Source organism: Meriones unguiculatus, chromosome 14 (genome assembly GCF_030254825.1).
Source record: "Meriones unguiculatus strain TT.TT164.6M chromosome 14, Bangor_MerUng_6.1, whole genome shotgun sequence".
In the NCBI taxonomy this organism is placed as follows: Eukaryota; Metazoa; Chordata; class Mammalia; order Rodentia; family Muridae; genus Meriones; species Meriones unguiculatus.
The window spans coordinates 87,086,747-87,317,116 of NC_083361.1; the positions used below are offsets into that span (position 1 = coordinate 87,086,747).

General features: G+C 47.0%; 11 protein-coding genes across 50 annotated transcripts; 6 read left to right on the top strand and 5 right to left on the bottom strand.

Moving 5' to 3' along the window:
- Positions 1-6,931: 6,931 nt before the first annotated feature.
- Positions 6,932-10,134, top strand: Anapc15 (anaphase promoting complex subunit 15). 13 transcript variants are annotated; one of them, XM_060367745.1, is made up of 7 exons: positions 6,965-7,058; positions 7,777-7,933; positions 8,305-8,389; positions 8,517-8,641; positions 9,169-9,228; positions 9,509-9,646; positions 9,803-10,134. In XM_060367745.1, exons 4-7 carry the CDS (start codon positions 8,522-8,524, stop codon positions 9,848-9,850), a joined length of 366 nt encoding a protein of 121 aa, XP_060223728.1. In that variant the 5' UTR covers positions 6,965-7,058; positions 7,777-7,933; positions 8,305-8,389; positions 8,517-8,521; the 3' UTR covers positions 9,851-10,134. The 13 variants fall into 13 exon arrangements, with proteins under 13 accessions (XP_021507658.1, XP_021507662.1, XP_021507664.1 ...); XM_060367744.1 differs by having other exon boundaries at positions 8,305-8,359; positions 8,512-8,641; XM_060367748.1 differs by having other exon boundaries at positions 7,777-7,886.
- A 133-nt stretch (positions 10,135-10,267) lies between these two features.
- Positions 10,268-46,540, bottom strand: LOC110557540 (uncharacterized). The gene is given in 8 exon segments (XM_060367750.1): positions 10,268-11,216; positions 11,691-11,835; positions 11,837-11,887; positions 24,095-24,243; positions 26,597-26,802; positions 32,560-32,697; positions 33,420-33,482; positions 46,399-46,540. Coding segments are annotated over 6 exon segments (954 nt in total). The 5' UTR covers positions 32,642-32,697; positions 33,420-33,482; positions 46,399-46,540; the 3' UTR covers positions 10,268-10,895.
- Lamtor1 (late endosomal/lysosomal adaptor, MAPK and MTOR activator 1) lies at positions 16,309-22,712 on the top strand. The gene is made up of 5 exons (XM_021651982.2): positions 16,309-16,513; positions 20,774-20,916; positions 21,133-21,210; positions 21,521-21,647; positions 22,082-22,712. The coding sequence occupies exons 1-5, from the start codon at positions 16,472-16,474 to the stop codon at positions 22,172-22,174; spliced, it is 483 nt and encodes a 160-aa protein (XP_021507657.1). The 5' UTR covers positions 16,309-16,471; the 3' UTR covers positions 22,175-22,712.
- Positions 46,541-46,631: 91 nt separating the features above from the next.
- Positions 46,632-119,435, top strand: Numa1 (nuclear mitotic apparatus protein 1). 8 transcript variants are annotated; one of them, XM_060367705.1, is made up of 26 exons: positions 46,632-46,761; positions 82,238-82,311; positions 90,220-90,305; positions 94,411-94,490; positions 95,481-95,563; positions 96,504-96,584; positions 97,320-97,407; positions 98,743-98,860; positions 99,287-99,444; positions 99,701-99,818; positions 99,904-100,021; positions 100,306-100,446; positions 102,384-102,506; positions 102,598-105,945; positions 106,603-106,644; positions 112,251-112,319; positions 113,835-113,954; positions 114,038-114,256; positions 114,357-114,514; positions 115,557-115,803; positions 116,508-116,736; positions 117,291-117,427; positions 117,643-117,819; positions 118,016-118,135; positions 118,228-118,425; positions 118,713-119,435. In XM_060367705.1, exons 2-26 carry the CDS (start codon positions 82,270-82,272, stop codon positions 118,722-118,724), a joined length of 6,312 nt encoding a protein of 2,103 aa, XP_060223688.1. In that variant the 5' UTR covers positions 46,632-46,761; positions 82,238-82,269; the 3' UTR covers positions 118,725-119,435. The 8 variants fall into 8 exon arrangements, with proteins under 8 accessions (XP_060223688.1, XP_060223683.1, XP_060223686.1 ...); XM_060367700.1 differs by having other exon boundaries at positions 46,665-46,807; XM_060367703.1 differs by having other exon boundaries at positions 46,727-46,951.
- Positions 119,436-119,748: 313 nt separating this feature from the next.
- Positions 119,749-123,423, bottom strand: Il18bp (interleukin 18 binding protein). Of its 11 annotated transcripts, none has more exons than XM_060367734.1 (8): positions 122,637-123,423; positions 122,093-122,127; positions 121,771-121,841; positions 121,257-121,451; positions 120,739-120,862; positions 120,504-120,651; positions 120,228-120,302; positions 119,749-120,027 (listed from the first exon to the last, which is right to left on the bottom strand). In XM_060367734.1, the coding sequence occupies exons 3-8, from the start codon at positions 121,796-121,798 to the stop codon at positions 119,959-119,961; spliced, it is 639 nt and encodes a 212-aa protein (XP_060223717.1). In that variant the 5' UTR covers positions 121,799-121,841; positions 122,093-122,127; positions 122,637-123,423; the 3' UTR covers positions 119,749-119,958. The 11 variants fall into 11 exon arrangements, with proteins under 11 accessions (XP_060223717.1, XP_060223713.1, XP_060223716.1 ...); XM_060367730.1 differs by having other exon boundaries at positions 122,093-122,154; XM_060367733.1 differs by having other exon boundaries at positions 122,582-123,423.
- Positions 123,424-123,572: 149 nt separating this feature from the next.
- Positions 123,573-181,951, bottom strand: Rnf121 (ring finger protein 121). Of its 5 annotated transcripts, none has more exons than XM_021652012.2 (9): positions 181,738-181,951; positions 160,693-160,730; positions 157,630-157,771; positions 140,230-140,384; positions 136,587-136,694; positions 132,700-132,820; positions 127,659-127,792; positions 127,026-127,127; positions 123,573-124,896 (listed from the first exon to the last, which is right to left on the bottom strand). In XM_021652012.2, the coding sequence occupies exons 1-9, from the start codon at positions 181,798-181,800 to the stop codon at positions 124,776-124,778; spliced, it is 984 nt and encodes a 327-aa protein (XP_021507687.1). In that variant the 5' UTR covers positions 181,801-181,951; the 3' UTR covers positions 123,573-124,775. The 5 variants fall into 5 exon arrangements, with proteins under 5 accessions (XP_021507687.1, XP_060223702.1, XP_060223703.1 ...); XM_060367719.1 differs by lacking the exon at positions 181,738-181,951 and adding an exon at positions 162,494-162,516; XM_060367720.1 differs by lacking the exons at positions 160,693-160,730; positions 181,738-181,951 and adding an exon at positions 146,673-146,746 and having other exon boundaries at positions 140,230-140,338; positions 157,630-157,768.
- A 194-nt stretch (positions 181,952-182,145) lies between these two features.
- Xndc1n (XRCC1 N-terminal domain containing 1, N-terminal like) lies at positions 182,146-200,415 on the top strand. Of its 4 annotated transcripts, XM_060367713.1 has the most exons (11): positions 182,146-182,494; positions 184,108-184,284; positions 186,202-186,367; positions 188,575-188,716; positions 190,644-190,799; positions 192,658-192,836; positions 194,497-194,582; positions 194,768-194,940; positions 196,301-196,373; positions 197,224-197,354; positions 197,977-200,415. In XM_060367713.1, the coding sequence occupies exons 3-11, from the start codon at positions 186,323-186,325 to the stop codon at positions 198,207-198,209; spliced, it is 1,218 nt and encodes a 405-aa protein (XP_060223696.1). In that variant the 5' UTR covers positions 182,146-182,494; positions 184,108-184,284; positions 186,202-186,322; the 3' UTR covers positions 198,210-200,415. The 4 variants fall into 4 exon arrangements, with proteins under 4 accessions (XP_060223696.1, XP_021507705.1, XP_021507706.1 ...); XM_021652030.2 differs by lacking the exon at positions 184,108-184,284 and having other exon boundaries at positions 182,146-182,509; XM_021652031.2 differs by lacking the exon at positions 184,108-184,284.
- Positions 200,408-212,783, top strand: LOC110557556 (short transient receptor potential channel 2; the record flags this gene model as incomplete). The annotated part of the gene is made up of 12 exons (XM_021652029.2): positions 200,408-201,208; positions 202,919-203,131; positions 204,603-204,767; positions 205,274-205,448; positions 206,572-206,772; positions 207,198-207,360; positions 207,757-207,849; positions 209,917-210,109; positions 210,639-210,766; positions 210,862-210,940; positions 211,586-211,715; positions 212,295-212,783. Coding segments are annotated over 12 exons (2,736 nt in total), but the record flags the coding sequence as incomplete, so codon positions are not given.
- A 411-nt stretch (positions 212,784-213,194) lies between these two features.
- On the bottom strand, positions 213,195-217,551 carry Art5 (ADP-ribosyltransferase 5). Of its 4 annotated transcripts, none has more exons than XM_021652032.2 (4): positions 216,090-216,434; positions 214,481-215,210; positions 214,033-214,065; positions 213,195-213,948 (listed from the first exon to the last, which is right to left on the bottom strand). In XM_021652032.2, exons 1-4 carry the CDS (start codon positions 216,330-216,332, stop codon positions 213,842-213,844), a joined length of 1,113 nt encoding a protein of 370 aa, XP_021507707.2. In that variant the 5' UTR covers positions 216,333-216,434; the 3' UTR covers positions 213,195-213,841. The 4 variants fall into 4 exon arrangements, with proteins under 4 accessions (XP_021507707.2, XP_060223699.1, XP_060223698.1 ...); XM_060367717.1 differs by having other exon boundaries at positions 213,831-213,948; positions 214,033-214,060; positions 214,817-215,210; XM_060367716.1 differs by adding an exon at positions 216,493-217,551 and having other exon boundaries at positions 213,195-214,065; positions 214,481-216,295.
- Positions 217,552-220,632: 3,081 nt separating this feature from the next.
- Positions 220,633-225,081, top strand: Art1 (ADP-ribosyltransferase 1). The gene is given in 5 exon segments (XM_021652025.2): positions 220,633-220,716; positions 221,004-221,781; positions 222,969-223,010; positions 224,087-224,142; positions 224,145-225,081. Coding segments are annotated over 5 exon segments (975 nt in total). The 5' UTR covers positions 220,633-220,653; the 3' UTR covers positions 224,181-225,081.
- Positions 225,082-225,648: 567 nt separating this feature from the next.
- On the bottom strand, positions 225,649-230,060 carry Chrna10 (cholinergic receptor nicotinic alpha 10 subunit). The gene is made up of 6 exons (XM_021652023.2): positions 229,821-230,060; positions 229,403-229,549; positions 228,748-228,893; positions 228,221-228,375; positions 227,059-227,591; positions 225,649-226,482 (listed from the first exon to the last, which is right to left on the bottom strand). The coding sequence occupies exons 1-6, from the start codon at positions 230,041-230,043 to the stop codon at positions 226,034-226,036; spliced, it is 1,653 nt and encodes a 550-aa protein (XP_021507698.2). The 5' UTR covers positions 230,044-230,060; the 3' UTR covers positions 225,649-226,033.
- Between the last annotated feature and the right edge of the window lie 310 nt (positions 230,061-230,370).

The window sequence follows — 230,370 nt, forward strand, 5'->3', positions numbered from 1 at the left end:
AACAAACAAAGCAAGAGGCTGGAGTGACAGGCACAGCAAAGCATGGAAAAAGGTTCTAGGAAGCATCAAGTAAGTGCCCAAAGGCCAAGCAGTTTTAGTGGGTTTGAAGAACTGAGGCTTGTTGGGGTATAACATGCGGAGGTTAAATCCGCAGCAGGGTGGACTGGAAATCAGCGCTAGTTGGTGCGCGGTGAGTGTTTCAGCTCGCAGGGCACTTTTTTTGTTTTGTTTTCTTGAGAAGTGATTTCTCTGTGTAGCCCTGGCTGTCCTGGAAGCCACTCTGTAGATGAGGTTGGCATGCTCTACCACGGCTCAGCTTGTTCCCAGTGCTCTTGTTCTGACCATCAGTGACATCGTGGGGAGCCACATGAAGAGGCAGGGCTGAGATTCTCAGCAACACCACAGCGGGAGGTTGGCTGCATGCTCCCTTTGAACCCGTTATTCAAACAGAGCCTACTCTACAGTTGTCTGGGAGCTTTATCGTGGTAAAATGTAGAACATACGAAGATTTTCTTTTTGCCCTTTTTTATTTTGTATATGGGTGTTTGGACTGTATGCATATTTGTGCACCACATGAGTGTCTGGTGCTAGTGGAGGCCAAAAGACAGAACCTGATTCCCTAGAATCAGAGCTTTGTGTCTGTGTGTGAGCACGTAGGTGCTGAGAATCGAATCCAGGTGCTCCACAAGAGCAGCCAGTGCTCTTAAGCACAGAGCAATCTCTTCAGCTCCTGTTTTGTGTTGGTGACAGGGTCTTGCAACATTGAGTAGGTGGGTCCAAAACTCAGACTCTACAGCCCAGACTCACACAAGGTGCTCCTACAGCCTCAAGCCCACATGCCAGCATGCCCAGCCTTATTTTTGCATTTTTAGAAGCACAATTTAGCAGCATTAAAGGCTAATTCATGCCAGGTGGTGGCGGTGCATGTCTTTAATCACGTGGGAGGCAGGGGCCTCTCTGAGTTCAAAGCCAGCCTCTTCTACAGAGTTCCAGGACAGTCAGGGCTATACAGAGAAACACTGTCTCAAAAAAACAAAACAAACAAAACCCCAAACCAAAATAAAACCAAGGAACCAAACAAACAGAAGACTAACACCTCACTGAACTCTCCCAAGGCCGGCTGCGTCCATCCCACTGTCTCTGAGTTTGACAGCTTCAGGAAGCTTATTATCAATAAATCACTTGTCAAAGGACAGTGTTGTCCTTCTCTGACCAGGTGCCATTACCTTATAAGCCACCTAGCTGGTCCATCACTCTGCTTTCTTTACAACCAACCAGGAGAGAGCCTAACCACTACAGAACACACCCAGCACACCCGGAAACCTTGTTCCTGTCTGGTTTCCAGGAAGGTCTTCCTGGGGGGTCTGGGCCTTCCTGCCTGTGCCCATCTACGAATATGTGACCGACAGCGTGATGCAGGATACACTCACTACACGCTTGGTGTATGTATTCATCTTTTCTTTTGTTATGTAATTTATTCATTTTTTTTCCTACCCCAAACTTTATGGCTAAAAACAACACAAAGGTAATTTACAGTTCCATAAGCTACAGATATGATATGGGTCTCTCTAGAGGTTAAAAGCAGTGTGTGTCCCTGTTACTTTCTGGAGCTTCTCAGGAAAGTTTTCCTTCTTTGATTTTTCAGTGTCTGGAGGCCACTTCCTTCTGTTAGCTCACTATCCCTCCTCCCGTTCCAAGTCAGCAAAGTAAGGTATCCTTGACATCCTCTCTCCTGGTAACAAACTGGAAAATGTTCCCTGGCTTGCAAGATGCACCTCCTGGCATAATCTCAAACAGTCACCTGATCTCAAGCTCTTTTATGTAATTTGTAAATTTTTCTTTATTTTATGCATGTGAGTGTTTTTCCTGCAGGTGTGTGTGTGCACTGATGCCCACGCCAACAGAGGTCAGAAGACGAAGACCATATTAGATTCTTTGGAACTAGAGTTGTAGAGGGTTGCGAGTCACCGTGTAGATGCTGCCAGTGGAACTAGGGTCCTCTGCAAAAAAAGAAATGTTCTTAATTGCTCAGCCATCTTTTCAGCTCCCCTTTATCTTGTTTTGTTTTGTCATGACCGGGTCTTGCTGCAAGGCCAGGCTAACCTACAATGCCCTAGAGAGCACAGGCCAGCCTGGAACTCACAGTCCTACCAACATCCTTCTAAGTGGTAACATTACAGGAGTACCTCACCGCACTTGCACAGAGTCTTCACCTTTTTTTTTTTTAAGATTTATTTATTTATTAGTTATATGCTACTCTGCCTGCGTGTATGCCTGCAGGCCAGAAGAGGGCACCAGATCTCATTATAGATGCTGGTGAGCCACCATGTGGGTGCTGGGAATTAAACTCAGGACCTTTAGGAAGAGCAGCCAGTGCTCTTAACCTCTGAGCCATCTCTCCAGCCCCAGATCCTTCATCTTAATGTCTCTACAAAGCACCTTTTGCAATCTAAGATAACACTCCCAGGGTCTAGGATTAGGACACAGACATCTTTGAGGTAGCGTTTTGTTGTTTTGTTCACCTGCTATCCCAGTGTAATGAAGGTATGTGTTTAAGTTTGTGTAAGTTTGGGTTTCTTCAGCCTTTGCTTTCAACACAGAAGAGCTTTCTTCCTACTTTTTGTCTGTTTTGGTCAGAGGAAACTTTAACTGTGGTAAACAAATATATGCAAACCCACCATGTAAATAGGAGCCAGCGAGAGCTGGCATTCTAGGGAATTGGAAGTGAATCTAAACAGATCCCTTCTGACTCATCCATTCATTTAAAAAAAACTCTAGATGTGATGCTTTGAGTAAGAATTGTCCCCCACAGGCTAGAATATTTGATTATTTGATTCCCATTTAGTGGCACTGTCAAGCCCTGAGTCCTCAATGAATGGCCCAGCAACCCTGATGCAGAAGGAACCTTATTTGGGGCTATGGAACATTCCTGGGCCAACTTCCCTGCAGGGCCTCCCAGCTCTCCACACCATCCCTCATACCTGCTGTTCTGTTTTGTTTCCTTACTCCCCACAACTTCAGCCTGCCCAGGGAATCCCTTCTTGTTTCTGTTCTCTTTTGAGACCTTTTCTAACCTGCTCAAGAAAGCTTTTTTCTTTGTTTTTGTTTTTGCCTGTCTGGTTTACATATTGAGTTCTAGGCCAGATAGATTACTCAGTCTCTCTCTCTCTCTCTCTCTCTCTCACACACACACACACACACACTCACGAACTTTTGAAAAAAAAATTTTGAGACAGGGTTTCTCTATATAGCCCTGGCTATCCTGGAAGTCATTCTCTAAAGCAGGCTGGCCTTGAACTCAGAGAGCTGCCTGCCTCTGCCTCCCAAGTGCTGGGATTAAAGGTGTGCATCACTACTGCCAGGCATGAGATCCTATCTTAAAAAAATCAAAACAAAATGCCTTTCTCAGTGTCTTCTTACATCCCCACAAGATTGTGTGCCGTGCTTTGAAGACAGGGCACCATCTCGTGGACCTGCTCCTCATATAGTACCCATTGCCATGGTGACCACACAGCAGGACCTCAGTCAGTGCCATTCTCTGGACACACCACATTTTTTAAGGCCCTGTCTTCTCTTGACTGGAATGTTCTTTCCTGACTGCGTTAGCCTGTAGGTCTCTCATTTCCTTCCAAGACCCTTCCATAGCTCTCTCCCACATGTTGTTCTCAGTATCCACATTTGTCTCTTTTCAGAACTGATTGTCATTATATAGCATTCATCATATGAACTAGTGACATGAACATACGAACCAAAGGAACAATCAGTTCTTAGGCCAAGGGAAAGAAATTGATACTATGCAAACATTTGCTCCCAATACAACATAAAAGCCCGAGTCCATGCTTGACCTACCTGCAAGGTGGCATTTAGCAGCTCCTGCTGCCTCTCTGTCTTCCTCTGTGTCCTATTTACACAGGACACTGAGCTGCAGCTTTTCTAGGCCTTTGGCATGTTTGTTACCTACCTACCTATTTCTCTGTCTGCCACCGACCCACATCTATCTGTCTGTCTACCCACCTAGCTTCCTCTCTCCCTCCCCATTCCTCAACTCTCAAAAGTTGCTATCCCAGTGATTTTTTTGTTGTTCCCCCTATCTAAAATATATTTCCTGTAATTTTTTTCTGGAGCTGAGGATAAAACCAGGCAATGGCTATACCACCGAACTAAATCCCACTAAATATGTTTTATTCTCAGTATTTACTGTAATCTTACAACTGTCATTTTTGTTGTGTCTTCTTCATTGTTTATCTCTTACTAGAACGGAAACTACAGTAAAAGGAGGACGGTGTCTTTTGTTCATCGGTGTATATTCACGACTCAGAATGGTGACACACATGTATCTGGTTTTGCCGGTTTATTTATTTGTTTTTGAGGCAGGGTCTCCTTATGTAGCCTTGGCTGTCCTGTAATTCACAGATATCCTCCTAGCTTTACCTTCCAAATGCTGGGACTAAAGGCATGTGCCTCCATGCCCAGCCCTCAGCAAATATTTGTTAAAGGGATGAACAAAAAGGATGGATGTTTCCAAGTAGTAAATTTTACCCCTTAATGAAAATCTACTTTTCTGTTCACTTTTGAGACAGTCTTTTAATTTTATTGCACGTATGGATATTTTGAGACAGTGTCTCCTTATGTAGCTCTGGCTGACCTGGAACTCACTATGTAGACCAAGCTGTCGTCATTAATGGAGACCTGCCTGCCTCTTCCCTCTGAGTGCCGGGATTAAAAGCCTGTGCCACTCCTGGTCAATCTTTTTTTTTCTGATTCACATTTATTTATTGTGGCAGACAGCACACAACTACCACATGCACATGTGCGGAACAGAAGGCGACCTTTGAGAGTCCCTTCTCTCCTTCTACCACCTGGATCCTAGAGACTGAAAGCATGCGGTGCCCCTACCACTGAGCTACCTCACCAGGCCGGGTTGTTATTTTCACCATTTACTCTTGGTTTTGTGAGAGACAGGATCTTATTCTCATTTCAGGCCTGCCTTGAACTTGCTATCCAGTCTAGTCCAACCTTGAACTTTATATCCTTTGCCTCAGGTTCCTAACTGTTGGGATTTTAACAAGCAAAGCTCGTTAAAGTTTAAAAACTTTTTAACAAGCTGAACTGTTGGGCCACAAAACTGCACTTGACAGGAACCACATACTAACTTACTCTTGAACAGCTCTTTCCCATCCATTCTGTATATTAGCCTAGGACAGGAGGAAAACTATCATGGCAGTTTATCATGCCAGTTAAAGAAGAAACAGTGTAGGGGCTGGAGAGACGGCTCAGGTGTTAAGAGCAGCCTCTGCTCTTCCAAAGGCCCTGGGTTCAATTCCCAGCACCCACATGGCGGCTCACAACTGTCTGTAACTCTGATTCCAAGGGATCTCATACCTTCACACTAATGCACATAAAATAGAATTAAATAAATTAAAAAAAAAAAAGAAAGAAACAGTGTAGGCATAGGATTCACAGGCCTGGGGAGATGCCTTTGGGGTTGAAGTGCTTGTTTTGAAAAAAGCCAGGACTGGAGACCCCATCCTCAGAAAGCACATGAATGCTAGATGGTTATGGCAACCAGCCTGCAATTTCAGCAAAGACAATTTCCATAGTGTTGGAGGTCCCCTGCTGGCTGAGGTTGCTGTTCTTGCCTGGCACAGATAGCCATTTGGAGCTCGGTGCTCAAGGCAGGGCCCTTGCTCTCTGCCTGACTTCACCGGGAAAGTGTCTAGGTGCAGGTTCCCCTAACCACACTTGCTGTATGGCCTCTGACACAGAAGCATCAGTAAAGAAACAGAAGAGGCCACCAAGACCTTCCAAGGGGATTTGGGCTACACCTTAGTGGGGCAGCTGAGTTTCCCAGAAATAGAATGATGTGTCTATGGGTGACTCGTTCCTCAAGGCTGTTATAAGGGCTTTGAGAGCAATAGCCATGATCATAGATTTATTCCCAGCTTGTATCTGAACCTAGAACAGACTTCAGACACAAAACACTTTTTTAACCAAGACATACATAAAAAAATAAAAATTAAAAAAGCCAGGTGTGGTGACACACGCCTTTAATGCCAACACTTGGGAGGCAGAGTCAGGTGGCCTATCTCTTGTGCTCCAACCAGCTTAGTCTAGAGAGGGAGTTCCAGAACAGCCAAGGATACACACGGAGAAAAACAGCATACAAATAAAACAAAAACCAAGGGAGTGGAGAGATGGCTGAGCATATGCCCTGCCAAAGGTCCCAGGTTCGATTCCCAGCACTGACATGGTGGCTCACAACCATCTTTAATCCTCTTGGATTTTGGGGATCCAACGACTTCTTCTGGCCTCTATAGGCACCAGGCAGGAACTGGTGCAAATATACATATACAGGCCAAACACTCACATACATAAGATAAAATTTTAAATAAATAAACAAAAGCCAGCACAGTGGTGCACAGCTTTTATACCGGCACGGGGCAAGGCAGGAAGAGCTCTGTGAACTCGAGGCTAGCCTGATCCATACAGTGAGTTTCAGGCCAGCCAGGAATACACAGTGAGCCCGTCTCAAAAAAGAAAAAGCAAATATTAGGAATACGACGTAGCTCCGTGACAGAGGATGGTCTAGCAGGTTCACGGTACCCCACAAAGGGGAAACAGTGAGTGTACTCAAACGGAAAAACAGTCTGAGACAACAGAAGGGTACAAACAAAGTTTCCTGGAACGCTGCGCCACACGCCATGTCCACACAAGCCAAGATCTCTGAAATCATTCCGTTCCGAAAAGATTAATACGCAGACACGGCTTGGTGGCAGGCGGAAGGGCCTAGACAGACAGTGGAGAGCAGCCAGCCTGCAGACTCCGGCAGGCCTGAGGCTCAAGACGGGACCAACCGGAAGACCGGGCAAATGAAAGCCCTTCCCCAGCGAGAACGTGACTAACGCACGTCAGCGTCACTTCCGGCTTGGTGGTTAAAGCGGGAAACAAAAGGAGAAGGAGGACGCATGCGTTAAGTGGGTCCCGGATTCTGGTGGGTCCTTCCGCTCAGGCCGGGGTAAGCGCTTCCGGGTCGCCGCCGGCTGCCGGCTCTTGGCGCGGTAAGTGCGCAAAAGGGGCTGTTGCCATTTCCTTGCTGGTTCTTTCTCCTTGCTTCCAGAGAAACCCCGTTCCTTTGCCCTGCCTCCCCAGCAGCTCATTTTCCGCTCCTTCACTCTTAAAGACGTCGTGCTCACCGGCAGCTTCCTTAAGCCTAAGCCCCACCCATCACACAAGTTCCTTCTTTCATTGGTTTCACTTCCTGTCACCCAGCATTTCTTTCAATTAATTGGCTTCAGCCATGCCGCGCGCATTTTGCGATTAGCATCCCTATAAGGTCAAACTCCTGACGGAGACCCGCCCCTGCTTTCTTCCTGTTGGTCAAACTCATGGTCATTATCATAATGAGCAAAGAATGGGCAGTGGTGGGTAGGATTTAGGACACAGACTCTGTCAGTACTTTTGGGATTAGGGTGGTCTCTGTTTGCCTGCCACACGGTCCTGGGGAGCTTTTGTCTGGGGAACGGCAGCGGCTAGTTCTGTGTCGGTCAAATTCAGTTAGAACAAAGATAGAGTAGATCGGGTGTGGTGGCTGGCGCACACCTCAATCCCAGCATTCGGGGGCTGAGGCATGGGGAGCTCTGTGAGTTTGCGACTAGCCTGGTCTATATAGTGAATTCCACGCCGGTCAGGGCTACATTCTGAGACCCTATCTCATTTAAAAAAGGAAAAAAGAAAAAAGGAGACACCGATTCTGTTTTTCTTGCGCTCTTCCTACAGTGCTGGGCCAGGATCCCTTCCAACACAGTGTGCGGCCCAAAGTCAAGCTCTGCCTGTCACTGGGTTTGTGAGCTGATGGACTTTAACTCAGCTTCTTGGTGATCGTCTTGGTCAGCAGCTTCAGTCCACAAAGTTGATTTCATTTGTTCTCTTACATGTTAGTTCATCATTCATAATTCCATTTATTTGCTTATCTATCCTTGCCTCCTAGAATATTTTATTTTTGGTTGTGTGTAGTGCAGTTTGACTGTGGTTGGTTAGAGAGATAGTTCATGTCCAGAACCTTTTTTTGCACTGGTTGGTTGTGACATGACTTAAAAGAGCAAAAAATAAGGTTTATGGTGTGTGCGTGTTTAAAGAATTTACCTAGATCCTGCTATCGCTAATTTTGTACATACAATGCCACATTCCATCACTGGCTCCCAGTCTCGTCTCTCTTTGAGCAGCATACAACTTTATCCATTATTTTATTTTGTTGTCAGAATTATTTTGAGGATGATATAATTGTAATTATCCCCATTCTTACAGATGAGGAAACTGAGGCCCAGAGAGGTTAAGTGTATTGGCCAAAGTCAAACAGCTAGTAAGTGATGGAGCCAGGACTCAAACTCAGGTCTGTCTGATTTCGAGAGGGAAGGGCTGCTTCTCTGCTACCTTCCTCTCCAACCTACCCTAAATCAAATTACAACTGCACCAAAACAAAACAAAGCATATTCACCTGACCCTTTCCCTCAGCTTAGGAGCGATGTCCACCTTGTTCCCTTCACTCTTCCCTCGTGTGACTGAGACACTGTGGTTTAATCTGGATCGACCCTGTGTGGAGGAGACAGAGCTGCAGCAGCAGGAGCAGCAGCATCAGGCCTGGGTGAGTGAGGACCTAGCAGAGCATGAAGATGTACCACCTGGATCATGACCTTGCCTTATACCGGAAACCTGCTTAGAAAAAAGCATTTTTCTCTGAGTTGGGAATAGTCAAGCTGGGTACTTGGGTTCTCACTTTGTGGTGCCCTAACCTGGCTGAGGGACCTAGGACCTCAGGCTAGAGTAGAAAAATGTCAAGCTCCTGGCAGCTTATGTTTTCTATAAATCACAGGACTTAATCATTTTAACTCTTAATAAGGACCTACAAGATGCTAAGTGTCTCATTTCACCCTCACCAGAATTATATGAAAAAAATGAGGCCAAAAGACATTACATATGTCTATCCGTTTTATAAGGAACAGATGACAGGAGAAAGGGGTTTGAATTTTCCTGAAAGTGGGGTGGGGGGGTGGGGAGGGGCTTTGTTTCAACATTTGGGGTCTTTTAAGGGGTAGAGTGAGCAGTCCCATGCCCCTGACCTGCTATGCTTGGGCCTTGGCCCTGCTTTTCCCTGTACCCCTTTGCCCACAGCTCCAAAGCATCGCAGAGAAAGACAACAACTTGGTACCTATTGGCAAGCCTGCCTCAGAGGTGAGTGGCTTCTGTGGGTGGGGCCTGTGTGAAGCCCAGCAGACCAAGGCTTTGCTTTAATTTAATGGCCTTGCTTCTGACCCAAAGCAATTGTGGATTTCAATCTGGGTAGACAGCAAAAGTGGGAACTTGTGGGGCTAGGCACTGGGCCTAGCACTAAGTTCCTTCAGGTCATGTAGTAGCCTGCCAGCCTCCAGGTGGGTAGGGTTGAGAAGGAGGAGGCCAGCTCTTGACCTGGTCCAGGTAGCCCTGAGCCTTACAGACTCTTTTGTCCCACCAGCACTACGATGATGAGGAAGAAGAGGATGATGAAGATGATGAGGACAGTGAAGAGGATTCAGAAGATGACGAGGACATGCAGGACATGGATGAGATGAATGACTATAATGAGTCACCTGATGATGGAGAGGTCAATGAGGTAGGCGGGGTGTAGGGGAGTGCCTTTGTTCCTAGGCTCCTGCTCCTGATGTAATTGATGGCCAAGGGATACAGAAACCCTGGCTCTACCCAGGGGCAGGATCTGGGCTGAGGCTGGCCGAGGCCCCTCCCCACCCACACCCAGCCTCCTCTTCAGGTGGACATGGAAGGCAACGAACAGGATCAGGACCAGTGGATGATCTAGGTAGACAAGCCAAGGTGGCCTCAGGGTGATTCCAGGCCACCCCAACCTATTTTGCATCCACAGCCTCAGCCCCTCAGCCTGCAGAACCAGCTTGTGGCTTTCTCTTAGGCACTTTCTCAGCTGCTGCCAGGACAAGGTCTCCTTGGGCCCTTCCAGGCCATCAGTCTTCCCTTGAATCCCTAGAGCCTGAGCCCATCCTACCTTCCTGGCTGGTACCTCATTCCTTGGTTGCCAGGTGTGGTTCCTTTCTAACCTTCTTAATAAAGACACAGGAGTGACTCTTCCCCCAATGTCTATTCCCTGTTTGTTGGTGGGACCCAGAGAGTTCAGCATCTTCTGGACATCGGGAAGGGGTCATGTAAGGGATCTCAAGCAAAGCTAACCGACCATTTGGGCCAGGATGGAGCCCAGGCTTCTGAGATTGATAATTCCCATGGCCTAGCTTGCACCCAGATGCCCCTACCAGGTCTCACTGTCTCCGCTGCCTCTGACCCTATCTAGAAGCTAAGTCTCACAGTTGGGCGCTCTGGGGCTCTGCCAGCCAGATGTCTTCTTTGTGTTTTAATTTATTTTATGCTCGTAGGTGTTTTGTCTGCCTGTATGTATATCACGTGTGCCTGTGCCACTCGAGTGCTGGGAACTGAACCCAGGTCCTTTGGATAGGGAGTAGCAGTCAGTGCTTTTAACTGTTGAGCTATCTCTCCAGCCCCTTTAGCCATCTGTCTTAGTGTTAAGAGAGTAGACTGATCTTAAGACAGCAGAAGGACTCACCTGGAGGGAGCAATCAGTAGCACAAGTAAGTTGAAAAACAGGCCTCTTGCTTCCAGTTCCTGATTTTCTAGGAGGAGAGCTTCTGGGACCAAGAAGGCTGATAGAATTTGACACTTCAGATCAGTATGGAGGTTGGAAGGGGACAAATTTGAGAAGAACGCCTCCCCAGCTTGAGCCTAGCATGGTGTTGGGTACTGAACAGAAAGGGAAAGGGGATATTCTGAGGTCTTGAGTGGGGTTGGGGTTGTAGTAGTAAATATTCAGGCGCTGGCCCTCAGCCAGGTCCAGTATAAGTGAGTTGGGCTATGCCATCCTTGATGGCAGGGAAGTCTGGGAGGCTGGTGTGGTGGAGGCGGCAGCGATAGCGCCCGCAGCTCTTGGTGTACTGTAGGAAGCGGGGTGCACCAGGAAAGAGCACGTGGTCAGCCAGTACAGTGGCGCCGTGTGGGAGCAGAGCATGGGCCTCCAGCAGCTGCAGATCCCTTAAGTAATCTCGCCGCCTGTGTGCCAGGAGCACCAGATCTGCCCGGTTCAGCTGGTGCTGAGCGCTCAGGCGTGGGATCACCTCCTCCGAGCTGCCTGCAATGAGCTCCACCTGTGGGGAAAGCCGTAGCTGGAGGTGAGGGTGAGGACTGCTGTTCCACTCTAGACCCCACCAGGCTCCGGCTAACTTCACGCCAGTTACTGGCCTAGGCCCTCACAAAGTGTCTCGCATTTCCTCTGGCCTCAGAAACCCAGTGGCCGACATCAATATTGTAATTTCCATTATGTGCCTATGATGAAGCTGAGAAGAAGGATGTGTGCCTCACCTGAGGTCGCAAACTAAGCGAATACTGAGAGCTAGACTCAGAGTTGCTGGGCTATGAAGAGCTTTCTTTTAGCTGCTGCTTTTGTGGTCCAGCAGGAGATGACTGGAGACTGGAGGATGGGAACTACATGGCCTCCAGGACGCCAGCTGCCTGCGTGGAGTTGCTTCCTTGAATGGGAGTCCCTCGCAAAAGAGGCCTGGCCAGAACAATCCCTGGGGTAGTTGTGGAGAGATAAGCTTTGGGGAGATGGGGAGGCTGACCATTTGCTCATGGAAGCCAGCGAGCCGGATGAGTTTCTCAGCCACTGCCGCTGTACGTGGGTCCCGCTCCACAGTGAGAAGGCGACTCCCAGGGGGTAAGGCACGCGCAATAAACAGTGTAGAGTATCCGCAGTAGGTGCCCAGCTCCAGCACACAAGCAGGGGCCTTCTCTTCCACCAGCCGCATCACGATTTGACCTATGGGGCAAGATAGCTGTTATGGAAGACCTCAAAGCAGAATGAAACACGCTAGGCTTCCTTCATCTTGTATTTACAGAGGAGGCTGACAGTCTGACTTTGCCCTTTCCCACCCTATCTCCATCTACTTGGCCAACTTAAAACAAGCCTTCGGCTCAAATGTTCCTTCCTGCAGGAGGGCCCAGGCAAAACCACCCACCCTATCTTCCAGGTTCCTGAGACATTTTGAGTTTCATACTTGAACCCCTGCACTCTGTTATTGCTGATTGCCTTTTTTATTTTGGAATGGTATACATCTCTTAATACTTAGAAGTACTTGTGCTGTAAACAGCTATCTTGAATTGAATGTGGAAGTCTCTTTGGCAGAGAAGAAAGTCTAGAAGAGATCATTACAAAATTCTTAGTTACGGTATTTCCCCATGTTCTGCTCTTTTCGAGGCCAGCATCTGTGGCTGGTTCACCCTCTGTGATCTCCACCTCTTCCCTCAGCACCTGGCACAAAGAGTGGCAATAAATGTCTGCTGGATAATTGAATAACTTGGTCCAGACTCCTCATTTCTAAATGAGAGGGGGGAAAAGTCATAAACACAGCAGGAGGCTTCCTAATTTACCCAGTGAAGCAGTGGGTGATGCTAGATCTTTCTTCACTGTCTTGGGATCTTCTCAAACAGGAGGCTAGGAAAAGGGACACTGACCTTTTACAGGGCCCATGTGGCTCAGGTACTCGCAGCAGCTGCTCCAGTGGTCTAGAGTGGTGAGGATGTGGCCGGGGTCTCCAGGCAGGGCATGGGTGAGCACGTAGCTGAACGCCCGCTCCTCAACGCGAAGCCCTGACAGGCTGTCCCGGAAACCCCTCAGCAAGACCATACGCACCAGCAGTCGGAAGTGATGTCGGTACCTCACCAGCAGCGTCACCACCAGCGGCAGGAACGCCAGGGCAATGGCAGGGGACATCGTCCCTCATGGGGTCCTAGGAGAGAGGGAGACTGGGGGGAGCCTGCACGTACCCCTGGCCTGTTGTCTGTGCAGGCTTTATCGCTCGCAGTTGCGGCTGAGAGGCTGTCTTTTGCAGGGACGCAGCAGAACTGGGATTGGAGCAGATTTGAATTCCAGCCTCATGCTGCCAGTGTTTAGCGCTCAGCCACAAACTACGCCTCTTTGTGGCCCTGGCTGCAGATCCGTTACTACATTGTTTGCTGTCTCACTCACTTTGACTTTCCTAACAACTCTTCAGGACCTTTTTCATTAGTTTCCCGGGGAGTCTTCCTCCCACCATACTCCATCTGACTGGACTCCTCTGACCCATGACAGCGTAGCTAAAGAGAAAAGCTCTGTTGTCAACCCTCTTCACACGCTCACTGTGCTATGCCTAAGTAAAAGGTAAGGAAGACACTCTGAGTCTGCAGAGACTGCTCAGTGGTTATGAGCACTTGTTGCTCTTGCAGAGCACCTAGGTTCTGTTCCCAGCACTCATATGGTAGTTCACAACCATCTGTCAGCCCAGCTTCAGAAGACGCAGCCCCCTCTAATGACCTCCAGAGGCTCACACAAGGGATGAACACGAATATAAGCAAAACACTCATAAAATCTTAACAGCAAAAAGCCCAACCAAACAACATCTGAGAGCTGGCTCCGTGGTTAAGAGCACTTGCTGCTCTCCCCAAGGTCCTGGGCTTGATTCTTAGCACCCACATCTGGTGGCTCACAACTGTCCGTAACTCTAATCTGAAGGGTCCAATGCCATGTTCCGGTCTCCGCAGGCACTGCATGCATGTGGTGCACAGAAATACATTCAGGCAAAGCACCCACACATATATAGAAGTAAATAAAAATCTTTAAAAAATAGCACTGTCCATGGCATTTTGGTGCACACTTGGAATCACATCGTGAAGAAGGCCAAGAGAAGAATCCCAAGTTTGAAGCCAACCTGGACTACAGTTGAGACCCTGTCTCAAAGACCAATCCACCCTCTATGCCATGTCACACTGGGATGTCTCTCTTCTTTTTTTTTTTTTTTTTTCTATCCAGGGACTTTCCCTTTCCTGTCTGCTCTTCCCTGGAGGTGTGAGTGCTCTTCAGTTCTATGTATTTTCTCTAGTCCTGTATTTATGTATTTGTAGTCATCCCCTTCACTAAGAATTCTCTTTGTGGGCTGGAGAGATGGCTCAGTGGTTAAGAGCACTGGCTGCTATTCCAGAGGCTCTGAGTTCAATTCCCAGCAACCACACAGGGGCTCCCAACCATCTACAGTGTGATCTCGAATCCTCTTCTGGTGCGCAGGGCACATGCAGATGAACATCGTATGTACAATAATCTTTTAAACATTCTCTCTGTAAGTGCAAACATGTACACGCACCCCCACGCTTCCTCGCCACTCAGCCTTCTCCAGGACACCTATAGGGAGAGCTGTTTTTTTTTCTGACCCTGCCTCACCCCCCAAAGCCTTGGTGTGCTGTTTTTGCAGGATCCTTGGGTGGTAGGGGAGTGTATGCTAAAACTTAGTGTATGAGTGAATGTGAAGCATCTGTGATGTGGGCATGAATTGGTGTGCTTGGGAACCCACAAGGCCCTGCTTACCTGGGCTGACGGCTCCTAGGAAAGACCAGAGTAGCGGAATGGGAAGTCCCTGAGAGGAATAACCCTGAAGAAGGAGGCTGGACCTGATTTCAATTATTGATGCTGAGGCTGCTGTTACCTGAGACGTGCAGTTCGTGTTACCAGACCCAGGGACAAACTCCAGCCGCCTCCTGTTCTTCAGGGAACTTAGAGGAACTTAGCAGAGCTCAACAGTCTTGATTTGGAGAATTGACTAACGCCCTGGCATCAGGCCAGAATAATTGGGACTTATTACTCAGTTCAAAATCCAAGTAAGGGCAGCAGTCACAGAAAAAAAGTTAGATTCTGGCCCTGTCTTCCAGTTACTTATGTTTGGTAGAAGAGATGAACTCAGTAACACAGGTATAGAATAGGCTGTGACCACCAGACTGGGGATTCCATGATCAGGACTTTGGGCTATTTCCTGACTAGCTGCCTATCCAAATTGAACACTGGAGTGTCACACTGTAGACAGTAAATAGTTGGTTTTCTTATGAATATTTATGTATATGAGTGCTCTATCTGCATGTACACCTACACACCAGAAGAGGGCACCAGATCACATTATAGGTGGTTGTGAGCCACCATGTGGTTGCTGGGAATTGAATTCAGAACCTCTGGAAGAACAGACAGTACTCTTAACCCCTGAGCCATCTCTCTGGGGGTGTTTTTTAATTAATTTTATTTATTTGATGTGTATAGGTGTTTGGTAAAAATGTTGATCTGTGCACCACCTAAGTGTACATGCCTGCTGTCAGAGGGCAGAGTTTGAACTACCATGTGGGTGCTGGGAATTGAACTTGGGTTCTCTGGGGGAGCAGCAGCCAGTGCTCTTAATCACCCAGTCTCTAGCCCCAACATTTGCTAATTTAATAAGTGAATGTTATGGGATTAAGTAAGGAGATGGATGTGCTCAGAAAAAGCAAACAGGGAGAAGGGCTTGTATTGAGGCTTTAAAGACTGTAACCCCTGACTTGGAGGGAGGACTGTCTGCTACCTGTCTGTGAAGGCAGAATTCACCTTAATCAAGAAGCTGCTGGGGCTGGAGAGATGGCTCAGAGGTTAAGAGCACTGGCTGCTCATCCAGGGGTCCTCAGTTCAATTCCCAGCAATCACATGGCGGCTCACAACCATCATCTACGGTAAGACCTGGTGTGCAGGTCTACATGCAGACAGCATATTGTATACATAATAAATAAATCTTTTTTAAAAAGTGCCAAATATGGTTCTAGAGAGATGGCTCATGGCTAAGGTGCCTGCCACAAAGCCCGACAACCTAACTTCAATGCCTAGGACCCACATGAAAGCAGACAACAAACTCCCACAAGCTGTTCTGTAACTTCCACATTCATGTACGTACTCAAAAATTTAAAAACATGCAATTTTGCTGGGCATGTGGCATATGCCTTTAATCCGAAGAAGGCAGAGGCAAGCGGCTCTCTGCATTTGAGGTCAGCCTGGTCTACACAGCGAATTGCAAGCCAGCCAGGGCTACACAGTGAGTCCTTGGTCTCACACACACACAAACTGGCAAATGTCTGCAGGAAGTACACCCCTCTCCGCTGCGCGAGGCTACCCGCCCCTCGCGTGGTACTGAGGAGTTTATCTGACAGCTCTCAGACCCACGGGTGGCCTTGACGCCACGTGACCACACAACTCGACTCACACGGCCGAGGCCACTAGGGCTAGGGGACGACGGGATTCACGTCTAGAGACTGGGACAACAAAGTCATGTGACTCGCCCCGCCTGGCCTCGGATCACGTGACCCGGGTCCTGTCACGTAGGACGCACTTTTCCTTTGGTTGGCGGTGGTCACGCGGCGGGGCGGGACCGGAAGCAGGGATTTGGCCGCGGCGCCCTAGCGGCTTTGGGACAGGCTGGGCGCAGGGGGAGGGGAGCGGGAGGCAGCCCGGGTCATGTGACCGGAAAGGCTCCTGACGGACGCCGTCCCTCCTCGGCGCCGCCTGAGCGCCCGGCCCGACCCCGCCATGGGGTGCTGCTACAGCAGCGAAAACGAGGACTCGGACCAGGTGCGGCCGCGGCGGACGGGGTTTGGGACTGTAGGCTGCGACCGCGGGACTTGGGGCCCAGAAAGGAAGCCCGCCGGCGGCGGGGAGCCGGGTGCAGGCTCGCCGAGTACGGAGGCCTGGAGCGGACAGATTACGGCGAGGACGGCCAGCCAGGCTCCCACCCTCCTAAAGATCCTGGTCTTACTCCTGCCTAGGGTTCCGCTGGCCGCGGCCTGGCTCGGCCCCTCCCCTTCCAGTCTCCGACACCCTCGTACTCTTCACAGCGTGAACCCTCAGCTGGGTGCCTGGGAAGCTGTCGCTTTCCCAGATTCCTGTGCCTTCACTGCAGCTTGTATTAGTAAACTTTGCGAACCCATTCTAGAGATAGGTAATCTGAGGCTCAGTCTTCCGAGATAAATCAGGAAGTTCTGTATGTTCCTTGACTGGTGTCAGAGATGTAATGTCATACTGCTGGCTTGGTGTCAGAAGGCTTCTGGAAGTTGGTGGCATTTGAGTTGGCCAGTGAAGAATTTAAGAGAGTGAAGACATCAGGATTTGGGGAAAGCAGTAGAGTTTTGCTTTGACTGATACAGAGGGAAGAGGGAATGGGGAGCTCCTTTGGCTCGTGAGTTTGGCTTGCTGTTCCCTGCCTGGTGCCTGAAGTTTCCTCTGGTTAGAGAGTGCCTCTCTGGAGAATGTGGCTGTGGCTCTTACTCCTCTGAGGAAGCATCAGCTTGGAGAGACTTGCAGTGTTCTCTTTTCCCTTTAATTTTCACCTTCCCCTGGTACATTCTCATCCTTCTCCCCATCACTATCCCCGCCCCGCCTGGCCACTTGAGGAGGGGGAAGCTTCTGTAAGGCAGGGTGCCAGCCCCTGGCCGTACCTTTTACAGTTGCCTCAAAACTTGAGTTCTGCTTTGTCCACACAGTGGTTTCACCCAGTCGCGGAGGATATGTCAGGAGTGAAGGGCGTCACTGTGTGCAGGCATGCTTCTTTCCCAATTCCTACTTTGGCAGTCCAGGGGGACGTGATTTGTGTGTCCGCGTGAGTGGTTACTGAGCCCTCAAACACATTCATTAGTGACGTGCCAAGAATCTTTCTCTTCATCCTGTCCTGCTGCAGGAGAGAAGAGCAAATAGGAACCCACCACAAAACAAAAAGGAGACTGCAGTATTCCTAATAGCAGAGCTGTGGCCTACTAAGAAAATGTCTCATCTTTTTTTCGAGACAGGGTTTCTCTGTGTAACAGCCTGGGTGTCCTAAAACTCACTTTGTAGACCAGGCTGGCCTTGAACTCAGAGATCTGTCTGCCTCTGCCTCCCGAGTGCTGGGAACAAGGCATGTGCCACTGTGGTGGGCTGAGTACTCTTTCTAGGAGGGAGAGCTGGACTTGCTTCTCTCCTAAAATTCCACCTTCCCCTCAAGAGTCTCCTTTCTGTCTGGTTTATTTACTTATTTTTTTGAGACAAGGTCTTATGTAGCCCAGACTGCACACATGCTATGTAGTTGAGGATGACCTTCAACTTCTGATTCTCTTGCTTTCGTCCGCCTGTGTCCGTCCAGTTTTATGCAGCAGTGGAGACCGGCTTCCTGGGCATGTTGAACTGTCCCCATGGGCCACATCTCCAGCCCCTCTCTAAGTAGGCCCTCTCTCTTCACCTCTGACTGTTCCTTTATTATAAGACAGCCCTCCCTGTTGGCTTGCACCTACAATCCCAACACTTTGGAGGCTGAAATAGGAGAACTGCTTCAAGTTTGTGGCCAGTCTGGCTGCACAGTGAGTTCAGGGCCAGTTTGGGAGTACATGATGAGTCTGTGTATCAAAGGAAATTAGAAATGTATGGTCTTCAGAAGGCTTTTACATTTCCCTCATTTGATTTTTGCTAGTTACCTGTAATGTGTGTTATATTTGTTTAAAGTTGAGGGAAAAGTTTAGAGGATCTAAGTGTTTTAGCTAACAGTAGAAGTATTTTAGCTTGAAATAAATATAAATAAAAAATTAAAAAAGAGAGAGAATCCAGCCATACTTGGGCTGGAGAGATGGCTCAGCAGTTAAAAGCACTAGTTGCTCTTCCAGAGGACCCAGGTTCAATTTCCAGCACTCACATGTCAGCTCACACCTGTCTGTAACACCAGCATCTAACATCCTCATACAGACATACATGCAGGCAAAACACCAATGCATGTGAAATTACAAAAAAGCTGCACTAGCCAAGGTGTTCTAATAACGTTTTTTAAGTGCTGGGACAAGCTCTGAGGTAGTCGCGGGGAGACACCATGGTCTCTGCTACAGTAACTAGTGAAATCTGGACTCTGGTTGTATTAGCTTTGGAGGCAGACTTTGATGTGACAGATCTATCCCATGTATTACTCATTCAGGTGAGTGTCAGGTGATATCATTAACTTCTTTTCATGGGGTTGGGGGCGGGGTCACTATATAGCCTTGACCGGCCTGGAACTTGCTTCTAGACCAGGCTGGTTTCACCTCACTAGAGAACTGCTTGTCTCCTCTGAGCACTGGGGCTAAAGGCTTGCACCACTCCTCCTGGTGCAGTTTTTCTGCTCTTTGGGGTTGCTGGGCCTCTTCAGGGAATTAGAAAGACAACCTTGTTCTTGAACTCCTGAGTGGGGGAGTGGGAGTAGAGATGACACTGCCCTGTCCTGAAGAAAGGTTTGCCAGGCGTGGGGCTGGGAAAAGGACAGGCAGAGAGCAGTATAGCTGTCATTATGAGCCAGCTTTCCTTATAGGTGTTTCACCGTTGACAAATATTTTATCTTTCTAGCCATTTTATCTTTAATACTCAGGAAGGAGAAAGATTGGGAACCTGGAGGTAATGTGGGCAGAAGACCCCGTAGAAGCTTCCTTTAACCATGGTGAACTGGGTCAAATGGTTTAAGGACATTTGGGTAATCTATGCCTGAGGAGGAAGAACAGTGTGGAAAGGCTACGCCTGTCTTGGGTGGGGCAGACAAGGCAGGAGGAAGTAGCCCTCTCTCTGTAGGGACAGTTGTGGGCAAGGGAGCTGGCTCCTGAAACAGGGAAACTGTGGTAGGGACTCAGACGGGCCAGGAAGAGAGTCCTGAGGCTGGCAGTTGGCCACTGAAAGTTGATGGGCCGGTGTTGGCCAGCCTTCCCTCTTTCTACATGCTGTGTTCCTTCAGAAGCGGCCTTGTCCTGAGCGGCTCATGGTTTGAAGACATCCAGCAGGTCTGCTTACTCTCATGGCCCCTGTCACAAAGCCAGCAGTGAGCTGCAGCTGACGGACTTAAGACAGTGTTGAGCCTAAAAAGTAGTAGATTAGAAGAAGGGTCTGAACCAGGATACGGAAAATACAGTTACAGAAGATGGAGTTTTGGTTTAATTCTGAGTCACTTCTGGTGGTTGTGTAGGTTAGTAGGGTTGCTGAAGACTGAGGTGGGTGTATTGGCAGAGAGGAGCAGCTCCTTTGTTCCTCTCAAGTCAGCATGTACCAGGTCCCAGCCCACAGGAGGGGAAACACTTGAGAGCAGAAAAGAACAGCCAGCATATACCTGTAATCTCAGCAATGGGGGAAGAGATAGAGAACTGGCCAGTTACAGGCCAACTGGGTTATACAGTACCAGGGCAGCCTGGGGAACATGGAAAGACTGTATCTTGTGCATATTGTGTGTGTTACGTTCTTGTGGTGGCTTTACAAAGATTCTGGAGAGAAAGGAACAAAGAAAGAAGAGAGGGGCCATTGGTGGCTGTGGGGCTTGGAGTTTCTACACTAAGCTAATGTGAGGAATGGCAAGATAAAATGGGCCTGACTTTCTCTTGGGGTCCAGGGCCTTGTCTGACTTCACGAGGCCTTCCATTGTTGGGGAAGTTCATCTTTCCTGGGAAGTTCTTTATCCAGGCGACCAGGAAGGCTTCTCTTGGGCTTCTGACTTGCATTGATTTCTCCTCTATTTCCTTATTTTGTTATGTTCCCACTTCTTCTGACTTCCTGCCAGTTTCCAATAGCCTTTGTCACTAGGTGTTTGACCAGTTACTGAGGCTCCGAGTCTGTTGATGAATGCTTGCTTTGTTCCTCTCTGGATGTTTTTCAGTTTCTCTAGGTTCATCCTAGACCACAAGCTTGGGGCAGGTCAGAGAGTGAATGTTTCTGACTTTGCACCATCTGTTCACTTTGGGTCATCTTTATAGCAATGGTGTTAGTATTTAGAGGTCAGAGCTGATCTGAGGGAGAACCCGGGGGATGAAAGGAATATTAGATTTAAGGGCCTGAGGCTGACTTTTCTCTACTGGCCCCTCCTAGGATCGGGAGGAGAGGAAGCTATTGCTGGATCCCAGCACCCCTACCAAAGCCCTCAATGGAGCCGAGCCCAACTACCATAGCCTACCTTCAGCTCGCACAGATGAGCAGGCCCTGCTCTCCTCCATCCTTGCCAAGACAGCTAGGTGAGTGTCACAGGACCAGGATGGGGCAGAGGCAGCCAAGTTTGGAACACAGGGGATGGGACAAGGGCACTAGGGAGAAATGTCTCTAGATTCTGCCCTGTACAGTGGGCAGGAGGAGGTAGTAGTGTCAGATTTCCTTGGGACTGGCACCCAGCACTGGTTCTCTGTGCCTCTCTGAAGCACCTGTCGTATCTTCTCTTTCTCTTCTCTTCAAAGCAACATCATTGACGTGTCTGCTGCAGACTCCCAAGGCATGGAGCAGCATGAGTACATGGACCGGGCAAGGCAGTACAGGTAAGCACAAGGCCATCTCTTAGATCTTCCTTTCCAGCTTTGGAGTCTGGTCCACTGTCCAGGCTCTTCATTTGAGTGCAGCCCAGAAGACTGACTACAGATCACTTAGATGCCTCCGGCATTCAGGTCATCCCTGTTTATACAGTGTTTGATCAAGGGTGATCAGGTCAAAGGAGTACAGTCGAGTGAGTTTGTGATGAGCTGTACCATGTCGCTGTGGTCCCCTGGCCTGAGGGGCTGAGGCTTGCCTGGGCAGAGCAGGGCAAGCTGTAGCCTGATTGTCCTTCCCTGTCCCCTCCCTCCTGGCCAGTACCCGCTTGGCTGTGCTTAGCAGCAGCCTGACCCACTGGAAGAAGCTGCCACCGCTGCCGTCTCTCACCAGCCAGCCCCACCAAGTGCTGGCCAGCGAGCCTATCCCTTTCTCGGACTTGCAACAGGTGAGCACTGCTGGCTGTCCCTGCCCCTTCCCACACGGCTTCACAGGGGAGGGAGCCTGGCATTTGGTAGTCTACACAGCCTCCTTATTTCTTCCCTACCCTTTATTCTTCCAGCATCTGCCCTTGTTTTTGTCCTCTCTTCCTTCCTTCCAGAGATAATAACCCAAGGCTTTGTGCATGCTAGGCAAGTGGTCTGCCAGTAAGCTACACTCCTAACCTAACCCTTAGTGTTTGAGGGGACTCATTGTTACAGCCCAGACTGGCATTGAACTTGTGACCCTCCGAGTGGTGGGTTGTAGGCAGGCACCACCACACCCAGCTCCTTTTGGCTTGGAGTCCTTCATCGTTCCTTTTTCCTTTATTGCCATTCCACCCCCTACTTTCCCAGTTCCCTCTCACGTCTGTTGATTTCCTCCCTGGCCCCTCTGTCTCAGGTCTCCAGGATAGCTGCTTATGCCTACAGTGCACTTTCTCAGATCCGTGTGGACGCAAAAGAAGAGCTGGTTGTACAGTTTGGGATCCCATGAAGAGAGGGGTCCTGGGACAGTTCTTCCCTCGTCTTTATCCCGTCTCCACCCCACCTCCTCTGGCCCCCAGCCTCACTGTGGCTTTCTACAGTACCTAACCTGCTATTAATCACGGAGAAGAATGTGGAGAAAAAGAATAAGCCTAGAAGCCGGAGCAAGTGAGGACTGAGCAAGGGAAGGGAGAACCAATTGCCATCGGCCTTCAAGCTCTGGCTAGGGTGAGGTTGGGGCCAAGAGGACAGGGCCTGGCAGATCTTCACAGTCATCGGGAAGATGGAGATACCACTGTTGGGGTGAACACAAGGACACCTAGGAGCTCCCCCTTCCCACCCTTTTTCTTGGCCTCCGGTTCACTCTTGTCCCGTTCCCTGACTTGGTGCTCAGAGGCGCCTCACTAGGGTTGTGACCAGGGTCTAGATGAGCTTGAGTCTGGAGTGAGATTGTATTTCTAGCACCCTAGGTTTTTACATGTTTGGTCTTTGTTTTTGTTTGTCACCCCTCGATAAAGGAAATATATTCATTTGTGTGGCTGGTTCAACCTGCTCTGTCCTGCTCACCACTTCACTTGTTACTTTTGGCTCTTCAAGTTTACAAGCAGTGAGAGGCAGAGGGATGTCTTCAACAGTGTTAAAGAGGAATCTAGCAGATAAAGTTCAGGGTTCCCAGGTCTTAGTGGACATAGTGTGGGATAACCCCAGGCAGGATAAGACTGTTTATTCATTGTCCTTTCTCCATTGATGGTAGCACTGTCAGAACTGAACAGACTTGAATCTGAGGCAACTGTGACTATTGGGGACTCTGCTCAGTCTAAGTGGGTTTACATATTGCCCCTGGGTGTTGGAGGAGACTGTACTCTGCTGGTCATTCTTTTCAGAAAATGAGTTTATTCCCCCGTTGAGACAGCATCTTATTATGTAGCCCTGGCTGTCCTACAACTCTCTTTGTAGACCAGGCTGGTCTCGAACTCTCAGAGACCCGCTTGGCTCTGCCTCCTGAGAGCTGGGATGAAAGATGTGTGCAACAACTGCCCTTTAGGAAATGAAATCTTAACCAAAATTACACCCTGAGCATAAAACTACCCTGATCTGATTATAGAAATAGATCAAAGCTGTTTTCTAGTCCTACTCTACAGGCTGAAGGCAGCTCCACACACCTTGGGACTTTATGGTGAGGCGTGGTAGCTTAGTCCTATAATCCCAGCATTTAGGAGGCTGAGGCAAGAGTGTTGCTATAAGGTCAAAGCCAACCTGAGCTACAGAGTTAGAATCTCTTTTAAATTTTTTTTTTTTTAATTGCTAACCAACTCTATTCCCATGATATCCCATGAAGGTGCACCAGAGAGAATAGTGGGCTTTTGCCTCCACTGTGAAGGTTTACTGGTAGCTGCTGGGTCGGGAAAGGCATCTTTTACAAGGTACAGGTGACTTGTAATCTGCTGAACAGCTCAAATCATTTATTGTCAAACCAAGCTGATCATCCTCAGGGCATTAGGTGTGTTGGGGTCCTTTGAATCTCAGAGTACATCCTGCTTGACCCGGACCTTCTTGGGCTTGATGTTCATGCGTTTCCAGACCTCGGCTGTGGTGCGGTCTGCCTTAGTGACTCCACTGAAGTCGAACGTGGTGACGTGGGGCAGGTTGCACAGCACATACTGCCTGTGGAGAAGACTCGGGCATGGGAGCAGCCCCACACTCAGCTCCCTCCCCCACCCCAGCTGCTGCTGCCTCTTCTGACAGCAAGGAATGGAGGGCTTGACTATGACTGGGAAACTAGGTTCATCCTGAGAGCAAGGGGAGTGCTGAGAGGTCTGCCACTTCCTCCTGTGGCCCACATGTGGCAGAAGAATGGTCTGGAATTTCTTGTCTCCTCACCCTTTGTTCCTTAGGGAAGCTCACCTGGACCCCAGCTCCAGGTACTTACCTGTACCCCTTTTCTTCCTCTATGGGGTTACCATGGAGGGTCAGGCTCCGGAGACGAGGGAGAACAGATAGCTTATTTACCTCCCCTAAGCGATGGATGCTGTTGCCGTGAAGGTAGAGGACACTTAGGTTGAAGAATGTTGTTAGGACCTATTTGGGCAGAGATCAAAAGATTCTGGGTCTCTGCTCGGAACAGACTATCTGGCAGAGCAAGAAAAGATTGGAGAACAACTTGGCCCCCCTCTCCAGTCCTCGCAGCCATTTTATATGACTCTAATATGCTTTCAATTTTTTTAAAGGTTTATTTATTATGTGTACAATGTTCTGCCTGCGTGTACACCTGCATGCCAGAAGAGGGCACCAGATCTCATTATAGATGGTTGTGAGCTACCGTGTGGGTGCTGGGAATTGAACTCAGGACCTCTGGAAGAGAAGCCAGCACTCTGAACCTCTGAGCCGGCTTTCCAGCCTCTGCTTTCGCTATTTTTAAAAATTACTGTGTTTTTAGCTGGGCATGGTGCTGCATGAGACTGTTGGATCTGTGAGTTCAAGGCCAGTCTGATCTACAGAGGGTATTCCGGGAAAGCCAGGGCTACACAGAACCCCGTGTTGAAAAACAAAACATTTTTTTATATATACAAATATACATATATCATATATACACACACACACACACACACATATATATATATATATATATATATATATATATATATATATGATTTTTATGGGTATTTTGCCTTACATGTATGTATGTATGCCACATGCATGTCCAGTGCCTGTGGAGGCCATTGAACCCCGTGGTACTGGAGTTAATAGAAAGTTATGAGCCACCATGTGGGTGGTGGGAATTGGAAGAGCAGCAAGTGCTCTTAACTGCTGAGATAGCTTCTTCCTCCCCCTTTTCTTTCTTCTGTGGCTATTCAAGTCAGGGTTTCTGTGTGTGGCTGTCCTGGACTCATTTTGTAGACCAGGCTGGCCTCAAATCACAGTGATCAGCCTGCCTTTGCCTCCCTGAGTGCTGGGATCAAAGGTGTGCACCACCCTGCCTATCTCTGCTGGGCCACCTTTAGAGCCCTTATTTTTATGTGTATGAGTGTTTGCCTGCAGAGAGCCTGGTGCCTGTGAAAGTCAGAAGAGGGCGTCAGGTCCCCAAGAGCTGGAGTTAGGGCTGGCTGTGAGCCACCATGTATGTGCTAGGAGCCGAACTCGAGGCCTCCGCAACAGTAACAACGCTATTAAACAACGAGCCACTTCTCTAGCCCCCATTTATCTGTGTGTACTCACATGTATTCATAAGATTAAATTAATCTTTTAAGTCCCTTTTAGGGAGAAAGCCTAAAATAGAGCTGTCATCCATCTGTTTATCCATTTGACCAGCTGATCAGGTGACAGCTCTCCTGCTTCTTGAGTCTTATTTGGCTGGTAAGGCCTTTCCAACTGTCGTGACCTAAGAGTCCATCTTCAGGGGAGTATCAGCTCAGCACGTAAGCTTTGAAGATCCTAGTTGAGTTCATATTATTTATCATAGGGGGACAATCTCCTAATCATGCCCCAAACCTTTCCCTTCCGATAGGGATCTTGGGCAAGAAGGGGCCAAATCTTTTCCTCTTTTAAATTTTTCTTCCTTGTTTGCTTCCTTTTCTATTTTCTTTCCCCTTGGTTCTTTCTTTTTTTCTTATGTAGTCCAGGCTAGCCTCAAGCTCACTATATAGCTGGGGATAATTCATCTTCCAACCTCTACCTTCCAAGTGCTAAAATCAAGCAAGCACCAACATACTTGGCCAAACTCTTTTGTTTTTGTTTGTTTTTTTTGTTTTGTTTTGTTTTTTTGATACAAGAGTTTTTCTGTGTTAACAGCTCTGGCTGTCCTGGACTTGCTTTGTAAACCAGTCTGACCTTGAATTCACAGAGATCCGTCTGCCTCTGTATCCCAAGTGCTGGTATTAAAGGCATGTGCCATCACCTCCGAGTGGGCCACACTGTTTTTAAAACTTAGATTTTACAGAAAGCAATTGGTTTTATCTTGCTACTCCCTTTTCCTTAGTAGAGCTCAGCACAGGACAGTTAAGTACCTAATGATGACTACTATAGTTTTGCTTAATTTCATTTAATCCTCACAAACCATTATGATTATGACATCTTATCCCCATTTAAAAGAAGGCTGAAGCTTTAAGAAACTGTAGCCTCTGAGACTTAGGAGGCAGAGGTGGTTGGATCTCTGTAAGTTAAGGCCAGCCTTGTCTATATAGTGAGTTCCAGGCCAACCAGGGATACATAGTGAGATTCTGTCTCTAAAAAAAACAAAACAAGTTATTACCTTACTGACAGTCACATAATAAGGGGAAATCCCAAGATTTTTGCCTGCATCTTTGTGTCTCTGTAACTATGCCCTTTGAACCGTACCACACTGCCTCTGTGTCCTTGAAAACAGAACTGCTGTGATCTGGACATGGTGGCTTCAAGCCACCCTTTGACTAGATACCCAGGGCTAGGAACTCACAGGGTCGATGGAAGTCAGGTCGTTGAAGGAGAGGTCAATCCAGGCCAGGTTCTCTGGGTGCTGCAGAAGCTGTGAAACCACCTGGCTGAAGTCTTTCAGGTCATTGAGGACATTGTTGTTGAGCCACAGGGACTGGGTCAGTGACTTTCCTGACTTTGAGTGCTTCACTGGTCGTAGACCTGTCCTTGGCTCCTCACCTACCAGATCTATGACGACAAAAATAAGACCTGAACTTATTTCTTTTAGAGTTTTTACTTGTATGAGGTTTTTGTTTTGTTTTGTTTTTCTCCCCCTTGTGTGTGTACACTATGTTCATCCCTGGTGTTGCAGAAGTCAGAAGAGGGTATGAGATCCCCTAGAACTGCAGCTAGGGATGGTTGTGAGCCCCTGTGTAGGTAGTAGGATTTAGACTTGGGGACTCTTCAGGAGCAACAAGTACTCTTAACTTCCACACCATCTCAAGTGCTCCTTTGAGGGCTTGGCAGGGGCCCAGCACTAGAGTCTACTGAGACCTTGCCTGTCTCAAGCTACGAAGACCAGAGCAAGTTTAGAGTAGGCCAAAGCAGTTTCGGTCAGAGGCCTTCTCATGCCATCATTTGATTTTGTGTATGCCACCCCTGTGAGTGGAGCAGACCCTTTCCCATTTTGCGGATAAAGTAAACCAGAGTTGTTGGGGTAGGCCAAGATCATATCACACAAGGCAGAATCTTATTCTAGTATAGCTTATAGAAGTCACTTCAGTGGAACACTTCCCTTTCTTCCTTTCCTTCATTAATGACAAGCTGTAGCAGAAAAGACATACACAGTATTAACAGTGAAAGAGAATGGAGCTCTGGATAAACAATAGGGCAGGGAAGAAGCAGGTGTGTGTCCCAGAGGAATTTCTGTGGGCAGTATGGAAACAAACCGGCAGTGAGTAGTGTGACAGTCCATAGTCCTTCCATCAAGGAAAAAGGTCTTGGTGTACTCAGAGCACAGGGAAGGTGAAATACAAACTTGGTGGATTAGCGGGTGTTAACCAGGCAGAGAAGGGGAGAGAGGGTGAGAATATGAATAATGGCACAAGAATAGAGCAGGATGGAGACAACATGCACAAGGCCACAAGTGGAAAAAAGCAGTCAGGAGCCAGGCCTTAGTTCCAGATACTAGGCTAAGACCCCAAGCTTTGTCCTTGTAGGTAACGGGAAGCCACTGCAGCGTTTAAAACAGACAGTGCAGCTTGTCACTTGAAAGGCGGCTTTGGAGCTCCAGTGTAGACTGGATTTAGGAGGTAGCTAGAACTCAAAGATCACACTGTCTACTCTAGTTAGCAAGAAGATGGACATAGCAGTTAGAATGGGATATCCCAACTATGATTTGGCTGACTGAATTTATGTAAAGGTAGAAGGCTATATGAGGGTGGTGCTCAGCTTTTTGTTCGGGCTATATTAGCTGATAAAGAAATTTGAGAGAAATTGGATTGGAGAGGTGATGAGTTCAGGATTGATGTGTTAGAGGTTCCTGTTTTGTGAGAGGACAAGATAAATCAGGCAGGTAGGCAAGAATGAAGGTCTAGAGCTGAGGAGACAGCCTTGCAAACTGTTAGCGTAGAGTAGGTATTGTTAGGGGAGAGGCAAGAGGAAGCCATTTAAAGCTAGTGAATAATCTGAAGAACAGGAGGGATCGGTGTCTGCATGTCTGTATGCCATGCCTAGTAAGGCCAGAAGAGGTCATCAGAGCCCTGAGAACGAGAATTCCAGATGGTTGTGAGCCATGGGAGTGCTGAGCATCCTACTCGGGTTCTTTGGAAGAGCAGCCAGTGCTCAAGTCCCTGAGAGAATAGTTTAAAGGTATTTGGAGAATCTGCAGAATATGGAGGAGTAAGTTCCAGGAAAGACGAAGATTCAATACTAATTCTGGCAACCCAGAGATATGGTAACTGTGTATAGGCTTGAGGACAGAAGCTACGCTGGAGTGAAAATGAAAAGGAAGCAAGCAGGTAGCCGGAGCACCCCACTGGAAAGTGAGGGTGCAGGGAGAATACGCACACACCCTCCCCCTGCTGTCTTTTCCAAGAGAGGTTCATGATGGGGAGGGAGGGGCTCTTCCCAAGCTGATTAGTGGGAGAACCGGAACCAGACTGTAAAGTGGCTCCGTTTTCCCTGCTGCCTCCAAGCCTTTAGCAAGTCTTAAGTGGCCTGTAGGGACAAAGCACTTAGCATCTGTGAAATCTAACCAGCCCATCCTCACACACTTCCATCCCTGCTGACTTAGCTGCAGATCAGAAAGCATCCACCAGGTGGCTCTTGCCTTAGTGTTGGAATGCACAGGACCCAGGCTGAGGCCTGCAGGGGGCGTGGGAAGATTACCAGAGCAAAGTGTTTCTGACCGAGAGTAGGCTCCAAATCACGTGTCCCTCTCACACCTTCCAAAAACTTTCAAATGATTTGATTTAGATGAACAAAAGTGTCAGAATAACTCCACATAAAGCAGCATCTGTTCTGATAGTGCAGAAGCTTAGAAGAGTGTCACATACAAAGGCTGGTTCTAAGCTTTGAGGGAGCCACTGGATGGAGTTACCTAGAATATGAGGCAGCCTGAGCTCCTGTTACTTTGTGTAAAGGGGCATCTAAAATTGCTATAGGTACCTGTCCCCTTAGGTTACACCAATATTACTTGAGCGTGTGTTAAAAGATTCCTAGTTGAGAGTAGGTCTGGAAACGGGACCACAAATATCAACAGTTAACAGAATTAGAATTGGGAGGCACTGACTGAAGGGAATCTTAGGGATTCCTGAGATCCTCTTCCTGATTTCTAAAGTATTGCTAGGCAAGTTTTCCAGCATGAGCAGAAGTGAGTCTGATAGAGCTTTTGGTGTCATCCGTCGGTGACCGCGGTAGAAAGGACTGGCAGGTGTATATGGAGAACTCCTTTAGTGCTGTGTTTGTGAATGCACATTAGCAAGGCCTGGCTGTGCATGGGGTACGCCATGTTTGCTAACACTCCCAAAGCTTCTGCTTCATCAGGTAGTCCAAATTAGATGTCTCAGATCTGTGATCCATCTGGATTAACTCAGCAGGTAGTGTCCCAGGAACCCCAACTCTAGCTGCCTTTTAAGTTTCTGAAGCCCTGGGGAACTGAAAGGGCTCAGATTTGATAAGTCTTTTACTCTACCCACCCCCAAGAGACTTAGCAAGGAGTACAACTGCCTGGTGTGTATGTCTGCATGTGTATGTGCATAGTTGCTTACTGACTGATGAGCTCAGGACATGCTGAGCTCCTGGATGGAGCACGGAGCGTCTGCAGATTCTATCTGGTGCTGTACAGGTACCCTGGGGAGACCTGACCAGTGTTTCCCTCATTCTGAGGAGGCCACAAAGCAGAGTCAGACCTTCCCATTGAAAGTGAAAATTCGAGGCTGCAGAGATAGCTCAGTGGTTAAGAGCACTGGCTGCTCTCCAAAGGACCCAGGTTCAATTCTCAGCAACCACATGGCAGCTCACAACTGTCTGTAATGCCTATTCCAAGGTATCTGACACCTTCACACTAATGCACATAAAATAAACAAATTAAAAAAAAATAAAGTTGAAAATTAGGGTCTGGAGAGACAGCTCAGAGGTTCAGAGCACTGGCTGCTCTTCCAGAGCTCCTGAGTTCAATTCCCAGCAACCACATGGTGGCTCACGACCATCTATAGTGAGATCTGGTGTCCTTTTCCAGCGTGCAGGTGTACATGCAAACACAACACTGTATATAAATAATAAATCTTTTTTAAAAAGTTGAAAATTCCTGTGCTTTATTAGGAGCCATTATACTCCACCCCCAGTCACCTTTGCTTTCTTGCTCAAAGTTATTGTTGCAAACAAAACCCTTTTGAAATATGTAGTCAGAAGTAATGCAGAGCACAATAAAGGTCACAGTAGGTGAGTGTGTGCTGGGAAGAGACAGACATGAGCTAGCAGTGTGGTGGACACTAACTGAAGTGGTGTGCTGAACTGAAGCCCAGGCCGGTAAATCCGAGCTGATGGGTGGCTATCTGACAGAAAACCCAAAGCAGTTAGTGTATCTGGGTTAATAAGTTCGTACATGTGCTCTGTGAGGTCAGTGACCAAAGGCAGGGGTGGCAGAACTGCCTACACCTTGAGCATCTATGGTCCTATGAGAGCTTTGACGTGCACCGTGAAAGGAGTTAGCTGTCTGTTTAGGAAGATGTTGGATAGTAAAATGAGACTGCATGTGGGCAGAGCTAGAACTGCAGTGAGTGTTGGTGATGATGGAATAAATTCAGTATGGGTGGAATGAATGGAGAAAATTTTAACTGGGAATGTGCCAATTTGTTGCTAAAAAAACATCTCAGGTTTTACCAATGAGCAGAACAGACTCATGTTCCTAGACAAGAGACAGGGTTCTGCCAATGTAGTGGAACCTGGCAACAGCTTATTTTTTTTTCCTCCTCTTTTCAAGATAAAACCAGAACACTAAGCTTTCTACCTGATTGGGTGATTTCTCAGTATTCTTCACAAATCTCTTGCTATAGTCTGGCTTCTTCTGAAAATGGGTCAACTACCATAAGAGACTCCTGGTTACTTTCAGATTTGATACTTTAAAAAACTGGGTGTGTGGGTTGGAGAGACGGCTCAGAGGTTAAGAGCATTGGCTGCTCTTCCAGAGGTCCTAAATTCAATCCCCAGCAACCACATGGTAGCTCCCAACCATCTATAATGAGATCTGGTGCCCTCTTCTGGTGTGCAGGCACACATGCAGGCACAACACTGTATACATAATTAATAAATATACATCTTTTTAAAAATTACAAAAGAAAAATCTCATGTAATGGAAGTTTTGGTTTCTTTAAAAACTCAGTTATGTTATGTAAATATGTGATCCTTTTAATCTCAAGTGTGGGATTTTAGTTTGGGCTTTGATTTGTCCACAGCTGGGAACTGTCTCGTGCAGGGCGTGGTCTTTGACCTCCTGTGGCAAGGAGAGGGGGAGTGGTCTAGAGCTCTGAGCTATAAATGTGAAAGCTCAAAAAGAGAAAGTGTGTCCTGAGGTGGTGTGTGATGAGTGGCAGTTTGGAGACAGACAAAGAAAGAAACACAGGAGCTTGGAGGAGACTGAGGCTTTTGCTGTTGACAGATAATTGTTGATGGAGAATAGCCCTAAAAGAACCCACTGACCCCTAAATGGCCAGGAGAAGTAAAGGGGTCTGTGCCCCGTCTCCCCACTAGCCTTCTCTTCCCTACCTAGGGTTGGGGGGTTGAAAGGGAGAGGCTTTAAGAAATTTCAAACAGAATAGTGTTTTAAAATGAGCACAAAATCTCAAGGGAGCTGAAAGGGATAGTGCAGTAGTTAAGGCACTGGCCACTCTTCCAAAGGACCTGGTTGAATTTCCAACACCCTCATGGGGGCTCACAGCCATCCATAAGTCCAGGTTCCCGGAGTCTAATGCACACTGCAGGCCTCTGCCTGCATCAGGTATACAAGGGGTGCAGACATACATACAGGCAAAACACCCAAATACAGAAAGTTAACCTATGTATTTTTAAAAGTTTATTTATTATGTATACAATGTTTTGCCTGCATGTGTGCCTGGAGGCCAGAAGAGGGCACCAGATCCCAGTATAGAAGGTCGTGAGCCACCATGTAGTTGCTGGGAATTGAACTCAGGAGCTCTGGAAGAACAGCCAGTGCTCTGAACCTCTGAGCCATCTCTCCAGCCCTCCAAGTATGTTTTATACTCTCCAACCAAGTATTTTTTAATTTCAAGGCTGAGGATGAAGCTCAGATGTAGAGCACATAGGCCTTGCACTCACTCCTTAGCTCAGTAAAACAACAAAGAAATTATCATTCGACCCCCTCCTTCCTTCAAAGACAACAAGAAAATCAGTTTAGGCTTTTTAAAAAGAATACATAAAGATGTTCTCTTGGTACCACACAGCCTGAGGTCATGCTGTGTTGGGTGCTGTGCTCTGTGGGCTGACCTTGGATCACGTGGATGCTTTTAAAGGAGAAGTCAAGAGGAGGCTCCTGCACCGAAGTGTTCATATAATCCCGTTTGCTCATAGTTCAGGCCATCATTCATCAGGTGGAAGCATGGGCCCTGGGAGTCTGGGTTCAGCCTGGGAAGACAAAGAAGAGTGAATGTTCCAGACATGGAGAGTCTACCCTCAGGATTCCCCACAACCCTCCACACTGCTTTCTGTTCCCTAGAGCTCTAGGCCTGCCTGGCTGCATTCCATTTAAAGATACTGGTGCTTTCATGTGTAGTATACTTCTTTCTTCTCAGAGCAACTTCATGGCACTTCCAACTCATCTGACAAAGCACCCACTTCTTATGGGGGTTTTGTTTGTTTTATTGACATAGAGTCTAATGTAGCCCAGGCTAGCCTTAATCTAATGATCCACCTGCCTCAGCCTCAATTCTGAGATTATGGGTATGCACCATCACACATGGCTATAGCACCATTTCTATGTTCCAGATGAAGAAACTGAGACCCAAAGGGTAAAGGACTTGCCCAGAGTTAAGCCGAGTCAGTTGTGGACAGCAGTAGTCATCTCCAGAATCCTACTCTGACAGCCCTCTTGCTACTCCACAATAGTCACCGTGGAGACTGCCCTGCTGCCTAGTCTCTTGATGTCAGCTGCACTACTTTATTGCTCAACAAGCCCTTAAGTCCTTCACTGCAGTTGGTGTCTGAGAGCCCTTCGCTGACACAGTTAGCCTTGCTGCCTGCTCTGCGCAGCTTGTCTATAGCCCTTTTCATCCGAGAACCCTGCTTCCAGTCACATCTTGGATGTAACCACATGTATAAACAGAAAACCAGAGTCTACCCTCACTCACCTGTCACTGAGGCCTGAAACTCCACCATTAGGGATTCATTCCTTTGGGTTCAGGGATTGTTCCCTGTTAAAATGGAAACACCCCCAGAGAGAGGTGAACACAAAGTTATCAGTCATTTGTTATGTGTGACGTGTCTTATCCAATCCTTTCCAATATGTTAGGTAAAGTAAAGCTGAGAACAGGTTTTTCCTGGAGACTAGAAAGAGCTGTTGAATACTACTCACCTGGGATGAAAAGAGCGGAAAAACTCTTTACCAAGGGCTGTTTTTGTTGCTTGTGGATTATAGAAACAAAACGCAAACAGAAAAGATATGTCTCTAGGCTAGACAACCTCTTTGCACTACACACTGTTGTAACTTCCTCTGTCTTACTTCCTTGCTTTCCAGAAGGATGAGGTTTACAGCAATAACATGCTCATAAAGCAGGATGCTTTGGAGAGCAGTGCTGTAAGACAGACAATGCAGTCACAAATGCAGGCCTCACATAGGATTTTTGAGACAGATAATTTCAAGATTGTAGGAGCTCTGTAGGCTAATGACAAGGCTCAGCAGGGAAAGGCAATTGCTGTACAAGCCTGGAAATCTGAATTTGATCCTGAAACACACTTAATAGGAGAATCGACTCCATAAAATTGTCTATGACCTCCATATACTAGTCTATACACACATAAGAAAATTAATAAATAGATAATTTTAGGAGCTATAATTTCAATAAAATGAAATGGGTGAAGTTAATTCTACTATTTTACTAAACTCAGCATATACAAAATATTTTACCATGTCATCAGTATTAGGAAGTACTGAACTATTTCAGAGATCAACTCAAGATGATCTAGCTACCTGTTGAGTCAGGTGCTTAACTGCCACATATGACTACACATATGACTAGTGGTCACCAAACTGGACAATGCTGATACAGAAAATTAAAAAATGGAAGATAAGAGCTGGGCGTAGTGGCACACTTTTAATCCTAGCACTCAGAAGGTAGAGGCATGGTGATCCTTGAGTTGAGGCCAGCCTGGTCTACAGAGCAAGTTCCAGGATAGCCAAGGCTATACAGAGAAACCCTGTTTCTAAAAACCACCACCACCACCACCAACAACAACCAAAAACAAAACAAAACAAACACCAAAGCAAGAAAAGTTAAGAAACAGGAGATGTATCAGGAGTCTCAGGACTTAGTTATGACATCCCTGGCGGCCAAAGCACAAAGGGAAACCTTGCAGTACTCATAGGAATCAAAAGAAGTTAGTCTGTATGCAGAGACAATGAAATTGGCAGGCACTATTCAAATAAATTTTGCTTAGCCAAGAGGTACATCTGTGCTCTAGGCATTTGGGACACTAAAACCAGAATATTTTGAGTTTGAGGCCATCTTGAGCAACACAACAAGACACTGTCTCAAAAACAAACATGCACACGCACACAAAAGTGAAGGACACAGTTGAGAATCCAAAGACATAGCTGGGGATTCGAAGTGGCGGGTGAACACAGGAGGCTGAAGTGGGAGGATCATAAAGTTAAGATCTGCCTGGGTTATGTATATAGTGAAAGCCTATCTCAACAACAATAAAGCCATAAATGCAGCACAAGTACACTTCTTTCTCAGTAATTTAATAAATGCAAGAACAGACTTATCAAGTTTGGAGGAATAAAAAGATTATTTTGAACACTCCTCCATTGCTGGTGGGAGTGCAAACTTGTACAACACTTTGGAAATTAATCTGTCAGTATCTCAGAAAACTGGGAATAGTTCTCCTTCAAGACCCAGCTATACCACTCCTGGGCATATATCCAAAAGATGCTCTACCATACAACAAGGACACTTGCTTAACTATATTCATAGCAGCTTTATTTGTAATAGCCAGAAAGTGGAAACAATCTAGATGTCTTTTAACCAAAGAATGGCTGAAGAAGGGGAAATAAAATAGACATCTGAAGAAGACGGGAGGGAGGGAACTGAATGAGAGAGGGGATGGGGATCAGGCGTGGGGAAAGGGCGGAGGGCTGGAAGAGAGTACTGAAATCAGTGTGTGTGTGGTTCATCTCTGGGAAGGGGGAGGCTCCCGGGAGTCCATGGTGTTGACTCCAGCTGAGACTTCCTGTAGCCGGGGTCTGGAGCCTGAAGTGGCTGCCTCCTACAGCCAGGAGAGACTTCCCGTGGAGGGAGGTGTACACCAACCCCCGCACAAAACCCAGACAATCCATGACTGGCCCATTGAGTCACACACCATCAGAGCACATCACTGACACTATCAATAACATTCTACTGTTCCTGCAGACAGGAGGCTAGCGGAAATCATCTGAGTGGTTTCACCCAGCAGCTGATGAAAACAGATGCAGCGACCCACAGCAAAAATTTAGGTGGAGCTCAGGCAATCATTATGGAAGAGGAGGAAGGACCGAAGGAGCCAGAGAGGTCAAGGACTCCACAAGGAAACCTACACAATTAACTCACCTGCACCCATGGGGGCTCAGAGACTCAACCACCAACCAGAGAGGATCCACGGGGCGGTTCTAGGCCCCCCACATATGTAACAGGTGTACAACTTGGTCCTCATGTGGGACCTCTGATAGCAGGAGCAGGGGCTCTGTTGGACTCTGTTGCCTACGTTTGCATCTCTTTCCCCTAACTGGACTTGTCTAGCTTCAATAGAAGATGTGCCAGTCCGACAGGCCAAGGCAGGCTAATACCTATGGGAGGTCCACCCTTCTCTTGGAAGAAAAGTAGAGGGCACAGGGGGAAGGGAGGGAAGATGAGAAGGAAGAACTGGGAGGAGAGAAGGGAATGGAACTTCCTAACGGGCTGTAAAGTAAATTAAGTAATTAATGAAAGAACACACAAACAAGAAAAGGGGAGTATCTTAAGCTGGCAATGGTAGTTGCATGCCTTTAGTGCTAGTGCTTGGGAGGCAGAGGCAGTTGGATCTAACAGGAGTTCAAAGCTAGCCTGATCAACAAAGAGAGTTCCAGGACAACCAGGGTTACACAGAGAAATGCTGTCTCGAAAAACTAAAGTGCGGGTGTGTGGTGGGGAGAACGATTAGCAGTGTCACTGGGCATAGTGGCACCCAGATATAACTTAGCACCTAGGAAGTGGAGGCAGCATCGCCAGGAGTCGACATCCTTAGCTACACAAGAAGTTTGATGGCAGACTGGCAACAGTAGACCCCTCAACAACAATAGAAGTAATGGTCTCAACTGACCTTTTGGCAAGTGTCAGCCTGAGTCATACAGCATCAGAATTCTGGTGTTTGACGGTCTGCGTGGACCTGGACTGTTCATTAGGAATAACTGAATCTTTAGATAGCAAGTCTACGAGAAGGATGTGGTAACTTTTTAGAGACAAAGAACTTGAGTTGAAGGCTGAGAGATTAGTGGGCTGGAGAGGCCTCCAAAAAGCCATGAAAGCGCGATAACGGTGTGGAAGATCTGGAGTGGGTTTCCAACTATGCAGCAGGGCAGGTTCCAGGCCAGCATGGTGGCATGCTCTTTTAAAGCAGGACTTAGGAGGTCGAGGCAGGAGGATCTGAGTTCAGAGACAGCCTAGTCTACAGATGGATCTCCAGTACTACATAGAAAGATCCTATTTAAAACAAAAACAAAAACAAAACAAACAAAAAACAAACAAACATGGACAAAAGGGAGATGTTGGGCTCTATTTGGGAGTTGCCATTTCTATTACTGGAGATTGACCATTATGGGAAGCCAAGGAGGAGGGGGGGAAGAAACACGTCATTGTCATGAAGGAAGATAGGGCATAGCAGTCTCCCTTCCAGCTGGGAGGGAGAGGAAGACAGGATAAGTTCAGGATCAGCCCGGGCTACAGAGTGAGATCCTTTCTAAAAACCAAAGTAGCTGTGGTGGCTTACACTTGCAATCCTACTACTTGGGAGGTAGAAACAGAAAGATCACTTTGGGATCTATGCGGTTCCATTGACAAAGTGAGGGGAACAGGGACTATTTCTAACAGGAACTCAATAACTGACTCTTTGGTCTCCCCACCCCTGAAGGGAGGAGCAGTCCTGTTAGGCCACAGAGGAGGGCTTTGCAGCCAGTCCTGAAGATACCTGATAAAACAGGATCAGATGAATGGGGAGGAGGTCCCCCCTATCAGTGGACTTGGAAAGGGGCATGGTGGAGATGAGGGAGGGAGGGAGGGACTGGGAGGGAATGAGGGATCGGGACACGGCTGGGATACAGAGTTAAAAAAATGTAACTGATAAAAAAAAAAAAAAGAAAAAAAAAAGACAATAAAATGTCATTTGGGTGAAAAAAAAAAAAAAGAAACAGAAAGATCAGGAGTTCAAAGTTATTCTCAGCCTCAGAGTAAGTCTGACGAGTCCACTGGCCTACAAGAACTGTATCTTAAACGAAACAGAAAAAAAGGGAGATCTGGAGTTGACAATAGAGATGAAGACCCCCTAAGCAGCAGCAAAGTCAAGCTTGAAGGAACACATGGGCAACATGGCAGAGGTCCTCACTGCCCTGATTGGCAGGTGTTTTCTAAACCATGCTAGATTAATTTAGGCAGTTTCCTTTTGGATTAGGAGAATCTATAGGCATTCAACAATGACCCCCACCCGCTCCCCATGCTGTTAGGAATAGAATATACAGCTGTTGCACATACTGGGCCGGCAAGCTCTGCTACTGAGCCACATCTGCAACCCCCAGTCTTCTGTTGTAGAACTAGAGGAGCCTAGCTTTAGCAGCTCAACCTACTTTAGTACCCACATTTTATTTATTTAAAAATTTATGTGAAGGGCTGCTTTGCCTGCATGTATGTTTATGCACCACTTATGTGTCTGGTGCCTATAGAGGCCAGAGGTCAGATCCCCTGGGCCTGGAGTTAGAGACTGTTATGAGTCATCATAAAGGTGCTGGGAACTGAACCTGGGTCCTTTGGAAGAGCAGCCAGTGCTCCTGAATGCTGAACTATCTTTCTAGCCACTCTTTTTTTGTCTCAGCTGACTTCACCTACTGAGTAGCTAAGGATAACCTTCTAAGCCTCTTAGCACTTCCCAAGTGCTGAGATTATGGGAGTCCACTAGGCTATGCCATTTACCTACAGTAGGTTTGATGTCTTGGGGAGACTGAATCTTTATCCTCAGACTAAACCCTAGATTGGAGCCTGAGTTCCTACTACTGAACATGTATTATGTATTTATGGTTGTCAGCCTAGCCTTTAACAGCTGAGCCATCTCTCCAGCCCATGGACCTGTATTTTAAAATCCCAAAAATGCTTTTCCTATTTTTCGGTGACTAGAACTCTACTGCAGAAATTATTTGTGTAGTAGCAGCTTCCAATCAATCTTTCTGAAGACTGAAGTAGAGCGCTAAGATGGTAGATGGCTCTGCTTGTCGGCAGCCGGCGCTGTGTCTTATTCTCCATCACCGGAAGGACTCGGCTGCTCAGAGGCACTTGGGGAATGGGAGGCTGCCCAATACACTGATCTCTGCTGGGGCAGAGCTGACCCTGAGCTATTCTAACAACTGGCTACCAGGTCTAGCTATTTCCTTCCACAGCTCGTTCCCAGTAAGATATCAATTCAATTCTGCAAGTATTTGCTCAGTACCTGCTGCCCTGTGCCTGACCAAAAGGAATGAAGCCAAGGAACAAACAAAGCTCAGTGCTTTCCCTGCTGAGCCATCTCTCCAGCCCCATGTGCCGTCTTATACAGTCTTTAAAATTATATATGTATGTATATTTAGTATACTTACATTATATATGTATATTTAAGTTGTGTGTGTGTCTGTATGAGGGTGCCTATGGATGTCAGAAGGCAGCATCAGATCCCCTGGAGCTATGGTTACAGGTCATTGGAGTCACCTACAGAAGGTACTAGGAGCTAAACTCAGGTCCTCTTCAGGAGTAGTGCATACTCTTAACCACTGAGTCATCTCTCCAGCCACACTACCCGCCCCCCCCCCCATCTTGAAATTGGTTCTCACATATCCTAGGCTGGACTGGAACCCATATGGCCAAGGATGGCTTTCTGCCTCTAGTTCCTAAGTGCTAAGATTACAGGCATGTGCCACCATACCTAGCTTTGTAAAAATCTTTTTCGTCCAGAGAAAACAGATGATTTTAATTTATCAATTTAAGTGTTAAATCTGGCAAGAATCAATGATTCCTATTCATGGTCTTTCCTGTTTTGTTTTAGATTTATTATTTATACTCTGCCTGCATGTACACCTGGACACCAGAAGAGGGCACCAGATCTCACTATAAATGGTTTCAAGCCACCATGTGGTTGCTGGGAATTGAACTCAGGACCTCTGGAAAAGCAGCCAGTGCTCTTAACCTCTGAGCCATCTCTCCAGCCTTCATGGTCTCTCCTGTATTCATGTCCTTTGCACTAAAATTGTACAGTTCCACCCTACTCTGATGCTGAGCTCAGCATTTGAATTAGCCAGTGAGATGCTGATAAAAAGAAGAAAAGAGAAGATTTAAGGTTCTGTTTTGGGCACCCAACTCAGGAAGGAATCTTTTAACTGCAAGGCAAGAGCTCTAGCACTGAGCTTCATTTCTAGCCTGGCAAGTAGGAGCTCTATAGAAGACTTGCTCTCCTGCTCTCTGCCAATGCCATGAGAACTGGCCAGGGTGCTAGAGGAAAAGGAGACATGCAGGCAGCAGAGGTGAAAATGAGCCAATGACCAGCTGAGTGCATGAGTGCAGTGCTGAGTGGGATTACACCTGTAATCCCAGCACCCAGAGAGGCAGAGGCAGGCGGATCTCTGTGAGGCTGGCCTGGTCCAGGACAGAGAAACCCTATCTTGAAAAACCTGAAAAGAAAAAAAAAAAATAAAAAATAAAAAAAAAAGAAAGAAAGAAAAAGAGCCAATAACCTCAGCTGAGGAAGGCTTAGACTGGTACAGTCAGCTAACTTCCTGTGCTAAGACTGGGAGAGTCACATAACTCAGAAGTGATTGAAGGCCAATGTACAAACTCAGCCAAGATAAGAGCCATCCAGGTAACTCAGGTCATCAAAGTAAGAATAAATACTTATTGTTTTAGGCCACTGTGGTTTGGATGGTTCGATACACACCAATAGCTAACTGACTCATTCCCCAGTTGCACTTTGGACAAAACTATTATCATGTTTTCTTGCCTGTGTAATGCAGACAAGCCCTGCCTGAAGGGGATGGACTACAGCGGATACTCAATAAATGGAAGCAGCCATCCTGTCAGTACTTTACCGTGTCTGTTACCAGGGGTCTGTGTGTGCCAGGGCAAGTGCTCTAGAACTTAATTATACCTTCAGCCCTCCACACTAATTTCTTCTTTATTTATTTAGTGTTTGTTTTTTCCCTGTAAACTTGAGGACAGGGACAAGAAGTGAGACTTCTGTTTTGATAAACATTACATACTGAATTTGACAAAGACTGGGTCCTGGCTTGATGGAAAAATGGAGTAATTAAAGAAAAGAAGGAATAAATGATTACTTAAATGTGTCACAGAGAAGGCCTGACTTCCTTCTTAATATAAAATCAATCAAGCAATCAATCAATAATTTAAAAAAAACTTAATTTTTAAAAAACTGTAGATATTGTCAGGCAGTGGGGGCACACCCCTTCAAGCCCAGCACTCAGGAAGCAGAGGGAGGCAAACCTCTGAATTCGAGGCCAGCCTGGTCTACAGAGTTAGTTCCAGAACAGCCAGGGCTACACAGAGAAACCCTGCCTCAAAAACCAAAGCCAAAAAAGTGTAGATGTTAATATGGTAGCTGACATCAAGTCAAACCACATAAAGATATACAGCAGATGCAGGAACAAAGTCTTAATTTCTACCAAGAGTTTGGTACCTACTAGAATACATATAAAAGACCCTACATCTTTATAAATAAACCCTGTGTGTTCTTTGTAATTCAGTATTTTTTCTTTTCAAATCCCTGCATATCCTCTGGCCTTTTTAAACAGCTGCTAAGTGGTACAGAGCACACACGGCATTTTAAACGTTACTGTTCACTCAACCAGTCCCAGGTTGACAGGAACTTCCAGTTTGGAGAATTACTAACAATTTGAATTTGCTTTATTGCCAGCCAGTTTCTGCCCTTTCTCAAGCATGTTTTGACACAATGTTGCAGAAGACTTGGAGCAAAAGTGAGATGAGGAAAGCTGATAGGAGACTGAGAGCCTAGCTCAAAGGGGGTTTCTGTCTCTGGGCTGAGTAGGGGGAGCAATGGATGCTATAAAAAATTGGCTACACAGCTAACTTTTTCTGGAAGATTACATCCCCAGGTGCTAAAGGAAAGCCCTAGGATAGCTTGGCTCCTGCCTGCAATGACTTTCATATCTTCTCCATAATCTGCATTCAGCCAAATCCAACAGCTCACAGTAAGGTTCCTGCATTCCCATGGCCTATCTGGTTGAAAGATTACCTTTCTACTTCAGTCACTGTGGTCTCTGCTACGAGGAATCTCTGCTTGACTCCCCCTCATAGCCTTCCAGGAGCCTACCCTGACTTAGGTCTCCAGCTTGTCACAGAGATGTCCCCACCCTCAGTTTCTCTTTTTCTGCAGGCCTTCCGTCTTCTCACCCTTCTCTCCTCAGGTCTGATCTCTACCCTCTTAACTCTCTGCATCCCTCTCCTACCTTGTTCCCTCTCTTCAGCCATTACTTCCTTCTGTTCTATCTCTCCTTCCCAGTATGATTCATGTATCTTCACTGGGAAGGGGAACACCAACCCACCCACAAAAACTGCAACCCAAATTTATGCTGCCCACGAGATGTGCAGGGATAAAGGGATAAAGATAGAGCGGGTAGATCAGAAATGGAGGGAATGCCCAACTAATGCCTGGCCTAACAAAAGACCCACCCTATCGGACAGTGCCAACCCCTAACACTGCTAAGCTTGTAGACAGGAGCCTGTCAGAGGTGTCCTCTGAGAGGCTCTACCCAGCAGCCAGCAGCGCCTCAAAAACAGATGCAAACATTGGGTGATGCATAGAGAGTCTTGGGAGGAAAGTGGAAGAGAGAAAAGGACCCAGAAGTGACAGGAGCTACACTAGGAAAACAGCAGAGCCAAACGACTAGGGCCCAGAGGGGTTTGCAGAGACTGAAGCATCAACCAAGCACCATGGAGGAACTGAACCTAGGCCCCCTACAAAGTTGTAGCAGATGGGCAGCTTAGGCTTCAAGCGGATCCTCTAGTAAGGAAGTGGGGACTGCATGGGACACAGACTCATTTGTCAGCTTCTAGATCACTCTTCCCCAGTGGCACTGCCATGACAGGCCACCGGGGAAGAGGACACATTCAGTCCTGATACAACTTGATGAACTGGGGTGGATGGGAAAGGGAGCTCCCCTTTCTGAGGAAAAGGGGAGGGAGGAAGAGGGAGAAACGGTAGGACTGGGAGGGGAGGAGGGAAGGGGCTACAAGGATGTAAAGTGAATAAAATAAATGAGAAAAAAAGCTCCCCTTTCCAGATTGCTCTGAGGAATGTGGTTTCTTTCAACTTTTCACTTGTTGTTCACGCTTCAGGAGCCAGTCTGAACTTTTCTGAGAAAATTTCCTTCTCCCTAAACCTGGATGTGGAATCTCTCTGCTTGGCTCTCCTCATACCCTATACTTATCGCCATGGTAGCGCTTAGAACACTGTAATTATCTGCTCACTGTCTGTCTGAGCAGAAGCACCAGCAGGTCAGGAACCACGTTTTTCTCATAGTTGGATGTCACAGTCTACTCACCACCTGACTGCCACAACCAAAGAAATGATAGAGAAGGACATAAGGCTCTCTAATCGAGGGATCTGCCATCGAGGGATCTGCCCTGGTCCTTTCTCAAGAAGCGACTGACAGACCTCTAGAGGGTAAGTACAGTCAAAAGGTATAGGCTAACAGAAGGAAGAGATGACCGTTCCAGGGGCTTGGGATGTAGCATGTATGGGATGCTGGGTTACCTTCACTACCATTCCCCACAAAAGTATTACAAGTGTTACAGCTGTGGGCAAAGGCCAAGTCTCCATGGCGAATGCTCTAGTGTGTGCTCAGACATCTGGAAGACCATAAAGTGATATAAACTAGAATGAGAAAAGGGAGTATGCACGGTTAGAGTACAGGCTGCAGAGGGAGCAGAAGCTACCCTGAGACATCCCCTTATTCTAAAAGCAGCAGGAGGCTGGAGAGATGGCTCAGCGGTTAAGAGCTCTGGCTGCTCTTCCAAAGGTCCAGAGTTCATTTCCCAGCCACCACATGGTGGCTCACAACCATATAATTATCTGGTGCTCTCTACTGGTGCACACGCAGGCAGAACACTGTATAAATAATAAAAATAAAAGCAGAAGGAAGCCACAGGATATACAGTGAATTGGAGTTAAGATGAGTGAATAATAACAGATTTTCATTGGTTGAACTACAGAAAGTACCTAGAAGGGAGTACAGGAAGGATAGGATAGCAGCTAGGACTGAATAAAAGGCAGAGGCAGGATGATCACAAATTTGAAGACAGCCTGGGCTACAAAGGAAGACCAAGTCTTTAAACAAAAAAACAAAACAAACAAACGAAAAACCCAAAACAGTGGGGCTGGAGAGATGGCTCAGCAAAGACACTTTCTGTTGCAGAGGCCTGAGCTCAGTTCTTAGCGCCCACATTGGTAATTCACAACCACCTGTAGCTGCAGCTCCAGGGGACCAGATGCTTTATTTTATTTTATTTTATTTTTAAAGATTTATTTATTATTTATACAGTATTCTGCCTGCATGTGTGCCTGCACACCAGAAGAGGGCACCAGATCTCATCATAGGTGGTCATGAGTCACCACTTATTTGCCAATTTGTTTGGAATTGAACTTAGACCCTTTGGAAGAACAGCCAGTGCTCTTAACCCCTAAGCTATCTCTCCAGTTCACAGCTATATGAAACACATAAAATAATATATTTTTAAAAAGACATTTATGCCAGGCAGTGATGGCACACACCTTTAACACAGCACTCAGGAGGCAGAAGCAGATCTCTGTGAGGCCAGCCTGGTCTACAGAGAGAGTTCCAGGACAGCCAAGGCTACACAGAGAAACCCTGTTTCGAAAAATCAAACTGAATGGGCTCGGTGCCACATGCCTGTAATCCCAGCACTCAGGGAGGCAGAGGCAGGAACGTCGCTGTGAGTTTGAGGCCAACCTGGTCTACAAAGCAAGTTTAGGACAGCTAAGGCTACACAGAGAAACCCTGTCTCAAAAAAACAACAACAGAAAGAAAGAAAAACCAAACTAAACCAAACCAATCCATCAAACAAACAGAAAGACCTTTAGGTAGGTGTGGTAGTACACACCTTTTATCCTAGCAGTTGGAGAGGTAAAGGCAGATCTGTCTCAAAAAAAAAAAAAAGACATTTAGGCACCTACCATGAGGTGAGTTTACCACCTTTGGAAGTGAGGGAATGAAGGGAGGTAGATTAGATCAAAACAAATTGCTCTATGTCTAAAATTCTCAAACAAGTCGTTCATGGTGGCGCATGCCTGTAATCCCAGCACTCGGGAGGCAGAGGGAAGTGGACCTCTTGAGTTTGAGGTCAGCCTGGCCTACAAAGTGAGTCGAGGACAACCAAAGGTCACACAGGGAAACCGTCTTCAAAAAACTACAAAAATATTTCTCTAACAGTAAAAAAAAAAAAAAAAAGACATTTAGATATTAAATGGACTACATTAGAAATGGAAGCGTTATTAACGACAGCACTTGGGGGTCTGGCTTGTATACACTGTGGGAACACTGAGTGAGACCCAGGTTTGGTAGGGAGGGTTGGAGTGCACAGACAGATACTGAACTTATATCCTGAAGGAAATGTCAAGGACACAACTGGTTATGCAGACCTGGAGCTTAAGAGATAAGGGCTTGGCTGGAGACATGCAGGCGGCAAATGAAGGTGGGCGATGATGAGTACAAGCAGGGTAGAGTGAGGTGGGGAGCAGAAGACAGCCCAGGAGAACTTTAAAATAGTAAGTGGGCCAATCATGGCCAATGAACCATGGCAGCCTCAGACCACAGGTGTCCTGTCAGCTGGTTTGTTTGTTTGTTTGTTTATTTATTTTGGTTTAGTTTAAATGTGTTTGATTCCTATTGCCTTCAGTCTCTAGTTTCCCTTCTTCATTAATAATTTCAAGGATGTTTTTGAAACTCATTCACGTTGAAGTATGTATAACTCAAGGTGGTCATACAGGTTCCTTTTCCCTAGGGCAGTTTAATCCTTAGGACAAGTACAAGGTGCAGCCAGGTCAAGCTAAACGGAGATGGTTTGATCTTAAGAACTGGAATTTACTTGTAGCTTTGTCAATGGTGTAATGTGTGGCCTTGGGCAAGTCACTTATCTCTGGGTTTCAGTTTTTCAATCTGTGAAATGGGAATAAATATTCTTAACTCAAAGAGCTGTTTTAATAGAAAAAGAGAGGCTGTAAAAGAACTTGTGGAGTTACTAAATGTCCTAAATCTTTTATGAGGAACGTAGAGGAAATGAAGATCTAAACTGTAGCTTCCAGAAGCCGACAAGGCAGGGATGTAGGAGGAAGAGGCTAACTTACAGACAACAGTCATACACGTGTGGCTGGGAGGAACCTGCGGAGTCCCTTTAAGGGGTCTTCTTGCTTGAAAGAGTAAGCAAGGGGGGACTTTTAAGCCCCGTGACATTTTCTACATCTCTAGAAATTAAGGGCTGTGAATTACTCTGATGTGTCCTGTCAGGTGAGTCCTGGTTCTTCAGAGGAAAACCAATGCCATGCCCTGGGGCGATTCTGATTTCCCTTTCTCTGGGACTTGAGACACCCTTACTGGGAAAGCACCATGCTTGCATAGAGGTCCTCGTAAACACTGCCAAAAGAGTCCCGCAGTTTATCTCGAGTGTCGCCTTCACTCGTGAACAGGAATGAGGATTTGGGGAGAATCTCAGGTCTCCAACTGGGAAAGTTGTGGGGTTCCTCCCCTTTCAGAGAGCTCTGGTGTCCTACGATAGTTCTCCTGCTTTCCCGCCCAACTCACCCGCAGTGTCTTACCCTCCGGCTTCAGCGTCTCACTACCTGAGGGTTCCTTAGCGGAACTCCATAGCAACGTCTCCACGCCCTAGACGACGCAGTGACCGTCCTCGTGGTGCCTTCAGGGACTTGTAGTTCTTCGGGACGGGCCGCAGAGGCTGCGGGGTTTGCTGGGATTTGTAGTTCTTGTTATTTTTACGTCAGGCCCGGGATCCGGAAGTAGCATTACGCCTTTTTCCTTCACAGTGGCCCCGGTACTTCCTTTTCCCGGGTCCTCCAAGGGTGCCCAGCTAACAACAGCCGGGGCCAATGAGAGGGCGGTGAGAAGGGGCGGGATCACATTTTAAACTAATCGTGTCTTCACCGTGTGGGCCACATCTCCAGGTGAGGTGTGGTCTGGCGGGCGCGTGGCGGAGCGGTGCGCGGCCAGGTAACCGGCGCGGGCCCTTTGGCTGGGGTGCGGCCTGGGTCCCCTCGGGGGACGGCCGGGCCTGGAGGGGGTGCGGATCGCGCCGGTGCGAGAGCAAGGCCTCCTTCGTAGCCGAGGCTGAAAGGAGAACAGATAAGCGCCCAGGTTTGTGGGAGCCTGCAGTGTTGGAGCGGGTGGGTCTGTTTGAGAGCTTTCTAGAGGGATTACGGCCGAGGAGCGCGGGGTGTCACGGGGTTGTGGGGTACTCAGAGGACTGAACCCGAGGGTCCTGCGACAGCAGGTGCTCGTTTGTGCTTAATGAGAGCAGCAGTGGCATCTTCCGAGCTTCCACTATGTTTCTGACATCGTGTGGCTGGTAGAAGAGAATCATCCTTTTAATTTTCCTAACAACCTTGATCATGTTTTGTAGGTGAGGCTCCAGAGGCTTATGTTTACCTTGGCAAGGGTTGCACAGTTTTGCTCTACCTGGGGGTTTTGGGCGCTGGGCGTAAGTGGTGGGAAGGGGCTGTGTTGGGATGCCCTTTGAGTGTAAACAATGAATTTACCTGCCTCACCCTCGTCTTAGTTTGGTGTGAGAGGCAAGTCAGAAAGTACGGTTTCTGCGAGCACCTTCGAGAATACAAATTTAAGATTTTGTTGCTGTTGCTGTTCTTGTGTTTTTCGAGACAGAGTTTCTCTTTTTAGCCCTGGATATTCTGGAACCCGATCTGTAGGCCAGGCTGGCCCCTAACTCAGAGATCCTCCTGCCTTTGCTGGGATTTAAGGTGTGTGCTAAAATGCCCGGCTGGATACCTTCTTTTGCTTACTTCTGCGATCACACTTGTCATCTGAGTCATTAAGATCTTTTTCCGTATTTGCCTGCCTCTCTAAGAGTGACTATGTATTTGTTACTATATCCTGATGGCTTCTCAAGATTCGAGTGTGGTCATGTCCTTTACTGTATGTCTGGGAATGTTGTATTTTCTTGGGCTGGGAGGGGACAGAAACCCAGCTTACCCAACTTTGTGTTCTTTTTTTCTCTCCCTCTCTTTTTGTTTGTTATGTTTTGGTGCATGGTAGGCCAGCACTGGAATATTGCTGGACTGTATTGTTAGCCCTTTTTGTGTGTGTGTGGTGGTGTTTGTTTTAATTGCAGCATAAAGTTATTCTTTACTTACTTGCTTTAATTCATGCTTATTTTGTTGGCCCAAGTTTAAGTACATTAGGACTAATTGTAAGGCCTGAATCTTAGTCTAAAGCCAGTCCTACTCTCCCAGAGTCATGTTTTACCTGATGGCTCACTAAGAAACATTTTTCTTTAGAAGTGTTTTTTTTTTAAACTTGTGGAATATAGAAGTGGGATGCATGCCTTGAACTAAAAATTCTAGAACTGTGAGGATGCAAATACAGCCCTGCCTCAGATGCCTAAACAGAACTGAGCAAAGGCTGTTTTGATATCTGTGTGTAATTGATAAGAACAGATGGCCAGAAGGGACTGAGGGTGTTGAATTTACCTGGTATACACTAAGCTTAACAAGAAGTGTTCAGATTCAAAATGAGCATTTGCAAGAATGAAACTGTTTCCAAAGGCCAAGAAATCCATCTCAGCGTTGAACTGTTTCCTATCCCCATATTTATTTATTTATTTTGCAGTGCTAGGGCACAAATGTACTTTTAAAAAGGTAGGGGAGAGGGGTGTGCTGGAGAAGTGGCTCAGTAATTAAGAGCTCTGGCTGCTCTTCCACTGGATAAGGGTTAGACTCCAGGAACCGTAGGGTGGCTTACAACCATTTATAACTTCAGTCCCAGAGGGATCTGATGGCTTCTGTGGGCACTGCATGTATGTGATACACACCATTCATTCGAGGCAAAACACTCATACACAAAAAAGAAAATGAAATAAAACAAGCCAGGCACGGTGTTACACACCTTTTAATCCCAGCATTTGGGAGGCAGAAGCAGGTGGATCTCTGTGAGTTCAAAGGCTAAGACTGGGCTACAAAGTGAGTTTAGAATAGCCAGGGCTCTGTAACACAGAGAAACCCTGTCTCGAAAAACTCCCTGTCATACACTCTGACACTACTGGATTACTAAACCGTTTGTCATCCTTTACTTTTTAAATTAAAATTTTAATGGGCTGAAGAGATGGCTCAGCAGTTAGGAGCACTTGCTGCTCGTCCAGAGGACCGGGGTTTGATCCCAGCACCCACACGGGGGCCTCAACTGCTGATAGCTCTAGTTCCCTGGGATCTAGCACTGTATTCTAGCCTCTTTTCAGTTTGATTCTAGCTCTGAGCTTTTCTTTTCTTTCTTTGCTTGCTTGCTTTTGAAGTAGTGGGTTTTGAATCTAGGGTCCTTCACATGCGAGGCAAGTGCTTTGCAGTCCCTCCTTCTTTCCATCTCTCTCTTTTTTTTTTTAAACAATTTATTTAATTTTATTTTCTGTGCATTGGTACAAAGGTATTAGAATCCCTGGAACTAAAGTTATAGACAGTTGTGAGCTGCCATGAGGGTGCTGGGAATTGAACCTGGGTCGTTTGGAAGAGCAGGCAGTGCTCTTAACCACTGAGCCATTTCTCCAGCCCCCCCTCCCTTTTTGAGACAGGGTTTCTCTGTGTAGTCTTGTGTGTTCTGCACTTGCTTTGTAGACCAGGCTGGCCTTGAACTCACAGAGATCCACCTGCCTCTGCCTCCCAGAGTGGTGGGATCACAGGCATGCACCACCATGCCTGGTTCTCTCTCTTTCTTTTCCCCTTCCTTTCCTTTGTTTCCTTTCCTTCATTTCCTTCCTTCCTTCCTTTCTTCCTTCCTTCCTTCCTTTTCCTTCCTTCTTTCCTTTCCTTCCTTCCTTGTTTCCTTTCCTTCCCTCCCTCCCTTCTTCCCTCCCTCCCTTCTTTTCTCCCTCCCTCCCTTCTTTTCTCCCTCCCCTCCCCTCCCCTTCCCTCCCCTCCCCTCCCTCCCTTCTCTTCCCTTCCCTTTCCTTCCTTTCCCTTTGTTTCCTTCCTTTCTTTCCTTTCCTTCCTTCCTTCTTTCTTCCCTTCCTTCCCTTCCTTCCCTTCCTTTCTTCCTTCTTCTCCCTCCCTCCCTTCCTTTCTTCTTTTTGAGATAGGGTCTTTCTAGCCTTCCACACCTGGTTCCTTTCTTTTGAGCTCAGTTTATTTATATATGTGTCAGTTTGGGTACAGTCGGCCAAACAGAAACCACATACCAGTTCTTTTAAGATGAACTCAATAAAGGAAATAGTTTTGAGACTTTGTTGGAGGGCTTACCAAACCAAAAGAAATCTTAAGGAAAGTATTTTGGTATATTAACTGTAGGAAATGGTCTCATCCAGAATTAAGAACAAATAGAGGAAAGTTATCAGACTCCTGAAGTCTAGAGGGATATGGAACAGCTCTACCCGGATTCTCTTGGGGGAGTGTGTGTTGCCTGGTTGCCAGTGGTTTCTTGGGAGCTCCTAAGAGGTCCTTGGAAGAAACCAGTCCTCGTGCAAGCTTGCCCAGCTGATGGTGGGCCAATGAGCTGCCCTGAAAGGTTGGTGTTAGCAGTTGGAAGAAACTGAACAACTGATGGAAACAACTGCTGTCATTGAGAAACACTGAGCCACTAAGGAGAAAGAACTCTTGCTGAAGAAAATAAAGAATGGAATATCTTACAATAGGAAAGCAGAAAGTGAATCAACTGGAGGAGAGGAGGAAGCTGAAGAGGGCAGTGGAAGGGGTAGAACATAAAAGAGGGAACAAAGTATGATGGCACATGCATTTGATGAGACCATGGTGTAGCCCATTACTCTAGTAATTAAAACTGAAGGAAATAACACTTTCTGTTAAAGGGCTGGTAATGCAGCTCAGTGGAAACGTATGTAGAAAACCCTGGTTAAGTCAGTCTCAGTCTCTCTCTCTGTGTGTCTCTCCTCTGTGTGTGTGTGTGAGAGAGAGACACACACACACACAGACAGTGACTGACTTGTTCTAATTAGGATTGCTTACGTGAGCATGGGGGTGCTATTTACTTAAGCAAGTACACTTTACTAGTTGCTGCATCACCAAAGAATATGACTCCAGCTCCCCAACAACTATCATTGCCTATAGCCTCTCGGGGGGGGGAGCCCCATTCATGATGGCATGTTGGTGGGTCCCATGTTTTTAACATCTACAGTATGCTGAAAATTCTTCTCTCTGTTAAACCACAATTAGATTTCCTATAACTGCCACTCTAGTTCTGGTTTTGTCTTCTCATGGGAGAGCCATAAAAATCTTTCTAGTCTTCTACAGGACAGGTAGCCATGTGTTCAACATTGCAAGCTTTTTAATTTTATTTTTGTATGTCTGCGTTATGTGTGCACCGCATACACACAGTGCTTATGGAGGCCAAAAGAGGGCACTGGATCACCTGTAACTGGAGTTAGCAGCAGTTAGCCACAGTTTGGGTGCTGCAGATTGAACCAGGGTTCTATGAAAGAACAGCCAGTGCTCTGAACTGCTGAGCCATCTCTCCAGCCCCAGCACCTTATACCTCTAAGACCCCTCAGCATGGCCCTTCTTCCTTTGACCTTGCTTTTCAAAGGTGGTACTGAGTCATGTTCTTTGACTGTATTTTGAGTTCATTGACAATGTGCCAGTGATTTATGGGCAGCATTTTTCTTACAGCTCTTTTCATATAAAGCTAAACAGAATCTTTCAATTGTTTTATTGGTTCTTTCATTCTAAATTACACATACATACTTAATTTTGTAAAATGTACTTGTTCTGGTAATATCAAACTTTTTTTTAAATGATTTTTTTTCTTTAAATGTGCATTGGTTTTTGCTGCATGTATGTCTGTGTGAGGATGTTAGATCTTGGAGGTACAGACAGTTGTGAGCTGCCATGTGGGTGCTAGGAATTGAACCCAGGTCCTCTGGAAGAGCAGTCAGTGCTCTTACCTGCCAAATTATCTCTCCAGTACCCTTAAATGATGCTAAATGATTTTTAGAAAAGATGTATTTATTTATTTTTTATACGGCGTTCTGCCTGCACACCAGAATAGGGCACCAGATCACACTGTAGATGGTTGTGAGCCACCATGTGGTTGCTGGGAATTGAACTTGGGACTTTTGAAAGAGCAGCCAGTGCTCTTAACCTCTGAACCATCTTTCTAGCCCCCTTAAATGATGTTTTGAGAGAGGGTTTCATTTGGTAGCCCAGCCTGGCCTAGACGTACAAATCCTTCTTCAGCCTATCCCCATGGTGCTGGTAGTGCATGGATCAGCCACCGTGCCTGATTTAGCATCTCTCTCATATAGAAAAGCACAGTATTGCCTGTCCTTTATGGTTGTAATAAATTAATAGTTTAAAGATAGGGTCTCATGTAGCCAGGCCGACCTGGAACTTGCTCTGTAGCTGAAGGTGACTGTGAAGTCATCCTGATTTTCCTGCCTCTACCTCCCTAATTGCTAGACTACAGGCATTTATCACCATGCCTGTTTTAGCCTATACAGTTTATTTATCATTATTATTATTAGTTTGTTGTTGTTTGTCATACTATATAGCCCTGGCTGGCCTGGTACTTGTATGTCGATAGGTTGGCCTCAATTAATAGAGAGCCTCCTGCCTCTGCCTAGTAGTGCTGGGATCGAAGGGCATGTGCCATTATTCCTCTCACAGTTTAATTCTGTAGACAGGCAGCTTTCATATGTCTTCATTGTGAGTTTTTTAAATAAAAAAAATTAAAAAGAAATTATGTGGATAGGTGTTTTGTTGCATGAATGTCTGTGTACCAACTATGTGTAGTGTCCTTGTTCAGAGGAGGGCGTGAACATTTCTATGGAAGTTACCGATGGTTGTGAGCTGCTGTGTGTGTACTGGGAGCTGCTGAGTCCTCTGGAAGAGCAGCCAGTGCTCTGAACTGCTGCGTCATCTCCAGTCTCTCATTTTGACGCTTAGTAAAATAAGCATGTTGTGTTTGAGAAGGGAGCTCCACATAGAGTGCTGTAGGTCTTAACCTGATTAATAGACATTTTCAGGGAGTGTTTTTTACTCTTTCTTCTGATAAACCCCAGTTTATCAGAGGAGAAATTCGGAAAAAGCAGTATCTTGGCTGTCGTTGATTGGGAGGAGAGAGCCGCGATTATGGGCAGACTGTTGCGTAGTGAGTCACTCTGAGAAGGGATATTTGGCAGAAGTAGAATGATGTAGTGGCTGTAGAAGGAAGAGGCTGCATCAGTGCACAGCAGGCTCCTGGCTTGATTGAGGCTCTGTGTCATGGTGCCTTTTTTCCTGTCCTACTTAAGGGCCAGTTTCTTTGCAGTCAGTGCAGGAAATGGCAGTGACTCAGCCTCACCGATTTCTTCTGCCTTATTACAGCTGAGGACTGGTTTATCTGGTAAGGAGGAAGACTGCATCTATTCCAGCATACTTACCTGACCACTTGAATGCTTTCCTATGCCTTGCCAGACATACTTGTTTTTCAGACTATTTAAGTTTTTGGTGTCCCGTGGTAAGGTGAATGCAGTATGACCTTAACATGTCTTTTGTACCTATGTCTGTAATCCTGGCACTTGGGAGGGTAAGGCAGGAGGATCATGAGTTTGAGACCAGCTTGGATTATACAGCAAGTTCCAGGCTGCAGGCAGTATGGTAAGACAGTATCTCAAATGAGAAAGCAAAACAAAACATAAGGTACAATTTAGTTTCAACATTTAGGAGGCAGAGGTAGGTGCATCCTTTGAGTTTGAGGGGAGCCTGGCCTAAACTAACTACATAGCAAGATGAGACCCTATTTTTTTTAAAGATTTCTTATTATTTATATGGCATTCTGCCTGCACACCAGATCTGATTATAGATGGTTATGAGCCACCATGTGGTTGCTGGGAATTGAACTCAGGACCTCTGGAAGAACAGCCAGTGCTCTTAACCTCTGAGCCATCTCTTCAGCCGGAGACCCTATTTTTAAAAGAAAAAAACTTGGAGGAATTATAGTAAGTATATTTGGTGGTTTGTTTAGAAAGCTGAATCTAAAACACACAGAAGCAAAATACAGTTTTGCAAGGCATTTTGTAATTTATACTTGATTGTGTTGTCTGTAAATCCTGTAGGAACTGTGAGATCCCTTCAGTAGCTCTTGAAATAACTAAGAAAAAAACTTGACAGGAAGATGGGGTTTGAAAGAGGGTCAGAATTAGAGGCATGTGGATTATGTTTTCTTAGATAAGCTGTGATTTGGGTTTCCCACCACAATATTTAGGTGTTATATCATGAAATATGAATGATGGTTCTGTGGTATCCACTTTTCTACTATGAAGCCTGATGGTACAGAATTTTTGTCTTCATACAGGTCTAGAAACTGTTACCAGCATTAAGCCAGCTGCTTGACTTGGGAGGGGTTTCCTCACTTGCAAGACAGAAATTACTAAAAATTACTTCAAAGGTTATTGTGATGTTTACAGTAAAATATTGTATAAATAGTTGCCCCTTTTGGAGGGGCAGTGCCCCCTCTTTTCTGCCACATGTCACTGGAACATTTATCCTTGTGATGTGCCTGACACTTGAGGGTTTGCTCTTCCTGGATAACTGAAGGCGTGAGAATGAGACAGGCCTAGAGTCATGCACAGAAAAGTGAGGAGAGTGGCTGGATGAATTCTGGTCTGCTCTATAAGTGAGGATAAGGGTGAACAAGTGGCTAGAGGCCATACAATTGACTTGGAAACTTAAGCCAGAGAATTTGGATATGATTCTTGAGGAAAAATATTGCAAGGTTTTTGAGCCAGAGACACATGTTTAAAAGGAGAGTGGTGTAGAGGTTCTTGAGGGGCTTCTTCTGGTTTAGACCCCAGAATCCTCACAGGGGAGGGCCTCCTAAAAGCTGACCCAGTCAGGGTGTGCTTCGGCATTCTTGCCACAGGAGGCCAGTGTTTCTGCCCAGTGACTTTCTGCTCTGTCTTTGACTCACCTTATTGGCCTGGCCCTCATTGCTTCCCTTCTTGTTGCCCTGTGATCCACAGAACTCCAGGGATGCCTAGGGTGATGGTAGCCTGACCTGCCAAACAGTGGGTGGGATGTGGCAATGAACAGCATTGTCATCCCTTTGCCTCTTCCCTGAGTAGAGGCAAGTTCAAGTTTAGACTGCTGTGGATTGCTGTCTAAGCTTACAGGGGCTGTCTACCAGGAGGTGAGTTAAGATGATTCTTGTATTTTTCTTTGCTTATATGGATGGTTTTGTTGTTGTTGTTGTTTGTTTTGTTTTTCCCAAGCTGTATCCTTCTTTTCCCTTGATCTAGGTTCTCCAAAATGTCATGAAACAAACAGGTCACTGTAGGAGGTGGGAAGTATATAATAAATATTTTTCTACTTTTGGGGAGAATGTCCAGAAGTTTTCACTGGCCCTTGCTGAGTTTGCCCAGAACTCCTGTGAGCCATACATTAAACATAGGCTCATACCTGGAGTCATTGTAGAGAGGTTCTGGTTTTAAGCACAGCTTCTGGGTTTTAGAGCCGTTCTAGGTGTGCTTTACTATCCTATGTTGGCTCCCGTCCCTTTGGGCTGTAGAAGGGAAACCTTGTGAACAGCTGGGACGGGGAGGCTGTTGTAGATAAGCATGTGCTTGTGTTTTATATGCAGGGAGTCAGTGTGTCTGGGTTTTCATGCTCTTGCTAATCAGTGGTGTGACCAGGGACCAGTTGCCTGACTCCAGTGGACTGGAGTTTCCTTGTATTTAAAAATGTTATAAGTTTATTTTTTATGTGAAAAAAAAGTGTGTATTTAGTATTACCAGCTGGGCTGAGTTTTGACTGCACTCCCAATTTTGTTGGCAACATCCAGAGCATCAAAATTAGGAGGCAGCCAAACATACTTTTTTTTCCCCCTTCACTAGGCCTTCTCAAGGTATAGACTTTGGCCACATCAGTGTCACAGAGTTTTTTCACAGCCTGTTTGATTTGGTGCTTGTTGGCCTTGACATCCACAATGACACAAGCATGTTGTTGTCTTCTGTCTTCTTCATGGCTGACTCGGGTTGGGGTGAAGTTGATGATGGGATAGTGGTCAAGCTTGTTTCTCCTGAGTGAGCTCTTGCCTCTGGAGCTGCAGGGTCTTGGGTCACTAGAGGGCGGGTGAGTTGTAGATCTTTTGTGGCCGTGGAGGCCTTTCAGCGCTGCCTTCTTGGCTTTTAAGGCCTTCCCTTTGACATCATCAGTCAGAACCCTCTTTCTGTTACTTACTTGGTTTTGGTGCCCATCTTGGAAAAAGCCATTTTTATTTTTTAAATAATGGTTACAGATATCATATGTATTTTATCCCCTCTATTTGTAAAAGTTTGTCTCCCTCAAAGTAATGGTGTTCTCAGCCTTTACCTTTATTCTGGTATGTAGTTGTTGCTCAAAAAAACTTCCTCTTTCTTTCTTTTTTTTTTTTTTTTTTTGAGACAGGGTTTCTCTGTAGCCTTGGCTGTCCTGGACTCGCTTTAGAGAGCAGGCTGGTCTTGAACTCACAGCCTGCCTATGCCTCCCAATCTTATGCTGGCATTATAGGCATGCACCACCACACCAGGCCCTTCTTTCTTTTTTAACAGCAGTGCTCAGAACTGAACCCACAGCATGCTAGGCAAGCACTTTACCACTGAACTGTACCCTCTAGCATCTGAGCCAGTCTTTTTAGTATCCTCAGAGATAGCAATCTTGCAATGGGTAGATTTAGTTTTTGGAAACCACCAGAAAATATTTTGTGTCTAAGAATTAAGCAAAGTAAAATCTTTGTTTATTTGGGAAAGAAAAACCAAAAGGTGTGACTGACATAAGACACCCAGTTTTTATTTCTGGTTCTCACATGGACTACTGTGTGAAGATAGTTTTTTCAAAAAAGTTTTGTAAATGTTGTAAGCATTGATTAAAAATGTAGCTAGATAGCTATGCACATGCACACACATATATAATATATGACTATTTGGTTACAGTTTTCATGTGGTTTAATAAGATGGGAATATATTTGAATAGATTGCTTTCCTGTATACTCACTATATATATTTTCCTTCAAGGTCAAAGTGACTAGATAGTGAAGAAAATTAGCCCTTTTCCTGGCGGTCTTCTGGAATCGCAGATATTTTAAGGTTTGAAAGAAGGGTAGAACATGTACCTCTAGGAAGCTGTGGCAGCTGAGCTAGGGTAGGTCCACTGTAGAAGAACGCCCAGAAGACCCAAGCGGTTTCCGCCTGACCGCTGGTACTCCCCAGCAGGCTCAAGACAGCAAGACTCTCAGGAGGCTGAGCAGAGAGCTGGGGAGTGCTAGAGTATTGTGGGAGAATCACATTGGGCTCTCTTCTTCTTCTTCTTCTTCTTCTTCTTCTTCTTCTTCTTCTTCTTCTCTTTTTCTTCGGTATTTGTAGGTTTGAAAGTGGGCTGGGAGGTTGGGGTGGCAAAGCAGAGGGCTGTAACTGAATGCATTTAAGTATTACAGTCATATACCTGATCATCTGCTCCTGACGGTAGTTGAAATCGGTCAGTGAAATAAAGTGTTTGGCAGCCTGGCCAAATGAGTAGGTTGCCAAGTCATTGTATTAAAGAAGCATTTGAATTTCTCCTTCTTACTCTATCTTGTTTTTTTTTTTTGTTTTTTGTTTGTTGTTTTGTTTTTTCATCTTTATGTTAAGTATCAAGATGCTAAAAGTTCTAGATCTAAAAATTAGGTAAGCCTAAGAAGGTCTGAGGTGTTAAGCCAGATTTGGTGGAGTGTGTCTATAATTCTAGCAGTAGGAAAGTTAAGGCCAGAGGATTGTCACCAGCATACTCTGTGATAGTGAGGTCCAGGCCAGCCAGGGAAAGTAAGACTGTGTCTGGGGGGCGGGGGAGGGGGGACAGGAAGGGGGAGAAGAGAGGAGAGGGGAGGGGGAGTGGAGATGAGAAGAGGGGAGGGGAAGGGAGAAGAGGGGGGAGGAGGGAAGGGGAGGGAGACAAGGAAGGAAGGAAAATGATGCTGGAGAGGAAAAGCTTAATTCCTTGAAGACTATCGGAATGCCTTGATGGGGTGAACACACCTTGATGGAAGCCTGGTCTCACCTGGTGGACTAACCTGAAGAGCAGTTATGTAGTTGGGTCACTGGCAAGGGGACAGTGGATCTAGTTGGTGTGAAAGCCAGAATTCATCCAGGTTTTCAGGCAGGAGCTCATAGCTTCCTGATTAGACCCTCTGCAAGGTTTCTTGCTGGCTGCGGAAAAACAAAAATTGAAACAAAATACCACCAGAGCCTTAAGGAATAAATATTAACCTAAATATATAGGAAGTACAGGCAAGCAGCTTCCAAGAGCATAGAAATGGCAGAGCTATTTGGCTGCCTGGACAGTCCCCCCAAATTCTTCTATAACATTGGAACATCATTTTCAGCCTTCTGACTCAGACTATTTGACAGACTTTTTCTAAAATAGGAATTATAAAAGACTTGCTTACTTTGTCCTTGCAAAGCTTGGCAGTCAACTTCCCTGCATCCAGTTTGTCCAGTTGGGACAGTATTCTGTAATTGACACAGGGCATTTTCTCACCCAGTGACTAGCTTACTACCTATGAAGCTTTTGATGATGTTTGAAGTAGAATGGGTTGGGGGGTGGGCTGCTGCTAGGAGCAGGCCTGTCTTGTCAAAAATCCTTAGGTTAATAAAAGCTTTAGATGCCATATTCTGTAGATCTCTGAGGTTTTTGAAGACCATCTATCTTATCTGAATTGTTTGTTTCTAGTTTTTTTTCTGTCAATCTAAGAAACATTTTTGCAATTAACTAAACTAATATCTAACATTACCACGTGTTTTATTGTCTAACTGCTAATATGCGTTTCTTAATTATGCTAAACAGTTGGTAATAACAGCTTTCCAAAGGGACTAGAGTTTAACATAATATTTTTAAGAATTATATAGATACAATACCTTAGCATGTTGCAACTAAATATAATCTTAATTTTATATTAATATGCAAAGATCTATACCAATGTAAGATTTTTGGCTTATTAGTGTTCTTTGGTCTAAAAGTAGATTTAATAACAATTTTTTTTAAAGATTTATTTATTGTTTATACAACATTCTGCCTGCACACCAGACTCACTATAGATGGTTGTGAGCCACCATGTGGTTGCTGGGAATTGAACTCAGGACCTTTGGAAGAGCAGCCAGTGTTCTTAACCTCTGAGTCACCTATCCAGCCCGATTTAATAACAATTTAAAACAATAACCACCATCTATCACCCATAGAATGACCAAAAACCATCCACCTGGGCTACTTTCTTTTTTGTTGTTGTTTGTTTGTTTTGGTGTCTGATCCTCTTGTTCTGCAAAATATTAACTTTCAAAGGTATTTTATACATTTTTGTGTTAATCTATATATGGGCTGTTGCACTGAGCACAGTTTAAAGTTTGAAGAGGGAAAGTATTTGTACAAAGCTGCTTGAGTACTGGGATAGCAGTAGAGTTTCTTCTTATGTCTAAATTATCGTGACTCTTCCGCTTGGAGCTACAGCTGGATGATCAAACTCAAAGTAGCTTTGAGAAGGAGCCCCTGAAACACAATCACAGGACATGCTGGGGCTGGGAGAAGTCTTCCTTAGGAGACTATTGTATATAGAAGGTGGGGCAACGTTCATCAAAACAGATAGTGTGGATTTTGTGACATAGAGGATTGGGAGACTTTCTTCTCTGTGGTTGTTAATTCTTCTTGAAAGGAGTTCTTTGGTGCAGGATTGAGTCCCCATGGACCCACAGTTAGAAGTTAAATGCCCAAGAGCAGGGCTAGTTGCTGGAGAAACAGTGTTGTCCAATCAGTTGCTTTTCTGTCCTTTTGGCCTGTCGATAACCCCCAGAGGCTGCTCAGGGAGCTCACAAGCCCTGACGTGGCTGGAAGATTGCAGTCCAAGTCTTCCATCTCTCCTCTCTCCCTCAGTGCCCGTTCCTTTTCACCATGATGATGCGGACACGCAGCTGCAGTCCCCCTGCAGTTGCAGGTTCTTGGAATTATTACTGTTTTTTTCTTACTACCCTTTTATACCAGGTGTATGACTTACAGTTAAGAGGAACTGTCCTGCTTGACTGGCTTCACTGGCTGCCTAAGGAAGGAATTTACTAACTTAGGACCAATGACCTGTCATTCAGCTAGGAAACATTATTTAACAGCTATGTCGTACATGTGTTGTAGGGAGTGAAACAGTATTTTTTTCTTTTGTCTTTTAGGATCTTAATTTGCGTGAAACAGATACACAGTTAGCATTCCTGTAGGGGAGTGAAATAAAGCATGTAGAGGAGCAAGCAATAGGGACCATATGGAAGAGAGAACAACTGTTCCCTATTGTGGGAGGGACTAGGAGGGCTGAAGAGAGAAGGCGTTTTAGTCAGATTATAAGGGGTGCATAGGAGTTCATTTCAGGAGATTCACACCTTGGGTTATGATACAGAACCTAGAAAATGCCTGTCTTATTGGGTGAAATATACTTGAATAGTATTTTCAGAGAATGAGCTGGAGAGGAGATTAAAGGAAACTGGAAAGTTGGACTTTGGAGAACTTGGAATGAAAATTTCTTTTCTAGGTTTATTTTATTTTTTATGCATGAATGTTTGGCCTGCATGTATGTATGTGCCAACAAAGGTCAGAAGACAGTGTTGAATCCCCTGGAACTGGGATGGGAGCTGCCGTGTGGGTGCTGGGAACCAAACCAGGTCTTCCGGAGGAACAAGTGCTTGAGACCACTGAGCCATCGCTTCAGACCCAAATATGTTAAGGAATTTTCATTTTATTCTGCATATAATTAGGTGTTGAATTGTATGTGTAAGAGTGTGTATCTGTGTGTGTTTATCATGACCCAATTCAAATAGGTCTTTTGTTTTGTTTTGTTTTTTGAGACAGGGCTTCTCTGTGTAGTCCTGGCTGTCCTGGACTTGCTTTGTAGACCAGGCTGCCCTCAAAATCACCTCTTGAGTGCTTTTTTTTTTTTTTTTTTTTAAAGACAGGTTTTTTTTCTGTGTAGTCCTGATTATTTTTGAACTGGAGCTGTAGACCATGCTGGCCTTGAACTCACAGAGCTCCACCTGCCTTTGTTGGGATAAAAGGTGTGTGCCACCACTCCTGGCATCATAGCAAAATTTTAATGTCTTAGCCTAGTGGTAAGATGTAGCTTCATTTGTGTGTTTTGAGGTCTTTTTCCATATTGTTTGTCAGATTTATACTGTATTTAAATTCATGTGGAAATGAGACATATCATAGCGTAGCTGGACTGTAGGCAATTTGGCCTTTAGATTGTAAATGTGGATTATTGTTATTTGTGCCCAGAAAGTAAGTATTTTAGGCTTTCCAAGCCATGTGGTTGTAGCTACTAACTGCCACTAGAGAACAAATACAGCCTTAAATAGTACAGAAATGAGTAGATATGTCTGTGTTAGTCTCAGAAAAATATTAGCTTCCATGTAGAAAGAAGTGTCTCCTACCGTGGTGATCAGTGCAACATGCTTTGCATTGATGAACCTGAATGTTCAGGCAGAGCAAATGGAAGAAGAAAGTTGTAGACCATTCTAACCATAAGACTTTCTCAAGGCTTTAAAAATATTGGGACTCTTTTATATACTAATAATGGAGATATATCAGAGACTTTTGGAGAGAGTGGTACTGGGGATTAAACTTGGGGCCGTGATAAGCAAGTACTTTAGAATTGAGCTACTGCCTCAAGCAGCCTCCCCCTCCTTTTTGTAGTTATTTCTATTTTGAGACAGGTTCTAGCTAAGTTTTTCAGGTTAGCATTGAGCTTTCTGTGAAACCTAGGCAGGCCTTGTATTTGCTATTTTCCTGCCTCAGCCTCCTAAGAAGCTGGGATTACAACCTGTACCACTATGCCAGGCTCATGTCTGCAATCCCAGCACTTGGGGAGGCAGAGGCAGGCAGATCTCTGAATTCGAGGCCAGTCTGGTCTACAATGCAGGTCCAGGGCAGCCAGGGCTACATACACAGGGAAACCCTGTCTCAACAAACTAAAACAAACAAACAAACAAACAAACAAACAACTGTACCAGTACAGCCAGCACACATAATTTTTGTATGTGCACATATGAAAGTGTCTTCCTCTATTGGCTTCTCACCTTTTTTTGTTTTTGTTTTGTGTTTTGAGACAAGGTTTTTCACTGAACCTGAAGTTCACTGATTTGGCAAGACCAGCAGCTGGCCAAGGAGCCCTAGGAAGCCTCCTCCCTATTTCCAGCACTAGGAGTATAGGTTTATACAGTCATGTTCATCTTTCTGTGTGGGTGTTTGGGACCCCAACAAGGTGCTCATGCTTTCACAGCAGGCGCTTTATCAACTGAGCCTTTGTTAGGGCCCCACAGATGATTGTATAATTACATCTCAGAGGCCTATGTCTGGTGTCTATGTCAGTCACACTCTATCTTTCTGAAAGTGTATTTCTCATTATGTGAATGTGTATATTGGCGTGTTCACATAAGTGCTGGTTACTGTTTGCATTGTATTGTGGCTACTTCTGGATTATGTTGTTCTGCAGCAGTAATAGATTCTGTCTTTCTCGGTTGTTTGCTGTGGGCTTGTCTGCACTTGCCAGGGTCAGAAGTGTAACAGAGTGGGATTATGTCCCCAGCTGTTGGGATTAGGACAGGACCACGTTTTGATGAGGATGGGGTGGCATATGCAGGCAGTTAGGAGAGGAGGCCAAAACAGGTCAGTTCCAGATACTAACAGTAACTATTTTTTTTCCTGAGATAGACTCTATAGCCCAAGCTAGTCTGGTCTAGACTTCAACTATGTCCTCTTCCGGCCGGGCCTTGAACGCAAAGCGATACTCATCAGTCTCTGAGCAGGTGCAGCGTGAGTCACTGCGCTCTGCTCATGCCGGAAGTGAACCTTCTCTCATGTTGCTTTTTCTTTCCATTACCACACTGGAGTCTGGATAGTTCTGTGAGTATGGGAGGCAGAGTGTTTAAAACCTTGGAATAAGTTGGATAGGGTGGCATATATTTGTAATTGTGGTACTCGGGAGAGGAAGGCAGGAAGATCATAGGTTTGGTCTGGACTACATTAAAAAAAAACCCAAAAAACCAACAAGATGGCTCAGTGGCTAAGGCACTTTCTGATAAGCCTGACCACCAGTTTGATCCTTTACTATCCAAAAAATAAATGGAGAGAACTATTTCCTGAAAGTTGACCTCTGACTATACATGAATGCCATCACACAGGCTCTCTCTCTCTCTCTCTCTCTCTCTCTCTCTCACACACACACACACACACACACAAACACACAATACATATAGGTTAAAAACAAAAAACCAGATGTGTCTTAGTTCCAGCGCTTGGGAAGTAAAGACAGGAGGAGCAGGAGTTCAAGGCCAGTCTCAGATATATAATGAGTATATTTAGGCCAGTGTGAGCTCCTTTGGTCTCAACAAAGCCAGGTATGATGGCTGTGTCAGCCTGTTACTTTGTACCACCTTGGAAGCTAAAGCACGAGGATCAAAGCTTAAATTAAGTCTGGTGTACATAGAGGGACCCTAGCTCAGCATCGATAACGGTCCGTCCCAAAGAGATCTGAGAAACAAGACAAGGAAAGTTTGCAAAAATGTTTTAAGAACTATATGCAAGCTAGACAGAGGTGGCACACACCTTTAATCCCAGCACTAAGGAGGCAGATGCTGGCAGATTTCTGTTCGAGGTCAGGGTGGTCTACAGAATGACTTTCAGGACAGCCAAGGCTAATCCTGCTTTGCTAACCCCATTCTCTGCTCTAAGAAAGAAATGTATACAAGAATTTTCTTTTTACAGATTAATTTATTTATGTATTTTATGTGTATGGGTGTTTTGTCTGTATGTACATCTGCATACCAGAAGAAGGCATTGGATCTCACGGGACTGCAGTTATAGCTGGTTATAAGCCAGCTTGTGGGTGCTGGAAATTGAATTTAGGACCTCTGGAAGAACAGCAGTGCACATTAATTGCTGAACCATCTCTCCAGCCCCAGGAGTTTTCTTTGCAGTTTCTTTTTGTTTTTGTTTTTGAAATAGTAACAGATTGTGTCACCAGGCACATTTCACATGCCTGTAGTCCCAGGTATCCAGAAGAGTAAGGCCAGCCTGGGCAACAGGTTCAGAAGGAAAATAGCCTTGTCCATCAGTAAGAAAAGAAGAAAATGCACCATGATATTTCCTTTATATATAGCTTTAAAAATATAGGAGTTAAGAGTTTTATTTATCTATTTATTGGCTGAAGAGAAGGCTCAGTTGATAAGAGCTCTTACTGCTCTTCCACAGGACAAGGGTTTGGTTCACAGCCCCACAAGGTGGTTTACAGTTGCCAGAAACTCTAGTACCAGGGGATCTGGTCCCTTTACTTTCCTCTGAGGATACCAGTATGCATGTGGCATTCATACATGCATCAGGCATACATATAAGCATAAGTTATTTTTTGTTTTGTTTTTTCGAGACAGGGTTTCTCTGTGTAGCCTTGGCTGTCCTGGGACTTACTTTATAGGCCAGGATGACCGTAAACTCAAAGAGATCCGCCTGCCTCTGCCTCCCTGAGTACTGGGATCATAGGTGTGCACCTTCACGCCCAGCCATAAATTCTAATATCTTGTTTTGTATTTATGAGGCAAGTGCTCTACTACTGAGCTACCTTTCTAATTCTTGGAGAATTATTAAGTGAGATAAACAGATTGCAAACCAAAGTATCAAAGTGTAAAGTCTAAACTTGGTACTGTAAATATAGAAAACAATGGGAACTCATATCTAATACGTATATACTTAAGTGTGTATACTTACATGTGTTTACAGGACATAGAAATATGTTACATTTCTCATTTCTCGTCTTGGAGAGAACTTGGAGAAGAATGGTAGATTGATTTTACAATTTTGTCCCATCCAATTTTTTTTTTCTTTTTTTTTTTTTTGTGCTGAAATCTATGTTGCTCAGGTTGGGATGGAACTTGCTGTGTAGCCCAGGCTGGCATCAAACTCCATATCCTTCTGCTTCTACTTCCAAAGTTCTGTGATTACAGGCATGTGACCCCATATTTAGATTTTTATCTTTCTTTCTATTACCTAGTTGGTTTTAGAGAACAAGGAAATTAAACTTATATAAGCAAGAAATAAGATTTTTTGAATGTCTTTTATCTTACTTGATTTTTAATAAGTAAGTTATGAAATTAAAAATAGACTAATATGCAGAATATGTTTTGAGTTTTTAGGACCCATTTGGGTTGTAGACAGAATCACTGTTGAGGAAACCAGCATTGTAATTCTCAGTTTTCCAATATGTGAACTTTAATTTAATAAAGATATTTAACAACTATTAAACATGACCTTCTAACCTCACCTAAGACACAAGAATTTGAGTGGGGCATGGTAATACATCCTTATAATTGTAGCATTTGGGAAAAAAGGGCAGGAGGATCAGGATTTCAAGGCCAGCATTTACAACAAGGCAAGTTAAAGATGAACTTTGGTTACATGAGATCCGTTCTCAAAAAAATAAACAAAACAACTAAATAGTTTGTATAAACAGGTAGATACTTCTCATCTGTTTTCAGAATGCTTAAGATCAAAATAGTGTATTTCATTAGTTTTAAAGCACTTAAAAATTTTAATTGGGATGCATTTTATAGTTGGTGAATCTTTTTTTTCTGTATTTTTTATTTTTATTAATTACAGTTTATTCACTTTGTATCCCCCCTGTAGCTCCCTCCCTCCTCCCTTCCCAATCCCACTCCTCCCCCTTCTCTATCCATGCCTGACCCAAGTCCACTGATAGGGGTGGTCCTCCTCTCCTTCCTTCTGATCTAGTCTATCAGGTCTCATCAGACCTGCTTTGTCTTCCTCTGTGGCCTGGTAAGGCTGCTCCCCCTTCAGGGGGAGGTGATCAAAGAGCAGGCCAATAGTTGGTGAACACTTTGAAATATGTTGTAAGTCGGAAACACGTGATCAGTTAGTGATACAGAGTCATACAGGAGTGCTGATGGGTTGTTCTGGTGAGGGCACTGGGATCCCAAGTGGTATGTGACATGTACCAAAAGTGAGAGAGGATGAATGACTTTGAAATTTATTCTCTTAACCACATGTACTCTCTCTATTGGTAACACCCATGTGGTCACTAGCTTTCTGGTAAATATTTCTAAATGGAAACACATTTCTAAAATTAATTTTTACACATTGGAAATTTCTCCGAAAGTCCCTGCATCCCTCTTTGATATACTGACCCTTGCGTAACCCTGGCTGGCCTGGGATTCATGGACGAAGGCCTGTGCTATCCCCTGAGCCCTGGGTTAAAGTACTGCTCCCAAGTCTCCTTCCTTCCTTTGCTTTTTTTGTAAGTTTTTTTTTTTTATTTAAAAAATTCTTTTTATTAATTACATTCGATTCACTTTGTATCCCTCCCTCATCTCTTCCCAATCCTACTCTCCTTCCCTAATCTCCTCCCATGTCCCTCCCCTTTTTAAGGTTTTATTTGCATAAATTTATACATAGTAATGGGTTTCACACTGACATTTTCATACATGTACATGACTATTTTGATCATATTTACCTTCTATTGCTATATTGCTATTGTCAAGTTCCAGTGATTCTCTTAGCTATCTCTGCCTACTTTAGTGTCTTTTTTTTTTTTTTTTTTTTTTGTAAATGACCCAGTGATTTTCCTTAGGATTGGTTTTAGGCACCCTACCAGTTGCTATACCATCTAAGAAAATGTCTCCCTCCATCACTGTTAGATCCCAGGGCCTGTAGATCCTCAGGGAGCGGTGGGTCTTCAGCAGCCCCTTCCTTCTCCGTGACAGGATGTTGTCGGGCGCAGTCTTGCACTGTTCTTACTCACAGTGGCCGTGTCATGCTCTCGAGACAGCATCCCACTACACTCCACCCTCTGACTCTCACATTGCTTCTGTCACCTTTTTCTGCAGTGAAATCTTTGGGGTGATATACATGTCCATTGATCATTTAATAGTTACTTATTCTCAGCACTTTGATCAGTTGTGAATCTCTGCAGTTACATGTGTTCATTGCAAAAAGAATCGATTTCCTCTCAGTGCAGATACTCATTGCAGCAGTGTGAGACAAAGGCTCTTGAAGGTGAATAAATTTTACTTTTAAGTAAGTGAGCATGATCATCCTGTCTTAAACCGGCTAATTATTGTCACTGTTTAAAATGGGATCCAGACATATGGCTGTAGAACCAAACCTAGTTCTCACTGGTTCTTGGTTACTTGTAACTAAGAGACAACCCAAAGACCTAACTCAGCCTACCTGGCTTAGACATGGACTTTGAAGTCAGACAGACTTGAGTTTGAGTATTAGTTCTCCATGAGCCTTATGATAATTGGAGTGTTGCTCAACACTCTGAAACCTCTTCAGTAAGGATGGCAGCATTAATATTTGTTTGATGGAGTTAATACTAGCCTCAGTAAAAAGGAATTATTACTACTTTGCATACACATATCTTTTTTGTTTTTTGGTAACCATTCACAAGTCTAGAAATTTAAAAGTATTTCTAGAATTTTGTTTTTCTCATTCTTCTAATTGACTGTAAATTTCTTATAAGTAGTTCTCAAAGTTATCTCTTCCTTTTTATTGTCAGTTCTTTTGGATGTGTGTCACTTCCTGCTTGGGACTGACAGTGATTTTGTACTTCATTCTATAAAAGCCACAAGAACCAAATGGAAGCAGAGGCATGGAGCTCCAAATAATTTTACATAAACTTCTATTTTTATGTGTATTCCAGGCATGTGTATAAAGATTTCATTTTAAAAGGATTTACTTTTTTAATTTCCTGTTTGATTGTTTATTTTTGGAACAGTTTAATATAACTCTGGTTTTGAACTCTAAACTCTCTAGTAGCCAAGGCTGGCTTGAATAAGATCTTGACTTCACTTGTTTTAGCCTCCCAAGGGCTGTGGGTTTTCTTGTGGTGTTGTTGACCCCTCTGATCCCTACAATCCTTCCTCCCCCCTTCCACAAAATTCCCCAAGCTCTGCCTAATGTTTGGGTGAGTCTCTGCATCTGTTTCCATCAGTTGCTGGGTGAAGCCTCTCTGATGACAATTGGGGTAGGCACCAATCTGAGTGTAGCAGAATATCATTAGGCATCATTTCATTGGCAAGTCATCTTTCCAAAAGCCCAGGTAAGAACTGGCCAGACAGCTGTGTGGGTAAAGGGTGTCTTAGTCACTGCTCTATTGCTGTGAAGAGACACTATGACCAAGGCCACTCTTAGAAAGAGAAACATTTAATTGAGGGGTTACTTACAGCTTAAGCTGGGCGGTGGTGTCACATGCCTTTAATCTCAGCACTTGGAAATCTGAGGCAGTTGGATCTATTTGAGTTTGAGGCCAACCTGGTCTACAGAGTGAGCTCCAGGACAGCCAAGACTATGCAGCAAAACCTTATTTTGAAAACCAACAAAACAAAGAACAATCACAGAGGTTTTAGTACATTATCTTCATGGTGAAGGGCATGGTGGGAGCATGGTGGCACTCATGGTACTGGATCCATGGCTGAAAGTTAGAGACAAAGCAATAGCTGCAGGTAGACAGAGACAGAGACAGAGTGCAAGCACACTTCCGGTTGTGGGCTTTGAAACCTCCAGGCCCCTCTTCAGTGACACACTTCGTCCAACAAGGCCACACCTCCTTTCTGTCTCTTCTCTTCTCTTCTCTTCTCTTCTCTTCTCTTCTCTTCTCTTCTCTTCTCTTCTCTTCTCTTCTCTTCTCTTCTCTTCTCCTCCTCCCTCTCTCCCTCTCCTCCCCCTCTCCCCCTTCCCCTTCTCTTCCTTCTCTTCCTCCTCTCCCCCTCTCCTCCCCCTTTCCCCTTTTCTTCCTCCTCTCCCCTTCTCCTCCCCCTCTCCCCCTCTCCCCTTCTCCTCCCTCTGTCCTCCCCTTCTCCTCCCTCTGTCCTCCCCTTCTCCTCCCTCTCTCCTCCCCCTCTCCCCTTCTCCTCCCCCTCTCCCCTTCTCCTCCCTCTCTCCTCCCCCTCTCCCTCTCCTCTTTTCTTTTTTCTTTTGAAGCAGGGTCTTATTATGTAGTTCTGGCTGGCCAGAAACTCACTCTGTAGACCAGGCTGGCTAAGAATTCACAGGGATCTACGCGAGCCTTTGCCTCCTAAGAGCTGGTCTTACAGGTGTGAATCAACACAGCCAGTTTATTTAGCATCTCTAAAGATGGGGAAAGGCCATGTGCAGTCTTTATGAGCATGTTTCATGTGGTGAAACAGTATCAACAGTGAACTAGAGATGCTTTGTGTACATGTAGAGGCCTGTACTGATCAGAAAGACAGACTGTCCCTGAGGTGTGGAGAGAGCGTGTTAGACAGCGCGAATTTAAGTTCTGGCTTTGTAACCTTATCTGTTACTCTTGAAGGGCGAGGGTTTTCCTGCTGAGCACTAGGTTCCTAGCGGATAAAATTGGAATAGTGCGTGCTTGCTTCTCAGGGTTCTTTTGCAAGGGATTAACTGAGGTGTGAGAACAGCCTTACTTAAAGTCTTGAAGTCTGCTCAAATATCAGCGTTTTTACCATGCCTGTGTCAGGTCAATTCCCAAAAACTACTTTAAAAAGCCTCAGGTATAGTGCAGGCACCTACTATGTGCCAAGCTAAATTGGTGCTACCTGTCTCCAAGGACCACTTTTTATCAGTATTGATGAAACCTGCCTACGCCTCTCTTCAGGCATGGAATCCAGTAAAATGACAAATATAGTGCCTGTTCCTGGGAGAGTTACTTGGAAAGGAATCTCTAATCAGCAATACTTTGTAGGAATTAAGTTTTTGTTTTGTTTTTTTGACACAGGGTTTCTCTGTGTAGCCTTGGCTGTCCTCGCTTTGTAGACCAGGCTGGCTTCGAGCCCATATTGATCCAGCTGCCTCTGCCTTCCATAGTGGCGGGAATTGAAGGTGTGCCCCACCACGCCAAGCTTTTTGTAAAGACTCTTAGAAAACTAGTTCTGTGGCCAGATTGGTGGTGGGTGGTATAGTATTCTTTGAATAGAAGCATGGGAATTTTGGGGCGTGGAAAAGCAGTTTAGATAGACTCTAATCAAATCTCATTTGTTACAGAGACCCAAGCTAGCAGCAGTCGTTTGCCCAGAGCCACACAGGCAGGAAGTGACCTGTCCAGAACTTACCTCCAAGGGCTTTCAACGTCAAATGCAACAAGTTTTCTGTCACTGCGGGTTGGAGGCTGTGTCTGGAAGTTACAGTCAACTTTCTGGTGCTTTGGTTTCTTTCGCACCTTTTTCGTAATTGGCGTTTATATACAAATACTGTGCCATCTGTATTGCCTATGGGGACATACTGCTCTCTTACTATGTGGCACTGAGACAGAGAAGACAGGTGCCTAGGGGTTTTGTAGAAATCAGTCCTCTCTGGGTGTTGGCTGCCCTCTGCTCTTGTCCCTGGGAAGCTGCAGGCTTCCCAGCAGTGACTCATTAACCAGCAGAAGAGGTAAGGAGCTGGAGGTCCAGTCTCTGAACCGGTGCTGTGACCGCCTTTCCTTTCAGTTTCCTTTTCTTACCCTGAGGTATCACTGGCATTTCTTAAGTAGGAGACTTTTCTTCAGTGTTTGTTGCTTCTGATGAGTTTTAGTATGTTTTTGTTTGCTTTTTTGAGGTAGAGTTTCACTTTGTATCCTGGATGTCCTGGAATTCTCCATATAGACCAAGATGGCCTTGAACTCACAAAGATGCACCTGCCTCTGCCTCCTGGGATTATAGGTGTGTGCCACCATACCTAGCTGTGATTATATTAAAAATACTTATTTTATAGGATAAATAATATATAAAAAATTTATATATTTTTATATATAAATTTTGCCTGGGTAATTTTGCCTGCATATGTCTTCACATGTGCGTGCCTGGTACCAATAGAGGAACTGGAGTAACATAGTGTGAGCTGCCTCTGGAACCAGGCTCTCTGGAAGAGCAGCCAATGCTCTTAGCCACCAACCCATTTCTCCAGCCCTTCAGTGAGACTTTTAAAGTAGGTGGTTGTTTTGACTTAAAAAAGATGATTCTGAGAAGGCAGATATACAGGTTCCTTGAGCTGTTGACAGTATGCTAGCTTATTTATTCAACGACTTTCTTCTCTAGAGCAATAGAGAAAAGTGCTGGCCATGGTAGACAGCTAACTGCTTAGCTCGTGTAAGCAGACCACCCAATTCCTGAACCTCAGACTTTCTGAACTTTTTCTTCCTGAGACAGAGTTTCTCTTAGTAGCCCTGGCTTTCCTGGAATTCACTCTGTAGATCTCACAGAGACCCACCTGCCTCTGTGTCCTGAGCACTGGTAGCAAAGGCGTGTGGCACGGCCCACTACCACCCAGCTGGACTTACTGAACTTTATTAATAACCACATGCAGTGTCTTCTGCTCTTTACTATGCCACTTGCTGTCCTGGTGTAATAAATACCTAGGCCAGAAATTGTTGTTGCTGTTGCTGTCATTACTGTACCATGTACTATACTAAACACTTGCCATGTTTTGTTTTTTTAATCCTCATGTTAACTCAATGAGGTTATGGCTATCTCTATTTTAGAGAAATGACCTGAGAATTAGGAAGATTAAATAACTTGTCTAGGGTTTCCTAGCTAGCAAGTGTTAGAGCTAACAGTTTGGATCTAGGGCCCAGCTGCATCTGACCCTTGGAGCTAGTCCTCTACGTAAGACATCCTGTTTAATCTTCAGGAAAATCTTTAACCTTACAGACTTGCCTGGCAGGGTGAAGAGCTTGGGTGAGGGCATAAATGACTAGGAGGTAAAACTGGAGCCAGATTATAGAGCTGTGAATACCTGGCCAGGTCTTTACTTATATTAGAATCACCCCAGTTCTGGGCCGTCTCAGGGGAATTAGTTTCTTTGTGTCTTTAATTTTTTTCATTGCTAAGGATCTAACCAAAAGCCTCACATATACTAGGCAGTGTTCAACCACTGAGTTATATTATTTTCCTGTCATTTGTTTAAACTGTAAAGATAGTATACATTAAAAAAATCATCTTTCCCACCCCCCAGAGTTTTTCTGTGCATCTCTGGCTGTCCTGGACTTGCGTTGTAGACCAGGCTGTCCTCAAACTCAGAGAGGTCCCTCTGCCTCTGCCTCCCCAGTGCTGGCATTAAAGGTGTGCCCCACCACGCCTGTCTACAGTAAAATTTATAACACATTTTAAACAAGAATAATAAAATGGACACTAAAGTGCCTTAGCCTCCTGACTACAATGGGAGATGAAATAGCTCCTTTGAACACCTGTGTGCTTCTATCACTCTCTCCAGCTTCTGTCAGAACTCCTGCATTGTGAGCTTCTCCTCAACCCCTTTAAGTGTTTTCAGTCTTATCTCCATCTCCCCTTCCCCCCCTCCCCTCCGCCCCCGCCTTTTTTTTTTTTTTTTTGGTTTGTTAACATGTGGCTTGTAGAAGCAGGCAGGAGCCGAGCCAAATGATCTTGCTTGGCTGGGAAGGGCTGAGGTAATTTTGTCTGCACAGGTGAAGAGAGAATAGTGGAGAAACCAGCCAAACTTTCTGGTTAGCCCATAAGTTAGTTGGCCTAAAAGTTTAAGGACTTGGCAGAGAAATTCCAGAGATGTCAAGCCTTCTAAGGCTGTTCAACTGGAACCTCTTACCTTGTGTTTAGAGCAGGGGCAAGATGGGGAGATACAGTCAGTATCAATTCTGTCTTGGCTGTGAAGTCTGAGCTCTGACAATACCACATGGGTCTGCAGAGCCTGTGTGGGGAGGTTATTTTCACTCCATACCAGTTTTTAATTATTTTTGCCACTTCCTTTTCTATAAAATGTGAGCATTTGTATTTGTGATAGTCCTTTGGGTATGAGCTTTCCTTTTTAGTAATAGCAGTTGCTAAGTAGAGTGCAGAAGGATGATGAGAACAGGCTGTGGGCCTCAGCAGTTCTCCGCAGTGGAGGGTGTGGTTTTCAGCACCTCATCTCCTCTACTCAGCACAGACATTCTTTTGGTGGCCAGAGGTTGTGTTTGGAAAGCTGCCATCCAAATGTAGTTCAGTGGGACAGATTTAATGAGCCTTGGTAAGTTAGGGACAATGGCTGACCCTAGAGAGGGAAGTAGGGTACGTCCTTAAGGAATTGGCATGCTAGATGGACAATAAGACTTTTGTGCAAATACATAGAAGAGCATTTTTGAATCAGTGTACATGATTATATATAATTTTTTAAATACTTCAAAAGATGTGTTTGTGTGTGTCAGAGAGCAGCCCTTGGGAATCGGTTCTCTTCTCCTATATGGGTTCCAGAGCTTCAGCCCAGGTCAAGCATACCTTCTGAGCCATATTCCCTGGTTATTAAAAATAAATCCATGTGGAGCTCCTGGCCCCTCCAGGTCTGTTTATCTCCCCCTTCTTTCATAAGATTCTATGCACTCTGCCCAAAGTTTGGCTATGAGCCTCAGCCTCTGCTTTGCTACCTCGATCAGTAGAGTCTTTCAGAGGCCCTCTGTGGTAGGCTCCTGTCCTGTTCCCTGTCTTCTCCTGCTTTCGATGTCTATCACATTTGCCTTTTTGAATGAGGATTAAGCATCTTCCCTAGGGTCTTCTTTGTTGTTTAGCTTCTTTAGGACTATAGATTTTACTATGTTTATCCTATAATTATATGTCTAACATCCACTTATGAGTGTATATATGCCATGTGTGTCTTTCTGCTTCTGGGTTACCTCACTCAAGATGGTCTTTTCTAGTTCCCACCATTTGCCTGCAGATTCCATAATTTCCTTGTTTTTAAAAGCTGAGTAGTATTCTTATACCCCAAACAAGGACCGTGCACGGAGAGGACCTAAAACCCCTGCTCAGATGTAGCCCATAGACTCAGTCTCCAAGTGGGTACCCTAGTAAAGGGAGCAGGGGCTGTCTCTGGCATGAACTCAGTGGCTGGCTCTCTGATCTCCTCCCCCTGGGGGGGTGCAGCCTTGCCAGGCTACAGAGGAAGACAATGCAGCCAGTCCTGATGAGACCTGATAGGCTAGGGTCAGATAGAGGGGGAGGAGATCCTTCCTTATCAGTGGACTAGAGAAGGAGCATAGAGGGAGAAGAGGAAGGGAGGGTGGGACTGGGCGAGGACAAGGGCGGGGCCACAGCCAGGATACAAAGTGAATAGATTGTCATAAATACTAAATAAAAAATTAAAATAAATAAAAATAAATCCAAACATAAAAACATACAGTGCGGTGTGAGCCCGCAAGTGATTGCCCTCAATAATGTTAACTGTTGAATAACTGTTGAAAGTGTCCCTCTAAAGTAAAAGCAAAAGTAGGACTAGTGGGGAACCATCCCTGTCCCAGGAGGAAGACCTCCGCGTTCTTCAGCACTGGTAAGCCATCGTCTGCTGGAACACTCTGGAGATAGGAACAACCTTCGTGAAGCACCTGTTAGGGCCTTGAAAGTCAGTGTGCCGGCCACCCTATAGATGTTACTCATACCTTAAAGCAGAGGGGCGCTCCTTATTTTCACATGGGAGTCGAGGCTGAGATTCCTGGCCTATGTAGTTAGGTGCAAGTGATGTGTGTGTGGAAAATAGTCTCTCTGTGCCTTAGTTTCCTCATGTCTAAAGTTGAGTGGTAATTTACCTGCTTCATAAAGTGTTGAAGCCTAATGAAATGATACTCATTAAGTGAGTAGAAGGGTTTGGGGCACATTAGTAGGTACTTCGTAAGCATTAGCGACTATATTATATCCTGTGTTTCCTTCAGACCCTCATCACCTCCTCACATTTGAGTCACGTTCTTGTATTTTCTTCCTCTGTACAGTTCCTTTTCCTTTTAAGTTTGCTTTGAGATAGGGTCTGTCTTTTGCCTTTGTTGGCCTGGAACTGTAGTAGTAGACCAGGCAGGCCTTCGCCTTGCCTTCTGCCCCTTCTTCCTGATGCTGGCGTTAGAGCGTGCAGCGCAGTGCAGCGCCGTGGCGGGTTTGAGTCCCCTGCTCTTTGTTAGCTTCTCTCTTCTCAGAGCCGCTCTTTCCGCTTTTAACTAGCTTACCATCTGTGTCCTCAGTACTTTTCCTGCCTGTTGGGGAAAACTCACCTTGCTGTTAGAGAACCACTTCTCAGGTAAACCTGGCTCTCACCACGGCTCTGTGTTAAGAACACTCTAAACCCTTCGATTCCTTGAAGGTCAAGATTTTTCAGTTCTGACCTCAGCTAACCCTGGGCACCTGTTCTTTCACTGCTACCACGCCTTTCTGCTAGAGGAAAAATTTGCTTTTGTGCTTTGAGATTCAGATTAAAATATCATTTCATTTTCCTAATCCTTCCCTAATCTGAACTGGGTAGTTGTCTTTTTTTAATTAATTTTTATTTTTTTAATTCTTTATTAATTACACTTTATTTACTTTGTATCCCCCCTGTGGTCGCCCCCCACCCCCGTCCGGTAGTTGTCTTCTATATGAGTTAACATGCACCATTCTGGGATAAAAACTTCTAGTTCATTTCTGATCTGTGGAGTTATAACCCTACCTCGGATATTGGGTATAATTTAATAGCAATATGTTGATTCCTTTCAACTTATCTGGCAGGCTTTCCCCAGAAGCTTTGGCTGTCCAGTGGGTGGAAACGCTGCCATGGTTTGTCTGAGTCAGACATCTTTTCTTTTAGTCATGTAGTTGCAGCAGACTCTAAGGAGTCCGTGTGTCCAGTTGAGGGCTCCAGCCGGTGCCTGCCACACTCGGGACTGTGCCTCGGCCTCTCAGCCCCTCCCCGCAGATGCCCAGAGGAACAGGGATTAGGTGCTGGCAGACGGCTGGGATTTTGGCGGCCATTCTCGTCAACAATAGTACCCGACCCGGACAGCGGAGGCCTGCACTCCGCAGCTACGATCTGCCTGGGCTGCTTGTTTGGGTGGCTGAATGGGAGGAGCGGGCACAGCGTGCCATTGGCCTTGCCACGCAGAAGGTACGGGCTGCAGCGATTTCCTGCGGGGAACGGGCTGGGGTGGCCGAGTCCCGGGGCCGGCGGCGCGGTCGCAGGCGGCCTGCGCTTTGTGTGCTGGGGAGCTGGCGGGAGGCTGTGCGCCCGCAGACACGCCCCCCGTCACTGGCGCCGCAGGAAGCTGCCCTGGAAAAGGCCTGCGCCGCGCGGCTCTCCTGCGCTCGGCGGCCGGCCTTCCCCTGCGCTCCGCGCCTTTCCCGCCGGGGGCTGGGCCTAGCTTCGGCGGCTCTGGGCCTGCCCGCTGGGGCTGCTCTCGGAGGTGGACGGGCCATCACTGCTGCCTTAAGCCCGGGTGGAAAGCAGAAGGGGGAGTGTCCTGGCCATCTCAGGTTGGTGAGGCCGGCCTCGGCGGGTGCGCTTTGTGTTTACTCCGCAGCTGGCGGCCCTTGCTGCGCGTGCTCCCCGGCCGCAGTGGTGCCTGCTGGCGTGCGCCCTGCCCCCACACGTCCCGCTGTGTTTTTAGGGGCCGGGTCAGGCTTCGCCTTGGCCCTCCTGGCAGGCGGCCCCCCTCCCCCAGAGCCCTTGGCTTCGCCGAGGCTCCCAGACCGCTCGGAAGCTCGCTGCGCCTTTAAAGAAAGCAGACTCCTGACTGTGACGCACTTCTGGCTGTCAGCCAGGAAGATTGCTTCTGCCTGGCGGACTGAGAAGAAACCCAACAACTTTTCTTTTGTGTGTGGGGTTACTTTCCACTACCCTCCCCCTTACTCCTGTCCTTTCAAGATTTAAATGCTAATGGAGGATTAAAACCTGTAGATACAGGTTTGGCTTTAGGAGTCCGGTAAGGTCCCCCTCCCCCCCAGCTCTAAGACTTTTTCTTCCCCGCTCTTTCTTGTTTTTTTTTTTTTCTTTTTTTTTCAAAAACGGACGAGGGGGTGGGGTGCTTCATCCCCCTCACCTCCCTTTCCTGCGCCATCCTTAAAGGGGAGGGAGAGGATGAGGGAGAGCAAGTAAACACTGAGAAACCAGCGCTGGCAGCGGAGCTTGCCAACATCCGGGAGTTGGCGCCTTTCTTTCCCCACGTAGATGTCAGCGTGTTTTTGTTTGGAGAGTAGTGTGGGCGCCTGACCTAGAGCTGTAGAGACGGCCCAGTAGAGTGCTTCCTTATTGCCTTGTGTGTGAGCTAGGTGCGTTTGCGGCGTTGGATGATGAAAACTTGTTCGTTTTGTCAGCTGCCAGGGATCAGAGTGTGAATGTAGTGGTTGTGGGTAGGTGCTGCTGAACTGCCCCAGAGGACTGTGTTTGTGCGCGTGCGCCGGCGCCTCACACAGTTTATGACTGTAGGCCGCAGTTGTAGTTCATGAATGCAACCTTTCTGCTAACATTGTTCAGATTCTGACCTTAGAGAATATGGGGGAAAGTATGAGGTGTCGGTATTGATAGCTCCGGATTAACTCAGGTGATGTTAGAGAGATGGTAGAGGCCGACCTCAACAGAAGCAGATTGTCCTTTAACTAGAACAATGAAGGACAGCGGTCTCTCTCGGAAGTGGAGACTACAGAAATACTGGGGCTTAGGGTTTTATAGGGCAGAAAAGGGACTTTTGGAGGTGCAAGATTACACCTGCAGATCTGGACTCCTGTGCAGTCTCAAAGTTGTAAATACCGAAGGGGGTTGGGTTTTGACTTTCTGGTCAGGAGCTTCCCAGTTCCTAGATGTTATTTACTTGTCAGCTTTACTTTTTAGAGTTTCTCAGTCCACCCGAGGCTTTTAAGTCATTAACTCTTAAGGTGTGATCTCCTCCCTCTTTTTTGAGACAGGGTCTTGCTATGCAGCCTTGCCTGCCCTAGAACTGCGAGCCATCCTTCTGCCTCAGCCTTTTCAAGTGCTCCAGAGGTATGAGTCACCAAGGACAACTAGTAAGCAACCTTTGAAGAAACAAAGGAATGTAGGTTTTCCCTGAAGTCTCCATTCTTTTCCAGGGTCTCAGGATTGTAAGCCAAAATCTAGGTTACAAAGAGGGTGGTCTGTGTGAAGAGGGAGAGGCCTGAGCTGAAAGTTAGTCTTTTTAGAGCAAGTACAGAGGTTTATCCAGCAAGCTCTTTTGGTTCTGACTTCGTAAATGCAGAGGAACACTTTAGACTTGGTCCACATAGCCTGCTCAGGGCTCTCCCCCAAGAATAGAGAAAAGATTTGCTACTCATGAACTGGTTGTTGGCCGTTTCTTTCTTTTTTTCTTTTTCTTTTTCTTTTCTTTCTTTCTTTCTTTCTTTTTTTTTTTTTAAGAACTCTCTCCCCACCTTTTTTTGGCGCGGTGGTGGTGGCCCATGCTTTTAATCCCAGCACCCAAAAGGCAGAGGCAGGCAGATCTCTGATATTGAGGTCGTCCTGGTCTACAAAGCAAGCTCCAGGACAGCCAGGACTACATAGAGAAAACCCACATTGAAAAAAAAAACCAAAAAAAAAAAAAACAACAAAAACCCTACTTTTTTTTTTTTTTTAAAGCCAGAGGATACACAAGCAAGACAGTTCCTTTTTGTTGTTGCTTTTTTGAGACACAATTTCACTATGTCACCCTGGCTGGCCTGAAACTTGGTATGTGGACGAGGCTGGCTTCGAACTCACAAAGATGTGCCTGCCTCTGTTTCCTGAGGGCCAGTATTGAAGGTGTGAACCTCCACACCTGACTGTTTTTGTTACTGTTAAGACTGAGCCAGGCTGTGGTGATGCATGGCTTTAATCCAAGCACTGGGGAGGCAAAGGCAGGTGGATCTCTTTGAGTTTGAGGCCAGCCTGCTTTACAGAGTGAACTCCAGGATAGCCAAGGCTACACAGAGAAACCCTGTGTGTGTTTGGGGGGGGGCTGGGGAAGGATGCAAGCAATCCTCCAGTCTCAGCTTCCCTTGTATAGCGAGTGATTAAACACTTTATCAAGGTAGCTTGGTCTTTGCCAGGGCCCTCGGGGTTAGTACCAGGTAAGGTCTGAATGCTTGTTTGTCTGTGTCTCTTGATATATTCTTCCCAGAGGAGCTCCCAATATCAGTGTTCAGCGGATGCAGAAGTTGCTTAGGTGGAGGAGAGATAGCTCTATTTTAGAGAGAGGTACAAGAGCCTGGAATTTTCACAGCAATGGTCCTGAGCTTGGGCATATAGATAAGGTAGACATTTTCTGGGCCTCTGGAACCTTTAAGGTGGGCTGGGGTGGGTTTGAGGAATGACACCTTGAGGTGGAAGTCTTTGTGGCCCTGAAATTCTGGAAATAGGGGCAGTAAAAGAACGATGGTTCAGGGGTGGCAGGGTCCCGTACGTTGAGTGTTAGAGCAGGTTAGTAGCTCTCTAAGATCAAAGTTCACTTTGACGTTATCTGGAGGTGAAGTGATGGTGTTCAGGTAGTTAGCTGCCAAGAGGGAGCTGGAGCCTAGACGAGTGTTGGAGCATGGGAGTTCTGCTGTCTCTCAGACCTTCTGGAATATCATTTGGTGTCTGCTAAAACTGCAGTTGTTTATTGTTTGTTTTGATTTTTTCAGAAGAGACCCCCAGAGCTCAGCAGCCTGACCCTCTGGTCTCATCTAGCAGGTGGTTTATATTAGCCTCAGCCCTTGCAGGAAATCATGGCTAGCTAGTCTTCTAACACCTTCAGATCCAGAGAGTGTGCAGACTAGATGGAAGCATGTTTCTTGAGTGTCACTCTCACATCTTTTGTGGAAACATAGACATATAGATGATTTGTTTGTTGTCTGAGACAAGGTTTTTCTTTGTATCCTTGGCTTGCCTGGAACTCACTCTGTAAAGCAGGCTGGCCTCTAACTCACAGAGATCCTCCTGCCTCTGCCTCCCCAGTGCTGAGATTAAAGGCATGTGCCACCGCTGCCTGGCTTTTAGAGGAAATTGGTCATAATATAGGGAACTTGGTTATGGCAGCTTGGAGAGTGTAAAGACGGCAGAGTGGACCGTACATTTACAAGGTCACTGCTGCTTTTTTCTGTCTTCCTTGGAATGGGAAGAAGAGGAGTTGGGTACTTCATCAGTTTTGGGATGCCTCAGTTTTGGAGGATGCCTCATTTTCAAAAACCCAGGTATGTGGGAACTCTGAAGTTCAGGGACCTGGCCTAGCATCAAGGTTTTGTTGTTTTTGTTTTTGAGTGTATGTATGGTTAGAGTGATTTGGGGTGGGTCTCAGATCCTTCTGTGGGGTTCACAGAAGGCTACAATTGCAGGGAATCTGTTTTTCCATCATCATTACCCAGTCTTCTGGGTGGGGCCTGCCTCAGATTTCAGGGGGAGGGTGGAGAGGATGGGGCTCTGGCCAAAAGCCCGTGGCTACTACGCCAAAGAGTACTTAAAGATGTAGTCCCATTGCTGAGCACTGTCTGTGTCACAGGTTTCAATCATTGTTACCCACAGAAGCCACCATTCCCAACCAGTGGCTATGCCTTGCCTCCTTAATGCTGCTCTCTGGTGCCTTGAGGAAGTGCTTTTTTTCCAGCCTTGATGACAAGATCTTTCAGAAGTTTCTAGTGCTGAGTATTGGATTCCTAATTTCTGTGCCTGGGGACCCCAGAGAAAGGCATTTGACCTCGATGCAAGGTTTCTTGAGCAGTGAACTAGTTGTAGATAGGTTTTTCTGGGGAGGACACAGGGTTCTAAATTTTGCCTTTGAGATGAAGAAAAGAGGTTGCTTAAACCTCAGGTGAGTTTTAGCAGCACAGCTGTAGAATTTTTGAGTGGACAAAATTTATTTCTTGTTGTAAATGAAGTGTTTGAGTAGGGGGTTTCCAGGGGGTCTTGTTACTGAAAGTTGCAGAGACTCTTTTTTTTTTTTTTTTTTTCTTTTCCCCAGTTCTGGGAATTGAACCCAGGACCTTACACAGATTAGATAAGCATTTCACACTGAGCCATAAAGACCCTGATTGGCACCCTAGTTGAGCAGTCATGTTGCCACCGTCATCCTGCAGGCTGAGCCTGGCCTCGCTCAAGCCATAGGCTGGCCAGCTACGCAGTAAAAGCCCAGTTTCAGTGCACTGGTTGAGATTATCTTGGACTGGTCTCAAGGGCTGAGCAGTCAGTCAGTGCCCACAGACGAGCCCAAGAGAAATTATCCAGGCCTGAGGAACATATGGGCCCTTAGCATGTCCATCCTTCTTAAAAAAACCTTCCTGGTGCCCAACCAAATACCATGTAAATCTGCTCATTTCTCAGCCTGACACTGACAGGACAGGTGGTGCTTATCACTTTGGGTTTTGTAGGGTCAGGAAGTAGTTATCATTAGTGTTTACTTATGGTTAACATTTAATTATTTTCTTCTATTAGTGATTTAAGTATGTTTAATTTTACTCCTCACCCTCCTGAAAACTCCCCAAAGGCAGTGATGATGTCACTGCCTTCTGTTTCCCTTGTAATTTTCAGGACAGGAAAAACAAGTAGGGACTAAGAAAAGACTTTTGGTTGGCTGATGAGTAGAGCGTACTTACACAGGAGGTTCAAGGGGTGATGGGAGTGAATTACCATATTATGAATCTCTTCTTTATTACTTGACTGGGTGCCTTATTGGCAAAAGATGGTGTCTTTCTGTACTTTGCGTTCAGAAAGCACTTAGCTGCTCAGCTTACATTTTAGAGATGGTAATGTTTGCAGGCTGTATAGGTGGAAGGCCTTTCTATTGCTCATCCTAGAGTAGTGACATCTTGGGCAGTTGTATAGGAGGTAGGAGAGGACAGCTGTGTTCTTAGAGACTGTGGGAGTTGTGGGGGCTGAGAAAGACATACTGGGAAATTTTTACTCAAGTCTGTGATCCCATGGGTTTGCAGGCAAATGGTGGATTCCCAGGGGCAAAGGGAATTGAGGGTAAGAATACTGGGACAAGTGCCTAATTTTACATTAAGTGTTCCTTGGGGTTTGGGGGTGTGGGGAGATGGCTCAGCAGTTAAAGTTCTTACTGCCCAAGCATAGGAACCTGAGTTCATATCTTCAGTACCCACCCAAAAGCTAGGTGCTATGGTTTTTTCTTTAATCCCAGTGCTGGAAAGGCAGAGACAGGAAGATCTACAAGTCCACAGACTTGGTTGTAAAACAGAGCCAGGAATCAACCATTTTATTTAAGGACAGAAATCATTTCTGTTTCGATTACCTATTGTGTGCCAGGCACTGTGCTGTTGGCATTACTGCAGTAAGGTAGGGGGCTTTATATGGATACAGTTTGCAGATGAAGAAGCAGATGAAAACTTAGGTTAATAGTTTAAAGTCACATGACCATGGTCCCATGGACTCCGTATTCAGACCCTGGTTTACAAAACCATGATTGTTCCTTGTTTGGGCACCATGTCCCAAAGAGCAAGGTACAGACCAACTTTGAATGTTGTGTTTCCCATCAACTGGGTGAGTATGAGCATTTAGTTGAGTACAACATTGCTTGCAGTCAGCCCTGAAAATATAAGCATTAGAGTAATTTATGCATGTACTCTGAACTCTGAGAATTTCTGTGCTGCCTTAGTGGATTGAATGCTAGTGATTTGTTGATGTGTTAAGAGTCTGTAAATGGAACTGCTTTTCTTCTGTTTATTAAACAGAGATCTCTTGATTTAGTAACCATGCTTTTTCTCTTGGATTCCAGGTGTGTTGGAGTGACCCACTGGGATCACCAAGATGACACTCCATGCCACCCGGGCAGCCGCACTTCTCTCTTGGGTAAGTGGCTTTTCAGTTTCCTGAAGATGTACAGCAGAACATTCCGTAAGCCAGGGGTTTGCAAAGTTTTCTCATTTGTGGACTAGGTAACTTTTCATTTTGCCGAAGATCCTGCTGCTACTGACAGTGATGACATTGTAACTCAGTGCAAGCTTCCCTGAGGTATTCCTTTTGATTATGGAACAGAACATTGGGACATTTTACGAACCCACTCTGATCTGTTCTGTATGCTTTTCTCTTTTGTGTGTCACAGGGTCTTATGAGGTAGCTAGTCTTGCCTAGCCTGGAACTTACAGGGCTCCGCCTGCCTCTGCCTCTTGAGTGCCAAGATCAAAGGTGTGCACTACCACACCAAGATGTGTATTTTTCTGAGTAAAGGGTTGACTGTGAACCTTGATGTCCCACGGTGGCCGGAACTTTGGTCTTCAAAGAACTAATCTTTGAACCATGTCTTTCTCACTGTCTTTATTATGTTTCTTTCTGCTTCCATTGTTCTGTTTCTTCCTCTTCCTCCTTTTAAAAATGAAGATGAATATTTTGTGCTTTCTTTAGTGCAAAGCTGTTGCTTCACTGAATAAAAATAGCAGCCAAATGTAGAATATTGTAAAATTAAGAGTGTTGTCCTTCACCGGGCACTGTACAATTCCTGCTTTCCTGCATTCCTAGTGTAAAGATCATTAAGTCTTTATCTAGATCCAGAGATGGCTGTAAATGAGTTGCAATATTATGTGATATGTAGCATAGCATTGCTATCTTGAAGTGCAGAACTCTTATAACTACTTTCTATTATAGATAACTGTCAAAATTTGAATACCAGAGTTTACCCTGGTATTCTGATTATTATAAAAATGATGTACATTGTGTTTAGCTACAACCATTAGGCAATTAAAGGGAGATTTTTTTTCCAGTAGCAGTATTGAGAGTTTTCCATCAGTATTTGCAAGTTATTTAAAGTCCCCCCCCCCGTTAATTTAAGACAGCGATGCATGAGCAAGTCACTTTGAGTTAGTTCATTTAGGAGTGTCATGTTCAGTCTCAATGTGTTTCTTAACTCATTTGTTCATCCAGTTCTGAAAGTTGGCTCAGTGTTCTTGATCACCCAACCATTTTTGTAGCAGGATTTATTGATGAGCCCTGGTTTTTTGCAAATGCTTTGTTGACTTTTCCCAATAGAGGAGACTTGAGTTCACTGGCAGCTCTCACACCACACAAAGCTAGTGTTGTTAAAATAGATAGAAGAATAGCTTTTTTTTTTTTTTAAAAAGGTTTCTTTATTAGCGGGAGAGAGATGGCTCAGCAGTTATGAGCATTTGCTGCTGCTCTTGCAGAGAACCCAGGGTTAATTCTCACCAGTCACATGGTGCCTCGAAACCTTCTTCAACTCCAGTTGATGAGGATCAGACTCCTGACCTCCGCAGATGTACTGCCTGCCTTTGGTGTACCTACGTGCAAGGAGGCAAAATCCTCATGAGTTAATTTTATGAGATAGCAGCTCAAAACAGGGCTTTTGTTATGTGAAAAGAAAGGCATAAAATATACATATAATAGGGCTGGAGAGATTCTCAGTGGATAAAACATTAACACTAGGGCCTCAAAACCCTTGTAAAGTCGGGCACGGTAGCGTGTGTCTGTAATCCCAGTTCTGCTGTGGCAAGATGGGAGGTCGTGAGGAGAATGCCCAGAGCCCAGAGGCCAGCTAGTCTGCCCTACGTGGCTGTGACGGTGTAATGAAAATGATACCCTGTCTCAGACAAGGTAGGGGAAGGTTGATACCAGAAGTTGCCCTCTGACTTTAACACACAAGGATTGTGTGTTCATGTAAACACGCATACCATGTGAACACCTACATCATATCTACAGTCATGCACAAAATAAAATGTATACACATACTTGATAATTAAAACTGTCCTTTAAAAGAATTACTTAGAGATGGCCCACCAGTTAAGAGCACTCACTCATTGCATTTGCAGAGGACCAGGATTTGATCCTGGTACCCACATCAGGCAGCTTACACATTGCTTGTAAACTCAGTCTGGGGGCTCTGGAGCCCTCTGTTCGCAGAGAGCATCTGCTGAACATAAACTCATGCTGGTGCACAGTTATGCACACAGTTTATTTTATCTTTTTTTTACCCCCATAGCTGAGGACCAAACCCAGGGCCTTGTGTTTGCTAGGCAAGTGCTCTACCACTGAGCTAAATCCCAAACCCCTATGCACACAATTAAAAAAAAATCTTAAAGATAAAATAATTAGGGGGGAAAGGCTTAGAAGAAAAACACTTTGTCACTGCTGAGATGATAGTTGATTATTGAGCACTTACCAGCAAGTACAAAACTAATTTAGAGCTCTAGAAGCTCTCCTTCAAAAACTACTCTTGTCAAGGACACTGTAGAGATTAGCTTTGTGGTGGGGTACTTGTCCACATTTACTAGGTCCTGGTTTCCATCGCCAGCACTGTTCTAAGAAAAAAAAAAAGATCATAAAAATGCTAAAAGTGAATATTAAATTGCTGTTGGTGAAAGGTTTCCCCCTACCCTCTCTCCAGACAGGGTTTTTCTGTGTAGTCCTGGGCGCGCCCTGTCGACCAGGCTGTTGTCAAACGCACAGATCTGCCTTTCTCTGCCTCCTTAGTGCTGGTATTTTTTGTTTGTTTGTTTTTTAAGACAAAGTTTCTCTGTGTAGCTTTGGCTGTCCTGGATCTCCCTTTGTAGACCAGGCTAGTCTTGAACTCATAGAGATCTTCCTGCCTCTGCCTCCCTGAGTACCAGGACTGAATATGCTACCATGCCCAGCTGTGAAACTGATTCTGGAATAGTAAAATGCAAAAATTGACATGAGATCTGCTTGTGAATTTACCTTCCTCTGCATAAAGTTTTTCAGCAAGGTAAACCTTTCTATGAGTTTACCTTTCTCATCAGGAGACTTAGGAGTTCTAGGAGGAGCAAGGCCTGATTTTTTATACATGAAACCAGTTCAGTAATTGGCCTCAGTTTTAGAGCCTTTTTGTTTGAAAGACTTATATTTAAAATTTTCCTTTTATAGTTCTCAGATCTGAGTCCGGCAGTGGTGGTGCACACCTTTAATCCCAGCACTTGGGAGGCAAAGGCAGGCTGATCTCTGTGAGTTTGAGGCCAGCCTGGCATACATAGTGAGTTCCAAGACAGCCAGGGCTGTACAGAGAAACTATTTTGTCTTGAAAAATAACAACAAAAAGAGCCAGGTGTCAGTTCAGGACAGCCAGGGTGCACACAGAGAAACTTCTATCTCAAAAAAAAAAAAAAAAAAAAGTTCTCAAATTTGTGTCATTAGCAACATGTACATCTTTTGCACCCAAAGTTATAAAGCAAAATGTTTTTAAGGTGAAACGAAGTCTCCAGCTACAATCTGGTAGCTGCAGCATACTTGGAGGGGATGGTTGAGGTTGGCTAAAGCGGTAAAGCTAGAGCCCACCATCAATACCATCACAGATATCCAAGATGAATCTGAGGAGGAAGTAAGACCGAATGTCCTCTTACCGCTTTAGAGTGACACAGTCTTACGTCCCGGCTATCCAGGCAACCAGCCTGGGATCCTCCATGGCGGTCTCGATAGTTTCGTCTGGGTCAGAGGTCCTAGCGCTGCGCCAGCCTTAGGCTGCCAGGCCCAGAAAATCTGAGAGGCTTTGCCGCAGAGCACCTTAGGAAACTGACCCACCTTGGCGAGGCAGGGAAGGGCAGTGTATTTTTCACACTTACCTCACTGGTCCACGGTTGGGGCAGATCCCTGGTGGCAGGTGAGACGAAGGGAAGCTCCTCACTGGTGACCATTGCAGCACTGAAGCACGTCCAGGTGAAGTCTCCTGTCCATCTTCTGGAGAAGACCTCAGGGTTGCCACCAGGACTTGGCATTTATGTCTGTCATGAAAAGCCCTTTCTTCTTAAACACTTTCAGTGCCATAATTTAGCATGTTTCTGGGGGTAGGGGTTAGGAGCCATCAGCTAATCTATTAAGTACACCTGATTTTAAACAAACTTTATTTTAATTGTTTTAGGCTTAACCTGACAACATGGCTTAAGCTTGCTCTTGTAGTTGATGAATTACATTTCTACTTAGCATGATTACAAACACAGTTCTGAGCACATTAAAAACTTTGATCATGGGCTGGCGAGATGGCTCAGTGGTTAAGAGCACTGTCTGCGCTTCCAAGGGACCCGGGTTCAACTCCCTGTACCCACATGGCAGCTCACAATTGTCCGTAAGCAGTTCCAGGCAGTCTGACACCCTCACACCAATGAACATAAAATAAAAAATTAAAAAAAAACAACAAACTTTGATCATTTATAAGGTGACTGGCCGTTAACTGGCATGTCTTGTCTTTTAACAGTTTATAACAAATAAGTACCTTTTATAAGATTAGGATTTTACAGTTTTATTCCTATTAAGTTTGAGCCTTAAATTTTTGAATTGAAAGTGTTGAATTCCAGCACTCAGGGAGACAGAGGCAGGTGGATCTCTGAGTTTGAGGGCAGCCTGGTCTACAAAGTGGATTGAGGACAGCTAAGGTTACACAGAAAAGCCCTGTCTCCAAAGAAAAACAAAATTAAACAAAAAAAAAAAAAAGAGGCTCACAGTTTTAAATCAGTTTCTGCTAGCCTGAATAGGTCTTAGGAATTTACAGCCTTATTCATCAAACACGTTCCTTATCTAAAAAAAAAAAAAATTTTTTTTTAGAAGCCTGTTGTTGAATATAGTTAGCTAAAGACATAAGTGGTTTAGCTATGGTTAGAGACAGGTGGGGAAGGAGTCAGGAGCAGAGCAAGGAAATGGGAGAGACATACAGGGTTAAGTGCTGTGTTGACAAGAATTTCAGTCATGGAGTCCCCAAGTAGACCTAGAGATTTGTCAGAGAGGATCAGTGGAAGGGCACTCTTTCCTCCACAAAATGGGACATATGAAAGGGTGTAGGGAGGCTTCTTAATACTAACACAATTTTGTGGTAGATTCCATGTGCTAAGAGACAGAGTAGGCAGCTGCACTGAGTCAGTGAGGAGATATGAATGGTTAGAGTAGGTAGAGGAGAAACAGCTGAAGATGTGGCTCTGAAATTTGGAGTCAGATATGGTAGGTGGCAGGAGCCAGCAGAAGTCAGTGATCTGAACCAGGGAGGATCAGAAAATCGGCAGTTTGTTTCAGCTAGGAGGGCCAGGACCTTTTGGAAGAGTAAATGTCTCTCTCAGGTTTCAGGCACCAAATATAATCGAAGTTGCAGAGATAATCCCCAACTAGACAGATCTGTGGTTAGAAAGAAATATTTTGGGGATTGAACTGCCAAGGTTAATGCCTTAATTAGTGAAGCTATTGCTGTGAAGAGACACCATAACTACAGCAACTCTTATAAAGGAGAACATTTAATTGGTGCTGGCTTACAGTTCAGAGTAAGTTTAGCCCATTATCCTGGCAGGAGCATGGTACCATGCAGGCAGACGTGGTGCTGGAGAAGGAGCTGAGAGTTCCACATCTTGATTCATAGGCAGCAGCAAAAGAATTGAAACACACTTCCTTCAAAAAGGCCACACCTTCTCCAAACAGGCCACACCTCCTAATAGTGCCACTTCCTATGGACCTTTGTGGTCCATTTTTATTCAAACCACCAGTTGTCTGTAGAAGTGGAAAATGGCAGAAAAGTAAGCAGCTTTTATATGACAGTCATCAGGGTGGGGATCTTCACTGGTACAGGCTTTGCAGGAATCGGTATCCTTGCCAGAGGTAGTTGACTTTTGGGGGAAGGTTAAGGGAGGTTCTGGAAGATTAATGGTGGTTTCTGATATACAGAAACATCTTAAGAGTTGTGTTTTCATGTAGTGCTCTTGCAATAAAAAAAGGGGGGGTTTGTGTTTTTCTAGTAACCAGGAACCGTTATACTTGTTTACGCAATAATAACCTTACTTTTAAGTCCCTACTATTTAATAGGAGAAAGGATGGGTGGGAGTGGGGTTTTGGACCAACAGCGAGCTGCCTGATGTAGGTACTGAGAGTTGACTTGGGTCCTCCAGAGGAATGATCTTCACTGCTGAGCCATCTGTCCAGCCCCCTATTTTAAATTATAATTTGTTTTGTTGTTGTTGTTGGTTGACACAGGGTTTCTCTGTGTAACCTTGGCTGTCCTGGAACTCAGAGATCTTCCTGCCTCTGCCTCCCAAGTGCTGAGATTAAAGGCACCACTGCCAGGCTATTTTAATTCTTTAAAATTTAATTCCCTTCTTTTTCTGTGTACAGGCATTTTGTCTGCATGGCCGTCTGTGCACCATGGCTTGTCTGGTGTCTGAGGAGCCAGAATAGGATATTGGATCCTTTGGGACTAGAGTTTACAGATGGCGGTGAACCACTGTGTAGGTTGTTGGAGTTGAACCCTCTGTAAGAGCAGCTAATGCTCTTAACTGTCCAGCCATCTCCTTCAGCACCCTACTTCGTTATTTCAACTTCAGATATATGTATCTGAGCATTAGGATCTTCCTGTGTAGTACATGCTGTCCTTCCCAGCTTCTCGGGAGCTGAGATTATAGGCACGTACCACTGTGTGGACATAATTTATTACTTCAAAAGAACTTTTAGACGTTTATTTTGTCTGAGCACCTGTGTGTGCAGAGTCAGAGGACGGCTTCCTGTAGTTGGTTCTCATTTCCACCATGTTGAACGCAGAGATTGAACTCGGGTTGTGTGCTTGGCAGCAAGCGCCTTACCCATTGGCCATCTCACTGGATGCGAGCCTTTTGCTGTTTGGTTGGTTGGTTGGTTTTTGTTTTGTTTTTTCAAGACAGAATTTCTCTGTGTAGCCCTGCAGTCCTGGAACTCACTTTGTAGACCAGGATGGCCCCACCTGCACTATCTCCCTGAGTGCTGGGATTAAATGTGTGTGCCCCCACGCCCGGCTAGCCTATTGCTCTTTAAAGAGCACATTTATAAACAGTAGAGTCTAGTTGATTTCACATAACCACTTCTGAAATTGTCAGAAACAGTCTCATTCCTAAGTGGGCTTTTTTTCTTCCTCTTTTCATGCTACAAATGTAGTTAGTTAATTAGCAGGTAAACTTGAGGCCAAGTACCTGTTGAATTCATTTATGGGCTTTCCTATAGAAGTTAACTGTAAATGCTCGTCAATATCTTTTGTACTTGAAATCTTTGTATGTGACCCTGATGAATTTTGTAGTGTTAGAAAGAACGGGCAGTTGGATCACAATTGAGAACTTTACTCTTTCCTGTTCTATCTCTTTAAAAAAGTAACTTATTTTGTTCTTTCATTGTTTTTTTTTTTCTTTTTTGCTCCAGAATAAAATTTATGTTTGCACACAATTATTATGTTTGACATTTATTTATAAGTACAGTGTGTATACACACATGCACAAATGGAAGTCAGAGAATGAAGCAGAGGTCTGGTCTCCTTCACCCTTTGGTTTCTGAGGATCAAACTCAAGTCGTCAGGCTTGGCAGAAGGTGCAGTCACCTGCTGACAGGTCTCGCTGGACCTAGGTCTTTCCATTGTGTTTAGTGTACCCTGGGTACTAAGACCCCAGCAAGAGCTCTTAATAGTGGCCTCTTGCTGGTAAAAGCCTGATCCTTAATTTGTGGCTCTGTATGGGCATGTTCACGTTGAGTTTGGGTATAGATTCAAAATCTTGTTGGCCTGATGTAGCACAGACTTGCAACTCCAACATTTGGTAAGTAGAAGCTGGAGGAGTAAACGTTTTTGACAGCGTAGGGTAAATAGTGAGACTTTATGTTAGAAAGAGAGAGAATGAGTCCTGGAGTCATCTGTCCGTTTATTCCTGTATCCCACAACCATAAGCACTCTTGATGAGCGTGGTGGTGTTGTGAACTACGTGCTTCTGGTATTGTGAGTAGTCTCAGCCGACTCTTCCGTTTGGCTTGCAGGTCAACAGTCTGCATGTTGCTGACCCAGTGGAGACAGTGCTGCAGCTCCAAGACTGCAGCATCTTCATCAAGATTATTAACAGCATGTGAGTGTGCATTTCCCAGACCCTAGGGTAGTGGTGGGGACTGTGTTTGCTTGCTTGGTGGCCTCTGACCAGGAAACCAGGTAGGATTGGGATAACAGAAGGGTAAGTGGGCTCAAAGAGTAGCACCTTGAACTTGCCTTTCTAGTTAACTGTCAGTGGGAAAGGTTTCATTTTTGTCCTATCCAAAGACTTCCTCACGCAGACACAGAAGGCTCTTCAAGGCCCTATGCACAATTCCAACAGAGTACCCCCAAGAACTTCCAGTCTTCCTGTTTCAAAAGTAGTCTTCTGGGAGTTTAGCTTAGTGATAGAACGCTTGCCCAGCAAGGGCAAGGCCCTGGTTGTGTCCTCAGCTCCGGGAGTGTGTGTGTGTGTGTGTGTGTGTGTGTGTGTGTGTGTTAGGGGGGGTCCTCTGTCCCTCTTTTCATGATTCACCCCTCCCTCACTATTATTATTGTTAGTGTGTATCATGTGTGTGAGTGAATGTACATGCTTGTATGCCACATCCCTCCTGTGGAGGTCAGAGGATAACTTTCAGGAGTTGGTTCTCTCCTTCCACTATAGGTTCTAGGATTAAACTCAGGTTTTGAGGCTTGTGAGTCTTGCTTTTTACCTACTGAGGCTTCTCACTGGTCTAGCCAAGTATGTTGAAGTGATAAAGGTGAATTGGAATTCTTTGGTGAGTCAGGTGCTGCTGCGCAGCCCAGGACAGACAAGTCTACTAGAGTAGTTTTATGTTATCCTTTGAAATTTGGGGTTGGGGTTATCTTACAGGAGTTTTAAACAGCTTCTGGTTCTGACCAGCACCTATTTTGGTTCCTTTGATAGAAATCACCTTTGGCCCAACTACTCCTATTTTCTTACCCAACTACTCAGGCAGGTCATTTCAGCATTGTAATGAATTCCTTTCTCTCGTTGACACTGAGTTATGTTAGATCACTGCTGTCTTCGTCATCGTCTTCCTCTTTCCTCCTCCTTGCTTTTTCTTTCTTCTCCCTTTTTTTTTTTTCTTTTTCTTTTCTTCTCTCTCTTGATAGGGTCCCATGTAGCTGTAGCTCAGACTGACTGTATATTGAAGGATGATCTCAGACTTGTCTCCCAAGTGCTAGGAAGATAGACAGTTGTCACCATACCTGACTAAAATCTTTATCCTAGTGGTGAAGATTATTTATTAAGTTTGGTGTGGTGTCATACTCTAGTTCCAGCTGCTTGGGAAGCTGAAGCAGGAGAGTTGCTGTTGAGTATGAGCAACATAGTAAAAAACCTTCAAAGCTGGGCATGGTGGCATATCCCTTTAATCCCAGCACTCAGGAGGAAGAGACAGATGGAGCAGCCTGGTCTACATAGTTTCAGGACAGGCATAACTATGGAGACCCTATCTCATTCCTTCCCCCAAAGTCTTTGTCAGTAGCCTACCTTATTCTCTCTGAGTTCGTTTCCTGCTTCTTCTCTCATCCCATTATCGTGATCCTGTAGAAAGCACTAAGTCCTGGTTTTGTTCGTTGTGTTGTCTTGGTGATGCTTAGCTTGTTCCTCTTCCTGTTGCCTATGAACTGACGAATAGAGGTTCTTTTCTTTTTGGCAAGGGTGCTCTCACAGGTAAGGTTATATACCACCCAGAGGTCAGCAGTCTGCAGCTTCGAAAAAGTGTTAGTTTCAGAGGGTAGGAGATAGGAGAGGTGTTCAGTGTTTAACAACACTTGTTGTTGAACAATTATGAGCGCTGGGATTCAGATCCCAGCACTCATGTAACCCAGGCAAATGCCTTTAACTTTAGCTCTGCGGAATCCAGTGCTGCCTCTGTCTTCTGCTTATACTTGTGCATATTCACACAGATACATATATACAATACACATAACAAACTAACATAAATCTTAAAAAAGTAGATATATGTTCCTAGCACTCATGAGGCAGAGGCAGGTAGATCTTTGCACATTCTAGGTCTACATGACAAGTTCCAGGCCAGGCAGAATTACCTATATAATAATCCTCTCAAAACAAACAAGCAAAATAACAAACTGTTTTCAAGTTGTAATATGGTTAATTGAGCATCTGTCATCAGTGATGAATAAACCCAAAAGACTGGCAGTACCTAGCCCACCATTTAATTTTACCATCACTCAAAGACAAGCAACCAGGTGTAATACCCTCTGTGTTATAATATACATGAGGGTGTGCGTGTGTGTGTGTGTGTGTGCCGTTTTTTAGATTCAGAATAGAGTTTTTGTTTTTGAAAAAAATTAAATTTCTGAGCCATCTGCAGTGGTACACACCTGTAATCACAGCACTCCAGGAGGCAGAGGCTGGTGGATCTCTGTGAGTTCTAGGCCAGCCTGATCTACAAATTGAGTCCAAGACAACCAAGGCTACACAGAGAAATCAGGCTTTGAAAATGAATGAATGAATGAATGAATGAATGAATGAATGAAAATTAATTGCTGGGTTGGAGACCTCTCATTGGTTAAGAGCACTGGTTGGTTGATCCTCCAGAGGAACTGGGTTTGAATCCTACCATATATACAGTGGCTCACAAGTTCTGTAATTCCAGTTCCAGGAGATTTTATTTATTTATTTTTTTCTGGCGTCCATGGGCAGTAGTCACTCAAGGTGCAAAGCATACATGTAGGCGAAACACCCATATACAAAAAACTTTTTTTTTTAAGGAAAAGATAACTTTTCTTGATTACAAAAGCAATAGATAATCCATATTGTATGACTTTTCCTGGGGAGATGCACAGAAGTGGCTGAATAGCACAGATAGGATGCTGCCAACAGACCTAAAAACATTTTACCCGAGTCTACCCTGGGGAATCACCAGTTTATTACTTAAAGGGGCACAGGTGACTCAGGCAGCCGCACCACCAAAAGTGCAGCCTAGAATGGGCAACAACTCCGCAAAGGGAATCTTTTGACCAGTTTGCCAGGACCTTGAGGAAAGTCTCCTCTTCATCCGTCTGTATGCATGCAATGTACGGAGTAGGCTGGCCTTGGATTCCTGTCCTTCTGGCTCTAACTCAAACTCAGATTATTTTAGGTGTGAACTACCACACCTAGCTTTAATTTGGTTTAAACAAGTATTTTTTGCAAACATTTGGGTAGAGAAACCTCTTATTTACGTTAGGTTACTGCAATACTCTTCTCCAGGAAGGTAAGGGCTTACTGCATTTCTGAGTGGGTGGCTAGGGAAGGGTTTTTTTGGGGGAGGTAATCAGTGAGATCAGCATTTTTCAAGACTGTAGGAGTCACACTTAAGTGCTAGCAGCCCCAGTGCCTCTTGATTGGAGTGGGGAGAAGACTGTCCCTTTCTGCCCAGGAAAGGGTGAGGTAACTCGTGGTCCTTGTGTGGATGCGCCTTGTGGTTCACAAGGATATCTATAGCACTATCTATCTGTTGAAAGGCTCTTGTCCAGCCCTGCTTTCCAGAAACTTGAGAATTCAGGTGTTGAGGAGTCTGCATATCTTCAATCATTAGCATCTCCAGCTATACCTGGAGATAAGTTGGCTTTCTGGTAAGGTGGAGGAGCAAAGTCACTTCCGAAAAGGGATCTGTAGACAAAGCGGCCTGACTCTGTGTGAACGTTCCCAGCCGCCTTCCTCCCTCCTTGTTCCTCGCTTCTGTGTGTTGGCTGTTGGACAGTTGGGGGAAGGCAGGGGCATTCATCAAGAAGGATTACTCCTTGGCACCACCTCTTAGAGTCTTCATTCATTTCTTCCTGGGCCTGGTGTGGGAACTTTGCCCTGTCACTTCAGAGTCTTGCCTTCACCCATTTTTTCAAATCTTAGCCCTATTTTCTCTCCCACTTTACGTTAGCTTCCTCACTTGTTAGAGTTGAACCAGGCTCCTTCCCACAAATCTTTCTTTTATTGCAAATGGGTTAGCAGAGTGCCATGCTTTATAGAAGGACCCTGTGCTTCAAGTCTCCATTTGTTACCCACCACACATTTTCATCAGAATCAGTTAGCAGTCTGAATCTTCACTACCTCCAGGCCTAGAACAGAGTGGGCCTGAAGGGGAGGGGAGGCTGTAGCTGAGCAGTGAGGCAAAGATGGCTAAGTGCTCCTGTCCTTTCATTCCAAATGAAAATGCTCTTTTCATTTGTTTTAGCCATAACACTGAAGAGGGGCAACAAATCCCACAGCAGCCGCTGCAAGAAAGACTAGACTTTGTTTGCAGTTTTCTACAGAGTAAGTATCTTAACTAGCTGGACAGCTTGAGCTCTGGGACTTGGGAACCAGAGGACTCAGTCATGGGTGTCTGGCTGGAAAAAGGTTCACAGTACCCTACTCTAGCAAAAAGACAAACATAGCTGTGTCAGGCTCTGAGATGCCTCTGTCACCAGCTTATGTTAAAAAAAAAAGTCTCTGCAGTTCCAGAGTTCATGTCAGGCCCAGACAGATCAGAGGGTTGATATCACTTTGCTCTTGTGTTCTCCCTACTTTGAAGAGACAGGGGAGAAAAGGATTCACATTACCCTTGTAAGAAAACTTCTTCCTCTTACAGGAAAAATAGTTTTCTTAGGTAGTTGCTTAGGTGGTAGTAGGTAAAGGGGCAGAGGCCAGTTCTTTTAGACATAGGTTCTCTGTGTGTCATGTGGAAAGAATTGCTCATCAGGTTAGTGTAAAAGTGTTTATGAAACTTGGCACAGAGTGTGTCAGCTCCCCATTCCTGGACATCTCTGTTACTACAGAATCTGTCATCTTTAACATGGGCAGGGCTGCCTGCCATCTCTACCTCAGGAGAATTGTAGGGCAGGTGAGATTTTTATCCCTATTGTGAAATACTCGAGCAGCATAAGGGCACAGCGTCTTCCTTTGCTCTAACTGGACTCAGCTGTAGACTTCCTCTGCAGCCTTATTTGGAATAGGACTCTAGAATGATCTTATATTTTGCTTCCTTCTGTGATGCTAAGGGAGGAGTTGATGAGCTAGCAGGTAGGTGTAGGCTCTTGACCCAGACTTACTGCTGATTCCCTGGCAGCTTTATTCTAATACCATTCGTGGAGAACTTGGGCTGCACCAAGGTAGAATTGACTTTCAAGTGGAAATACAAGGCAAGTGAGAAAAAAACATTAGCAATAAGTAACCCTTTGTCTTGTAGTCTCATTGGTGGTTGTACTTCTGTTTTTGAAGTTGAGTTTTGAGAGTTTAGTGTTTGCTTTGTGGTTGTCATTACAGAAAACTGGAAACATCCCTTGTCCACACAATGCCTGGTATCTGTGCAGAAAGTGATGGAGGGGTCCGAGATGGAACTGGCCAAGGTAACTGTGGGTACCAGACTTGGGTGGCAGGGCCTGAAAAATCTGCAGGGCCTTTCTGAACCCAAAGGCAGCGTACTGAGTGCTTTGCTTCTGGGGCTCTTCAGACGTGGAGGCCAGACCAGCCAGTTGGCTGAGTCAGATGCCATTTTGGCCACAGACTCAGGGACTTCGACAAATGATCTTTGACAAAGGACTTTACTGGACCAATACTAATGCCCACAACAGAGGCTTTCGGGGCCCGTTCTCACTCATCATATTTTCCTCAAGCTCAGTTGGGTTCATTCCTCTGCTAGGCGTTGCTCTGTAGAGGGGAGTGCCCCAGGTTTTATGCTCACGATTCCACAAGTCAAGCTATTTAGCTGTGTAGAAATTCTGACACCTGTCTTTCTGCACTGTGAGCATTGAGCCCTTGGATTCATTCATTCATTCATTGTTGATGGTTTTTTTTTTTTTTCTTATGAGACAGGGCTTCTCTGTGTGGCTCTAGCTGTCCTGAATTCACTCTGTAGACCAGTCTGGTTTCAAACTCAGAGCTCTGCTGACTCTGCCTCCTGATATTGGGATTAAAAGCATGTGCTTCCACTGCCTGGCAGGGCCTTGGATTTATTTTGGAAAAAGGTGTCTCCTAGAATTTTTTTTTTAATTTTTAAGATATATTCATGTATGTCTGTGTGAGGGTATCATATCCCCTGGAACTTGAATTACAGTTGTGAACTTCCATGTGGATGCTGGGAATTGAACCTGTGTACTCTAGAAGAGTAGCCAGTCATCTTAACTGCTGAGCCATTTCCCCTTCTGGGGCTACTATGGATGGTGACTTGGGACTGCTAATTAGAGACATTCAGAAAGAGAATAGCTCAGAGTCCTCAAAACAGCTTTTGAGTGGGAAGACCAGGAAAAGCTATATCTTAGTGACTGCACCTCTTTGTTTGGCTTACAGATGATAATGCTATTCTTATATCACTCCACCATGAGCTCCAGAAGTCCCCGGGACTGGGAACAGTTTGAATATAGGATTCAGGTAGGCTCTTGTGTTTTCATCCTACTTGCCGGTCCAGCCTGGGCTTCCCTTGCCCAACTGTTTCTTTTTAAATAAAAATATTAAGCTGTAAAAAGTTAATATTTGTAGTAATGAAAGCCCTTCGTTGTTTAAAAAAACAAAAAGCAGAAGATGTTGAAGTACAAAGAAGGAAATGATATTGCCAGTAATCTCATTCCCAAGAACAGCTGTTAACTTTTTGTTGTTGTTGTTTTGTTTTTGAGACAAGATTTCTCTGTGTAGCCTTGGCTGTCCTGGACTCACTTTGTAAACTAGGCTGACCTCGAACTCACAATGATCCACCTATCTCTGCCTCCCTCAGTGTTGGGATTATAGGCCTTCAGCACTATACCCAGCCAGCTGTGAACTTTTTAAGAGATTGACTTGTGTGGTCTTTTTTCTGTGCATGTTTTTAATTGTCCTCTGTATTTGAGAGTATGGAGAAGTTATTTCCTTCTGTGTGTGTCCTCCACTTACTGTTTGATCTGATAGAGATTATTTGCAAGATGTCAACAAAGTTCTGTGTAAAAGCTTTCTAGTAGGGAAAGAACAAGTTCAGCCAGTGTGTTGTGGGTTAGGCCATGGAGCTTCAGCTTTATGGGAAAGGAATGATCCAGCAGGCCCTGGGGGCTCAGCACTGCTGCGGTAAGTCCTGACCCCCGTTCAGTGCTATCCCCAGCACCACAGTGATGTTCCCTTTCTCTCCCTGTGGCACAGGCTGAGTTAGCTGTCATCCTCAAGTTTATGCTGGATCATGAGGATTCACTAAACCTTACTGAGGACCTAGAGACTTTTTTGGAGAAAGGTGAGTAGGGCCACTTGTGTGGACCCATTCTCTCTCTCTCGCAGAGGATGCTGGGATTCTCTGACCTTAACTCATGGCACATTCAGTAGTCACATGTGATGGAAAGTGACTTCTGAGCCATGCGCTAACACCTCAGACCATCTGGAGTAGCTCTCAGCAGGGTGTTTGTAAATGATCTCACTGGCATTAGGGTGAGCTTAACTCCCACTTCTCACATTGTTTTGTTTTGCTTTTTACTTGTTACCTTATATGTATGGGGGTTTTGCCTGCGTATATATCTGTACACCATGTGTGTGATTGTTGTCCTCAGAGGCCAGAAGAAGCTGTTGGATCTCCTGGAAAAATAATTTATAACAACTTATAGTTGTAAACAGTCATGCAGATGATGGGACTTAAACTTGGATCTGCATGAACTGATAAGCCATCTCTCCATCCTCCCTCCCTTTATTTTTTTTATTTTATTTTACTTTTGTCTTTTAAACTGTAGGCTTAGAAGTAGGTGTTTGAAACCTCTTTTGGAGATCTTGAAACAGGTTTCCCTTCATGCAGCTTGTTCTAGAGTCAGGTACATAAAAACCAGTAAACCTGAGAAGAGGACTAAGCATAGACACGTCAAGTATCTCACAGAGTGAGAATCTTCACTTCTCATGAAGAGTTCAGCTGCTGCTCCTAGGACTCTGAGCCATAGTTCTAGGTACATTCTCTTCTGGCTGTTGAACTTGGGATTCTTCATGTTCAGGTTCATGTGATGAAGATGTCTAGAATGTAAGGAACTTCTAAGTCAGGTGCAAATTTGCAGGTTAGCTTGTCAGCCATTGTAGCTGCTGGCACTGTGGCCAGAGCAAAGAGGGCCCAACCAGTCTCTGGGAAGAAGAAGAAGGGGGTGATGAGAGGTGGTAAAGTCCTGAGAAAGTGGTCATGGAAACTGAGAGAAGAGAGTGTTCTATGCGTTGGTGATAGAAGAACTAGGTGTAGAGTGTTTCACAGAGGCTGCCACCAATAAAGGTCGCTCGGGTCCTGGGCAGACTTGGCACTGGCCTCTCATGATGCCTCTGCAGTGTTGACATTAGGATTTCCCCAGTTTCTGAGTATGAGAGGAACGTCCTCATTCTGCCATGCTCTTTTGAATACTTTGCTCTGAGAAGGTAGAAGCCCTGCACCTGATTTTAAAGACCCCATGGGTTAGGTTCTGCCTAGTAATTGTCTCTTCAGTTTACATGGGGACGTCTGCAGAGTCACACCTACTAAGGTAGTGTTCTCCTGTTAGGTGAAGGTCAGCATCTGTCCACCCCTTACTAACTGTTCTTGGTTTGCCTGTCTGTTTCTCACCCTTAGTTCCTTACACCTATTCCAACACTGTCTCTGAAGAGCTTTCTCCACCCAGCCACCAGGCCAAGAGGAAGATTCGCTTCCTAGAAATACAGAGGATTGCCTCGTCTTCCAGTGAGAACAAGTATGTCGTGGGCCTTGTCTCCACATCTGTCTAGTCAGTCCTTGGATTCTGGAGGCTAAGCTGTTGGCCAGCCTTTTACAGCATCTTGGAAGTGCTTTGAGAGTTTGTAGATTGGGGATCTGTCGTGAGTTAGCCCTCCCTCAAAAGCCCTTTCTCCTGTTTATGGAAACCCCTCTTCCTTGGAAAATACACGTTTCCAATTCTTCAGCCAGGAAATGAAGGCGTGGAGGAGGTACAAGAAAAGGTTTTCCAGGTCATCCCCCGAAACATGAAGTAGCCTTTCAGATAGAACCTGGGTCACATTGGCCTCCCAAACCACTGTTTCTTCTCATCACTGGTACTCTGGTGCTGTTCCATCCCTAGCTGCTGCTGGGTACTTCAGACCTTAGGCTCTTACCCCGGCATATTCGCCGTCTCCTTCCTTAGCTTCCTCTCAGGTTCTCCATCCTCCCCTATGGGTGACATCCTGCAGACCCCACAGTTCCAGATGAGGCGGCTGAAGAAACAACTGGCAGATGAGAGGAACAACAGGGATGAGCTGGAGCTGGAGCTATCTGAGAACCTGAAACTTCTCACTGAGAAGGGTAGGTTACTGACAGAATGTGTGAGTGCTGGGAAATGGGGAACATTTGGGATTTGCACCCAGGGAAGCCCAGGTGACAGACAGCTTTGCCTACCATCTTGTCCCTTCTCCTGACAATGGGCTCTGAGCTCATTGCTGGTACAAGTGGCAGCCTGCACATGTCCCTTTTCTGTGGAATATATACCATGTACCTCCTTTGCTCTTTTCCTGTCCCCTGTATCTTTGCTGGTTCTCAACTCCTCCTCTGCCTTGGGCAGATGCACAGATAGCCATGATGCAGCAGCGCATTGACCACCTGGCTCTGCTGAACGAGAAGCAGGCAGCTAGCTCGCAGGAGCCTGGCGAGCTTGAGGAGCTTCGTGGCAAGAATGAAAGGTATGACTCCTTGCCCTCCTTCCAGCATCTCATCCCTGTTGGCCCAGGTAGGGACCACTCATTCTCACTGCTCCTCTCCTGGCAGCCTTACTATGCGGCTGCATGAGACCTTGAAGCAGTGTCAGAACCTGAAGACAGAGAAGAGCCAGATGGATCGGAAGATTAGCCAGCTTTCTGAGGAGAATGGGGACCTTTCCTTTAAGGTGAGTGGGGCTGGCTGTGCATAGAGGCCCCTCAGGAAGGATAGTGGTCTGGGAGTTTCCCCAAGAAGGTTGAGAAGACTGTCTAGAACCTGGCGTGGGCTTTAGTTACTTTTCTTTTTACTGGTTTCTTCTGCAAGGGCGCTCAGCAGCTCTAGATGATGAACGAGAGATCTAATTGGCTGTGGTTGGGTTCAGGGTAGGAAAGGGTCATTGGAGGCCCCAGGGCCTGGGCTGCAAGAAACAGCTGGAGCGGGGTGCCAGCTTTCATCCTGCTCTTGTCTCAGGTGCGAGAGTTTGCAAGCCACTTGCAACAACTGCAGGGTGCATTCAACGACCTGATGGAGGAGCATAGCACAGCTTCTCAGGAGTGGGCAGGGAAGCAGGCTCATCTGGAAAACGAGCTCAGCACAGCCCTCCAGGATAAGGTAACCCTTGGCTGGGGAGCTGGCCACACTTTGTTCACACAGCTCACCACTCCACTGAGTTCTAGAGTGAGGAGCTGCCTTTCAAGGGTTGATAGTGTGTGGCAATAGGGTGAATGCAGTACACCCGTGAACTCAGTGGACCTTGGAAGTTAATCCGTCTCTACGGGGACTGACACCCTGTTACCTCTTGTGAGACTGAAAGGCAGCTCGTAAGCTCTTAGGGAATGAGTTATAATTTCAGGTTGTGCATTCTTTGCCGACAGGCTTGCTATCATAAGTGTATCTGAGGTAGGTTTTTTCATTTTGGAATATTTGCATAGATATTATAAATTGCTCATCCCATAATCTAAAGACTAAATTTTCTTTTTTCTTTTCTTTTTCTTTTTTTTTTTTTTTAAGCAGTCTCTCTCTGTAGCCCAAGCTGGCTTTGGGATCTGTCCTCTAGTCCTTGTTGCCTGTATACCAGAGTTGCCAGGACTCTGCCACAACAATTTCAAAATCCAAAACTTTTTGGCTCAGGAAGTTTTGGATTTGGGGTTGTTTTGGATTCCAGTTTTCAGATTTAGGATGTCCAATCTGCATTGTTGTTGCTGTTACTAAGAGCACAGCTCTGCCACTTCCTAACCCAGTAGCTCTTGGTCATAGCACTTAGACTCTGGGAAGCAGGAAGCAGGAAAACTTTCTTTGTAAAAGAGTCAGTGGTAATTCCCTCTCTGCTTTTGGGTGGATCTGGGGTTAAGAGGTATATCCATCACATTGCTTTGTCTCCACCGTTGAGTAGAAGTAGAGGTGGGTCAGATGAGGCTTGGCTGGTGTAGTTGCCCAGGCCATTTCTTAAGCATTTGGACAGTGTGTGATCAAGGCTTGTCTGAGGAAGGCTGCATGGTAAGGAGATTGGGAGTAAGCTTTGCACATTTTGACTTAGTTCATCTGTGGAACTGAAGTAGAAAGTCAGGTTCTGAGGAGGTTCAGATCCATGGTGTCTTTTTGTTGATGCTGCTCTGAGACAGGGTCTTGGAGCCAGTGTTGGTCTCGGAGCTCTTGATCCACATGTCTCAGTTTCTCTAGTTTTGGGGTAGCCCTCCTCACTCCCAGATGAAAACACTGCTTTCTGAGGATTTTCTTTGGAGTCAGGGCAAAGGGAGAGCTAGGTAATAAGATGGTCGAGTCTCACTTTTTCTCTCTGTTTTGTTTGTTTTTGTTTTTGAGACAGAGTTTCTCTGTGTAGCCTAGGCTGTCCTGCTTTGTAGACCAGACTGGCCTCGAACTCACAGAGATCCACCAGCCTCTGCCTCTCTGAGTGCTGGAATTACAGGCCTGTGTCACCATGTCCGGCTAAGTCTCCCACTCTCTCTCTTTTTTTTTTTTTTTAACTTTTATTAAGTACACTTTATTCACTTTGTATCCCACCCATAAACCCTTCTCTCCTCCCCTCCTAATCCCACCTTCCCTCTTCCTTCTTCACACATGCCCCTCCCCAAGTCCTCTGATAGGGGAGGTTCTCCTCTCCTTCCTTCTGATCTTAGTCTATCAGATCTCATCAAGAGTGGCTGCATTGTCATCTTTCTGTGGCCTGGTAAGGCTGTTCCCCCCTTAGGGGGAGGTGATCAAAGAGCAGGCCAATCAGTTTATGTCAGAGACAGTCCCTGTTCCCATTACTATGGAACCCACTTGGACACTGAGCTACATCTGTGCAGGGGTTCTAGGTTATCTTCCTGCATGGTACTTGGTTGGAGTATGAGTCTCTGGAAAGACCCCTGTGTTCAAATTTTCTGGTTCTGTTGCTCTCCTTGTGGAGTTCCTGTCCTCTCCAACTCTTACTATTTCCCACTTCTTTCATAGCCCACTTTCTTGATGTGTGTGAGGTGAGGATCCATGTGGTAGTCAGATGACTATTCCACTTCTCTGTTTTTACGGCTCTCTTGTTTTTTTCCAAGAAATGTCTTGAAGAGAAGAATGAAATCCTTCAGGGAAAGCTTTCCCAGCTGGAAGACCGAGCAGCTCAACTGGGGGAGAGCCCAGCCCAGGAGAAGGGTGAGGTGCTGGGTGACGCCTTGCAGGTAGGAATAGACAGAATCAGCCAGTAAGGCAATTTGGTGGGGTTGGTTCTTGGTGTTCCACTGATCCCCATTTGTCTCTTGATCCCAACAGCTGGAAACCCTGAAGGAAGAGGCAGCCAAACTTGCTGCAGACAACACCCAGCTCCAAGCCCGTATAGAGACGCTAGAGTGTGAACGTGGCCAACAGGAAGCCCAGTTGCTTGCTGAGCGGGGCCGCTTTGAAGAAGAAAAGCAGCAGCTGGCCAACTTGATGGCTGACCTGCAGAGCTCCGTCACCAACCTCAGCCAGGCCAAAGAGGAGCTGGAGCAGGCCTCCCAGGCTCAGGGGGCTCAGCTCACTGCCCAGGTGGCCTCTCTGGCAGCACTCAATGCCACCGTGCAGCAGCAGGATCAAGAACTGGTCAGCCTGAAAGAACAGGCCAAAAAGGAACAGGCTCAGATGCTACAGACCTTACAAGAGCAAGAACAGGCCACCCAGGGCCTCCGCCAGCAGGTGGAGCAGCTGAGCAACAGCCTAAAGCTGAAGGAACAGCAATTGGAAGAGGCAGCCAAGGAGCAGGAGGCAGCCAGGCAGGATCATGCTCAGCAACTGGCCACGGTTGTTGAGGCTCAAGAGGCTTCTCTAAGGGAACGGGATATTGCTCGCCAGCAGCTGGAAACATTGGAGAAGGAGAAGGCTGCCAAACTAGAGAGTCTGCAGCAGCAACTTCAGGCTTCTAATGAGGCTAGGGACAGTGCACAGACCTTGGTGACACAGGCCCAGAAAGAAAAGGCAGAACTGAGCCAAAAGATAGAAGAACTCCATACCTGCATTGAAGCTGCCCACCAGAAACAACATCAGGCCCAAGCTCATGTGACAGAGCTAGAGGCCCAGCTGAAGGCTGAGCAGCAAAAAGCAACTGAGACAGAAAAAGTGGTCCAAGAGAAGGCCCAGCTCCAAGAGCAGCTTCAGACCCTTGAGGAGACTTTGAAGATTACCAAAGGCAGCCTTGAGGAGGAGAAGCGCAGGGCTGCAGATGTCCTGGAGGAGCAGCAGCACTGCATTTCTGAGATGAAGGCAGAGTCCCAAAGTCTGATGGAGCAGCGTGAGCAGGAACAGAAGGAATTAGAACAAGAGAAGGCTGGGCGAAAGGGGCTGGAGGCCCGGTTACAGCAGCTTGAGGAGGCTCATCAGGCTGAGACTGAAGTCTTGCGGCGTGAGCTGGCAGAGGCCGCAACCTCCCAGGACAGAAGTAAGCGTGAGTGTGAGCAGCTCATCAGGGAGCTTGAGAGCTGGCAGAAGCAGTTTGAAGCTAGACAGCAAGAGGAAGCAAGATATAGTGCCATGTTCCAGGAACAGTTAATGGCTTTGAAGGGTGAACATGGGAAGGCAGGCCACGAGGCACGAGAGGAGGCAGTAGAGATCCGCAGTGAGGGCCAGCAGCAGAGTCAGCTAGCCCAGATTTATGCCAACCTGGCCAAAGCCCTCCAGCAGGTCCAAGAGAAAGAAGTCAGAGCACAGAAGCTGGCAGATGATCTCTCTCTTCTGCAGGAAAAGATGGTTGCCACTAACAAGGAGGTGGCCTGCCTGAAGGCGTTGGTGCTCAGGGCAGGTGAGCAGCAGGACACAGCCTCACCTGAGCTACTCAAAGAGATGCCAAGGGCTGAAATCAGAGAGGCCGAAGAACAGCAGGGACGGCCATTTGGCAGTACACAAGCAGTGCTGAAGGCTGTGGAGTGTGAAGCTGAGCAAATGGGTCGTGAACTGGAGAGGTTGAGGGCAGCACTGATGGAGAGCCAGGGGCAGCAGCAAGAGGAACGTGGACAGCAGGAGAGGGAGGTGGCACGCCTGACCCAGGAGCGGGGCCAGGCCCAAGCTGATCTGGCTCAGGAGAGAGCAGCCAAGGCAGAGCTTGAGGTGAGGCTGCAGAACACCCTCAATGAGCAGCGTGTGGAGTTTGCTGCTCTGAAAGAATCACTGGCCCATGCCCTCACTGAAAAGGAAGGCAAAGACCAGGAGCTTGCCCAACTTCGTGGGCAGGAGGCAGCTCAAAGAACAGAGCTGAAGGAGCTTCAGCAGACTTTGGAACAACTGAAAACACAGTTAGTCAAGAAAGAAAAAGAGCACCGTGCAGGGGGTACCACTGGAGAAGATGCTTCTGGCCCAGGAACCCAGTTGGAGACAGTTGGAGAGACAGAAGCACCAGGCCCTGAGTTGGAGGCGCTTCGGGCAGTGGTCAGCAGGCTAGAGCAGCAGTGTCAGCAGCAGCAGCAGCAGGTTGAAGGCCTGACTCACAGCCTGGAGTCTGAGCGTGCTTCCCGGGCTGAGCAAGACAAAGCCCTAGAGACACTGCAGGGTGAGTTGGAGGAGAAGGCACGGGAGCTAGGGCATAGCCAGGCTGCCTCAGCTTCAGCTCAAAGAGAGTTGGCAGCCCTCCGTGCCAAAGCCCAGGACCATAGCAAAGCTGAGGAAGAGTGGAAGTCCCAGGTGGCTCGGGGCCAGCAGGAAGCTGAGAGAAAAAGCAGTCTTATCAGCAGCTTGGAAGAGGAGGTATCCATCCTGAACCGCCAAGTTCTAGAGAAGGAGGGGGAGAGCAAGGAGTTAAAGCGCCTGGTTGTAGCTGAATCAGAGAAGAGCCAGAAGCTGGAAGAGAGGTTGCGCTTGCTTCAGGTAGAAACAGCCAGCAATAGCGCCAGAGCAGCCGAGCGCAGCTCAGCTCTGCGAGAGGAGGTACAGACCCTCCGGGAGGAGGTAGAGAAACAGCGAGTGGTTTCGGAGAATTTGAGGCAGGAGCTGGCCTCACAGGCAGAGCGAGCTGAGGAACTGGGCCAAGAGTTGAAGGCCTGGCAGGAGAAGTTCTTTCAAAAGGAGCAAGCTCTTTCTGCCCTGCAGCTGGAGCATACCAGCACACAGGCCCTGGTAAGCGAGTTGCTACCTGCCAAGCACCTTTGTCAGCAGCTGCAAGCTGAACAGGCAGCGGCCGAGAAGCGCCACAGGGAGGAGATGGAGCAGAGCAAGCAGGCAGCTGGTGGGCTTCGGGCAGAGCTAATGAGGGCACAGCGGGAGCTTGGAGAGCTAGGATCTTTGCGGCAGAAGGTTGTTGAGCAGGAGCGAGCAGCCCAGCAGCTTCGGGCAGAGAAGGCCAGCTATGCAGAGCAGCTGAGCATGCTGAAGAAGGCTCATGGCCTGCTGGCAGAGGAGAACCGGGGACTGGGAGAGCGAGCTAACCTTGGCCGGCAGTTTCTGGAAGTAGAGCTAGATCAAGCCAGGGAGAAGTATGTCCAGGAGTTGGCAGCTGTGCGCACTGACGCGGAGGCCCATCTGGCGGAAATGCGACAAGAGGCACAGAGCACTACCCGGGAGCTGGAGGTCATGACTGCTAAGTACGAAGGTGCCAAGGTGAAGCTTCTAGAGGAGAGGCAGAGGTTCCAAGAAGAGAGGCAGAGACTCACTGCCCAGGTAAAGTGTTCATCCCATGTCTTCCACATTCTGTAGCCCTCCGCTCATCCCTCCCTCCTCCCCCCTCCCCCCAGGTCTATACTGCAGTAGCCAGTCTGCCTGCCTTCATTCACTGAGTAGCAGAAAAAGAAAAGTAACAAGTAGACGCCCAGCTTTGTCCTAAAGAGAATGTTAAAGGCAGCCTGTGGTCGTGTATGCCTGCAATTCCAGCACTTGAGAGGCTGAGGAAGATGGTGAATTTGAGGCCACCTGGAGTTACGAGCTAGACCCTGTTTGAGCTCCCACAGCCACTCCACCCCAACCCCAATAAGGGCAATGTCTATGGCCTCTTCTGAAAGCTGATTCTGAAGAGTCAGGTTGAAGCAGGCAAACTGGCTTTGTTTGTTTGGTGTTTTAAAACAAGGTCTAATGTAACTCAGGCTAGCCTTGAACTCTTGATTTTTCTTGCCTTCACCTCCCAAGTGTTGTGATCACAGGCATAATATATCCTGTTACCTGGCTCCAGCTGCCCTTTCCTTCCTCTCTCTCTCCCCACCCCCTTCTCACTGCCCTCATGCTGACCACATAGAGTCCTTGGAAGAAGTATCAGAGCCCAAGTGAGGTCAGTCTGGCAGTGGCCCCATCTCACTGTCTCCATTGCTTCTCCCCCATGCACAGGTGGAGCAACTAGAGGTATTTCAAAGAGAGCAGACTAAGCAGGTAATGCCTGGGGTTCTTCATAAGTGCTGGCTGCTTAAGCGGTGACCAGTCTTGGTGCATGACCCCGGCTGCAGCTTGCTCCGCCAGCTCCTGTTGTGAACTGTTTGTGAAAGGCAGGGTCAAGCCATGGAATCAAGGCCCAGGCCTTGGGCCTCATCCTACCCATCCCAGGTCGGCCTTTCCCCTTCTGCCCTTTCTTTCATGTATCAGAGACAAGGTGGAGAATAGCTTCATCTTTCACCTGCACTGGTGACCAATCCACTTCTTGTGACTTCAAAACCTCTCAAATCCTGTTCTGAGTTAGGGAGACTAATCCAAGAGGAAGAACAGGTGTGGCCTTGTTTAGATTATTGCCCTTTCCTACAGAGTGTGGATTTACCCAAGGTATGAAGGTGACAGATGAGGCTGCCCTTGGAAGTGAGGGAACCTGACAAGCTCTCGGGGCCCTCATCCCAGAGCCTCACTCATATGGAGCTTTCTGAAACGGGAAGTTAAGATTGAGACAAGTAGGAGGGGTCTTCCTTCCCCAGGGGGGCCAAGTGGTCTGCCAGCTTCCATCCCTCTCTCTCCCCCTTTCCCATTCAGGCATCTCTGTTCTCTCTCCTTAGTAGGCCACAGAGCTGATATTCAGTGAGAACACTTTTTCTACTCCCCTTCCTAGTTGCTGCAGACATTCTAAGAAATGGAGATGATCAAATCAGAAAGCAAGCAGTTAGCAATGGAGCCTGTTGCTTCTTCCTTTGCTGCCTGCTCGTGTCTCAGCTCCCAGAATGCCTGGAGGAAGCGGGGGTGCTTGTGGCTGCTATGATCCTCCTTTGTTCTTCCTCTTTGTGGTAGTTGGGGGAGGGGCGTGTGTGTGTGTGTGTCTGTGTGTCTGTGCGCGCACACGGTCATGCACGCAAGTGTGCAACCCTGCTCCTGCCTTCCAGCGTTCTCTTCTCCCAATGCTAACCACAGCGGCCATGCTGCTAGCATCTTTCTAACAGCCCTTGGAGATTGGGAAGAGGTCTGGGAGCTTTGCTTTGGCCATTTTGGGGGAAGAGGGAGAAATGAATATAATTTGACAATATCTGTTAGAGTACCAGAGTAAGTGTCCTTTTCTGTTTTTTTGTTGTTTTAATTCTGTGTGTATGAGAATTTGCCTATATGTATGTATGTGCATTATATGCATGCCTGGTGCCTGCAGGGACCAGAAAAGGTTATGAGATCCTTTGGAACTAGAGTGGTAGTCCATTTTGAGCTGGTATATAGGAGCTGGGAATCAAACCTGGGTCTTCTACAAGAACTTCAAGTGCTTATAACTACTCAGTCATCTCTCCAACCCCACAGGTTCTCTGTTCTTGCCCCCAGCCTTTCTAGGTTGGGCTTGGGGAATAGGAGTCAGTAGAGATGTGGAGAGATGGCTACTCTGAAGAGTCAGGTATTGATTGTGGTGGCTGGAGACTAGAGCTGGAATGAGTTTGGGCAGGTGGTCCTGGCAACATCTATTTGGGGCCACATCAGGCCCCAGCAACCTTTGGATGGCAGCTTTTACCTATGTAGAAGTCAGAGAAAGGGTCTGAGGATAATAATGGTCAGGGTAAACCCTCTGATTAGTCTAGACTTCCAGTGTTTTAGTCAGTGGAACAGAACTCAGAATGAATATGTGTGTGTGTGTGTATAAGAAAGGCAAATCCATAACCAGAATAAGTATCTACTCCAGTAAGGATAAAGCTCAGTGTTGATGTCTGCTGCTGGCAGATCTGGTACTCATCAGAATCTACGGCCGTCAGCCTTGGAGATGGAGGCCTGTGGTATTGAGTCCACAGTCTATCTCCGCACTAAGACCAGTTTATTCATAGACCCTTTAGGCAGTGACAGGAATGGCTGGGAAAAGAAGCTGATTCTGTCCTATCTACTCAATTACTGAACTCCTCCTCAGCTGAAGTCGCCCTTTGGTTAGCATTTACATAGGATACAAGTATCCTCACGCCCTTTGCCTATTTGGAGAGGTCCAGTCATGTACTTCTCCCCAGATGTCTTTCTCAGCAGCTTTGCTCTTTCCAAGTCTCCAACCATCCAGCCAATTAATTGGTTACAGCCCATGAATCTGAAGTTGTATATCTGGCCGTTTCTCCTAAAACCAAATGTATGACCATGTGGACTGCCCAAAGTTTTGCCCACTGTGAAGATTTCTCTTTATCTGCAGATTTTCAGGGTTGTCCCAGAAAAGGCTTTTAATGTTACAGTTGTACATTTCTGGGTGCTGCCTGTAACGTGCAGAACCATCAGTAAAGCAGGCCCTGGTCTGCTCTTCCTCAGTCAGTTGGTCCCAGGACACACCTCATGATGCTATAGCTTCGCTTGGGAGTAAAAACCATAGGCATTTGGGCAGTTTCTTAATGTGACTTGCTTGTGTCTTTAGGACCTGCTTAGTCCCGATCACATGGATAGTGCTTCCATTTGATAAAAGATAGCTTCTGTGCGTATCCTACTTTATGGCTTGGTGGGTCAGATAATAACCCAGCTTATGATGAGCAGCTCAAGTCTCATGATAACATGGAGGCTCCTTGTCAAATGTTCAGTTTCCACAGCCAAGAGCTGTCTCTCAAGGGAGAACACTTACTCTGCAGATAATGGTAGCACCTTGCTCCGAAATACCAAAGGTGGCTCCTCAAGGATTCACATGTAGGCCCCAACAGCATCTGTGTCTGCCACCGACACCCCGAGTCCCGCCGCATGTGCCGGGTCATACGGTCCACGTGGTAGGCAGAGCAGTCTGCACTGGACCTGTTGAAGAGCCGCCCTAGGTGCTGGGCCCCCTCAGAGCGAGCACCTTTCCAGGCCACTTGGTGTATGGCTGTCTAAATGATTTTGCTGCTTTCTTGGGTGGGAAGGGTCAGTTGCTAACTTATCCTTCACCTTAGAAGGATTATCTTTGCATGCCTCTCACTGCTGGGCTCCCAAGACTTTCCCTGAGGTAGAAGACCCTTTTAACTTTCCCTGTCCTTTGATGCCCATATGTGTTACCAACAAGTCCAAAGGAGTTGCTACTTCCTGTTCACTTGGTCCAGTCAGCATAATGTTATCAATACAGTGGACCATTATGATGTTTTGAGGAAGAGACAGATGACCAAGATCCCTTCTAACTAAGTTAGGACACAGGGCTGGAGAGGTCTGTGTTTGTGGTAGTGCTGTAGAGGTACACTGCTGCCCTTGTCAACTGAAAGCAGATTGCTTCTGGTGGTCTATGGATAAAGGCGTGTTGAGAAAAAGGCATTTGCCAGAGCAATAGCTGCATACCATGTGCTAGATGTTTCATCTGCTCGAGTAAGCCACCATGCTTGGTACAGCAGCTTCGTTTGAAGTTACTACTTAAGTTTGCAGTAGTTAAGATGGCCTTCTCCATGCTCCACCCATCTTCTGCACTGCCAGGTAGAGTTAGAGGGAGATGTGATGGGAGCCATTCCCCCTGCATCTTGATGGTGGCACTGGTTTGTCAGCCCTCAGGGATGGGAAGCTGTTTTGGTCCAGTGTTTTCCCTGGTAGAGGCAACTCTGGCTTCCATTTGGCCTTCCCAACCATAATAGCCTCACTCCACAGGTGAGGGAAGCATGTGGGAAGTCAGCCAACTTCTAAGTCTATCTAACGCAGTTATACATTCTGGAACTGGAAAAACAGCACAGGATGAGTTCGAGACATACTGGACCCACTGTGAGTCGGACTTCAGCCCAAACTCCATTAATCACCTGACCTCCATAACCCTCTGCTTTAACTGGAAGGCCACAGTGTTTCTTGGGGTCTCCTGGAATCAGCCTCCGTTCAGAAGCAGTATCCAGTAGACCCCAGAAAGTCTGATTGTTGATTGTCCCTTTCCCTAGTGTACAGTTACCCTTGCAAAAAAAAGGCTGTAGATCGCTCTGGGGAAGGACTGGAGAAAGGCTAACAGTAAATCTTCTTTGTGTTTCATGAAGGTTCTCCTCCAGAGCACCTGGCCATCCCTTCATTCCAGGGATTGTGTCTGCACACTGCCTCAAGTCTGGCTAACTGGCCAAGACTCCCTCTTGCTATAATAGTTTAGCCTTTTTTTTTTTTTTTTCATTGTCTGAGAATTTTTCTGCTTATGCTGACCAAGCAAACAAGAAAATATAGTAGGCTCTCTTACTCTCTCTCTCTCTCTACATATATATGTAATTATATATATATATACACATATGTAATGTATGTATTATGTATGTATCCTTTTACAAGAGTAACTGGGGAAAGGAGACAGCCAGACTTTCTGGGGTCTAAAAGACCCTATTTCTATTGGGTACTCATTCTGAGTTAATGCTGTTTCCAGGAGATCCTAAGAAACATGAAATAAAAGGAGATCCCTGGAAACACCATGACTGATTATTACCCGGTACCGAAGTTCCATACAAGTCACGGCACCATAAATATCATTTTACCTGTGCCGCCTGCCTCTTACGACCACCTATGACCACCTTTGTCAGTTCAGTGCTGCCACCTGGCTCCTCCTACTCCTGGGCCCGGTTAAACCAGCATTTAATTTATCCAGCTGAGCAGCAGCATCTCCAACTCTTAAGATCTAGCAAAAGTAAAAGAGATGACAAAGCTCTTTGAAATGCTGCTGCTTTTCTCATTTTGTATCTCACAGGATTAGTGAGGGGCATGTCTTCTGGGCCTTCCCCTTGGGAGGGCTCTGTTTACACAGCGTGCCCACTCAGGCATTGCAACTTCCCTGAGCTCTAATATACTCATCAACAGTAAGCCAAGGGAGGTCAGGCACCTACAGCTCCTTTTCAGTTCGACAAATACTTCATCAAACTCCTGATACCTTTTTTTTTTTTTTTTAAACTACAAGCTTTCATACTAAATTTAGAATCTCTACTCCATGGGTCCATATCAGTAAACTCAGTTTGATCCAGCTTAATGTTCCTTCTACCATTATCCATACTTTTAAATCCATCCGACACAAATTCCACAGACTTAGTACTTAAATGAATTAGCAAAGTCATTTAGGTCTGATGGGTTACACTTTCTAATGACCCTGTAGGATCCTGATTAGCCTAAGTCTGGTTATAAGTTATTGCTGTGCCACCTGAAAAACAACAGTATTGTCTTGCCTGGCAAGTTGCTGCTTGTTTGTCAGGCAAAGGCAGAGAGGAGCTCTAGCAGTGGGGAGACTACTACTTCTGGTCAGATAAGCCCTTCAGAACTGAGGGTTTGAAGTCCACAGCCTCTGTAGGTTCATCCCAAATTATAGGAGCCCATTCCTTAGCCAATAAATGCCCTTAATTTAACTGTTAGCACCTGCTGAGGCTAGGACTCAACTTTTGATTGTAATTCTTCCAGGACACACCCAGAGCCGGAGAGTGGGGGCAGACGGGCAAAGAGCAAAGCTGTCTTCTCATGTGTCCTTTTATGTGGACTGCCACCGGAGGGTGTGGCCCAGATTCAGGATGGGTTTTCCCACCTTAGATGAAGAAAAATCAAGAAAAATCCCTCAGAGGGGTTTGCTTGGAATGTAGCGGTTTGCTGATGTGTTCAAGTTGGATACCAAGATTAGCCCTTACATTCAGGGATCTTCAATCTTCTTGTGTTCTCTCTTTTCTGCCCCTCAGGTGGAAGAACTGAGTAAGAAGCTGTCAGAGTATGACCAAGCCAGCAAGGTGCAGCAGCAGAAGCTAAAGGTACGATAGGATAGGCCTGTCTTCTGCCTTAGAAGGAGAGGGTAGAACAACTTCTTCTCTTAGCCCTTGGGCTGTGTTAGTGTTGGGCCAGACAGGAGCACCGTAGGGCTCTGGTTGCCCAGGACACCATCCTGGGCCTCAGAAACTTTGTCTTTACGGAACTCTCACAGAAAGGCCTTCTATTACAGCAACCTATGCTTTTCAATTAAATAAATGCGCAACCAAGGCATAGGTACAGCGTAATGGTAGAGCACCTCCTTGGTGCACGGAAAACCCTAGGTTCATTTTCCAGCACCTCAAAAAAAGGGGAAAGTTTTTTGTTCTTCAGTTGCCCTAGCCACATTTTCCCAGTCAGTAGATGTGTGTCTAATGACAAGGAAGGGAGGATAGGACAAATCCCCTGTCCCAGAAAGTTCTATGGAACAACACCCTTCTAAGTAGTTTGACTCAAGGGCTGACAATGTCAACAATACTCGTTCTTATAATGCATCTTTTTTCTTAAAAAATATTTTTGGGGTTGGGAGGATTCGGGTAGACAGGGTCTTGTTATGCAGCCCAGAGATACTGGGATTACTAGGCATGTGCCATGATGACTAGTGCAGGTAAAACTCTCCATTCTTCTAATTGTTACCTTCTTTGCTTAGCATTTACTTTTTGTAGCGCTAAGCTTCCCGTCTGCTAGTTAAGGTGAAGGGTTAGGCACCAGCACCACTGGGGCTTGTGTAGCACATTTGTAGGTTCCCAGGTAGAGCAGCTCTGGGCTTCAGTTTTCCTGCTCAGCTTCCTTGTCCATGATCTGTCATGTTCTTTTTAGGGGTTGTTATGAGCTTAGCAGCTATAGGAGGGGTAGCAGAGAGATATGTCCACCTAGTACCTGTAGCCAACCAAGCTGACATTGCAGGTAATGAATGAAATCAGCTGCTGGTGTGCCTGCACTTGAGGAGTTGTGGTCCCCATAGGAGCCAGTTCTGGCATCATAAATGAGCCAGCCTCCACAGGCTTTGGACTTCCAAGTTCATTTCTTACTGTACTATACTCAGTGTTACCTTGGACATTTTGCCTAAATCTCTGACCAGACTCTTTTCGCCTCTAAAACAAGGATAAAAATTATTTCTTAGAGTGTTCAGGAGAAGTGGCTTTCTGACATTGAGGGTGCACGGGCAGTTGTCTCCCACAGTGATCTACACCAGGGTGTTCTCTGAAGATCAGTTTCTGTTTCCTTGGGAGATAATGTACTTGTACAGGGGTAAGATACTTGGTGCCTGGGCTTCTAGATGTCAGCAGAACTGTGAGAAGCATTAGAGCCAGCGGATGATCAGCAAAGGGTCCACAGGAGGCCCTGGGAAGAAGAATGTAATTGTTTTGTATGCTGTAGTTGGGGATATCTGTGTTGGCCTAAGGGACCCTGAATGTCCTGAGAGGATTCTGAGGTACCCGTGGAGCCTGAGCAGCAAGACCAGGCCAGTGGGTTTGCATGGAGTAACCAGAGTTTCCTTTTTTTGATTGGCCTTGCAGGCATTCCAGGCCCAGGGAGGTGAGAGCCAGCAGGAGGTCCAGCGCCTGCAGGCTCAGCTGAATGAGCTGCAGGCCCAGCTGACCCAGAAGGAGCAGGCAGCTGAGCATTACAAGCTACAGGTGAGGGGTCAGGAGCTGGCCTGCTCTGCCCTTCTTCCTGACTATGCTCTGCCATACCCACCCACCCCTGTCTGTCCACACAGATGGAGAAAGCCAAGACCCATTATGATGCCAAGAAGCAGCAGAACCAAGAGCTGCAGGAGCAGCTTCAAGACCTGGAGCAGCTACAGAAGGAGAATAAGGAGCTTCGGGCTGAAGCTGACCGTCTGGGCCGGGAGCTGCAGCAGACGGGGCTGAAGGCCAAGGAGGCAGAACAGACCTGCCGTCACCTTACTGCCCAGGTGCGCAGCCTGGAGGCACAGGTAAGCATCTACTTACACAGAGGCGCCTCACCACTGTACTCTTGCAGCCCATCCCCTCTCCAAGTCCACCCCTACTCTGGGCCTCTATTTAACTTCCCAGGTTGCCCATGCAGACCAGCAGCTTCGAGACTTGGGCAAGTTCCAGGTGGCAACTGATGCCTTAAAGAACCGCGAGCCTCAAGTGAAACCCCAGCTGGACCTAAGTATTGACAGCCTGGATCTGAGCTTGGAGGAGGGAACCCCGTGCAGTGTCGCCAGGTCAGGAGACATGCCTCTCTACCTCATGCTTGTTCACTGAATGCATGCTCTTCTAGCCTGTGGTTCTGGTATGATGACACATGTCTGCTTAGGGCACAGTAGAAGTGAGAAAGAAGTGAACAGTTAGGAAGGCCTCGGGAGAAATTTTTTTTTGAGCTTTGATACAGGTGTGTGCAGGGATGGAGGAGCAGCCTGTAATGTGAGGCCAAGTAGGCCTGAGCCCAGAGGCTGACTGGACTTGATCCTAAAGACTGGTGAACTTCGGAAGTGCTGAAACTGGGGGCTGCAAGGCTGGATTTGCATCTTAGAGTTTCCTGACAGTATTGAAGTCAAGGTTAGAAGTACAGTTACTGTTTCTATCAGACATTTGTATGGCACTAACTGTGTGCCAGTGTTCTGAGTAGTTAGAATAGTTTCAACTTCATTTTTCCCCTAGCAACCATCTATATTCATTATATCAAATCTTAAACAGATAGAACTGGGGTTTAGAGGGCAGCCACTGGCCTGAGCTTCCACCTGATGGAGCTCAGGTTTGAACCTGGCAGCCTGGAGTGAATCCTTGCTCTTCATCACTCTGCAGCATCTCTCGTATGCCAGTCAAAATCTAGGTGAGACACGCCGAAGGGGAGGGAGTGTGCAGGGAGAGGTGTGCAGCTAAGACAGCTCCTTAAAATGTTGACTGTGCTTGAGTGTCATAGAAGAGGTCAAATCACACACATTCATGGCGGGCAACCCATGAAGGTGCCCATGCTCAGTAAACCAGAAGATAGAGAAAGAAGAATAGGCAGAGGGGTTTAAGTTGTGGCATCTGGAGGAGGTCCGGGCCCATGGCTGTCTGGCCTAGAGAGCAGGGTTTGGGCTAAGGCAGAGATCTAAGCAGCCCCAATTAAGTCACCCTTTTGGTGTCTCTGCAAGATCAGTGATAGTGTCCTTTACCACATTTACCTGTAATAAGTGTAAAAACACTCACTTCGGAGCATGGGGACAGACGTGATATCTTCTAGCCCAGGATCTGCATCTCAGAAAATTGCTTTTTCTATAGCAAGCTGCCTCATACCCAGCCGGATGGCACCAGTGTCCCTGGAGAGCCGGCCTCGCCCACCTCCCAGCGCCTGCCCTCCAAAGTGGAGTCCTTGGAGAGTCTCTACTTCACGCCCATTCCTCCTCGGGGCCAGGCCGCCTTGGAGAGCAGTCTGGACTCTCCAGGGGATGCCTTCCCTGACTCTGGCCGCAAGACGCGCTCTGCTCGCCGGCGCACCACGCAAGTCATCAACATCACCATGACCAAGGTTAGCTGCTGGGTGTGGGGCTGCAGGGTATGAACACCGTTTCCTACCCAAGGGTCATCAGTCGGGAACACTCAAGGAGGACCCGCAAGCCCATAAGGTACAGACGGGAAAGTTGAGCTTATCTTAAAGAGGGCATGGACTTATTTTGGATTTCTTTTCTAGAGAAAGGCAGGACCTGCCTGACAGGAAGGCAGAGCAGAATATAGGAAATAGCAGCTGATCCTGAGTCTCTAGCATCCCCTTGGAGCCAGGATGTAGCTTGGTGTGGCCCTCAGTAGATTGCTACCTCCTAGACTTGGGCTCTTTTTTTTTCTAGGAGGCTGGAGAACAGGTGGAAAGGTGATTTGTAGATAATGTTCACCCCCCCAGGAACCTTGGGCGTAGGGACAGCAGAGGTTGTGGGCTGAGTCCAAATAGATAGCTCAGGAGGTAGGGGCCCTGGCTCTTAGCCTAGCTACTTCCTAGCTTTGTTACCTCTGAAATAGGCTGACAATGAATCCTTCAAAATACTGTGGATAGAAGTGTCTCGGCAGCCTCAGCATCTTTCAGGAGCTTCTGGCAGTGTGGCCTGTTCTCACACTTGCAAAGTCTAAAGACCTTTTTAAAGCCGTGTGGAAACAGTGCATCCAGTGGCATCTGAGAGCTTTGGGGCAGAGGAAGGTCTTGCTGCTTTATAGTGTTACTGAAATACTTCATTCTTCCAGAAACTAGACGTGGAAGAGCCAGACAGCGCCAACTCATCCTTCTGCAGCACGCAGTCTGCCCCTGCTTCCCAGGCTAACCTGCGAGCCACCTCCTCCAACCAGTCTCTGGCCCGCTTGGGCTCTCCTGAGGATGGCAACTCGGCTCTGCTTAGCCTGCCTGGCTACCGGCCTACTACTCGAAGCTCTGCCCGTCGCTCCCAGGCCAGGATGTCCAGTGGAGCCCCCCAAGGTGAGGAGACTGGAAGTGGATCTTGGCATAGAGAAGAGGCAAGCTTTCAAAAGCGCAAGGCAGGCCTCCTTCCCACCTCCCTGTACCAGGATTGCTGCCCTCACTCAACCCTGCTATCTCAGGGCTTTGTCTGTCCTAGGGCTGCAAAGAAGCAATCTGAGCCAGGGGTGCTCAGCAGCTGCTAGAGAGTCTTGGTGTGAGTCAACCTTGCGGGGTCCTCCGGGAAAGCCAGGCTGGCTGCCCAGCAACTTCTTGGAAGTTGCCCTTAGGCTCTAGAGACCCTCCCTGGGTATCTAGTCATGACCCTCAGTTTCTCTTGGTGTGGGGTACCAAGCCTCGGCAGGAAAATAAGATGCCACAGCCTCTGCTTATGGCCTTTTCTGTCCTCCCCCAAAGGAGCGCTCCTCTGAGACAAAGGACTTGGACGGTGTGCCGCTTGTGTTCCCATCCTGAAGCTTCTCGGGAAGGTGGGAGGGAACAGTGGCGACAAGTGGGGTCAGGTTAGCAGACAGTGTGTGACTGCAGCCGCGTCCACCCCAACCTTGTCCTCGCAGGAAGGAACAGCTTCTACATGGGCACTTGCCAGGATGAGCCTGAGCAGCTGGATGACTGGAACCGCATCGCAGAGCTGCAGCAGCGCAACCGCGTGTGCCCACCGCACCTGAAGACCTGCTATCCTCTGGAGTCCAGGGTGAGCCGCGGGGCCCCTCGACCTCCCACACTGACTGGTGGCTAGCTGTCATCTGTCCTGGGTCTTTGGTCTACTGCAGAGGTCACTAGTGCTTCCACATGGAATAGCTGGCATCTGTCAGGAAGGAAGGAAGGAGCTTTAAGGATCCAGCTTCCTCCCTAGTTCCTGCTCCATACAGCTTGGGCCCACTGACTGGTACCTCTTGTCCCATGCAGCCTTCCTTGTGCCTGGCCACCATCACTGATGAGGAGATGAAAACTGGAGACCCCCGGGAAACCTTGCGCCGAGCCAGCATGCAGCCAACCCAGATTGCTGAGAGCGCCGGCATCACTACCCGGCAGCAGCGCAAACGCGTCTCTGAGGAGACCCACCAGGGCCCCGGCACTCCTGAGGTGGGTGTGTGCGTGTGTGTGTGTGTTGTCGTTGGCACTGCACTCGGGTCTGTGAACCAGCTCACCAAGTCTTAGCGAATTGGAGGGGAGTCTCTTTCTAAAGGCAAGATGTGCAGACAGTTGGAAGGGCCTCTGTCAGAGCTGGGGGAGGCATGTCCTTTCACCATTATCTGCCCAATTGTCCTCTGCCTCACAGTCCAAGAAAGCCACCAGCTGCTTCCCACGTCCCATGACTCCCAGGGACCGGCACGAAGGACGGAAGCAGAGCAGCGCTGCTGATGCCCAGAAGAAAGCAGCTCCAGCTGTTCTTAAACAGGTTGGTCCAGGACTGAGCGGGAGAAGGGAGGGCCAAGAGAAGCCTTGCTGGCCAAGCCCCAAAGTAGCAAGTTGACGACCTTTGCCCCACAGGCTGACCGGCGCCAGTCAATGGCCTTCAGCATCCTTAACACACCCAAGAAGCTGGGAAATAGTCTTCTAAGGCGAGCAGCGTCAAAGAAGACTCCAGCAAAGGTCTCCCCCAGTGCTCGCAGTGGAACCCGCCGCTCTCCACGCATTGCCACCACCGCCGCCGCTGCTGCTGCTGCCACCTCTCGGGCCAAAGGCAAGGTAACTCAACCAAAGGAAGACCGTCCCCTAGACTATAGGGCAGCATTCCAGGCAGGCTTAGCCAAACCAGAGAAGGCGGCTGGGGTGCAAGAAGAGATACGCTTTGTCCTGGTAAGGGCACCATATTTCTTAGGCATGGCTGGCAACCAGTAACTCCTAGATAGATAGGTGTTTATCAAACCCACAGAGGAACAGGTCCCCGCCAGGGGTTTTCTGAACTAGCCAGTAGAGGATGGCAACACAAGACTTTATTTTAATCTGGCCAAGTGACTGTTTCTCTTTTTCAGGCAAAGCATTAAAGAGTCAACATCAGTGCGTGGCCCCACCTGTGTACTCAGCACTGACCTTGCCTGGTCCTTTTCCTTCTACTGTCCCTCTCAGTGCCTTCTCTCAGCTTCCAGGCCAGCGGTGGCCAGCCCCCGAGAGACAGTGATGCTTGCCTGCACCCTGGCCTGGTATCTGGACTTTGACTGGTTCCTTCAGAGCTGGCCCAGGAGGCTTGGAGCTTGGACAGTGTGTGGTCTTCTTCCTGTCTTGCCTCCTGATTTTTTTTTTTTTTTTTTTCCTTTCTTGGAGAAAAGTCCACTTTTCCATCATAACTAGATTTGAGGCTGGATTCTTTAGCCCAGACAGTCTTCCTTAGTCTCTGGACCTAGAAGGGACCATTGGAGAAGCAGGCTCTGCTTTCCTGCTGTTCCTGGTGGCTGGGCCTGGCAGGGGCCTTTGCTCTTGAAGCCCAACATTGGGCATGAGCTGGTAGGAGCCTCTGCTCTTACCTGTTCCCATCTACACAAGGATGCAGCTGCCTGGAGGATGCTCTTTTTCCAGGACAGATGGGTCCTGGGTCTCAGGGGTGGGATAGTGGGCAGCCTTCAGTGGCGGCTCACACCTCACCTTCCCCAGACTTGCACTGGGGTGGGATACGGAACGGTGGGAAGGTTTTTAAGGGCCGGGGATGGATCTTTTCTAAATGTTGTTACTTGTAAATAAAGTCTATTTTTCTCCCTTGAGTGCTGAGCTCTTTGGGTCAGTGTGGGGAAAGAAGGAAAAATCACAACTCTTTGGAGCCTGTCTTTGGCTCTGCTGAGTCTTTAAAACCACACCCTTCTCTCATCTTCCTTCCCAGGACCACGTTTTCCAGGATCTTCCCACATTCCATTTCTGGCCCCTGGTCCTAACTACTATAATGGGCTGTTACAGTTCAGAGGCTCATGTTTTTCTGAATTTCTATTTGGCACGAGAGGCAGTATCCCTGCTCCTTCCTGAGAGAAGCAGAGTTCCTGCAGATCGTACTAGGGCCTGAAAAAAAAAAAAAATCAGAGGTTGAAATGCTGTAGCTTTATTCATGACAGACTGTGCCGAGATAGATAAAAGTGTGATCTGAAGCAGCCATGGTCCCATCCCTTGATAACAGTGCACTGGGTCAAAAAGAAACATAAAACCATCCATCCATAAGGAATGAAACCAGTGCAGGTTGTGGTCAGCGCCGAGTGTGGATGCTGCCGAAGTTGGAAACCTGCCAGCTTCTGAGAGTCATGGTGAGTGCAGGCGGAGCTCCTGCTCCTGTTGCTCGGCTAAGGTCTCAGAGGCTCCAGACCACCCCTGGGAATGAATAAGACATTAGAAACGTTGAGTGGCCGGGACAAGCGGGAGGAATTCTGAGAGCTTGATTACTCTGACAGTCCAGGTAGAAATGAAGCTTGAGTTTGAGGTTCCGTGAAGACAGCCTATGGTGATGACTTCACCTTCCAGGTAGATGACAGCCAGGCTCAAGACCATGCTGTGGCTGGCTTCATGCTTACCCTGGCCCTGCTGACGAGGGTCCTGGGCTGTGACTGGAGAGGGCTTCTTGAGAAGGGGAGGGAAATATCTTCAGCCTATCCTAGGGAAGTAAAAGCACACACTGTCAGAGCTCAGGAGGTCTTGCCCTTCCTCACTGCTGTCCTAAGTTCCTCCATTCCACCTCTGGTTGACTGCGGAGTCAGCTAGCTTACAGGCTGCCCTGGCAAAGCCCGTCCTATCCTCCCCAGATGGCAGAGGTTCTCCCCTCCCTGGATGCCTTCCTTCAAGTTGCTTACCCAGAGTTGGGACAGAACGATGTGATACTGAGCCACCTGTCCAGGATCCACAAACAAACAGGAGAAGTTGGTACTTCGTAGGGTGGGGCTCAGCTCCTCCAGAACCAAGGCCCGCTGCAGCCAGGTGCTTGTATTCCTGTGCTCCCGACTAGAGAAGCAGAAGGGAATCCTGAGAGGCTTGTGGGGGGGGTGTGTGTGTCCTCCCTTCTGCCATCCTGACTGCTGTGAACCTCACCTTGTGTGACCCTCCCTCAGCCGGCCTGGGAGATGCTCAATGAAAGAACCATTGCCCAGCCAGTAGAGGATGCTGAAATAGGGGAAGCGGCTGCAGGCAGTACAGGACAAGGTCAGCGATCCATCTAGGAGCACATCTGTTAGTTACTCAACAAAACAGGCCCCTACCCTGCCTGAGCCCTTTAGTCACTGCCCGGCCTACATAAGAAAACGTTAAAGGGAAAAGGTATAGACCTCCCTAAGCCTGAGGAACGCAGGGAAATGTCCCAGGTTCATGCGATTCGTCCACTTCTGTGCCTCCTTCCTCAGGAGGTTTTCTAAAACAGTGCCCAGTATCTAAGATTGTATGCCAGGTCCAGCATGGTTATGTAGGCTGATGGTGCTCTGAAATGGCCAAAAGGCAAGCTGGCTCCTGGCAGTTGGGAGGCACACTGACAAGTCTACCCAACCCCTGAACCCTGTGTTCACGGCCTGCCTCCGACAGCTCTCTCTTCTTGGGCTCCCATGACACTTGCTTACTCAGTGGCACTTCTTCCTTTGGCCAGGTCACGTCCAGGGCTGGGTACCGCTTAGCTGGAGCTGCTGGAGACCAGGAAGAGCATGGGTCCTTTGAGCTCCCAGTTAAGACAGTGGCAGTTGTCTGAGGTGCAGATGTGGCTCTGGCCATGATGACGACAGGGACATACAGAAGCAGGACCCACCAAGGACTGGGGTCTGAAGAACAGATAGTTACAGATTTAAAGCTCAGCATCCTAGCACCTATTTATTTTGGTTAGAGACAAGCTGCTACTTGGGTTAGGACAGACTCCAGATATTCCCAGGCTCTGCCCGGGAATCAGAGGGGATAGAGACCCCTCAGCTCCCACTTCAGCCCTGCTGAATGTGGGCAAAGGAGCCTTGTTACGGAGGCAGAGCCAATGAGGCTATAGAGAAGCTCAGAGCAGTAAGGGCTGGACAGAACTCAGGGTTGATGGCCAAGTTAGCTGCACAAGTGCCATTCTTTTAGAACGACCCACAAGGCCCCATGTCCCACCTGCTGTCCGGCAGTATCTCATGGTCATGATGAGTGTCAGGAGCAAGCAAGTCTGCTATCTGTGACTTCCTCTGGAAAAAGGTGAGTAAAGGTCAGCCCACCCCATATCAGGTTCCTTCCTTCAGGCAGTGTCGCTGACATCCATCCACTTGAGCCTCTGGAAGTTGAGAGGGCAGCCATCTAGCCACAAGCTGGGCTCTGGGCTCTGAAGACACTGCCGCTGTTACCTAGTAACAGTTCCTCTCATACCAGCTCCACAGAGCACTTACACAGCAGTCCCCCAACCCAGTCTCACCCGTGAGGGAGAAGGCACGAAACTTACCTGGGAAGCAAAGCTCTCAGCAGCCAGTCCTCCTTCTGTGAAGGGCAGGCTGCCGTCAGCTTCTGGGAAAGCTCCCAGCCACGATTTCACTTTCACTTTCACTCTAACTAGGAATCAGAATCCCAATCCCAAACAGGCTGCTCTGCCCCTTGACCCAATGTTTACCTTAGACAGAATTCCCAGGCGCCCTCCCCACGCTCTTAGAGTGCTCTTCTGTCCACCTACCCCACTAAGGCCACCTAAGGGGCAAGACAGATCACAGCACTGTCTTAGGGTCAGGATCGTGGTGCGCCTTCCAGCCTTCACAGCTAACTTTCTATTGGGCCTTTACTTTCTCCAGAACAATGTCCAAAGAGACAATATTCATTGATACTGGGAACCCCAAAATGAATCCCTGACCATTTCACGCTCAGTGCCACTGACATCTTAGCCTCTGTCAGTCTCCCCATTCCTTGCCCCCGGAGGTCAGCTATATCACTGAATACCCACCTTCACACACGGCCACAGCCACGTGTGGGTCCACTGCTAAGTCTATACTCCCTACCTGGCTCTTGAGCCCTGAAGAGCTTCTGCGACCTCCAGGGCTCAGTATAGCAGCCTGGGACCCAAAAATCCCACCACAGGAAATAGCAACTTCCCTGTCTGGTACACCAGCCAACCGAGAGCTGACCCATAGCCAGGAAGTAGTTCCCCAACACTGGTGCCAGGAGCTCAGGGGCTGGGGCTTGGCAGGAACAAAATCAGAACCAGACAAAATCCTAAAGCTATACTCCCTGAATGTTGTGCCAGAACCTCTGGGGGCAGAAGGACCAGTGCATTCACTTGGGGTTAAGTGCTGTAGTCTGAGGTGTGGGATTCTGTGATCAGAGGGGAAGCTGGTGGCGACAGGTAGGGAGATGATCAGGTTTGGAGGATCCATCAGGAATAAAGATAGACCGCTGGATCAGAGGCAGGAGGCTAAAGCTGTAGTTATGTCCACCCCTCTTCGGAGCAACTCCACCCCCCCTCTGCCCTCCAGGCTGCAGAATGCAGTGGAAACTCCGAGAATCCAGGAGCCCCAAGAGTTAGGGTTTCTCAGTCTGTTGGGGGGATGGGTGGAGGTGTAGCTAGAGGAACTACATTCCACCTAAGCCATCGAGACCACAGGAGAACCATGGAAGCAGCCTGGGCCATTTGCTCAGCTCCCATTCCCGAGGATGGAGGGAAACAGGAGGCACAGCTGAGTAAGAGACAGGCTGAGTAGAAGGGGGAGTAAGGTACCAGTCTCAGGCAGTGAGGATGGAGTGCCACCTCAGTCCAAAGGGGGACCGGTGAAGCCTCACGGCCCCTAATGCCATAGGACAGGAGCCACACACCAAGGGAAGGAATGGGTGGAAAGACAGTACCAATGACTCCAGGCCCCAGTTCTCAGCTGGGGCACCAGAGGCCAAGACAACCCAGGGGTCACAGGAAAGAGGTGGCAGAAAGAAGCAAATGGATGTTCAGCTTTTCCAGCCCAGCTCATGGAGCTTTATTCAGATGTGCCGACAAGATCCTGGTTGGTTCTTGTTACCCTCAAAGGGGCCAGGCCAAATTTCCCTAGCAACCCAGTGCTGCAGAGCCATGAACTCGCCCACCTTTGTCAGGCTCCCAGGACTATGCTTAGGCCTGCTTCAAAGCCCCTTTTCAGAACCAGTATTCACTTGGGCCTTACTCTTGCTATCCACCCACCAATCTCATCGTCAGGCCCAGGAAGAGGCCACAGACGACCAGGGCTGCACAGGGATGTTCCCCGGGCTCAGAACCCCCGTTTAGCTTCGAGGACACATGGATGACTGGCAGAAACAGAGGTCCACTGTCTGTCTGCTATGTGAATGCACAACCACACACACTCTCAGGCTTTGGGAGGTGGCGTGCAGAGTACCCTTGGCACATGGTGACGCTTCCGGGCTGAAGGCGACTTGCTCAGAAGCTGCAACACTCGCTGCTGCCAGAGTAGCTCCCGTAGTCCAGATAGACAGAGCTGGCTCTGACAGCCTGCCTGACAGCCCTGCTCAGGACCAGCTTAGCTTGCTACTCGTTCTTCCAGTTGTCGCAAAACATGTCAACGGATGTTGAGGCCACAGGGCTTCCCTAGTTGGAAGTCACTGATTTTGCCACACCCAGCCTTTAGTGTCCAGACATAAAGGAACGGAGTCACACCTAACACCTATCTTCTAGAGCAGAGATGAAGAGACCTTCACCACTCAGTGTTCACCTGGCACCAGTCTAAGCTCCCCGACACTGAGTGCATGCCAGGCTTGAGCCTGGAGGAGGGCAGGGAAGGGAGAGGGGAGGCTGAAGCACTCAGAGAACCATCAGTGCTCTCGACGAGGGGAGAGGACTTCTCCCAACCTACACTACCACAGCTTTGCCCTGCCCTGTTCAGGCAGGGGAAGGCCTAGGAGTGGGGGACAGTTCCTATGCTCCACAATAAAAAATTTAAATATATTCATCAAAATAATTTCTTTTAAAAATCCCCCGCTGCTGACAGCCCCACTGGCTGGTTCTCCATCATTTCCCCCCCAACCCAGACACAGCTGGGAAGGTCCTGAGTGGCCTAAGTGCCTTTGAGTCTTTCCCACCCAAGTCTTTGTGGGCAGCAAGGAGAGTGCCCTGAGGTCCATGCTGGGTGGGGTGGGTTCTCCAACGATGTGATTCCCGATTACTCCAGGCCCAGGATATAGCTGATGCCTTGTACCAGGCCAATGATGACAGGCTGCCAGGCCACCAAGTAGCGAAGCCAGTCCAGCAGCTGCCCATACATGACATGAGGCCTCTCCCAGCTGTTGGAATGTTAAGGATCCAATGCTACATGCATGAGCTGTTAGCTTCATCCAGCACGGTAGGAAGACCTTTCTTGGGTCTGCCCAGAGTGTTAAGCTGCTCTACAGCCCAAGAAAAATAAAAAGCCACCCAGCTTCTCTTTAGTTCTCCACGTTGGAATGAAAGGCTGAACCCAGATAATCAAGGGAAGGAGAGCAGAGGGGACTGGAGACAGACTTGAGAAGTGGAGAGGTAAAATAGATACCCACAAACAACATCCATGCGGGGCCTCAATGCACCACCTCCTCAGAGATGACAACAGCGTGAATCTGACAGACACTCTAGAGACGTATCCATGATGGGGAGGCTGGGAACGGGATACCAATAGCGTTGTTTATTTGTTTGATACAGCTTCTTTTGTGTAGCTTTGGCTGTCCTAGAACTCACTCTGTAGATCAGGCTAGCCTCAAACTCAGAGATCCATTTGTCTTTGCCTCCCAAGTGCTGGGATTAAAGGTGTACTCACTCTCCCCCACCCCACACACTCCCACACCCGCCACCCTTAACTAGCAGAGTCCTCAAGCAAGTGCTCTGCCTCTGGCCCCTAGAAGGTTCTTGGAATGTACAAAAATTAAGGTTTTCTCCATGAAGGAAAAGATTATGTCTACTGGTATGTTGTGTAGCAATTTCCTTCCAGATAAAAGCTTCCATCTTGGCAGAAAGCTTGTTAAGAAGTAGGCTGCTCTAAAGAGGTAAACATCCAGCTCAGTAGAGAAGCTCCTTATGCCCAGAAAGTAAACGATTCAAAAGCTTTAGGAAGTCCCTGAAACTAACCAGATAGCCTAGGCCCCTCCTTCATCAAGGGGATATACGCAGTGAAAACTGATTAGACACAGCTGAACTCCCTAGAAGACTCTCAAGACCAGCCCAACTGCCTAAAGAGTCTCAGACTAACTGAACTGCCTGCAGCGAGTCCCAGATCTGTGGCTTTCAGAAGCCACCGTAGCTTTCAGTGCATTTGTCTCTGAGTCATTCCTGCCGCTGTAGTAACCCCTTCCCTATGCTCCTATAAGTAGCTCCAGCAGAACTCACTGGTTCACTGAGCTGGACTTTGGTCTGTAATTGGTTCCCTGCCTGGGATGAGCAAATACTTACTCGTATCTCCCCAGGAGTAGTGTCACAAAACAGGACAGAGTCTGAGGGAAAAGGAGCCAAAAGGCTATTCATAAGGAGCCCATCTCTGGTAGAGACTGAAGGAGGCCCTACCAAAGTCAAAAAGTCTTTTGTGGCGGTTCCTTTCCTTTTACATCTAAATGTAGGGGAAGGGGTCTAAAGAGAGGAGAGAATGCCTGCGAAACCCCAGGGAGGAAAGACCATGGAGCAGCTTTTCAAATGGGCAGAGGCATCAAAAATATCATAATGGCCTAGGTCTCTAAGAGCTCGGGGCAGCTGCAAGCCCCAGCAAGGCCAGATAATTATAAACGTTCTGGGACCAGCCCTAGAAGAACCATGTAGGAAACCTGAAATGGGACAGGACAAAGTCTGTTCAAAGACTGTGACAGGGTACTAAGAACATAATTTCCCCTGAACAGTCTTGCTGGTGTATAGGGAGAGGGAACTGGAAACCACAGAACACAGAGGGCAGCTGGGATAGGAGCTGGGACAAAGCTGATCCTTGGACCCCTCGGGAAGTGAATGTGGGCCCAGAGAAACAGCTGGGAGGAAGGACTGTGCCATTACAATGGTCCTTCACTAGATGGGAATGGAGACAAGGTGTCTCCGGCTCACCAGCTCCTTCAGGCACGTGCCTGCACAGGTAAAGGTGCTCTCCAGCTCCACCGCAACGGGCAAGGCACTACTCACTGGTAAAATACCCGTGGACGTTGCTGGGGAATCAAGTGAGATGACCCAGGTGAAGAACCTACTACAGGAAGCAGACGTGACATGTGGCAGTGGCTGCCTCCACTAGCAATTTATAGTGGGAGCTGAGCTTCTAGGCTGCCTCATGTCACACCCCACTTCCCTAGAGAAGCCAAATTGAACGGTAAACAAATTCTAGGTTGGGGGCAGCAGGGATGGCCCAGGAGGACCTAGACACCGACAGCACTTTCTTCCCACCACCCATTCTCAACAAGGACCCAAAGGATACGGATTGCTGAACATCCTCTTCAGGTCCACCTTCTCCTTGCAGTAGGGACAGGTCTGCTTCTTTCCCACGATGCACCAGCCTCGGATACAGAACTCATGGAACCTGAGCACCGGTGGTCAAGGGAAGTGACTGAGCCAGACTGGCATGCTAGCCCCTTCCTGGATCTCAGGGTGGCAGAGCATCTACTCTAGAGAAAGGTTCGGAGCGTGGCTTCTCTTCTTACAGCTATGGAATTTGAGGCAGGTCCCTTCTCTCTGAATGTTTCCTCACAGATGGGGATAACACACAATTCCCAATGTGGCACAGAATGGGAGCTTAGCTACACGGTCAAGAAGAAAGCCCATGCTCTCAGTGGGGGACTTGACTCTAACTAAAGCACTCCAGTCGAGGGTCTCCTTCCCCTGGGACATGCAGCAGCTTGGGCATCCTCACCAGCGCAGCCTTGGGCTCTCTGTGACCTGGCAGGGTGTAACTACCTTTTCCTGGCGGGGCAGAGTGCCACTCCAGAAGAAAGGGTAAGAGAAGCTGCAGCTTCTGTCGTGGCCTGCCTACACTCCAACTCTGGCCCATACAACACAGTCTCTGCCACCCGCTTCCCGCGTGACTGGAGACATGAGGCACGAGGCAGGATACACATGATTGCAGGAAAGCCTGTATGTGTTCTCAATGATGCCCTCTTCGTTGACGTCCACAAAGATCTGCTGCCCACACACAGCACACACACTGTCTGAAAGGTGCTTGGTAGGCATGCCGGACTCACTGTAGAACTAGAGGACGAGAGCAGGAGGGAAGGCCAGAAAAGCTGTGAGAATCTGTCTGCCTGGTGAGACAAGGATGGTGGGCACATGGCAGGCGCAGTCAGGAAGCAGAGAGGTGAAAGGTGGAACTCAGCTCCCTTTTTTTTTTGGTTTTTTTTTTTTTTGTTTTTTTTTCCAGACAGGGTTACTCTGTGTAGCTTTGGCTGTCCTAGGCTTTGGCCTTGAACTCACAGAGACCTCTGCCTCTGCCTCTCTGAATGCTGAGACTTTAGGCATGCGCCACTGCACCCGGCTACTTTTTCCGCAGTCCAGAACCCCACCGGGGACTGGTGTCACCACAGTTGATCTGATCTAGAAGCCCCCTCAGATATTTAGCACCACATTCTCCCAGGGGCTTTCTGAATCCGAGTCGTCTCCTTCCTGAAACAGAAGACAGACTGGTGTTTTAAAGTTTTGAGTCTGAGAAGCTTTCTAAGGAAGGAGCTCTGGAGTCCATTGTGCCTACACCTGCTGAGACAAGTCTGCGCCACTGGCCATTAGTGACTGAAGTCCAAGTTTTCAGAAGGGCACAAACAGAAGCCAGGTTACAACATGCTAAAGAGTCAATGACAGCTATAAAAAGCTGGGCATAGTATTTAACCTCAGCACTAGGAAGGCAAAGATATTTGGATCTCTGTGAGTTCAAGGCCAGGCTGGTCTACAAAGCCCAGTCCAGGACTGCCAGGGCTGTTACACAGAGACACCCCGTCTCAAAACAAACCAACAAATAAATAAACAAATAGTAACAGTTAATCTATACAGACAGGCTTTCTACTCATGGGGAGCAAAAAACTGGCCAGTAGCCAAAAAAGAAAGTGGCCAAGAAGGGGCCTTTTTTGTTGTTTTTATTTATTTTGTTTTTTAAATATTTTATTTATTATGTATACAGTGTTCTGCCTGCAGGCCAGAAGACGGCACCAGATCTCATTCTAGGTGGTTGACAGCCACCATGTGGCTGCTGGGGATTGAACTGAGGCACTCTGGAAGAGCAAGCAGTGCCCTAACTCTGAGCCATCTCTCCAGCCCAAGAAAGGGACTTTTGAAAAAATAAAAATATAATTCTGGCTATAGTGGACACACCTAACCCTAGCACCTGCAGAAGCGAGGACCGCCGGACTTCACACACATGCGGAGTTCCAGGCCAGACAAGGCTCCACAGCGACAGCCTGTGTTAAAACTCCCAAATAAATACAGGAACAGTGTTTCAAAAGTACAAAGGAAGTGCCTGGCAGACAGGAAGAACCTGCACGGTGGCTCACAGCCCACTGAGAACAAGCCGGGCGCGTGCACGCTCACCCACACTCAGGAGGCAGGTGCAGTGGATCTCTCCCTGCAGCATCACCGAGGCACACATGGTACCATGTCACACATGCAGGCAAACACACAAAACAAAGTTTTAAAATGGACCGCAGAAAGAAGGTCATGGTCTGCAAACAGCCCAGCCTGGGTTCCCGCCACTATTTCAGCAGTGGGAACACCACACATGCCTGCTCTGGGCCAGGGCCTTTCTCAGAGGGTGGGGCAGGATGAGCCCCCGACTAAGAGCTTTCCCAGGAACTCCATCAGAGGAAGAAAGTACCGCACCTCCAAATAAACTCTAAGATTCCACTAGAAGTAGGCAATTCTGTACTTGTAAACAGGGGCCATGTGTGAAAGTTTGTAAGATAACTGTTGCTTGCACAGATAAGAGAATGAATTGGCTGATGAATACAAGAAGGTTGGAATATCCAGATTTGCTGGGTGCTGGGCTCGGGGCAGTGGCACAAACCTGTAATCCCAGCACTCAGGAGGCAGAGGCAGGTGACCTGTGTGAGTTTGAGGCCAGCATGGTCTACAAAGCAAGTCCAGGACAGCTAAGTCTATAAAGAGAAACCCTGTCTGGAAAAAACACAATAATAATAATAATAATAATAATAATAATGGCTGGAGAGTGGCTCAGCAGTTAAGAGGACTATGACTCTTGCAGAGGACCTGGGTTCAGCTGTCAGCACTGACATCCATAACTCTACTTTCAGGAATCTGACACTGTCATTTGACCTCTGCAGACATTAAGCACGCAACAGTACACATACATATAGATAATTCATATACATTAAAACAAACCAAAACACCCTTTAAAAATGTGCTTCTAATTGAAAACAGGGATTTTACTTGGGTCTTCCAGTTTGGCCATTGTAAGCCTGAAGCAGCTCTCCTCCTACCCCTTCTGCAATGCCTCCTTGAGAAAGGTACTATCGTGCCCACGTTCTTTCTCAGAGACCAAGCTAAATCCTGTCAAAATTGTCTCCCACATACTCCTCAAACAGTTCACAGCTTCCTTTTCTACCACCTCTACTCTCGTCTCTCCCAGATTCCTGGAACTGTCTCTAAAGGGTCTGCTCTAATCTAGACCCCTCTCTAAAACCTGTTTTCTATCCAGCAGCCAGAGCCATCTTTGCTAAATGCAAACTTGATAGTCATTTTCTATTTGAGCCTCTCAGAGGTTTTTCTTCTAAATCACTTATGTGAATTTTGTCTGCATTTATGTGTGTGCACCATCTGTGTGTGCCTGCTGTCCAGAGAGGCCAAGAGAGACCATAGGATCCCTTGGAACTGGAGTTACAGGCAGTTGTGTGCCGCCATGCAGGGGCTAAAACCAAACCTGGGTCCCCTGGAAGAGCAGCCCGTGATTTGAACTGCCGAGCTGTCTTTCTAGCCCTTCAGGGTTTTTAGGAACAAAATTAAAATCTCGGGGTTGGCCACCTAGCTCAGCAGGCAAAGTGCTCTGCCATGCAAATCTGACGACCTGAACTCAATGCCTGGAGTACACCTAAAGGCACAAGGAAAGAACTGAGGACACAAAGTTGTTCCTGACTTGCATCTAAGCATCATTGCTGTGCACTGCCACCATCATCCTACACAAATACAGTAACAAATAAGATTCAAATCTTTGACCTATAGGTTTTCACTCTCATCTACTGACTATCTCTCTAGACACTAGCATTAGTTCCTCAAAAACATCCACCCTTTCCTGACTCGGAGACGGTCAGTTAGTAAAGAGCAGGAAGACCCGAGTTTGCTCTTAGGTGCCCACAACTGAAAAACTGCTGCATGCAGCAGTAGGTACCTGCACCTCAATGCAGGAGAGGGTAGGTACAGACAGGGGGATGCCTGGATCTCACTGAACAGCAAACCTAGGTTAATTGATGAACTCACAGTTCAGTGATGGAGCTTATTGTAAAGATTAAAGGAGAGCTGAGATGGCTCATAGGTAAAGCACCTCCTATGCATAGTTGATGATCTGAATTCGATCCGTAGAGGCACAAGGACAGAACCAACTCCACAAACTTGTTCTCGGTCTACGTGAGCAACACAACATATGCACACCCACCATAGACACACCATATGTCTATGGTGCACACACCATAGACACAGGCGACAATAACTAAAATAAACGCGGTAAAATCTGCAATTGGGAAGCAGAAGCAGATGACTGCGAGTCTGAGGCCAGCCTAGTCTAGAGGAGTGATTCTCAGGACAGCCAGAGCTGCATAACAGAGGCCCTGACTCAAAAAACAGTCATAAAAAGAATAAATAAAATAAAAAAATGAGGAAAGACATCTCAGGTTGACCTCTGGTCTCTGCACTCATGTACACGCACATGCTCATATGCGGGCACACATAAACACACACAAGCAAGTACATACACTGCACACAAACACAGGTGTGGCGCACACTCATAACCCTCATTCTGGCCTGACGGCCAGCCAGTCAGCCAAATCAGCTGGCCAGGCCAACAAGGGGGATGGTTCCCGAGGAATGACATTCAGGGTTGTCCTCTGGCTTCCAAAGGTGTGTGCACACACACAGATACACATACACAAAAAAAAGGAGGAAGAAAAAACCCTGTGCACACTCAATTCTGCTGACAGGACTCTTGCGGATGCTATTTCCTCATTTCCTCGGCACAGCCCACACTGCACACTTCATCACTTACCTCTACTCATGTTAGAGTCAGCTTGAAAGGACTGTTTTTGAGGAAGCCATCTCTGAGGTCAACGAGGCCAAACATGTCAGTGCTGTGCGTGTCTATGGTATCATGTCCCTTTCCTCCACAATGCTTAATACTCTCCTATTCGTATTTACCAACTCCACTATTGGTATATGCTGGATACCAAGTAGTGGGAATTTCATGTATTACTTTAATATTTAACTTTCTCATTGGTGAGTGACATTATTTGGGGCAAGGTCATGTTTTATTCTATATTCAGAGTTTGTGTGTGTAACCCATCGAGTTTAATTAGTGTTGTTTGCATAAGTACGGGGCAGGGGTTACTCACTGACGTTTGGAAAAGCTACCAGTGGATATACACTAAACAAAGTGACTGCCTCTTCACTAGCAAAATGACCTGCCAATAGTTCCTGAGAGAGGAGGACAGGTTTATTTTCAGATAGGACCCAGGCATACATGAAGCATTACAAAAACATTTGTTAAATGAATGTGAACTTACTAGGGGGTAAAATGCTCGTCTCCTACGCTGACCCTAAAGTGAAAATTTCAGAGTACATGTGAAATCTGACTTACTAAATTTCAAGAAAAAAAAAATCTCTCTGCATGCCACCCACATCCTAAAGGTTTTTATATTGCTTATTTCATTTTAGCACCTTAGTCTTACATCAAGTAAGTGATGCTGGTCTGAACAGGGGGCAGGCAGCAGGAGGCGATACTGAGAGCACAAATAACAGAGTCTGGTGGCTCAAACTTGTCATCCTAGTGCGTAGGAGTCTGAGGCAGGAGAATTCTGAGTCCAAGGCACCTGGGCTACATACACAGCAAGACCTTGTCTCAAAATAAGCAAGTAAGTAAGTAAGTAAATAAAGAGCAGAGATAAACTTACCCCTATGGTGGATGCCATGTAGTCTGCACACATCTCTGCAAAGTCCCGCTCAAGAACTCCATAGTAGAGGCCGTAGAAGAGAAGAGAAATGCCAAAGTCCATTGCATCTTCCGGTTTGATCCTGCGTGGGAAGCACCATGGCAGTGAGGCCCTGCCCTAAGACACAACTGCTTTTGATTACTTCTTGAGGACACTCAAGACAAAGCCTCAATTTAGCCGGATCACTCAAAAGCGAGAGCAAGTGTTAGCACATTACTAACAAACCCGCCCGCTCTTTTTACAAGGTCCACAACCTGTTTTGAGAAAGCCATTACTATGAGCTGCAGAGACCACACTAGCGTGTCGCTGCCCTACAAACCCGGTCCCTAATCTCAACTCTGGCTATCCTTCCAGCCTGACATGACAGGCAGCCAGACTCTGCTCCTGCCTGGAGAACCTTCAGGAGCTATGTGTTAGCAATGCACGATTGGTAAACGCTGGATACCAAGTAGTAGTATCATAAAAAACAAACGAGAAAAATTAAAAACGTAACTCACTGAATGACTCCACCTCCAGCTAGCCACCCAATCTGACATGGCTGACCCCACTAAAGGGCAGGCAGGACACTTATGACCGGGTAGAACTGAGGCAAACAAGTATCCCACATATGTGAAACGTGCCTGTGGACCTCCAAGGAAGCAGGGCACAGCAGGATAGGCATTTTCTCTCCAACTAAAAGTACTGCACATAAAGGCTTAGGTTTTCCCTATTTTCCTTTACAACCTAAAATATTTACATTTGGCCTTTTACAGAAAGAGTTTAACAAATATAGTTTTGGGGTATATGTAAAATTATAAATATTTACATCGTTGTTTAAGTACATATACGGTATATAAAGTCATCAAAGTTAAGTTCTGGCTCAAGCCTATTTACTAAAATATATGGATCCTTCTTATAACATCAGTTTAAAATTCCCAGTACAGTCTAGAGTCTATGAATGTTGGAGAAAACTATCTTTGCTAACATTTTTTACAAGGAACTCCATGCATTCACTCATAGCTGTAAGTTATAATTCTCGTAGAAAAAGGATGTGCTTATCAGCCTTGCAATAGTAACAGATTTAGTTAGTGCTCACGTTACACCAATCAAACTAAACAGCAGCATAAGAAGAGTCAAGTCCAATTCCAGGTGCAGTGGTGCACACCTGAAATCCCAGCACTCTGGGAGGCAGAGGCAGCTGGGTCTCCATGACTTTGAGGCCAGCCTGGTCTACAAAGTGAGTCCAGGACAGTCAAGGGTACACAGAGAAACCCTGTTTCAAAAAACAAAACAAAAACAAACAGACGAGTCAGTCTCAGCAGTTAAAGGCACTTGGCTGCTCTCAGAACAGCAGGGTTCAGTCTCTAAGACCCACATGGCGGCTCAAGACTGTCTGCAACACCAGTTCCGAGGGATTCAATGCCCTTTTCTTGCCTCTGTAGGCTACAGCTACATGCAAAACACTCACAAACATTAAATTAAAATAGCAAGATCTTTGTTTTTGTCTTGTATAAATTAGCAAAGTAAAGAAACCATAGCAGAAACATCATTAGAGCTAACGCTGGCTGGGCGAGGGGCCACCTTCAGCCGCAGCGCAGCTTTGTGGAAGGCATGCAGTAGAGACTACAGGGAGGAATCCTAAGCTCCCTGGAACCCTTTATTCTCGCAGCCCATTTTCCCCCTAGAAGAAAGAAATCTAGGATTGCTCACTCGCTTCATAACATACAACTTAGTTTTACTTGTCCTCCAACAAACTTGGCAACATTCTGCCTACAATGCGCTGGGGTTAGTGGCTTGCTGGGCAGAATGAGAACGCCTTCAGAGGGTCCTATGCTTGAAGGGTTGGTCCCCACATGCTGAAACTGTTTGGGAAGGGTTAGGAGGTACGGCTTTGCTGAAAGAGAGGTCACTTGGGGGTGGGCTCTGAGGTTTCGAAAGCCCACGCCAGGCTCAGTGTCTGTCTGTCTGTCTGTCGCTCTCTTTCTGCCTACTGCCTACAGAGCAGGATATAAAGCTCTCAGCTACTGCCCTAGGACCACACCTGTCTGCTTCCTATCATGATGATTAATGGACTACCCTCTAAAAATATAAGCTCCCAATTACATGCTTTAAAAAAAATAATGAGTTGCTTTAGACATGGCATCTTTTCACAGTAATAGAACAGTCTTTCCACCCATAAATTAAAGTCTTCATCTTTAGTCACTGTTCCAGACTTTGAACTCTTTCCCCTCCACCCCCTTCCTTTTCCCTTCTTTAGTACTGAGGATTTAAACTGGCCTATCCTGGCCTTCTACCACTAAGCTGTACCCACAGTCCATTTTTTATTTTTTATTTTGAGCTAGGATCTGGCTTAAGTAACCTGGACTGCCTAGGCAGACAGTCAGACACTGTATTTTCAATGCTTCTGCTTTAGCCTATAAGTAACTGGGATTACAGGCCTAGTTTGGGACGCTTTCAATATACAGCCCACACTCAATATAAACCAACAAACAAACTAACTAATTATTTATTTTGGAGACAGGATTTCTCTGTGTAGTCTTGACTGTCCTGGACTCACTCTGTAGATCAGGGTGGCCTCAAACTCACAGAGACCCGCCCGCCTCTGCTTCCAGAGTATCGGGATTATAGGCGTGTACCACCTGGCTCCCACCCTCAATATTAATTACTTCATCTAGGTATCCATACCTCATCTCCTTCTGGCCTACTGACTCACTGTACTCTCTAGTTTCTGAGCTCAGGACTGCTTGACTTTAGCTCATCTGTGGGTAAGAGGGCTTGTAAGCTGGTGTAGATCTTCTAGAAAGCTCATGACAAGAGGAAACAACAAGCAGCTAGCCCTCATTGCTAGGGCTGTGCCCTCAGGAAGAAAGACATGCTGGTGATGACGGCACTGAATGAAAGAACCCACGTGGCCAACAGTGGGACAGGCCTTAAGTGCCCACAGGCACCATTCTAGAACTCCCTCCCTGAAGTCTGTCAAGCGTGGAAGGGCAGCCACAGCACACTCTGCCTGTGAAATGGGACCTCACTGAACAGACCATGTTGCTGGAGGGGTGGAGCGGCGGGGCTTCCGGGCCAGGGTGTTGCCCACACCTCAGTGTGGACCCAGTCTCTCACACCTTGCCTCTGGGGCTACTATGAAGGCCCGTGCAACCCTGCGCTGTTGTGCTTCCTCTCTTGGATTCTTCTAAATGGACCTGTTGCCAATGTGGCTGACTAAGCTCTCAGGAGTGAACCATCTAACTTAAGGATTTCCAAACCTTTTCTGTTAAGAACCAAATAAACACTCTAGGTTTTTATGGCCCAAATGGTCTCTGTCACAACTACTCAACTCTGCTGTCTGAGTGCAAAATCAGTTTCAGACAATTAACAAATGATATGAATGACTGCCTCCCAAGTGTGACGGTACAAGCCTATGATCCCAGCATCAAAAAGTCTGAGGAAGAGGAGCCCAAGTTTGAGGTCAGCCCGGACCACAGATGAAAAAACAAAACAAACAAAAAACCCTTTATTTTACTCTAATACATGATACGCTGACTTGACCTGAATGGTAAAGTTTGACAGTTTCCGGTCTAGTCAGGCCGAGCAGGGAACAAAGATAAAAACTGTTCTTAGAAGATGAAATTATGGGTCACTGGTTAACAGTAAGTGAGCAGAAGCTTTCTTCTGTTATACTTTCCTATTGAATACCAATTTTTGAGAAATGCAATCATGATTTGGGATTCTTGCCTTTGTCTACATTCAGACATTCCATGTTTTCTGCCAGCAAAGCAGCACAGAGGGCTGCTACTTGGTACCAGGTTCTCTTTTTTAATACCAGCCATTCCTCCCCAAACACCAGAAAAATGTAAAAGCAAAGGGTTACTCACTTGAATAGTAAGTTAAGACCAAAGAGGGTAAACATGACAGCCATGTAGCCAACAATGCCAGTGGCATAGCTGATTTTATAGATTAGCAGGAACCATTTATAAACCAACCTAGAGGAAGGAGATAAAATAAATTAGTACATCTGGCTTAGACTGCTAGCCTCAGGAGCCACTCAATCACCAGAAACTCCCCTTCCCACATCAATGGGGCATCAGGTTCAGTGCTCAGGTTTCTTGGGCAACAGTTACTGTCAAAAGGTGTTCATATCCTCAACTGCAGAAATGCTCCGAAATCACTGTACCCAAGAATGCTTTGTATCTTCCTGGACCTGGGCCAAGAAAAGAGACCTCAAAAAATAAGCTTCAGTCTCAAGCAAATAAAAGTCACAGCTGACCTAAGCAATCTCTGCCCTCGCTGATTTAGGTTAGTTGGGCAAGGAAGTAAAAAACTAAGAGCCACGAGAACACAACATGCAAAGGCTTGCTGTTCCCGTCAGAACAAAGACAAGGGGGGAGGTGAATCAGACAGCAGTGGCTGGAGTCTGGCCAGTCTCACTGCAGCTTTGCTCCTGTCCATAGGCCACTAATACTAGCAGGATGTCTCATGAATTTGCTTCTGAAATGACATATTTCTTTGGAGAAGAAATGAGAAAGATACTCCTATAGTACCCTGAATTAATGTGTATGCTTTGCGCTGGTGATGCAAAGTAGGGTTTTTCACATCCTTGAGGGTATGTAGAAGGCATACCCCAGAACTCAGGGATGAGCAATGTGGAATCTGGGTGGTGAACTCCAGCTGGGTTCAGGAAGGAGAGAGGAGAGTCTGTAAAAGCCAGAGCTCTGTAAATGCTGCAGGTGGTCCCTAATTCCAGGAGTCACTGTGCTGGATAGCATTTTGTCAAACTGACACCCTACAGTCATCAGAGAAGAGAGATCCTCACTGAGAAAATTCCTCCAGAAGATCAGCGGTAGGGCATTTTTCTTGATTATTAACTGTTCCAGGAAAGACCAGACTACTGTGGGTGGGGCCATCCCTGAGCTGGTGATTCTGGGTTGTATAAGAAAGCAGGCTGAGCAAACCATGGAGAGAGAGCCAGTAAGCAGCGCCCTCCAGGGCCTCTGCATCAGTTCCTGCCTCCAGGTTTTTGCCATTTGAGTTTCTTCAGTGATGAACAGGGATGCAGAAGTACAAGCCAAATAAACCCTTTCCTCCTCAACTTGCTTTGGTCAAGGTATTTCATCACAACAGAAACCCTATCCCAGTCACTAATCGTCCTGTCCGAGACAACAAATGAGCAGTTTAGTAACTTGCTTGAGTAACTAGCCCAAGCTTTCTTTGGTCCCAAGAGATAACTTACTGCTAGAACCCAGGATGGACACTTAGGTTCTAGCCTCTGCTTCCCTGCTCTGGCTAAGCAGGTTTCTCAGGCTAGGCAAAGGCCCCAACCATTTTGTAGTGTTGCACAGAAAAACCACACACAGCTGTAAGGGAAAGAGACAGCAGAAAACACATGGAATTTTAGGTCTTCTAATACTTATCTTGGATTAGTAAGCTTTTATTTGCTAAGTGAACCTAGATAAGTCAAATCATGTTTCTGAAATAAGTTCACTTCTTTGCATAAATGGGAAAAAGCAAACTTCCTTTCTCACTGTGGTGTAAGAGCCTATTTCTTGTAATATATTCACTAAGGTTAGATGAATAAATGAGGTCATTTAAAACCTTGGAAGCACCATCAATGTTATTTACTATTCTAAAACAACCTTCCATATTACGAACAATACCTCAGCCATTTTAGCTAGACATTAATACTGTTTGCCACTTGTAACTTCATGCATGTGTGTGGCACATGTGTGGGGGGCAGAGGGCAACTTTGTGGAGTGGCTTCTCTCCTACCTTGACTTGGGTTCTGGGGATCAAGATGGTTAGCAGGCTTAGGAGACCTTAGGTGACCAAGAAGCAGCTTTACTGGCTGAACCACCTATGTGTAATCTAAGCTGTCCAACACTGACCGCCAACTCACAATCATGTCTCCTTCGTCATTCACATGCGATAGCATGCTTTATCTTGAAAAATCACTGTATATGAAGCTGAGCATTTGTCACATTTTCAGGGATGAAAACTCAAGGCTTGGAAAGGTGAGATCCCAAGTTCACAGTTATAATGCCACATATTCCAACTCCCTATCCACTTGGCATTAGATCCTGTGCCTACTGTGAGGGCCTAGAAGTGTGTCAGGGAGGGGCTCCTGGGTCACCATCATCCTCACTCTCGCAGTGAACTCAAGTCAGAGAAAGGTGTGCAGCAAACAGAACATACGAAGCACAAGAGCAACCTGCCCGCTGGGAGACTGGGTGAGGCCAGCCAGCACCCCTACAGGCCTGAGCCCGTGCACACCTCTCACAGCATTCACCAAATGCATTGCAAAAGGCACTTTCTCGACCTTCTCGACCCTCTCCTCCACTAACCCGAGCACTCCTTGAGGGCAGGGACCATGTCTTATGCGGCTCTGTATCCCCAGCGCTCAGCAAAGGGCCTGGCACATAGCAGGTGCTTGTTGAATGAATAAATGAATGAATGAGAAAAATATCTTTTTCTGTCAGGCATGGATCTTAAGTGACCTCACAAGCTGCTTGGGAGGATTAAACAAAAAACACATTTGGCTCTAAGAATTATAGAGCTCTGTTACATAAGAAGGAAGTGCTATTCATTATTGATATTCATTCATTCAACAAACATTCAGAGTGAGCTAGTTTGTGCCAGACCCCGCGGCAAAGCCTGGATACACAGTGTCCAGCACAGTGGACAGGGCCCTGACCTCATAGTTTAGCCAGGGAGACAGATACCTAAAATAACATCTAATTGTAAATTGTGATGGGCTTTACAGAAAATACAATGAAAAATCTAATTCGGAGATCAGAAAAGGCTTCACAAAAGAGAAGGATACTTAAAATGAGAGCATGATCTCAAAGGCTTGTTTGTTTTGTGTTTTTCTTAACACCAACAGATCTTAATGCAGATCATCAAGTGAAGGATAGGGACATATTTAAAATTCTGAACCCGTGGCTAGGGTAGTGGGTCTCCCAATCAGCTTGTTTTAGAGAGGCCCTGTACCAGCTCATTTGGCAGACAAAAAAAAAGGGGGGGGGCTTTTTGTTTATCATTCTAAACCCATCTTTTTCCCATGCTTTCCAACACATTTGCTTCACGAAGCCTAGGCTTGAGGGCTAGAGAGATGGCGCAGGGACTAAAGCGTTTGCTGTCCTTGCGGGACACCCAAGTCTGGTTCCTACACCGCACTTCCCAAGAATCTGAAACTGCAGTTCTGGGGATCTGATGCCCTCTTCTGGTCTCCATGGGCAGAAGACACAGGCAAGTGGTACACTTACATACACACAGGCAGCATTCAAACACATAACATTTTTAAAAATAACGCTTGGGGCTGGAGAGATGGCTCAGCAGTTAAGGGCACTACCCAAGGGCTCGGGATTCAAATCCCAGCACCCACACAGCAGTTCACAGCTGCCTATAATTCCGGCTCCTGAGGATCTGCCACCCCCACACAGACACACAGGAGGTGCAGCTCAAGTGTAAATAAAATAAAAAAGGAGAAGGCACCCCAGGCCTCTCCTCCGCCTACATTCTCACCTGGGGGTTGTCTGCACCAGAGGCTTTCGTGTGGCTCGGAAGGTGACAAAGGCTGTGACAGCAGAGAAGAAGATCCAGATCACCAAGAACCTCCACCAATGCAGCTTCACTGTGAAATAGAGGGGAACAACCCACATCTGAAAGAGGGTCACCATCTGAAACACAAACACAAGCACTTCAGCTCTGCCGGCTCCCTCTGCAGGCCCTGTCCACAGTGTTCCTGCTTAGCTTCAACTTCTCACACTTCCATTTTTGTTGTTGCTCTGAAACAGGTCTCAACTAGGTAGCCCTAGCTGGCTTGGAACACACATAGATCTGTCTGCCTCTGCCTCCCAAGTGCTGAGATTAAAAGACATTTGCCACCACGCCTGGTCACATTTCAATTTTGTGAAAATGTATCTCTAGTAGTGTGATAAATTACAAAGCTGGCACTAGGCTGACTTTATCCTTCATTAAACTGTAGCCCACACATAAGCCTCTGCTTTCCACTGAGCTCTTGCTATTTCTTGCCCAGCTTCTCCAACTTCTCTGTTAGTTTGCCGGCACCCCTGTGGAAAAATGAAAGAAAATACCCACGGTTGGACTAACTGGTTTCATTCTCTTCATTCAACTTCTAAGTCAAGTTGTTCCCCTTGGGCTACAATAGCCTTCTTGCCTCCCTTCCAGCCTTTCAAGACCTCTGAAGCCTTTGGTCTCCTTTCTAGCCAAAATTAGGTATGAATTCCTAGTGCCCCAAAGCCTCTTCTTTTCCACTGTCACCTCAGTGCTTATCTGCAGGAGACAGGCTTTGAATTCATTTTTGGGTAGCCATAGTCATCTATTTACTGCACACAATACAATGCCAGGGAATTAGTACACAATCGGTATCAATAAATGTGAACAAATAAATTAAAAGCAGAGTAAGACTAGACTGAAGTAAAATTCCCTAATGGAGAGGCACATTTCTGTGCCAAGGCAGTGAACCCAGGGCCTTGCACATGAAGCAAAGTGAACTACCCAGGAGACATGTCCCCAACAGCAAAATACTGAAATCATTACTATTTTACCTTTTTTTGACTTTGAAATTGGATGTGTATTAACAGCACATTTCAAGCACTCAAAAGCCACAAGACTGGTAGCTGCTACAGTGGGCAGCGCAGCACGGAGCTTCCAGTTTACCTAATAGCTACCATTCACACAGAGTCTTCTGTGCTCAGAAAATATGTAGTTGGGTTTTGTTTGTATTTAATTATTTATTTATTGTTCCTGCCCCTTCAGACATTTTCCTACACATTAAAGCTTCATTCTTATCACCTTCATGTGTACATGTGTAACATATGCACAGATGTGTGCAGGGGTATTTACCCGTGCATGAGCACATAGGAAGGCGAAGACTGACATGCAGTATCTTCCCCTATCTTCTCCTCTGCCTCAGTCTTTGATACAGGGTCAATGAATTCACTTTTTTTGTCTAGATTAGTCAGTGAGCCTCAGGGGTCCACTTGTCTCCACCCCCAGCTTTGGGGTTTTAGAAGCAATTTGGCACTCTTCTACTTAGATACGAGGGATCCAAAGTCAGGTCTTCATGCTTGTCTTGCAAATATTTACCCCCTGAACCACCTTCCCAAGTCCCTTCCTCACTGTGATTCAGATGAAGACAGAGGAAGGCAGCAATACAGCTCAGGGGTAACGTGCATCCTAGTATGTGTGAGTATCGAGGCTCAGTCCTGAGTGGAGGGGATGAGGTCGTGAGCACTGACTCACTGTTAGGGTTTTCTGTTTGGTGGGCCCAAGGGTGCTCACTATTGGCTAGTAAGTGCAGCCTACAGCCCAAGTCTCAATTCCACTGCACTAGAGCCCACAACTGACCCTGCAGTGAAGCGCTCAGAAAACTAGAGGCTGAAAAGCTGGACTAAAACCCGTGAAGAGCCTTTGTGCTTTACACTGCTTGCCTTTTTTTGAGACAGGGCTTTTCTGTGGAGCCTTGGCTGTCCTGGAACTTGCTTTGGTAATCAGGCTAGCCTCAAACTCACAGAGATCCAGAGATCTGCCTGTCTCTGCCCCCAAGTGTCAGGATGTGCACCACCATGCCCAGGCACACTGCTTGCTCTAACAGGTTCACTGAGACTGTTTACAAAACAGTAAGCCAAAATTAGCAAAGAATCAAATCAAAACGTCTGGCTACATTATCTTCTGCAAAAAAGAACAGGAATTTCTGAGCTCCTTTTAGCTTTTTGAAAAACTGGGACGTATTTTAAAACAACAACAACAACCACAAAAAAACAAAAAACAAAAAAAAAAACAAAAAAAAAACAAAACAGGCTGGGGCTGGAGAGATGGCTCAAAGGTTAAGAGCACTGGCTGCTCTTCCAGATGGTCCTGGGTTCAATTCCCAGGACCCACACGGTGGCTCACAACCATGTGTAATGAGATCTGGTGCCCTCTTCTGGTGTGTATGAAAACAAAACGCTCATATACATAAAATAAATAAATAAATCTTTGAAAAAAAAAAAACAGGTTGCTTTCAGATGTCAAGGTAAATTTTTACTTTATTTTTTCTCTTGAAATATAGAAATTTATTTTAAAACTTTTTTTTTGCCTTCACTGAGGTAGGGTTTCTCTGTGTACCCCTGGCTGTCTTAGAACTCTCTCTGTAGATCAGGCTGGTCTCAAACTCAAGAGATCCACTTTCCTGAGTGATGGGACTGAAAACACGTACCACCCCCACCTAGCTAGAAACTGTAGCAGTAGGGAGGAAGAAAAAACAAAGCAAAATAAAATAAAAACCCTGTCAAGAAAAAAACAGTAGTAGTAGCTGGGTTCACAATAAAACTGAATTTGGGGTCAACAAAAGGCCAAAGGCCACACAGGAAAAACAGCACCACTGTTGTTTAACTGAACTGGGGGGGGCACTGTTAATCACTGAATTCTCTAAATTTTGCAGAGTATGCACTACACTACAGTGTTTCACAAAAGGTAGGGATCACAGGTGGGTAGAACAGGGGCGGAGGTGACAGGGCTGGGAGAGAAAAGGGAAACCAAGGGGGGGGGCATCTCTGAGACAAGCTGGAGACCTGTGACAGGGAGGATATGGGGGTGACTCTAGCTGAGACCCTTAGCAGTGGGGCACATGGAGACTGAAGTGGCCACCTTCTAGCCAGGCAGGATTCCCAGTGGAGGGAGGGGAACACCAATCCACCCACAAAACCTTCCAGCCAAAATTTACCCTACCTACAAGAAGCTCAGGGATAAAGAAGGCGCAGAAATGGGGGGAAATGTGCAACCAATGACTGGCCCACCTGAGACCCACCCCACGGTAGAAAACTAACCCTGTTAATGATACTGTTAATGATACTCTGCTATGCATGCAGACAGTTATGCTAGGACAGCCTAGCATAACTGTCCTCTGAGAGGCTGCACCCAGCAGCAGATTGAAACAGATGCTGAGACCCACAGCCAAACATGGGGCGGAGCTTGGGTAGTCTTGTGAAAGAGTAGGGGGAAAAGATAGAAGGACCCGGAGGGGATGAGAACTCCACAAGAAGACCAACAGAGCCAACTAACTTTGGTCCACGGGGGCTCACAGAGAGTGAAGCACCAACCAGAGAGCACGCATGGTCTGGACCTAGACCCCTACACATATGTAACTGATGGGCAGCTTGGTCTTCATGGGGGTCCCTAGCAGGTGGAGCAGGAGCTGTTTCTGACATGGACTCTGTGGCCTGCTTGTGGATCCCTTTCCCCAGCTGGGCTCCCTTGCCTGGCCTCAGTGCAAGAGGATGCACTCAGTCAGCCCTTACGTGACCTGATGTGCTGGCGTGGGCTGATATGGGGGAGCTCTCCTTTTGAGAAGGAGAGGGGAGGATGGGAGAAGAAGGTGGGAGGGTAGGACCAAGAGGAGAACAGGGAGGGAGCTTGGTTCAGAATAAATAAACTTAATTTTTAAAATGTGTCATAAAATACATGTTTTTTCACACACAGTATAGGACAAGGTACTACAAGAAAAAAAATCAATACAAACATATTAGAGGCTGTAAAAAAACAAACAAAACAAAAAACAATCTCAGTAGTGGAGACCATGTATTTTGTACAATTCTGCCAAACAAAGGAACTGACTAGGTTGTGGACAAAGCTAATGAAAGAGAAGAAACAAAAATCTACAAATCTGTTCTCTCCTACCACATGACGTCAACGGACTGAACTCAAGTTACTGGGTTGGTAGCACTCTTGCCTACTGAGCATCCTCAGGCTCTTGTGTAGTAAATAAGTTTAAACTTCATCTTAATTTTTAAAAAATTCTCTGTGCTTATGTATATGAGTGTTTTGCCTGAATGTATATATGTATGCGTGGTAGCTAAGGAGGTGAGAAGGAGGGGTTGGATCCCCTGGAACTGGAGTTATAGATGGCTGTAAGCCACCATGTCAGTGCTAGGAGTAACAACTGCTGAGCCACTTCTTGCTCCTGTATTTAACCTTCATTAGGAAAAACATTTTAATAGCAATCTTGGGGATGGAAGGGCCTTTGGTGCCATCTGGTAACAATGTTTATTGAGACATACTGAGTTCAACAGTTTATAAAATAAACATTTGTGTCTGTACAAAATAACAGAAATCTTTGCCCTGATCTCTCTTCCAATGCAGGAACTAGGCAGCTATGCAGAGCTACAGTAGCGACAGAAATGTTCAGAGGAAAGATGCAGCAATGTGGACAGGAACTAGCTGGGGGAGATTTCTCTAAGAGGTGAAAGCACAAAGGACCTGCTTACTAAATTATGGATAGCATATAGCTTAGGGCAGAACAAACATGCAGCCAATCAATATGGAAATACAAAAAAAAAAAAAAAAAAAAACCAAAACCTAGAATGAACAAAGACATTTCTAGGGTTCTATATGGAACATTCCATGAACCAATAAGCGTAACATGAAGCAAAGAAACCTCTCAGACTGCCCCAGCAGCGGATGGAAAAAGACTGATTTAAGAGCAGCTCAAGGAAAACATATTGAAGGGTTTCAGTTGTCAAAGCTACTGCCAAAAAGCCATGGCAACCTCAGGCTGCCTAACTAAAAGCATACCCAGAATAAGAGCTCTCTGCTCGTCACTGTCATCTCACTAAATACACAAAAACACTGTCTTAATGAATCATGACCATAAGAGCTATCAGGGTTATAAAACATCGGGAACAGAATCCTGTAAAAGCAGCTGAAAAACAAAACAAAACAAAACAAAACAAATCACTGGATATCTAGCTTGGAAGAGGACCCAAGAAAGGCTGGCCACTAAAAAGTTATCTACAGGCCCAATATGCAGATGTATCCAGTCATCTCTATGACTTGGCAAGACCATACTGTGCTAGAATAGTCTACAGGCAGAGATGCAGTTGGCAGTTTCTTCCTACTGCACCTCTAGCAAACAGCCATCTTCATTTCCAGGGACAACCACCACTTCACTAACATATGCTACTAACCAGACAAGCGCTTGTGTCCCTCTTGTCTCTGGGTCCAGATTTTGTCTTTTAGAGAGGTGCTAAATTTACTACCAGTGTCCTAAGACTGGTATCTTACTTAGAACTATAGCTTCTTTCCCAAGCTGGCCCCTCTCCAAATAAGAATTAGTCAAATGGCCATTTAACCAACACTGGACAACATGTTAAGGACTGGGGACTCAACATGAATAATAAAGCCTCTTCAAGGACTTAGGTCTATTGAAGAAAAACATAAACTCAACCTGTTCAAAATAAATTCTACAATGACATAAGTCCTGGCAGTCCACAAAGTACGGGAGAGAAGCACTGCACTCACAGTGGAGAAACCAATAAAAGCTTTCCAACAGGGCACTATCTGATTTTTATGGCCTCCTAAGTCCAGAAACAAAAGGGCCTGTGGGTATTTCAGGTCCATGAACACAGCATGTTGGGAAGCAGCCTTTGAGGAAAAAGTGAGAAACGAGCCTATCGTTAAAGACAGCTTGCAAGGAGGCTGGAAGTTTTTACTACATTTTCCTTTCTCATAGAAATGGGATCCAAGTGAATTTTTTTTTTTTTTTAAGACGGGGTTTAACTGTGCAACATTACCCTGGCTGTCCTAGCCTCAAGAGGTCCAGAGACCCCCTGCTGGGATTAAAGGGATGTGTCCCGCCATGCCTCGCCTCCAAGTAATCCTCTTACTGCCTAAGTCTAAGGGGGAAATCTGCATTATTTTGCAGAGTTCCAGGTAGGGGAGTCTGATACTCATCCACCCGGGAAGTAGCAGCTGTTCAGGGTGGGGCTTGAAAACAAACTATATATGGTAGCAGACAGAAATGATGAAAGCTGCTCCTTGGAGATGTTTAAAAATAGGACAGATACTTTTCCAGGTATAAACTTTTCATTTCCCCTAACATCCCTGAGGGAGCTAAGGATTAAGTAATATTAGAATCTGAATTGATGATGAAAACTAAGCTACACAGAAACCAAAGCAAGTCTGACCTGGAGTAGGTTCCAATCCATCTTCTGTCTCCCTAGCAGCCTCCCTGCCATCATTCTGAGTTTGTAGAGGAACCCTGAAAGGCAGGGGTGGTTAAATGGTGAAATGACTGACAAAATGGGGCTTGTAAAAGTACTTGAGATCCAAGGAAAGGGCTCAGGCAGTCGTTAAGGAGAGAAACTCAGGAGACCTAAAAGCAAACACGACTATGGCAGGTCAGAGATAATAATTTCCTAAGGCTTTTGAGAGAAAAAACAACTATTAAGAACCAGGTTTTGGGGCTGGAGAGATGGCTCAAAGATTAACAGCACTTACTACTTTTGCAGAAGACCTAGGTTTGGTTCCCACAATCCACATGGAAGCTCACAACTGCCTCTAACTCCAGTTCCAGGGGATCGGGTGCCCTCTTCCGGCCTCCATGGACACGTGATGCACATACATGACAGTAAAACACTAATACACATAAAATTTAGTAATTAAAGAGTATTAGTATTACACATGCATGCACACACACACACACACACACAAAGGGGATAGAAAGATGGTTCAGCTGTCAAAATCACTGGCTTCTCGGCTAGAGTAGCCATGTTCAATTTCCAGCACCGACATAGTGGCTCACACTGTCTAGAACTCCAGTTCCAGGGGGCCTGGAGTTCTTCTGGTCTCTGAAGCAGATGTAGGCAAAACAACCACACACATAAAACAATAAAAGAGAAAAAAGAATCAGGTTTTAAGGCTGAATACAGTGGCATACACTAGTAATCCCAGCACCTGGAAGAGTAAAAGGCAGGTGGATTAGGCATTCAAGATCAGCTTTACACAGTAAGTTAAAGGTCAGCCTGGACTACATGTGATCATAAATAAAAACAAACATACAATCTTAACAATCATATTCTCAAGGCTGGATGTGGTGGCACACACCCTTAATCCTGGCACTCAGGAGGTGGAGACAGGCAGATTATCTGTGAGTTTGAGGCCAGGCTAGTCTACAAAGTAAATTCCAGGACAGCCAGGGCTCGGTTACAGAGAAACCCTGTCTCAAAAAAACAAAAAACAAAACAAATCACTTCAAATTCTGCTTGACTGCTTAGTAGTCTGAAAAATGGACAGAAATTCCTGTCTTATATTGCAGTTTGGCTATTCTTTCTTAGAATGCTTTATTATTTTTATTTAGTATGTATGAGATGGGGAGAAGAAGAGAGGGAGGAAGGAGGGAAAGAGGAGGAGAAGGGGTAGGGAAGGAAGGGAAAGAGGGGAAAAAGGGAGGAAGGGCAAGGGAGAGAGAGAGCACGCAGGTGTGCACAGGCTAACTGTCTGGGCATATGTAGAGGTCAGAGGGCAATGAAGTGGGTCCTCTCCAGCCACCTCCTAGGTACAGAGATCAAACTTGGGTCACCCGGTCTAAGTTCAGGAGCCTGTACTCACACAGCCACCTCACTAGTCCACTGTGTTGTACTCTGTCTTTAACAAGCATTAAACCCACAGTTTTGTACATGCTAACCAGCACTCCTCCACTGAGCCCTGCCCGTCCTCCCAGCACTTCCGCTTTGTAGTGTTGGACCCTGCCTCTCACCAGCGAAACGCATAGTGCGTGTGTAGCCAAGAAAATCCTTTTTTGGGTAATGGCTATCAAGTGTACACTCTAAGCAATTTAAGGTATTTTTTACGGTTGCTGGAAATAACATATCTGAAATTTAAAAACTAGAAATATATCCTGTTTCAAATAAGTTAATTGGAGCTAACTCTTCTTTGACCATGAGAAACAAGATTTGAGTTCCTCAACTACAGACAGCAAGTGACCCTGAGAGCACGCAAGTTAGAGCTCAGTGGGCAGCATCCCTGCACGTGAGGAAGGAGCGGAGAGTCTCATCAGGGCCCTGTGCTTCCCAGGGAGCACGTGCAAAACCTGGAGACAAATGTGGACGTCTCCTGAAAGGCGCTGGTGTGCCTGGCCAGAGGACACCTGATGTGATGGCTATTCTTGGTTAGCAACTTGGCTACATCTGGAATTTACTGAAACCCGAAATGGTTGAGTAGACCTGGGAGAGATTTTTGCTTAGTTAAAATCCACTTCTAATCTGGAACTCTGATGTGAGATTTAATTCTGACCTTTTGAAGTGGGAAGACCCACCTGTAATCTGGGCCATGCCTTCTGCTGGGAGCAGAAGGAAGGACATGGAAGAAGGAAGCTTTTGCTCTTTGCTGCTTGCTCTCACCCTGAACAGCAAGGCCATTCTTCCAGATTCCAGTGCGTACTGCAGACCAGCTGAGACATCCAGTCTTGTGGACTTAACAACTACTGGATTCCATTGTTGAATTAGCTGGACTACAGCCTGTAAACCATTTAATAAGTCCCCTTTACACACACACACACACACACACACACACACTGAGGTCACTGCTGAAGAGAGAGAGAGACATTCTGCAAGTTGTTACTCTAGAGAACCTGACACTCTGTGATGCACAGTACAACCCTCCTCACCTCACGAAGAATGAACTGGTGTGAAATGCCAATCGTCCCTGGTACGAACTCTCTTTTAGGAAAACAGGACTAGCGTTTTTCCACGCGGGAGTCACAGGGCTGGACTGACAACCTGTACCAGTGAAGAGCAGAATCGTACTCGGCGGGAGAGAAACATAGCCTCATCCGTCAGCAGCGTCATTCTCTGGCTACATACACTTCTTTCTGAAAGCTCCCAAGGCTACTTCAATGATGGCCTCACTGTGCTTCCTTACCCAGGCACCTGGCAGGAAGTCATTTCAATTCTCTTTCATTCCAAAGACAATGTCATATATGTAGTGGCCATGTGTCTCTATGTGTCTCTATGTGTCCTTTTCAGTCAGTACTCATCCACTGAAGCTACTAGTGAACATGGAGTGAAGCAACTAAAGTCGCTCATGTTTACCTGTGCTCTTTTCTAGCCTCACACCCCGCTGTCCTACAAGGCAGCCAATGCCCTAATCTTGGGTGTTATCACTCTTGCTGTTTTCAATGTGCATGTGAGTGCATGTACACACAAGTTGCCCAGAGGACATCCTCTGATGTCATTGCTCAAGCACCATCCACTGTTTTGGTTTTAGTTTTTTGTTTGTTTGCTTTGTTGAAACAGGGCTTCTCTGTAGTTCCAGCTGTCCCGGAACTCACTCTGTAGACCAGACTGGTCTTGAACTCAGGGGTCTGCCTGCCTCTGCTGGGATTAAAGGTGTGTGCCACCACCTAGGCCACCTGCTTTTTTTTTTTCAATCCTCAGATACTAATTTTCTTACTTCATGTCCTCTGCATATGGACTCAGTGCTTACAATTAACTGTAAAATAACAAGGTTTTTAAGGCACACATCATTAGCACCACTATTACTTTCACCAAGAACTGACAGGCTATAAACAGGCAATTTGCCCAGCACTAAAGCATGAGCTAATTTCATCTAAACCTATTTAAAAAAAAAAGAAAGAAAGATTTTAATTTTTTGCCCACTGAAAAAAATTTTCTTCCTGAATGAAATTATAAATCATAAATTATATTTAATTAAAGATATAAAGTATCTAACTGTAGAATGCAAATATAGATTGGCATGTAGCATATAGACCAGTATTCAATCGATAACTTTATACAGCCTTTTAAAAGATGAAGTTGAAGACTACTAATGTGTGTTGTATTTCTTGAGGGTTCTCGGCTTTCACCAGCACTAAGTATAAATGGCTTTGATGGACAGTATTGTTTAAATGCAATTATCAGGCTACTTTATTCATTTTCAGTGCTTTGATAAGAAGGTTTATATGCAGTAGACCTATGAAAATACTGTTCATGATTATCAGAATTACATTTGTATACAGCAGGCTTTGGTTTTGAGACAGAACCCCTCTGGGTAGCCTGGCTGTCCTGGAACTTGCTCTATAGACCAAGCTGGCTTCAAGCTTAGATCCACCTGTCTCTGCCTCCCTCCCGAGTGCTGAGATGAAAAGTGTACACACTACACCTGCCTCTCCACTGCCTGGATTACAAGTGCAAGGTATCACCCCCAGTTTTGTATGTTTGGGAATATGTGGAGTGTACAGGTACACACACACACACACACACACACACACACACAAATCTTAACATCTATGGACATTTATTATTATTAAAGCCTGGATCTTGGTCTGCACCTCAGGCCTCAAATTTATTATTAATTTCTGCCTTACCTGCCCAAGTGCTGGAATAGTGCCGAGGTGTGCCACCTCTCCCAATGCTCATCTGAGTTTTGAAAAGAGTTCCACAAATACAATGATCACAGAATTCTGTTCAAGAAAGATGCTGAGATAACTAGATATCAGATGGAAGAATAAACTAAAGCTCTGATCTCACATCATTGACAAAAATTCAAACTGAGCTAAGACACTAAAGGAGGCAAGACGTGATGACACACACCTGCAATCCCAGCACCGGGAGGAGGGGGCAGGCGGAGCCCGGGCTTGCCGACCAGTTAGTCTAACCTAATTCCAGGCTCAGTAGAGAAAAACAGGTCTCAAAGATAAGGTGGAATGAAACTGAAGAAGACACCTGACATATGGTCTCAACACACAGGCACAGGCACACAAACACAAGCACACACACAAATACACATATATCTTCCTAATTGTCTGTTGGCAACAGAATCTTAGGTATGTCACTAAAAGTATAAACAACAAAAGAAAAAAGCTAGCCCTCGTCAAAACAGTAAACGGGTACACATCAAAGGACACTATGAAGAAGGTGACAAGGGCTGGAGAGATGGCTCAGTGGCTGTTCTTCCAGAGGATCCTGGTTCAATTCCCAGCACCTACACAGCAGCTCACAACTGTCTGTAATCCAGTTCTGGGGGATCTGACTCCCTCACACAGACATACATGCAGGCAAAACACCAAAGTACATAAACGAAAATAATTTTTTTAAAAAGTGAGAGGATAATCCTGGAGGATGCAAACAACATATGCTAATGGATTGGAATTCAGATTTAGTAATTCATACAGTTCATCAACACAGAGACGATTTAAATGTGAAAAGAACTTGAATAGACATATTTCCAAACATTGAGGCATGACATACCTGTAATCCCAACAATACGGAGGATCAGGGCATTCAAGGCCAGCTTCGATGAACAACAAGGCTCTTGAGACCAGTCTACTTTACATCAGGCTCTCAAAAACCCCAAACATCAACATATAAAAATTACACAAAATAAGCCAGGTGTGGGGGTGCATGCCTTTAATTACAAGCATTTGGGGAGGCAGAGGCAGGTGGATCGCTGTGAGTTTGAGGCCAGCCTGGTCTACAAATCAAGTCTAAGACAGCCAAGGCTACAGAGAGAAACCCTGTCTCAAAAAAGACCAAAAACACAAAAATTAAAAAAAACATACATATACTATATAGGTATATTAGTATATGCATATACTATATACAACAACTAGCAAGCCTTATCAGGGTTATCTCATTAGAGGACTGCCATCAAGACCACAGGAAGATGGCACTGCACACTCCCAGTATCAAGGAAGATAGATGCTATGCTGGTGAGGATGTAGAGAAACAGGGACCTGGTCTGCTCTGGAACAGAAGATGGTGCCACTACTGTGAGAACTGAGAGGCCCTTAAAGTTGAAAACTGGGTCACCAGGTGATTCAGGAACTCTCCTTCTACCCCTAAAACTGAAAACAACGGATGAACAAAACCTTTAGATCCACTGTCCACAACACTCTAAAGATGAAAATAACTCCAAAATGCTCATCATTCAAGGAATACAAAATGTAGTGTAACCATACAATGGAATGTTATACGGTAACCATAAGAAAGTAGCACTGAATCAACCAACATGGCTGAAACTTGAAAACACTGCACTAAGTGAAAAAAGGCTGGACACAAAAAGCCTGAACAATGACTAATAAAAATATGCAGACTAGACAAATAAATGCTGTATATATAAACATGTTTTTGTTTTGGTCCCAGGTGTGGGATGTGGGACTGATTCAGGACTGATTCAGACTGTCCACAGCAGCAAACTATTTACCTCATGTGGAGGCATGAGAGGAGCTTCTTGTCAGCTGCAGAGAGTTTGAATCTGAGGACTCTGGAGAGAGAATAAATGGCCAGAGCCCAGGCAGTGTTGGAGAGCTCCAAGAAAGAGCAAGGATGCTGCTGCTTGCCCCCTGCAGCTCCTCTTGCTGTTGTTGCACTGAGAGGAGAAGTTGGAGATCTGAAAAAAGGATTGCACTGGCTCCAAGGAACCTGACCACCCTAAACACCATAAGCAGCTAAGAGAACTGCGCCACCTCTCCCACTAACCCTTTCTCTCTCCTACCTGGTGTTGGGGTGTTGGAAGGAATTGGGGTGGAGTAAGGAAAAAGATAAAAGAAATGTAAATGTAAGAGTTTTTTAAAAGTACGCCAATAAATAATTATAAAGTAAAGGACGGGGGTCTGAGCAGCTGCTTAGTGGCCACAAGGTTTCCTTCTGAGGTAAAGAAATGGTTCTGGCACCAAATAGTGACATGGGCTGCACAGCACTATGCCCGTTCTAAAAGCCACTGAACGAGTTATTTTAAAATGTTAAAATGTGCTTTAATCATAGCCCTCTAAAGGCAGAGTCAGGAGGACCTCTGTGAGTCTACACAGTCAATTCTAAATCAGTCAGGGCTATACAGTGAGACCCTGTCAAGAAAGGAAAGGAAAGGAAAAAGGAAAAGGAAAAAGGGAGGGAATGGGAGGGGAGGAGAAGAGAAGAGGAAAGAAAGAGGGAGGAAGGAGGGAGGGAGGGAGAGAAGGAAGAAAAAAAGAAGACAGAAAAGGAGAAAAAGGGTATAGAAAAATTTGCTCAATAAAACTGTTCTTCTACACATAACAATGCTAGATAGAGGCTGTCTTTAAGTTCCTGAGTTTCCCTGAGAGTGGGGCCAACAGCAGGTAGCAACATTAGCTTTAGACTTTAGACTTTGTCACACAGCCTTACAAAATTCTCACAAGCCATGAAATGAGTAAGACAACTCACTTTAAAGATAAGAACTGGGGCTCAGGGTGGAAAGTGGGAGGACTGGTTAGTCCACTAGGCTGATTTCATGGCTACACACCTCTTCAAGGAAAGACAGTGCTACTACCGATAAGCTTGGAAAATGATAACTGGTGCCACTGTATGCAGGCCTCTTGGGAAGTCTTCCAAAGCTGGTGCTTCAGTTGCATCAAAATATTTGTTGCATACAATAAAAGATTGGGGCCAGACATGGGGTGCAGTCCTGTAATCTCAGGACTTGAGTGGCAGGTAGATCTCTGTGAGTTCAGGGCCAGAGCTACACAGGGAGACCCTGGCTCAATAAACAAACAAACATAGCTTTAAAAATATAACATCAAGCCCAGGCATAGTGGTGCACACCTTTAATCCTAGCACTGGGAGGGAAAGGCAGGCAGGTTGCTTAAATTAGAACTTGAAATCTCTGTTCTACAGACTGAGTTCAGGACAACCAGGGCTACACAGAGAAACCTTGTCTCAAAACAAACAATTTACACACACACACACACATTATTCAACAACAGCAGCATGAGGCAAACCAGTTCAGATTTCTTCAGATGTCTTTTTTTTTTTAATTAATTTTTTTTTGTCTTGTTTTGTTGTTTTTCTTTTTCAAGACAGGTTTTCTTTGTGTAACAATAGCCTTGGCTGTCCAGAAACTCTTTGTAGATCAGGTTGGCCTCGAACTCACAGAGATCCCCATGCCTCTTCCACCCAAGTGCTGGGATTGAAGGTGTGTGCTACCACTGCCTGTCTCCATTTCTCTTTTTAAAGTGTTGTTGTTATCGTCATCATCATTTGTTGTTTTGCTTTAAGGTTTCTCTCTGTAGGCTGGTATCTTGGAACTCTCTCTGTAGATCAGGGTGGCCTCAGCTGGGAGGTAAGGGATGCACCATCACACCCAGCCTTTCATTATTATTATTATTATTATTATTATTATTATTATTATTATTACAAGTAAACAATTTGTTAGGAATTAAGTGAAGGCATGGAATGTGAGATTTTTTTTTAAGATTTGTTTTCATTATTTTTTGTGTGCATATCTGCAGGTGTGGAGGTGGCGGTGAGGGGCTGTGGGTGTGTATGGGTGTCCTGGGATTCCAGAGTAAAGTGTCAGATTACAAGTAGTTGTGGGCATTCTGACACAGATGTTGGGAACTGAACTTAATGACTCACTGTGAGGCATTCCTGCTCTTTATGAGGACCCAAGTTCAAATCCCAGCTCCCATGTGGCAACTTCCAGGCACCTGTAACACCAGTCCCAGCGGATCCAACGACTTGTCCTGGCCTTCACTGCCACTACACGCATGTGGTCCAAAAACATACAAGTAGGCAAAACACCCACACACACAGGATGAAATGAAGAATAGATTAAAACAAATATCAAAAGGGCTGCTGCGCTACACCTGCTCTAATGGGTTTCCTATGTGTTCGGCTCCATGAAACCTGGAAATTTCTGCTCTGTGGAATGCACAAATAACCATGAGTGTCTCGTCTCAGATGGCGGGAAAGCATGAGCAGGCTCCACGCATGAAGCCCCACCGGAGGGCACGCTGCTGGCTCTTCTCAAGCCCTTGGTATCACGTGAGCACCATGTACTGTGACCTGTAGGGATGTATTTCTATTAGTCAGACACGCCAACACCGGAGGGAGCCACTGGCCAGTGTGGTCTGGAACTCGAGCAAGCTCAAGGACAAAGGTCAGCTCCTTTTCCACTATGCTCCAGATTATTCCTTAGTTCTCTTGACAAAAAAAATCATTTCGAGGCCACACTGAGCAGTGCTTAAAATATGATATAGAAAGCAAATAACTTGGGTTTAATCCCATCTCTCCCTAGCTGTAGTCTCTGCGGGCCTCAACTTTCTATGCTTTCATCTAATACCATTGCTACACAAATTAAATGAAATAGCACAGCAGCTGGCTACAAAACCCTAAGCACCTTAGGCAATATCCCAAGAAGTCTAAGCATACACTGCAGACAAAAAGCACCTACGGATTATGACTAAAGTAAAATTAATGGTTTTATCGTCTGAAAAAATTACTCAGATTTTCTATTTTACTCATCTGTAACTGAAAAAAAAAATGCTACACCCCAAATTATAATGAGGTTTAACTGAGTTTATACATGCAAAGTGCTTAAAACAAAGAACTCAGTGAATTTTGTAAAGTATGATGGTGACTACTTGTAATCTCAGCACTGGAGAGTCTAAGGTAGGCATGTCTCAAGCTCATAGCCAACCTGGGCCACTCTGATTGGTTTATAATGTTCTTCAAGTTCTCTACATGATGAGTGACCTTCTGTGTCACTTTCCTATCCATCATTGAAAGGGAACTCCCTATTTCTCCTTTTAGTCCTGTCAATTTTGTTTCTCCTATTTTGAGCCCTTTTGGTGTGCACACATTTCTAATTGTAGCTCCTTGCTGTATTGTACTCTAATATATACAATCACATAAATGTGTTATCATTGGTTGTCTTTATTTAAGCCTATGTTACTTGACATTAGTATAACTATCCCACCTTCCTTTCTTTTAAAAAAAAAAAATTTGTTTTTAGCTGGGCAGTGGTGGCATATGCCTTCTAATTCCAGCACTCAGGAGGCAGAGGCAGGAGGATCTCTGTGAGTTCGAGGCCAGCTTAGTCTACAGAGCAAGTTCCAGGACAGCCAGCACAGAGAAACACTGTCTTAAAAACAAACAAACAAAAAAAACAAAATTTATTTTTAATTACATGTTTATGTGGGGTTGGGAGAAGGGAATGGGCACACATGTTTAGGTGCCTGCAAAGGCCAAAGGAAGGTGTCAGGTCCCATGGACCTGGAGTTATAAGTGGCTGTAAACCACCCAATGCGGATGCCATAAACTAAACTTTGGTCCTCTTTCTTTGTTTTCATTAGACAGTGTCTCATTGTGTAGTCCTGCCTGCCCTCAAAGTATTTAGCATAGGCTGGTCTTGGAGTTATGTGCTCCACCCTTCTTTTGGCTATCATTTTCATGGAATATTTTTCCCATCCGTTTACTTTCCATTTTTTTGTCTGTCTTGCTATCTAAGATGAGACTTATACATGCAGCATGCTGATGAATTATGGGATTTTTTTACTCTAATTTGCCAGTCTCCAGCTTTAACTAGGAGACTTTAACCTATCCAGAATTAAGTTTCAATACTAGTAAGAAAGAACTCACCTATGTCACTTAACTATTTGTCTTCTCTATGTCATGTCTTTTTTCTTTACCTTTTTCACTGCCTTTTTGTTTACTTAATTTTGGCATACAGATTGATGAAATTTACCTCCTTCTCATAAGACTAGCGTTGGCTTTCCTTGTCAAGTGATCTCCCTTCCAAATGAACGTTTACTGATATTTCCTTCATGTATCTGTCTCACAATATTTAAAAGGAAGTATCAACTTTTTCTGGCCATAAAAGTAGTCTCATGTTGGGTTGGAAGTGGTGATACATCCCTTTAATCCCAGCATTTGGGAGGCAGAGACAGGAAGGCAGACCTCTGTAAGTTCGAGGCTACTCCGGTCTACTTAGTGAGTTGTAGGACAGACAGCCAGAGCAAACAGTGAGACCCTGTCTCAAAGCAATCAAACAAAAAAGGAATCTCATGTTTTCCTGTACCAAATCACTTGCCCCTCAGAGACACACATATGTACACCCCACAAACTACTTATCATTCCATATGGAAAATTCATTGCTACTATTTTTACCTGCCTATATGTCCTCTGGGTCAGGCAGAGCCCTGGTCACTTACAAAGCGTGTCTTGATAACTAAAAAGTGAGAGGTGCCGGGCGTGGTGACACACACCTGTAAACCTAGTACTTGCGAGGTAAAGACAGGAAGATCATGAGTTCAAAGTCACCCTTATCTACATAGTAAGTTCAAGGCCTTCCTGAGTGACAGGAGAGTCTGTCTCAAAGAACATTTTTAAAAGGTAAGAAGTGGCTTACATTATAAGAACGGGGGTGCCGCTGTTTCCACTGTACCAGGAGCAGCTGGGCTACCACCAAGGTAGCAATGAGGATGAGGACCATTTCAGCGTGCATGGCTTCGTGGCCACGATGTTTGGCATGCATTCGTGCATGTTCGACCCTGAAAGCCAAACAGATAGGGTGAGTCAATAAAGGGATGATGTGGTGGTAAAGGAGCCATGTTTCCTGCAATAGCTTCTAGCCTGTAGCTCGGAACATGGCCCTGGATTTTTTTCATTTATTTGCTTGTTTGTTTTTGAGATAGGTTCTCTCTACAAAGCCCGGGCTGTCCCAGGGCTCACTCTGTAGACCAGACTGGCCTCAAACTCGGATATCTGCCTGCCTCTGCCTCCTGAGTGCTGGAATTGAGGGTGTGTGTCACCATGCCCAGCAGCTCTGGGTCAACGAAAGGGTGCCCTGAACCCTAGGAGCTGAGACCCAGGCCTGGGGAAACAGACATGGACTGAAACAGAGGCTCTCCAGGTTCCAGCTACGAGGCACAGCCACATTAGAGATGGATGATGTAGTGCTTGACCCTGTGGCAGAAAAATAAGAAGCCTCTCTTGAGTCAGGAAGGAAATGCCAGGAGAGGTTTGTGTCATTTCAACCCTATTTCAGCCTGTCACTAGGAGAAAGTAGAGGTTATAACCATAAAACCTTAGGTAGACTCAGTATTTATCACACCGCTACCATTGTAAGCGTGCTGATTCTAGAGTAGTTTTTTTGTTTGTTTGGTTGGTTGGTTTGGTTTGGAGACAAGGTTTCCCTGTGTAGCTCTGACTGTCCTGTAACTTGCTTTGTAGACCAGGCTGGCCTTGAACTCACAGAAGTCTGCCTGCCTCTACCTCCCAAGTGCTGGGATTAAAGGTGTGCACCACCATGCCCAGCAATGCTTGCTTTATTTATCATACCTCTTTGCCAGGGCTAAAGAGCTTAGTACTGAAGGCTAAAAAGTACTGAACTGCTTCAAGTCTGTGCTAATGCAACATGTCTTCATCATCAGTATCAAGTAAACAGCCTCTTCAAGGGCTCTGGAAGTTCAGTAACCAGACAACCAGACAGCACATCTGGAAACATTTTATTAATCTAAAGCTGGCATTTTCTGGTCTAGGTGTATAGGAAAGATAGATGAGCTGGGCATAGCACACATCTTTAATCTCAACACTCTGGAAGCATAAACTAGCCTTTCTAAAACATGTATGTGAGACCTTGCTAAAAACATACATATATGTTTCACAATGAAACAAAAATGTACCTATCTACAGCTTTTTGTTTGTTTGTTTTGTTTTGTTTCAAAGCATGGTTTCTCTGTGTAGCCTTGGCTGTCCTGGACTTGCTTTGTAGATCAGGCTGGCCTCAAACTCACACAGATCCACCTGCCTTTGCCTCCTCAAGTGCTGGGATTATAGGCATGCACCATCATGCTTGGGTCCTATCTACAGCTTTAATAATACACTGCACCTAATCCTAAACTCTGAAAACAAAGGACATAGCTGCACCTCATTCCCAATACTAAACCTTCAAATATTTATGATTGCATTAACACAAACAAAAAAAAAAAAATCTTTCCTGTTTCTATAAGCATTTTTCTGTGCCCTTTCAGGTCAGGTCAACAGTCCTTCCTTCCTACCTGCCTTTCTTCCTTCCTTCCTTTCTTTTTAGGTTAGGCTGGCCCTGAACTCAAGAGAGAACTCCGCCTCCAGAGTCCTGAGATTAAAGGTGTGCACCACCATGCCCAGGCAGGTCCCAATCTTTTTGTTGTTGTTTTGTTTTGTTTTTTTGAGGCAGGATTTCTCTGTGTAGAATTGGCTATCCTGGACTCACTTTGTAGACTAGGCTAGCCTCAAACTCACAGAGATCCACCTGCCTCTGTCTCCCCAAGTGCTGGGATTACAGGCGTGCACGACCAAGCCCGCTGGTCCTAATCTTTCAGTCACTGTTCATGTAAAATAATGTGAACATCTTGGCTGCTTTCTTCTATAGATGATCCAACTAAAAACCTTCAGAATAAGCCGTTCTTAAAACATTTGTGTCTTCAAAATAGCAGAAGAGAGTAGCACTGTCAGCTTTCTTAGCAGGAGGCATACATGGCACAGTACTGACGTGTCATCTAAAATCACTCTAGATTTATCATTTCAGTTGGTATTCCTGCCAATCTATACTTCCATAATTGATCATCTTAATCTCAATTAAGAGTTTTTTCTATTAAGTTATACTTGATTTCAGCTCAATTGTTAACCACTTTTTGAAGTCTGTGACATAAGCACTCTGAAACCTCTTTACTGAAAAAAAATCATAAAAACATTTGCTAATGCCTTTTGATTATTATAAAGCAAGATAGCAGCAGAGTTGAAATCAGAAGATATATCTTCCATTTTCCCTGCCAGAACTGTCCACCCTTTTATCACAGATAATTATGATGCTGACGACAATAATAGTCATCTTCAAAACAAGTACCACTGGACGCTTACCACATTGCAAGGCAAGGTTCTAAGAACTTCACAGACATTAATCCTCATACCTCTTTAAGGTGCCGATATTGTTAAGATTCTCTGTTTACAAATGGAGTGAACTGTAAGGCCTGGTGTTACTGGCCTAGCTACTTCAGAGGCAAGGACAGAAGGATGTCAAATTCTAGGCCTGTCTAGGCAATACAGTTAAGTTCAAGGTTAGCCTGGACAACTTGACAGATTCTGTTTCAAAATAACAAGTAAAAAGAGGGCTGGGTTTACAGCTCAGTGATAGACCACTGTTTAACATGTATGTGGTCTGGATTCAATCATTGGTATAGAAAAAGGGGGGGTGGTAATAAACGAGGCAGTGAGAATTTAAATAAATTACCCCACATCATGTAGCTGGTAAATGGTAAAACTGGTTTCACCACAGGTACTTACTTAGTGCAAGTACCTACTTACTTAGGACTGCTCAGGAGTGACCTGGATACTTGGAAAGAGTCCCAAAATACTTGTCCAACTGGTCATAAGACAATGCATCCCATAAACAGAGGAAAGAAAGCCTGTGGGCCCGAGTGGCCACACTTACCTCCACTGCTCCTCTGGGGAGAGGTGTGACATATCAACCTGTAGAGAGACACATCAGAAAACTCTGTCATTGACTTGCGACTGTCCCCACCCAAAATTAGGAGCTCATACACTCACCAATATTTTCAAGGAATCAAAGGAGGCGGCTTCAAACCTTACAACCTCTATGAAGCCCTTCCCACCATTCCTTCACACTGATCTCTCCCTTCTTTAGCTGCTAGTGTGCCTCAGGTTTTATAACTGAATGGATGTTGCATGGCTGATCTACACATTCAAAGAGTAGGAGTTCTAACTCCCAGGATTCTCACAGGATGATAGACTGTTGAAGCCTGCTCTTTGAGGCATAGCTGCTGCCATTTCTGTATTCAGCAAATTCAGCTTCCATTTCATTTATAAGGTGAAATTAAGTTCAAAGTTTTTAAACTCTGAACTTTGCTTCCTAGCATTAGTTATTTGTGGCTCATAGTAACAGAGCCTGTCAGAGGGTCAAGCTGACCTTACATTTCAATGGTGTCATAACTTACACTTGGTTATCCACACACTTGGCTACACTCTGGTTGCACTCTAGTTATCTATACACTTGGTTGCACTTGGGTTGCACTTTGGAAGACCCTAACTTACCACACCTAGAACCAGCCAGCTTAAAGGTTAGCGGATAATACTTTAGTTAGCCAAAAACGTAATATTGCTTTGTATGGCTAGACAAAATGTGTTACTACCCTCCCCAAGCCTTTTATTCCGTTTGGTCTATTTAGCCTACTGCAAGAACAGGTCAATGGGGCTGGAGAGATGGCTCAGCAGTTAAGAGCACTGTCTGCTCTTCCAAAGGACCTGAGTTCAACTGCTAGCAACCACATGGTGGCTCATAGCCACCTATAATAAAATCTAGTGCCTTCTCCTGGTGTGTACACATACATGCAAGCAGAGTACTATATAAATAATAAATAAATCTAAAAAAAAAGAGAGAGAGAGAGAGAGAGAAAAGAACAAGGCGATGTCAGTTAGGCACCTGAGTCCTTACAGTGACCCTGATCGATCAGCTTGCAAAAGGCACTCAAATAAATCATCAATTTCTAGCTGAGACCAGGTCTGAGTGGTTTGTGTGCATTTCTTGGGCTCTAACAGGACATATTTATTATATGATAAGGATAAGCTATAGAAGAATGAATACGTGGATTTTAACCCAATTTGGGTTGTTATATACCAGGGACAGTTTCTTGTTACAACTGAACTATTATCCAGAAATGAGAGGAATGTTCTTGGGAAAGGAAATTACATGAGCAGGAAAGAGGGGAAAAATTGAACAGTGCACAAATAATTAAGCATGATAAGGATAAAATATAAAGTTGGATAATATACTGTCATCTACTGACACACACATGGCCACATAGGAGGAAGCTGAACATTAGACTAGGGCAATGTTAGACTAGCCCCTGCTTTTAGAAGAACATGGCCTTCTAAACTGAAAGCTTTGGTTCTACCTAGTTTCTCACACGGCACTACTGATATTTGGGGTTGGCTTTTATTTGCTGAGGAAAGGAGTGTGCCACATATATGTATATGTACATATATATATAATCAGTAGAACCCAGAAAGACCATCTACAGACACTGTCAAATGTCCAGGAAATAAATGCTGCTCCTGTCAGAAACCTCTGTTCCAGAATATTACTACATCCTTGGCACTTAGTCATCGTCTACTGCTTTAGAGCCATCCAGAACCATGCTGAAATTCTACCACACACGTCAAACAACAGTTTATAGCAAATCGGGCTGAAAAGGAGACAAGAGCTTAAAACACACCTGACATCAAAGGAGATAAGAGCTTAGAAACACATCTTTAATCCCAGCACTCAGGAGGCATAGTTTGAGTTTGAGGACCCGCTGGTCTACAGAGTGAGTTCAGAACAGCCAGGGCTACACAGAGAAACCCTGTCAGAAGGAAGGGAGAACACTCACATGAATAAATAAATAAAAATCCTCCTTTATTCCCAGTGGAGGACGGGAAGTAAGCACAAAGCCCCACACTTAGCTGAGGAACACCGGCCTGTGATTGCTTCTGGGAGTGAAATCAATTTTCAGTGGTATGACACTGGGATACTGACCACACTCAGGGGAGTGCCTCAGCCAGGAATAACACAAACTGGACCCACGGACTTTTTTTTTTTTTTTTTTTTTTTTGATACAGGGTTTCTCTATGTAGCTTGGCTGTCCTGGACTCACTTTGTAGACAAGACTGGCCTGGAACGCAGAGATGTGGCTGCCTCTGCCTCCCAGAGCGCTGGACTACAGGCGTGAGCCAGTGCACCTGGCTCAATAGACTTTTTAAAGAGAGAAGAATGAACTTAAAGCTGGATGGGTACAAAAGTAGGGGGAAAAGATGAATAGGATCAAAATACATTGAATGAAATTCTCAAAGAATTAACAAAAAACTTACTAAAAATATTCCCTTCATACTTAAGATGCTCAGGGCCTGGCTTCTCACCAATCCAATCACTTCAGAAAAGCACTTTAAGGGGCAGGGGAAATAAATGGCTCAGTAGATAAAGCATTAAGACTATAATAGTTGAGATGCTCAGCACCCACAGCAAATGCCATCTGCATCTGCCTGTAATAGCCCATCTGTAACACCCATGCCAGGAAGACTGAGGCAGGAGATCCCTCCAGCAAGTTGGTTAGCTGGACCAGCAGAATGTGCAAGCTCTGGGTTCAGGTGAGAGACCCTGCCCCAACATGCATAAGGTGGACAGGAATTGAGAAAGCCTCCACAAGACTATGCACAGATATGCGTGCATACCCACACAGGTATGTGCAAACAGGGAAGGGAGGGAGGAAAGAGAAAAGGAAGTGGGGAAGAAGGAAGAAATAAAATAAAACATTTTAAATAAAACATCCGAGATAAAACACAGAACTTCATTCTACTACTAAGTCAAGTGTTATACATCAGCAGGCGTTGTCTGTTTACTGGGAGTGCTCAGCCCTGTGTAAACAGAGCTCTCTGGCTTTTCCATGCCCCAGCTTAAAAAACAAAAAAATCAAGGCTTTGCTGAATCAACCTGGGTAATGAAATCAACCATTTTCCTTCCTTCTCCTGCTCCACAGGCTGCCTCATAGAATCTATTCAGGTGCCCTGGCTCAGGCCTCACGTCTCCAGGAACAGAGGTCAGACATTCCAAGAGAGAACAAGCAGATGGAAAAATCTAGAAAGGCTCAGTTGGAAGGTTCGAAACAAGTAAGATCTCAGTTCTAAAGGAACAGCCAATGCTCCTTACTGAAAGGTCCTTTCCAGCTCAGACCTACACCATGCCAAGCTCATGTGCTTACAGTCTCACATACATGGGACTCACTGTGTCCCTGGCTCTTTCTATACAATTCCTTCTCACAATGCCCTTTTCTTTCTTTTCCTACCCGAATCTAAGTTATCCTTTGAGAAGCTGGCTGCACTTTCACCTTAGTGAATTTCTCTAGTGTGAAATTTCTCCTTTTCACTTGAAATATGGACCAAGGAACCACACAAATCATCTGAGTGTTTGTTAAAGTACTTGCCCAGCATTCACAGGTCCTAGGTTCAATCCCCAGCCAGGGAGGGAAAGAAAAGCACCCCAACTCACTAACTCAGAATCTGACTCTTTAAAAACATTTTATTTTATTTTATGTGCATTGGTGTTTTGCCTGTGTGTATGTCTGTGTGAGGGTGTCAGGTTACCTGGAACTAGATTACAGACAGTTGTGAGCTGCCAAATAGGTGCCAGAAATTGAACCTGGGCCTTGTGGAAGAGCAGCCAAAGCTCTTATCTGCTGAGCCATCTCTCTCCAGCCCCTAGACGCTCTTACCAAAACCTCCAGGTGATTGTTATAAGCGTGAAATTTGAGAAACCCTGTTTTTGAACATTCATTTATAGTATCATGCTATCTTAGACATGCTTTCCAAATCATCTCACTGCTTAAGGCCACCAACCCAGGGCAAGCAAGAAATCGAGGGCTCAGAACTTAGGAAGGCACCGTCTCAGGCACCGTCTCAGGCACCGACGCTGTTCGTGGATACCTGAGTTTTCTCTTAAGTCTGTGAACGGAGCATCTTGAATGCCTCACCCCAGTTCCGGCTTGCACCTCTCCGATATAACAGGGAGATGCCGCAGAGCCAAATCACACTTTACACTGCTTTCGTCTAAGGAGAACAGCACAGAACTAAGCAGTCAATGAATACTTAGAAGTTGAGAAAAATCCTCTCCCATAATGTAAGTATGGTAACAAACCAGCACAACCGCTGGACATGCTGAAACAAGGGAGCGTACCACCATTGAAAATGCCTGGTAAGTATTCATGGAAGGACTATGCATGATACCAGAAAACATCTAGACAAATCACATTTAAAACTCTATGTGAGAAACTAAAAGAGGTACATACTCAAGAAAGTAAGAAAACACATTGAGGGGCAATCTGAACATACAAAAGACTGGAGCAGGCACGGAGCAGGCACGGAGGTGTCTCTGAGAGTGCAGACGCATGTTACTACGTACGTCTTACTTCCACTATCTGAAAACAGAGTAAGGCCTTCGACTCCTCCACACGGCTGAGGAGAGTACTCTGACAATGGACCGTCTCTTCTCCAGGAGGAGTGGGCATACTGTAAACTACTAGAAGCGGCGGGGGAGCGCAAGCTGGTGAAGCCAGTAATGCTGCCAGAGCCCCAGGGGAAAGAGAGCAGAAGGGCAAGCCCCAGCGCTGGGCCTAGATTAGGGGCTTAAAGACTCATTAGCACGTCACAAAGCAATAGAGCTGTTAAGAGTAGCATATGATCTGGCTTTAATATTTGTGTCCAGAACCAAAATGTTACTTAAGCTACACTTAAACCAGTCTTCAGGTTCAAGCGGAAAAACAAGGAAAGCTGTAAACCACGGCTATAATTAGCCTGCGCCATCTGGAACGACGTCTTCATTTGGAGCCTCATTAAAGGAGTTTATTCACCTAGGGTCAGGCACTAACCCAACCTGAAGGCTTCTTGTCTGAAGCTCAGGTGGATAATTAGGCAGGCTCTCAGGGCAAGGGTAATAACTGATGGTCCCGTAACCAACACCTAAAACATACATTAAAAAACATACGTACAATGCTTTATTGCTAGCCAACTTCTCCGCTCCTAGGATTTCACAAGGCTCCTCGTCTTGCCAACCTACCTAAGTCCAGATTTAACAGAAGTTAAACCAAGAATGTGAGACAGGGGAAAAAGAAAAATTTGCAAAGACAGAAAATGACCAAAGCTGAGGGGTTTGCTTTCTCCGACGCATTAAGATTTAAGTAACCACCCCTATGTATCCACAAGCAGACCTCCTGTCCTCCTCAAATAGGGTTCACTCTTTGAGCTCTGTTTTTAGTAAGCTTTGTCCCTTAGGTCCCCCTCGTCCACCAAATCAAATTCTCTTTAGAACATCCTCCATATGTCTACTATGTGTATCTCAATACAATAATACCAGCACCCTGAAAGCTTATTATGAAACAAGTATCAGAGTTCACACAAACCCCCGATATCAGAATCTGCAATCTAAAAAGATACTGAAATGATTCATATGCACACTGCAGCTTGAGAAGTATTGCTACTATAGTCGGCACTCATATTCACAATTTGCATCTACAGGCATATGCACCTCTAAACATGGTTCTTTTACTTAAAAATAAAACAATTGTACTGCTATAACCCAATTCACAGAGTGAGAAATAGCCCATTTTTAACGTACAGCAGTCACTGTTTTTTAGTGTATTCACAGAATCGGGCCACATCACCCAAAAAAGAAACCACATAACCAGTCACTTTCCCCTCTTCTCCTAGCCTGTGTGGTAAGTACTTACTTAATTTCTATCTCCATACAAACTGCTTAATATAAACAGTTCAGCTAATACTGCAATTACACGGTTTTTTCGTGTCTGGCTTCTTCCACGTAGCATAACTGTTTTCAATTTTCATTCATTTTGTAAAATGTATAGTAAAGGAGGTTCCCTCCTTTTGGCTGCCAACAACATTTCAAGGTATAGATATATCATATCCATCCATTCACTAGCCAACAGACACTGGGGTCACTGACTTCTGAGCTTTACAAATAATGTTGCTATGTGCACACTTGTCCTTAATGTTGTGTAAAAGTACGTTCTCATTTCTCCTGAGAATATAACTAGGAATATAAGTGCTGGCCACATGACAACTCTATTTTTTTGAGAACTGACAAACTTTTTATAGCAGCTGAATATTACAGTCTCATGAGCAGTATGTAAGGGCTTTGATTCCTCTACATCCCTCCCAACATTTATAATCTTTTAAAAATTTTTCAATATTTTTTAATATTTTTTATTTTTAAATAATTTTATACACTCACTTGTATCCAGTTGTAGCCCTCTCCCTCTTTCCCTCCCAATCCCCCCCATCTCCTCCCTGCCCCCTTCCAAGTCCACTGAGAGGGGGTGTCCTCCTCTCCTTCCATCTGGCCCTAGCTTATCAGGTATCTTCAGGATGGTTGCAATGTCCTTATCCGTGGCCTAGCAATTTTTCCATACTTTTGCTGTGAACGGAGCACCTACCACAGGACAGGAATGGAAGTCGCAGGACAACCTGCAGGAATTGGTTCATTCCCTCCACCATGTGGGTTCCAGGGACATTGTCCTTCACTCTCTCTCTCTCTCTCTCTCTCTCACACACACACACACGTGTACATTTCTTCATTTTGGAGAGGGTAAATGGCATGGCATGAGTGTGGAGGTCAGAGAACAATTTATGGGAGTTCGTTCTCTCTTTCCATCAAGTGGGTTCTGAAAATCAAACTGAGGTCAGCAGGCTTGGCAGCAAATGCCCTAATCCACTGAGCCATCTCACTGACATTTAATTTTTGTGTATATTGTGCAGAAGGGGTCCAACCTCATTCCTCCACAAAATTAAAAAATATGGCGGTAAAGGCTCAGTAAAGTGCTTGCTGTGCAAGTTTGAAGACGTAGGTCCAGATCCCTAATGCCTATGGAGATGCTGGGTAGGGCAGCCTGTCTCCGTAACCCCAGCACAAGGGCAGATGGTTTCTCAGCTAGGGTTTTTATTGCCGCGATCCACACCATGACCAAAAGCAACCTGGGGAGCTCTATCGCCTTACAGCCTGTAGTCCATCACCTAGGCAAGAGGTAGTGCCGCCCTCACACCACCCTCACTGAGCGGGCCCTCCCACATTAATCAAGAAAAGACGTCACAGGCTTACCCATAGGCCCATCAGGTGGGGGCATTTGCTTGACTCATTCAAAATGACTATAGCTCATATCAAGTTGACATAAAACTAGCTAGCACAGAAGAGATATGTGGACTGAACACGACAGGACAAAACACAGCTTTGTCCTGGAGCTTAGATGAACACACACACACACACACACACTCACATACACACACACATCACTGCATTGGTATAAGGATGTATCATCTAAGCCACCTGAAAGACAATACATGCTTTAAATTCCAAAAGAAATAAACACATTTTTGTGGACTCCTGGGCACTACACTTTCCATAACAACACAGTAAGTGAGCCTGGACCCTGCCATTTCCCCACAGCCATAGATTAAGTGCTCTCCCTCAGCTGCCAAGTCCCCATGCTGCTGCTTCCAAGAGTCTCCTCTCTCCTGAGCCTATCTCAACTCTCAGAGTAAGTGTTAGGTCCACACTAAATCTCCCATTTCCGAAAAGCTCTCTCCAATGGCACCTGTACTCACATCAACAATGTAGCAACTTGCCAACCACTGAGCAACAGTGAGTTCGCTGTGTTTTTAAACAAACAACAAGAAGTCTGGCCTGGAAACCAGGTGCGGTTGTACACACTTTTAATTCCAGCACTTGAGAGATTGGGATAGGAAGAATTATAAATTCAAGGCAAGACCAGCCTGGGCTACATAGTGAAAGCTGTTTAAAAAGAAAGATGGTAGTGGAAGTGAATCCTATAAATGTCAAAAGCAAAGAAAGAAGTCTGGAATTTTGACAGCAATAAATATTTTTCTTTCATTCACTCAATTACAAAACAAGCATAAAACATTTACCCTTATAAAACTTACCTTTTAATGCAGAAGACAAATTAACGAAGATAAAATATTTTATTTCTTTTATGTATATGGGTGTTTTGCCCACCATGTACATCTGTGCATCAGATGTGTGGCTGGTACCCTCAGGGATCAGAGGAGGGCACCAGATCCCCTAGGACTGAAGTTACAGAGAGTTGTGAGTTGCTATGTGGGCCTCCGGAAAAGCAACCAGATCTCTTAACCCCTGAGCCATCTCTCCAGCCCAGCAAACTTATTTATGAATCATGAACAAAGATAACAAAGGCTAAGAGAAGAGTAAAGGATACAACTCTGTTGCTCCATATTGACAGTCTGCCTTCCTAAAGCCTTTCCAGTGTGTATAGAACTGGGCAAAATGAACAAGGACACCGTTTCCCTGGACTACAGCTGTCCTTTTCTCAATGAAGACACAGAGAGTTGTAGGCTCCAATCTGGAACAACTATTCATTGCTATGTCAATAAACATGTCTCCATGTGCCTCAGTTTCTCCATCTATAAAATGAGATGACTATCTTAGATGGTATTCAAGTTCTTTTAAGCTGAATTCATGTAATTCACACCATATCCACCTTACTCTAAGTTTCTGGGATCAGCTACAATACTTTGCTCATCAAAACTGCCAGTTTCCTTGGTTACCACAGAAGTAAAAGCAAAATGCCTTTTAATCTGGTGAAGTATGCCAAAGCTAAATGCTACCAAATTAACTCAGCAACAATTTACCACAGGACATGCACATATCAGGAGATCTATCAACAAGATCATGACCTCCTACCACATGCACAAATACATACCTACACCTAATTTTTTTGTTTGTCTGTTTTTGTTTTTGGAGACAGGGTTTCTCTTCGTAGCCTTGGCTGTCCTAGAACTAGGTCTGTAAACCTCAAACTGGCCTTGCAGAGATCCATCCTCCTCGGCCTCCCAAGTGCTGGCATTAAAGGTGTGTGCCGCCAGTGCCTAGCTTTATTATGCCTAATTTTTAAAGATTTTTTTTTTATTTACATTGGTTCTGCCCCCATGTACATCTGTGTGAGGGTGTCAATTCCTCTGGAACTGGAGTTACAGACAGTTATGAACTGCCATGGTGCTAAGATTTGAATCTGGGTCCTTCAGAAGAACAGCCAGTGCTCCACTCATTATGACATATAAGGTACTCTAGGTGAACGACTCTCCCCCCTCTGCCAAACAGCTCTGCTTCAGCCACAGACTCAGATGCCACCCTAGCATGTCCTTCTCCTACACCACAGGGCTCCCTCAAATCCCCTCCCTACACTGCGTGGCTCATCCTCTCTACCCTGTAAGATGTAAGTCAATCATCACTTCCTTTGAGAGACATTCTGACATTTTATTCATTCATACATACCCACTAAAAAGCTTGAATTACATTTAGCTCCAGACTGGGACTATGACAATAATTAATGTGTTTCATGAAGGAGATAGGGTCCTGGTTGCCCTCTCTATCAGAGCAGCTATGGTGGTTTAAATACAGCCTCATTTGTAGAATACTTGGTCCTTAGTTGGCAGTACTCGTTAGGAAGGATTCGGAAGAAGGTAAGTCACTGTGGACAGGATTTGAGGCTTCACGACTCCATCATTCTCACTAGGCAATCGTGAGGCTCCAGAAAGGAACTTTCAGCTGTTCCAGCCTTCATGCTTTAGCGCCACCATCTTGAACTCTAACCCTCTGAGACTGTAAACTCAATTCAGCACTTTCTTTTGTAAGGCGCAGTGGTCATGGTGTTTTGTCACGGCAACAGAAGAGTAGCTAACACAGCAGCATGCAGCAACAAGGTACGAGCTCCGAGGCAAAAGGCTGGCACCTGCATTTTGGACTTTTCAGTCTTTAGAACTGTGAGAAATAATTCTTGCTGTCTAAACTATTCAGTCTAAGATATTTTGTTATAGCAGTTTGAACGCATTAGTCACTCTTCAGCTACCAAATTCTAACATCTTTCATCTGGAAACTGTGACAGCCCCTTTTTTGTTTTTAAAGATATTTACTTATTTATTTTATGTATATGAATGCTCTGTTTTCCTGCACACCAGAACAGAGAATCAGATTCCATTCTAGATAGTTGTGAGCCGCCATGTGGTTGCTGGGATTTGAACTCAGGGCCTCTGGAAGAGCAGCCAGTGCTCTTAACCTCTGAGCCATCTCCCCAGCTCCCTGTGGTAGCCTCTTTTTTTTTTAATTTGTATTTGATTTATTCATTTCATTTTATTTCACGTGGGTATTTTGCTTGTGTGTATATATGTGCACCACATGCATGCACGATGCCTTCAAGAGACCAGAAGGGGGAACAGATCTCTGGAACTGGAGTTAGGGATGGTTGCAAACCACCATGTGGGGGCTGGGAACCGAACCTGGGTCCTCTGCAAGGGTAGCAAGTGCTCCTACCCACTGAGCCAGCTCTCCAGCCCCTAAAATTTTATTTATTTATTTGTTTATTTATTTATTGTGTATTTAGTATTCTGCCTGCACGTTTGCCTACACACCAGAGGAGGGCACCAGACGTCATTATAGCTGGTTGAAAGGCACCATATGGTTGCTGGGATTTGAACTCAGGGCCTCTGGAAGAGGCGGCCAGCGCTCTTAACCACTGAGCCATCCCCCCAGCCCTGTGGTAGCCTCTTAAATGTCCTCTTTGACTGACTCCAACAATCCAGTCTTCTCAAAGGAACCAACATCATTTTAAAAATGCAAATCAGTTTACCTCACTCACATTTTCAAAATCACCCAAAATCTTCTCACTGTCCTCTCAATAAAATTCAACATGTTTAAAAGCATATACAGCGATTTACACATCTAATATACAACATATAATCCTGCCAGGCTTCCTGATGCAGCACTGTTCTTCCCCTGATAACCATCACCCGCTCATATGGGCCTTCTTTTATGGTACAGGTCATATCTAGCTCATTCCTACCAGTTTATATTTATTCTCCCTTCACTTGAAATATATCTCCTTCTATGCTGAGACTGCTAAGTTTTAATTACTCCACACAGTTCAATAACGCCTCTTTAGTGGCTCTCCATGGCCACCATATTTAAAGCAGCCCTGTTGTTCTAGTGACCTTTATCAAGTTACTCTACTGTTCTCAAGGCACTACCACCATCTGGGATTATCCTGTTACTTGTTCATTATCTAGTTTCCCCAATAGGAAACAAGTTCCTCAAGAGCAACTACTGGCTATCTTGTTCATTGCTGAATTACTCGAACCTAAAAAAATGCCTGAATCGTTGCTAGCCTTTTTGTGATGCATCCGTGGCAGCAAGATGAACTTCGTTCAAGAACAAGAGCACAAGGGTAAGCAGCTTAGACTCTACAAGGTGTGAGGTCGGTAACCGCAGATCAAGTACAACTTCTAACGGCCTTATGAGGACCAACCTAATCGTAAGCGGAAGTCTGTGAAGAGGTAAAGAACTACTGAACAACTTGAATTACATTGTTCTGCCAACCATCTCAGCACTCCAGAAGTTGATGGCGGAGGATCACAGGTTCAAGGTCAATCTGAGCTACATAGTCATACCCTGCCTCAAATTTGAAGAATAAGAGCTGGAGAAGTGGCTCAGTGGATAAAGTGCTTGCTGTGTGAGCATGAGGACCTAAACTTGGATCTCCAGCATGCACATAAAAGCAGGTGCATGGCGGTGTCCACCTGTAACCCAAGGACCAGGGGACAGAGACAGGCAGATCCTGGAGGCTCACTGGCCAGCCTGCCTAACTGAAACGGCAAGCTCTACATTTTGAAACCGTGTCTCAGGATGATGATGATGATAAATGTGGAGATACATACACAAACACACACACACTCTTTAAAATTTGCAAAAAAAAAAAAAGCTTAATGAATGTATTAGGCAAAGGATATAAAGGCCAAAATACAAAGAAATGGAAGCAAATGGAAGCACAGCCTTTATTTTTATAACTGGTTCCTGTTTGTCCTGCCCTCGGCGCCTCTGCTTAAACTTGGATTTTTAATGTAATCTAGACTACGGTGTGGTAGCCTAGACCACCACAGTGTCTTCCTAACTCCAAAATAACCTCCACACTACTCCCAGCTTCAAGCCTTCTGACACAAAGATCTGAAAATGTTCCTTCCCTGCTCTAAATTTCTAGTGTTTTCCCAACATGGTGTTCAAGAGGCCTCTCCAATCCATCCCTCACTGCTATCCCCTTACATTTACTTAGCTCTTAACTAAACAGAACTTCTCATGGTTCCCAGAATATTCCATGCTGCTCAACACCGGAAAGACTTTATACATCTTTTCATTCTGCTGCACCACTCTTATTTATCTCAGATTTGAACTGAAACAATTTTTTTCCCTTACAGTTGTTTTGGCTTAGTTTTTATTTGTTTCCTTTTGGGTTTGGTTTTGATTTTGGGATTTTTGTTTTTGAGAGAGGGTTTCTCCATGTAGCCCAGAAAGACAAGTTTTTGCCACAAGTTCAAGGCCAGCTTCACAGTGAGTTTCAAGACAGCCAGGATTACATAGGGAAAACCTGTAGACGCATGCCTTTAATCCTAGCACTCAGGAAGGTAAAGGCAGGGGGATGGTTGTAAGTTTGAGGCCAGCCTGGCCTGCAAAGGACAGTAAGGCTACAGAGAAACCCTGTCTCAGAAAAAAAAAAAAAAAAAAAAAAAACCCAAACCAAACGAAAACAACAAAAAATAGGCAGCCCCTTTTTTAAAAAAAGTATTTTATGTATATTACGAGTGCTCTGTGTATATGTTCATCTGCAAGCCAGAAGAGGGCATTGGTCCCATTATAGATGATTGTGAATCACCATGCGGTTGCCAGGACCTCTGGAAGAACAGCCAGTGCTTTTAACTGCTGAGCCATCTCTCCAGTCCACCAGCCTTAAAAATTAATTTTAAAAAAAGGAAGAAAGGAAGGAAAAAAAGCTAAATCAGAGGCTAGAGAAATGGCTCAGCTGGTACAGTACCTGCAATGCAAGCATGAGGAAGACTTAACTTTGATTCCCAGAACACACAGAAGCTGGGGACGGAAGTGTACCTAGAACCCCACACTTGAAAGTGAGAACAGGGTGGGTAGACACGGGCAGACCCCTACAGCTCTCCAGTCAGTCACCGTAACCAGTTAACTCAAAGTTCAGTGAAAGATCCTGCCACAAAAGAACAAGGTAAAGAACAATAGAAAAGACACCCAGTGCCAAGATCTGACACCGCCCCCACATTCACTTACATATAGAACTGCATGTACACATGCAGAGAATATATAAACACACGCACACACACCAGCCATCCTCTCTAGTAAGTATCTTTCTTTTTTTTTTTTTTTTTGAAGGTATTAGGGATTGAACCCGAGCCACTACAAATACTAAGCAATGTATTAAATCTTTAATTACTTGAGGATCCCCATCAGCCCTCTTTTGTTACTACGCACACTTATATCATACGGCAGCAACCTGTTACCAGATCTATTTTACCCCAAACTTAGCTGTGTTGTGTCCTCATGTTTGTGTCTCCAGCACAGCATCTTGTACTGAATAGCTGAAGACTGAAAAGGTAAATGAATTTATCTAAATTCCTCAGCCTCACATTCGAAGTCAGCCTTATGTTGGCCCAACCTACATCATCACATGACGGGCTCCTCTCCCTGCTTCACCGTAACTCCTATAAATTCTCTCAGATAGTCTCTTTACCTAGTCACAATCTATAGGTGCTCCCAAGCAGCACCTGATAGAACATATAACAAATACACAATAAAATTTGAAGACAGTGAATCTGTATTATTAGTGCACACCAAAAAAAAAAAAAAAAAAAAATCAGAATCACATGATCAGGTTCTAATCCCAGCTCCACTCACAAGCTGCAGGGCCCGGAATAAATCACTTCTGTGCTGATTTTAGTGAGAAGAACAATTATTGAACTAGAATTAAAAGAGCTAATGTTTAACCATAGCGCCTGGTCCACATTTAACACTAGAAAAGTTAAGTATTATTGACATCACGCGAAGAGGAGAAGAATAAGTGTTGTTGCAGAACACTACATCCTAACCTCAGAAGACAGACTCAACCCTAAGGGAAATAAGGCATAAAAGGTCATACAAGGCTTCAGAGCAATAGAAGTAATAGCAATAATCAGTTTTTCCTGATACCAACAATGAAGGCAAAGAGCCCAGTTGGTCCTTTCCCCATTTTCTCCCCAGCTGTCCAGAGCCAAAAGCCCCATGGCTATGGCCCGGCATCCTCTTGGGAAAGCTACACTTTAGAGGACTCTAATGAGTTTGTGTTTACCTACAGGTTTTCCTCTGAGGAACACAGATAACAAATGAGTTCAAGAAGGGAAAACATAAAGAAGCAAAAATAGAGATGAGAAAAGACACTAGAAAGATCTTTGGTTAGCTCCCAGGAATGGCTTTTAGGCAAAACAGCCTCCGATGTACTGACACCAGTTCTCCAGGACATTCATTCTCTGGCAGTACTTGGGCCTCTGAAAGTCAGAGATGCAAAGAAGCAGTATCTGGAAAAAGTTGTGAAAAAGAGGAAAAAGTTGAAGCTATACAGAATTTAAAATCCTGGCCAATCTAAAGGACTACAGCAGAGGTATTCAAAGAGAGAACAGGCTGGCACTGGACAGATGGCTCAGCAGCTAAGAGTCCTAGCTGCTTTTCCTAAAAGACGCAGGTTCAGTTCCCAGCACCTACATGACAGCTTACACTTGCCTGAAGCTCCAGTTCCAGGAGACTCTGATGCCCTCTTCTGGCCTCTGCAGGCACTGCTTGCAAGTGGTATACAAGACACTCATGAAAGCAAATCACTCACGCACGCAAATTAGTTAAGTTTAAAAAAAGACAGAATAGGCTGACAATGATCCTAGGGATTTCATGGTATGACTGAGGATGTTAATTCAATAAAAATCTGAATAATAACTCTATGCCAGCTCCTATGCAAGTGTAGGTGCTAGGAATGCAAGAGATAGAAAATGATATAGTCCTGTCTCCTCACCAGCGCAATACAGTAAGTGCTGATAGAAATCTGTACTGGGCACAGTGGAGGCAAACAGTAAGTCCTCAGATTCTGTATCTATAATTCACTGGTAAGGAGCGCAGTGATATTAAAATAAAGTAGAAATGCTTCATAAGCAGTTTATATTAAATACTGACAAAAACCCTGGTATCAGGATACACGTCTGTAATCTCAGTACTTGGGAGACTAGCCTGAGCCATCCAATAAGTCCAAGGACAGCCCTGGTTGGACAGGGAAACCCTGTATCAAGAAAAAAAAAAGAAAAGAAAAGAAAGAAAGAAAAGAAAAAGTGCCAAGTATGGTGACACATGCCTTATCCTGCACATGGGAGGCAGAGGCCGGTGGATCTCAGTAAGGTCAAGGTCAGCCTGGTCTACAAGGAGTCCAGGACAGCCAGGTCTCTGTTACACTGAGAAACCAAAAAAGAAAAAAAAGAAAGAAAAAAGAAAAAAAAAGCATAAGAGTAAGCCATTGCACTGTGGTTCATACCTATAATCCCAACAGACTAAAAAAAGGAATTTGAAGCCAGTGTAGGCTATGCAGCAAGAGCCTCTCTCAGAGAACAAGATAAAAACCTCAACAACAGAAAGCAAGAGTAAGCTGTGCATTGTTATAAACCCATAGAAACATACCAGGATATCTGCCAGAGTAAGATTGATGACTAAAGTCAAAGGTCCTAGAATGGGGAAATACACATAACCCTTTTTGTTTACTCCTTCACAATCATGAGTCTCCTCCCAATATTGGTTAGTGTACATTATTGAGAATAATTATGACTTCACTCTTTCAGACAGCCACTAAGCATGTATTAAGTACTTGAAAGAACATGCAGGAAATACAAAGTAAAACACTGGGATTCAGAACTTTTCATTTCAAAGCTACAAGAGATCTCAAAGGTCAGAGAGTCCAAGTCTCTCATTTCACAGATAAAGGCTAAGGTACAGAAAGGTTGAAATCTAAGCTCATTTAGCCATTTATTGAATCATACCCTATGCCAGATACCAAATAGGACTTTCAAGGAGAAACAGACAAAAAGCACAACCACAGAAAAGTCCATATTTACACTGTGGGAATACTGGAGGTACAGGACAAGAAGTAGACTGCATTCATACTGCCCAGAGGAGTTCAGAGTACACAAGCTGCAGTGGCCTTGGATCTGAAGACCAGCTCTGTCATTTACCTGTGTGCTTGATGCCAGGTTACTCTCTTAACCTATCTATGCCTCAGTTTCCAAACCTATAAAATGGAGATAATAATAACACACCTATCCTGTAAAGCTGAGGTATTAGAAAATGTTTAAAATACTTGGCCCAGAGAAAGTTCTCTGTATTCTTTTGCCTTCAGCATCTTCCCTTGGGGCTCTTTCTGCTGTGCTTGAACTTCAGAATCCTCCTTTATAGAGTTTTCTACCCATCTGTTATCAGCTAGCTATTTATGAATAAAACACATCTCTTCTTACTCTAAGACCTGGGTCTGCTGCTTACTCCTCTTTTGGGGTTCTTCTACTACTCAACTATGCTACCATTCATTTCACATGCACAAGATATTCCATGGCCGGTGGTAGAGGTGCACGCCTTTCATCCCAGCAGAGGCAGGTGGCTCTCTGAATTTGAGGCCAGCCTGGTCTACACAGAGAAACCCTGTCTTGAAAAACCAACCAACCAAACAAACAAAAAAAGAAATTCTGAAGACAGCTAGACATCCAAGATTAAAGTCACACATGCCTCAATCCCTCCATAAGATCTAGCTTGGACCACGAATCCCCAGAGAAACAGATCCCTGGAAACAAGGCACACTTATCAAACGTCTGCAGGGACAGACCCACAGAGGAAAACAAAAACAAAATAGCAACCACGACTTTAAAAAAGCAAGAGAAAGAATCATTTCAGACTGGGTTTGTGGATTTTACCAAAGTCGCTGGGAAGAGCAGCTATGACGTGGCCACTTCCTCATCAACTACACTTACTCCACAGTCACTGCAACTGTGACATGTTCTTCCTTATCAGTCTTTAAACCCGCCCTAGACTATCAACTGCTTGCAGACATTATCATATTTTATCCATTCTATCACGAGACACAGAGAGTGACTAGCACAGAAATCTGATGGATAAGCTGAGCATGGTGACATCTGTCATCCCAGCATTCAGAGGCAGAGGTCAAAGTTCAAGCTCAATTTAGTCTACATGTCAAGTTTAATGTATCCAGGGCTTCATACCAAGATCCTGTCTCAAAAAAACAAAAAGATTTGATGAATAAATTGATAAACTAAAGAGTACACGTAGGAACAGGACTAAAAGCAGGGGGACGCTGCATATGGTATAGTACATGCCTATAATCTCAGCACCCAAGAAGCTGAGGACGAAGGTTCAAGGGCAGTATGGAGTACATAGAGGGGCCTGTCTTAATAACACAAAAAGAAACAAAGGCGGGGGTAAAGTCTCCAGGATAATTCATACAGTCCTAGCAGCCAAGAAAGCCTTGGCTAGACCCCTAAAGCACAGGTTAGACCTAGAAAGGTTTTCAGTATGTAGGAGCACTAAAAGTTCAAGATCATCCTCAGGCATATAGTGAGTTTGGGGCTAGCCTGGTCTACCTGAGAGTCTGTTTCAAGATAGATAGATAGATAGACAGACAAAAAGATAGAAAATAGGGCCCAGCACATGTAAATTATTCACTTGCAGCAATAACCATGCTTTATGAGCAAGAATTTGACAAGATCAAGTTATCTGTAAGTCAAAGGACTTATATATGAAAAACAACAACACTCTTGGTTAACATTGATTTTGATTCTCTCAGCAAAGAAACAATGCTTTGAGTTCTTGCTTCAAGTATTTAAAAGGGGTAGTTTGCCAGGCATGATGTGCATGCTTGTAATCCTAGCTGCTTGGGAAACTGAGACAAGAGGATCCTGAGTTCAAGGCCAGCCTGGGAAACCTATCAAGACCTTGTCTCAAAAGAAAATTTAAAAATAGGGCTAGTGTTGCAAAGATAGCTCAGTGGTTAAGAGCACATATTGCTCTTGCACAGGACTGGAACCCATGCTGGGTAGTTTACAACTCTCTATCACTCCAGCTCTAAGGAATCTGATGCCCTTTTCTGGACCCCACAAATAGCAACACTTGTATGCATGCACACATACACATAAATTAAAATCAATCCTTTTTAAAGAAAAGATAAAGTGGCATTAGTATAGCATCTAAACTCATAGGCTATTGTAAGTAATCAATGAGATAATAAAGGTAGAGAACTTTAAATGGCAGCAGACTTAAAGACTTGATAGCAGCGTCCATTTCTGCCGGTAGTTCTACCCTAAGCCCATCTTTCTACCCTCCTCTCCAAGGCAGAAGAGGCTATTAGCAATGCCTAAACTCTTCTCAGCTTCTAGAGAAGGTAATAATAAAGGCAGACAAAAAGGTCAAACTGCTCTTCCAGACTATGTGTGTACTAATGACATCTGATTTTGGAAAATACAGGCATAATATTCTGAAGGAAGAATCACAGCTTGTGCCCCCTTTCCAGGGCAGAAAACGGCATCACTCCCATCTTAACCAGGCTCCTCACTTTTTTTTCCAACCTGGACTCCAGAGGAAGGTGTAAGGTCTGTCAGTCACACAGGAAATGCAACATGAAGGCAACTCTGATCTACAGGAAAATCACAGCCTTTTTTTTTTGTAGGCTCAACCTTTAGTTTTTGAGCCCACTTCCATCTCCATCATGACACCCCTAATCACCTTGTGCCTTCCTTGTCACATACTTTAGTTTTTGAGCCCACTTCCATCTCCATCATGACACCCCTAATCACCTTGTGCCTTCCTTGTCACATCCTTTCATTCCAACACTTAAGTAGTAGCTTTGCAGTAGACTATTTGCTCGTCTACACACTGGACTGTAAACTGGTAAAGATCCTGTTTTACTCACCCCTGAATTCCCAAGGCATGACACACAGTAAGTCCCCATAGTTACATATTAATGATGTGTAGGTCACCTTGTCATTCACTAGTGAAAGCTTGAGCACAAACAGCAGAGAAGACGTCAGTAAGAAGACACACAAGCTGAGGCCTGTCCGTCCAGACCTCCTTCCTCCTGGAGTGTCAAGATAACTTCCTGCTTCTCAAGTTACTTTCTTAAACCAGAAGGAAAAGGATAGAAGCAATTCACAAAGATTTTCCTGACAACAAGGACATAGTCTTTCTTGGAAATAACAAGCAGCGAGGGTTCTGGGACAGATGCTAATGGTTTCATGTAAAGTTGACCTGTAGACCACCTAACACTGAAATATGTATTATCTTCCTAGTAGTACTTAAATCCTTAAAGCACAAAAAAAAAAAAAAAAAAAAAAAAAAGTCAAAAATTAGCCAGGCATTAGTGGTACACACATGTAATTCCAGCACTCAAGAGAGAGAGGGAGAGTTCAGGGACATCATGGGGCACATATCAAGACCCTGTCTCTAAAAAGTTAAGACATAAGAAACTATCTCACTGAAGAGCCATCACCAACAAACCATGAATTTTAATTTCAGTACACTAGTTACAATTTTAAGGCGCTTTCAAAATACCTCAGTTACTAGCTGCCAACTGTGAACACAGAAACCTAAAACTAGATGGAGCCTGGGAGGTTATTTGTACAACCACTTCACCTTTCCAACCAAGGAAAGGTGAAGCTTTAGTCAGATAGCTTTAGTCGCCAGCAGCTGGCAGGTAAGAACGAGGCCACCTGTTACCTATTAGTCTTGTGCTTTCCGTTTATCAATTCCACCCAGAAGGGGAAAATAAAAACAAATTATCCTCATACCATACCAAGTAACTATCAATTCTTCCTGAACCTACTCCCCAAGGCTCTTCACCAAGCTATCCCATACCAAACCCAGAGCAAGAGCCCTCAAAAACCCTGACTCTCCAGAGCCGAAGACACTACTTCCCTCCCTGACAATCACCACCCTCCCTCCTGTGCTATCTCTATCCATATGCGATCACACCACAAAACAACTCTCAGGTATCACTGACCATTTGGCCTCAGATTGCCCCTTATCTTTCTTACCTTCACTCTTTCAAAACCCTGTTCTTTCATTCCTTTCAAGCCCAAGAAACCCTAGTAATTTAATATCTCAACTGTTAAATGCCTATTAGATAAAGGGTTTACACCTTTTCAAGTTCACCTTGAAGGAACCCATGAGAGACAGGGAAAGAGGATGAAAGAGAACGAGAATGAACATGAAGTAGAAAATCCTTCAACAACTGGAAAACTCTCCGTAGCCCCCTTCCCAGAACCACCACCATACTTACAAGGCCATGCCTCTTAACCCATGACTACACAGGGGAAAGTCTAGTGTTCCAAGCAGTTAGCACAGGAATTGTTACAGAAGTGACAATGTCTGTTCAGTGAGCAAACGTACTGGTTCTGTTACACAATTATTCATTCATTCATTCACAATTATTCATTCATTCGTTGACTAAAACTTTACTGAGCATGCGGTATGTACAAACCCTAGGCTACAAGAATAAAATGGTCCCTACCTAAAAATACTTTAAAGCTGTAATACTAGTATAACAGCATTGTTTCCCGGTCTGCGTCCCCAACTTCCACGTCAAGCTCGCAGTCCTTCCCCACGCTGAAAGCCTCGGCCTTCCCTCACGGAAGTCCACGCCCCTGCCATTAATGCTACCTCTCAGCTAGCCCCTGAGCCCTACCTACCTTGGACCTGTATCTCATAATCTCAAAATCTTTAACGTTCCCATCCCTCCGGCCTCTGCCCTGCCCTCCACCACCACCCTTAAAGCTACTGCCAATCTACTGCACCGTGAACGTCTCGGGGTCCCTGAGCCTGAAGCCCTCAGATTTCCCCCACGGAAAGCCAGCCTCCCTGTCAGCTCCCTTTCCTCGGGACCTTCCCGGTTTCTCCCAGGACCTCGGCCCCGTCCCTCGCTCCCTCACCCTCCACTTTCAAGCTGTCCGTCCTCTCCCGTCTCTCAATCCCTCTTACCTCATCCAGCTCCCTTTCCGCACCAGCACCTCCTCCAACCTCCACCTCCACCACTGCCGCCATCTTCGCGGCCGGCCCCCGCCCGGGTTGCCCGCGAGCCAGCTGCTTCCGCCGCTCGGGCGCCCGTAGCCAATCGGAGGTGGGGACTGGGCGGAGCGGCGGACAGACAGATGCCCGTGGGCAGCCGGGAGAGCGTCTGCCTGTTCTTCGGCGTTAAGCAGGGACGACCCGCGTGGACTGCCAAGCTTCAGCAGGAACGCGCTTTCGGAGAACGAAAGCTCGCCCTTGTGCTATTTTAGCGTAACTATTTCACCAGTCCTCACTGTGGAGAAGAAAAGGGAGAGTCCCCGAATGCGCAAATTTCGCCACACTCCCTAGCTTAGGCTACGGGTAGAGACGCGTGTGCACCGAGAACTACATTTCCCATGCTGCACCGAGGCCAACCCGGAAGTGTAAATTACACTTTCTACGGGAGGACAGTGGGGAATAAAAATATACATAAAAACACAGGCACACTGCGTTTGTTTGTTTGTTCTTGTTGGGTTTTTGTTTTTTTTAGATGTATTATCTGCTGTTTTGCCTGGGTGAAAGTCACCATTTCAGAAATAGCGGCTTCTTTAGGACCCAGAACGCGTTCCTGAGCTTCAGGGTGGCGCCGGGGCCAGGAGGCGGAGACCTCGGGACGGAATTGGCGGGAGAATAAGATTGGAACCCCGTGGCCGAGGCTGCCTCGACTTCTTAAGAGTTCACGGACGCGGTGAGAGGCATTGAGGTTTGTCGATTGGAGAGGAGTCGCTGAAAGGGAGGAGGGTGGCCAACAAGAAAATGAGCAGAGCAACCCGTTCCGTGGTCCGAAGCCTCAGACGGAGAGCTGAAGAACCTGAAGGGACCTCCAAGGGCTGCAGATGATTTTGCTAATCGTCTATGTGTTTCTTCCTCTAACGTTAGATATGTAAGAACTAGTTAAACAAAAATCCCGTTCTCCCGGAGCTCACAGTCTTGTCAAAAGATAACTATATAGTTGTTACATGAAAAGGACTTTGTTAAATACCAAGTGAGAATTGGCAGGATGGAGCTGTTGCTTTGAAGTGGTTACGGTCTCTCTCTCTCTCTCTCTCTCTCTCTCTCTCTCTCTCTCTCTCTCTCTGTGTGTGTGTGTGTGTGTGTGTGTGTGACAGAGATTGTAATTGAGATTTGAGCATCAAAATAAACAGGTTGTAAAGAGAGCAAGTATTTCAAGTAGCAATAACATGAGGAGATAGGAACAAAACCTGAGTGATGACTAGATTAGAAAGCCATTATGGCCAACAATGTATTAGGATTCATGGACTCATATTTTCAGGTAAGAAACGTAAGTAGAATATTTGAAGAGAGTCAGGTCTGATGGTATATACTACTCTTGAGGCTGAGGCGAAATTATTTGATCCTAGGAGTCTAAGACAACCGTGGCATAAGCATGATGGCTCCTGCCTGAGACCCCAACATCTCCGAGGCAGAGGTATCTGGAGTTTAGGGTGAACAGCATAGTAAGTCCTTTATCTCAAAAACAGTTTCTTAAGGGCCAGCAAGATGGCTCAGTGTGGGGCTGGAGAGGTGGCTCAAAGATTAAGGAGACCCACCTGACAGTTCACAATTGGTTGTAACTCCAGTTCCAGGAGATCTGACACCCTCTCCTGGCTTCAATCTGCAAGACTCGCATGATGCAAGGAGAAAATCTGACTTGTGCGAGTATATACCCATCTACCACACACAAAATAAATAAATGTGAAAATGTGAAAGAATTGGCCAGCTTGGGTTACATAACAGATACAAGGTCAGCCAGTGCTATGTCGCAAGATCCTACCTCAATAAATCAATAAATAAATAAATCATTTGAGAGACCCTCACCTAAAGACATTCAGATATCTTTTGTTTTGGTTTGGGTTTTTTCAAGACAGTTTTTCTCTACATAGCCCAGGCTATCCTGGAACTCACTTTGTAGACCAGGCTGGCCTCAAACTCAGATCTGCCTGCCTTTGCCTTCCAAGTGCTGTGATTAAAGGCGTGCCACTATCACACCTGGCTGACAGATATCTTAAGACATTTGTTACTGGGGCTGGAGAGATGGCTCAGAGATTAAGGGTGCTAATGCTGGGTGCTCTTGAGAGGTCCTGAGTTTAATTCCCAGTCAACCACATGGTGGCTCACAACTATCTACAGTGAGATCTACTTCCCTCTTCTGTCGAGCAGGCATACATGCGAGCAGAACATTGAGTATTTAATAAGTAAATTTAAAAAAAAAAATTGTTACCAATGGATTATTGAACCTGAGTGATGAACCCATAAGAGTTCATTTACTTTGTTAAATTTTGCACATGTTTACATTTTCAGCCTGGACCAAATGTGGTGGTGCATGCCTTTAATTCCTGCACTTGATAGGCAGAGACGGGCATATCTCTTGTCAGATACCAGCTTGGTTTACAAAGTGAATTCCAGGACAGCCAGGGCTGCTATACAGAAAAACCATGTCTCGAAAAGCCTAAAATTTCAGTCTGGAGAGATGGCTCGGTAAGTAAAATATTTGCCGTGCATTTGGATTTAAGATCCCCAACACCCACATAAAAATACCAGGAGGCTGTTTGTGGTGGTGAAAGCCTTTAATCCCATTACCCAGGAGGCAGATTCCAGTCTGGTCTACATAGCAAGTTCTAGGCTAGCCAAGACGGAGACCCTGTCTCAAAAAAATAAAAAGACTGGGTGATGGTGGCACATGCCTTTAATTCCAGCACTCTAAGAGGGAGGTGGATCTCTGAGTTTGAGGCCAACCTGGTCTACAGAGGGAGTTCAAAAATAGCCAAGGCCACACAGAGAAACCCTGTCTCAAAAAAACAAAAAGAAAAAAAAAAAAAAAAAAAACAGCAGTAGCAGCTGGTGCCTGTAAATCTCAACACTGGGAAGCAGAGACAGGAGGATTCTGGGGACGTACTGGCAAACCCTCCTAGCCAGTCTTTGAGGTAGGTTAAGTGAGAGTCAGGAGCTCCTGTCTCAAAAAGGAAAGTGGAGGATGATAACACCTGACACTGATCTCTGTCTCGGGAGCACATCTCAGTGCCCTCATAAAACTTTCTGAGCTGTGTGTGGTGGCCCACACTTAGAATCACAGCACTTGGGAAATGGAAGCAGGATTGCCAGGTTTTCAGGATCAGCCTGAGCCACATAGGAAGTTCTGTACTCACCTGGGCTACAGAGTGGGACTGTCTCAAAAAAAAAAGCAAACCACACAAACAAAAGTCCACTACAATACCCAGATAAAATTTCTATATTTTTTTTTACTCTACTTAATTTTTATTTTATGTGTATTGGTGTGAGGGTGTTAGATCCCCTGAAAATGATGTTACAGACTGTGAACTGCCATGTGGTTGTTGGAAATAGAACCCAGGTCCTCTGGAAGAACAACTAGTGCACTTAATCACTAAGCCATCTTTCCAGGACCCCAAAATTTGTATTTATTTTTAGATAGGTTCTTGCTATGTTGCCCAGGCTGGCCTCGAACTTTTATTTTATTTTATTTTATTTTAAGACAGGGTTTCTCTGTGTAACCTTGGCTACCCTGGACTCACCCAGGCTGGCCTCTTGCCCCTGAGTGCTGGGATCACAGGTGTGTGTCATTGCACCCAGCTCTGGCCTCATACTCTTCAACCTTACCCTCCTTCATAGTTGGGATAATAAGTGGAAGACGCTACACCTGGCTCCTGTGAGCTTTTTAAAGACAAAAGAAGTTAGAAAACCAATGCTGATCCATCTCATTGGCCCCAAAATACTTTATTTTAAATCAGGGTCTGGCTCTGTACCCCAGGCTAGCCTTAAACCTAACTATCACAGACTGGCCTTAAAGTCTGTGTTCTCTTGCTCTAGTCCCACAAATGCGGAGGTCATAGGCATGGAACACCACACTAAGCTTGGGGAGATGGAGAGCTAATTTAGTAAGATGAATTGAGCCGCTGAAGCAGAATTATATAATGTATTTACTGTACATTTACTGCCCATCCTTATTGTGTCCTAGGGACATAGAGATGAATTGACACGATTCATGTTCTTGAAAGCCCACCTAATTATAAATTCAACATTAGTTTAATAATTGTTTTTGATTTGCTGCTTTGTTTTCTTGAGGCTGTCTCACAGTGGGGAGGGGGATGTCTCTAGGTGATACAGATTTGCTCCCTGCAGGCTGCTGGTGGCCCTGAGAAGTGAGCCAACTATAAGTAATTCTTATTATCAAAGAACAAGAATGAGCCCAGTGGTGGTGGCACCCACCTTTAGTCCCAGCGTTTGGAAGGCAGAGGCAGATGGATCTTTGAATTTGAGACCAGCCTGGTCTAAAGTGAGTTCCAGGATAGCCAGGGCTATACAGAGAAACCCTGTCTTGAAAAACAAACAAACAAAAAGAGTAGCTTATGTTAACTTTTGTTCTTTTTCTTTTCTCAGGAGTAATGTGAGGATTCTTGTTCTCCCAAAAGCTACCAAGAGCAAAACATAGGCAGTGTCTCCACAGTCACAGAAGATAGCCTAGGAGGAAGCATATCTGTCTGGCACTTAAAGAAGCTTGATGGCGCCTGTGAAGATCATCCATGTGGTGTCATTTTCCTCTCAGGTATGTTAGTCACTGGCCATGATTGCTTTCATCTTGATAATTAAAAGGATAGAGCCAGAGGCAGTGATGCACGCCTGCGATCCCAGCACTCCAGAGGTGGAGGCAGGCTGATCTCTGTGAGTTCCAGGCCAGCCTGGTCTACAAAAGCCAGTCCGGACAGCCAAGGCTACACAGAGAAACCTGTCTCCAAAAACAAAAACAAAACAAACAAACAAACAAAAGGAGTGGATGAGTGTAGGAAACTTGCTCACGCTGTGAGAACAGCTAACAAAGGCCCGCCTGTCTATCCCGGAGTCCTAGAGGAGCAATTTGGTTATTCTGCCATTAAAATTAATCAAGGGCACTCATGGTGGCTATACTTGGCCTATGAGGATGTAGAAAGTTCTACAGTTCCAACCTTGGGCTAGATACCATGCTTTGGGCCCAGTGCCAATCTATCATGGGGTTTATTAAGGATTTACTGCATCCATTTACCCCTTCTGTTTCCTTTTCATTACACTGATCTTTTTTGAGGGGTGCCATTGACATTTAGGTGGCCAAGTCTATTGCACAACAGTATTATTGGCATGGCGGAATGTATTAGCTTCCCTGGTTACCAGGCCCTAATGGCAGTATTACTACATGGTGATTATAGCAGTCAAACACATCCCCACACAGGGCTGGAGAGACGGCTTAGTGGTTAAAGGCACTTGTCTTACAGAAAACTAGTTTCAGTTCTTAGCCCCTGTGTGGTAGCTCACAACCATCATTAATCCCAGTTCTAGGGGACTGATATATGTGGTACACATTCATGCATCCTGGCAAAACAGTCATGCACATCAGAGAAAAGTAATAATTTTTTTAAATCCCCACATATTTCAGAGAGCACCCCTTAGATGGTGCTTAGGAATTACCTATACAAACCCACAAAATAAAGATTAGCTTCACCCTTCTTACCTGCAGGTCAGCTTGAACTGTCATCATTGTCCTTCTCTTCCTCCTCTTTTTCTTATTTTGTTTTTGAGTCAAAGTCTCACTATATATCCCTGGCTGGCCTAGAACTCCTTATGTAGACCAGGCTAGCCTCAAACTCTCACAGATGCACCTGCCTTTGCTCCTGAGTATTGTTTGCTTTTGAAGTTTTAGGGGATTATGGTTTGTTTTGGTTTTGTTTTGTTTGTTTTTTAAGAGAAGGTCTTGCCATTTAGCTCAGGCTAGCCTTGAACTCACTGTGTATCCCAGTGAGTTAGCGTTAGATGCTCAAATCATCCTGCTACAGCCACCTGGGTGCTAGAATTATAGGCATGTACCACCATACCCACCTTCAAATGTCTTGTCATAGAGTCTTAGAGAATATTGGCAGTCTTCTAAGCTCATGGTCTCTGTAGAGACTGTTCTAGAAGCTGAAGAACAGGATGAAGGTATATCTTTAGCCTCTCTCCCCAACCCATATTCTACTTAGAGATTTATTTTATGGGAAAAATATTCACATACATGAAATTGCAAGTAAGAGAAAGATTTTATTGCTGAAACAAACAAACCAACCGAGGAAGGAAGAAAGGAAGGGAGGGAGGGAGGGAGGGAGGGAGGGAGGGAGGGAGGAAGGAAGGAAGGAAGGAAGGAAGGAAGGAAGGAAGAGAGAATACAAGAATACAATCTCTTGCTGGGTATAGCAGTGCATATCTATAATTACAGCTCTCAGGAGGAGTTTATGTTTGAGGCCAGCCTGGGCTACGTAAACAAAGACCTTATTTCATAGAATTATTTTAAAGATAAATAAATATCTGTGTAAAGGTCTTATGAAAAAAGAACTATTAATATAGTGTAGCGTTAAAAAGCTATATTTTTTAGAAACCTGGGGTTCTGTTTTGTTTGGTTATTTAGCCTAAGGTCTTAGGTCAGTTTTTAAGTGCTCCCCCTCCCCGCCTGCCTCCATTGCTTTAGTTTCTTTATCTAACTAAGCAGAAGTAACAGTAAGAACTGAACTCAAGAATCCTTAGGAGGATTAAATGAGGTGATCTGATGAGTGAGTTAGAGGTGACTGATACCTACACGGAATGAGCTTCCGGCTCTCTGAGTTCCTGTGCATGCCCCCGGTGGCTTTCTGTCACGTTGAGGGGCCTCCTCAGCAGGTTTGGAATTATAGACATCCCTTTTTTTTAGCTGTCCTTTTTTTCCCTGTGTGCTCAGAAACCTTCCTGACGTTTCTCTTCTTCTCTCTGATGTAGGATCCCAAACATCCTGTGGAGAACTTGCTGAACCCAGACAGTCATAGGGGACCTTGGCTCAGCTGTCCTCAGGACAAGAGTGGGCAACTGAAAGTGGAGCTTCAGCTGGAGAAGGCAGTGCCCATAAGCTATATCGATGTCGGTGAGTGGATTTCCAGGGCCTCTGGGACTCCGAGGGAAGAACACAGGGGTGAGATGGCGGTGACTCTAACTGCTCCCCAGTGCCTCAGTTCATCCTGGCTGAGGGGCCTTCTGGAACAAGCCCGCTAGATGTGAAGGGAAGATTTGGTCTGGTGGAGAACTCCAGGGTCTTCATTCACAGAGAATTCAGTGTTGTTAAAGTCTGTGCCTAGTACATGAGGACTTGAGCTTGACTCCCCAGAGCCCGCATTTAAAGCTGGGCATGGGGTAGGGAGATTGCTTAGTAGGAGAAGCATTTGCCATGCAAGTATAAGGATCTGAGTTTGAATTCCCAGAATCCATATAAGAACCAGATGGGGCAAGCTGGTGTCCAGCACAGCAGTGAACAACAAAGACAAGACAAAGTGAAGAGACCCAGGCCTGAAGTTATCCTCTGACCTCCACACACACCCAAACTCCCACACACATACACATAAGGCCAACTGTGGTGGCATACCTTCTGAAATCCCAGCACTTGGGAGGTAGAAATAAACTTCTTCCTGGACATCACTGATGTGCTTGCGTAGTTTTATATCAGCTTGACACAAGCTAAAGTTGACTGAGAGGAGGGATCCTCAATTACGAGAATGCCCCCTGTTCAAGATGAGCCTGCTCTACAGAATTAGTTCCAGGACAGCCAGGGCTGCATAGAGAAACCCTGCCTGAAAAAAAGAAAAGAAAAGAAAGAGAGCAGGCTGAAGAAGCCATGTGGAGCAAGCTAGCCATCAGCATCACGGCCTCTGCGTCAGCTCTTGCCTCCAGGTTCCTGTCCTGTTTGAGTTCCTGTCCAGACTTCCTTCAAAGGTGGACCACAGTGTGAAAGTTTTCTTCCCAACTCTGCTTTGGCCATGCTATTTTATCACAGCAATAGTGACCCTAACTAGGAAAACTGGCCTACTTGATGAGCTCCAGGTCAGTGAAAGACTGTCTTAAAAAGACAAGGTGGTTGTGCTGGAGAGCTGGCTCAGTGGATAAGAGCAGTGGCTGCTCTTCCAAAGGACATAGGTTCAATTCCCAGCACCCACATGGTGGCTAACAAACACCTGTAACTTCAGTTCCAGGAGATCTGACTCGCTCTTCTGGTTTCTGAGGACACAGGCACACAGGCAAAACATCTATACACATATAATAAAATAATTTAAAAAAAAAGACAAGGTGGACAGCACCTTAGGAACAACGAAATTGCCCTCTTGCCTCCATACACTGGCAGCACGCATGCATGTACACGTTCTAACGAGAGCACAATGTGAAGAGTGCTTTGAGAATTGTGCTGTGAACTCCCTTGCTTCAGTGTGGATGGTCTGGGTAAAGCCAGGGCGTTGGCATAACAATACAAAGCAACAGATCGAATCCTTGTACACCTCTAAAGACACTGAAAAGAAGACTGCGGAGGAGTAGATAGATTACAAAGGTTGACGCTGGGTATACTGGTACATCCCTTTAATCCAGGCACTTGGGAGACTGAAGCAGGCGGATAGATGTTTGAGGCCATCCTGGACCACATTAGTGAGCTCCAGGCCAACTAAGGCTACATAGTAAGACTCTGTCCCAAAAACAAACCAACAAAGAAGTTGGCCTTAGAATTCTCTAGTCAAAAAAATGGTTGGAGAGCGCTGTCTTGCCTTTCTCAGGACAGAAAGATGTTTGGTTCCCTAACAGTGCCTTCCAGGGCAGGTTCCAGGCTGAGATGGCCATGAACCTTCACCGTCATTTCATGGACTGGGGTTTCAGTCCATTCCAGTTGGTGGCTCCCTGTGTGACCCCACATGTTGCCAGCACTTTCTGGCTTCTGACTGGCTCTACAGTGGAGTGTCCCCTCCCCCGCCCCCACCCCCCAATAGCTTCATCTGCCATTCTCATCCTTACCCTCTCCTCCTTTTGGTCCCCAGGGAACTGTGGCTGTGCTTTCGTACAGATTGATGTGGGTCGTTCTTCCTGGCCCCTGGACAGACCTTTCGTCACCCTTCTCCCTGCAACCATGTTAATGTCCCTCACTGATTCAAAGGCGGGGAAGAACCGCTCAGGAGTCCGGATGTTTAAGGATGGTAAAGAGGCAAAAGCGGATGTGGGGACGGGAAGGACAGGTACAGTGTACAGACAGGTCTAAGTGCTGCCGGGTGTAGGTTATGGGAGGGAGCCTGTGCAAGGGCTTCGGTACATCTGGTAGGGGACAGGGTAAGCCAATGCTTGCGTGTGAGTTCTGCCTGGTGAGAATGTTGGGGGTATTTATATTTACCTGTTGGTGTCTAATACATTATTGTGTTTTAGGGTTTGATTGTTGAGACAGGGTCTCAGTGTACAACCCAGACTAGCCTTAACCGCTTCCTGCCTTTGCCTCCCAAGTGCTAGAATTGCAGGCATATACCACCACCACCAGTGATTGATAGGATTTTATTGGGCTCAATATGTTTACTTTCTTTCTTTTTTTTTTTTTTTTTTTTGTGTATGTGATTTTAAAACATTTATTTAGAATAAAAGACATGGCAGGTTTTTCAATAGTCACTGATGTGGGTCTTGTCAGGTCTTTGCCATATTGCAAGGCTAGAGACATCTTATGTTTTCAGTCTCACAAATGAAGACACTCTGATTTATAGAGGTAGACTTACATTAAACACAACTCACCAGTAAAAATGAGAATAATATCTAAAATGCTTGATTCTTTCTGTCACGTAATTTCCTCACTGTCCTTATTTTAGCAAACTTTATAGATATAAGACAAAATTAAAATGCAGGAAAATACAGACAAAGTACTCCTGGGACTGATGATTAGAAGTACGCCAAGTGAGAGAAAGGCTTGTCTACAATATGTTTACTTTCTAGCACAACAAAAAGGAGAAAAACTGTAGCATAGATTTTTGTATAGGGTAAAGCTGTGTGCTGGCTATATTTATTTAATATATAGTTTCGTGAATTCCGCTTATTCAAATCTGTGTTCACCGGGCACCGTAACAGATGCGTAAGGTTTGATTCCTGGACTCTAGGGAGTTGCAGTCTGTCTCTCTATTTCCATTGGAGGATTTTGTCTTGTCATAGAGGAAGAGGGAGATTTTTGGAGGTTTTGTAGGTCTATGGGATGGTATACTGACAAGATAGTGTTAGGAATCAAAGATGGGAAGTTTGGGGTCCTGGGGTTTGGGACTGAACGGCTGCATAGTAGCAGTGCGAGGGAGGCTGTGGCCTCGTGCTCAGGCAGATGGAGACTGGTGTGGGACTGCGATGGAGGGGTGGTTAGAAGACAAGGAACTGGGCTGAAAGGGCCCTGCCTCGCCTGTTTTCCTAACCTTTCCCTGAGCAGCAAAGCCTAAAGGGACTTGTACTGGTGATTCCATGCTTCCTCCTCTTGTCTTTTACTGTATGTAGCTTGGCCTTGGCCTGTCTTTCCTTTCTTCAGATTGGACTTTTTCCCTTCCTGCTTTCTGGCTAATAACTATTCGTGCAACACATTTTCTTCTCTGTTCTCAAGCCCACGTGCACGTGCATACACACACACACACACACACACACACTCCCTCTCTCTCTTCTCCTCTCCTTCCCTTACGCTCTCTCCAGGGTCTCATGTGGCTGCTTTGCAACCAAGGCCAGCCTTAAGCTTCTGATCCCCTTGCCTCTACCTTCCAAGTGTTGAAGTTACAACTATGTACATCCATGCCCAGCTCTTTTTTCTTTCTCTCCTCTTTAAATATTTATTTTTATTTTTTAATTTATGTATATGTGGGAGGGATGTGTGTATGTACTTGAGGAGGCCAGAAGAGGGTGTGGGATCGCCTGGAACTAGAGTTCCAGGCAGTTGTAAACCACCTAACATGGTGTGGGAGCTAAACTCCCGTCCTCTGCAAGAACAACAAGGGGCCGGAACTGCTGAGGCCTCTCTCCAGCCCCTCCTTTGTCTCTTTTTTCCTGGAGATGATTTCCTGACTCCAGCCTCAGGAGAATCATGGGATCGACTTCGATTGACCTGCTCACAGCCTTTCACACGCCATCAGTCCTTTGGGCTGGCCTTCCTACGAGTGCGCTCCTCTCTGGACTCTTTGGCTGAGCCTGTGATGGATCCCTCAGCCCCTGGGCGCTCTGGGCTGAGCCAGGTATGCACAGTGGTGGAGAAAGGCTTCTTTTCTCTAACTTTTTAGTTGCTTCCCTCCCTGTCTCCCCTCCCCCATCTCCCTCCATGTGCCCATGTTTCTCTCACTATGTTTTCTCTATTCTCTATCCCCTGCTCTTCTCCCCTCTCTCTCAGATAGCCCTGGCCAGGTCCAGTCTGCTAAGAGAGAGAAAAGCCAAAGGGAGAGAAGCCTGTGAGCCAGAGGGAGTTTAAGCTAGGGGAAGAGATTAGAAGGGCAGGACTGTGAAGTCTTTAACTCCTGATACCAGCGGAACATGAAGGCCAGCAGGAACTTTGTTATGCTAATGGGCACCTCAGCTTGCCATTTGTCCCTTCTGCCAGCAATGAGGGCAGGAACTCCTTTTGGGGAGAAGCCAGGAGAACTGGCTCCACAAGTTCCTGAGTGATGCTGACTTTTACCTAACCACCAGAACCCTCCTGTAGCCCTAGCTGAGCCCACTTCTGGATATCTGGACTGCCTTCTGCAGTTTGGGGAATTGGAATCTCCTTTAGACCTAACACCCTGGTCTTGTGGAATAAATAAACTCCCTTTCTTCTTTATATAGCAGAGATGTGAGTGAGCCTGGAATACAGTCCACACAAAGCTGTTGGACCATTTGTTCTTTAGCTAATTGAACTTGTTTTTGGATCTCAACTTAACCGCATACGTTATTTCTGGGTTTGCAGAGAACTATCACTTTCAGCACTTGAAAGCCCCAAGGCAACCCCTCTGACATTGTTTTCTGCCCCGTTGCCTTGTAGAGCCCCTATATGTCCCTGGCCGCGTCATTTCATCTGAGCACTTGAGAGGCAGAGGCAGGTGACTCTCTCATGAGTTTTGTTTTTGTGGCCTCCTGAGGGCTGAGAGGTGTGTGCCGCCTCTGCCTGCCACTGGGATAATGGTTTGTTTTGTTCTGTAGACACAGGGTTTGTCTATGTAGGCCTGGCTGTCCCGGAACTCCCTCTGTGTTTGACCTCAAAACCCAAAGAAATCCACCTGCCTCTGCCTCCGGAGTGCTGGGATTAAATGTTTGTTTGTTTGTTTGTTTGTTTGTTTGTTTGTTGGATTTTTAAGACAAGGTTTTTCTGTGTAGCCTTGGCTGCCCTGACATTAAGCTAGGCTGGCCTTGAACTCACAACGATTTGCCTGCCTCTGCCTCTCTGAGTGCTGGGATTAAAGGCATGAATAATGTTTTTGTGTTTTTTGGTTTTGTTTTGTTTTTTTAATGTCCAAATTTAAGTATATTTGGACATATCTATATATATTGAGACAAGGCCTTTCTCTGTAGCTGGCCTTGAACTTTCTACAACATACACCTAAACAGGTTCATTTTATTTATATGCAAATTTAAAGTATGAGATAGATAATTACTTTAAAAGGTTATAAGAGACAAACTCCAAAAGTTTGCACATTCCGACAGTCCCCATAGGCCTGTTTTACCCGATAGTGTGGGCTCTTTTACTCCAAGAGCCCTTCTGATCCTGACAAAACCCTTGATGCTGTGGTACAGCATCACAGCTTGCTCACACCAGCAAATGTGCCCTGAAAATGTTACTGCAGATACAGTCGTGTTGCAATCCTAGGCGGCAGTGTCCCCTGTTGGTGAATCTGGGTATTGTTCACTTCTCCATTTTCTCTTCAGAAGTCTTCTGATGCCCTGGAACCTGACCCTAGCCCCTGGCTGACTAATCCTTCTATCCGGAGGACATTCTTCCCAGATCCGCAGACGTATGTACCTGCTGTTATTTCTCCAGTAAGGGAACAACTATGTCGCTGATGGGCACAAAATCCTGTCCCATGGCCCCCTGGTTAGTCACTTTAGGTCATGTCAGGATAGTGAACCATGTTTCTTGGATCGACTGAATAGAATGATGTCTGCATTGTGAGTGAAACCAAATGCTCTTTCTATGCAGAAGCACCAAGGAAATCTCAGAGCTCAAGGGTATGCTAAAGCAGCTGCAGCCGGGGCCTCTGGGGCGGGCAGCCCACATGGTACTTTCTGCTGCCCGTAAGGCGCCTCCAGCCCGTGTGGTAAGCCCACAGGACAGCCACGGGGAAGCAGGTTCCAGCCATCCAGAGAATGCAGGTGAGACCTCATGATCTAGCCTTACTCTGCCTAGCACTGCCCTTCCTCCCTGACTCCACCACAGTGTACTGGGATAACTTACTGGAAGAAGAAGATTAAAGCCTATACAGTAATTGAAAGAACACTGGCCTAGGAATCAGGGTCCTTGTCTTTGCCTCAGGTGGCTCATGTTTACAGGAGAAGAGATAAACCGAACAATCCCTAAGCCTGTTGCAGGGTTAGTGCTGTCCTCTCAGAAAGGCAATTATAGTGATCACCTCAATCCCAACACTTGCAAAGTGGAGGAGGCAGAAGAGTCAGTAGCCAAGGTCATTCTCAGCTACATAGAGAGCTCCAAGCCAGCTTGAGTAACACGAGACTCTGTCTCAAAGAAGAAAAGAAAGAAATTGCCGCAGTCGTCTAGGGCTCTTTTGGAAAGGATGCTATTCCAGCTCAGAGGCTGGTGAGTCTCACAGTGTGGCAGCAATTTCATCAGTGACAAACAAAGGGGAAGGAGCGAGTACCAGCTAGAAGCCATAGGGTTAACGCTAAGCTGCCCTCGGGATCCGGCTGCCTCTGCCTTCCAAGCGCTGGGATTAAAGACATGCACCGTCGTCCTAGCAAAGTCGTAGCTTTTTGCAACCTGCTCACAGATGCTGTGCCATTTGCTACTGTGTACCACTCACTCTCAGAGGGGCCCCTCAGTACAGACAGGCAGTATAATGACAGTCATTTCAGAGGCTAGCGGATGGAAGTTTATAATCCTGAGAGACTGAAAAGAAAGCAAGCATTGGGATATCTGCTGTTGATAAGGCACTAGGATTGTATAAGCACTGGAAAGCACATTCACTGCTGTACCAAGTGCTTCTGAAATTCCAAATAAATATGTAATAGTGATTGCTGGGTTTTGCTGACACTCTTTTGACAGGTATTTATTGACTCTTTCTATGTGATAGCCTTGTACTGCGCCAGCGATACTATAATAAACCAAATAACAATGCTCACATTTTTAGAGAGGCTTCTTTGTATCACACAAGGAAATCTAAAGCTATAACTGTGATAAATACTTTGAAGGAAAAGACGATAGGATGAAAAGACTTCAGTCAGAGAATCCAAGGAAAGGCCTTGTAGGAATAAGAGAATGAGAAAAAAATTAAGCAAAGAAGATAGAATATCTCAAAAGGAAACTTAAAGTGTGGAGGCCTTTTGAAAAGTGCTAGATTGTTTGTTTGATTTTCGTTTTTTAAGAAAAGGTCTCATTATTCATCCCAAGTTGGCCTTGAACTTGTCCTCCAGCCTTGCTTCCTGAGTGCTGGGATTACAGGCATGTATCACCATGTCTGGTGTGATGAGAAATAATTAATGAGCATTTCTAATGCAGAGCCCAGAGCAGAAGAACAGAACAGGAAGAATGAAACGGGCAGAAGGAAGAGAAGGAGAGTACAGGAGCAAAGGTAGGTGGGCCTCAGTCACCTGCAGGCCTCGCTGCTCTCGGGAGCCTTTCTCCGCTCTTGCTTCAGTCAGGCCTGGGCACTTCGGGTCCCAGTCTCTCAGCCTGCAACCACGCAGACAGATGCCCTTGTCCATACGTCACCAGGCGTGGAGCCAGGCAGAAACTGGCCCTGTAGTGAACCAGAATCAGGTGTGTACACTGCCTGTGATCAAAATGTAAATTGTATGTCAGAGGTCGAGGCCGGGAAGACTTCCGGTGTCCACCACTGACCGCTGGGAGATACAGCAAGTGTCAGGCCATCCCGAATGAGTGGCTGCCAGGGTCTGCGGGGACACACAGAAAAATGCAGTGATGAAGATGTGTTTGGAGTTTCTTTGGGGGTTGATAAAAAATGTTCTGGAAATAGTTTACTGAGCTTGGAAGTATCTTTAATACATATGTCTAAAGGCTGAATTGATGTTATGTGCATAATATATAAATTTTAAAATTAAAAACTGTCAGGCATGATGACAAATGCCTTTAATCGCAGGAGTTGGAAGGCAGAGACAGCGGACCTCTGTGAGTTCTGGAGAAGCCTGGTCTGTATAACAAGTTCTCGTCCATACAGGGCTACATAGCAAGACCCTACCTCAAAGTTACTTAACTTTTAAAAACTGAGAACAGTGGTAGAATCTCTGTTGTCAGAGCTCACAGGCTAGCTGCCTTCTTCCAGTCTGCCATCTCGAGGGGAAAACAGGCTCTTACTAACTTACTGTTTCCACTCTCTTCTCTGTGCTTCTGGTCTGCCGTCCGTTTCTTCAGCTTTTCTTGTGTCTCCCACGTAGCTGGCCTTAACCTGTTCTTTCCCACAGACCATCGTCCAACTCAAGTTCTCAGCCAAACAGGAGGGGTCCAGGAAGAGCAAGGCAAAGACAGCACCAACCTCGGACCAGAAATGATGGCAATGTTGTCCAAGCTACTGGACAGTGCCCCATTTGTACAGGTTAGATACATGTATTACTGTGGGTGTGAAGACCAGGGGTTCATTCAGGAAGGTAGGAGGTCTGTGACTACTGGCAGGAACATCTGGTAGGGGATGAGGAGACAACTGAGTGAGTAACGTACTTGCACAACCGTGAGGACCTGAGTGTGCATCCCCAGCACCCACAGCCCATTCTGTATAAACAGGTTCCCAGGACTCCCTGGCTAGTCGGTCTAGACAATGAATGAGCTCCAGGTACAATAGGAGGCCCTGTCTCAAATAATCGGATGGAGAAGCAAGAAGATAGCCAGTATCACCTTCTGACTCCCATAAGTGCGTGCATTTGGTGCATACACACCAGACACAATTTTGTTGCATGCACACACGCACACAGAGTTTTGATTTGTTCAGGCCTGGTGGCAATGTTCTTTGTGCTCATAGCTGATCTTTTCCAGTAGACGCAGTGTTCTGTAAGGATATCCGTAGCCTTCCTCACATAGTAAATGTCTGATGAATGTTTGCCAGACACGCGACAGTGTCTGTCAGGTCTGAGATGCTCAGCCCTGGGGAACTTTCTGAACAGACACTGTGGCAGGCGCCCAGGGGCAGGCCCAGTTTCGCAGTCTCCTTTTCTCCTGCTTAGGTGCCTTCAGCTTGGACGCTCTTCCTCTGCATGCTGCCACCTGTGGGGAGGCCTCCCCACCGCGGCCGGCTTCTCCCTCCTCCTCGTCTTCTGTGGACTCTGTGCTGTGGGTGTCCTCCCCAGAGAGCTCACTGCCACCGCCCCGGGTCCAGTGCCCAATCTGCGAGTTACACTTCTCAGCGAGAGAAATAGAAGAACACGCCAGCATGTGCGGGGAAGCTTTTCCAGCCTGAGCCACAAAGCTCTGTTGACTATGCTGGAGCCTGGGGAATGGCTCGCTTGTGCATGAGAAGGGCTGGTTCCCTCCCTCCACCTGGGCCTCAGCACTGTGCTGAGGCGCTTCTGGGCCCAGCTTGTTCCCCTTTCCCGTTGTCAGGGCTTCGTCACTATGGTACCCAATTCTCACAAGGACATTTTCCCCTTGGAGCTTCTTGGGTAGAACTGGTGATCTCTCCAGGCTCTTAGGACACTATCTAGAATGTGTTTCCCTCGGAGAATGGTTCTTACCTGATGCCCATTTTCCTGAAAGGAAAACTGAGGCTCAGTCAGGAGGAAAATATTGCCTCGAAATTATAAAGCACCATTATGTTCTGGGAAGATGAGTGGGTCTTTTATTTTATTTTTAATTTTTAAAATTTGTTTCATGTGCATTGGTCTTTTGCCTGCATGTTTGTCTGTGTAAGGGTGTTGGATCCTCTGAAACTGGAGTTACAGACAATAACCAGTGAGCTGTCATGTGGGTGCTGGGAATTGAACCTCAGTCCTTTGGAAGAGCAGCTAGTGCTCGTAAACACTGAGGCATCTCTCCAGCCCGACAAGTGAGTCTTAAATGTGAAACTGACCTTCTGTATCCTTCATAGGTCTCTGTTCTAGGTGTAATCAGGTGACTGCTCTATAACTTTATACTTCACTTTTGGGTCTGAGATGGACCTTCAATAACAGAAAAACCCTTCATCCTCCTGCTCATAGGGCTGTTAAAGGGACCAGAAAGATTCCTATCAAGGAATAGATGGTTTGTTGTTGTTAAAAAAAAAACAACCTTGGGCCAGGCAGATATTTCACCTACGTTGGCTCAATATTCTCATCATCTATCTCCCAGCCCCCATCCAATGCCATCAGCCTTAACCATTCCTATCTAGACTGCCTTCCATCCATAATCCCATGGTACTTGAATTCTTTATCTGGGCCTTTTCACACCATTATTGGAGTCCTTCTTCCAGGCCCACATGATTTCTTCTCCTTGCTAACCTATCGTGACATGCTCCTTCCTCCTCTCTTCTCGTCCATCTGCCTCCTGTGATTCTCCTGTCCTCTCCAAGCCTGGGAACCTTAACCAGGCTTACCCCATTCTGCCCTGCCCCAGATATAGGCCATTTAATCAACCAATCAGGTATGTCTTAGGTTTAAAAAACAAGGGTAGCTGTGACCAGATCTTGAGGATCAGAAACATGCTTCAGACCTCCCTCCCGCAATGGTTCCAAACTTGGCTGTAAGGGTTTGAGCAAATCCCATTCCCACCTGTTCAGTGAGACAGTTAGAGCACAGTGTCTGAAAGGTCCCCTGGACTGTGACAGTCCAGTTCTGCTTTGAGGAATTGTGTACTCTTCCCTTTTTCCCAGGAGATGTCATTGTATGGCACTGACACCAGTTCCCCTATCCCCTGGGTACAGGGCAGAGAGAGAGCAGCTGGCCTTTGCAAAGGGAGGGCACAGGGTGGGGCTTTGAGGGGGGTGAAAGAGAATACTAGGCACAGTCACAGGAGAGACAGAGCAGGAGTTCAAGCCTTCAGCCCCTGCCCAGAGGTGGATGTGGCCATGGATCCCCTCTCGGTAAGACCCTTGCCTCCCTCCTCTCTATCTCAGCTCCGCTTCTCACTGTCCACAGGGATGCAGGGACAGCCTAGCTGCTGGACGAATATGGATACCACTGTGTTGGTGGAAGGGCCCCTAGAGCCATGATCCTGGGCCTAGAAGAAAAAAGCAGAGGGCTGGGCCTGGTAGAAGAGCAGGACCAAACAGTAGCAAGGAAGAGAGATGTCCTTCAAAGCAAAGGCAAAGTGAGGGCCTTTGATGGAGGGGAAGACGTTAGGATCCTGCCAGGAGTTCTCTTCATGCAGGAAGGTCTTAGGGAAAGCCCAGCTTAGAGACCCTCTGTGTGGGTGTGTCTGGACTTGTCCTTTGGACAGCTGAGGGTCTGAAATCAGCAAGCTGGGAACTGGATCCTTGTATTTGTGTGTGGGTTAGGTGACCTCCTCCTCTAATCACCTTCACAGGCAGCTAACACTGGCCCTGTCATGTAGGATTTTTCTGGGACTGGAAGTGAGCTGCTTAAACAGCCCTAACTCTAGCACTTCCCTAATAGGAATCTACATAATAAAATGGTGAATGAGACTGTGTGTTGTCCATATGTGTTTGGGACAAGGAAGGCATAATGGCTGATTACTAAGGGTGGGGCCCCTCCAGACAGGGGTTTGGGAACTCAAGAGTGCTGTCTTCTGCCCTCCTTCACCCAGCAACAGCCCAACTGGACTGAGATCGTGAACAAAAAGCTCAAGTTCCCACCCACGCTCCTTCGGGCCATCCAGGAGGGCCAGCTCGGCCTGGTGCAGCAGCTGCTGGAGTCTGGCTCTGATGTGGCAAGTTCGGGGCCAGGGGGGCCTCTGCGGAATGTGGAAGAGTCTGAGGACCGTTCCTGGAGGGAAGCTCTCAATCTGGCCATCCGCCTGGGCCATGAGGCCATCACTGATGTGCTGCTGGCCAACGTCAAGTTCGACTTCCGGCAGATCCACGAAGCCCTGCTGGTGGCCGTGGACACAAACCAGCCAGCGGTGGTACGTCGCCTGCTCGCTCGGCTGGAACGGGAGAAGGGCCGGAAGGTAGACACCAAGTCTTTCTCTCTAGCCTTCTTTGACTCGTCCATCGATGGTTCCCGCTTTGCCCCTGGTGTCACTCCACTCACACTGGCCTGCCAGAAGGACCTGTATGAGATTGCCCAGCTGCTCATGGACCAGGGCCACACCATTGCCCGGCCCCACCCAGTTTCCTGTGCCTGCCTTGAGTGCAGCAATGCCCGCCGATATGACCTGCTGAAGTTCTCACTGTCCCGAATCAACACTTACCGAGGCATTGCAAGCCGGGCACACCTCTCACTGGCCAGTGAGGATGCCATGCTGGCGGCCTTTCAGCTCAGCCGGGAGCTCAGGCGCCTTGCACGAAAGGAGCCTGAGTTTAAGGTTTGTCGGCCCCGTTCTTCATCCTAACAGTGCCCAGTGTCTGTTGTTGTACTGGGACAGGATTGGGCTTTGTGGTGGATATTTTAGGAAGTTTGAGAAGTGAGGAGTGGCCAAAGAGGGTGAGGCCACTTGTTTTGTTTTGTTTGTTTGCTGGGTTTGTTGTTACTGTTGTTTTTGAGGCAGGGTTTCTCTGCATAGCCCTGACTGTCCTGGACTCACTTTGCAGACCAGGCTGGCCTTGAACTCACAGAAATCCACCTGCCTCTGCCTCCCTGAGTGCTGGGATTGCACCAAACCCAGTTTGAGGATTCTTATTTTAAGAGCTACAGTTACATCCTGAATAGGCTTTCATTCTAGTGACAGCAACCACTCCAAGGGCACTTGGCTTATGCAGGGAGTACAGCTCCTACCCTAGGGGTACTCCAGATCCACCTAAGGAAAGAGAGAAAAACAGAAAACAGCTGAACAGACATAGATGTGACATTCAGTAGCGCGTCCCTTTCAGGTGCCCACTGTGTTCTCCTGGAGCACTGTGTGTCTGTGTCAGGGCTCCCAAGCTTGTGGTCATGGATGGGAAAAGGGGACAAGATGCCCCCAGGACTTTATTCAGTGCCTCTGTGGCTGGTCCTCACAGGGCTTCCAAAGCACAGAAAGTGGGAAAAGAAAGAGAGCAACTAGGTCTCCATCCTCAACACTGCCATTCGGTAGAGAAGGATGAGGCTATTACGACCACCTAGGACAAGATGAGGCCAGAAAGCCAGGGGAATAGAAAGATCCCTACCAGGAAGGAGCAGTGCTTTTGACGGGATTTCCCTTCTCACGGCAGCTTAGGCAGAGCAAGGATCCTCATCCATACTTCAGTCAGAGAGGCTGAGGTCTTTTAAAAAAATAAAGAAGTTTCCTACCTGAGGGATGGTGCTAAAGGTCACCCAGGCCTTCAAAGACGGGCTTAGATCCTCTCTGGAGAAAAAGCTCCAAATGAGACAGGTGGAATGTGTGCACCGAGGACCCCTGACTCTCTTCTGCTTCCCCTCAGACTGCCAGGACCAGTTCATGTGAGGGTGACGCTCAAAAGGGGAACAAAATGAACACAAGAGAAGTGTATAAGGGTAGGGCGACGAGATGGCTCAGCAGGAAAAGGGCTTGCTGCTGCTGCTGCTGCTGCTGCTGCTGCTGCTGCTGCTGCGCAAGCCTGAAGACCTGAGTTCAATCCCCAGGTCCCACATCAAGTGGACAGAGAATCAATTCTACAAAGTTGTCCTGCCCTCCACATGTATCTATGGTGTGAGGACCTGCACACACATCACACACAATAACAATGTTTAAAGAAAATATGGGGAGCCGGGCTCCGTGGTGCTCGCCTGTAATCCCAGCACTCAGGGATGCAGAGGCAGGCGAATCTCTGAGTCTGAGTCCAGGACAGCCGAGGCAACACAGAGAAACCCTGTCTCAAAACAACAACAGAAGCAAGTATGGGGAGTCAAAGTTATAGAGGGACAGGAGTGAAGAATTAGAAAAGAGATGCCCAAGGAACAGGCAGAGGGTTAGGTTTGGTTCAAGTGACTCAGTGATGAGGTGCTGATAGCATCGGTAAGCGAAGGTGACAGAGAAGGGTTAATGAGGCCGCAGAGGAGAATGAAGTGACACCAGACACTACTGTGTGTGGGGAGGGACAGATTGACCTGATGACATACACCTCTTTTCTTACAGCCTCAGTACATTGCCCTGGAGTCACTCTGCCAGGACTATGGCTTTGAACTGCTAGGCATGTGCCGGAATCAGAGTGAGGTGACTGCAGTGCTCAATGACCTGGGAGAGGATAGTGAGACAGAGCCTGATGCCGATGGCCTGGGCCAGGCCTTTGAAGAGGGCATCCCCAACCTGGCAAGACTGCGGTTGGCTGTCAACTACAACCAGAAGCAGGTCAGCTGGGCCACTGTCTGCCATCCCCTACCCTGCGTCCTTTGCCCTGCCTCCTCTAAGGCATTTCAGCCTGACTCTGTGACTCTCTCTACCCTTGGGACCTTCTGAGACCTTGATTCCGACCATCCTTCCCTCTGAGGCCTTAACAGCAAGAGGGGAGGCTTTCTACCCCTCCCCAGCCACCTTCGACCAGAGCGCGAACCCCACTGGGAACTAATCGCCACACTGGGGTCTCACACACACTCAGCTCTGCCTCTTGCCGTTGGCCCAGACTTCTGTTGCTACACTACAGCACTTTAATCTACATAGCAAAGTGTTCAACGCCTGGTGATTTTCTTTCTTTACTGTCTCATTAGATGCCCTACCCATCAGCCAAAGCTAAAGCAGAATCCCTGTCCAGGCTCCCACAGCCCCTGACTCCTCACTCACCTACAAGGCATGTTACAAAGCTTTCCTGTGTGCCATCTCCATTGACCTGGCCCTCAGGACAGAAGACCCATATCCCATGCCCCTTCCCCCTCAGGATCATTCATCCAGGCTTCTGTTACAGATAGCTCCTGAGACAGGGAACACTGAGAATTCTGGGACTTACACCCCAAGCTCTACCCGCTCCTGCCTGACTTTGATTCAAGATGTGGGGCATGAAGAGTCTCAGAACAGCTTTGTGTCCAGACTCCGCTTCATACAGAGGCCAACCCAAGGCTCTTTCCCATGGTCATACGGCTAGTGAGGCCCCTCTCCCTTGTAACAGGCATGTCCCACATAAGTATATGTAACAGAAGTAGGCATGTACCTGTATAGGTACCTGTGTGTATAGATGCATACATGTATAGATACATGCATATATGTACCTATGTACCACATAGGTATATGGCAGGAAGTAAGGGCTCTGCATATAACCGGCTCCTTTGACCTTCCTGCTGGTCGCTCTGGGACCGGGGTCTGCTTCTTCCCCTTAGGTCATCCAGACGCTGGACTTTAAGGAAGCTTAGCCAGGCAGGTGGGCTAACAGGGTCCTGATCAGACAGTGAGTGAGTGGGGGTGCTGGGTCACATCTCAGATGCCGTCTTTCCAATGATACAGCCCTTTCAGCGACACAGCTCTCTTTATTGGGGGGGATGGGCTATATTAACCTTGGGGAAGTGGGTAGGGATTTTTGGGTGAGTGGCCATCATTGGATGGGGCTGAGGCACTGGGAATGTTCCTTTGTGTGAGAGGAATTCCAGGTGCTAGCTGGACATGTCTTGGCCACCAGGCTACGTGACCACCTGGAGAATGGTGGAGGTGGGAGTTGCAAGACTGAGTGTGCCAGGGCCACAGAACAGAGAGGGAGCCATTCAATCCTCACTCCTGCCAGTCTCCAGATTGACTTCTGAACCTTGCTCCCGCTCCAGGCTGCTTCCCTTGGTCGCACAGTTCACGTGCCCACACTACCTGGCGGCCATCCCGTCTCATAACCATGTCTGCTCAGTTTGTAGCACACCCCATCTGCCAGCAAGTTCTGTCCTCCATCTGGTGTGGGAACCTGGCTGGCTGGCGTGGAAGCACCACCATCTGGAAGCTCTTTGTCGCCTTTCTCATCTTCCTTACCATGCCCTTCCTCTGCATTGGCTACTGGCTGGCACCCAAGTCCCGGGTACTAAGAATAAGACAAGTGATATGTCGGTTGGTGTTTTGGAAGCAGGCTCTCCACTGGGTGTACAGGTGGACTGGGGCATGGGCTGGAGCATGGACAGCCGGTACGGAAACTGCCGGAATGTGGCAAGGGGAGTAGAGAGGGACTTGCCCCTCCAGCTCCTGACTGGGTGACACAGTGGTTTAAAGAGCAGCAGGTTTAGAATCCTAGCGGTGATGATCTTACCTTTCAATTTGGCTAAGTTTGAATTTTTCCTGTGAGCTCCCACACACACACACCAAAAAATAAAAAATAAAAAGATGGGGGGGTGGTTACAGTGATAACACTAACCTTAGGCAAGAGAGAACAGAAAATACAGGGCCTGGGGCGCCACATTCTTCTTAGTTTGCGCCTAGACGGGTAGGTGAATCTGAAAGCCACAGACTCACACGGGGCCAAGCAGTCCAGAGGGACAAGGACAAGCGACAACAGGCCTCTGACAACCGTGCTTTCCTGTGCCCCCAAAGCTCGGCCGCCTCCTGAAGATCCCAGTGTTGAAGTTCCTGCTGCATTCTGCCTCCTATCTGTGGTTCCTTATCTTCTTGCTGGGAGAGTCCCTGGTCATGGAGACTCAGCTGAACACCTTCAAAGGCCGCAGCCAGAGTGTCTGGGAGACTTCGCTACATATGATTTGGGTCACAGGTATGTATGAGAGAGCCTTTACTGGTGGCCAGCTGCCAAGAGCCCCACGGCCAGGGCTGACACTGGGCCCCACTGAGCAGGCAGATCATTTAGAGCCCTTCAAATCAAGATCTTAAAAAAAGAGCAACCCAACTAACTAACCCAAACCCATGGGGCTTTCAGAGACTGAGACATCAATAAGGAACATGCATGGTCTGGGCCGAGGCCCCTGCACATGTGGCACATGGGTGGCTTGGTCTTCATATGTGGCACCTGGTGGGTGGAGGGCAGCTGTTTCTAGCATGGACTCTACTGCCTGCTTTTGGACCGAGTCCCCCTGGCAGGGCCGCCTTGCCTGGCCTCAGGGGATGAAGATATGTTCAGTCCTGATGTGACTTAATAGGCTAGGGAGGGTTGATGGGGGGAGGGGAGGAGGGCTCCCCTTTTCTGGGGGGAAGAGAAAAGGGGAGGGGGAACTGGGAGGAGAGAAGGGAGGGAGCACCCTTGGAATGTAAAGTAAATAAACTGAAATTTTTTAAAAGAAGATCTTAAAACAGAGCTGGGTTTAGGATCTGCTATGGTACACAACTGTAATAAGGCAAGAGGTTAACCCAGTCAAGGCCGACCAGGGCCGCATGGCGAGGCTCTGTCTCAAAGGGGTAAGTGGTTAGGGTGGCTCAGTGAACAAAAGGGTAATAGTGGAGATGAGCCTGATGGAAAAGAGAGAAGAATTCCTACTAGCTGTCCTCTGACCTCGATACATGTGTTAAGGTATGCACACAAGTGGCCATGCATCCAAACACACACACACACAGAGAGGTTTAAATTTTAAAAAGAAGTCCTCCTATATTTGTCTAAGGTGATTTGGTGGGGCCTGGGAGAACGGGGACTCACCCCACCCCTACCCCCGTGCTGCTTGCTCTGAGTGTCACCTGCCTAGTTCCTTGTGCAGGTCCCATCAGTCATGAGACCAGTCTGCACCAGTGAGGGGACCCTTATTTTTCTAGAAGGTCACTTCGCACTTGGATGGATTAAATGTTTCGGCTCCCCACGCCCGTCAAAGCCCTGCTCCTGCAACCTGGCTGTGCCCGGGAAGGAGGAGGGGGGCTGCGCTCCCTCCTCTCCTGAGCCTGCTCCCTTCCAGGCTTCCTGTGGTTTGAGTGTAAGGAGGTGTGGATCGAGGGCTTACGAAGCTACCTCCTGGACTGGTGGAACTTCCTGGACGTGGTCATCCTGTCGCTGTACCTGGCGTCCTTTGCGCTGCGCCTCCTCCTGGCTGGGCTTGCCTACCTGCACTGCCGGGATGCGGCCCACAGCACCACGTGCCGCTACTTCACCACCGCTGGTGAGGAGCCTGGGTTCTGTGTTCGCTACCCCTCTCTCCCGAGCTAAGCAGCTTAAGGCGGAAGAGGCTGCTCGGTTTGTAGTCTGAGGAGACGTGGTACATCCTGGTGAGAAAGCCACGGTGGGTGGAGAGGCAGCTGGCCGCAGCCTGTGGTAGTCCGGAAGCACAAAGATGAATGCTGGCGCTCAGCTCCAATCCTCTGGCTCTGGTTTTGTTTTGTTTTAATGTAGTCAGTTCTGGAAGCCAGTCACATTCAGGGTAGGCCTTCCCTCCTCGGTAGAACCTCTCCAGAAACTCCTTGGCGGAGCTACGTAGACATGTGTCTCCCAGGTGATTCGAAATCAGTCAGGGGGAAGGTGAAGTCACGGGAATCCCAAGGCGCGTCTTTCTTGCCTCTCAGCCCCGCCCCATCCTGCCCCGCACAGAGAGAAGCGAGTGGCGCACAGAGGACCCCCAGTTCTTGGCCGAGGTGCTCTTTGCCGTTACCAGCATGCTCAGCTTCACCCGGCTGGCTTACATTCTGCCAGCTCACGAGTCGCTGGGCACTCTGCAGATTTCCATTGGCAGGATGATAGACGACATGATCCGGTGTGTACGCTCCCTGCCTGTGGCCCCTCCCCCTGGCAGACTCCAGCTTCTGAAATGTTCAGCTCTGTGGGGCATGGGGGTTCTTGACCTGTGTTCCTTTCAGGGCTGAGAACCCAGGAATACAGAGGCAGAATCTGGAAATGTAAATACACATTTCTCGGCGAGAAATCAGAGACACCCACAGTGGCGGGGGTGGTGGGTGTCTGATCCCAGTTCCGGGACAACTTTATACCTCGCTTTTTTCCTTTTCTAGAAATTGAAGTCAGGAAGGCAAAAAATAAAATAAACAAAGAGCCAGACAGGCCATCACCTCCCCTGCCCCAAGTCCTTTCCGCCGCAGAGCCTGACTTCTAGGTGGAGACGGGCTCTGACTCTTCCACATCCTCCCCCTGCCAGGTTCATGTTCATCCTCATGATCATCCTGACTGCCTTCCTCTGTGGCCTCAACAACATCTATGTGCCCTACCAGGAGACAGAGCAGCTCGGCAAGTACGCCGGGGCTGGGGCGCGGCGGGCAGGCGGCGGGGAGGCTGGGGCCTTTGGTCTTTGCACGCTTTTCTCCTTCCCTGTTGGTTCGCTCTACTAAAGCTCCTACTTGCCCATGCCCTCACTGAGTCTCTCTGACACTAATGAATTCACTTACACACTTACTCGTTTCCAATCCTTCTATTTGAAAAATGTAAATCTTCTGAAAACGTTAAATGTAGAAAGTCACTGGGCACCCTCACCCTTCACTGGACACCCACGCCCTTCACTAAGTACCCACACCCTTCACTAAGTACCCACACACCCTTCTCTGGGCACCCTCACCCTTCACTGGGCACCCACGCCCTTCACTAAGTACTCACATACCCTCCGCTAGGTGCCCTCACCCTTCTCTGGGCACCCACCAGGATTAAAGGTGTGCGCCACCACACCGTAGAGGACCGTGGTGTGCTTTGGCGCTTGCTCGAGAACACTCATTGTAAAGGCACTAGAGAAGCTCTCTTACTAGCAGAGGGGCATTCTGACTACTGGACCTAAACTACTTGCAGTCTGTACCCACTGGACTTAACATCCAAAGACAACTTTGAAGGTGAGTGAGTTTGAGATAGGTTCTCAAGGAGCCCAGGATAGCCTTGGGCTTGATGTGTACCAGAGGATGATCTTGAACTCCTGATCACCTCCAAGTGCTGGAATTACAGGCATGCACCACCCTACCCAGCCATGTACCCACCCAGATGATTTTACAAAAAAAAAAAAAAAAAAAAAAAGCTTCTACAATGCTCATTTTGAGACTTTCCACATCTGTCAGTTGTTTGACATTTATTTTCTTGCATCTAACGGAGAGGAGTACTTGTTCCTAGCTCTGCAGGGTGGCATGTGTCTATAATCCCGGAGGCAGGAGGACCAAAAGTTCACAGTTGTCCTCAGCTGTTTAGCAAGCCCGAGGCTACCTCAGGCTGCGTAAGACTTTGTTTCAAAAGAAAAAGATAGAACTGATGAGATGGCCAGTGGGTGAAGGAGCTTGCCAAGCCTGATGGCCTCGGTGGGATTCCTGGGAACCACAGCGAAAGGCAAGAACTGACCTGCAAGTTGTCTGACCGCCACACCTGTGCTGTGGCATCTGGAGAACACACACACACCTATGCACAAAGTGCACACACAAAATAAGTGAAAAATAAAGTAAGTAAATGTGAACAATTTTAAAGCATTTTGGCTGAAGATCTCAGGCAAGGTAAGCAGCATGCATATGACTCAGGGTAGCCAGGAATATGGACAGTTATCCAGGAGAGGTCTAACAGTGTGGTCACGATGGTGAGCGCAGGGTGGGCAGATCGGGAAGGGCCTCCCGGAAGAGGCAGCCCTGCAGCTGCTCCCTCTGTGCTGCCTACCACACCCAGACCAGGAACCTTTCCTGTGTTCCTGCCTCCCTCTTTTACCTCCCTTGCAGTCGAGGCAGCCAGCGTGATCTTTTCAGATGTAATTCAGGTGCCCCTCTGTGCAGACCTCCTCCTAGATTCCTGTTGCTGGAAGACCGCAGCAGAGTCTTTAGTTTTGTTCTGTCAGGACCCGTGTCTGTGGCTCTCACCAGGCATTCCCCTCTCACCCTCACTCCTAACCCTGCCTTGAAGACAGGGTTCTGCTTGTTGTGTGTGCTCAGCACCTTCTGTGTTCAGTAAATATTGGTTACTAAAATTAAATAAACAAATAACGGTGGTTCCTGCAGGGGTCCCAGGTTTGGTTCCCAGCACCCAGCATCTGTAATTCCAGTTTCAGGGGCTCCGCTGCTTCTTCTGCCCTCTGGGCGAGCTCCTGCATGCACCTGGTGCATATCCAAACACCCAGGAGACACACATGTACGCAAGTGAAATAAGTTTTAAAACAAAGATTAGAGATTGGTGCCAATAGATGTATTTGTCCGTATTCAGAAGGCTGGCCCTAAGGGCTTCATGGACACAGAACCCTTTGGCCAGGTCCTCAGGGCAGGGGAGTGTGTCTGGGGGAACCAGACCTCTTCTCTCCCCGCCCTGCCCCGCCCCCATTTCCCTCTCTTTGCTTGACCCACCATGCCAGTTTCAACGAGACGTTCCAGTTTCTGTTCTGGACCATGTTCGGCATGGAGGAGCACAAGGTGGTGGACATGCCCCAGTTCCTCGTGCCTGAGTTCGTGGGCCGGGCCATGTACGGCATCTTCACCATCGTCATGGTCATCGTGCTTCTCAACATGCTCATTGCCATGATCACCAACTCCTTCCAGAAAATCGAGGTATGCAGCCCGACCAGGCCAGGCCAGGGAGGAGGGAGAAAGGAATGGGGAGGAGTAGGGTGCATAGACTTTGGGGTCCTGCTCTGCTCCCACTATCGTTTTATGGCTTTGGATAAATTCTCCTACAACAAGGGTCTCAGCACTGCTGTTGGTATAGACAGACACCAAGTCTAATGCTCTTTGCGCTTTTTCTGGTGGTGGTGGTGGTGGTGGTGGTGGTGGTGGTGGTGGTGGTGGCAGTTTGGAGGCATTGTATAAAAGGAAGCGGGAGCACAAGAAGGAAGGGGATGGGTTGGGAGAATAGACTGAGCATTGAGCAGCAACTGGAAACTAGAGGAAAAAGAGAATGGGAAAGGAAAAGACATGCCAGGGAAATGTGGGTGATTGATGGGGGTGGAAATAAGAACAAGCAGAAAGGGACTGGCACAGTGGAGAATAAGAGATGGGAGACAGAGAGAGGCAGCGTGGGCAAGCGAAGGGGCCAGTGTCTGCCAGCGCCCTGCATAGCCTCCTGTCTCACGGTCTCCAGGACGACGCTGATGTGGAGTGGAAGTTTGCTCGCTCCAAACTCTACCTGTCCTACTTCCGAGAGGGCCTGACGCTGCCTGTGCCCTTCAACATCCTGCCCTCCCCGAAGGCTGCCTTCTACCTCCTCAGGTGATGGACTCCAAGATCTTGCCCCCGTCCACCACCCCGCTGCCTCCCCAGGCTCTGCCCCTGACTAACTCCATTTCACTATGATAACCTCTCAGGAGAATATTCCGGTTCATTTGCTGTTGCTCCTCCTGCTGCAAAGACAAGAAGTCGGACTACCCTCCAATTCCAACCTTTGTGAGCCTTCTTAGCCTGTTGTTTCCGCGCTTGTGTTCCCAAACCATCGCTGTGCCCCCAGAGAGCCCAAACCATCGCTGTGCCCCGAGCACCTGCTTCCAGCTCCCGCTGTGTCATGGCCTCTATTTTCATCTTCCTGCTTCTGGCTGGGTCCTGCATTTCTAGTCCCACATCTTACAGCCTAAACATAATTCCATGCCACCTCCATCCCAAGCCCAAGTTCCAAATAACCTGGTTATTAAGACAAGCTTGGCTGATTTAACAGCATATGGGAAAAAGCCCCTTGAGGAATGAGAAGGCTGGCAGAGGCAGAAAGAGCCTCAGCTACCTCCCATCACCTGCACTGTAACTCAGCCTGTCTGAGCATGAGCTCTTTCCTAATCTGGACCATTGCTGCCAGTTCTACAGTAGTCTTTCCTTCCCACCCCAACCCCACCTTGCAGCCTTTACCACAAACTCTAGACACCCTGCCCTCTCACGGTCTCCTTCCCCTAGCTGGCTCCTGTCCGTCCTCCAGGACTGCACTGTGGGACACAGGCCAGAGACAGAAAGCTTGTGTAGATTTTGCCCTTCTCCTATGGCCTTATTCTTGGTCAAGACAGAGATTGAAGGAAGGTAGAGAATCCACTCTGTCCTCCGTTGCAGACCAACGCTGGGGCAAGCACAGGGCCTGGGGAAGGAGAGCGTGGGTCCTACCGCCTCCGAGTTATCAAGGCTCTGGTGCAGCGGTACATAGATACTGCCCGGCGGGAGTTTGAGGAGACCCGTCGGAAAGGTCAGTGGCCCCCCTCTAATCGCCCCCTTTGCTGTTCATGGCTCGCCTGGGAGGAGCGCCCACACCCACTCACCCTCCTCGCTCAGTTGGGTTAGGTTTTAGTCCCATCTTCTCTGCCCCTGAAAGCCACAGCTCGCCCAGCTCCTGGACTCGATTATTCTGCCTTTATTTGCTTGTTATTCTCATTCCCTCATTCAACCCATGTGTGCTCAGATGCTCGCTCTCCCCTTCTCCCCCTCTCTGTCCCATTTCTCTATTCCTATCTTACTAAGTTGCCCAGGCTGGTCTCAAAGAAGCCTAGGCTGGTTTTGAACTCTCCATCTTCTTCCCCAGTCTCCCAGATCGATGGGATTACAGGCCTGCACCACCTACCCCGGCTAATGTCTTCCTTCTTTGCCGCTACTTCCATCAATGCTCACTTTCACCCATGAAGCTTTTCTAACCACCTGATCCCTCAACTCCTCCAGTCTTTCCTTAGAATCCAGATGGGGTGTCCCCTAGGGAGGGTGGGCTGGAGGAAGACAGAGAGATGCTGAGCAGGCTCACCTTCTGAAAGACCTCTGCCCTGATCCGTCTCAGACCTGGGCAACAGACTGACAGAGCTGACCAAGACTGTGTCTCGGCTGCAAAGCGAGGTGGCCAGTGTGCAGAAGACTCTGGCGGCAGGAGGGACGCCGCGGCCTCCCGACGGAGCCAGCATCCTCAGCCGCTACATCACCCGAGTGCGCAACAGCTTCCAGAACCTGGGCCCCCCCGCGCCCGAGACTCCAGCAGAGCTAACCATGCCTGGGATTGTGGAGACCGAAGTCTCTGTAGAACCTGGCCTTGATGCTGCAGGAGAGGCTGGGACTCCAACTCCCAGAGGGTCCAGGCCCTCCTCCCCTGCACATGTGCTGGTGCACAGGGAACAAGAAGCAGAGGGGGCAGGGGACTTGCCCCTGGAGGAAGGTCTGGAGACCCAGGGCAAGTCCTGATGCAGCGGAGTTATGTCACTGAGTGCAGCCAGCTAGTTGGGTAGAACCAGGGTCTTGAAGTAGAAGAAGGCAATAAAATTTGCCTTGGAAGTCAGGTGGCAGTCCCCATTGATTGCTGTCCTAAGATCCCTTTCTTTACATCCCCCAAATGCACACTGTGAGAGGAGTGGAGAGAGAAACAGCTTGCTTTGGGTTCTGGGATTTAGAATCCTGCTTTGGGATTCTTTAAATCTTTAGTGGAAAGAATTCTGGCCTGGGAGATAAGAGGCCATGGAGGCAGAAGGCCTGACAGTGGGGAGGCCTGGAGGCCCTCCCTTGGCCTTGCATTTCTCATCAGACAGACAGGGCTGGGAATCCACCTATCCCTGCGTGAATGGTGGCAGTGAGGCCTCGGTGGCTGTTAGAAAGTTCCAGGCACAGAGTGCAGTAGGACACCATTATGTTTTGGGTGGCTTTTCCTCCCGTCCCTTAGCTCCCGGAATCATGACTCATGAGACTCATTGGATATTATACGAACACCTAGGCCATATAGCTTGGTTCTTTTTTTTTTATTAGCTCATAACTTAAAGTGACCCATTACATCAATTCACATGCTGCCACGTGGCTGGTTACCTGAGCTCAGGCACTATGCAGCCATCTTCCACACATCTTGACCTCTGAATCCCAGGCACCTGGCTCTATCCCAGAATCCCTTCTGCCTGTCTGAAGTTTCACCTCTTTCCTGCCTAAGCTATAGGCTATAGGCTTTTTTTTTTTTTAATTGACAGGTGTTGCATCCATACAATACACAAGAGATTCTTTGTACAATAGAGGTTACAGTGTTTAGGATGATCAGGGCAGTTAGTTTTCAGTACCTCGAGCCTGCCAAGGACAAATGACCTCATGCAATAAACCAGTCATAAAAGCCCATGTCGTCGCTACACCACAACTCCGTTTAATTGAGTAGCCATCCAGTCTTTACCTTGAATGCCCTAGGAAGTCCCCGCCACACAGTGGGGTCCCCTCAACCCTATCCATGCCTCAGGTCGCCAACCCAGGGTTAGAGAGGTGGCCCCTAGGACTGGAACCAGAACCACACTCTTGCTTCCCGAGGCCGTTCAAAGCCCATTCTTCATAGTAAGGTCATCAGTTCCCAAGATTCCTAAGAGGCTTTCAGGGTCCAGCCCTGGAGAGCTGCAACTCCCCTGGGGCCAAGAGCAGCATTTCTCCTGATTGCAGAGCCAAGGCCTCTGTGGAGGATGACTCTGCGTGCCCTGCGGCTGGAGAAGGAAGAAGAGATGGTGAGGAGGGCAGCAGGCCCGGGGAGTGGGGAAGCTCACAGAGCAGGCCAGGGACTGACCTACCTGCTGAGGACACACAGCCAGGCCTCTTCTCCCCTGCAACAGACAGCACAGTGAGGTGGGGGCAAGTCACACCCAAAGGTCGGTCTGCCTGTGGCCATCCCCCTCTCAGTCTTTTCCTTCACCCCAGGCAGCTTTTCCAGGTTGCCTATCCATCCTTGCTCCTACCCAAACCATCATCACGCTTCCATTCTGCTCCTGTGTCCACAGCTGAGCTTGGCCCAGCCCTGTCTCCTTAGCTCTGTCCCAGCCAGGGCCAGCCGAGACCCGGAGCAGTACCGGCCTCCTTCGCTCGGGTCCTTTTGAGAAGACAGTCATCATGGAAGTCTCACGGGACCTGGCAGGGCCTCAGTCTCACTAAGCGGGTTTCCTGAGGGCGCCTGGGGACTGGGTCACACTATCCTGGCTTCTTTCACCCACCCTGCCATTCAGTCTCCCATGCATCGCTCACCACCCAGATAGGCGCAGTTAAAGTGGCTGCAGGTCTGATTATAACTCCAGAGAGTCACTATGCTTTGGGCTCCACTCTGGGAGAACCCCGTGACCAGGAAGACTTCATGTGGGGGTATCAGCACCTCACGCTCCTCGGGGAAGACAGACAGAGCCTGGATCAGAGCCCCGAAACAAGTCCTTAGATTGAAGAAGGTGGCATTTCCGAACCCTCGGGCCACGCTTTCATCCATAGAGCTGGAGGCAAACTGTCCTAAGCGGACAAAGTCCCCCAGCCGCTTGGGTTCAAAGTGAAGGCTGCCGACGCCTCGGAACACCACCTCCGCAGCCTCTGTGCGGCAGCCTCCGGGGCCCCGCAGCAGCTGCAGGGCCCGGGTCAGGTAGAAATGCAGGGCCTTGAAAGGGAAGTGCCTCATGTAGAGGTCCCGGGAGCCACCCCCCGTTCGCACGGCCTGGTTCAGCTCCCAGTACAAGGTGTTGGATGAGTTGGTGTACACCATAACAGCTATTCCATGCTGGGCTTTGAAGCCAGCAGGTAGGGTAAGCTGGTGCCGCCGGAGCTGCCAGGCCTCATGAGCTGCCCCCCACGACTCCCGAAGCAGGGTATGGCGTGCCATCTCCTCCTTTAGCAGCGGGCCTGCTTTCTCCTCCATCTCCTCAGAGCAGCCCACGTAGGCGTCATCGAAGGTGTCTGGGACCAGGCTCAGGGGCAGGATAGGAACAGCTTGGACCTGTGGACGGAAGGAAGGGAGGCACCACATAGGCAGAAGCGTAACCGGCCACGGGGGCTGGTGGCAGATCGGTTCAGAATCACAGTTTTCACCTCTATGCCCAAACATCCGATGTATGCAATTGGCAAGATCCAAAACAGGCACAAATAACACAGGCAGTGGAATCCGGCAGACATGAATTTAAGCACCACCTGCCAGCTGTGAAATCCTGAGCAAGTCTCAGGTCAGAGCTTTTCTGGACTTCATCTTCTTCACCTATGAATTAAGGATACTTCCAACCTGGCAGGGTTATTGTGAGGAGAGCATAAAGGTCATAGTGGCACAACCGAAAGGGGCTCATCTCACCATCTGAGAGGTGAATCTAGTTGATTCCTGTGCCTCCCTGGCTCTGATCATCAGCATGAGGCAATGTGCAGCCAGTATCGGAGCCCTGCCCTGGACCCATCCTCCTCAGCCATTTCTCATCCTTGGAGAAGCCCTCAGCTCAGTATACACCACTCTCAGCTCTGAGAGGCCTGAATCCTCTCCTGCTTTAGAAGGTTTTATCCTAAACAAAGATGAGGTGGGAGTTTTACTGTCCCCAGCCCAACCCAGATCCGAGTATGATGGTGTCGGGTGGTGAAGCCTGGTTTTCAGGATCTGCCAGCGTCTACAGCAGCCCAGGGGTCTGTGATGCGCTTATGGTGTGAGATGATAAGTAGGAAGAAGGTCGGAGACAGTCCTTAGGGAGGAGATTGACCTGGAATACAGTTCCGGAGAGGAGGGCTGGGAGAAGGGAAGTCTCCTCCGAGGGTTTCCTGGATGGTCCTCCTCCACCACCTTCTCAGCATCTGACCCACACTGACCCTTGTTGGCAAAGGATCGCCCGGAGAGAGTTACCTTGAGCGCGAGCAGGCTGAGGCAGCTGAGGACCACCAGCAGATCCTCCAGAAGCATCCTTGAAGGAGTCCCCGGATGGCGGGACCCGATGATGATGATGAGCCCAGCGGATGGGGTGGTGGTGCTGGCTTGGCTGGGCTCCAGCTCCTTTCTCGGCAGCGCAAGAGAGAGGGTCCTTGGTGAAGGACTGGAACTCAAGGGCGAGTCTAAGGATGGGCAGGGCGTGGGTTTTACTGTCCCCATCTCAGGGCGTGGGTTTTACTGTCCCCATCTCGAGACCTAGTCTATGACTCCCAGACGGCTGCCCCCACACTCAGGGTCTCCAGGACTTCTTTGCGATGGCCTAGCTGGGGCAGTTATTTGGCTCCCCCTGGAGAGGGGTGTGGCGAAGCCGGGGACCCACCTGGGCGTGATGGAGGCCGCTCTCGGCCTGGGCCTCTAGTCCTCGGCGACCGACGTGGGCTGAAGCGCGGCGGTCGCTGCGCAGATCCGGGACTGCTGAACAAAGTCCCGGCGGCTAACTATAGCCCCTGGACTGGTAACCCGACACCTATCTTCCGCAACAACAGACGGGGGCGTGGGAGCTGGACTGGCAGGCCTTGGGGGGTTGAGGGGCGAACTCTCCTCTTGGATGACAGGTAAGTCAAGGGTGGGGGAGGGAGCTGTGAGAGCTGGCCTCTTCTCCGCTGGCCCTGGGACCCAGCCAGGCCAGGGCCCCAGACCGCCAGGCCACGAAGCCCCGTGAGGGTCACTTCTTGTACTTCAGGCTAGTTAAGTCGCCAAATCTGGGTTATTTGCATACTATTTGCATCTGAGACACACGTTGGGTCACGTGCACCAGCATCAAGCCCCCTCCCCCCACTCTTTCTCAACTCTTAACCCTGTGTGGCTACCCCAGTCTGCAGGCCGAGGGCAGGAGGAAGTTTGCTGTCTTAGATGATCAGGAACTGCTGTTCCCCCTCCCTCAGACCGTCCCTCTCTGGACCTCTCCTGTTAAGTGACCCCGTGTTTGTAAACACAGCTTTCTCTCACGCCTCAGTTGGGCTTGACTATAAATAGCCTAGTTCTGACTTTGAGCTGCCCAGTTGGAGGTAACGGGAGAAGGGGCCAGCTTGTGGGAAGGTGGAGGAGGGATACTCCGAACGTCAGGATTTGGAGATGCCACCTGTGGGGGATGTGAATCCTCTCCCGTCCAGGGTTTGCCCGTCACCATCCCTTCGCCCGCTCAGATTGTCCGCCAAATAAAGTTTCCTTCACCCAACGGCCTTTATTCTACCCCAAGGAAAACAAACTGTCCGCGCAGCGGGAAGGACGGGGAGGGAAGTTGAAGAGCGGTGATCCCGTCCGCCCTCCTCCTCCTCGGAGGGGTTCAAGTTCTCGTCGCTGGGACAGCAGCTTCCGTGTGGAGACAGCCCCCGGCTTGGGGAATTGCTTACGTCCTAGCTCCTGGAGCCTCCACCAAGGTCCCACGAGGTGGAGTCAACTCTGGTCAAGGATCAGGGATCCTGAGTGGGTGGAGTCCTCCCAGGTCACATGGTTGGTCAGGGCTCCAGCTACAGAATGACGACGACACGGTGGTCCAGGCCTGCAATTCCAGCACTCGGGAAGCAGGCTGAGGCGAAAGGATTGCTTCAGCTTTGAGCTCAGCCTGGACACTGTGAAAGAAATAATAATAGAACAAAACAATAAAAGAACAAAATGAAAGATGCCTGGAGGTGGGGGTGCCTTCCCGGCTGACCAGAGGCCGGAACCAAGCCTGGTGAGGGGGCTGCTGTCCGTCTCCTCCACAGCCCCAGAGCATCCCCTTCTGCCTTCAGCAGCTCTCATTGTGCTGGGAAGTACGTTGGCCCAGTCACGCTGGGCAGAGGCTAGAGTTCCTGAGCCTTGAGAAGACAGCTTGAAATAGACAGTGTCACATTTCTGAGCAGCTGTGGGGGAAAGCAGGAGGGGTAGGGCACTGCCAGTATAAGAGAGAAAGCCGCCCTCCCTGCTGGGTCTATTGCCGGAGACCTGCCCAGCTTTACCACCGTGGAGAAGGCTAGGTAAGGGACACCTCACCTCCACAGGGAGCAGGGAAGGAACTGTTGATAGGAAATTTTATGGTATTAATGAGGTTTTTAAGGATCTTTGGATGAAATGATTGGGGACACCTAGGAAGGTTTGTGAACATGGGAAAGTTTGGAATTTTTGAGAAGAGACTTGGGTTCCTTTTCCTAGGAGGGGCTGTTGAGGGAGAGCCTGGAAAAGAGGAAAACTCAGGGGTTCACGGGAAGAGGTGAAGCACAGCTCCCTTGTCTGTGAAAAGCGATATTTAGCTGGATTCAGCTCTCTCACTCCAGAGACTAGGTTAGAGGCCAGCCTCAGCTATCTAACAAGAACTTGTCAAAAAGAAAAAAGGGGGGGGGGAGAAATTCCCAGCGTCCCAGACCAAATCTCTGCTTTACTCCCTCTCCCCCCGCCCCCCCCATCACTAAACAAAGTCATCTACTTCCTCTGAGGTTCTCTGTCTTGTTAGCAATGCCCAGAAAGCCTCTCTGGGCTTGTTTTACCAGAGATTGGTGTGGGGTGGGGTCTCCCAGCTCAGAGGGAATAAAAATAAGACAGAGCTGACTATAGAAATGAGAGTCTCTGGGAAGTGAGCCAGCACTGACAGAAAGGGTGGTGCTGTCTGAACGAGGGAAGAGGCAAGCTTCCTCTGATCTTCCAGGGGCACGACGAGGTCATCACCTCGCCTGAAGGATATGGAAGACCCTTACGGAAGGATGTGGTGGAGGCCATGAGACCTGAGGGTACATGCTAGGTGCACAGAAGGCAGAAGGCGTCTGCATCAGGGTGACAGAGTGTGGCCCCAAAGGGAAGACAAGGGTGCTGCCCAGGCTCCCATCTGCAGGTCCCCCTGAAGCTGGGGTGTTTATGTGGATTTCCCTCCTTCACAGACTCTCAGCAAGCAGTCTGGAGACTTTGCCTGGTCTGGGTTGAGCTCCTCCCGGTGATTCCCGCACAGGCCAAGGCGTGGGGGGCGGGGCAGGCTCAGGAGAGGCAGCACAGAGTTGAGGCCGCCTGGGTTTCATGGGACCCTGTCTCAAAAAACAAACAACAAAAAGCAAAACAGCACGCCTTTAATTACAGCACTGGGGAGGCAGAGGCAGGCAGATCTCTGTGAGTTCGAGGCCAGCCTGGTCTACAAAATGAGTCGAGGACAGAGAAACCCTGTCTTGAAAAACCGAAAAAAAAAAAGCACAACAGAACAAAATGATCTAGCAAAACAATAAATGATAGCATTGGCAAAGGCATGAAGAAGGATATTTTCTTTCACTAGTGGTGAAAGGTTTCTTTTTGAATCATAGTCTGGCATGGCCTATTAATATAAAGCTATTTTACCCATGTGTGGTGATGCACACCTGTAATCCCAGCACTCGGGGGGAGGAAGCTGGTACATGACACAGGTTCTAACTGACAAGCTCCTAGGAGCCAGCCTGGGACACAGAGTGAGTTCAAGGCCGGCCTGGACTACAGGGTCAGATCCTGCCTTGAAACAAGCAAAACCTTATGGAAAACTCCATGTGCCCATGCAATGGTTTAACTACACCATGAAACACATCAAGTGGCCATTGTAACAATGAGGTGGATAGGAGGGGCTTACGTGGAAGGAGGACCCTGGTGTACTGTTTCTCAAGGGGATATAGCTATAGGATGAGTACATGTGAGCAGCTTTTTCTTTGGGGAAAAAAAGACAATAAACCCCAAAACGTTAGGACATCGTGTGCATGTGTGTGTGTGTGTGCATGTGTATGTGTGGTGTGTGTGTGTGTGTGTGTGTATGTGTGTATGTGTGGTGTGTGTGTGTGTGTGTATGTGTGTATGTGTGTGGTGTGTGTGTGTGTGTGTGTGGTGTGTGTGTGTGTATGTGTGTGGTGTGTGTGTGTGTGTATGTGTGTGTGTATGTGTGTATGGTGTGTGTGCGTGTGTATGTGTGCGTGTGTATGTGTGTGTGTGTGTGTGGTGTATGTAATATATTATTCAGAGCTCAATGGTACAGTGCTTGTCCAGCATACACCAGGCTCTGGGTTTGACCTCCAGCACTTCGGGGGGGGGGGGATGGGGAGGAAAACAATTATACTGTTCAAATATTTTCTGAGAAAGGCACCATTATCACTGGCCATTTCTTCCTAAGGGCAGGGGTGTGTGAGGCTGGAATGGGGTGACCGTGCCACACCCATCTTCCTACAACATCATTACTTTGTACTGCAAAATGTGTCTGTCTTACTCTGTAGTAAATGAGCAGGTGGTCCATATCCATCATGCCTCCATTTAGGAGGTGGACGCAGGAAGGCCAAAGGCTAAGGGTCATCTCTGGCCCAGTGGCAAGTTCCGGGTCAGCACGGCTATGTAAAACCCCGTCTAAAACAAAACCAAACAAACGTGGACAGTGTGGTTGCACTGCGACCACCAGGGCCGGGCCTCCTCAGAGCCACCCCCAGGGTTACTGAAGGGTAGAGATTAACACCCCAATTTTCCAGATGAGGGAAAAGAGACTGCAGCTTGCTCCAGGGTCACCTCCAACATGAAGATTCCTGCCATGATGTCTCTCCTACTGGTGTCTGTGGGCCTCCGAGATGGGCTTCAGGTATGGTCACCCTCCATCACCAGCCCAGCAGGACACTGAGTGGAGGGAAGAAAGTCCAGCGCTTCCCTGGGGACCCATCTGTCCCTCCTAGGTGACTCCTGAAACCTTAGTCTTGGGGAGCCTGCAGCTGCTAGTTCCCAGTCCCCTGCTCCCTCCAGATATGTTTGCGGTCCTTCTTGCCTTTCTCGGCAGACAGGCCCTGTCTCAGAGCAGGGGGACGCTGGGTGACCCAGTTCCCATTGTCCTAGGAACTGCCCTCTCAGTTCTCCATGCTCCCCTATCCTCAGGTGCAAAGCTACTCTATCACACAACTTGACATCTTTTCTCAAGAAGCACCCCTGGACATGGCCGCAGCATCCTTTGATGACCAGTATGCTGGCTGTGCGGCAGACATGACAGCGGCTCTGCCAGATCTCAACCACTCAGAGTTCCAGGCCAACAAAGTATACGCGGATGGTTGGGCTCTGGCCAACAGCCAATGGCAGGAGCGCAGGGCCTGGGGGTCATCGTGGGGCCTCAGCCCAACCCCCTTGCCCCCACCACCCCCGGGCTTCCGGGATGAGCACGGGGTGGCGCTCCTGGCCTACACGGCCAACAGCCCTCTGCACAGGGAGTTCAATGCGGCAGTGCGTGAGGCAGGCCGCTCCCGGGCCCACTACCTCCACCACTTCTCCTTCAAGACCCTCCACTTCCTGCTCACCGAGGCCCTGGACCTGCTTGGGAGCCAGGGATCCCGCGGGTGCCGGCAGGTGTTCAGGGGGGTGCACGGCCTGCGCTTCCGGCCAGCAGGGCCTGGCACCACCGTTAGGCTGGGGGGCTTTGCTTCTGCGTCCCTCAAGAATGTTGCCGCCCAGCAGTTTGGCAAGGACACCTTCTTTGGCATCTGGACCTGCCTCGGGGTCCCCATCAGAGGCTACTCCTTTTTCCCTGAAGAGGAGGAGGTGCTGATCCCTCCTTTTGAGACTTTCCAGGTGGTCAATGCCAGCCGACCTGCCCAGGGTCCCGCACGCATCTACCTGCGAGCTCTGGGCAAACGCAGCACCTACAACTGTGAGTACATCAAAGGTGAGGAGCGAGCCAGGCCAGCCCTACAGAAAGAGGGTCTTCTGGTGTCCGCCAGGGGCTTCGACAGACCCAAGCCCCATCCCGTTCCCAGCCAAAGGATTCCAGCGTGGACGATGAAAGCAGCGGGGGGTGGCGGGCACCTCTAATCCCTGCTGAGGATACACTTGAATCCCAGGCAATAAGGCGACGGAGTCGTGGGGTGGGGAACGCCCTGCATGTACAGGAGAGTAGACCAGGGCCTTTGAAAGGACAGGCACGCTTGGATCAGGCTGCTGCCCCCGCTGGAAGCTGGAAAGGAATTAATTTCTAGCCACCGTAGTAATGACACCACAGTCGTTTGTTGGCAAAACTAAGTAGAAAGGGAACGTCAAGGTGGCTCCTCTGGTAACAGAGCTTTGCCACGATTCCGGTTCAGTCCCCAGAGTCCCTATAGAGGTGGAAGGAGAGAACAGACTCCGCAGGGTTGCCTCTGGGCGCTACATAACCCTGGGCAACACCCGTTCCCCTATCTCACACATGCTAATAGAATACGGTTTAAGAAAAGGAGTTGATTAAAACTCCGGACCCCAGCTTTGGAGAGGTGCAGTTTTACCAGACAGAATGGAGAGTAACACGCACCAGCCTGTGCTGGCAGGGGGAAAGCAGGCGTGTGGTGTGCCTCCAAGTTCCAGCTCAGCCATGCCAGCCTGTGGTCGGGGGCATGTTGGCTGTTCCTCCTCCATCCCCCGGCCCCTTCCTCAACAGAGAAGGAATAGAGAAGTCTGTGGGCTGTGGCCTGTGGCCTGTGGCCTGTGGGCTGCGGCCTTCTGCCCCTGGCTACATGAGGCCTAACTTTTATGGTTGAGAGGCCACAGTTACCGAGGCTGAAATGGGAGGCGGTCCAATGTGGCTCAGTTCCCACCTTGAACAGCATCACGAGCCATGAAGAAAACAGGGCCAAGAACACAAACCAGCCCCTCCTGTCTGGGACAGCTCATAGGAAAGGGAGCTGGGACTGTGGAGCCAGAGAGAGATCCTGGCTCCTGTGACTGTCTCTCTTCTGTCCTCAGGGCTCAGGTTAAGTGAAGGTGGTCTGGGAGGTCCTTCCTAAGGCAGCAGAATTACAGAGAATGAACATTTGATCATCAGAGCTCTGAGGTCCTTTCCAATCAGCTGCTGAAGCATTGATTCTTCATTCTTTCTTTCAGAAAAGAGGTGCAAGTCTGGGCCTTGCTGGCTGGATAGCTCAGGTAAGAGATGAAGACATTTGAGCAGGCTGTCCTGAGGCCCTCACTAGATTATCTTGTTTTTGTTTTTTCTTTCTTTTCTTTTCTTTTCTTTTCTTTACTTTTCTCTTTTCTTTTCTTTCTTTCTTTCCTTCCTTCCTTCCTTCCTTCCTTCCTTCCTTTTTTTCCTCTCTCGGTTTTGGTTTGGCTTTTCAATACAGGGTTTCTCTGTGTAGCCTTGGCTGTCCTGGACTCGATTTGTAGATCAGGCTGGCCTTGAGCTCATAGAGATCCACCTGCCTCTGCCTCCTGAGTGCTGGGATTAAAGGTGTGCGCCATCTTGCCCCCGTTAGCCACTTTTACAGAGGACAGAAAGTAGTCCTTCACCACACAGCTACTGAGGAGTCACGTCTATAGCCTGGCTGCAGGGCTGAACCCTGAACTGCCCAACAGCTCCCCCCTCTGCCCACAGCCCCCTACAGGAAAACCTAGAATACTGTCCTCATGTAGTACAGTGAGACTAGAGACAGAGTGGCCAGGGTCGCAGAGTGACTAAGAAGCCGGTTCTCCAACTTCAAACTGGACCTTTTGTTCTGTTTTTGAGACTGGGGAATTTGCTCTGTAGCGCAGGTTGTCCTGGAACTCATATGCAGTTCAGGCTGGCCTCAAATGGGCCATTCTCTTGCTTTAGCCTCCTTAGTGCTGGGATGCTGGGCAAGCAAATTGCTGTATCCTGCTTGGGCCTCTACATTCAGATGGTGCGTAATTTGAGATATTGGGAAAATTTAGAATTTTTGCCTCCACACTCCCACCGGGACATCACCTCTCCAACCAGGGCCTGGATAGAGAAGCCAGGTTCAGCCTCACCATCTCTCTCTCAGATCTCTGCCCTCAAGGCTCGTCCACACTGCAGGATGGTGGCTCTGCAGTGTCAGCAGACGGACACAGCCCAGAGCCCAGTGGCCACTGCATGAGGGCTGTCTCTCTCATCGCTCTCATTGCACTGTGGGTTTTGGTCCTTCCAGCCCTCTCTGCCAGTTTCTCTGTCTTTCATCTTCATGACCTCACACAGCTCCTAAATCCCTCTTTATCTCCCATAGCCCCGGGCTCCCTTTCTGCCTCCTGTTCTCTCCTGCTGCTGCTGCTCTTGTTCCTTGTCTGAGGGCCCTTCCAGAGAACCCAGGTCTCCCGTGACCTATCAGATGCTGACTGGCCCTTCCTGAAGGATGTTGGTCCCCTGTGCGCCTCAAGCATAGCATGATCCTGGGGGAACCAGTGTAACTGCAGGGAACTCTGGGGCCCTCCCTGGCAATTGCCAGACCTGTTGATGGAGACATGGAAGAGAATTTGGAGATCCAACCTCACCCAGGGCTGTAGGAATGGGACTCACTGGAGGTCAGAGGACCCTAGGACAGGCAGACTCACTTGGAGCCAGATTGCAGTTCATTGTGGGTGATAATGTGGGAGAGCACTCGGCTATGGGACATGCTGGGGTCACTTAAATGCCCCCCATGTCTACCCGGAAAGCCTTGTTCACCCCTCTAGAAGCCCTTCCTCATCTCTGCTACCTGGCTAGGTTATAGTGCCTGCCTCTCTGTTTCTATTGGTCCCTGAGTTTTCCCTGGTCAGACTGAGTTTCTTATGGGTAAGGGCTGGGAGGAAGGCACAAAGAAAGTGCTAGGAGCTGTGACAGCAAGAAAGCAGCCAACGCCCGTGCGTGGTGGTCCCTGCACCAGCTCTTCCCGAAACACGGCAGAGCCCTCTAAATGTCAGCATGTAAGAACAGGGTGGCTGTGTCTGGCTGTAAGGGTGGACAGCAGGGGAAATGACAGAAAATTTTATGCCTTCTCTCAAGGTTCCTGTGAAACCCCAGTCATTTAATCAATCTATCCATTTGCCATTGTTGTTACCAAAAATGTAATTTCTGAGCTGGCAAGATGGCTCAGCAATAAGGGTACTTGCCACTCATAACTTGAGTTTCATCCCTGGGCCCCACAAGGCGGAGGGAAAGAACCAACTACCCACATTATTCTCTAACTTCCACAAATTTACCCAGGAGGTGTGCACGCACACACCTGTCCACGTGCACGCACACACACAGAGATAAATAATAAATAATAAATAAATAAATGTGGTTTTTGTTTGTTTTTTTAAGACAGGGTTTCTCTGTGTAGCCTTGGCTATCCTAGAACTTGCTCTGTAGCCCATGCTGGCCTCGAACTCACAGAGATCCTCCTGCATCTGCCTCCCAAATGCTGGGATTAAAGGCGTGCGCTGCTGCCACCGCCACCACCTGGCTAATAAACATGATTTTTAAAGAGCTCTGTGAGTCCTGAGATTCCTATCTATAAAGACAAGCCTGAATCCCCAACTTCTGGTTGCGGGCCCCAGGAAGCCAGGACTTGGAGCAGGTGCTGGGCACGCTCATTTATTATGGACTGAAGCTCCGGGACAGATGTCTGCCCAGCCTTCTGTTCCGGAGACTAGAGCCTCAGCAGGGACAGGCAAGATGACTCTCTGTAACAGCAACTGCTAAGGATGGCAAGAACATGTACAGCTTTGTCTCCTTAGTAACCTACACGCTGGCCCGGCGTGGTGTTACCTCTCTGGATTTCCCCAGCTAACAGCTGTAATTCCAAGTGTAGACACTGGGGTAGCTATTTATTTATTTATTTTAGACAACATTTTTCTGTAGCTCAGGCTGTCCTGTGTTTATGGTAATTCTCCTATCGCAGCCCTCATGTGCTGGAGTTTCAGGAGTACATACCTTGCTCAGCGACCCTGAGTTTTCCCCTCAGGTCTGTACTTTGACCTTCTAACTGTTGGAATTAGGGGAGAATTAGCAGGGTTTAGGTCCCCCTCGGTTAGGGCATGTAGATCACGAAGGCCGTTTGTGGCGTGTGAGGTCAGAAGCCCAGGCCCTACCGGGGTGTCTCTGACTCTCGGCAGCCCTTGGGAAGAGACTGGCTAGCCTATCTGAATACCGACAACCACCTGCCGGGTGGTGGAGAGGTAAGCACAGCTGCCTGAGATCCCTTTCCTGGCCTTCACAGGGCTTGCACCAGCACGAGGAGGCTCATGACCAGAGCCATGCAGAAGAAGATGCCCAGGAAAAAGCGGTCCATCACTCGCGCCAGGCGCTTCCAGTCTTCATGGCGGCGCTGGGCGGCCCGGTGGCTGCGGAAGGTGCTGGCAATGGAAGCTACGTGATGCAGAAGGGCCTCCTGGTGGCATAGACACTGTGGCTCGTGACAAGGGCCCGCTGGGGGACCAGTTGGAGGCTGGAGGCTGCGGGCCGACTCTAGTGGCCTCAACTGCCCACAGGGTTCCCCTCGCTCCCGCACACACAAGCCTTTGGCTAAATGTCCCAACAGGAGGACCCGAGCCCAGGCAGGCACTGGATGTGCGCTGGGGCCACAGTAATGCAGATTCATGATGAGGATGGTGAGTGCTGTGGAGACTGTGACCATGGTCATAGTGGCCATGTAGTACTTTCCTGTGGGACGGAGAGCACTGTGAGCCCCGGATAGGAAATGGACACTGCTGGGTTTCCTAGCCGCCTCATCATAAACAGAACGAGGCCAGCATCAGACCCAGCGAGGGGAAGGGCAGGTAAGAGCTGAGTCCTCCCCAACTCCTCCTTCCTATTAGAGCTTTGAAGTTGTCTGCTACCTAACTATCTTCCCCGCCCAGGATCAGACTTGAGCTGTAATCTGGACAGATACTGGTCGTTCCCGTACCTCTGGACTAACCTATTGGTTATTCATTGGTTCACAGCGTCGCTCCATTGAGTGAACAGAAGTCAAGCGCACAGGAGAATGCCTGGCGCACAGCTCGCACTCACTGCAATTTGCTCGCGCGCCTGGCGGTGAGGGGCTCCCTCTTTCACACACACACACACACACACACACACAGCCACACAGCCACACACACACAGCCACACAGACACACACACAGCCACACAGCCACACACACACACACACACAGCCACACAGCCACACAGACACACACACACACACACACACACACACACACACACCCAGTGTCCGCCCTCCCGCTCTCTCCGGCTCACCGATGAGCGGCACGCTCTCCGCGGGCGGCATGCTCTCGGCCAGGATCAGCTGGAAGACGGTGAGCGCCAGGAGCACGGTGACGCCCAGGGACACCTTCTCCCCGGAGTCGGCGGGCAGGTGGAAGGCCAGCGGAGCCAGCAGCGAGATGAAGACGCAGGGCAGCAGCAGGTTGCACACGTAGGCGGCAGCGCGGCGGCGCAGCAGCAGCGTGAAGGTGACGTCCGGGTAGGGCTCGGAGCAGCAGCCGTAGGTGAGCACGCGCCTGCGCGCCGGCATGCCCAGCACGCGCCACTCAACGTTCTCCACGAAGTCGGCCAGGCCGGCGGAGGCGCCCCGAGGGCGTACGTCCAGCTGGTGCCCGCCGTGCGTCCAGGAGCCGAAGGTCAGGCCGCAGCGCTGCGCGTCAAACGGGAAGGCCGACACGTCCACGCGGCACGAGCTGCGCGTGATGGCCGGCGCGTCCCAGCGCACGGCGCCGTCGTGCCGCACGACCACGTTGGTGCTGGCCGAGGCAGGTGGCTGCGTGTCGGCCCTGTGGACAGGCAGGGCGAGAGTTGATGGGGGCCGTGAACGAGGTGGACAGATTGTCGCTAGGAGGGCTTTGGTGGGCGGGGCAGCGCAGCGGGGCGAGCCCCCTTAGTCTCGCTTGGGCCTCTGGGGGTCTAGAGGAGGCAGCGCGGAAGGCTCGGAAGGGCTAGGAGCAGAGTGAAGGCCTGTGTGAACCCGGGGTGGAACTGAGCCTCACGCTGACCTAAGGAGTCAGTCATCTGTGGAACCCCTCAGAGGGACCAGGAAGATGCTCAGTGCTGCGAGTTGGCCGGGAGAGGCAAAGTACCTAACGGTGGGGTGGCATAAAGCACCCCAAGGACCAGGCTGGAGGCCGCAGAGCCAGCCGGCCGCCCCTGAGCATGGAAGGGTGGCGCTATCACAGAGGAACACTTGGATCCAAGACAGTTCTCGTGGAGAGCTACAACTGGCTTGGGCGGCAGAGCGCGTTCCCTGCAGACACCCAGCGTGTGTGGTCAGCGCGGGAACGGAAAGTGACGTGGAGGGGCCCAGGGGTAAGTTTTCCGGGTGTCTCAGCAACTCTGCTAGGTGTTGGGAGAGGACCTGGGGCATGTCGAGGGCAGATGGACTCTGAGAAGGGGCAGCGGGCAGTACTTGTTATAGAGTACGATGTCTGGCCGCCACACTAGACCGCTGGGAATGCGGATCGCATCCAAGTCACCGTAGGCTCTGGGGTCCCAGTGCAGGTAGGCGTCTGTCCACTCCTGCCGGATCCACAGGTACAAGGTGAGCACCTGGTTCCGCTCGTCCTGGCAGGGGCAGAGGTGTGTGTGTGTGTGTGTGTGTGCGCGCACGGGGCCCTTTTCGTGCACGCTCATTCACGGGGCCCTCTGCTCAGCACCCACACAGCCAGCGTGCTCAGACAGCCCAGGTCCCCATCCTGGCTTGAACTTATGGGCCCTTGGTGGGTTCTCCAGTCTCCATTTCATCAGTTAATCCCTCAGACAATTCCTGCTTGGGTGGAGACTCAGTCCATTGCAGTGTGTAAAGTCTTGGGCCACCAGCGGGTACACTGAAGTTAATGCCACTGTCATCATTCACTAACACACAGGAAAAGGATAACTTGACGGCCCTTCTCCCCTTGATCCACATCCCACAGCTGGACCACCACCATGTCATACCATATCAATGATCTGAGACAATGTCACCTCCAGGGTCACATTTAGAGTCTGGTCTGTGTCTGCCACGGGTCTCAGGGCACTTGTATAGTTGGCGAACAGGTCTCGAAACAGCTTGTGTGCCAGTCTGCCCTCAGCTCCGAGGCACTCTGGAGGACCGGGAAGGATTTGACTGTAGTTTGGGACCCCTCTTCACATCCTTCAACTCCTCAGCTGGAGCCTTGTCCCCTCTGCCGTGATCTCACACACTTCTTATGGTGTATGTTGTTTGCTCACGTGTGCTCAGATGTGCATAGAAGCCAGAGGAGGGCGCTAGCTGGCTGGCTCTGTCACTTTCTGACTTGCTCTCTTGAGACCGTCCTTCACTGAACTTGCAGCTAGCCATTTTTCAGCTAGGCTGGTGAGCAAGCCCAGCAGCCTCCCGGCTCAGGTCCCTACAGCCCTGGGGTTACGGGTATCTGTGGCCACACCTGGCTTTTTCCATGGTCCCTGCTTCCCTAGCCCCCACCCTGGCAGGCAAGTCTCTTTCTCCTCAGTACCCTCTCCTCCCATGCCCCAGGCAGCTTGTTCTCAGCAGGCACTGCAGCCTAAGTGGAGACAGGTGGAGGTTTGGGTGGGCAGGAAGAGCAGCAGTGTCAGAAGAGGCTTGGTTCATTACCTGTAGGCAGAAGGAGCAGGAGCAGGACCCTCAGGCCGAGGTGGTGGCTCCTGGTCCCCATGGCCCCACCACAGCCAGGGGGTGGGCAGGTCTTCAGGACAGATGCAGGACAGCGGGTCCAGCTGGCGGGGACGATGTGAACAGCACCTGGAAACCAGCTTGAGGTCTTCCTCCCCGCCTCCAGCTTACACCCACCCTCAGTGCCACACCAGGCCCCTGGCATTTGCTGTTTCTCCCGCTTCAGCTTCAGCGTCTGCCCTTTTCTATATGACCAGTGCCCTCTTTTACCTCTCTCTGTCTCAATTTGCTTTCTTCCTCCGTAACGGTCTTTGTCTCTGCCTCTCAATTCTCGTTTCTTTTCGTTCTCCTAGCTTCTCCTCTTACAGCACCTGCCCCCCTCCAAATTCGTCCCCTGTACCTGGGCTCTGAGACAGCTTGTTGCTTTCAGAAGAATGGACAGGAAGTCTATCAGCTCTGGGGGTCTGAGGCACAGGACAGCAGCCCTCTTCCACTGGCTGTTTTATTAGTTCAGTAGCAGGGCTGGCACACTGGTGCCCATGGGAACGGAGCAGCTGAAACTGACACCTGAGGGTGCTGGGCCCTAAATTATTCAAATTGGGTAAATCATCATGAAGGCTCATCCTGGGGGTTGGGAAGTTCTGAGATGCCAGCATCTGAAGGTGCGAAACATTAAGGCTTTAAAAGTATGTGTGTGTGTGTGGGGGGGGGGCTGTGGATGAGAAATGAACCCCCCAGCTAAGTTACATTCATTGCTTGAATTCTGGAGGCTCCTTTTAGACCAACGCCTTTCCTCCCAGTGAGGCCATTAAGGGTTAGAGTGGGGATTATACAGTCATAAAGCGTACACTTTAGAACCCTGTGTATCTGAAGACGATCCTGAGGTTGTGCCTCCATTTCCAAATACCTGGATTACGGGCAGGTGCTCACCACCCAGCTTTGTGCTGAAG

Excerpts from the sequence above, each read along its gene's own strand:
- Art5 (XM_060367715.1), bottom strand. The coding sequence starts at position 216,332 with ATGGGGACAGTAAAACCCACGCCCTGCCCATCCTTAGACTCGCCCTTG. Across the intron at positions 215,211-216,089 it reads TCAGCCTGCTCGCGCTCAAG|GTCCAAGCTGTTCCTATCCT; the intron begins GTAACTCTCTCC and ends TTCCGTCCACAG. Across the intron at positions 214,066-214,480 it reads TAACTGCGCCTATCTGGGTG|GGGAGAAGAGGCCTGGCTGT; the intron begins GTGAGCGATGCA and ends TGTCTGTTGCAG.
- Chrna10 (XM_021652023.2), bottom strand. The coding sequence starts at position 230,043 with ATGAGCCTTCATGATGATTTACCCAATTTGAATAATTTAGGGCCCAGC. Across the intron at positions 228,376-228,747 it reads TGTCTCAGATCATTGATATG|GACGAGCGGAACCAGGTGCT; the intron begins GTATGACATGGT and ends TGCCCCTGCCAG. Across the intron at positions 227,592-228,220 it reads GACATCGTACTCTATAACAA|GGCCGACACGCAGCCACCTG; the intron begins GTACTGCCCGCT and ends GCCTGTCCACAG.
- Anapc15 (XM_021651983.2), top strand. The coding sequence starts at position 8,367 with ATGGAGCCAGGACTCAAACTCAG. Across the intron at positions 8,642-9,168 it reads AGCAGCAGCATCAGGCCTGG|CTCCAAAGCATCGCAGAGAA; the intron begins GTGAGTGAGGAC and ends CTTTGCCCACAG. Across the intron at positions 9,229-9,508 it reads TTGGCAAGCCTGCCTCAGAG|CACTACGATGATGAGGAAGA; the intron begins GTGAGTGGCTTC and ends TTGTCCCACCAG.
- Xndc1n (XM_021652030.2), top strand. The coding sequence starts at position 186,323 with ATGGCGCCTGTGAAGATCATCCATGTGGTGTCATTTTCCTCTCAG. Across the intron at positions 188,717-190,643 it reads CATAAGCTATATCGATGTCG|GGAACTGTGGCTGTGCTTTC; the intron begins GTGAGTGGATTT and ends TTTGGTCCCCAG. Across the intron at positions 192,837-194,496 it reads GGCGCTCTGGGCTGAGCCAG|AAGTCTTCTGATGCCCTGGA; the intron begins GTATGCACAGTG and ends TTTTCTCTTCAG.
- Numa1 (XM_060367705.1), top strand. The coding sequence starts at position 82,270 with ATGACACTCCATGCCACCCGGGCAGCCGCACTTCTCTCTTGG. Across the intron at positions 99,819-99,903 it reads CTTCGTGGCAAGAATGAAAG|CCTTACTATGCGGCTGCATG; the intron begins GTATGACTCCTT and ends CTCTCCTGGCAG. Across the intron at positions 106,645-112,250 it reads AAAGAGAGCAGACTAAGCAG|GTGGAAGAACTGAGTAAGAA; the intron begins GTAATGCCTGGG and ends TCTGCCCCTCAG.
- Il18bp (XM_060367736.1), bottom strand. The coding sequence starts at position 121,798 with ATGACCATGAGATACTGCCGGACAGCAG. Across the intron at positions 120,303-120,503 it reads TCGTTCTGTCCCAACTCTGG|GCTGAAGATATTTCCCTCCC; the intron begins GTAAGCAACTTG and ends TCCCTAGGATAG. Across the intron at positions 120,028-120,227 it reads CCCTCGTCAGCAGGGCCAGG|GGGTGGTCTGGAGCCTCTGA; the intron begins GTAAGCATGAAG and ends ATTCATTCCCAG.
- Rnf121 (XM_021652012.2), bottom strand. The coding sequence starts at position 181,800 with ATGGCGGCAGTGGTGGAGGTGGAGGTTGGAGGAGGTGCTGGTGCGGAA. Across the intron at positions 136,695-140,229 it reads CTGGTGCAGACAACCCCCAG|GTTGGTTTATAAATGGTTCC; the intron begins GTGAGAATGTAG and ends TCCTTCCTCTAG. Across the intron at positions 124,897-127,025 it reads AAGAGGATGTTCAGCAATCC|CTGGGAGAGGCCTCATGTCA; the intron begins GTATCCTTTGGG and ends ACATTCCAACAG.
- Lamtor1 (XM_021651982.2), top strand. The coding sequence starts at position 16,472 with ATGGGGTGCTGCTACAGCAGCGAAAACGAGGACTCGGACCAG. Across the intron at positions 16,514-20,773 it reads AAAACGAGGACTCGGACCAG|GATCGGGAGGAGAGGAAGCT; the intron begins GTGCGGCCGCGG and ends GGCCCCTCCTAG. Across the intron at positions 21,648-22,081 it reads CTTTCTCGGACTTGCAACAG|GTCTCCAGGATAGCTGCTTA; the intron begins GTGAGCACTGCT and ends CCTCTGTCTCAG.